The sequence below is a fragment of the Notolepis coatsorum genome, assembly GCF_963971535.1.
Source record: "Notolepis coatsorum genome assembly, chromosome: 1".
Taxonomy (NCBI): domain Eukaryota; kingdom Metazoa; phylum Chordata; class Actinopteri; order Aulopiformes; family Paralepididae; genus Notolepis; species Notolepis coatsorum.
In genome coordinates this window covers 188,563,588-188,815,362 of record NC_140165.1, presented here as the reverse complement: position 1 = coordinate 188,815,362, position 251,775 = coordinate 188,563,588, and the positions used below count along the sequence as shown (strand labels likewise).

At 44.6% G+C, this 251,775-nt stretch overlaps 3 protein-coding genes and 1 long non-coding RNA gene across 5 annotated transcripts; 3 read left to right on the top strand and 1 right to left on the bottom strand.

The window, feature by feature from the left end:
* Positions 1-10,968: 10,968 nt before the first annotated feature.
* LOC311223696 (RNA-binding protein FUS-like) lies at positions 10,969-34,109 on the top strand (the record flags this gene model as incomplete). Its single annotated transcript, XM_084308468.1, has 5 exons — positions 10,969-11,109; positions 16,740-16,869; positions 25,838-26,014; positions 26,117-26,195; positions 33,965-34,109. The coding sequence occupies 5 exons, from the start codon at positions 10,969-10,971 to the stop codon at positions 34,107-34,109; spliced, it is 672 nt and encodes a 223-aa protein (XP_084164594.1).
* A 175-nt stretch (positions 34,110-34,284) lies between these two features.
* On the top strand, positions 34,285-39,685 carry LOC311234599. The gene is made up of 2 exons (XR_014620109.1): positions 34,285-34,455; positions 39,370-39,685. It is a non-coding gene; the product is annotated as an uncharacterized lncRNA (long non-coding RNA).
* A 6,707-nt stretch (positions 39,686-46,392) lies between these two features.
* On the top strand, positions 46,393-172,351 carry mmp28 (matrix metallopeptidase 28). 2 transcript variants are annotated; one of them, XM_084333278.1, is made up of 8 exons: positions 46,393-46,662; positions 88,718-88,794; positions 94,240-94,442; positions 121,941-122,162; positions 138,572-138,817; positions 153,403-153,552; positions 160,424-160,591; positions 170,439-172,351. In XM_084333278.1, exons 1-8 carry the CDS (start codon positions 46,510-46,512, stop codon positions 170,831-170,833), a joined length of 1,614 nt encoding a protein of 537 aa, XP_084189404.1. In that variant the 5' UTR covers positions 46,393-46,509; the 3' UTR covers positions 170,834-172,351. The 2 variants fall into 2 exon arrangements, with proteins under 2 accessions (XP_084189404.1, XP_084189405.1); XM_084333279.1 differs by lacking the exon at positions 138,572-138,817.
* An 11,149-nt stretch (positions 172,352-183,500) lies between these two features.
* Positions 183,501-232,881, bottom strand: fam124b (family with sequence similarity 124B). The gene is made up of 7 exons (XM_084324004.1): positions 232,810-232,881; positions 227,788-227,819; positions 213,004-213,213; positions 197,171-197,551; positions 193,270-193,466; positions 192,070-192,196; positions 183,501-184,684 (listed from the first exon to the last, which is right to left on the bottom strand). The coding sequence occupies exons 1-7, from the start codon at positions 232,878-232,880 to the stop codon at positions 183,999-184,001; spliced, it is 1,704 nt and encodes a 567-aa protein (XP_084180130.1). The 5' UTR covers position 232,881; the 3' UTR covers positions 183,501-183,998.
* Between the last annotated feature and the right edge of the window lie 18,894 nt (positions 232,882-251,775).

Genomic DNA, 251,775 nt, shown 5'->3' with positions numbered 1-251,775 from the left:
TTTCAAATAATCAAAATCTTACTTCATTCATCTTAAACATTCTTGATTTGGGGGATTGGTAGTTCCCATGAAATCTGAAGTTGTTCAAACGACAACAGCGATCCACCTTGAATTAAATCACACAGCCGAGTGAAACCTTGTTGGCTGCGTCACAGTCACGAAAGGGGCTACTTAATTCATTAATCCAATCCACTTTATTTATAGAGCACATTTAAAAACGACAACGTTTACCAAAGTGCTGTAAAAGTCCCACAACATAAGATAAAAAAAAAAAAAAAAAAAATCGAAGCTTCGAATTAAAAAGCTCGGCCCCGAAGCTTCGATTGCCAAAAAAAGCTTTGAAGGTCAGCCCTAAGTATCGCGATACTTTGCGTGGCAATCGGGCGCGGAACTTTGTTCCTAGCGGTGGGGTGGACATATTAGGGAGCGTGGTCAGTGACGTCGCAGGGGGGGGCGCCCCCCCTTCCAATATTTTTTTCTTCTAATACCAGGTGTGCAATACGCATTTTCCCAGGCGGTGGCGCCTCTTGTAAGAAGTGGTCATCGTGGAGCCAGGGCTTGTCCAGCTGCACGGCCGCTAATTTAATATAATGATACTAGTGAAATTTTTTTAACTCTGTCAAATAAACGAGCTGCATAGGCATAATAAACTGTAAGCGACATATACATGTTTGCACTGTCTTTTTTTCTATTATAAAGTGCCTCTCGAGACTCTGGTCCATAACACATAACAGATCAGTCATTTGATTGTAATGCAGGTGCTCGCATTATAAATCAAATGTATGCGAGACAAACAATATAATCATTTTGATGCATACATCTCTGCCCAGCCTACCCCACCTGTTGCTGTACGGGGACGTCTCTAAATGTCATGCCTTTATTTTTCAATATTCACTAGTATTCGGACAACAGCTTAAAGTGATACATCTAAAATCGCTTACCTTACCTGTCGGGGGTCCAGGATTCCTGCGTTAGAAACCGCAGATATATATTCCTTTACTGCGAATTGAGAGCGTCCCAAAAATGATTCCAGGCCGCTATTTCTTTACCAACGGATTTCCAGTTCCGCGTTGACGCTTCCAACTGGTTCATGCGTCGGCTACACGCTGCTTTAATAACTGCATTATCGAGACAGCGCCCCTATGTATGACTTTGAGGATCTGGCAATGAATTCCAAGAGTAGGGTAAATCTGCAGTGCCGGCACTGTGTAGTAGCGACTAGTGAGTCACAGTGCTGGCCGCGCAGTTGCAGCGGTTTGGGGGTAAAAACATGGGGGGGACAAATACTGCATTCTGAAATCATGCAGGGGACATTTTCCGGGGACCCCCCCCGCAAACTACGCCCCTGGTGGCAATACTGTATCGATACAGGGACGCAAAGTTTTTTTTATAAGGAAGTTGCATTGTTCATTTCAATACCTGTAATAGTACAGTAGTCCACACACACACCAGCGTTTCCGTTAGCCGGTATTTGACCGGCAAAATCTGTTAAAGTCCGACATATTTAATCTCTCCGGTCATAATGTCCGGTGAAAATAATTCCCTCTAAGCACAATTTGATTATTTGAATTGTATTAAAATAGGCTAAAATTAAATAGCCTATGCGATGAACGAAACAATCATTACATTTGTTTCATCGTTGCTTCACCAAGCAGCCGGTCTAATAATGACAACGCTGTGTCAGCGAGAGCTTGCTGCTAGATTTGCGAAAAGCATGCAGCTGCAGACCTACAGAACCCACCAGCTTTTTGCCGGCACAGTGCAGTACTCCAATTCAGCCATTGGCAATTCAGCTGTTGGGTGGGGGGCGCTGCTGAGCGGTCCCCAGACCGGACCTGAAAACACTGCTGCTCTGCGGGTCTGCAGCTAGATGCTAGCGGCAGCAAGCTCGCGCTGACAACAGCGATGTCATTATTAGACCGGCTGCTTGGTGAAGCGACGATGAAACAAATGTAATGATTGTTTCGTTCATCGCATAGGCTATTTAATTTTAGCCTATTTTAATACAATTCAAATAGTGCTTAGAGGGAATTATTTTCACCAGACATTATGACCAGCACCAAGTCGTTGGGAGGTGGAGATATACATCACGCAAACCCACGATAATGTTGCCGTCTCTCTCTGCCAAATTTCTCAGTTCTTCGCTTGATATAATTAATACAAATGTCCAATATAACGGAATTCGTTAGCTCATAAAAATGTGATTATAACAGACTGCTGTTTATTAATGTCGGGCAGACTGCCCACCGACACCAAGTCGGCAGCAGCACGAAGTCTCGAGGGATTTATTTTATTTGGAATATATTAATGACTGTATATACGCAAAAGTAGCCTAGTTTTAAGTTAAAATATTATAAATGCCTTGCGGATGTCATTCTTTATATAGGCCTATCAATTGTTTTTAAGCTCAATAAAATCTGACCGGAATTTATCTCTACCGGACACTCAGACCTGCAAAAAAAAATTCTAACGGAAACCCTGACACACACACACATGTGCATTCAGTTAAGTTGGAATATGACTGTAATACAAACAGTTCAGTTTGTCAGGTACATGCAACACAGATTAGTGTTTACATCTGTCTGCTTTCTGCAATAAAAATTATTGAAGTGAGATGAACAGACCTTTATTTTATTAGATAAAACATGTTGACAAAGTTTTACTTTGCAGTTGAAAAAAGGTAATAAATAAAATTTGATAAAAAAAACTCAAGTGTATCGCGATATATTATCGCGATACACTATCGTATCGTGACGAAAGTATTGCAATACTATCGTATCGTGAGGTCTCTGGCGATTCCCCACCCCTACAAACAACTCCCCTGCGTAGTTTGACCATGTGTTGTACCTCCACAATTCAATTGACCTAGTCTGCAATCATTTAACGTAGGTATAGGCAGTTAAAACTTGGGGAAATTTGAGGCTCATGGCAGCATGTGGGAGGGGAGATACTGGTATGGGCTGAGTAATTGTAGAAAGACATAAATATAGGCAATACAATTAACTCTGAATATAAAAATATGAGAAATAAACCGTATACACAAGGTGCAGGTGATGGTCTGTAATTTAACTGCAATGATATACGTCATACCTTGTAGTATATTCAATATTTCCATATTGATGTTCTGTGTTTATCCCCAGGAGTGACCATAGAGAAGACAGGAGAGACAGGCCATACTGAGAGGACAGACTGGCTCTTCATCTTCACCAGTGTGTCTGAGTCTGAGGAAGGACTGGGCTTGACTGATGTGTTGGTTTAGAGTCGAATGTTTTTTTTTCTTATTTCTTTTTGTTTAATTTCTTTGTACATCTGTTTGAATTCCTCTTGATTCTAGGTCCAGGCGTTTGTGAGATAGACTTCGTACTGTTGTTTTATAAGAATTAAATAAAACTTGTTTTACTTGTTTTTTTTTTGTTTTTTTTTTCAAAATGATATTAAAGCTGTACTGATCTTAACTATTTAAAGTGTCTTTTTTCCTCATTCATAAACCTGGGCTGAGCCGGGCCATCTAAGTGTTCCTCTGACGTACTTTCATATTTACCATCATCTCGCAAGCTTGGTCCGTTCCATTATCAATCGTGATTAACAACATTACAAACATGGACTGAATTGAAGAAAGATTGGCCAAGGAAGTTTGAAAATAACCATTTCTACAACACAACTCAGCACAGCCACCTAGTGGTTTGCTGGTGTACTGCAACCCATGTGTTGAACTGATGTGGAAGTATTTCAGTCTAGCTCCCACGTGCAAACTATGAAGCATTTTTTATTTTTTTTTTAACTTTATTTTTTTTAGCGTTTATCGCTTTTCTGGTCAAGCATGACCGACAGATGTAGGGTGAAACGGGAGAGAGAGCAGGGGAAGACATTCGGCAAATGACTGCGAGTCCGGGAATCGAACTCCGTGACGCAGCACGGTATTCCGCGACGCAGCGCGGTACATGTGTGCTACTGGAGCACCCCATATGAAGCATTTCTTAAGCTTAAAGGATAACTCCACTATTTTGGGAAATTAGCTTATTTAACATCTTCCCTGGAGTTAGACAAGAAGATGCATACCTTTTTTTTCTCTGTGCGTGCATTTTAGCTTTGGGAATAGATGCTCCGTTAGCATAGCTTAGCTTCATCACTGGAAGTGAGGCAGGACAGTAGCCTTACAGTGCCTTACAGTGTATTGCAAGGTCTGACATTGACCAAACTTGATATGCATGACCTTGGTGGGCTCTAGGTCAACTCCTGAAAAGGGGGTCAATGTCAGACTTTGCAATCAAAAGTTAGGGGGCTAATAACCCTTGCCATAATTTCAGTGCGCCCCTAACTTTTGATTGCAAGGTCTGACATTGACCCCCTTTTCAGGAGTTGACCTAGAGCCCACCAAGGTCATGCATATCAAGTTTGGTCAATGTCAGACCTTGCAATACACTGTAAGGCACTGTAAGGCTACTGTCCTGCCTCACTTCCAGTGATGAACCTAAGCTATGCTAACGGAGCATCTATTCCCAAAGCTAAAATGCACGCACTGAGACAAAAAAGGTATGCATCTTCTTGTCTAACTCCAGGGAAGATGTTAAATAAGCTAATTTCCCAAAATAGTGGAGTTATCCTTTAACGGGTTGCATTTCACACTGCAAGCTTTAGTGCTTAATTCAGATTTATTGCTCAGATCAGATTTGTTTTTAAATGTTGCCAATATAAGATTCCAGTGTGAACTAGTCATGCTCCTGAACTGACCCGCATGCGCAAATTAACGTAAACATGGAGGACACTGGAGTCGGTTTATGGTTTAATTAATATAAGTTTAGGGCTAGTCAATTAAAATGAAGCACACCTGCATCTGATTCAGGACCACATGAAAGTGGCCCATCAGAATTTAAATCTGATTCCATGTCATTTGTTCTGTTCACACTTGTAAAAAAAAAAATATATATATATCTGGGCCACTTTCATCTAGCAATCTAGCCTTGAGTTTCTGCTATGTCACCCTTTTGTCAGACAAAGGTTTCAGAGGAACTTTGCAGTGGATTTTCACTGCCCAGTTAGACATTTTTATATTAAAGCTAGTTTTGTGGCGACTGCACAGTAAACTGGTCCTTTTTTGTGAGTGACATGTCAGCTCCAGCCTCAGGCTACATGCTTCCAGAGAGGAAGGATGAAAATGTTACCTTCTGTAATATGCTGGTATTTTAGCCTTCAGCTCCCGTGCAGCCCAGGAGAGGTGGGCGGGGTCAGCCGGCCCTATAGTGTAGTGTTGTGCTGGGAAGTTTCATTTGGATGGAGAGGTCGGCCGGGCAGCCTAGAATAGCAATAATACTATATATATATAAATCCGGTGAAAATAATTCCCTCTAAGCACAATTTGATTATTTGAATTGTATTAAAATAGGCTAAAATTAAATAGCCTATGCGATGAACGAACCAATCATTACATTTGTTTAATCGTTGCTTAACACTATGGCGTCCGAGAACGAGTATATACGTGTTTCGAAAAAGAGCGTTGTGGACCAGAGCCACGAGTATATACGTGACTAGTTATTGTTTTATTCCATATTTATAACTCTTCTTAGGTACCCGATCCACTACCCATCTTTTCACATATTTAATTTTTGAAACATGTAGTACCGGCCAGACCCGCTTAGGGGCGCCATCGCTCCACTGCAGTATCAAAGTACAGTTCTGTGGGCCGATCATAGATCCTTGATCCCAGCCGAACATCCTCTATCTTGGATCAGCTTCCGGGCGTTTTTTTCAGGGTGGAATAATGGGATTTATGATTAGCCAATGTGCATATCGATCTACCAGAATCCGATGACTGGTGAGGAAATGCTGCCGGCGATCACATGGCCTGACGGTAGGATAATATTACCCCAAATTACAGCTGGATTGGACATTGTTTTATAACGTAACGTGATTCGTCAGCACACTGTATTGCTAATCAATAATAGTAATCGGCGTTCCCCGCCGCCCCCATTTCATCCATAGATGCTCTGTAATAGTCCGGATGCTACGCAGTTTGTTTTATTTCATTCGTATATATACAGCAGAAATGGCGTTTGATATAACGGCGCCAACGTTTAGCCTATTTTGCAGCCTCCTGCAGAAAAGCCTAGACTAAAAGCGCGATATACCTTATATTCACGACACTATAAAATGACAACCAACCGATGGATTTTTATTTTCTTTAAGCCATTATGAAGGCACGGTTTATGCACTCAAGTGACAATGAGAATGGACAAATAGCAATACTATAAATGATATATAAAGCTCTTAGTGCTGGGTTTGCGAGTGCATGCAGCTGCAGAGCCACAGAACCCACCAGCTGTGCCGGCACAGTGCAATACTCCAATTCAGCCATTGACAATTCAGCTGTTGGGTGGGGGGCGCTGCTGAGCGGTCCCCAGATAGGGCCTGAAAACAGCAGAATCTGCGGCTCTGCAGCGGCATACACTCGCAAATAAGTCGTTGGGAGGTGGAGAGTCATCACGCAAACCCACGGTAATGTTGCTGTCTCTCTCTGCCAAATTTCTCAGTTCTTCGCTTGATATAATTAATACAAATGTCCAATATAACGGAATTCGTTAGCTCATAAAAATGTGATTATAACAGACTGCTGTTTATTAATGTCGGGCCGACTGCCCACAGACACCCATTTGATTTAAAGTCAGCAGCAGCACGGAGTCTCTGGTCTTATTTTATTTGGAATATAATGACTGTATACGCAAAAGTAGCCTAGTTTTAAGTTAAAATATTATTAATCTACATGCCTTGAGGATGTCATTCTTTATATAGCCTGCCTATCGATTGTTTTAAAGCTCAATAAACTCTGACCGGAATTTCTCTCATTTGACCGGTAGATTGAAATCTACCGGACACTGAGGCCGGCAACAATTTTTTTCTAACGGAAACCCTGGACCAGACATGAAAAACTGCCACTGATCTCGTTCAGTACCTTCTTGAGATCATGTGTACAAAGAATCTTAAGGAAATTTATAAACGGAAGGTTCTGTAGATTCAGTAGGGCTGGGTGAGATTATCGTGATATATTTTAATAATTGATATCGGGGGGGGGGGGGGGGGGGGAATACAAATAAAAATTGTGACCTGTAACAGGGCAGTTTTAAAACCAGAGACAGTGGACAGACTTGTCTTTCTTGCAACTTAAAGTAATGGCTTTGCTTGTCCAAATGACAATACTGACCAAATTGAGATTTCTTATTCTTTTTCTCTATTTATTTTGTTTGCTTTCTAATTTAAAATACAGTTTGAAACAGTCTGTACACAGTAGGCTATGTTTGCTAGTGGAGCTAGACTCCAGTCACGGCGATGTTTTTTTGTCTACCAAAAAAGCACCAAAAGATAACTAGCAGAGCCAGAACTGTTCAACTCCCCTGGAGCCACAGCCAGCAGAGAAGCCGGTTTACTTTAGCTTTTAAACCAGCTGCAGCCTGAGAACTGGAGTGTGAGGGGATGTAACACTAAAGATGGCGGCAACGACGAATTGCTGCAAAATAAACATACATCTGTTGTAGGGGTGGATGGTATAAACGGTATACGGTATAAACTGTATGAATTTGCTCTACGGTATGGATTTTGACTATACCGTGTAACCGGTAGTGCAGCTCTAAAATAGCAATGACGTCATGTAACCACAGCGCGACTATTTCACTCGCATTTGCCCCTAAAAATAGATGGAATTAGTCATAGATAATAGATATGTGCGAACTGGAAAAAGTTATTTAGGAGGCTTCGCGCAGTGGGCGTGCCAGCCCCTACCGCACGCATGTAAACACGGGTCTAGTAGTCTAGTGGGACGCGACACGGGAGCTGTCGGCGTCTCCCTGAGCTAACGTTAGCTTAGCTACCGTTACAAAATGACCCAGTCAACTATTCACTTAGTTTAATACATGATGGGGCATTGTCTAACCGAACGGTATCTAGTCGGCCAGCTACCGATAGCTCCTGACATCAACAAACGCTCCACAAAGTCTAGTACTAGAGACGTGTATGCTACCTGTTAGCTCACGTTAACGCAAGTTAGTTCACCGTTCAAAACGAAATGTCCCATTGAACTAAATAATTCACTGAGGCGTTGTATTAACGTTATATATGCAGTAGCTACAGATAGCTCCTGATATCAATGTCTTATAACACTGATTCGATGCGTATTCGAGCTGAGGGCTTGCTAACGTTATACCAATACAATAGGGTCCAGGTGCAGCGCCGGAGAATCCTGGCCGTAGCTCTGCTCGAGGCTACTCGAGTATAGGTCCAGGTGCAGCTCCGGAGAATCCTGGCCGTAGCTGGAGGCTACTAGAGTACACACAGACAGTGGAGCTTGTTGCGTGGTGGCGATGTCTCGCAGATAATACAAGTACAAGTCTAATTATATAATATATATATTTTATAAAAAATAAATTATATAAAATAAAAAAAAGTTATCAAAAACGATGATACCGTGATATATACCGTTACCGTCTATGCTTCAAATTATACCGTGATATAAATTTTAGACCATACAGTCCACCCCTAATCTGTTGTTAAAAAATATAACAATTTTGATAATTATCGAGTGATATGATATCGTTATCGCAATTTTTTTTGCCATATCGCCCAGCCCTAAGATACAGTACTGAATTCTCCCATCTGGACCAATGCCATTTGAAATATTATAGCAGGCTTATAAATTACCTTATTATAGCCAATTCGCACATTTATATATACCGGTATACTAGTGCTGTCAATTGATTAAAATATCTTAATCGCATGATTGTCCATAGTTAACTCGTGATTAATCGCACCCCCCCCCCCTACCTTGAACAGATATTTTTCAAGTTCTAAGTTTTAATACTCTTATCAAACAAATGCTTGTTTTATGCAGCCATTTAACACAAAAAAGACTCTCTTATTGCAAATTCAAAACAGAGTGATGCACACAATAACTTAAGAAAATAATAATTCAAAACAATGAATAAAGTGTGCATAAAATAATAGGGGAAAGAACACGTTAGAAACTTGTTACATTCACCCACACAAGTGCTGAGTAAGCACCCCCCCCCCCTCTTTCTCTCTCACACACGCACTCTCCCAGCTCTCTTTCTCTCTTGCCCCTTCCTCATCTCTCACCCCCCTCTCTCTCTATATCTCACACACACACACACACTTCAGAAACAAACATCAATAATACCCTTGAGTGAAGTCTAGTTAAAAAAAAATCAAAAATCTTAAAGTTAATCGTAAGTTAAAAAAATTAGTGGCGTTAATAGAATCGGGCGATAACACGTTGATACCGTGTTAACTTTGACAGCCTTACTATATACATATATTATCTTTCAAATGCCAGAGTTCAATTTGGATTTAGTATCGCCAGGCGTGCATAAGAACGGATAATGAAATCTACTGTAATGTACAGTAGCTTTTTTAAATTTTTATCAAGGTGGCACCATTTTGAAATTATTTTCAAATAAAAATGTTACTACATGCTAAAAATAGGGAAGATAAACTAACTGTGCTTCAATATATGTCAATAACGTTACGTTTTGTGGTTCATTATCCCGAATAATAAAAGATGTTAAAAGAATTCATACAGAAGTAATGTACTTGAAACCCAATAGAGGCTTTTGGGAAGTGTTCCAAAATTCCAACACATCGAAAGCTATCGGTGTCCTCTACAAAATGGCTGCAAAAAAATACAATTCCCGACGTTCAAATTTCCCAAAATGGCGACGTTCGTGAAATAAACTAGACTAAAATGAAATCTATCTAATAACACTTTAACCTATTGGTAAACTAACTTATTGATGATGATATACATTATAACTGCTGTTGTGACATGGTTATGATGTTTATACTTTAATACGTTTGACAAAAAAAAAACAATACTTCTGTCAAAGTGTCTGGAGAGATTGATTTATGGCGTGATGTCATTTTGGGACCGGTCCCGTCGGGTGGAAGAGGTTAAACCGTAACATCATTGACATTTACAAAAACTAGACTTTCTAAATGTAACTTATTCAATATCTATAGTTATTAGTTATTACAGTAGAAGTACACACCATGATTTTGTTGCTCATTCTGGTGTTATCAACCATGTTGGAACCGTTACTCTATACCCAACCCTGCCTGTAGCCGCTGTTAACTCATTCCCTGCCAACAACGATTTTATACGCGTTTGTCCGCCAATCGTTGAATGCCAACCATGTGTATATATACGTTATTTGATCGTTATTTCTTTTAGTCGCTATTTCCATTCGTTATCCATCCAGGCAGCCTGTGTTACCATAGGGAATGAGTCTGAGATCGCAAAAGTCTGCGGCCGATGTTGCACTTCCTTTGAGACTGTGTTATGAGGCTGTGCGTCGATGAAATTCCTACGGGCGGACTTTTCTAGTAACCTGGATCAAGGGCTTCACCCGATCGCATTGAATAGTTTTCGGGACCCCCGATTCATGTCGGGAGCCAAATGGACAATATTCTTTTTGGAATACCACCGGCCACATAACGTCAATTTCAGCTCGATTGTGCCTTGTTTTCATAGCCATCGCCCTGATCAGCGTATGGGGTTGTACTAACGAATGCCGTTATTGACCATCAATTAATCAGAAACGACCCCCCCCCCCCCCCCCTCATGCATAATACCGCATATGCATTAGAATTTTTAAGTGTAGCATGTGTAGGGATGAAATGCCAATGGATTTAATACAATACATTTACATTACTAGCCTCCCAGGAATTACCCTAAACCGCTCTAAATACTTATATTCACCACAGTATAAAACGGGAATGTATGGATGGAAAAAATATTTATCTTTCACATCTTGAACGATGGATACCAGATGTCAAATGGGCCATAGTATTGCATCCATAGCTATAATATAGTTATTGCCCTGCAAACAAGGTGACGACCCCATTGGTTTAATGCGTGGAAGCACATAGCCAATAGCCATATCCCGTTCCCAGCGTGGCAGAGAGTTAATGCGTGTTTGTCTCGTCTCGTCCACAGCAGCTGGGGAACAGGACAACTCTGACAACAACACCATCTTCGTCCAGGGTCTAGGAGAAGAAGTGACTCCTGATGAAGTGGGAAACTACTTCAAGCAGATTGGAATCATCAAGGTAGGCATGAGGGCTGAAGCCTGTATGAGTACTGTTGCTCGTAACACCATAGATGGATCTGATGGAAGGGACTGCCTCAGAATAGATATGTGACCAGGCACAGACGTTAGGTCTTGTTGGGCAATCTTCACGTATTTTTTTTTTTAAACATAATATGAAAGTACAGGTTCATACCTTTAAAATAAGCCATCACTTGTACAAATACTTTTCAATCAGTCTTATTAACCAAGATGATACCACAATAGCTTGTTTAGGGCAACTGAGCTTCAAATGCTTGGAGCTGTTTCTCGTAACGATGCATGCAGAAGGCCTTTGCAACACACCTAACCCCTCCCCCACCTAACATCATCTGCAGGGAGCAGACATGGCTTTGTTATTATGATGTGAGAGACGGTTTACAGTTTAACTTTCAGTTAAAGGTCCCGTATCTTATAAATAGCCTTTTCCAGTGTTTAGCATTGTTTTCTAGCAATGGTGGTTTGTATCAATGGGGTCTGTCTCTAATTCTCATTTTGGCAGATTGATCCAATTCAGTTGAGACAATATCCTCCCCAGTGAACTAAGCCATTCTGATTTGACTCGCTATCCTAAGTAGCAAGGAGCCGATCTATGGTTGTAGCTCACTCAACAGAGTGAGTGGAAATACTGACACTTCCTCAAACGTGTTGTGCGGGTGCCGACAGACAGCAGAGAGAGGGAGGGAGGGAGGGACACAGAGCATTTACACACAACTACCCGACTGCGCGGGGCAGGAGCTTCGCTTGTGTTTCCCCGAGAGAAGCTCCTCCCCCCCGCGCGGTTGGAGGTTGTGTGTAATGCTCCGTGTCCCTCTCTCTCCCTCGCAGTCGGGAGCACTCGCATATCACTGTCAAAATATCATTGCGCATGCGCGCGCCCGTATTCCGATCCGTGCAATAATATTCACAGGTGTACATATTGTCATTTGAAACAAGTTACCAATGCATTGCCCCGTGGGATTATCCCCCCCGCGGTGAAATTAATTAGTATCCCCCTCAATCTCTATCTCTCTGTCTGTCAGTGCAAAGCACTTAAGGGCGGAGCCCAGCCCAAAACGGCTTGAAATCTTGAGGTGGAAAAAGGCTTCTTTAGAGTATTTGATTAGAAATGCAAAACAATGAATAAAAAAAACTTTACAGATGTGTTCCATAGACTCACAGGAATTGTGTAAAGTTGCCCAAATAGTGAAAGGAATAGCAAGACATGTCCCCTTTAAATCCCCACACAGGGTTTCCATTAACTCAATGGGTGCCAGCCATTAGACGGGCCCGCTGTAGTTGGGCCAGCTTTCCATTACAAACTTTCACTGTGCGTCACGTTTGTAGAGCTAAATCTATATTTTATCTGGGATCATTCCTGTGAGGCTATTTATAAGGCGCGACGCTAATAACGTTAAATCCATTGGCGTTTCGTCCCTACATACGATAGTTAAAAATCCAAATGCATATGATCAGTATTATGAATGGATTGCCAATAAAGGCATTTGTTATTACCACAACATACGCTAATCTGGCGGATGGCTATGAAATCCTTGCACGATCAAGCTGAAATTGACGTCAAATTGCTCATACCTTTGGCCGGTTGGATTCCAAAAATAATTTTCCAATTATTTGATCGCCATCTGGTAGATCATGTCTATTTGGCCCACGCCATAACCCTCCACAGTATAATGAATCGGGCGTCCCAAAAAGTATTCCATGCGATCGGGTGAAGCCCTCGCTTCAGGCTAACAGAAAAGTCTGCAACTCCGGTCTGCAACAGGGGTTACTGCATTCTCGAGATGGCACCACTACTAGCATCTGGTCGGTACTGCACCACCTCCCAATATGCCTCTTCCAGGCAAAATACAGCTCCGTGACATTGAATAGGATATTAAAATCGAAAAGAAAAAGAAACGAACTAAACTTAATATTACGTGGTTGGCCCTGAATGAGTTAAAGAAAGGAACAGGCTTTTGTATCGGACAAAAAAACGATTGATTTAACCTTGAGCTAGGGCTTGGCGATATGGCCAACAATTTTATCAAGATATATCACTAACATTTTTCATATCGTTCGATATCGATAATTTATTTTTATTAGTATTTAAACGACAATGTGTGTTTATTTTGCAGCAATTCTTTGTCGTTGCCCCCATCTTTAGTGTTAAAGCCCCTCACACTCGTTCTCAGGCTGCAGCTGGTTTGAATGCGAAAGTACCAAAAAAAGTGGATGTGGCTCCAGGGGAGAACAGTTATGGCTCTGCTCGTTTTTTTTCTATCTTTTGATGGACAAACCACCGCACCATGCACCGTGACTTGCGACTAGCTCTGCTAGCACACATAGCCTACTGTGTACAGACGGTTTCAAACTGTATTTTATATTGAAAAGCAAACAAAATAAGAGAAAAATGAATCTTAATGTGGTCTGTATTGTCATTTGGACAAGCAAAGCCATTACTTTAAGTTGCAAGAAAGACAAGTCTGTCCACTGTCTCTGCCCTGTTGCAGGTCACAATACAAATATATTTTTTTAGAAATTTTTTATCGATTATTAAAATATTTTTCGTTTTATCGACCAGCCCTACCTTGAGCCCTCGCCATATTTTCTGAATCCGCCTAAAAATACATGTCCATTTGCCTCTTCTTGGTATCTAGGGACATCTCTGTATCTCAGGGAATGTATTCCCAGTGTCAGAAATATTGTGTGCGTTACTAGGCTTGAGTAAATTGTAGGGGTGGAACGGTTCACAAAACACTGTTCGGTATTCTAAAATGTGACTATATGATTTTATATTAACTTAAATAAATAAACAAAAACGAAAAATCTACTTATTTCAACGAACATTTCAAACTAAATAACAGATTATGCACATAAAACGCTGAAAACAACCGAAGCAACAATAGTATTTTAATGAGGCTATTATTATTATCATTATTTTTCAACAATTTAGCCCTCTCATAAATAGCACATATAAATGAATAACTAACTTGAACTAACTTAATAGGATTGAAGTGATATTTGGCTTAAAAAATCGGTCGCCTGGCAAAAAAAAAAAAAAAAAGCCTGACTATGTGCATTGGGCCGCGGCTCTCTTGACGCCTTATTTTCTGGGTCCTGGCCTGAAAAGTTTGGGAACCCCTGCTCTAGAGTACCGTATTATTGTGTGAAAAAGTTAAACGTTCCTACATCCTGAACGATAGATAATTGATGTTGAATGGGCCATAGTAATGTCAATTTAGCAATACAATTTAAAAAGTTATAGCCCTGCAAAGAAGGTGAACATCTCCATAGACAAATAGCGCTGGCAGAGAGGCTACAAGGATGGATATAAGCTCCGGCAGAGAATGGGTTAAACATGCTTCTCATTTATTTGGTAAAAGGTTTACAGCGGTTTGCCTTAAATAATGTTTGGCACACAAAGACCAAACTGATGAAAAATATAGGCAACATTTGTCAAAGTATTAACTTAGTTTAAACAAACTAAATATATTTTTACTTTTTAATTGCATGAAACATTATGAAGTATTCTCTTATGCTGCTTTTCACTGCATGGTACCTAATCGACACACTTTCACTTTTTGAGCGTCTTGTTAGCCGTATTTGAAGTGACTTCAAACGAGGAAGTAAATAAGTCAACCACAGTACTTACTGTACACCTTACTGTAAATTGTACCTCATCCCATTTCTGCTTTGCACTATATAGTACTGTACATTAGTACACTGCATAGTATTGTATATTATATGGTAACTCAGTTACGTCTATTCTGCATCGAACATTGTACATATGTCTATACTGAACACTGTGACCTCATTTTCTACTTCTAAATTACATGCTATACTATGTTATTTGATACTATCTTGTCTAGCACAGTCTCTGGAGTGTAACAGTAAGAAGCATTTTGTATGAAAGTATTCTGTACTTCTGTATGACAACTATTAAAGAAACTTAAACTTAACACAGTGTTGGAACCTGGAGAAGCCCTGATGATATAATATAAATGAACAGCCAATAAATGTGAAGTTATCTTGGAACCTCTGTTGTCAAGCCTCGTCAATACCCCCCTTCCCCACTAATGGTACTGGTGTTGTGGAATCACTTTGCTGTGAGCGTTTCCATGGTTAGCTCGTGGCTAACGTTAGCCTAGCGCGTGGCTAACTTAGTTACTGCCTCTCTGGGTATGTGCATATTTGTTTGCGCATCCCAATAACCGAACAATACACGCATGCCCTGAACCGTGGCGGTCGTACCGAACGTTGTACGGTTCGAATGCGTACCGTTCCACCCCTAGTAAATTGTGATGAAACAAAGGGGAATATAAATTATGTTTTTCTTTGCATCTTTGACAGTGAAGCTGAGCTTGTTCAGCACCTTGAGATCATGTGTACAAAAAAATCTAAGCTAATTATAAAGGGAAGATTATTAAACGGAAGGTTTTGTAGATGCAGTACTGAATTCTGCCATCCGGACACATGCAATTTGAAATATTATTATAGAATACCAGGCCTATAAATTACCTTATTATAGCCAACTCGCACATCTATGGATCGGGCCAAATCTCTTTCAAATGGCAAGAGTTCAATTTGGATTTAGTATCTCCAGGCGTGCACTGAAGAACCGCAAATAAAATCTACTGTATGTACAGTTCCATTCTTATAATGGATATGGCTTCGCCATTTTTAATCCATTTGCAACATGGATTGTTGCTAAATGTTCACAGAAGGTAGACTCACTAATTGTGCTCCAATATATGCCAATAACGTTCAGTTTTGTGGTAGAGAATCCCAAAAAAAGAAAAAATGTGGGTACTGTAGTTTTTTTTTGAAATTTCAACGCTCATTGAGAGCTCTGGGTGACCTCTTCTCATATGACTACAATCGGTGACGTTTAGCAAATTCAAAATGGCAGATATTCGCTAAATTATAAACTCATTCCATAAACTAAAATCTCACTAACACTTTACCCTATTGGTAAACACTAGGGATGGGTACCTTTCACATTTGAATCGATACCGGTACCCAACGGTACCTTTTTTCGGTAATTTACCTACTTCAGTCGTGAAAAAAAAATCCAAACTTCAAATAACTACAATTTCGACAGTTTTCGGCTTGCCATTGCGCCGACTGCTTTGTTGTTGAATCAAGTCAAATCCTAGGTAAGCATATATTGTGCGTGTGAACGTTGACAATTTTTTTTTTCTCTCTCGGTATCTCACTTGATTCGATACTCTGTAGTACCGGCGTGTTTCGGTTCGGTACCTCAAAAGTACCGAATTCGGTACCCATCCCTAGTAAACACGCGTGTTGTTGAAAATATACACCGACTGCTGTGGTTAGGGTCTTTACTATTGGATACATTTGGGGGAAAAAACCCTACTTAATGTCATACACTCTGGAGAGATTGATTTATGACATGATGTCATTTGCGGTTCGCCGATGGACCGCTCGGGCTAAAGAGGTTGTGCGTCAAAATTATTTGTGGCGTTAATTCACATTTGCATTCACTCGCTAACTTTGGCACCCCTAAAATAAATGGAGAAATACACCTAGGCATGTATATAAATGTTAAAGAAGTTATCTGTAGGTATTTAGTGGTATTGGTAGATTTCTAATGGTGTTTACTTGTCTTTGTAGGTAAACAAGAAGACTGGCCAGCTGATGATCAACCTGTACTCTGACAAGGCCACAGGGAGACTCAAAGGAGAAGCCACGGTCTCCTTCGATGACCCACCCTCCGCCAAAGCTGCCATCGAATGGTTTGACGGTAAGGATCACAAACACTTAACCCCCTGAGGTCTAAAGTTTCTAGCTCCACCTTCTCAGAATATTCTCTTTTTTTTTGTTACATAATGTAAAATTACAGATTCATACCTTCAAAATAAGCCATCAATTGTCAAATTTGAGAGGATAGTTTTCAATCAATGTCCTATCAAACATTCTGGTAAAATCCTAACAACTTTTCAGGATAGGACTTGAACTTGATCAAAGTTCATTCAGCTATCTGATGAGAGAACTACACTCCCAGAATTCAATGTGATCATTGTCACTAGAACCATTTCACACCTGGAGCAAAGGCCCAGTCATTCCTTTGTTATTCCAGTGAATGGACCCAGCAGGAGGCCTAGCCTAGCGACAAGCGGCCACTACATAGTTGGGTATTGAAAAAATGCTCATATACACATAGAGAATAATAATCAACAAGAAACATCAACTGTATCAATTGTATTGTACAATGAACAACCCTATATATCACTTTTGGATTACAATAGTAATACAAGGTAATGTACTGATTTCTTTTGATTTCTCTGTTTGAGAGAGAGAGAGAGAGTGTGTGTGTGTGTGCAGGGGAGTAGCTGGGGGGGGGGGGGGGGTTAGGATGATTCCAAGGGCCCAGCAAATGCCCCAATTTTTTTTATAATTGGGGGCCCCACATTTTTTTAATAGATTGGGGGCCCACAAATTGATTCTTTCATGGGGCCCAGAATCTCCAGCTACGCCCCTGTGAGCGCACCTTTCTACTCTAGAGAGCTGTCATCACCGTGATGCGCGCTTGAATGAACTGCGAGATAACTCATAACTCGTACACACACACACGCACTCTGTCTCTGCCAGTTATGTTGATGAAAAGCATGTTGGACTACTTTTAATACATAAATTAACGTTCCGTCGGGTCCCGTGTATTCCCGAGAATGATAATAATAATAATGCAGGACCTCTTCAGATTATCAACGACAGACCGTGAGAAACACCCCCTCTCGCGCTGAAGAAGCATACATAGAAGCAGACTCGACACAAGTTTCGCCTCGACGCTGCGTCTCAGCGCACACACACACATACACGCACACCACATTATTCTGCGAAGCAGCTCAGTGTCCCGTGGATATTATTGCACGAGATAATTCATACATATTATGAAAAGCCGATGCCGATCTGTTTAGAATTTGGATGGGGGTAGCGAGTCTCTGATACCTCTCACCTCTGCGCGGGGGTCTAACACCTATTCACAGCGCACACGCTTCTCTTGTGTGTGTGCGCTCGTGCGTGTATGTGCGTTTCGTGACGCGCTGTAGTTATCTCGCAAACGGAAATAATTACAAGCATACCATCTAGCAAGAATTAAACGTATTTACAAGTCGTATTATGTTTAGCAAGTAATGAGACATATATAGTACATCTCAAAGCACTCGAAAATTGTCATTTTTCTATTTTTATCGATTTCTGAAAATATGTACGTTTAGAGCATTTAGAAGACATTCTAATTCTTTTGTTCTCCGCCCACGGGAGCAATACGCCTAGGGCTGGGCGATATGACGATATTATATAAATATCGGGTACAGTTCATTAACGATACACTTTTTTAACGTATCGTGGATATCGTGATGTTTTGCCCAAGAGGATTGTGTCGCGTCAATCTGGTCCACCCCGTTAAAACTTTTGAACAACGCCGCTCCCACACACACACTACTGCATCAAAGTTAGTACTTATGATTAACAAAGGCATTCGTTTTGTGGCATCAACATTATATAGTTACACGTTATATAGTTACACATCAGCGTATTTACCCAAACATAGCAACGTCCGATGACGACATAGATAGCAAGCGTTACTGTTCATATCTCAGTCCGTGCCGAGTTGTGCGTACATTTGTTGCAGTAAAATCATTATGCCTCGTTGTCATGCTGCGGTGCGCTAGTAATCACTTGTCGGCTGCGGTGAGCTGTTGTTGTTGTCGTTGAGCTGAGCTCTCGTTAAAATCAATGGAGGGCATTCAGGAATGTAAAAAAAGAATAGCGCTGCTTGCCGATTGGTGCTAAGAACAGCAGGGCGGGTACAAGCGGTGTGACGTAATTGGCAGACTCGACTGTCAATCAAAATTATTCTGTTGCCGGCTGAATGATTGAATGAATGAACGTTATTAACGATTGCAGAATGGGTACAATACAGTACAGCTCAATACAACAACAGTGGACTGACTGGAGGATGAAGACCAGAAAAAGACTTTCGGCTTTTTTACATAAGGGTCCTCCATTTTCAATTCATCAAAACATTTAGAGACATACAAATATACAGTAGTTTCATAAAAATGCTAAAATCCTATTGATTGATTTAAAACTTTATTAACATATTGCAGAATGGGTACAGTACAGCTCAATACATACAATTGTTAAGGGGATGCAGACCAGAGAAAGACTTTCGTCTTGTTTACATCAGGGTCCCCCATTTTCAATTCATCATATTTCATATCTAAATCATATAATATCTCATTGCTAAATATATGCAATATATAATCTAATAATCCAATAATCTAAATATAATATATAATATAAAAATGCTAAATGCATGGGTATTTTATTTTGTCTTTAATGTTAGCTTGCAAACTCAAATACTGTCTTGGTAAGCCTCATAATGAATTGTTTGGGGAAAAAAAGAAAAACATCGTGATGCGTATCGTGTATCGCCGAAAGGTCAGAAAATATCGTGATATCATATTTAGGCCATATCGCCCAGCCCTAAATACGCCCCGTTGACTCCTAAGAGAGATCCCCATTAACTCCAGCAGAAGTAGCAGCTATTCTTCCTGGGATCCACACAAAATACAACATTCTATATAGATAATCGCAATGGAACCTCGACATCATTACTACAACAATGACTACAGACTAGGTGTGAAACGGTACACAAAAACCACGGTTAGGTACGTACCTCGGTTTTGAAGTTACAGGTCGGTACAGGTTTTTCAAAAGTTTGGCTTTCCATGTTCCACTCAGGGGTGATGTAGTGTGCAGTTGAGCATTACATCACGCGCAGGAGTGTGTTATACTCATTAGATGACGCCTAGGGGTGGTTGTTAGGCCCGACGCGCAGCGGAGCGTCGTTGGACCCCCCTAGGGGTCAGTTGTCCAAGCCATCCCTATAAGCGTGTGTTTTGCCCGAGTGTTTATGACCTGCCCCCACGCCGCAGCTTGGTATAGAAAATAAACAAACTAATTTTTTTAATCTTTTTCCCCCTCCTTTTTCCTCCGATTTTCTCCCATCCCAATGCGTTATGCCAATTCCCAATCCCCTTTCTGGTCACTGCGCACTTACCCCCCACAGTCGGTCTGGGAGAGTGGAGGCTACCACATGCTTCCTCCGACACACGTCCAAACGAACCCATTTCTAACCGGGTGCATTACTGGCCGAAGGCGTTGGAGGGCGGTATAAAACCGTCTGCCAGCTTAGACACACTCAGAACAGTATGCACAAGGTGTCCTGCTGAATTATGAATGGATATAGATAATAAAAGAAATACCGTGACAGAAATGTACATCTACGTTTCCGGCACTCAAAGTGTTAAGGATCGGACTGCCCGAATACGGGCTGTCGCAGCACTTTGCCCTCGTCTGTCGGCTGCGTTTTTGCCGATCAACCAATACATTGTTAGAAAGTTGAATTTGCAGCCTTTTGATAGTCGCCACACTCAACCTATTGCGTGATTCCATTCTCAAGTTACAAGACTAAACATCTGGCGAGCGTCATTTGACAAGCCGTTCGGACGAGTGACCACGTCCGGTTGTTCAGTCCTGAACTGACCAGTCACTGCTGATGGCGAATGTTTGACCACCTTTTGTAGCCAATTAAATTCTGGATGATTATCCAAAATGACAGTCCACAGTCTGTCCACTCCCTTCATTCAAAGGCTCTCGTCAAAACAACAGACTTCTTAGGCTGCGGTTACACTAGGGCCATTTCGTTTCATTTAGCTTTTCAGAACGCTGCGTATTGGCAGGCAAGCAGGGACCGAAACTAGAGAGCGCCACCCGCCATTTGCGCTCAGTTTTTACGTTTGGCGCCTCCCACTGAGACGTCTGAGTGCCGTGTGACGGGCTATCAAATAGTCATGTGAAAACCAAAAATCATGATCCAATTCTTTAGCGGAGTTCTCACTCGCTGTCTCAGCCGACATGAAGCGCGCACCGCGCACTGCTGCTAGCCCCTCCCCACCTGTTTCTGTATGCCTGCATGTAAACAGAGGCTATTGCCTCCGAGTCACCGTGACGTTAGTTAGCACTGCTGCTGCTGCTAATGCCTGCATGTAAACAGAGGCTATTGCCTCACCGTGACGTTAGTCTAGTCAGTGGGACCTTCGTGAGATAACATTAGCTACCGTTACAAAATGACCCAGTCAACTATTCACTTAGTTTAATACACGAGGCATTGTGTAACGTTATCCAGCCGGCTAGCTACGGATAGCTCCCGACATCAACAAATCCTCCAGCAATAGTCCAGTGCATAATACCTCCGTTGGCTAGGTAACTAGTCACTACGAAATGTCGCAGTAAACTAAATAGTTCACTTGTCCCAACGCCATCCAGCAGTAGCTACAGATAGCTCTTGGCATCAATGTCCTACAACAACAACATGCGTATTCGAGTCCCTGGTTTACATCGCATGAGTGAGGGCTGCTGACTAGGGTCCAGGTGCAGCGCCGGAGAATTCTTTTGCATGCTGAATGTAGCGTTTAGGGCAGCGTTTCCGTTAGAACATATTCGTGCCGGTCTGAGTGTCCTGCAAGATTTCTATCACCGGACATATTCGAGATATTCCGGTCAGAGTTTTAAACGGCAGTCTATTATAATCACATTTTTATGAGCTAACGAATTCCGTTATAATTGGACATGTGTATTAATTACATCAAGCGAAGAATGAGAAATTGATTTGCAGAATCAAATTACTATCTCTCGCCTCTCAAGTTAGTGCGATACGCTACCAGCATCAAGCTCCCGCCCCGCAGGCTTGCGCTGCAGCAGCTCTGTCACACGCACCCCCAAATGAATCTCGAGTAGACATCGCTTCACCTCGTTGTATCAGACACGTCACACATATCATAATGTTCAACTTCACACACAGCAAACTGTAGTTGATCATCACATTGCCTCGTTTGCTAGCTCGTCGCCACATGCGTAGAGGACGAGCCACATGCGTGTAACGCATTTGTTAATTTCATTATAGGTTATAGCCTACATTTAGTTATAATCAATAATATGCATTACTATGTGACACGGCAGTCAACCAACAGTTGCATATGATTAAAAAATGTCAACACTCATCACTCACCCCGTCTCTCGTTGTGCCTATCCGTTTTGTACCTGCGACGGCTGCGAGAACAGCGACTTTAGTAGCTGGTTCGACTTTAATAGATCCCCATTGGAACAGGCGAGGCTCGCAACGGTAGCAGCAGACTGGGGATGCTCTTTGTGGTTCAATCAATAAATTAATAGTAAAAGTACGCTCGACATTTTTGTTTCTTTTCCGCGGGAGCCACCACGGCATCAGCGTCAGCGGTCTGTGACTTCAAGTTCAGAAGACTCATCTTCGTTGTCATTATTAGACCTGCTTGTGCTTGGTTTCATGAAATATTTACTAAGCTTAGCTTGTTTCGCCATCTCTCTCTTCCTCGTATACCTGTTTGTCGTTATGGTGGCCAGAGCGTGCAGGCTAAAAAAAAAAGAAAAATAAGTTTCACATCTGAGCGGCGCAACAATGAAACTGAAAATGGAATTATTGTTTCGTTCATCGCATAGGCTATTTAATTTTAGCCGATTTTAATACAATTCAAATAATAAAATTGTGCTTAGAGGAATTATTTTCACCGGACATTAAGACCGGAGAGATTTAAATATTCGGACTTCAACATATTTTGCCGGTCAAATACCGGTAATTACCGGCTAACGGAAACGCTGGTTTAGGGTCCAGCTGCACCCCCGGAGAATCCTTGCTGGAGCTGGAGGCCACTCGAGTATACACACAGACAGTGGAGCTGTTTGCAGACAGCGAGGTGGCGATGTCTCGCAGATAACACAATCACAAGTATGATTATATAATATATATATTTTATTAAAAAAAAAATCTATATAAAATAATAATAAAAAAAAATTTTATCAAAAAAAAGTTGGCGGGTAAGAAATATGCTTGGCGGGTAGATTCTTCCCATCTACCCGCCACTGGCCGGTGAGTCAAAAAGTTAATTTCGCTCCCTGCAGGCAAGTAAGAGTTAAGTTAGAAGTCGTTTTGTCTCGTCTACTATATACATGTAGTACAATGTCAAAGCAGTAGGTGGCGATGTAGTTCATACATGAAGGCCATTTTCAACCAATCAGAAAGGTTGAACGAGACTTATTTTTCAGCAAGAAATAAAGTGCAATAAACAAACGGATACATTCACTGTTCTGCCTCATTTGTTGATGAAACAAATGACCACGAGAGCGGAGTTTAGTCTCACAAAAATATCGCTGATTTTGTTAGCTTACGTGCTAACGTGATTGGGATATGCCAGTATAGCATTGTGGCTAGCAGCGAAGTAACGTTAATGCTAGCAGAATGAATGGATGTAAACGTTATTTAACAGATTGCAGAATGGGTACAATACGGCTCAATACAAACAATTGTTAAGGGAATGCAGACTGTTGTAGCTTGTTATATTAATCAGCATCCCCAGAGCAATAGTTCAACTTGACTAACATGGTCTGAAAGTAATGTTAGCTAGGTAGCTAACGTTAGCTCACAAGCGACGCTAGCCAGCCAGCACCTGCGAAAACGAATGATATCAGGAGCTATCAGTAGCTAAACATTAGACAATGCCTCATGTATTAACTAAAGTGAATAGATGACTGGGCCATTTTGTTTAATGCTTGTTATGTTGAAAGAGGAGCTCTGGGCTGCTCATGCAGTCGACTCTTGCGTGGTAAGGGTTTGTTGACATGATATGGGTCTGTGAGGGGGAGAATTTGGCATCCGTCTCTACTGTGCATGGGCATTGGGCAGAACGGCTCCGTATCCGGCTCGCGCAAATTACATGGCACCATTTTTGGCGAGTTTTCAAAAAGAAAACACCTTTTCACCGTTCCCGCTAGGGAAACGCGTTTTCCTGCCAAAACTGCGTTTCTTTTTAACTTGGACATGCAAACGTAATCATTCAGACGAATCGTATCATGGCAGACTTTGTGATATCGGCAAATATCGTATCGTTGTCCAAAGAATCGATATTGTATCGTGATAACTGGTGATTCCCACCCCTAATAATTATGCATCTACAACTGTTGGATATATCCCTGTTCATATACCTGTATATATCTCATACCTACTCAAAATATAAATTTTGCCAATAGGGATGTATCGGTAGTATTGGCAGTGGTAGTAGTCATAATAGTAATCCACAATTTTTTTATTTTCTAAAAAATAAACCAGTTCAACACAGGTAACCACTTTTGCTTAATTTCTTTGATGGCTCAAATGTATGCTCTAGTCCAGTGGTTCCCAAACCTCTCCTCGAGACACCCCAGCCCTTCCATGTATTTGTTAAATTCCACCACCAGCACACCTTGATTCAACTAATAAAGGGCTAGTTATGTTGAATAAGGTGTGCTGGTGGTGGAATTTAACAAATACATTGAACGGCTGGGGTGCTTCGAGGAGAGGATTGGGAAGCACTAGTCTAGTCGATTTTGTGTTTTGAGCACAAAGTTCATCATAGATCCTCTTTATTTTGCTCTCAAAGTGCACCAGATTGATGCATTTAACTTTAAAATGTACAAAACCCCCTAAAGGGTCGGAGGTTCACCCCCCATAGTCTCTGAAAATCCTGTGGGAAACACTGTACTCTGTAGCTTGTTATGTGTATACAGGTGCAGCTCAATAAATTTGAATATCGTGGACAAGTTATTTTATTTCAGTAATTCAATTCAAAAAGCGAAACCCTCATGGATTATAGATTCAGTACACACAAAGTGAAATATTTCAAGCCTTTATTTGTTTTAATTTAGATTATTATGGCTTACAGCCCTTATATTGACGATGCTTGACAACAGAGGTTCAAAGATAACTTCACATTTATTGGCTGTTGGTTTATATTATATCATCAGGGCTTCTCCTTCCAACGCAGTGTTACTGTTGACTATTTACTTCCTTGTGACGTCACTTCAAATACGGCATCCAACACACTCCAAAAGCAAAAGCGAGTCGATTAGGTAACATGCAGTGAAAAGCGGCATAAGAGAATACTTAATGTTTCATGCAATTCAAAAGTAAATTAAAAATATATTTAGTACACATGATTTATTTTAAATAACACTGACTTTTCCTTTTTGATAAAGTCTAGTGCTGGTTGAGCATATGCATACTTTATGTTGATGGGCTTTGTCTATATTGTGGCCACAAAAATAGAAGGGTTTTATTTTGTTTGCACAAACTTATATTTTTCAGTCAGTTTGGTCTTTGTGTGCCAAACATTATTAAAGGTACCGGTAAACTTATTTTATTTTTATTTTTTACCAAAAAAATTGAAGCCTGTTTAAATCAGCAATGCCTCTCCTAGCTCTAACCGTCACCGTCAAAATAATGTGCCTGATTCTGCCTCATTCTTTCAGTTTTTGCATGACTACTTCCTTGAGAATAACTGAAAAGTTGGATTATTTTTAGGCTATATATCTTATGCTGATGTATGGTATTTTTGGAGTTTTAAATAAAAAAACGACGTATATCGAACCAAACCGTGATACGAACCGTAGATTTTGTGAACCGTTCCACCCCTAGTATATATATTTAATCACTTGTATATTGTTATTGCACTTTACTGTTGCATTTGCACTCTGGTTAGAATTTTGTGCTGTATGATGACAATACATTTGAATCTAATGAAATAATAGTCACCCTCATCTGTGTTGTTTGGACTGATGGGTCTGTCTTCATACAGGCAAAGAGTTCCAAGGTAAAAAGCTCCAAGTGTCTTTCGCCACACGGAGAGCAGAGTTCACACAGAGAGGAGGAGCCGCAGGTGGAGGAGGTGCTGGAGGTGGAAGAGGAGGAGGTGGAAGAGGAGGAGGAGGAGGAGGAGGAGGAGGAGGTGGTGGTGGTGGTGGTGGTGGAGGAGGTATGTCCTCACATTTTACAATCTGCTTGGCTTAATGGCCTGTGATTCATGAATAATTTATATTCTGAGGTTCTGTTCAGCAGTTGTGAATGTCTTCCATAGGTTTTAGGGGTCGTGGCGGAGGAGGAGGAGGAGGACCCAGCTTTGATGTGAAGGGTGGAGACTGGCCCTGTCCCAACAGGTCTGTATACTGTCAAGATTAACCTCTTAACCCTGACGGGTCTGCCGGTACCGGACCCAAACCATAAATCCATCTACAGCCTGTATGAATCAATCTATTTTTTTGTAGCCAAGAGTAAAAACCCTAACTGTCAAAACGGCAGTTATTGTCTATATTTTCAGCAATACGTTTGTTTACCAATAGGTTAACCTTTTAACACTTTCAGCGCCAGCCGCTTTAGCTATCCTGGTACCTACTGCGCCACCGCTTTAAGAGATAGGGATTTTCACTGTGCGTAGTGGTGTTTGGAGGGCTATATCTATATTCTATATTATAGCTATGGAGACAATACTATGGCTCATTTGACATTAACTATCCCATCGTTCAACATGTGAAAAAGAATAAATTTTCATGTATACATTCGTGTGTTATACCGTGGTGAATATTGTATAGTTTCAGAGATCTTGGCTAATTCCTGAGAACGGCACTATGGAGCAATATGTGCATTTTGCTAAAAGCGTTAGCGTTGCTCGCCTGGCGCTACTATTTCCAATTCAAAGGTATATAATGGGTATTATGTTTCATCATGAATGAATCAATGGGGGGGGGGGGGCGTAGATTTTTGATGCTCTGATCGTCATCAACGGCATTCGTTTTGAATACTACATACGTTGATCGACTGGATCGATATGAAATCATTGTAGGATCATGGTGGAATTGACGTCTGGTAGTCCTTACCTTTGATCGGGCGTATCCCAAAAAGAATATTCCAATTGTCTGATCGCGATTTCCAATATTGGTCTCATCGGGTCCCCGACATAATCCGGCACAACACATGCATCGAGCAGCGATGGACGCGGTCCAATGTGATCGGGTGAACCGCTACACTTGCCTGGACCAAAATTCTCCACCCGGAGGGGTTTAGATGTAACACACGGTGTGAAATAAGGTTTCAAAGGGTGGGCTATACTGCCACCTAGCAGGATGTGGCCGGTATTGCACTCTAGAGGTCTCGGAATGATTTCCTATGGTAACACTGAGGTCCGTGAACCTGTAATGAATAAAAAAAAAAGAACAAACAATGAAAACCCGACTATACTCTCTTATGGCGCTCAACCGCTGGCAAGATAACCCGACTATCATTGGGTCTGGCGCTGAAAGTGTTATGCCCTAGCCCTATTTTTTTTTGTTTCTGTATACACATTTATAAAACGATCAAGGCATATGTAGCCAAAATATGTTGGCAGATTTTTTTATTTTTTTTTAATGCGTTTACATGCGCTTTTCAAGAATAAACAAACGAGATTTAATGGGAAGGGTGTGCTTGTACATTTGAACATAGTTCCATGATACATGGCTGCGTTGTGCTGAGAAAGAGGCGTAGATCCGCTTCTACTCTGAGGCGAGATCTGTATTTTTTTTTTGTCAGAGCCGAGAATCCCGCTTCAGAGTAGGGCTGGGCGATATGACGATATTATATAAATATCGGGTACAGTTCATTAACGATACACTTTTTAAACGTATCGTGGATATCGTGATGTTTATCGGGTACAGTTCATTAACGATTCACTTTTTAAACGTATCGTGGATATCGTGATGTTTTGCCCAAGAGGCTTGTGTTGCGTCAATCTGGTCCACACGTTGACACTTTTGAACAGCGCCGCCCCACACACACTACTGCATCAAAAGTTACTACTTATGATAACAAAGGCATTCGTTTTGTGGCATTGACGTTATATAGTTACACTTTCAATAACATCAGCGTATTTACATAGCAACGACCGAGGTCGACCTAGATATAGCAAGCATTAGCCGTTCATATCTCAGCCCGTGCTGACTCCGTTGTGCCCATTCTGCGGTCTGTTAATAACGTTTTCAATCAGACAGATGTATGGAAAGGCTTTTATTATAACATCCGTTGCAGTAAAATCATTATGCCTCCAGTCGTTTAGTCATTCTGCAGAGCTAAAAGCTAAACGTCGGCCGCGGCGAGCTACCGCTGCCATTGTTGTTTTCATTGAGCTCTCCAATGGCGGAAGTAAAAAATGAATACGCGCTTGCCGATTGGTGCTAAGAACAGCAGGGCGGGTGCAAGCGATGTGACGTAATTGGCAGACGCGACTGTCAATCAAAATGATTCTGTTTGCCGACTGAATGAATATAAACGTTATTAACAGATTGCAGCATGGGTACAATACAGTACAGCTCAATACAACAACAGTCAACAGTGGACTGGAGGATGCAGACCAGAGAAAGACTTTCGTCTTGTTTACATCAGGGTCCCCCATTTTCAATTCATCATATTTCATATCTAAATCATATAATATCTCATTGCTAAATATATGCAATATATAATCTAATAATCCAATAATCTAAATCTAATATATAATATAAAAATGCTAAATGCATGGGTATTTTATTTTGTCTTTAATGTTAGCTTGCAAACTCAAATACTGTCTTGGTAAGCCTCATAATGAATTGTTTGGGGAAAAAAAGAAACATCGTGATGCGTATCGTGTATCGCCGAAAGGTCAGAAAATATCGTGATATCATATTTAGGCCATATCGCCCAGCCCTACTTCAGAGGTATGTTGATGCAAACGGGACAAGCTTTCTCAGCGCAGCATTACACAGCACTGGGTAGTCGTTCCTTTGCGAGGGCCTGTCCAGTGAACTTGACTTTCTGTAGCTCGTCACAAGAAAGATCGATCAACACCTCCTGCTCAGACAGTGGGAGGCCTGTTGTGTCATGTGCAATGAACGGATCTTGGATCCAGTTGTTTAAATTGTCTGCTCTGTCTGTGCTCTTTCTTTCGGGGAAATAATTCCAAAATTGATCAATGAGCCCTTCTATGTGGCTACAGATGATCAGCGTTTTATATTCAGGATGCTTAGTTTCCAAGTGCCGCTGTAATTTACTTGGTTTAAAGCTCTCTTTAGCAAGGATCTCGTAACACAAAACGCACTGGTCTCGGGTCATCTTCTTGGCCAGTCCAAGTAAATCCATATGCCAAGTATTTAGGATCATAACTTCTTTTACTCCGTTTCATAGTAGTGCTGGTATCGCTACTACTAAATTCTTCCTTTCTCTTGCCAGCATTTGGTACACACACACGATGCGCCGCTTCTGACAAAGACCAGACGTGGCCTCAGTGATTATACCTGCGCAGGATGTATCAGATGTGTATTGAAATACTGTGCCTCCGTTGATGCAGGGGCGAGACCATGCATTAAAGCGTTCAGTCTCCAGACGGATTTCCGTCAATTTGATTGGGGAGATCCGTCCATTTGATTCGCAGTCTGACGGAATTGGCTACCTGGTATAATATGATTTGTAGATGCATACAGATTGAAAGAAAATTGAGCCAATCAGAGGCGCCAAATATGAAAAAATAATCTATCGCGCCAAGCAGAGTCATCACTCAGCGACTCGAGAGACAGGATTACGCTCCGGAGGCTCGCTCTGCGGTTGCAGCTGCAGGCTATTGGGCGAGTTACACATTTGCGAGGTCTGAGAAGTCTGTCCGCCACATGGCAGGGTAACAAAATAGTAATGTAAAATAATTAAAAACTGCTGTGTTTTGGTTCTACGAGTCGCCTTTTTTGCAGCCTCGCGCGTTAACTCTGCTTGTTGACCCGACGTCACAGCCACCACGCTGCTTGCACTCGCTGCTATACCGAGTAGCTAACGTTAGCTAATAATAGTGTCGGTTAAATGGAAGGAGTAAGCCGGCCACTAAAAAGAGAACCCACGCGGGCTTCTCAGATGAAAAGGATCAGCGGGACCACCTAACAAAAAGTTTCGAGAGGAGAGGAAGTTTGAAGAGACTGGCTAGGCAGCGCTACTGGGGGCTGTAGTGGTGAGTTGTTAACTTGTTCAGTGTGCCGCAACTATGTCAAAAAGAAAAACGGAAACAACACGTTTGTCATTGTCGTGTTACAATACGTGAGTCCCCTGCTGTGATTGTGAGTATACGTTTATTAGCTTAACTCCATAGCAACATCACACAGGTGTATCTGTAGACGGTCTCCTCCCCACCGTATATTCTCTCCCCACCGTATCTTTTTTCTACCACCCCCTCCTAATGTACGGTCTCCTCCCCATCATATGTATATAATCTCTGTTAGGATCTATGGGTAACATTACTGTATATTTGCATATCGTATATGTCACAAATGTAACAGTACTATATACCTGTAGTATGTCCCTATGTCATGTCAATGTCATGCATGTCATAAATGTCACTATGAATTGAAAATGGGGCACCCTGATGTAAACAAGACAAACGTCTTTCTCTGGTCTGCATCCCCTTAACAATTGTGTGTATTGAGCCATACTGTATTGTACCCATTCTGCAATCTGTTAAATATTTATTGATTGATTGAACATTTTATTAACAGATTGCAGAATGGGTACAATACAGTACGGCTCAATACATACAATTGTTAAGGGGATGCAGACCAGAGAAATACTTTTGTCTTGTTTACATCAGGGTCCCCCATTCAATTCATCATAACATATATGACACACATGACAGACAGATAGACAATACTGCTACATCTATACATTTATGACATACCAGATTTACAAATACAGTATTGTTTGTGATACAAAAATAGTCTAAAAAAGAGAGTACCGTACTTTTCGGACTATAAGCCGCGGCTTTTCCCCCAATTTTTCGACCCTGCGGCTTATATAACGGTGCGGCTTATATGTGGACAAAACCCGAAAATCCAAATATTGCTTTTTTTACTGCATTGAAATGTTAATCTGTTCCCTTATTTGCTAAACTTAATACAACTTGTAAATGAGTTAATGTTATTTGTCCGACAGTATTGTGTCCCAATGGGAGTCATTCTCTGTAGAGGTGGGAACTTAAAGCTCAATATAAGAACGGCCATGCACCACCACTCACATAATTGAGAAAGCAATCAATCCGTCAATCCTTTCCGTGTCCGGGCCGGGTGAGGTTTCCCGTGTTGAGTCAAATTAAGCCGCAAGCTCCACTCCTTACATATGGTAATTAAACATTAAAACACATGCGGCTTATAGTCCAGTGCGGCTTATATATGTACACATCATTCAATTTAGCTGCTGCGGCTTATAGTCAGGTGCTGCTTATAGTGCGAAAAGTACGGTATATACATTGGAGGAGGTTGGGTAGGTGGGGTGGGGGGACTATACATTGGAGGTGGTTGGGACTAGGCGGGGTGGGGTAACTGTACATTGGATTATCGACTAAACCTTACTTGGTCCCAAGAAGAGGGTCTCGTGTATTAAATAAAGTTTTCATTCATTCACTCTGGATCTGGTAAATCCAGTAGCAATACACACAATTGTTAAGGGGATGCAGACCAGAGAAAGACGTTTGTCTTGTTTACATCAGGGTCCCCCATTTTCAATTCATAGTGACATTTATGACATACACAACATACATGACATCATGACATTTATGACATAGGGACATACATGACTTACAGGTATAGTACTGTTACATTTGTCACATATACGATATGCAAATATACAGTACTGTTACCCAGAGATCCTAACAGTAAATATATACATATGATTAGGCCTGCCACGATAACACATTTTGCTGGGCGATTAATTGCCCCCGAAAATATCGCGATAAGCGATATTATTGCGACCAGTTCGAGAATTTTTTTTTGAGAAATTTATTTCCCAAAACTTTTATTTTGAAGCCCACCGCTCCGTCTTTTCCGGTGTTTTAGACTTTTATTTTGAAGCCCACCGACCGGACCGGAAGTATTGTTGTGATTATCAGGTACTTTTTGGGTACTTTGGGTACCAGAAAAGTCACGTTTGCAGCAGGCACAAGTGCAATAAACAAAGGATACAGTCACTGTGTATTCTGCCTCATTTATTGATTAAACAAAACCGACATCAACACAATTTGCCACCGAGCGGAGAGTTTAGTCTCGCAAAAAGATCGCTGACTTGTTAAGGCTTGTTGTTAGGTTAGGTGCTAATGTTGTGCTAGCGTTTTAGCATGGCTATCGTACATAGCGTGATCAATATAACTCGCTATTGATTGTTTGTATGAGTAACGTTAATGCTAGTAGAATAGACACAACGTGAGGTAATCACCATCCATTTTAAACCGGTTATTACCTAATGCTAACGTTAGCAAATAGACGCGACTGGTAACGTTACAGCTTGTTAACCTAATGCTAACGTTAACGTTAGCATAGACAGCCTAGCTAATGTTAACGCTTGTAGAATAGACACAATGAGAGGTAACGTTAGCGTTAGCAAAATAGACACAACGAGGGTCTCGTTAATGTTGTTATTGATTGATTGATTGAAAACTGTGTTTTACTCTGTTTGTATGAGTAACGTTAATGCTAGTAGAATAGACACAATGAGGGGTAACGTTAGCCCCACGGAGCTCCTGTGCTGTGCTCTGTAGTAAAGCCAGCGGCCCGCCTCCCAACACGGACAGTGACTGACAAGGGGCACTGGGTCCGCCTCATTAAAACAAACGCGCAAATAGCAATTAATCGCACCCGTCAAAATCATTGCATTCATTTTAATTATCGCGGCAATTAATCGATTTATTGCTTATCGCGGCAGGCCTACATATGATGAGGAGGAGACTGTACATTAGGAGGGGGTGGGTGCCTGGTAAAAATATATACAAACGGTGGGGAGGAGACTGTGCATTGTTCTTGTGGCATAATTGCGAAATGTGTTTAGTCCCTTGTTTGTATGATAACAAGCTATTTAGTTCATGGTTCAAAGTAATGGGAAAAGGGTGCTAACACGCCATCAATCAGAAGCTAGCCACAAGACTTGCATTCACGCTCTCTCAGCACACAGCCTCCCTGCCTGGCACAAGAACCACAACAGTAGGGTCTATAGTCAGTCAGGACAGTAGGCTCTACAAGTAGGCTCCCTTAAAACTCTAACGCTATTAAAAAAAATACAGTGGAGATTAAAATAAGAATATAACTTGGCCTGAAAAAAAGTCAGTCAGGAGATTTTTTTTGCTTTAATCCCTGGGCGAGACATGGCAAATGCACACAGCGTCCAGGGGGAAAACTCTATCTGAGTTGGGCTTGTGGAAATGTCGTAAAACTACAATACCCAGCTCACACCAGCCGCTGTCAAAGCTGCTGAAAATATTCTATGCGAAAAATATTGATGTTATTTCCTTGATTATCTCGGGTCGAACAAACCTATACATTTTTTTTTAATATATATATACCAGTCTTATTATTCATTTGAATATAGAATATTTGTTGACAGCCCTGCTTAAAGGAAAACTCTAACATTTTGGGAAATTAGCTTATTTGGCATCTACCCTGGAGTTAGACAAGAAGATGCATACCCTTTTTCTTCTCTGTGCATGCAGTAGGAGTAGGAAGACATGCACAGTCCGTTAGCCTAGCTTAGCGTCAGTCACTGGAAGTACCGGTAGGTTCCTCCATTAGCCTAGTTCCAAACGTCTTCCTACTACTAATTTCCCAAAATGTTGGGGAGTTTTCTGTTAACTGTGCACTACATCACCCCTGAGTGGAACATGGAAAGCCACGTTCTGCAAACTTTCCCTCACTGTACCGAAATTAACCGTGACCTCAAAGCCGAGGTATATACCAAACCGTGGTTTTTGTGTACCGTTACACTCCTAATAAATGTTTTGTAAACTTAATTTTAGGCTCATGTAAACACACGCATCAGTTTTAATCCTAACCAGACCACGCTCCTGAGTGCCATTACCTGTAAAGTTGATGATGTATTGTTAACAGACCTTTTCTTTCTCCCTTAGTTCTTGTGGCAACATGAACTTTGCACGGCGGTATGAATGCAACAAGTGTGGCACGCCCAAGCCTGGAGACAGCGGAGGAGGAGGAGGAGGAGGAGGAGGAGGTGACGGTGACAACATCTGTTTTAATATGAATCAGGATTCTTAGGGTCTTCGTGTTAATAATGTACATTAGACCCCTTCTGCTACAAACGCTTCTAGGGTTTTAATAAAGGGAGCCAAATCTTGTAAAACCATTATGGTTTTCATGCCGTCTTATGTGTGACATGTCCCTGCTGTGGTTGTGTGACGTGTCCCTGCTGTGGTTGTGTGTTTTCAGACCGTGGTGGCAGAGGTGGTTTTGGAGGAGACAGGGGAGGTGGCTTCAGGGGGCGTGGGGGAGGAGGAGGCTATCGTGGAGGAGGAGGCCGTGGCGGGTTTGGAGGAGGAGGAGGAGGAGATGGAGGTGGAGGTGGAGGTGGATACGGAGGAGGAGGCTACAAGATGGGAGGACGGTAAGTTTATATTTTTACTGACTAAAGCCGTGTTTAAATAGAAAACTCAAACTAGGAAAGTGTCCGCTGACCTGGCTTCACTCTCCAGTAGGGATGGGTATCGTTAGGATTTTATCGATACTACTACTCTTATCGATACTGCTTAACGGTTCTTTTTTTATTTAGCAAAAAAAAGTTTTAAGAACAGAATCGACATTGCTTTATTATTATTTTATATAACTATATTACTGCACATGGCTACTGTTTTATCAATTAATACAAGCAGTCAGATAAATTAACTATTTTGGGACTTTGTATTTTATTTAGAAAGTCCCACCCAATACCCAGCTGTTAAAAACGGTTCAATACTCCATGTTATTAGTAGAGGCTGTGACACTGTCATCCTTCCTCTAGCTGCTAGGGTGAAGGGACTTTGGGCTTGCTGGTGGTGGTAGAGGGAGGAGGGGTGGGCTGGGACATGGTGGCTGCAGCCTCAGCCTGAAGATCTTTCATCTTTCTAATATATTTGTAGCTAAGCAATTATATTTTATTTATTAGCCTATTCATAATAATTCGTTATTAGCCTAGCTAACTCCGTATCTTGGCTTACCTGTAGTGGACGTGCATGGAGATGGAACACTGTGAGCAAAGCAGGCGAAAACGGCGCATTTCTGCAGACTAATGTTATGTTTTGACAACAGATGTTTTGACAAATTGCTTGTATTGCCAGTTTACTGGCAAATGTTTTATTGCACTTGTGGCAACATGCGTCGTCGGCATCGACTTTCGTAAAGTGTACCCAGACTTTCGAGCGCTTTGCTCTCTCCGCTATGACGAGCGCAGAGCTCGGTCTGTGTGTGCTGCGCTTCAGCAGCACGGAGCCACTGACTGGCACCTCCCTTAAGTACCCGTGTGTATGTGTGAGTGAGTAATAATGGCTCGCTGCGGCAACGTTTAAATTCCTCTGGGGAAAAAAACTCATGGTAATAATAATTTCTAGTATCGATAGCAGTACCGATAACGTCGGAGCTTATCAATACTCCGCTTTTTTCTAATTTAGTACCGGTTCCCGTTTAGAACCGGGGTCCGGGGGGCATCCCTACTCCCCAGACTTGGCACTGTAACATGCTTAGTTCTGTAACATGCGTAACCTTGCCAGTGCATCTTATCACTGCCAGTGCAGGTTAGCACTGTGCCAGTGCAGCTTAGTAACGTACCAGTGCATTTTAGTACCATAACATGCTTGGCACTGTGCCAGTGCAGGAGAAAGGTCTCGACAGCCTCATGTGGTCTCTTTACATGGAACCAGTTTTTTTGCAGTTAGTTGTCTGACCAGCAGAGGGCATAACCTAACTGAGATGCAAGTCTGCAGAATGGCTGAAGAAAATGTCCTGAATATCTAGGAGGCTGAGGACGGGCCATCATGTGAGAAATCGAGTACAACACTTTCATAGTTAAACTAGTCAGCGCTGTTTGAAGGATTTCAGGAATTCCACACATAAGAAAGAAAGATACTGGGATCAATAAACAAAATAGGAAATAAAATGTAGAAATGCATGCAATAAATAAATATGAATCTCCATATATGAAATGGAACATTTAGATAACGTGCTACTGAGATGTTTTGGTGAGTTCTTTCTTTTTTTGTGGAAGTAGCCCTTCTTAAAAATGCATGAACATTCACTGATAATTGGTTTGTAGTGGAGTCTACAAGGTCTACATTGCCGGACCATGTAGAATCCGGACCTTGTAGACTGACATAATTCTGTGCATAGTTTAGTCTACACAGGCCATATTTCAAATAATCAAAATCTTACTTCATTCATCTTAAACATTCTTGATTTGGGGGATTGGTAGTTCCCATGAAATCTGAAGTTGTTCAAACGACAACAGCGATCCACCTTGAATTAAATCACACAGCCGAGTGAAACCTTGTTGGCTGCGTCACAGTCACGAAAGGGGCTACTTAATTCATTAATCCAATCCACTTTATTTATAGAGCACATTTAAAAACGACAACGTTTACCAAAGTGCTGTAAAAGTCCCACAACATAAGATAAAAAAAAAAAAAAAAAAAATCGAAGCTTCGAATTAAAAAGCTCGGCCCCGAAGCTTCGATTGCCAAAAAAAGCTTTGAAGGTCAGCCCTAAGTATCGCGATACTTTGCGTGGCAATCGGGCGCGGAACTTTGTTCCTAGCGGTGGGGTGGACATATTAGGGAGCGTGGTCAGTGACGTCGCAGGGGGGGGCGCCCCCCCTTCCAATATTTTTTTCTTCTAATACCAGGTGTGCAATACGCATTTTCCCAGGCGGTGGCGCCTCTTGTAAGAAGTGGTCATCGTGGAGCCAGGGCTTGTCCAGCTGCACGGCCGCTAATTTAATATAATGATACTAGTGAAATTTTTTTAACTCTGTCAAATAAACGAGCTGCATAGGCATAATAAACTGTAAGCGACATATACATGTTTGCACTGTCTTTTTTTCTATTATAAAGTGCCTCTCGAGACTCTGGTCCATAACACATAACAGATCAGTCATTTGATTGTAATGCAGGTGCTCGCATTATAAATCAAATGTATGCGAGACAAACAATATAATCATTTTGATGCATACATCTCTGCCCAGCCTACCCCACCTGTTGCTGTACGGGGACGTCTCTAAATGTCATGCCTTTATTTTTCAATATTCACTAGTATTCGGACAACAGCTTAAAGTGATACATCTAAAATCGCTTACCTTACCTGTCGGGGGTCCAGGATTCCTGCGTTAGAAACCGCAGATATATATTCCTTTACTGCGAATTGAGAGCGTCCCAAAAATGATTCCAGGCCGCTATTTCTTTACCAACGGATTTCCAGTTCCGCGTTGACGCTTCCAACTGGTTCATGCGTCGGCTACACGCTGCTTTAATAACTGCATTATCGAGACAGCGCCCCTATGTATGACTTTGAGGATCTGGCAATGAATTCCAAGAGTAGGGTAAATCTGCAGTGCCGGCACTGTGTAGTAGCGACTAGTGAGTCACAGTGCTGGCCGCGCAGTTGCAGCGGTTTGGGGGTAAAAACATGGGGGGGACAAATACTGCATTCTGAAATCATGCAGGGGACATTTTCCGGGGACCCCCCCCGCAAACTACGCCCCTGGTGGCAATACTGTATCGATACAGGGACGCAAAGTTTTTTTTATAAGGAAGTTGCATTGTTCATTTCAATACCTGTAATAGTACAGTAGTCCACACACACACCAGCGTTTCCGTTAGCCGGTATTTGACCGGCAAAATCTGTTAAAGTCCGACATATTTAATCTCTCCGGTCATAATGTCCGGTGAAAATAATTCCCTCTAAGCACAATTTGATTATTTGAATTGTATTAAAATAGGCTAAAATTAAATAGCCTATGCGATGAACGAAACAATCATTACATTTGTTTCATCGTTGCTTCACCAAGCAGCCGGTCTAATAATGACAACGCTGTGTCAGCGAGAGCTTGCTGCTAGATTTGCGAAAAGCATGCAGCTGCAGACCTACAGAACCCACCAGCTTTTTGCCGGCACAGTGCAGTACTCCAATTCAGCCATTGGCAATTCAGCTGTTGGGTGGGGGGCGCTGCTGAGCGGTCCCCAGACCGGACCTGAAAACACTGCTGCTCTGCGGGTCTGCAGCTAGATGCTAGCGGCAGCAAGCTCGCGCTGACAACAGCGATGTCATTATTAGACCGGCTGCTTGGTGAAGCGACGATGAAACAAATGTAATGATTGTTTCGTTCATCGCATAGGCTATTTAATTTTAGCCTATTTTAATACAATTCAAATAGTGCTTAGAGGGAATTATTTTCACCAGACATTATGACCAGCACCAAGTCGTTGGGAGGTGGAGATATACATCACGCAAACCCACGATAATGTTGCCGTCTCTCTCTGCCAAATTTCTCAGTTCTTCGCTTGATATAATTAATACAAATGTCCAATATAACGGAATTCGTTAGCTCATAAAAATGTGATTATAACAGACTGCTGTTTATTAATGTCGGGCAGACTGCCCACCGACACCAAGTCGGCAGCAGCACGAAGTCTCGAGGGATTTATTTTATTTGGAATATATTAATGACTGTATATACGCAAAAGTAGCCTAGTTTTAAGTTAAAATATTATAAATGCCTTGCGGATGTCATTCTTTATATAGGCCTATCAATTGTTTTTAAGCTCAATAAAATCTGACCGGAATTTATCTCTACCGGACACTCAGACCTGCAAAAAAAAATTCTAACGGAAACCCTGACACACACACACATGTGCATTCAGTTAAGTTGGAATATGACTGTAATACAAACAGTTCAGTTTGTCAGGTACATGCAACACAGATTAGTGTTTACATCTGTCTGCTTTCTGCAATAAAAATTATTGAAGTGAGATGAACAGACCTTTATTTTATTAGATAAAACATGTTGACAAAGTTTTACTTTGCAGTTGAAAAAAGGTAATAAATAAAATTTGATAAAAAAAACTCAAGTGTATCGCGATATATTATCGCGATACACTATCGTATCGTGACGAAAGTATTGCAATACTATCGTATCGTGAGGTCTCTGGCGATTCCCCACCCCTACAAACAACTCCCCTGCGTAGTTTGACCATGTGTTGTACCTCCACAATTCAATTGACCTAGTCTGCAATCATTTAACGTAGGTATAGGCAGTTAAAACTTGGGGAAATTTGAGGCTCATGGCAGCATGTGGGAGGGGAGATACTGGTATGGGCTGAGTAATTGTAGAAAGACATAAATATAGGCAATACAATTAACTCTGAATATAAAAATATGAGAAATAAACCGTATACACAAGGTGCAGGTGATGGTCTGTAATTTAACTGCAATGATATACGTCATACCTTGTAGTATATTCAATATTTCCATATTGATGTTCTGTGTTTATCCCCAGGAGTGACCATAGAGAAGACAGGAGAGACAGGCCATACTGAGAGGACAGACTGGCTCTTCATCTTCACCAGTGTGTCTGAGTCTGAGGAAGGACTGGGCTTGACTGATGTGTTGGTTTAGAGTCGAATGTTTTTTTTTCTTATTTCTTTTTGTTTAATTTCTTTGTACATCTGTTTGAATTCCTCTTGATTCTAGGTCCAGGCGTTTGTGAGATAGACTTCGTACTGTTGTTTTATAAGAATTAAATAAAACTTGTTTTACTTGTTTTTTTTTTTGTTTTTTTTTTCAAAATGATATTAAAGCTGTACTGATCTTAACTATTTAAAGTGTCTTTTTTCCTCATTCATAAACCTGGGCTGAGCCGGGCCATCTAAGTGTTCCTCTGACGTACTTTCATATTTACCATCATCTCGCAAGCTTGGTCCGTTCCATTATCAATCGTGATTAACAACATTACAAACATGGACTGAATTGAAGAAAGATTGGCCAAGGAAGTTTGAAAATAACCATTTCTACAACACAACTCAGCACAGCCACCTAGTGGTTTGCTGGTGTACTGCAACCCATGTGTTGAACTGATGTGGAAGTATTTCAGTCTAGCTCCCACGTGCAAACTATGAAGCATTTTTTATTTTTTTTTTAACTTTATTTTTTTTAGCGTTTATCGCTTTTCTGGTCAAGCATGACCGACAGATGTAGGGTGAAACGGGAGAGAGAGCAGGGGAAGACATTCGGCAAATGACTGCGAGTCCGGGAATCGAACTCCGTGACGCAGCACGGTATTCCGCGACGCAGCGCGGTACATGTGTGCTACTGGAGCACCCCATATGAAGCATTTCTTAAGCTTAAAGGATAACTCCACTATTTTGGGAAATTAGCTTATTTAACATCTTCCCTGGAGTTAGACAAGAAGATGCATACCTTTTTTTTCTCTGTGCGTGCATTTTAGCTTTGGGAATAGATGCTCCGTTAGCATAGCTTAGCTTCATCACTGGAAGTGAGGCAGGACAGTAGCCTTACAGTGCCTTACAGTGTATTGCAAGGTCTGACATTGACCAAACTTGATATGCATGACCTTGGTGGGCTCTAGGTCAACTCCTGAAAAGGGGGTCAATGTCAGACTTTGCAATCAAAAGTTAGGGGGCTAATAACCCTTGCCATAATTTCAGTGCGCCCCTAACTTTTGATTGCAAGGTCTGACATTGACCCCCTTTTCAGGAGTTGACCTAGAGCCCACCAAGGTCATGCATATCAAGTTTGGTCAATGTCAGACCTTGCAATACACTGTAAGGCACTGTAAGGCTACTGTCCTGCCTCACTTCCAGTGATGAACCTAAGCTATGCTAACGGAGCATCTATTCCCAAAGCTAAAATGCACGCACTGAGACAAAAAAGGTATGCATCTTCTTGTCTAACTCCAGGGAAGATGTTAAATAAGCTAATTTCCCAAAATAGTGGAGTTATCCTTTAACGGGTTGCATTTCACACTGCAAGCTTTAGTGCTTAATTCAGATTTATTGCTCAGATCAGATTTGTTTTTAAATGTTGCCAATATAAGATTCCAGTGTGAACTAGTCATGCTCCTGAACTGACCCGCATGCGCAAATTAACGTAAACATGGAGGACACTGGAGTCGGTTTATGGTTTAATTAATATAAGTTTAGGGCTAGTCAATTAAAATGAAGCACACCTGCATCTGATTCAGGACCACATGAAAGTGGCCCATCAGAATTTAAATCTGATTCCATGTCATTTGTTCTGTTCACACTTGTAAAAAAAAAAATATATATATATCTGGGCCACTTTCATCTAGCAATCTAGCCTTGAGTTTCTGCTATGTCACCCTTTTGTCAGACAAAGGTTTCAGAGGAACTTTGCAGTGGATTTTCACTGCCCAGTTAGACATTTTTATATTAAAGCTAGTTTTGTGGCGACTGCACAGTAAACTGGTCCTTTTTTGTGAGTGACATGTCAGCTCCAGCCTCAGGCTACATGCTTCCAGAGAGGAAGGATGAAAATGTTACCTTCTGTAATATGCTGGTATTTTAGCCTTCAGCTCCCGTGCAGCCCAGGAGAGGTGGGCGGGGTCAGCCGGCCCTATAGTGTAGTGTTGTGCTGGGAAGTTTCATTTGGATGGAGAGGTCGGCCGGGCAGCCTAGAATAGCAATAATACTGGTACTATACGTGCCAATGGCTCCTAGAATAACATTAGTACTGGTAGTATATGGACTACCAGTGTAACCGGTCTTATTTTGACATGCCCTGAGTGGGAGTCGAACCGGTCTCCCGTGCCGCGGGCGCATCACAGACCACTACTTTGATTGAAAACTTTAACAGATTGCAGAATGGGTACAATACAGTACAGCTCAATACACACAATTGTTAAGGGGATGCAGACAAGAGAGACTTTCGTCTTGTTTACATCAGGGTCCCCCATTTTCAATTAATCAATTCCTGCTTGTTTGTTTTAATCTGTTTATTACTTGTTTTTTATTATTTATTTTCAATTTATGTTTGAAATAAATAAACTCATTCATTCAAGATATTGTGTGAGTATAGTTAATTTACTCATACAACATCCTCTGGCCTCGCGCGGATCTCAGCTGTGCCCGCACAGTGCAATACTCCAATTCAGCCATTGGGTGGGTGGCGCTGTTGAGCGGCCCTTACAGCGCGCCCCTGAGAGCACGGCTCGCGTCTATTCGAAGCCCAAACAACTCGTATTTCTGTGTCGAGTTTTGCGCTCCGATTGGCCACTGACCTACGCTATTACGCCAGTTATCTTCCTCCAAGAACAGCCGTTTCCGTGACTTTAGTTTGCCTCCATGTGCGCTAAAGTAGTTCGCCTCCATGTGCGCTAAAGTTTGCGTAAGTTTATGCCGGTAAATGCCGGTTCGGCGAGTTCAACTTGGGCGACCTGCAAAGCAACACAACCTGATCGCGTCTGTGGCTTTGAACACTAGTGGGGCAAAAAAACAATGAAGCTCATAGTGTAACGGTCTGTATCAGACAAAGTCTGCCACCGCCCTCTACAACAAACAGCCATCAGTCGTTAATTGACTTTTAAATTTTTAGACAGAGGTTGAGTACTTTATTATCTAAAGATTGTAAGTTAGTGTTGTGTTCATTCATAGTTAAAGACAGTAGAGGTTGAGTACTTTATCATCTAAAGATGGTAAGTTACAGTGTTGTGTTCATTCATAGTTAAAGACTGAGGTTGAGTACTTTATTATCTAAAGATGGTAAGTTAGAGTGTTGTATTCATTCATAGTTAGACATTAGAGGTTGAGTAAATATCTAAAGATAAGTTAGATGTCAATGTTTTGGTTTGTTGTTTGTCTCATACAATTAAATGATACACACTCAAATCTACGCTCTCATCCTGCTTTCAGCAAACTCCTATACTTCCTGAGTAACTTGCCAACACTGCTTAATGGTTTAAATATTTTACATGGGGCACGTATAATCCACAGGGCACATTTACGCACACTGACATAATATGAGTCCACATTCCAGTTCTACTTTATAAAATGCTAATTGTAAATATGTTTGTCAATGTTAATAATATGCGCACGTCCACATTACAGTTCTACTTTTGTTTTGATGTGAAAAGTGATGCTGCATAAGATGACTGCACTGACTGAGAAAGTAAGTGTACCAAATCCACTTTTTATTTCTATCTACAATTAAGAGCAGTTAAGGCTCATGGAGTTCCATTATAGGTGCCACTAGAACACCACAGATATCACAAATTCTTTTATGAAAAGGAGACCGAGAGGCTTTGTATCTGAGTTTTATCGTCACTTACTTACGTCCTCATATGAGGTCCTTCCTCTAGACTTAGTCTGGAAGAAGGATATACCAAACTTTGAAGTAGATTTTGATTGGGATGAAGTTTGGGCAACACGCAACCCGGATCATCAACAGATGAATCTTAATTTTATTCATAGGATTTACTTAACTCCTAGACGTTTGTACCTCGACTCTCGATGCTCCTTATGTTTAAACTGTGATATTGGTACATTTATGCATATGTATTGGGAATGCCCTCCGGTTAAGACATTCTGGGAAGAAGTAACCCCGCAATTATCAGAATTTGTATCTGACCATACCTGTACTGCCTTCTGTATTGATGTTGAATGATGTTTCTCAGTTAGCAGCCTCTATACAGGTAAAGAGACTAATTTTGTCTGGTCTTACGGCTGCTAAAAAGCTGATAGCATCACGCTGGATTCAACTGGATAAAATGTGCCGGAAGGTATGGGTTCTTACCTATCTCGATGTGATTTATCTAGAGATATCTACCGCAAGAATTTTAGGTGTTAGTGAAGCCAGCATAGCAATCTGGTTAGAGGTGGTGGAGAGGATAAAGGTTAGCATATGAATTTGTAATTCCTGGTGTTAAACGGAATAATGGATGGATTGTCCAAGAGGGGGTCCTGAGGGGGGGGGGCGAGCAAGAGCATAGGTATTGTATTGCATTATGGGTAAATCTTTTACATAATCTACATTTATTTTGATTTAAGTACTGGACTGTCATTGTGTCAATCATAGTCCTTTGATTTATTGTGGATTTCCATTGTTTATGTATTGTGTGTTTGGTTTTATGTAAAAAAAAGGGGACAAATAAAAAACATTTGTTTAAAAAAAATAAAAAATAAAGTAAGTGTACTGCCCATGAAATTGGCATTCATAGATTGTAAATGTTTGTCAATGTTAATAATATGCGAACGTCCACATTACAGTTCTACTTTTGTTTTGATGTGAAAAGTGATGCTGCATAAGATGACTGCACTTAGCACTGACTGAGAAAGTAAGTGTACTGCCCATGAAATTGGCATCCATAGATTGTAAATATGTTTGTCAATGTTAATAATATGCGAAAGTCCACATTACAGTACTACTTTTGTTTTGATGTGAAAAGTGATGCTGCATAAGATGACTGCACTAATGACTGCACTTAGCACTGACTGAGAAAGTAATTGTACTGCCCATAGTCCAGAGTCTAGAGACTCACAGAGGTGCAGCTGAGAGCGTCGTTTCTTGACTCAGCTGAGAGCGTAGTTTCTTAAAATTGTCAAGCTACAATATTATAAAATACAATAATATAAAATCCTGTCAGGAATTGTGCCTCAAAGCATGAATGAACCGGCATTTAATACAGAGGTGCTTCACAGCGCTTCGCGACTCAGGCGAGAGCGTAGTTTCTAGGAGGTGAACTGGCGGCGTAGATAAGGGGCGTAATAGTGTATGTCAGTGGCCAATCAGAGCGCAAAACTCGAACGCGGAAATACGAGTTGTTTGGGCTTCGAATAGACGCCTGCGGCGTCTCTGCGGCTCTGCAGCTGCATACTATTGCTCTGGGGAGTGAGTTTACTTGCAGTGCCGATTAACGTCCACAGTCACTACACAACACTGTCCATCGTGACTGTGGATAGACACGCGGCACCTCCGTTACACTAGCTCCTAGAATAACAATAGGACGGGTAGCGGCTACGTGGCGTAGTGGGCAAGGCGCTCGCCACGAATGATGGAGACGCTGGGCTTGCCTGTTCGAGCCCAGCGCTCCACATTGCTTTCAGTTTAGCTGGTCGTTCATACTAATACACATTGGCCGTATTAGGGGGTGGGAAACTGATGGGTGGGGATCGGGCGTTGTGGACAGCGACTCCTACAGGTCGGTTGGTGCGCCTGCGCAGTAGAATCAGGAAGTGTCGTGGGCAGCGTGAGCCTCCCACGCGTTACTCCTCGCCACTGAGAGATCGAGCTGCGCAGGTGAAAAGATGCGACTGCTGTTACCTCAAGTACCGGAGGGGACTTGTGCTATGTATGACTTAGTAGAATAACACTAGTACTTGTACTATGGACCACTAGTAGTTGCAGGTTGAAAAAACCCTCAGCTCGGAACTAGGCAAAATCTGCATATGGCTCGCTGATAACAAACTATCATTACACATGGGCAAAACAGAGTCCATTCTCTTCGGTTCAAATAACAAACTCAGCAAGACCAACGGCTTCTCAGTTGCAGTGGGTGACAATATTGTCACAAGGAAAGACGAAATTACCTACCTGGGTTCCATCCTAGAGGCAAATCTTTCCTGTGACAAAATGGCATCCAATATAATAAAAAAAAAAGTCAACCAACAAACTAGATTCTTGTACCGGATCTCCTCTCTGGTAAACAAGAATACCCTGAAGACTCTGGCAGGAGCACTCATTCAAGGGTACTACGACTATGCGTGCACCTCATGGTACCAAAGCACCTCAAAGGCGCTTAAAACAAAATTACAAACATCACAAAACAAACTGGTCAGACTACTACTTGACCTTACCCCCAGAACCCACCTCACCCCTGCCCACTTTGACAACCTAGGATGGCTTAGAGTAGACGACAGAGTACAGCAACTTGCAATGGGCCTGGTCTACGACTACAAGATACACTATACGACTAAGGTACCCATGTACATGTCAAAATACTCACGAAATTCATTCATTCATTCATAGTAGCCCCTTTCGTGACTGTGATGCACGTCAACAAGGTTTTGCCGAGTGAATCCACAGATACATTTCAAAGGTACTCACAGTTGCACGAGGGTCTTGGACAGAATCGCAATGGTTTGAAAGCTCGGTGTTGCTAATAACAATTTTACATATTTTTTATAAATGTGTAAACGGCGAATAACGTATGGCTGCTCTCCCCCGAACGCTGCAATGAGGAGTAGGGTATATCTGCAGAGCCGCACTGCCGTCTGGGTGATATTTACACGTTTATAAAACATATTTTAAATGTTTATTAGCAACGCCGAGCTTTCAAACCATTACGATTCTCTGTCCAAGACCCTCGTGCAACTGTGGGTACCTTTGAAATGTATCTGTGATACTTTTATAACGAACGTTTCTCGTCGGACCAGTTTTTCAGAGTAAATCTATGGTGGTTTTCTATTGAGGAGCAAGGGACTGTGGATTCACTCGGCCAAGCCTTGTTGGCGTGCATCACAGTCACGAAAGGGGCTAGACCAGATTAACGTTTTCGCGGTGATAGAAATGAGAAGAGTAGCCAAAGTAGTATTTACTACAGTTGAGAAGTAGATTACGTGTGTTATCTGAACAGAAATGCCTTCGGGTGCAGGCTTTGTTTGGGATGACTTTTCCGTGTGACAGAATGAACGGCCGAGCACCGGAGCACCGCGGGGAGTCGGGCATCTGTACCGTGTGGGTCTTCACGATAACGCTACTGATCGGGCTTCAGTCCGCCGTTTGTTCACCGCAGCGGAGTGGAGACGCCGAACCCGAGGTGAGTAGGTCCTGTCCGTGCTTTGAACACAACAAGCAGCCTAGAGACAACGGTTACTAGAACATATTTATTTTATATTGATCATTTATTTGATGTTTACCCTAGGGTCTGTTACTATACTAAAAAGTATCCTGCTACATTTTGGTTACGGTAGTGACCAACATAGGATGGGAATGCCATGATTTATTACCATGGAATTTGGAAAAACAGAATTATCTTGTAGTGCTCCATATTCTTGGAACGCCCTTCAATGTGCTTTACAGTTGGATACTCTTCGAACCTTTGGACAATTTATAGCTTTGATTAATAATCATTGTATGTAATTTTGTAATTGTTTTTAGCCTGCTTAACCTGTTTCTTGGTTTGACTTTATTTTAACTTGATTTTATTGGCATACTTGTTTTTATCTTTTATTCTATATTTTTGGTTGTACTCGACGTCACTAAACGAGGGAAACAGTGTTCCTCTGAATAAAGCCGGTTGAATTAATTAAGTAATTATATCATGGTTTAATGTGATTATATACCATGTATGATTTAAGTATAAAAGTGCTACTGTGGTAATATAACTACTTACCATGGCAATCTTTGTATACAAATAGCTGGTAAAACTGAAATGACCGTCATATGATATTACTACCATACGTTTTCCTGTTATATGGAGGGTAAACTATCAATACAACACCTCCCTGATGATATTAGGTGTTTTATTAAATGGCTCCCGTTAATACTGACAACCATTGATGATAATTAGGCCTATTAATATTGCGGTGTTCAGATGTGAATTGAATAAACTGCTGTGATGATCAGCAGTATACGTCCTACGATTAACTGAGTATTTGTGATAGAAAATACCCCCCTCTTCCAAAATGTTTTATTTTATTTAACCAGGCAGGTTAATTAAGAACACATTTCTATTTACAATGATAGCCTGGCGGATGGTCAAAATGGCTTATCGAAGGGTAACGGGGAAATGGGCCAAAAAAATTATAAAAAAATTATTAAAACACAATCAAACAAACAGCCAAATAAAATTACAAGTGACACCTAACATTTGCTCGGTTGACGGTATAGCCTAATGCAGCTATGAGAAAATATGTTTTTTATTATTAATTTGCAGGTGTGGACATTTATAAAAAATATCCAGCACTAGAGCTGTTTTTTATTTATATAAGCAGGAACCCTAAAATAATCCTCACAACACAGTACACCAAGAGCTTTCTCCTATTTTAAGTAGGTGAAATATTTTAATAATCTGCCAGTTTCTGGAATGTCTATAATTCAGGACGAGTCATTCTGGGAGTTATAACTTGCTTTGCTGTCATCAGTGTACAGTGGTTCTATTTAATTGGTTTCTGTAGATGTAAAAGAAACCAAATGTGTTTCCATAACATTAGAAATTACAGCCACATGAAAAGTACTCGACGCCCCAGAGTCCAGACGAATGCTTCTTTAGACTATTTCTGTGACTTATTGTCTGTCGTTTACAGCGATATGTCTTTTATTGTGGTAGCCATATGGAAAACACTGGTGTCTGTTGTTTGGGATAAAGGAACATCTCACCTTCTCACATTTCCTTGTGATGAAACACTGCTGTCTGTCATCTGTTCAGATTTAATTTCCATCCCAGCCTTACCACACAGCTGCAATCATTCTGAACCCGAGCCTGTTGCTACCTGACTGAAACAACACAACACACACACACACACACACACACACACACACACACACACACACACACACACACACACACACACACACACACACACACACAGTGTAGGCCACATTACCTATTAAATGTACTTGTAAATAACCCACAGGAATTTGGTGTATTTAAAGGGGAATGCCATTCAATATCACAAGGCTACATTATTAAATGTACTTGTAAATAACCAACAGGAATAGAAATATATTATACACACCACTCAATTTGAGAATGTCAAGTCTGGAGCTGCTTCACTGATTAGTTATACTTTATTAATTCATGTGGGGGAAATGATGCATCTGCATCCTAACCAGAGCAGCATCCTAACCAGAGCAGCATCCTAACCAGAGCAGTGACCCATCCTAACCAGAGCAGCATCCTAACCAGAGCAGCATCCTAACCAGAGCAGTGACCCATCCTAACCAGAGCAGTGACCCATCCTAACCAGAGCAGCATCCTAACCAGAGCAGCATCCTAACCAGAGCAGCATCCTAACCAGAGCAGCATCCTAACCAGAGCAGTGACCCATCCTAACCAGAGCAGCATCCTAACCAGAGCAGCATCCTAACCAGAGCAGCATCCTAACCAGAGCAGCATCCTAACCAGAGCAGTGACCCATCCTAACCAGAGCAGCATCCTAACCAGAGCAGCATCCTAACCAGAGCAGTGACCCATCCTAACCAGAGCAGCATCCTAACCAGAGCAGCATCCTAACCAGAGCAGCATCCTAACCAGAGCAGTGACCCATCCTAACCAGAGCAGCATCCTAACCAGAGCAGTGACCCATCCTAACCAGAGCAGCATCCTAACCAGAGCAGCATCCTAACCAGAGCAGCATCCTAACCAGAGCAGTGACCCATCCTAACCAGAGCAGCATCTTAACCAGAGCAGCATCTTAACCAGAGCAGCATCCTAACCAGAGCAGCATCCTAACCAGAGCAGCATCCTAACCAGAGCAGTGACCCATCCTAACCAGAGCAGCATCTTAACCAGAGCAGCATCCTAACCAGAGCAGTGAACAGCATCCTAACCAGAGCAGCATCCTAACCAGAGCAGTGAACAGCATCCTAACCAGAGCAGCATCCTAACCAGAGCAGTGAACAGCATCCTAACCAGAGCAGTGAACAGCATCCTAACCAGAGCAGTGAACAGCATCCTAACCAGAGCAGCATCCTAACCAGAGCAGTGAACAGCATCCTAACCAGAGCAGCATCCTAACCAGAGCAGTGAACAGCATCCAACCAGAGCAGTGAACAGCATCCTAACCAGAGCAGTGGGGAACATCCTAATCAGAGCAATGGGGAGTATCCTAACTAGAGCAGTGGGGAACATCCTAATCAGAGCAATGGGGAGTATCCTAACTAGAGCAGTGGGGAACATCCTAATCAGAGCAATGGGGAGTATCCTAACTAGAGCAGTGGGGAACATCCTAATCAGAGCAATGGGGAGTATCCTAACCAGAGCAGTGGGGAACATCCTAATCAGAGTAATGGGGAGTATCCTAACCAGAGCAGTGGGGAACATCCTAATCAGAGCAATGGGGAGTATCCTAACCAGAGCAGTGGGGAACATCCTAATCAGAGTAATGGGGAGTATCCTAACCAGAGCAGTGGGCAGCATCCTAACCTGAGCAGTGGGGAGTATCCTAACCAGAGCAGTGGGGAACATCCTAATCAGAGTAATGGGCATCCTAACCAGAGCAGTGGGGATCCTGGGTTTACTGGGTGTTCTCTGTCATATATGTCATCTATGACATCTTTCCAAATTCATTATCTATGGAGCATTTTAGAGCAACGTTAGCCTATACCTGATGGCATCACACGTTTCTAGGATTTAGGAGAGAGTTATTTATGTTCACTAATATTTTGGAACTGTCTTACAACATGTATGAATTATTAAATTAGGCATAGTTCCCCTTTAAGTGTTGCACTTAACTTCATTATGAGCATGGTACACCTTCGTGGATGTGGTAATACTATGTAAATATCATATTGAATGGTATCTTAGGGATAACTGATGGCCACCTGTAACATTTAGGCCATGTCTGTCCTTCAACACAGGCGTTAAACCTGTTGCTCCTCTTGCGTTGAGCGTAGACCAAATGGCAGCAGTACTACAATAAATGATACGCTGAATGAGCTTCCAGTTCCGTCTCCCTGGGGTGCCATTCTGTCTGACATGGGTGGTCCGGAACCCACTCTCCCCCCAGTAACCTGTCGGGACTACTGTCATACCAGAGACACACAGATTAAACAGCTGGGAAAACTATAATCTCCAGTTGGCAATCAAGATATACTTTTTTGTAATCATAAAAATGTGCATGTGTGTTGTTTATAATTTTTCTTTTTTTGTGATAATTAAAAAAAAAGGTATTTTCTTCTTCTTTTACATTGAAGAAAGCAGGAAAGCCGGACCAGCACTCTCAGGTTCATTAATTTTTAATGGCAGCCTGAAATAGAAACATACATGTTTCGGAACTATGGTTCCTTCATCAGTGTTGTGGCTAGCAATGATACTTCAGTCAAAATGGTGGTTATATACACCGGGTAATGACATGACAGGAAATGACATCACGACGCAGGTGTGCCTGAGCTTGTTGGTCTACAATGACCATAGGAATGACCTATCAAAATAGAGTCTAATCATAAATACACAAATTATACGTATATACCAAAAACAAAATGACCAGAAACAAGATATATGCCCATAGTGTCTAGGGCAAATTAAGCCCCTTTCCATATTTACCTAAATAATTCCAAATCTTCATATGAGCAACCTTGGAAAACCATACCTCTTGCTTAAAAACAACAACAACATAATTAGACCAGAAATAATAATAATAATAATGGTATAAGGTGCTTAAAGGAAACAGGTTCAAACGTTCTCTTCATTCATTCCTCTAGGTTTGATGCAATTGAACAGGTGGATATAATAACATTCACGTTGCAAACAACTAGAGCCTTTAAATCGAGAATCGGTGAACACAAATGTTCAGTGAGAAATTCAGATGTCAAGTCTTCGGTAGCTAGACATTTTTCCAAATGCCAACATGCCGCTAACGATCTCAAATACATGGGACTAGAGTTAGTCCACAGGCCCCAGAGAGGGGGAGACAGACACAAGTTACTATTGCAACGTGAATGTTATTATATCCACCTGTTCAATTGCATCGAACCTAGAGTGCTATCTCTCATATGGTAAAAGTACAAAGGATATAAAATACAGGAATACAGTCATTAAGTCCCTCATCTCTCCCCTGCCACCTTTCCTCCCTCCCAGTGAGTTCATCCTTCATTCCATTCCTATCATGGTTGTCTGTTATTCTACTGTACATCTCTCAGAGTATATTACTGTAAATAAAGTTTTGTTCTACTGTACATCTCTGTAGAATATATATTACTGTACATGTTGGTCTGTTCTACTATACATCTCTGTAGAGCAGTGGTCACCAACCCGTCGATCGCGATCGACTGGTCGATCCTTGAGACTTTCCCTGTAGATATGTCCCTGAAAAAAAATATATATATATATATTTCTTTTTAGATCTTTCCCTGAGAGTCCACATTACAGTTCTACTTTTGTTTTGATGTGAAAAGTGATGCTGCACTTAGCACTGACTGCACTTAGCACTGACTGAGAAAGTACACATTACAGTTCTACTTTATAAAATGCTAATTGTAAATATGTTTGTCAATGTTAATAAAATGAGAGTCCACATTACAGTTCTACTTTTGTTTTGATGTGAAAAGTGATGCTGCACTTAGCACTGACTGCACTTAGCACTGACTGAGAAAGTACACATTACAGTTCTACTTTATAAAATGCTAATTGTAAATATGTTTGTCAATGTTAATAAAATGAGAGTCCACATTACAGTTCTACTTTTGTTTTGATGTGAAAAGTGATGCTGCACTTAGCACTGACTGCACTTAGCACTGACTGAGAAAGTACACATTACAGTTCTACTTTATAAAATGCTAATTGTAAATATGTTTGTCAATGTTAATAAAATGAGAGTCCACATTACAGTTCTACTTTTGTTTTGATGTGAAAAGTGATGCTGCGCTTAGCACTGACTGCACTTAGCACTGACTGAGAAAGTACACATTACAGTTCTACTTTATAAAATGCTAATTGTAAATATGTTTGTCAATGTTAATAAAATGAGAAAGTCCACATTACAGTTCTACTTTTGTTTTGATGTGAAAAGTGATACTGCACTTAGCACTGACTGCACTTAGCACTGACTGAGAAAGTATACATTACAGTTCTACTTTATAAAATGCTAATTGTAAATATATTTGTCAATGTTAATAATATGAGAAAGTCCCCATTACAGTTCTACTTTTGTTTTGATGTGAAAAGTGATGCTGCACTTAGCACTGACTGTACTTAGCACTGACTGAGAAAGTCCACATTACAGTTCTACTTTTGTTTTGATGTGAAAAGTGATGCTGCACTTAGCACTGACTGCACTTAGCACTGACTGAGAGTACATATTACAGTTCTACTTTGACGTTTTAATGTTGGACCAAAGCATTGCATGTAATTAGAATACAGGCAAATAAAAGTCATTTAGTTTAAAGTACAATCTTGGCTGTCTTTTTCTCTCAACGCTTCAATAGGTAGATCTTGCCTTCACCAAAAAATTTAAAAAGTAATCTTGGGCTTAAAAAGGTTGGTGACCACTGCTGTAGAGTATATATTACTGTACATGCCACTACCTGACTGACTGAGCCACTTTAAAATGTTATGTTATTTTCCACAAGGTGTCTTTCTGATCCCCTGGGGGGTTTAAGTTAAGGGGAAATTATCATTTGTTTGGGTGAAATAATCGTCAGTGCCATAATCAGTTGTCGGTGGAGGGAAATGCCAAGACAGCTGTTCCGGAGCCCAGAGGCCCAGAATGGGTTCATACAAAATGTTCAATTATGGGACAGTGTTTTCAGAAATCATATGTTGGGTCTATAATGTGAAGTTTTGCCCGGGGCTCTTAGAATCTATGGTGGCCCTGAAGTCTCTCTCCGGTGGAGGTGTATCTGAGCACCAGATAATCTCAAACACTTAAAGGGGACATGCATTATAAATGGCTTTTTTCAGTGTTTAGCATTGTATTATAGTAATAGGGGTTAGTATCAATGGGTCTGTGTCTCTAAATACCATATTGGCGGATTTCTCTCATTCAGTTCAGACAATTTCCTCCTCCAGTTAATTAGGTCATTCTGATTTGACTCGCAAGGTGACGTAACTTGGCGCTGGTGGAGCTGATTGTGATCTGATTGGCTCTGTGGTTGTAGCGCATAGTGTAACCCGACACTTCCTCAAACAGGGTTTGACAGAGAGCGAGCGAGAGAGAGAGAGAGGGAGAAACAGATAGAGAGAGAGAGGCTCATACGCTGTGTTTCTCTGAGCGATCTCTCCTCAGCTGTCTGCCCCTGCTTAGTTTACACACACTCGCGAGTCGCGACAGAGCACACATACACACGCGCGTCGAGTTGTCGTCTCTCTGTTTCTCTCTCTCCCCCTCTCTATCTCTCTCTCTCTCGGGAGCATAACTAACGCCCCGTCTATGGCTGTAGCGCACAGTGAAACCAGACACTTCCTCAAACGGGAGAGGGAGAGAGAGAAAGAGAAGGGGACCTGTCTTATCTCACATGCGCAGCGTTTGTTTACACAGTGCTCCGTCTCTCTCTCTCTCTCTCTCTCTCTCTCTCTCTCTCTCTCTCTCTCTCTCTCTCTCTCTCTCGCAGGCAGTCGGACTCGGGAGCAGCATATCACTGTAATATCTTTGTGCACGCTCCCATGCGCACGCCCGTATTTGGCATTAGTAATGGTTTTGGAGAATGTTAACAAGAGGTTGTGATATGTGTCGATGTCAGCAGTGAGGCGTGACTTTCTATACTTCCTCTCAGCCGCTCTCAGGACCTGTCTTTGTTCTCTCACTGGATCTGTCAGCCATGGACTGGGTGGGGAACGGCGGGCAGGTTTCTCAACGAGGGGACAGAGCTTGTCGAAGGAGGTTGCAAGGGCTGAGAGGAGGGTGGAGGTTGCCATCTCTGTGGAGAGAGCAGAGAAGGTGTCACTCAAAGGTAGAGCGGATAGTATGTCAGAGGAGAGGGTGGAGGGGGATAGGGAGGGCAGGTTGCGTCTGAGTGAGACGGTTTGAGTTAGTGAGAAGTATATGAAGGAATGGTCAGATACATGTAGGGGAGTTACCGTGGTGTTAATGATGCTGGAGTTACGGGAAAATATGAGATCCAAGGAGTTGCCTGCTTTGTGGGTGGGAGGCATGGCAGTGGGAGTCAGGTCAAACGATTGTAGGAGGGAGACAACTATGACTGACTGAGATGAGTCAGGCAGGTTGAAGTCGCCCAATAGAAGGAGCTTAGCCATCTTGGCCATCTTCCGGTAAGGAGCTTAGAAGCATATCCAGCTCATCTGTGAAGTGATCGAGTGGACCTGGAGGGCGATAGAGTGTAACAATGGTGAGATTGAAAGGATTAGAGACAGATACTGCATGATATTCGAGAGAGGAGAGTGACAGTTCTGGGAGTGGTGTTAAATTTGTAGCCCATGAAGGAGATGTCATGAGGCCAGTGCCTCCACCCCGTCTGGAAGGTCGAGGTGTGTGAGTGAAGTTATAGTTTGTAGATAATGCAGGTGTTGATGAGTTATTGGGGGTTATCCAGGTCTCAGTTAGAGCCAGGAGCTGCAGATTTAGACTATGGGCGTAGGCAGTAATGAAGTCAGCTTTCTTGACTGCTGATTGACAATCAGATTGTCAAATTGTCAAATTGTCATTTGAAACAAGTTACCAATGCATTGTCCCGTGGGATTATGCCCCCTGCGGCGAAATTAATTAGTATCCCCCTCAATCTCTCTCTATCTCTCTCTGTCTGTCACTCAAAGTGCTTATGGGCGGAGCCAGGCCAACACAGCCTGAAATCCAAAGTGAGAAAAATTATGCTTTTGAGTACTTGATTAGAAATATAAAACAATGATTCTTTTTTTAATAAAACCTTACAGAGGTGTTCCATAGACTCACAGGAATTGTGTAAAGTTGCCCAAATAGTGCTAGGAATAGCAATGCATGTCCCCTTTAACACAATAGCTGTTCATAATATTCTCATGACAAACAATATTGTGCTACCACAGCTCGTTGGCCACAGTTCTCATTTATTGACAATCACCTGATTAAAACCATCTGTCGTTTGGTTAAAGTCACCTGTTTGGTTACAATCACCTGTTGTTTGGTTAAAGTCACCTGTTGTTTGATTAAAATCACCTGTTTTATTAAAATCATCTGTTTGGTTTAAGTCACCTGTTGTTTGCTTAAAATCACCTGTTGTCCATCTTGGTAAAGATGCATATTAACTCACTTTTTAGTGTTTAGAGTTTAATAGTAACCAACAGGGGGAGACAACGGTAGCATGGAGCTGATAAAATTAATTCTGGGTAAAACATTCATCTTAATTATTGAGGCGCGGGCCTGTAGTGAGTTCTTTAATTTTGACCATCTGTCAAAATCCTTCGTAATCCTGTCACCCAAGCTGGAGTAGTTATACTTTACTTTTTTTTTTTTTTATTTTTTTTTAGCATTTTTACAGCTTTTCTTGGTCACGCAGGACCGACAGAGGAGAGGGCGAACGGGAGGAGAGGTGGGGAGGACATGCGACAAATAATGTCGGGTGCTGGGATCGAACCCGGGTCGGCCGCGTAGGTGCGCGAGGTACTATGGTATGCGCCACGAGGGCGCCCGTAGTTATACTTTACTGTCTGGTTAACAGTTGGGAATATTTCAATCCCAAGGCATTTAAAGTGCTCTACCATGAGTATGTTTGCTGGAAGGATGGTTGCCTTCGCAGTCTTGTTGAGTGGAAGGAAAGCTGATTTTGGCCAATTGATCTTAAATCCAGATAGACTGCCAAAGTCATATATTACTTGGAGAAGACAGGGCAGAGAGATGGCTGGGTTCTGCATAAATAGGAGTACATCATCCGCGTATAAGCTGATATGGTGATGTGTGCCCTTAATTGACACAGGGGATATAACCCGGGATTGTCTTATGTACTGAGCTAGAGGTTCGAGTGAAAGAGCAAAGAGTCCTGGGCTAAGAGGACAACCCTGTCTAGAAGAGCGCGAAACAGCGAATAGTGGTGAGCAAAGCTTCCCTGTCAAGATCATGGCAGAGGGATCTGTGTAGAGGACTTTGATCATGTGAATGAAACCCTCGCCCAATCCCATCCTTCCTAGTACTTTCCATAAATACGACCACTCCAATCTGTCAAAGGCCTTCATCGCGTCTAAGGACATGACAGCCGTAGGGGTTGCAACATCCTTACTGGCATCAATCACGTGCAGTAACCGTCTGATATTATCCGTGACCAGTCGGCCTCTTATAAAGCCGGTCTGATCGGGGTTAACCAGAAATGTCATATGCTTTTTGAAGTCGGATGGCTAGCACCTTAGCATATAGCTTGAGATTGGCTCCGAGGAGACTTAAGGGTCTATAGCTGCCACATTTGGTGGGGTCCTCATCTTTCTTGAGTAGAACAGATATAAGTGCCATATTGACATCCCTGGAAAAATTGCCCCCCTCGACTGAGTGTAAAATCATTGAAAGTAATAAGGGACCAAGTATATCCCAAAACGCAGTATAGAGTTCCGGTGGAATGCCGTCCCAACCAGGAGCCTTGCCCCGCTGCATATCAGCAATTGCTTCCCTGAGCTCATCTAGTGTGATAGGTTCAGCTAACCGTTTAGCGTCCTCCTCTGAGATTTGTGGTAGGTTAATTTGACTAAGATAGTCCTCCAGCTTGGCGTGATCAAAGACCACTTCCGACTCGTACAGGTTGGAATAAAACGAGCGAAATGTATCGTTGATTTTGTTGGGGTTGGTGGTTATCTCACCCTGTTGGTTCTTAATGGCAGGGATATCTGCAAATTGATCGCTGGCCCGTATCTTCATAGCCAGTAGGTGACTGGGTCTAGAGCCATGAAAGTAGTAGTGTTGGGGAGCTCCAGTAGCTCACCACGTACCGCAAGTGCTATTTCAGCGCCGTGGACAACCGCGCTCGCGCGGATCTGGGGCTGAGCGCGTTCGAATCCCGGACGGCAGCCGTGCCTTTCCCAGAGTGTCTTTCCCCCCCATCTGAACCCTTTCACCCTGCTTCTGTCGGTCGAACTTGACCAAGTATGAATGCGAAGAAAAAGCGATAAACGCTAAAAGAACCAGGTGACTGGTCAAAGTAAAAAAAAAAAAAAAAGTAGTAGTGTTGTCTTGTTCTGTGCATTTTAAATTCAGATTGTTGTCTTAAAATGGAGTTAATCTCCTTTTTCACCACTTTAATTTGGAGTTCCAGTCGGCTAGAGTATCTTTGCTGCATAGAAGACATCATTGTTTTATGCAGCTCTTCCAATTCTACTAACTTGGAGAGACGCCCCTTGCGGAGATTGGAAGCGAATAGAGTGGTATTACTCCTAATAAACCCTTTAACCGCATTCCACAAAGTTCTAGGGTCCTGTACCGATCCAGCATTAAACTGCAAGAATTCAATGAGCTTCTCCTTAAATTGTAGGTTAAATTCCTCGTTCTTCAGCAGCGTTGAGTTAAAGCGCCATCTAGGGGCACGAGACGTCATTTTGCTGAGCGAACCCTTAACACTTTCTCCGCCAATAACGTCATACAACGGGTTTCAAGTTCATGCAAATTCTGCCAGATCACGGCGTACGACGTTATTCTGATCATATTTCATATTTTCGCCATGGTATTCATATTTCACTCACGGAGCCTTAGCTGATGCTGTGGAACTCAGCACAACTCTGCAACGCTTCAATACTGCCACCTGGTGGATGATCGGCGAGTTTCCAAACCGGATATGCCCGTTGGAGCTCGGTGCGTCTCCCAAATCCGTCCGGCCACTCGTATATCGTCGCGGGACTCAAGACACACACCGTGGATATGGATCGTTGCCATAACTCAATAATCCACATGATTTGGACGTGTATTAGTATTATACAAACCGGAAATGGATCGCCTCGATCCCCATCACATAACTGGGATCTGTTTGCTCCAGTATCATCGCCCAACGGTAAGAGTAGGCTGCCGTGAGTTTCAGCGTTTTTGTTTATTATTATCGATGCAAACTGCTCTGATCTATATATCACCCATACTACATAAATCATTTAACGACGATCACGGAATTATAAACGACCCCCCCCCCTCCGTTCACCCGCGCATGATCAGTCATAACGTTTAGGACCATGTACAGTTGACATTTTTAATATAGCGTGTATCGGCAACAAATGGCATTTGATAATGTATATATGCATTTATGCCTATATCTCACGTTCTAGGATTTAATGCAGAAAACGATAAAAACATATTTATATTCTAGACGGTATTTTTGTATGAATGTGTGAATGAAAAAGTAAAATGTTCCTACATCCTGAACGATAGATAATCGATGTTGAATGGGCCATAGTAATGTCAATTTAGCAATACAATTTAAAAAGTTATAGCCCTGCAAAGAAGGTAAACATCTCCATAGGCTTAGACTGGTGGCAGTGATCAAACATTGATGGATATAAGCGTGGCAGAGAAAGTGTTAAGGAGGATGTATTTGTGGTCTGACAGTGCAATGGGCTTCAAGTCAACGTCAAAGCTATCGAATAGCCTAGGGGAGGAAAAAACATAATCAATCCTGGAGAAAGTTTTATGTCTCGCGGAGAAAAAAGAGTAGTCTCGCGAGGTTGGGTTTAGTAACCGCCACATATCAATAACCCCCGTGTCTTTAGACCAGCCATGTAGGGCCGCGGCAGCTTGCTTTTGATCGTGGGTTACAGCATCTCCGGATTTATCAATCAATGGATCCCACATGGCATTGAAATCAGCACCCACTATGAATGAGTACTCAGGTAGTTTCAGCATCTCTGTAGTGAGTGCAGTATAAAATTGCGCGTCATACACATTAGGGGCATATTAGCTATAAGAGCAATTTTCCTGTTAGTGTATTCCATCTTCGCTATAGTGATTCGTCCTTCCGCATCAGACCACACGTCTAATAGTTTAATATTCAACTTCCGCTTAGCCACTATGGCTACTCCCCGGGATTGAGTGCTAAAAGAGGAGGAGCTTATATTATGATAATTTTTTTTTGCAAGTTTAGCACGGTCAACCTTCAAAAGATGCGTTTCACTCAGCAAAGCCATATCAACCTCTTGTCTTTTCAACCATGTTAGTACACTTGTGCGTTTATGTTGAATATTAAGTCCCCCTGAATTCCAGATCAAGATGTTTAAATTAGCCATAGTCCAACCAGGTTGCAGTATGACTGAACGTGATTCCCCCGAAGTAGAGCTCCACAACATATACACATCCCCACGCTAAGGTCCTGTTGGGTGAGAGCAGACATACAGTAGAGCGAGCCAAAAGAAATGAAAAACAAAAATCCCTGTATCCCCCCCTCCCCTCCCCCCACCCCCCCATCAAATATCTTGTCCGATGTCGATCAAAACATCATTTGGCACTGTGACCGGGTCACAGCAACCAAAACCACATTACGTAACTTAACCATTCTAACCAGAATTGTATATTGTAACGAATTAGGAATAGGGGAACCCCCCATCTCTCAACAGAGAGAATCAATCTATATCTATATAGAGCTCAGTGCATAGAACATTATGCAGACGATAAAGGCACATGAAACATAGTTCGTCCGAACTGAACTTGATTAAAGTGAGGTACTCAGTCTTAACACATGTCAAAATAATACCACTGTGGAAATAAACCCCGATCATTATCGTGCTGCCATCGTTGAGGTAGTGCAGCGTCGGTGACGGTCTTGTGTTCTGCTGTGATAAGAAAGAGAGTTAAATGCACGCATTGTCCGCAGCGGTGGGATAGCCTCGACCTGCCACCTGCATACAGTTCGTTGCAAAGGGGATCAACCCACTCGGTTGGACGGATCATAGCACATTCAGTCTGTTTGAGTGAAAATTGTGATCTTCATCCCGCTCGGTTAGAGCCGAATAAAGACAACAAACATACGTAACAAACCTCGCGCCGTTCAATGGATAGTTCGAGTGTTAGATGATAAAAAAGGCAAGAGATAAAGAATAAAGAAAAAACTGATAAGAGTACAGGGCGTCTGAATTACATTCAAATAGTCAGTAATCATGTTCGTGATTGAGACAGTACCGTATAGAAAAGTCAAGTATTACCGTCCTGAGGATTGAGAAAGCCACGGTCGAATGTGTTTACCATAGTGCTGGCCTGGATAGCTAGCCGGTGTGCTAACAGCTCACGTGCAGTGGAGTCGTTAGCTTGGTTAGCTCGTATGCTAGCATCGCACGTGTGGAACCAGCTCCACTCCTACAGGGCCGATAGCTGGATAGCTAGCATGTTAGCAGGCCACGCGTGAAGCCAGCCTCGGGTACCCGCTCCGGCCCCTCATTGCCAGTCGCTCGGCGTATGCTCCACCGTGGCCGGTCTGTTCCTCTCAGTCGGAATGACTGTGTTGCTTTTTTTCGAATGAAGTCCTCCGCCTCGGATGGTGATTTGAATAGATGGTTGCACGATACCTCTCCCCGTCCCGTCTTCACCTTTCGCCTTGCTGGGAATAGTAGATATACCTCCACCGCCCTCTCTCGTGCTAGATCCATGGCGCCGGCGAATGCTCTGCGACGTTTAGCTGTGTAATCGCTAAAGTCAGCAGCGAATCTCAAGGTACGGCCGTTCACCACCGGAGGTTTCAGTCTGGCCTCTCTCAATATATGCTGTCTCGTCTGGAATCTCAGGCAGCAGAATATGAATGTGCGAGGGTTTGCACGCTCGCCCTTCAACTGGGTAGCGGGTCTGAAGATCCTATGCGCTCTCTCGATCTCGGGGCGAGCCAGTTTCGGAAACCATTTTGGTATCATCTCCTCGAGGTATTTTATCGGTTCGTCCTCCTCTGTTTCATCAGGCAACCCGTATATTCTAACATTACATCTTCTACCACGGTCCTCCAGGTCCGCCGACTTCATCTCACAATCACGTAGTTTGTCCTCCAAGTATAATATTCCCGCGACGTTGGTCTCAGCTACCTCCACGACCGCGGACATACCTCCCTCCGCCATGGCTAAACGTGCGTCTATGGCGGTCACCGTCTCCTGTAGTGCATCTACCCTGCCGGCTAGCTTAGCCATGATAGCGTCTGTTTCCTCACGGAATATCGACCTGATGAGTTCCTTATCCACGTCGTTCAGGATTCCCATCTTGTTCTGCGTCTGTTTAGACATAATTCTAACTTCAAGAAAATCAAATGGTATAAAAAATAAAACGTAATCAGGGTTGCCGAGCTCCGTAAAATCAGCCAGCCATGCGCTGCGGATCGGAACCTGTGAGTCTTAATAAGTCAATTAAACTCTCATTTAAAACAAGACTGCAGGATGTCACAGGTACACACAATAAACTACAAATAGCAGTATTGTTCTCATTCATCTTGGTTGGAAAACAACAGGTGACAAAATATTCAACACTATTGTTATTCTAATTAGTGTATACCTGACCACATCATGCACAGTTGTACAGCCCTGGCCTATTCCTATTTTTATTTTATACTTCTATTCTATTCTATTGTGCTTCTATGTTAATTTCATTATATCCATTTGATTTTATTCCACCTTTTAATTTTTTATTCTACCATAATTGTCTGTCCGTCAATGTCGCACCAAAAACAACCAAATCAAATTCCTTGTATGTGAAAACTACTTGGCAATAAAAACCTTTCTGATTCTGATCAAACACGTGATTATTATTAAAGGCCCAATAAGTGATTAAAATGTAAACAAGTAGGTAGCCCCACCCCCAAAAATAAGAAATAAGAATGGAGACATGTTTTTATTCTCTATATGATTGACTGAGCTGTCGATAACTCAAATCAAATCAAATTTATTTGTTAGGCCCGACAACACACGCTCATGGGCCGGACACGTCTTCTTTAAACAAGTCAAGAAGAAACATCACAATAAGACAAGAACACCATGAAGTCTAAATTTTTTTAAATAAATGCAAAATTAATGCAACACTCCCAGACATACCCCACGCGAAGGTAAGGAAAAACTCACAAAAACCTAGAAATAGGTTACCAGGGCCCTGTTCCTCGTACCTGGCTAACTGAGTTAGCCGGATAATTTTCAGCATAGCTTGACTTAAGCCAGACCTTTCCGTTCCCCGACGTGCGATTGTCTAAATCACTATGGCAACATATCAAAAAGTTTGAACCTGCTCCAGAGCAGGGTTTAGTTCAGTTAGCTCGATAACCTGCATGGCCACACCCTCGCAAAGAAATCCCAGCTTGCTTCCTGAAATAATTCTCAGTCTAGATCCCATTATACCATTCTGAATTATGTTTTTGTGCTTCGTTCTTCTAGAGGGGGCTTTTGAAATGTAAAATAATATACCTAAAATGCTGATAAATCATATTCAGCCTATAGATTACTTTGTCCTAAATAATGCACGTCATATTTATACGGATACAGCGCTCGGAGTCGCGATACACACTGTGGTTATTTTAATAACGGCGCATTGCAAATGTGAATCCCGCTGGGATATTTTTAATGAATGAAACCTATCGGGCGTTTGGCTCTGATTAGTTTCATATTCTCCGCTGTTGATGTATTTTCTTAACACTTTCTGCGCCAAAAACATCGTACAACGGGTTTCAAGTTCATGCAAATTCTGCCAGATCACGGCGTACGACGTTATTTTGATCATATTTCATATTTTCGCCATGGTATTCATATTTCACTCACGGAGCCTTGTCTGATGCTGTTGGAGTCAGCACAACTCTGCAACGCTTCAATACTGCCACCTGGTGGATGATCGGCGAGTTGTCAAACCGGATATGCCGGTTGGATCTCGGTGTGTCTCCTAATTACGTCCGGCCACTCGCATATCATCCCAGGACTCAATAATCGACATGATTTGGGCGTGTATTAGTATTATACAAACCGGAAATGGATCGCCTCGATCCCCATCAAATAACTGGGATCTGTTTGCTCCAGTATCATCGCCCAACGGTAAGAGGAGGCTGCCGTGACTTTCATCGTTTTTGTTTATTATTATCGATGCAAACTGCTCTGATCTATATATCACCCATACTACATAAATCATTTAACGACGATCACGGAATTATAAACGACCCCCCCCCCCCGTTCACCCGCGCATGATCAGTCATAACGTTTAGGACCATGTACAGTTGACATTTTTAATATAGCGTGGATCATTTATGCCTATATCTCACGTTCTAGGAATTACTGCAGAAAACGATAAAAACATATTTATACTCTAGATGGTATTTTCGTATGAATGTGTGAATGAAAAAGTAAAACGTTCCTACATCCTGAACGATAGATAATCGATGTTGAATGGGCCATAGTAATGTCAATTTAGCAATACAATTTAAAAAGTTATAGCCCTGCAAAGAAGGTAAACATCTCCATAGACTTAGACTGGTGGCAGTGATCAAACATTGATGGATATAAGCGTGGCAGTTAATGTGTTAATGGAGCGCCGGATTGTGTTTCATTCAAGCATAAATTGAAGCGTCTTCATGTGTGGACTGTGGATATGAATTACGAGGAATCTGAATCTGTGGATTGTTGGAGAAGCGGAATCAGATTAAGGCTAAAAAGATCTGCTTACCGTCCGGCGATCCCATCCATCTTTCTGGCAAATGCACGTTCGCTAGAGGGTAAGATGGACGATTTACGGGCGAGGGTCCGATTCCAGCGAGAGGTGAGGGACTGTAACATCATGTGCTTCACAGAGACATGGTTGAAACCAGCGACTCCGGATCACAGCGTCTCTCCCTCGGACTCCTTCACCGTCTTCCGAGCGGACCGTACAGAAGCCTCCGGTAAGAGCATCGGCGGGGGTGGCTGTCTCCTAAACCAACAACGGCTGGGTTAGCCCAAAGGAGATCAAGATACTCTCCAGTTCATGCTCGCTGGACCTGGAACATCTGGCCATTCAATGTCGACCGTTTCATCTCCCCCGAGAGTTTACCGCGATTATCATGACTGCTGTGTACATCCCTCCCCAAGCGAACACCGTCAGGGCCCTGGCGGAGCTACAGGGACATCTCAACATCCATCAGATTAAACATCCGGACGCAGCAATGATCATAGCCGGCGATTTCAACCAGGCGAATCTGAAGAAAGTGACACAAGCACATCGCCTGCTCCACCAGAGGAGGAAACACGCTGGATCATTGTTACACCCCGTTCAGAGCCGGCTACAAGGCAATACCGGCTCCGCCATTAGCGGGGGCTACAAGCACGTCGGATCATGACTCCATCTTCCTCTATCCTGCTTACAGACAGAGGGACAGTCGTGTCACATGAGGTAAAGAGATGGTCCGACCAATCAGAGGCCACGTGTTACGACCCCTGTGAGTCTAAGGGTAAAGGGCTGTAACATAACAGTTGGTTGACAGAAAAGATGGACCACGTTTGTAAACAACAATGATATTTATTGAATAGATGCAAAGGAAGCACATGTAGCTCAGGGGTGAGCCCAGGCCAAAACAACAAACAAACACCACTATACTCCAAATAAACCCAAATCTAATCTATGGTAAAAGAGATTACATTACCTAAACTACTCTTACCTAACCAAAACAGGAGAAAACAATATCCAAAGGAAATGGCAGCTCACCCCATCTGTGCTTCCTGAGAAAGAGAGAAAAACACATTAATTATACAGAAACAAAGGCAGAATATATACAAAAACAAACTATAACTAACAATGCTCTCTCTGTGGCCATACACACACAAGGAAATTTCTACTAAGCACCAAAGGCCAATAAACGAAATGCAATATTGTCAAAGTTACAGGTTTACAAAATCACAACAGGCCTAGCCTCATGCCAGAGAGAGAGAAAGACTGAAGTGAGAAGCCATGTTTTAACAGGTGTGGGGTGATCCATGATTGGGTGGTGTGGATTGAGTGTTGGAGTCTGGGAAGCCATCCACCAATCGGTGCTGTGTTGCTATAATGGAAGGGCAGGCCTGGCAGGGACCAATGGTGAAGGGAACAATGGCTGGAGGGAGGAAACAAAATGGAGAACACACACACATGGAGACACACACTGGGGAATATACATTGGGATGTAACACCCCCATACATAAGACAAAAACATGTTTGACACCTAACACCAACTAAACATGTTTTTTTTTTTTTTTTAACAACGAGATAACATGTACTCCAAAACAAAGAGCTATGAAAAAACTAGCAGTTGGTACAACCACACGGGTCAACAATGACAGAACGAGTTAACGGCAAGAGAGACTGAGTCGACAGCAAAATAGAACAAGTCGACAGCAATATACAGTAGAACGAGTCGACAGCAACAGACAACGAGTCGACAGCAACAGAGATTTAACTCCGAGATAGAGCATCCGCCAACACATTCTCAGACCCCTTCTTATGCTTTATGCTGAGGTTATAATTTTGCACTATGAGCGCCCAACGCATGAGGCGCTGATTGTGGTTGTACATCCGCGACAGAAAAACCAATGGGTTGTGGTCGGTGTATACTACCACTGGTAATACGCTCGAACCGACATACACCTCAAAATGTTGCAACACATACAACATAGCCAAAGTCTCCTTTTCAATAGTGGAATAGTTTAGTTGATGTTTGTTAAATTTCCGGGAAAAATAACAAACCGGGTGACTGACACCATCGTGATCTTCCTGTAATAACACTCCTCCAGCTCCCACCCCGCTGGCATCCACCTCCAGCTGGAACGGCAGGGAGAAATCTGGAGCAGAGAGAACAGGGGAACTGCATAAAAGAGCTTTAACACCATCAAATGCATTTTGACAATCAGCTGTCCAAATGAATGGTTTGGACGGGCTACACAGGCTAGTGAGAGAAGTGACGACAGAAGAAAAGTTCCGGCAAAAACCACGGTAATACCCAGCCATCCCAAGGAATCTACGCAATTCCCGCCTAGTAGTAGGCACTGGAAAAGTTGTGATTGCAGATATTTTTGCATCCACCGGACGCACTTGGCCTTGTCCTACCTGCTTACCAAGATAGGTAACCGTAGCCTTGCCGAGATAGACAACTAGGTCATCGAGATAGGCATTACAATTTGGAACACGAGCCAGGACTAGGGTCACCAGTCGCTGGAAAGTGGCCGGGGCATTACGCATTCCAAAAGGCATTACAGTATATTGCAAAAAATTGTCAGGAGTAACAAACGCCGAGATTTCCGAGGCACGGGGGGGTCAAAGGGACCTGCCAGTAACCCTTTAACAAATCTAGTTTGCTAACATAGGTGGCAGATCCAAGGTTGTCAATACAATCTTCCATGCGGGGCAGTGGGAAGGAATCAGGCACGGTGACCGCATTTACCTTTCGGAAATCAGTACAAAATCTAGGAGTTCCATCCGATTTGGGAGCTAACAAGAAAGGTGAACTCCAGGGACTGCAACTTGGCTTGGCTAAACCATGTTTTAACAAATAGTCAACCTCCTGTTGCATCATGGCCCTCTTGGTGATGTTAACACGGTATGCATGTTGCTTGATAGGCACAGCATTGTTAACATTAATATCATGGGCCAATACAGAAGTACAGGAGGGAACATCACCAAACAGAGCCATGTAGGCCTGAATCAAATTTGTGATGTCCTCTCGCTGCTCCTCAGGTAAGTGTGCTAAGTGAGTGGGCAGGTTCAATAACATCTCAGTGTTTGACAATCTAGCACCCTGATGGGCTGCATTGCGCAACTCCAAGCCATCTACATCCTCACCACTAACGTCAGGAGAGTCCGGAACTATTGGAGTTGAGGCAACAGCAGAGACGGCCAGTCCGGCTGTCTGGTCTGAGGTCTTCACCTGCACACTATCTCTGGAAAATATGGTTTAAGCATATTGATGTGGCAAACACGAGAGTGACGTTTACGATCAGGGGTGCGAACCACATAGTCTGTATCACTTATCTTCTTGTCTATTGCATACGGTCCGGAAAAACGAGCGGAAAGAGCAGAACCAAGGATAGGTAACAGGACTAGAACCTTATCACCTGGCTGGAAAGATCGAGAAACAGCTTTCTCGTCATAGTGCCGTTTCATAGTTCTCTGGGAAGAAGAGAGCGCTTCTTTTGCGAGAGAGCACGCCTGATGCAGTCGCTCTCGAAACTGGCTAACAAAATCTAGAACATTAGTGGGTGTGCTGGCACCCTTTGACATGAACCGTTCTTTAAGAACTTTCAGAGGCCCTCTAACAGTGTGCCCAAAAACGAGCTCAGCAGGACTGAAACCAAGAGACTCCTGTATGGTCTCTCGCGCAGCAAATAGAACAAGGGGGACACCCTCATCCCAATCTTTCTCTGTGTCTAAGCAATATTTACGCAGCATGGACTTTAAGGTCTGATGCCAACGTTCTAGAGCCCCCTGAGTTTCAGGGTGGTAGGCACTGGACACTATATGTCGGATACCCAGGGACTGTAACACTTGCTCAAATAACCTAGACAGGAAGTTGGTGCCTTGGTCCGTTTGTACTACCTTAGGCAGTCCAAACGTGGAGAAGAACTTTGTCAAAGCCTTAATTATTACAGGCGCTGTAATTCTGCGAAGAGGGATAGCCTCAGGGAAACGGGTGGCGGTACACATTATTGTCAACAAAAACTGATTGCCGGCTTTGGTCCTTGGCAACGGACCAACACAGTCAACTATGACATGTTCAAATGGTTCACCGACCGCTGGTATAGGACAGAGGGGAGCAGGTGGAATGACCTGGTTTGGCTTTCCGGTGATCTGACAAGTACTACAGGTACTACATCGGACTTCAAACCGGGCCAAAAGAAATGTTGAAGTATTCTGTTGTATGTTTTAGTGACTCCCAAGTGTCCAGACCAAGGGTGGTCATGGGCCAAGAACAGTACATGCTGACGATAAACTGCAGGGACAACAATCTGATAAACAGTGCTCCAGTCTGGTACCTGATCTGGTAGCCCTATCTCCGATTGTGCATGCTCTGCCAGTCTAGTACCATGGGACCTCCATGTACGCATCAAAACTCCTTCATCCACAAAATAAGAATGCAACTCTCTCCTCTGTTCTGTTTCAAGAGAAGAGAAACATTTTGCAAGAGAAGGGTCAGCCTTCTGGGCAGTAATTAGCATTTCACGAGTAACGGGTAACTTCAATGCGTCGGAACTAGTTACAGTTGTCTGTGGGGGTACCTTACTATGAGTCGGTGGTTTGTCAGCGGTATCAGAAGTTGGAGCCAGCAACTCCTCCCTGACAAAGGCTGAAGCAAAAACAGAGTCAGACAAATTAATTTCATCACCTCTCTTTTTCAATTGAGCCCGAGTGACAACACTTGCAGAAAAAACTTCAGGGAAGTTCTGTGACAAGTCATCAGGCAGAGAATCTGTGTCTGGGTGATCCAACACTTCCAGCACAGCGTTCACCTGTCCTCCAGCTAAATCATTTCCCATGATAAAGGAAATGCCTTTAACTGGCAAGGAAGGTCTCACCCCTATTTTAAAGAAACCAGTGACCAAATCAGATTGTACATGAATACAGTGTAACGGGGCTGGCACGAAACCCATCTCAATACCTTGAACTAGGACACTAGAACCACAGGAAGATTTCTCAGACAGAGGTAGTACATCAGAGAGGATAAAGGATTGTGAGGCTCCAGTATCTCGTAAGATCTGAACTGTACACTGATCTTTTGGATCCCCTGTCAAGGAAACTAAACCCTTGGAAGTAAATGGCCTGAAACAAGGATCGAGAACATCCTGATCATTGTGCATCTGTTGATCGGAATCAGGTGCCATTTTAATCAGACCAACCCCTTTGGGTTGTCTAAAGTTCTGAGAGGACGGTTGCTGCTTACGTTTCAACGTTAAACAGTCAGAAATAACATGACCAGATTTATGACAGTAGTAACATGTCCGCTCCTCTTTTGAGCGTGGAGGTGACATTTTTGGTCGGGGGTGTGTGAATTCTGAATGGTTGGGGACAGAATGTTTCTGAGGGAAATCATGGGGGAGAAACGAGTCACGCCTATCTACAAACACAGTTTTATGGGTTAGCGCAAACTCATCAGCTAATACAGCAGCTTGCTGCAGAGTGGACACTTTCTGCTCACTCAGGTAAATTACAATACGCTCTGGCAAACGATTCTTAAACTCTTCTAATAGAATGAGTTCTCTGAGAGAGTTAAGATCTGAGGCCTTGCTTGCTGCACACCATTTATCAAAGAGAGTTCCCTTCTCTCTAGCAAACTCTACAAAGGTCTGGTTGACAGCTCTCTTGTGACTGCGAAACCTCTGCCTATAAGCTTCGGGCACAAGCTCATATGCACGAAGGATGGCAGCCTTCACAGTATCATACAGTAAACTATCTTCTAGGGAAAGGGTTGAACAAACCTCTTGGGCTTTACCAGTCAATTTGCATTGAAGCAACAAAGGCCAGACCTCTCTTGGCCAGCGCAATGAAGCAGCAATACGCTCAAACACATTAAAATAAGTATCAACTTCTGTCTCTCGGAACGGAGGCACCAAAGCAATGTGTTTACTTATATCAAAAGTGTGCGATGAATAAGCTGTGGAGGAGGACATACCCGGGCCTTGTGGAGGAGTCGGTGTAGCAGAGTTGGATCCACTCCTTTGGTCTCCCAGCTCCAACTCCCGCAGTCTGAGCTCTTTTTCCACCTCAAGCTCCAACCTACGGATGTTAACAGCCCTTTCATTTTCCGCCTCAAGCTCCATTTTACGAAGCCGATACTCCGCCTCACGTGCTTGTGCCTTCTCCTGAGCCTCCATCTGGAGACGGGCTATTCTAACCTTGACCTGGGCCCCTTCTCGAGACCCAGATGACACAGGAGAGGCCAAGTGAAAATGTGGCAATGTGACTCTCACACCTGCCTTTTCAGCACCATGGGCTTGCTCCTCAGAAGGCTGTGCTTCCGTAGGTTCACCAGGAGGACTTGCATGTTCATCAGAGACCATAGGTAAAACAAGCGTCCCCTGCTCCAACAGCTTATCTACCACAAGACACCTGATATCCTGCTTAAGATGCTTTTGTTGAACCGAGAGTTGAAAATGTGTGGCAATCTCCACTAAGTCTGCCTTGCGGCAGCTATCCAGCGCTTCCCAAGTAGGATTGCTCGAGAATTTCCCCAGATCAAAAGTACTAACTGCCATTATTTTTTTACACAAATGCCATTTTTACACACAAATTAATTAATAACTATACAAGTGTAAACAAACACAGTTCACCAAATCCATCAACCAACAATTGAACACGGGTTACAAAATCCCGGACGAGCCCCCATTTATGTTACGACCCCTGTGAGTCTAAGGGTAAAGGGCTGTAACATAACAGTTGGTTGACAGAAAAGATGGACCACGTTTGTAAACAACAATGATATTTATTGAATAGATGCAAAGGAAGCACATGTAGCTCAGGGGTGAGCCCAGGCCAAAACAACAAACAAACACCACTATACTCCAAATAAACCCAAATCTAATCTATTGTTACGAACGGGTAAGTGACTTCCAAGTTGTCGAGGTAGAAGAACGAGACGGAGAATGTATTACTATATCAAAAACAGTTGTACTGTTTATTAACAGGGGAAAAGCATAAACAATAACAGGGAGAAGATAATCTGTCTGTGCTTGTCCAGCGGTAGGTACGTCCGTAGAATAGGTGAAGCTCTAGCAAAGAACAAGGAATAGAGCAAATGTTAAATACGTCACATTCTCAACATTCCACGCTGTCAATGAGGAGCAGCAGTCTGACAGCCAATGACAGCACCCAGGTGTGACAAACAATTAGTGATGACAGCAATCAGTGGTGACAAACAAGGTGAACAATAACAACAGGAGTGACCCAGGTAGACAGTGGGAGACAATCCTAAGGATGATAGTCTCCCGAACGTTACAATCTATGGTAAAAGAGATTACATTACCTAAACTACTCTTACCTAACCAAAACAGGAGAAAACAATATCCAAAGGAAATGGCAGCTCACCCCATCTGTGCTTCCTGAGAAAGAGAGAAAAACACATTAATTATACAGAAACAAAGGCAGAATATATACAAAAACAAACTATAACTAACAATGCTCTCTCTGTGGCCATACACACACAAGGACATTTCTACTAAGCACCAAAGGCCAATAAACGAAATGCAATATTGTCAAAGTTACAGGTTTACAAAATCACAACAGGCCTAGCCTCATGCCAGAGAGAGAGAAAGACTGAAGTGAGAAGCCATGTTTTAACAGGTGTGGGGTGATCCATGATTGGGTGGTGTGGATTGAGTGTTGGAGTCTGGGAAGCCATCCACCAATCGGTGCTGTGTTGCTATAATGGAAGGGCAGGCCTGGCAGGGACCAATGGTGAAGGGAACAATGGCTGGAGGGAGGAAACAAAATGGAGAACACACACACATGGAGACACACACTGGGGAATATACATTGGGATGTAACACCACGCTTCAGGACGCCCTCGAAGACGTCGACTGGGATATGTTCCAAGGAAGCGCCAGTGATGTCAGCGAGTTCGCAGACACTGTTGTTAGCTTCATAGCAACCTTAGCTGATAGTATCGTCCCCACAAAAAAGGCGAGGGTGTTCCCGAACCAGAAACCGTGGGTGGACAGTACTATCAGAGCAGCTCTGAAAACTCGCACCACTGCTTACAACCTGGGCAGAGAGACAGGAAATATGGACGAGTATAAAACAACAGTCTACACTCTGCGCAAGGCTGTTAAACTTGCTAAGAGGACGTATGCTGACAAAATGGAGGCACAAATGGCACAGAATGACACAAGAGGCTTATGGCGGGGACTGCGGACGATAACTGACTACAAAGTCAGCGGCCCCTCAATGGGGAGCGACGACGCCTCTCTCGCGGACAAACTCAACTCCTTCTACGCTCGGTTTGGTGTAAACAGGCTAGTGACGTCACTGGCGCGCCGGCTGTTGTGGAGGGGGGGGGGGGCATCCGCGGGGGGGGGCGGGGACGCTCTCTCATTGACGGAACACAGTGTGAGAAGAGCATTTATGCGGGTGAACACCAGGAAGGCTGCTGGCCCAGATGGAATAACAGGACGCATACTTAAGTCCTGTGCTAACCAGCTAGCCCATGTGTTCACTAGGGATGCACGATAATTATCGATATCAGCAATTATGACGTCATCCCGATAAACCCGATAACGTTATTGATAGCTCCGATAACATATAATACATTTTTTGGTTAAAAGAAATCCGGTGTGGGTGGATTTGGATGAAGGGCGCTTGTTTTTATTATAGCCTCCTCCCGTTTTGCCAGTACTGTGGTAAAACTGATAGCGTGTGGTTTAGGAACAGGGAGTTTTTTACAAATCCAGCGCTCCCTTTCTTGGCTGTGACGTAGTCACGTTACATTCGGAGACAGACAGTCGATCTGCCAATTACGTCCCACCGCTTGCACCCACCTCTTCTTCTTACCACCAATCAGAAGCTCTCGTTCGTTTATTTACCTCCGGATTGTCAGCCATTACTCTACTCGGAGCTAACGTTATCTCCCCGCCAGCCACATTGACAAGTACCAGCGCTTATACATTACTGGCAAATGTCTTGTTGCACTTGTGGCAACGAGCGTTGTCAGCATCGACTTTAGTAAAATAGACCCAGACTTTTGAACGTTTCGTTCTGTCCGCCATTATGAGAGCAGAGCTGTCTGTACTCGGCAGCGCAGCACCCGTGTGTGTGTGTGTGTGTGTGTGTGTGTGTGTGTGTGTGTGTGTGTGTGTGTGTGTGTGCGTGTGTGTGTGTGTGTGTGAAGAGAGGAGAGGAGAGGAGAGGAGAGAGCACAGCACAGCCCGCTCCCCGCGCAGGCAGAGACACAGAGGCAGGAGAGATATAGACATCGGCCAACAAGATTAGTTTGCGACGTTTAAATTCCTCAAAAAAAAAAACATAATTTCTCGAGTACCGATAGCAGTACCGATGACGTCGGAGCTTATAAATACAAAAAAAAAAAAATTGATAAATATATATATATATATATATATATATATATATATATATATACATTTAAAAAAAATATTATAATACAATAAATATCGGTTATCGGTATCGGTTATCGGCTTGAGGAGCATAAAGTTATCGGTATCGATATCGGTGTCAAAAAATCAATATCGTGCATCCCTAGTGTTCACCACCATATTTAATCTATCCCTGGCGGAGTCAGTGGTCCCTGCCTGCTTCAAGATGTCTACCATTATCCCGGTACCAAAGAAATCCTCCCCAACAGGTCTCAATGACTACAGACCGGTGGCACTCACCTCTGTGGCCTTGAAATGTTTTGAGAGGCTGGTCAAGGATCACATTTGTGCCTCCCTCCCCAGTGATATGGACCCTATGCAATTTGCATACAGGCCAAACAGGTCCACTGATGATGCGGTCTCCCAAGTACTGCACAGCACCCTCTCTCACCTAGACCTAGTGAGGGCCCTTTCTCACTCACGTTTTGGGATCGAATCACTGCTCCCGGGAACGGGGGGGAGTGTTCTCACTCACCCCTTTTGGGATGCGAAACGGCGCTGATTCGTTTTACCCCCCGCTGAACGGGGCCGGTTGGATTAGGTGGTCTCGGAATCGCGCCGTGGGAGCGGGGGGCGTGACACACACAACGTCGTTACTGTCATGCTTGCTTGAATTTTGGGCAGATAACACCACACAGCAACAACTGGAGAATACCCACAAAAACGATATATTTTTTTTTTATCAAATTTTTTTATTATTAATCACATGAAACAAGACAACACAATAACCACAGTAACAAAAAACATAACTTCACAGGAGAATAACCACCAATAATAATACAGAATAATACAGAATAATAAATTATAAAGACAAAAAGAAAAAGAAACAGCGTCCAACCTATCAATATAGATGGCTATTTCAATAACAAAAAGGTTTTCAAACATGCCAACCTTTCCCCACCTTTACAAAGTGGAGTGACTTCACAGATTGTTTACGAGAGTGTTGCCGCAGATTTACTGTAGATAGCCTAGGTCCCTTACACATGTTCAAGACTGCCAAACTCGCAGAAGGTAAAGTGTAAGAAGAAAGAAAATCTTCCTCCAGGTTGGTTGACAGGTCAATCAGTCTGCCAATATTAGTCCCTTGGGGAGATGGCATGTGAATTGACATATAGCGCAGAGTAGCTAAATATCAACCCCCCCTAAAATTCCCCCAGTCAAAGTTAAGAAGGACAAGACAAAAACCAAGACAGACAAGACATTTCCTCCTCCCCCTCCCCAGAGACCGCCGGACCCCCCCGATCAAGCGCCCCAACCCCGCTCAGCCGCACACGGCGGTCTTTACCTTCTCAGCTGCTGCGAACCACAGGTCAATGCCAGCCTGCCCTACCCCAATCACCCGAGCTGTGGATATCTCAAGATAAATCACATCCAATAGAGTTAGGGACCAGTTAATCATTGTAAGCTTCTCAGGCTCCTTCCATCTCATTGCTATAAGCTTCTTCGCTGCTGTGACGCCCGCTAGGACAACCCTTTTCAGTTGTACGGACGCGGGTAGTGTCGTTATATCGTTCAGGAGTAGCGTAACAGCTGTGAATGGGATAGTTAAGCCACACAGATCTGAAAGTTTGTCCGTTATTGACCTCCAGAAGCGGGCCACTGGTGGGCAATCCCAATACATATGCATATAAGTGCCAGTGGCCTTTTGAGAGCACAAAGTGCACCGAGAGTTGGTTATCAGTCCCATAGCAAATAGCTTCCTAGGTGTAAGATAGGTCCTATGAATATAATTAAAATTAATTTGCTGGTGATTGGGGTTGCGGGAAGATAATGCCACATTTGCCCAAACATCATCCCAGTCAAACTCGGGGTCCAACTCCGGGATATCCACACGCCAGATTGTATCCAATGATACATTTTTATATGTGGATTGAATTAAGAGCGTATAAAAGTCTGAGACAAACCCTCTGGATGTCGTTCTGTCCACTATGAGCCTGAGGAAGGGGTGTGGGTGCAAAGCTTGAGCCCACGGTACGCCATGCGCCCTCAGTGCTGACCTTAGTTGAAGGTAAAGAAAGAAGGACTCGCCGGGAAGATCATAAAATTCTCTTAAGTCCTGAAACGCACGGAGGCCGTTCTTATCATAAATATCCTCCAGAGTATGCACTCCCCTCCTTTGCCATTGAGGAATATTAACCGGCTTGTGCCCTACAAGTAATTGCTGGTTATTAAAAATTGGAGAGTCCAGGTGCCATGGGCATTTAACCGCACACGACCTCTGTACATTACGCCACGTTTGGATCACGTGAGTTATGATCGGTCCATACCTCAGCCGGCATTTCGAAATAGAGACAGTGGAGTACACCACATCCTGCAATCTTAGCGGAGACACCGCCGCCGCTTCTAAGGAGCGCCACGATACAGCCTCTACAGGGTCTAGCCAGCACATCAGAGGTCTCAGTGAAAAGGACCAGAAATAAAGTTTAAAATCAGGGATTGCGAGGCCCCCATCTTGTTTTTACGTTGAGTAGTAGCCCTTTTGATTCTCGGGCGTTTGTTATTCCAGATAAACTTAGATACCATCGATTGTACCTTGCGCCAGTGGTCTATTGGAGGGGGCAGGGGGAGCATTGAGCTAATAAAATGTATCCTAGGCAGGATGTTCATTTTGATTATGGAAGCCCGGGCTTGTAAGGAGTTAGGAGGAAGGGACGACCACCTGTCTAGATCCTGGCGTATTTTATCATAAGTACCCGTGAAGTTGTACTTAGTAGTTTGGTTCAGCGTGGGGAATATCTCTATGCCCAAGTATTTAAAATGTTCTACTATGGGGATATCAGCTGGTAGTCGTACCGCCTTGGCCAGCTCATTAAAAGGTAGGCAGGCTGATTTGTTCCAGTTAATCTTAAAGCCTGACAATTTACCAAAGTCGTCGATTATCCTCAATAATTTTGTGGCCGACCGGGAGGGGTCGTCCATGAAAATCAGCAGGTCATCCGCGTAGAGAGCAATTTTGTGTGGAGTATTATTGACCATTATGGGGACGATGTCCTCCGATTGCCTAATAAATTGGGCCAAAGGTTCGAGGGAAAGCGCGAACAGTCCTGGACTCAGAGGACAACCCTGTCTAGAAGATCTGGAGACCGGAAAGAGTGTGGAACAGTTTTTGCCTGTCAGTATCATCGCAGACGGCGAGGCATACAGGACTTTAATCATATGAATAAAACTCTTCCCAAGACCCATGACCTCAAGTACCTTCCACAGGTATGACCACTCAAGTCTGTCAAACGCCTTCATGGCATCCAAAGACAGAACTGTGGATGGAGTTGTATTGTCTTTACTGTTATCGATTACATGCAACAGCCTCCTAAGGTTATCTGCAGCCAGACGCCCCGGAATAAAACCAGTTTGATCGCAGTGTACCAATACAGACATAAATCTCTGCAGGCGACGGGCCAGCACCTTGGCAAACACTTTTAAATCGGCCCCGAGAAGACTCAAGGGTCTATAGCTACCACAATCATTGGGATCTTTGTCCTTCTTGAGAAGTAAAGAAATCAACGCCATATTGACATCTCTTGAGAACTCCCCTTGTTCGATAGCGTAATTGATCATATCGAGCATCAATGGACCCAGTTGGTCCCAGAAAGCTAAATACACTTCGGGTGGAATACCATCCCAGCCTGGTGCCTTACCCCTCTGCATTTCAACAATCGTCTCCCTCAATTCCACGAGAGTAATCGGTCTCCCCAGTTCCTTGGCCTCTTCCTCAGAAATGTGGGGTATCTCAAGCCCGCCAATGAACGATTCAAATTTAGAGTCATCAAGATTACCCTCTGAGCTATATAACTGTGAGTAAAACTCTTTAAAAGTGTCATTGATCTTTTTCGAATCAGTAGTGACTGCACCCTGGCTCGTCCTAATCGAGGGGATATCCGAGAAATGATCATTTGAGCGTATTTTCACGGTCTGGAGCCGTGAAAGTAGTAATTTTGTCTTGTCCTATGTATCAAGAACTCAGACTGTTGTTTAAGTATGGAGTTTATTTCTTTTTTGACTATCTTACGTTGTGTGTTTAGTCGTTCATTATAGTTAGTTTGCAAGGATGCGTATAGGTCCGCATATAATGATTCCAGTCCTTCTAGCTTTTTTGACCGGGATTTTCGCAAATTGGAGGCAAATAGTGTGACATGACCCCTGATAAATCCTTTCAATGCGTTCCACAGGACCCTAGGGTCTTCTACTGTGCCAACGTTGATCTGCAAAAATTCAGCTAGTTTACTCCTGAACTCAGAACAGAAGTCATCGTTCTTTAGCAAGGTCGAATTAAAACGCCACCTGGGAGCTCTTGCGGAGAGCCTGCCAAAGGTTGCCGTAAGGAAAATCCCCTTGTGGTCTGAGAGAGCCAAGGGAACCAATGAGACATCGAAACTATCAAACATATTAGGGGACGCGAATGCATAGTCAATTCGAGAGAAGCTTTTGTGTCTGGCTGACAGGTGAGAGTAATCTTTGAGGGTGGGGTTGGATAAGCGCCAAAGGTCTGTGAGCCCCGTGTCCTTGGCCCACATCCTAAGGGCCTTAGAGGCCCGTTTTTGGTCGCTCGTTTCAGAGGGCCCGGACCTATCCATCTCCGCATCCCAGCACGCATTAAAATCGCCACCCACAATGAGAGCGTATCCATTAAGTTCCAACATATTCTTCGTGATTGTATTATAGAACGCTGAATCAAATGTGTTAGGAGCATACAATGCTATTATAGCCATCTTCCTATGCGAGAATTCAACTTTTGCTATAGTAATCCTTCCCTCCGTGTCCGACCATACATCCAAGACTTTGATATCAAGGTTACGTCTTGTAACTATGACTACTCCTTTCGTCTTATCATCGGCTGAGGATGAGGAGATAACGTGATATTGCCGATTTGCCAGTCTTGACACGTCACCTACCAATAAATGCGTCTCACTAAGGAGAGCAAGGTCAATATTTCTCCTCTTCAATAGCCAAAGGACACTGGCACGCTTGTGTGGGGCGTTAAGCCCTCCTGCGTTCCAAATTAAAATATTCAATTTAGCCATGGTCGAGCTTGTCTAAATGCGTAGAGAACATACCAGTGCAGCCAGGCTGAGTACAGAGGCGCTGATCCAGGCGGGCCCAGATGGTCAATCCCAGGAGTTCAGAGGAGGAACAATTACACACATATAAGACAACAGTACATAAAACACATAAAAATACCACCCCAGCTACAACCCCCCCTCCTTCTACTCTAAACCCTAACCCACCCGTCCTATTATAAGCCCCCCTATACCCACTCTCCAATCCCCACCCTATGCCCCATCCACTGAGGATGGTCATCTTCCTATCACTTCCCACTAGAGACATGTATCCAATAAGACGCTCCCCACTCCAACCCCCCTCTAGATAAACCCCTGAGTAAACCCCCACTAGTCCAATAAACACAAATAATAATAAAAATAAAATTCAATAAAGATATCGGTCGAAAACCACCTGAGCCTTGGCCCCAACATGAGACAACCATAATGGTAAAAATAGCCATTATTAAATAATAACTCCACATCAACCTGCAACCATCTATTTCCGAATCTGCGCTTCAACGTCGCAATGTTATAGCCCAAATGGGTACAGGAAAATTCAAAACAAAATTAAATTAAAGCATCCCAGCCGATAGTCTAAGGCAGGATCGGGTCACAGGTTAATTGTGCAAAATTGTGTGAACAATGTCAATTAAACAATGACAATAATAAGAAAGGGAAAAAAGGGGTTATGGTTAAAGTGCACCCCTGAAGCAGTCCCTCTGATCAGGCACAACGGCTGAAATGACATAACCTATGTAAGAATAGAATTAAACACATTCATTAATCCGGGGATGGTAATAGGCAACACCTGACACCACCTGTTATCACACATTGTTTCAATAAAGATATCGGTCGAAAACCACCGTGAGCCTTGGCCCTAACATGAGATAACTATAATGGAAAAGGAAAAAAAATAAAAATAAAATAGTCATTATTATAACAACTCAACATCAACCCTGCAACCATCTATTTCCGAGTCTGCGCATCAACGTCGCAATGTAATAGTACCAATGGATAAAGGAAAATTCAAAACAAAATTAAATTAGAGCATACCAGCATATAGTTTAAGGTAGGATCGGGTTCCAGGTAAATTGTGCAAACAAATGTCATTTAAACAACGATGATAAGAGGAAGGGGAAAAGGGGGTTATGGTCAAAGTGTACACCTGTAAGTTCCCCTCTGATCAGGCACCACGGCTGGAATGACATAACCTATGTAAGAATAGAATTAAACACATTCATCAACCCGGGGATGGTAAAAAGCAATACCTGACACATATCATATCTTGTTTATATATATATTCAACCGATCTTCTCCTACCGGAGCCCAAAGCTCAAAACAGCCTGGATATAAAAATAACAGCATACAAGAAGTTAGTTAAGGACCCCATCACCGTTGAATTGTGCAAGCCGATTGCACTTAAACAGCAACAACAACCAAAGTGCGTAATCGAATGTCTCAGCGCAGACGATAGACGAAGCCCGCTAGCTAGCCCGAGGCTAGCGCGTAAGCTAGTGATGAATCCGGATAGCACGTTAGCCTATTATGTACATTGTTCAGCTAGCTCGTTAGCTTCCAAAGAGGCGATACACAAGTACGACCATGAGGTCAGCTTTAGCAAGTAACAGAAGTCATTGGGAAGCCCCGCTAGTTGGATGGGCAGTGGGCAGTTAGCATGTCTGGGCATGACAGCAAGTATTTGTGAATAGTCCGCCTAATCGAGATATTCCTTCGCTTTAGCCAACGACCAAAATGAACGCTGACCATCGACCTTCTCCAACACAGATAATTTCGCGGGAGCGAATAACGTGGGCCTCAGGCCTAGTTTCCATAGCTTAGACAGGACCACCTTGTATTCGCCTCTCTGTGCTTGAACCTCTGGCGTAAAGTCTTTGAAAATGGCCACTTTGTGATCGCCAAGCCTCAGATTACCCCTTCTGGTACGAGCCGACCGCATGATGAGTTCTCTCTGCTGAAGCCTGTTCAGCTTGACTATGATGGGCCTCGGCTCTTTGTTCACGCCGGGAGAAAACCTGCCCGCCCTGTAGGCCGACTCACAGACAGGAGGCGAAGGGAGGACGTCCGTCCCTAGTATTTTCTGCAGCAGTTCGGGCATGGTCTCAGAGAGACGGCCTTCACCGCTGGCCTCCGGTACTCCAACAATCCTGACGTTGTGGCGTCTATCCCGGGACTGCATCTCCTCCATTGCCGACTGTAGTTTGTTGACTTCAGCCTGCCTAGCCAGCAGGGCGGATTCGAGACCCGCCATCTTCTCGCACTGTAATGATACCTCCGTCGTTAGCATGGCTAGTTCGTTAGCATTAGCCGAGGAGGCAGCGTGCATCGACTCCATCTTGTCTGTCAGCGGGACTACCGCCAGCCGTATTTCTTCTGATATCTCACGATGGAGGTTGACACAAAAATCCGCCAACACTTTCTTCTGTGCTTCAGCGACGCGTGCCTCAGAGTCTGCGTGTAGCTTGGTCATGACCAAGAGCACAGCTTTGCTTATCTCCCCGACACCGGGCGACGATGCGGCCAGGCCCGGTGGTGGTGGTTTGCTGGTTGGGGCGCTCATGGCTCTGGTTTCCACCCCCGTCATCGCAGAAAGTCGAAAAAAGTCGATGACAGTATACTAAACACAACGACCTAGCAAACAGATAAAAAACAAATAAAAATAAAATAAAGACTAATGGGGAGAAACGTATATTCAGCACGGTAGAAGGGAGCTCATGTGAAACACGTCTACTCCATGATCGCTCAGCTCCGCCCCCCCCACAAAAACAATATTTATGGGCAATTTGAGAGTTCAGACCTCAACCAAAACATGAAGCCACGTTACAAACGCACAGCACTTCCCTGGCTCGCATTAAGCCTGGCAATTTTTGTTTGCCATGCTATTTTCTATACATTAGTTTCTTGTTTGAATGCATTTATTTCTATTAGACCAGTGGTGCCCAACCAGTCGGCCGTGGTCGACCAGTAGATCAATGACATGTAATATAATTGCCACCAGCGATGGGATAATGTTAGCTGCTGGACAGGCTAAGCTAACTAGCATTAGCCGTTAGCCATTGCTGTATACTATACTTTCTTGTTCGAATGCATTTATTTCTATTAGACCAGTGGTGCCCAACCAGTCGGCCGTGGTCGACCAGTAGATCAATGACATTCAATATAATCGATGCAGCAATATAGTAAAGGACTAAGATAACTAGCGTTAGCCGTTAGCTTAGCGTTAACGCTAACCCTGCAAAACGCTCAAAAGCGGACTCTACAACAGAGTTCCATTCGTGAGAAAAGAGGCAGAACACACAGTGAATGTATCCGTTTTGTTTATTGCACGTTCTTTGCTGAAAAGAAAAAGTGCTACAGGCTATACTAGACTAGGCTACGCTAACTAGCGTTAGCCGTTAGCTTAGCGTTAGCCCTGGGAAACGCTCAAAAGCTAACTCTACAACACCATCCATTCGTGATAAAATGGGGTGGGTTATATTGACAAGGCTTGACAACAGAGGTTCAAATATAACTTCATATTTATTGCTTATTGTTCATTTTATATCAGCATCCAGTTTCCAGCGCCATGTTAACACTTCCTGTGTTTACATTTTCGAACGTGACATCATCGCCTACGGCAAGCGTAAACGCTCAAAGGGCAAACCGTAAACAGAACCCGGAACGAAACAAGACTGCAGTGTGTACGCAAACTAGAGGGGGGAGAGGGGGGGGGGGAGTTTGCATCAGATCTCGGAACGAGCCAGAATGGAACGGAATAGAAACGAATAGGGTGAGTGAGAAAGGGCCCTGAGACTGTTGTTCATTGACTACAGATCAGCGTTCAACACCATAGTCCCCACCAGACTGGTGGACAAGCTGATCGAACTGGGTCTGAGCCCCGCTCTGAGCGCCTGGATACTGGACTTTCTGAGTGAAAGGCCCCAGGCGGTCAGGGTGGGGGTTTAGACCTCCAACACCATTACCCTGAGCATCGGGTCCCCCCAGGGCTGTGTTCTGAGCCCCCTGCTGTACATGACTGTGTGGCCAAGTTCAGCTCCAACTCCATAGTGAAGTTTGCGGACGACACAGTGGTGGTGGGGCTGATCTCGGACAACGACGAGAAGGCCTACCGGGAGGAGGTTGAGGTACTGGAACGCTGGTGCCAGGACAACAGCCTGCTCCTGAACATTGGTAAAACCAAGGAGCTGATCGTGGATTTTAGGAGGAGACAGCAGGGGACACACACACCACTGAGGATAAACGGGGCTACCGTGGACAGGGTGAGCAGCTTCAAGTACCTGGGGGTCCACATCTCAGAGGATCTGACATGGACAACACACAGACTCAGTCGTAAAAAAAGGCGAAGCAGCGCCTCTACCACCTGAGACAGTTAAGGAAGTTCAGCGTATCTGGGAAGATACTCCAGTCCTTCTACTCCGGAGCTGTAGAGAGCATCTTGACTGGAAACATCACTGCCTGGTATGGAAACAGCACGGCACAGGACAAGAAGGCCCTACAGAGAGTGGTGCGCTCAGCCGAGCGTACCACGGGTATTGCACTACCACCCCTGCAGGTCCTATACAACAAGAGGTGCAAATCCAGAGCCTGCAGAATAATGAAAGACCCTCACCACCCCAACAACAGCCTGTTCAAGCTGCTGCGGTCAGGCAAACGCCTGCGAACACCAGCAACTAGGACAGAGAGACTTCGGCTCAGCTTCTTCCCCCAGGCCATCAGAGCCTTGAACACTGAACTCTCCACACACAAGCACACATGAGCACACACACAACACACACACTGTACACGCTCACACACTAGCAGCCACTTTAACATGAGCACACACACACTCATGCTGCACACGCTCACACTTATGGTCACTTTACAAAAGGAAAGGTCACTTTAAGAATAGTATAGTATAACTTGAGATTGTATAATATAGCATTGTATAGCAGTGTACATAAAGACCCAGTGCCTCATCCGTAGCTAAAAGTGTATTGCACTACCACAGGACCTAGCATGTCCTACCATGCTCTGTAAATAACTCATGTACATATACCGATATGCCCTACTTTGATTACTTGTATTATTGCACAATGTCGGATTCTTATTATATTATTATATATTACTATTGTATTATGCACAATCGCTGCGGGCAAGACCCCCCGCATTTCATTGTATACTTGTATGCCGTGACAAATAAAACTCTTGACGTAACTTGACTTGAATTGTATCACTGTCACTCACACGTTATTGTGATATTGTAACTGGGATTAAAATGTCTGATGAGATGCGCTGTTTGACGGATTTGAGAAATTGAATGAGCCGTTGACGTTTTGACGAATGAATTTGAGAAAATGCATTTATCTGTTCAAGCAGTTATCTGATGATGAACATGAGGTGTCACTGGTATAAACCAAAGGTTAATCAATTCAATGCATGTATGGATGATGTCCGAAGCAGATTAAAACCTGATTAATAGTGAAACTGTATAGCCTCCCTCCAAGCCTCTCTGACACCGTTATTTCGGGGGTCGCGCCTTGAAAACTGTTTATATATAAAGTACATGATACCTAAGCCGAGCGCATACAGTACAGATATCCTCATAAGTATATTAATTCATATCAATTAGATACTCTTTGGGCTTGTTTGTATCTACTTATTCTGAAAGTTGAACTAATTATTTGCGCTAGCAAGATCTCATTCGATTATTCATTCCATTAAGCCTACTGCCAGCAGGCACATTTAAAGAAATATAATCTGATTGATTGGGGTAATGAGGGATTTAACATTAGCCTATAGATTATGCATTTAACTTGTCGGCGAGGCTATTAAGCCGTACTGTATTGTACCCATTCTGAAATCTGTTAATAAAGTTTTAAATCAATCAATCAATGCTGTTAGAAAATCAGGATTTCTGCGATCGACACCTGCTGTCTTTTCAGGTGAGGCGCCCGCGTGCAATTATCATGAGTATCAAGTCTGGTTCGAATTAACGAGACTGAATCAGCGTTCGAGGAACAGGGAAAGCCTGGATTCAAACATCGGGTTAATTGAATCTGGATAATGGGACTTTTGATCGACTTAGTTGAACCAGGTACGGGGAATAGGGCCCAGGACTAACTCCAGACAACAGCTCTTGATACACAAGGACTAACGCCAGACAACAGCTCTTTATATACCAGGTTTTAAATGTATTTCCTGTATTTATTAGAGGCTCTAGTTGATTGACTGAGCTGTATTTATTAGAGGCTTTAACTCATTCAGCACCGGGGATTAGACGGGGCCCTGTGGTTGCATTGCCACACGTTAAAATATAGGACTGTTTGTAGAGCTATAACTATATTCTATATTATAGCTATGGATACAATACTATGGCCCATTTGACATCACCTATCTATCGTTCAAAATGTGAGAAAGAATACATTTCTCCATCAATACGTTCCCGTGTTATACCGTAGTGAATATAAGTATGGTTTTAGAGTGGCCTAGGGTAATTCATGAAATCCTGAGTTAAAGCGATATACGTCGATTCCACTATAGACGTTGCCATCAGGGTTTCCGTTAGATTTTTTTTTTGCCGGTCTCAGAAATCTACCGGACAAATGGGATCAATTCCGGTCAGAGTTTATTGAGCTTAAAAACAATTGATAGGCAGGCTATATAAAGAATGACATCCTCAAGGCATTTATAATATTTTAACTTAAAACTAGGCTACTTTTGCGTATATACAGTCATTAATATATTCCAAATAAAATAAGTCCCTCGAGACCGTGCTGCTGCCGACTTGAGGTGTCGGTGGGCAGTCTGCTCGACATTAATAAACAGCAGTCTGTTATAATCACATTTTTATGAGCTAACGAATTCCGTTATATTGGACATTTGTATTAATTATATCAAGCGAAGAACTGAGAAATTTGGCAGAGAGAGACGGCAACATTATCGTGGGTTTGCGTGATGACTATCTCCACCTCCCAACGACTTCAGTGCTGGATTTGCAAGAGCATGCAGCTGCAGAGCCGCAGAGCCAGCTGTGTTTTCAGGTCCGGTCTGGGGACCGCTCAGCAGTGCCCCCCACCCAACAGCTGAATTGCCAATGGCTGAATTGGAGTACTGCACTGTGCGGGCACAGCTCTGTGGGTTCTGCGGCTCTGCAGCTGCATGCTCTCACAAATCCAGCACCAAGCTCCCGCTGACAACATCGTTGTCATTATTAGACCTGCTTGGTGAAGCATCAATGAAACAAATGTAATGATTGTTTCGTTCATCGCATAGGCTATTTAATTTTAGCCTATTTTAATACAATTCAAATTGTGCTTAGAGGGAATTATTTTCACCAGACATTATGACCGGAGAGATTAAATATGTCGGACTTCAACAGATTTTGCCGGTCAAAAACCGGTAATTACCGGACAACGGAAACCCTGGTTGCCATGTCTAGCCTGTATACGCTATTATCCCGAAATCAAATCTACATCATAGCTATTATGTTCCATCATGAATTAATGAAAGGGGGGGCGTTTCTGATTATTTGATTGTCAGTAACGGCATTCGCATTGAACACTAAAAACGGTTATCAGCCCGATCGATATGAAAGCATTGCAGGATCAAGCTAAAATTTACGTCAAATCGCCCTTACCTGTGGCCGGGAGTATTCCAAAAATAATATTCCAATTGTTTGATCGGCTCAAATAAGGGACTAAACACGTTTCGCAATTATGCCACATCAATGTGGAACGCCCTACCCAAAGCTGTAAAGGAATGTGGATCACTACCCACTTTCAAAACCTCTCTCAAGGGACACCTACGGGAGACTGCAATTCAACACTGGCCCCTGTAAATATCCTAACCCAATCATTCCAACCCCCTCCAATGTACAGTCATTTACCTAGTATGGTTTTGTCAATAGTTCAATGTACAATTGTGTTTGTTTGTACAGTGTCTCCTCCCCCCCCCCCTCAATGTACAGTGTTACTTGTTTATACAGTATGCCCCCCGCCCCCCCCCCCCCCCCCCAACCACCTCCAATGTAAATTACCCAGTATGGTTGTCAATATCCCAATGTACCCAACCCCCCCCACCCAACCTCCAATGTACAGTTTCTACGTCAAATGTATATACTCCCTTTTCTTGACTCCTTCTGTATCACAAACAGTACTGTATTTGCAAATCTGGTATGTCATAAATGTATAGATGTAGCAGTACTGACTATCTGTATGTCATGTATGTCATATATGTCTATATGAATTGAAAATGGGGGACCCTGATGGAAACAAGACAAACGTCTTTCTCAGGTCTGCATCCCCTTAACAATTGTATGTATTGAGCCGTACTGTATTGTACCCATTCTGCAATCTGTTAAATAAAGTTTTCATTCATTCATTCATTCATTTGATCGCCATCTGGTATATCCAATGTCCATTTCGTCTACGGCATAATTCACCACAACATATGGATCGGAGATATTTGACGCGCTTCGATGGAACCGGGAGAACCGCTCCCCTCGCCTGGGGCCGTCCCACAGAGAAATATACAAGGGTAGAAAGGGTACTCAATACCGCCGTCTAGTGTGATGTAGCCGGTATTGCACTTTTACATTCCCCATGTTAACCCAGAGTCCGTGCGCCTGTAATGAATAGAAATATCGAATAAAAGAAATAACGATCAAATAATGAGTATACTCGTTGTTGGCGTTCAACGATTGGCGGCCAATAACAAGTATACTCGTCGTTGGCGGGGAATGTGTTAAAAAGTGAGTTTACGTTGGTAATGGTTGTAAACACTGGAGTGAAACAGATCTATATTCTAAATGACAACCGTGGCCAATGAGCTGTGGCGTTGTTCTTTATTGGTCGTATGAGCGGCATGATACAACTGTGGCCAATTAGCTCTGGCGTTGTTCCTTATTGGTCGTATGAAGCGTCATGATACAACCGTGGCCAATGAGCTGTGGCGTTGTTCCTTATTGGTCGTATGAAGCGTCGTGATACTATGAGTTGTGTTTTGGTGGTTTGGCAGTCATTTTTCTTTTTGCCTACATGCTGATGCTTGTTTTGCTTAGAGCCATGTTGTCTCTGTGCTAAAACATTCTTATGTGAAAACTCATGTTTATACTAGTCGTTCACAGGGTTCACACTCTTTTTGAGAAATCATTTTCCAGGAGTTTTTTTTTAATAATCCAGGACATCACTTGCTCAAAAGCTCATATAATTTACCGGTAGGCCTAGTATCCACACTTGGTCCTCCTTTTTTAACAATGCAGAATTCATGATGAAGTGTCTCAGGTTCATTACATGTGACTGCTATCCATCACTGCTAACTGTAATAATAATAATAATAATAATAATAATAATAATAATAATAATAATAATAATAATAATAAACTTTATTTGTATAGCACATTTCTTACCAGAATTGCAGGCCAAGTGCTTTACAGCAGTAAAATAGACTTAAGAATAGACATAAAATAGACATAGGCATAAAATGAGCATACAATTGACAGAATAAACGCAATGATAGCTCTCACAGTGTGGATGTAATGAGTAAGTAGCAGAATGTATTAAATGTACAATAAGGTCATCTGGCCTCCCATTTCTTTCAGGATATTTGTCATTTGAGTAAATTATCCAGGTTTTCATGACTGGAAATCTAGTCTCTGAATGTCCAAGTGTTCCAGATTTTCCAGGACCAGTGAGATCCCTGAATTCAAACTAACTGCCTAGTGCTTGTATTTGTTTTGGAGCAAAATTCTATAGGTACTCCTTAAGGTCCCCTGAGTTTGCTCAGAACAGGGTAAATCTGCATTTCACTATGATGCCCCTAGCTCATGGAATGAACTCCAACAGTCCAAGCTTGAGATTCTCCGCTTTGTTGCAGAGTTTAAAACCTTGATCTCCAACCTTTGTCTATCAATTTGTACATGTTTTAATTTATTTGTTATCCTTGCTCTTTGCCTCATCTTGTTGTCTCTTTGTTATGATTCTATATGCTTTTTCTTTTTCTTTAAATGAGGTGATGTTTAAATAAAGGTTTGAAATTAAATGAAACATGTGTAGAATGGTTGAGTGGCAGAGCAGAGTTCCCCTCAGGTTATCTCTGCTCAGATACCTACTTTTAACGCTCACCACAACAACACCTGATAGTCTTATTGCATCAGCCAGGAATATCTATTCATATTGTAATGCAAATGACAGGAGTGTGATGGTTATTGATTGCAGGTTTTTCTGGAGAAGTATGGCTACCTGCACCAGGATAACCACGGCCACGACCCGGCAGAGCTGCAGGCGGCTGTCAGGTGGGTTATTTTCACCATGTTGTAAACCCAACTCACCTGGCTCCTATGTGTTAAAACAATCCATAAGGTAACATTGTTTTGACCAGGTCTTCTCAGTGGGCCCTGGCCCCGAGGGGCTGACGGATGAGGCAGTTAAACACACCCTCCTGTTGAACCTTCTCTGAACCACTCTGGCATTCCAGGAGCCTCACTCTGCCCTGTCAGCCTAGTGTACAGGAGCCTCACTCTGCCCTGTCAGCCTAGTGTACAGGAGCCTCAACTCTGGCCCGTCAGCCTAGTGTACAGGAGCCTCAACTCTGGCCTGTCAGCCTAGTGTACAGGAGCCTCACTCTGGCCTGTCAGCCTAGTGTACAGGAGCCTCGTTCTGGCCTGTCAGCCTAGTGTACAGGAGCCTCAACTCTGGCCTGTCAGCCTAGTGTACAGGAGCCTCAACTCTGGCCTGTCAGTCTAGTGTCCTGGGCCCTCATTCATCAACGTGTTCTACGCACAGATCTGTGCTTACCCTGTGCGTACGATTTTTTTTTTTTTTTTTTATTGGTCTTTTTCCCCCTCCATTTTTCCTCCGATTTTCTCCCATCCCAATGTTAGTCGTATGCCAATTCCCAGTCCCTTCCTGGTCGCTGCGCACTTACCCCCCACAGTCAGATCATCTGGGAGAGTGGAGGCTACCACGTGCTTCCTCCGACACACGTCCAGCCAATCACCGCTTCTTTTCACCTGGCAGCGCGGATTCTCATCGAGAGGGCGTAGCGTGTGGGAGGACCACACTATCCCCCTCAAGTCCTATCCGCGCTTAGCAGGCGCCCCGACCGAACTGTAGGAGTCGCTGTTTACAACGACCCAGACCCACCCCGCCAGCTTCTCCCACCCTCTAATACAGCCAATTGTATTAGTGCAGACGGCCAGCCAAGCTGGTGACAACCCCGGAGCTGTGAGCTGGATTCGAACAGGCGAATCCAGCTCACAGCTCCGGGGTTGGTGACGAACGCAATCTCCGCTCGGCCACATAACCGCCCGCGTACGATCATTTCTAAGCAAAGAGTGGGATTCATCAATTTCGATTTGAACTTGACTCCGTGCTTACATCTACGCACAGGTCAGACCAGGCGTACCTGGCGCCCAGTGGTAGAATATATTATTACAACAAGGAAATGAGCTTCTGTGCATAATAACACTGGCATGTTCTGTACGAACCGTAGTTCATTATAGTTCATTGTAAAATAGCAACAGTAGTGTAATTATGGTCAAAACCCTATAAATAGCATTTGGAATAATAGATCTTTCTCTCAGAATGAATGCAGCATGGTTTATATAGCGTTATCGGAATATACGGGGTGTAGGCTACTGACTGACTGCGCTCCGCGTAGCTTGATTGATTGAAAAGTTTATTAACAGATTGCAGAATGGGTACAGTACAGTACAGCTCAGTACATACAATTGTTAATTGGGGATGCAGACCAACTTTCGTCTTGTTTACATCAGGGTCCCCCATTTTCAATTCATCATAAATCATAAAGCTCAACTCGTTATTATTTTGCGCAGACCGCAGAAACACGGGAACGTTTTGATTATATTTAAAAGGCTTTACGTTAAACGAAACAAGTGGAATTTCGAAGCTGTAAGCAGAATACAAGTCATATGAATATAGTGTACAGAAGCCTCACTCTGGCCTGACAGTCTAGTGTACAGGAGCCGCAACTCTTCCCTGTCAGCCTAGTGTACAGGAGCCTCACTCTGGCCTGTCAGCCTAGTGTACAGGAGCCTCAACTCTGGCCTGTCAGCCTAGTGTACAGGAGCCTCAACTCTGCCCTGTCAGCCTAGTGTACAGGAGCCTCACTCTGGCCTGTCAGCCTAGTGTACAGGAGCCTCAACTCTGGCCTGTCAGCCTAGTGTACAGGAGCCTCAACTCTGGCCTGTCAGCCTAGTGTACAGGAGCCTCAACTCTGGCCTGTCAGCCTAGTGTACAGAAGCCTCACTCTGGCCTGTCAGCCTAGTGTACAGGAGCCTCACTCTGGCCTGTCAGCCTAGTGTACAGGAGCCTCAACTCTGGCCCGTCAGCCTAGTGTACAGGAGCCTCGCTCTGGCCTGTCAGCCTAGTGTACAGGAGCCTCACTCTGGCCTGTCAGCCTAGTGTCCAGGAGCCTCGCTCTGGCCTGTCAGCCTAGTGTCCAGGAGCCTCAACTCTGCCCTGACAGCCTAGTGTACAGGAGCCTCGCTCTGGCCTGTCAGCCTGAATGAATGAATGAATGAATGAATGAATGAATGAATGAATGAATGAATGAATGAATGAATGAAAACTTTATTTAACAGATTGCAGAATGGGTACAATACAGTACGGCTCAATACAGACAATTGTTAAGGGGATGCAGACCAGAGAAAGACGTTTGTCTTGTTTACATCAGGGTCCCCCATTTTCAATTCATAGTGACATTTATGACATACACAACATACATGACATTTATGGCATAGGGACATACATGACATACAGGTATTTAGTACTGTTACATTTGTGACATATACGATATGAAAATATACAGTACTGTTACCCATAGATCCTGATAGAGTATATACATATGATGGGGAGGGGACTGTACATTAGGAGGGGGTGGGTGGGTGCGAGAGAACTATACATACGGTGGGGAGAGAATATATACATACGGTGGGGAGGAGACTGTACATTAGGAGGGGGTGGGTGGGTGGGAGAGAACTATACATACGGTGGGGAGAGAATATATACATACGGTGGGGAGGAGACTGTACATTAGGAGGGGGTGGGTGCAGGGACGTGCACAGGACTTTAGAGGGGCAGGTGCTCAAAGGCTGAAAAGGGCACTACACTTGTGTGTATATATTAACCGAGCGCGCGAGCGCGATTTTTAAGGTCCCTTTTCGGGCGGGAGGCCCCCTTTTTAATGCTTTTTGGGGGGTTTTGGTGATCAAATATTGAATATTGAACTATAATAATCAGTGCAGGAGCTCACTTATCCTTGAAAGACACTTTTATCACTGACTTAAAAGGCCCATACATCTCCATAAATGTTCAGGGGGGAGGGAATAAGTGCTTACCCTACAGACCCCAAGAAGTGCTGTATATTCTGTATTGTTTAATATAAATGCATTTTTTATTCCAATCCCGATTTGTATTTGAGATTCCCAAATCCCATCGGACTTGACTTCTTCGTGTCCCTCAATGAGTGTAATACCAGCATTCAACTGTATGCGCCACAGCGGTTTCTATCATCATCATCATCACCACCACCCACGCTATGCATAAAATATATAGGTCCGCTGAGAGGCACGCTGAGGAGGCCGTGCAAACTGCAATGGAATATGGGGCATCTCTCTCTCTTTACCTAATATTTTGATTCTATCCTGACATTTTTCAGTTGGAAGGGCAGTCTATATGCGTAACGGTAAATTTTTTTATTTTTATTTTTTAAAAGGGCACTTTTTTGATGATGCTCAAAAAGGCAGGTGCTCGAGCACCCCTTGGCCTCTATGTGTGCACGTGCCTGGGTGGGTGGGTGGGAGAGAAATATACATACGGTGGGGAGGAGACTGTCTATTAGGAGGGGGGGGGGGGGGGGTTGGACATTTACGGTGGCCAGTTTAGAATTGCAGCCTCCCGTAGGTGCTCTTTAAGAGCGGTTTTGAATGTGGGTAGGGATTCACATTCCTTTACAGCTTTGGGTAGGGCGTTCCACATTGATGTGGCATAATTGCTAAACGTGTTTAGTCCCTTGTTTGAGCCGAATCTGGGTTTAACATGATTTGTTGAGCTTCCTCTGGTGTCGTGGTATTCACTGACCTTTGGGAAGTATTTTGACATGTACATGGGTACCTTAGTCGTATAGTGTATCTTGTAGACCAGGCCCATTGCAAGTTGCTGTACTCTGTCATCTACTCTAAGCCATCCTAGGTTGTCAAAGTGGGCAGGGGTGAGGTGGGTTCTAGGGGTAAGGTCAAGTAGAAGTCTGACCAGTTTGTTTTGTGATGTTTGTAATCTTGTTTTTAGCGCCTTTGAGCTGCTTTGGTACCATGAGGTGCAAGCATAGTCGTAGTACCCTTGAATGAGTGCTCCTGCCAGAGTCTTCAGGGTATTCTTGTTTACCAGAGAGGAGATCCGGTACAAGAATCTAGTTCGTTGGTTGACTTTTTTTATTACCTTGGATGCCATTTTGTCACAGGAAAGATTTGCCTCTAGGATGGAACCTAGGTATGTAATTTCATCTTTCCTTGTGACAATATTGTCACCCACTGTAACTGAGAAGCCGTCGGTCTTGCTGAGTTTGTTATTTGATCCGAAGAGAATGGACTCTGTTTTACCCAGGTGTAATGATAGTTTGTTATCTTTCAAAATGTTCAGTTGCTATTGCATGCACTCATCTGTGTTTCACTACACACTTGAGTGCATGCTTACCAACTGTCCGTCTGCAACACTACTATCACCGACATCTAAGAAGGGAGATCCCCCCTTGAATGGCCCTTCTAAGGTTTCTCTCCTCCACACTGCCTGTGGAGTATTTTGACCTATTGTTAGGTTTTAGTGAGTTTTCCCTTACCTTCGCGTGGGGTATGTCTGGGAGTGCTTGCATTCTTTCATTTATTTGCATTTATTTTAAATTTGTTGGACCTTATGGTGTCCTTGTTCTGTTCTTGACTTATTGTTATGTTTTCTTCTTGACTTGTTTAAAGAAGACCTGTACGGCCCATGGGGACATTAACGTGTGTTGTTGGGCCTTATAAATACATTTTATTTGATTTATCAGCGAGCCAGGTGCAGATTCTGCAGAGTTCAGAGCTGAGGGTTTTTTCAACCTGTAACTTAGTGTAAGCCTAGTGTACAGGAGCCTCACTCTGGCCTGTCAGCCTAGTGTCCAGGAGTCTCGCTCTGGCCTGTCAGCCTAGTGTCCAGGAGTCTCGCTCTGGCCTGTCAGCCTAGTGTCCAGGAGCCTCGCTCTGGCTTGTCAGCCTAGTGTCCAGGAGCCTCGCTCTGGCCTGTCAGCCTATAGTACAGGAGCCTCACTCTGGCCTAGTTTAAATTAGGGGGTTAATGTAGTGTCAATTAGTGGGTTCATGTATTATCTGAATTAGGGGGTTAATGTAGTCTGAATTAGGGGGTTAGTGTAGTCTGACATAGGATGTTAATGTAGTCTCAGTAAAAAAAAAAAAAAAAGAGAGAGAGAGAGAGAGAGAATACAAGCATTTAGAAATGAGTTTCAAAAAAGTTATTGATGAATTAATTTATTTCAGGTAATTAAGGTTGTTGTTTACATGTTGCAGGCATGTATTGCCTCCCTACTTCCCAGTTCCCCACGTGAAATGCATCTGATTGGATAAATTACATGCTGTTGCTCTAGTGAGACATCTAGTGGCTGAATGTTATCTATAGCACCTTTAACTATGCGATAGATCACTCTTTAAAAACCCTTCCTTTATCACCAGAGAATTCCAGTGGTTGTCGCGACTGGCAGTCACGGGGAAGCTGGACAGTGCCACCCTGAAGCAGATGGCGGAGCCGCGGTGTGGGGTGAGGGACGGGCGGAGTCATCAGGTCTGGGCCAAGCGGGTCAATGCCATCTTCACCGGGAGGAGGCTGCCACCTCACAAGCCAACACGACTCCGCAAGAAACGCTACGCTCCACAAGGTAATGGACCCCATCTCGCTTAAACCATAGAAAAAAGGTACATATTGACTTCCGGTTTACGCTCAGATCGGATGGCTGCGTAACTTTTCCGAGCTCCGTGACCACTTCACTTTAATATGGATTACGACGCTAATTTTACGACATACACTCACATTATACCTCGTAGATATGGCTAAACAAATACCGAACAAGATTGGAACATTAAATGAGGTTGACGTTGAATGTATCAGGTCTTTGTTCCGTGCTGAGCTCGATGCATGCTGCAGCTAACCAACAGACTGGACTCGCTCCAGGAGGATGTAGCTAGCTCGACCACGCGGCTCTCTAGGGTGGAAGAAGAGATGGCAGAGGTGGCGGTCGTAGCTGAAACCGACTCCACCGAGATCTCGGCGATTGAAGACAAGTTCCTTTTTTACAAAAATAAGATGGCTGACCCAGAGGACCGGAATAGAAGGTGCAACGTCAGAATATACGGCTTACCCGAGAACATTGAAAACGATGCGCCGATTCAGTATCTCGAAAAGATGATTCCACAGTGGTTTCCGACCGTCTCTAAACCAGAGATTGAGCGGGCGCATAGAATATTCAGGAGCGGTCCCCCGGAGAAGGGCGAACGTCCACGTGCCTTTATATTTTGCTGCCTGCGGTTCCCTATACGTCAGGCTATTCTCCAAGAGGCCAGGAAAGACCCTCCAAAAGTGGGTAATTATACCCTCAGATTCGACGTGGATTTCAGTGACTACACCGCCAGATGTCGCAGGGCCTTCTCTAAGGCTATGGGAGTTGCTCGGGAGAAGGGCATAGAAGTCTACCTGTTCAATTATCTAGCAGTCACTGTCAATATGTCAACTAGATCTCCCCATTGAAAGGGTGCAGGCGATCAACTGTTTATACCGGACCAAAGGAAACAATTCAGACTCTTGCTTGAACGTTATTTATTTAGGATATCCCATCCAAACGCTCCAATGTTCCACTGTCATTGACTAATAGCCACCAGATGGTCAATTTAGACAGCTCGTAGCTGGTAGCATTAGTCCTTAGTTAGCAGCATTTAGCATTTAGCAGCTTGGTAGTAGTAGTGGCATTTAGCCAGTTAGTAGTAGTATTTAGCCAGTAGAGTCGATACAGTCAGTAGCATTTTAGCAGCTGTCAGTGGTAACAGTTAGTAGCTGTCAGCATATAGCATCGGTCAGTAGATTATTTACCTATACAAAACAGGAAACAAAACGGCATCCATTAGCCACATGCGCTACATATATAAATGATAGTTATGAACAGAGTCAGTGCATACAAGAGATAATACAATGCAACGTACCGTTAGCCAGTTAGATCGCCCACAGGGCTTTTCTCATTACAGGCATATGGCTACGTGTGTCGCTTAAATAGTGCGTCAGAGACGCTGAATCAGCCTCACCTGTCCAAATCTCAGTCCCCAGGCATCCTACAGTTGCAGTAAACGCCCACTAGGTGGCACCAGATGATAAATAATACTTGTATAATAAGTGCCCCTATAATAATAATAATAATAATAATATCTCTGTAGGAAAGGCGCTGGATAATTCTCCACCTCCCACCTAGTATTCTGGCCGTAAGGGCTCAGAAAACTACCCAAACCATACAAATTGTTCTTATATTTAAAGGGAAACAAAAGAAAAGATACAACTCTCGTTCTATCTACAGTGGTAGCTCAACGGCGTCCGTGAAAACTACGTAAGTTATGTCGGCAACGGCGATTCTCGACGTCCTCAGTTGTGCCAGAAACAGGCAATCCACGACATCCTCAATCGTGCCAGAAACAGGCAATCCTCGGCGTCCTCAATTGCGCCAGAAACAGGCGACTTTCGACGTCCTTCTTTGTGCCAGAAACAGGCGACTTTCGACGTCCTTTGTGCCAGAAACAGGCGACTTTCGACGTCCTTCTTTGTGGCAGAAACAGGCGACTTTCGACGTCCTTGACTTGGTCATTGTTCCTCAATTGTGAAAGGGTTTCAGCAACGCCCTTGTGGTTGGCCCTGTGGACTTCTCCTTCCTGCCCAACCAGGCATAGTTCATCGGACGTGTTTTGGAGTTCCTTGCCAGTCACTGCATCCCATTTTGCAGGACCGGGCCTGCCTGGTGTGGGCTTCCTTGCACTTGAGGCCCCTTTTGAGGTACTTTTGGGCCAGTGTCTTTGGTCTCGCCTCCGTGGCGCTGTGCCTCCCACCTTGACCAGACCGGGTCTGCCTGGTGTAGGCTCCTTTCCACTCGGGGTCCCTCTTGGGGCGTTTTTGGACCAGTGTCTTTGGTTTGGCTTCTGTGGCGTTACGCCTCCCACCTTGACCAGACCAGGTCTGCCTGGTGTAGGCTCCTTTCCACTCGGGGTCCCTCTTGGGGCGTTTTTGGACCAGTGTCTTTGGTTTGGCTTCTGTGGCGTTACGCCTCCCACCTTGACCACACCGGGCCTGTCTGGTGTAGGCTCAACGCCATGCGTGGTCCCTCCTGAGGCTTTCTCCGTTCTCAGGAGTGCCGACTGTGAGATCCTATGGTCGTTAGGGAGTGATGCAGGTTGCTCCTTCGCACCAGGCGGGCGGCCACTCTCGGTCAGGTCTACCGCAAGGTGCTTCTTCACTTCGACGGCCTTCGTCCCCAGGGAGTGCGCGAAGTGGGTCAATGATTGGCGTGCCGTCAACTCTACCCCCTCAAAGAGGTCTGGATGCGCACCACTCACAGTCTTGCCCAGCGAGCCGTCCCACAGCACCAGATCGCCGACTCTCCCCACTCTTTGTGGGACTAAGCGACCTTCCCGGGCGCTGATGAGCAGGTCGATGGTCTCGGGCCGGGTCAGTTCTCCTGGCTGGACACGTGGGAAGAACAGCTCCAGCTGCTCAGAGTCCACCACTCGGTCCACCTTGGCAATGTCCTCAAGGCCATAGCAGAGCATCTCATGGCACCTTGAGGTCTCCTTCGGGGTCCATACCTTGATTGCCACCACATACCTCTTGATATCGACTGTGAGTGATATAGTTGGTGTCGGAGGCGAGGTCCATCAACGCTCCAACACAGTCTCCTCCTCTTGTTGTGACATCCATGAGCATCATGAGGACTGGGTATTCTTTCATGCCGCTTTTGTCCAACAGGCTCTTGCTGGCGCACACTTTGGAGGTTGTTTTGTTCGTGAAGGCCTTTTTGAATGCTTCCATTTGGAGCGCAAACCCAGCGATGACTTCCTCCTGCTTCTCTGTCAGGCCTTGGGGTCCTCTCCTAGCTCGTGGCTCCTCGGTTGCTTCACTCCTCCCTTGCGTCTTGGGGCAGAGGAGGAAATGATGCTCGACAGGGCCGTCCTCTTCCACACACTCTTCCTCATGGCAGAAGAATCTCTCCCTGCACCCGCTGTCAACCCCGTGATAATCAAGACATTTGGCACACATCCCTGCCTTTTTCACCTGGGCTCTCTTCTCCGTCAATGAAGCCTTCTTGAAGGCCGGGCAGAAGTAAAGTCTCCCTCCATGTGCTTTGTCTCCACACATGGTGCACGGGTCCCTCTGGGACTCCCTCCTGACATCACTCACTGTTGTTCTGGTAAATGACTGTCTTTCACTACCTCTGTCGCTCAGCATCTCACGCTGGGTTGGTCTATCGCCAGCGTGGGTGGTTCTGATCTCCAGCTGTGCTAGCCTCTCGAGGATCCTTTCCTGTCCTTTCAGGAATGACAAGAGCCTGTCGAAGTAGCTTTTGGGCGTGACGCCATTTGCGGGGTCACGCTCGTAGGAGATCCACTTCTCTCTCATGCCTATAGGCAGCTTCCTCTCTATGGCGGCGACAGTTAAGTGGTTCTTGATAACATCCTCCATTCCAAGGTCCTTCAGGTCATACAGTGCGGTTTCCACTGCCTGGACCAGGTCTATCATCGGCCTAGGCTGGCTGCTTCGCACTGCAGGCATTTCTTCCAGGTCCTTGAGGATCAGGCTTGCGGTCACGCTCCTGTCCCCAAAGCGGTTGTCTAGGAGCCTGAAGATGTCATCCGCGGTTCTGCAGCGATCCAGCCCAAGCTTCTTCCTCAGTGGCTCTTCCACACTGTCCAGTAGGTGATACAGTTTACACACTGGTAAACCTGAGGGTTCTGCCAGCGCCTGAAGGTCCTCCCAGTTATCCCGCCAGCGCCAATAGGTCCTTCTGTCCCCACAGAACTTGGGTAGATTGATGGCGGCAAGCTTGATCCTAGGTCGGGCCCCCTGGTGGTCTCTGTGGTGAGCGAGACCTTCCTGCGTTGCGCCCTCATCACCTAGTGACGTGGCGCGGTCACCTCGTGACTGAGGCGTGTCAGTGGGGTTGGCATGAATATAGATGGTGACGGATGAACTGAAACGGGGTTCCCTGCTGGGTTGTCTTACCCGTGGGGGTGATTGCCTTCCAACATGATGGAGAGGCCCACTTCCTGCGGTCCCTACTCCATACTGGAGATGGACGGCGTTGGAGGCCTCCTCATGGCTGCCGGGAGGCAAGGGAGGGCTTCCATAAGCGCCCTCTGCTTGACCGCTGTTACACTGGGGAGGTGAATGGGCATGAGCGACCGTCCCTTTATCGTCGGAGGACGGGGAGGGGTCAGCTTCAGTGGCATGTTGAGGAGCGTCCCTGGCGACGCCAGGTGGGCTGGTTACATCGCCATCCCTTTCAACGTCGTGTACCTTTTCCTCCTCTTCATCCTTGTCGTCCAGCTCAACGCCACCCTTTCCTCCAGGCTCTAGGAGGGTCGACCACCTGTCCATTAGTGCTGCTCTTTCCTCGTCTAGGTGCCTGTACCGCTTCCCCAATTCAGCTATGTTGGGAGTTGGAAGAAAGTATCTCCACTCTCTCACCATCTGTTCGAAGGCGTTGAGTCTCCTCTCCAATTTGTTCCCCTCCAACGCTCTTTTGTCTTTGGGTGCCCATTGGGTGCTGAGTCTCTTTGTCTCTTCCAAGGCCTCCTTGAACTCCACTTCAAGGGGGCCTAACTCTGGCTGAACAAAGCGGGACCATACCTCCGAGAAGATCTTCTTCTCCAGTGCCGTTTTCCTCTGCTTGCTTGCGTCTTTCTTTGCTGTGGCGTCGGCTATCACGGTAGCATGTGCGGCTCCGTCGGCCTCCTCCAATGCTCCAACATAGTCTCCCGTCGTGTCAACGAGCTTAGCAAACTCTACTTGAAGGGCTTTCTTGTCGTTGACCAGCTCCGCTGGCGATGCGGTGTCAACATTGTCAGCTACCTGGTTAGCTCTCCTTGTGAAAGCTGTTTGCGCCGCAGTACGCCTCTTCTTTAGCTCTTCCACATCTACACCCTCCATCTTGTCCCAGTCAGCCGTTGCCCCAACTGGAGCTTCTCTTGCGGCTGAGTCGCTGGTCGCAGGCAGTAGTAAACAATGAGGTTAACAGTCAGAAGCACAGTTCGTATAGTTGGCGTGTAGCAGAGTGATTACAATGACACTGCTCCAAGCAGGAGATAATGACGGGACCGTATAGTGGGTCAACGTAGTTTCGCTTCACTCACTTGAACCTGGTAATGGCCACAATGAGAGTGAGCAAATAGGATAGAGTAAATGAGCACCGTTTCAGCCTTTGGTTAATCCATTCATAGTATAGTTTACGGCGTCTGGAGCAACAACGTATTTACACCATTCAACACATCCAAGGCATAGGGGTGTCAATGATAATGTTCACAGCGTTTGGGGCAACAACGTAGTTGCTTGGTTCAACTCAGCCAAGGCATGGGTGTCAATGATAATGTTCACAGCGTTTGGAGCAACAACGTAGTTGCTTGGTTCAACACAGCCAAGGCATAGGGTGTCAATGATAATGTTCACAGCGTTTGGAGCAACAACGTAGTTGCTTGATTCAACACAGCCAAGGCATGGGTGTCAATGATAATGTTCACAGCGTTTGGAGCAACAAAGTAGTTGCTTGGTTCAACACAACCAAGGCATAGGGTGTCAATGATAATGTTCACAGCGTTTGGAGCAACACCGTAGTTGCTTGATTCAACACAGCCAAGGCATGGGTGTCAATGATAATGTTCACAGCGTTTGGAGCAACAAAGTAGTTGCTTGGTTCAACACAACCAAGGCATAGGGTGTCAATGATAATGTTCACAGCGTTTGGAGCAACAATGTAGTTGCTTAGTTCAACACAACCAAGGCATAGGGTGTCAATGATAATGTTCACAGCGTTTGGAGCAACAACGTAGTTGCTTGGTTCAACACAGCCAAGGCATGGGTGTCAATGATAATGTTCACAGCGTTTGGAGCAACAAAGTAGTTGCTTGGTTCAACACAACCAAGGCATAGGGTGTCAATGATAATGTTCACAGCGTTTGGAGCAACACCGTAGTTGCTTGATTCAACACAGCCAAGGCATGGGTGTCAATGATAATGTTCATTAGCTAGCATTGGTGGCCAGCAGTGTTAGCATTCTTTGGCTAGCAGCGTTAGCATTCGTGGCTAGCAACGTTAGCAGTCTTTGGCTAACAGCGTTAGCATTGGTGGCTAGCAGTATTAGCATTGGTTGGTTAATGGCTAGCATTAAGCATTGGCAGCTAGCAATGTTAGCAGTCTTTGGCTAACAGCGTTAGCATTGGTGGCTAGCAGTATTAGCATTGGTTGGCTAATAGCTAGCATTAAGCATTGGCAGCTAGCAATGTTAGCAGTCTTTGGCTAGCAACGTTAGCATTCGTGGCTAGCAATGTTAGCAGTCTTTGGCTAACAGCGTTAGCATTCGTGGCTAGCAGTATTAGCATTGGTTGGCTAATGGCTAGCGTTAAGCATTGGCAGCTAGCAGTGTCTTAGCAGTTAGCATTGGATGGAATTCGGCGACTCCACCACTTCAAGCAGTCATCATGTGGGCGGAATACGGCGATTCCAACCCAGTAAGCAGTCAACATCAACGTTATCACTTCCCTTGAGCTGACTGCGTCCTCTCGATGTGCCCCGTCGTGTGTATCCACTCCGTCCTGGTTCCACCTTGACATTGAGGGGTATCTCACGCGGGCACTTGCTTCTGCGTTCCGTCCGTCCCGTCTCATAGCGGGCACGTCGGTAAATAATTGTTCAATTATCTAGCAGTCACTGTCAATATGTCAACTAGATCTCCCCATTGAAAGGGTGCAGGCGATCAACTGTTTATACCGGACCAAAGGAAACAATTCAGACTCTTGCTTGAACGTTATTTATTTAGGATATCCCATCCAAACGCTCCAATGTTCCACTGTCATTGACTAATAGCCACCAGATGGTCAATTTAGACAGCTCGTAGCTGGTAGCATTAGTCCTTAGTTAGCAGCATTTAGCATTTAGCAGCTTGGTAGTAGTAGTGGCATTTAGCCAGTTAGTAGTAGTATTTAGCCAGTAGAGTCGATACAGTCAGTAGCATTTTAGCAGCTGTCAGTGGTAACAGTTAGTAGCTGTCAGCATATAGCATCGGTCAGTAGATTATTTACCTATACAAAACAGGAAACAAAACGGCATCCATTAGCCACATGCGCTACATATATAAATGATAGTTATGAACAGAGTCAGTGCATACAAGAGATAATACAATGCAACGTACCGTTAGCCAGTTAGATCGCCCACAGGGCTTTTCTCATTACAGGCATATGGCTACGTGTGTCGCTTAAATAGTGCGTCAGAGACGCTGAATCAGCCTCACCTGTCCAAATCTCAGTCCCCAGGCATCCTACAGTTGCAGTAAACGCCCACTAGGTGGCACCAGATGATAAATAATACTTGTATAATAAGTGCCCCTATAATAATAATAATAATAATAATATCTCTGTAGGAAAGGCGCTGGATAATTCTCCACTACCTATTATACCCTGCGACTCTGAAGATCAAGATGGGCCGCGGAGTTATCTCCTTCAACCGCCTGTTCACGTCGCTGTCCGAGGCGGAGAGTTTTCTTCGAAGCGGCACGGCAGCCCCCCGGGCCGAGGATGGAGAGCCGGCCCCGGCGGAGCAGGCAACGGGCACCGGGGAGTGACAGGCCTCGGAGCCTTGGTATGCTAAGCGCGAGCTATGCTAACTTTCCGGCTCTCCAAGCTAACACTAACGTTACCACTTGCCTACCGCGGCCTTTCGGACCAACAGAACGGTAACACTCAAGGTTTATCTTCGCTGTATATTTCCAGAAATGGGTATGCACACTGACTATTTTCAAGTATAATTCGCATTTGCCTTTTTATTGTCTGAACATTGAACTTCGCACTGAACTTCACATTGACTGTTATGCATATTGTCTTTTTTCAAGTTTGCACTTGGACGAACTGTGCTTCACAGGTTTCACTCAAACTAACTATGTTCTAACGTATCTGCCGGTCGAGGGGGATGGTCCTCTCTCGGCAGAGCTACCTACGTGAATCAGGATATAACAGGCCTTGAGCCCGATTAAACTAAGCTCGGGGCGTGCTCCTAGCTAACATGGCCGTTGCCACATGTCTACTATGACTTTTTTTCTCCAGCTGAATGATAACGCTCAAGGTTTGTATGCACTGTGTTATCTCAATGACGGGTATGCATGTTGCCCTTTTCTTCAAGTTTAACTCAGACGAGCTGTGTTTTAATACACCTGTTTTTATCGTCTGCACTTTGAACTTCGCATTGAACTCTGCATAGATTTCTTCTCTCAGTTGAGTGAAGTGGGTTCCTTTTTTCTAAATTGTTATAATATACCTTACAAGTTATTGGTATGGTTAAGATACATAATGTTGTTGTGGTTGCTGTGCTCGGTCAAGGGTGACCAACTGATGTTTGATCGATACCGGACAAGTATTCTGATGTGGGGGAGGGAATGAGGGATTGTGTTGTTTTTTGTTTTTCTTTCCAGTCGACTCGCTCTGTTTTATTTTTGTTTTCACGCTCACGCTCGGAACTCAATAGGAGTGGATATGTATCTATTATGGTGTACTACTCTAAACAAATTACATTCAGTCATACTGCAGCCTTTTTAGACTATGGCTCATTTGATCATATTGATCTGGAATACAGGGGGTCTCAATATACAGCATAAACGCACAAGTGTACTAAAGTGGATAAAAAGGAAGGAAGTAGACCTTGCTTTACTGAGTGAAACGCACCTTTTATTGGCGGATAACGCAAGACTGGCAAATACATTTTACCATAGCATAAGTTCTTCTTCTTTTAGCACCAAGGCCCGTGGGGTATAGCCATAATAGCGAAGCGAAATTTGAATATTAAACTGTTAGATGTGTGGTCTGATGCAGATGGTCGAATGACTATTGCTAAAATAGAATGTTCTAACTGGAAAATTGCGCTGATTTCTGCATACGCCCCTAATTTGTATGACGCTAACTTTTATGCTATACTCACTACAGCTATGTTGAAACTACCTGATTACTCATTAATAGTATGAGCTGATTTTAATGCAGTTTGGGATCCATTGATTGATAGGTCCAATCACGCTAAGACCTCTGATCAGAAGCAAGCTACCACAGCACTACAGGCCTGGTCTAAGGACACAGGGGTAATCGGTATGTGGCGATCGCTCAACCCATCTGCGAGAGATTACTCCTTCTTCTTGTCAAGACATAAGACCTTTTCCAGGATTGATTATGTTTTTTCTTCCCTGCGTCTATTTGATAGCTTTGATGTTGACTTATTGCCCATTGCACTTTCAGACCACAAAGGTATCCTCCTCAAGGGTTCACTCAGTAAAATAACATCCCGTGCCCCTAGATGGCGCTTTAACTCAAGAGTCAACACTACTGAAAAACGGAGAGTTTAACTTGCAATTTAAAGAGGAGCTCACTGAATTCCTGCAATTTAATGGTGGCTTGGTACAGGACCCCAGAATTCTATGGGATTCGGTTAAGGGTTTTATCAGAAGTAACACTATTCTCTTTGCATCTCCGCAAGGGACGTCTCTATAAGCTGGTGGAATTGGAAAAGCTTCATGCCACGTTGATCTCTTCATTGCAGCACAACTACTCTAGTCGACTGGAGCTTCAAATTAAGGTAGTGAAAAAAGAGATTAACTCTATTCTAAGACAACAATCTGAATTTCAGATGCACAGAACAAGACAGCACTACTACTTTCACGGCTCCAGGCCTAGCCACCTACTAGCTATGAAGATACGTGCCGGTGAGCAATTTGCAGATATCCCTTCCATCAAGAACCAACAGGGGGAAGTAACCACCAACCCCAAAAAGATGAATGATACATTTCGCTCTTTTTATTCCAACCTGTACAAGTCAGAGGTGGTCTTTGATCATACCCAGCTGGAGGATTTTCTTGATCAAATCAACCTACCACAGATCTCGGAAGATAGTGCTAAGCTGTTAGCTGCACCTATCATGCTAGTTGAACTTAGAGAGGCGATTGCGGATATGCAATGGGGCAAGGCTCCCGGATGGGACGGCATTCCACCGGAACTCTATCTCGCATTCTGGGATGTACTCTGTCCCTTATTACTCTCAATGATTTTACACTCAATCAAAGGGGGCAATTTTCCCAGAGACGTCAATATGGCGCTTATATCTGTTTTACTCAAGAAGGATAAGGACCCCACGGAATGTAGCAGCTACAGGCCCCTAAGTCTCCTCGGAGCCGACCTAAAGCTATATGCCAAGGTTCTAGCCACCGACTTCAAAAGCATATGACATCTCTAGTTCACCCTGATCAGACCGGCTTAATAAGAGGCCGTCTGGTTACTGACAACATCAGACGGTTACTGCACGTGATTGATGCCAGCAAAGATGTTGCAGTCCCTACAGCGGTCATGTCCTTAGACGCAATGAAGGCATTTGACAGATTGGAGTGGTCTTACTTGTGGGCAGTTCTTAGAAGGATGGGGTTGGCTTGGGCGGCTGGGTGGCGTAGCGGAGATTGCGCTTGTCACCAATGCAAGAGACTCCGGTATCGAATCCCAGTCTCAGCATTGCCTTCGGCTTGGGCCGGCCGTCGTACTGGCTCATTTGGCAGTCAGCGGGTGGAAGTCGATGGGTGGGGATTGGACATTGTGGACAGCGACCCCTACAGGTCGGATGGGAGACACGTGCACAGCAGAGATAGGAAGTGGCGAGGGTAGTGTGAGTAGGGATGGGTAACTTTCACATTTGAACCGATACCGGTACCGGTACCTGTGAATCGATACCGGTACCCAATGGTACCTTTTTTCTGTACTTTAGTCTCAAGAAATTTAATTTACCTACCTCAGTCGTAAAAAAAAGAAATCCAAACTTCAAATAACTACAATTTCGACAGTTTTCGGCTTGTCATTGCTCCGACTGCTTTGTTGTTGAATCAAGTCAAATCCTAGGTAAGCATATATTGTGCGTGTGAACGTTGACATGAAAAGAAAAAAGTTAAAAAAAAATAAAAAAGTTAAAAAATAAAAAATCGGTTTCTCACTTGATTCGATACTCGGTAGTACCGACGTGTTTCGGTTCGGTACCTCATAAGTACCGAATTCGGTACCCATCCCTAAGTGTGAGCCTCCCATGCGTTACACCTCGCCAATGAGAGTCCACGCTGGCAGGCGAAAAGACGTGACAGGCTGCCTCCTCGTGTGCCAGAGGGAACACGTGATGCAAGGCTTCTATCCTCTCTACAACCGACCAGTGGGGGGCATAGTCGAGCAACGTTCAAGACAGGGGAGGGGAGAATTGGATACACAAAATGAAAAAAAAAATAGAAAATAAGGAGAAAAAGTGGATTAAAAAAAAGAAAAAAGAAAGAAGGGTTGGGTGAGGGTTTCATTCATATGATCAAAGTTCTCTATACAGGATCTTAACGGGGAAGTTCTGCTCGCCACTCTTCTTTGTCTCGCGCTCTTCTAGACAGGGTTGTCCTCTTAGTCCCGGACTTTTCGCCTTATCCCTTGAACCTCTAGCTCAATACATAAGACAATCCCAAATTATATCTCCTGTTTCAATTCAGGGCACACATCACCATATCAGTTTATACGCAGATGATGTACTCCTGTTTATGCAGAATCCCTCTGTCTCTCTGCCTCATCTGCTCAGCGTGATAGATGAATTTGGCGGCCAAAATCTGCTTTTCTTCCACTTAACGAGCCTGCGAAGGCTACCATCCTACCTGCAAACATACTTATGGTGGAGCATTTTAAATGTATCAGGATTGAAATATTCCCCACTATTAGCCAGACGGTAAGGTTTAATTACTCCAGCTTGGGTGACAGGATTATGAAGGACTTCAACAGATGGTCCAAATAAAAAAAATCATTACAGGCCCGTGCGTCAATAATGAAAATGAATATTTACCCAGAATTAACTTTATCAGCTCCATGCTCCCGTTACCGCAATGCAAATTACGATTTGGCCCTCTTATCACACATGTGATCCAGACTTGGTGTGACACCCAGAAAGTGTGTACTAACCGCCATAAATGGCAAACGCATTCCCCTCTATTTAATAACAATTTACTCCTTATTGGACAACAACCTATTAGGTACCCTAGATGGGAAAAGAAAGGCATCCACACGTTGGGGAATATCTTCAATAACTCTGGTCTCCGCTCTTTCCAGGATCTATCCAACGGATATGATCTCCCCGGAACCTCCTTTTTCTTTTATTTACAAATAAGAGCAGCTGTGAAGGCTCATGGCGTTCCATGGGACGTTCCACTAGTCACTAGTGCATCACCGTTTTCACAAATTATTTTATGACAGAGACACCGAGAGGCTTAGTTTATGACTTTTATCGCCATTTACTTATGTCCTCGTATAAAGACCTCCCCCTGGATACGATTTGGAGAAAGGATGTCCCGGAGTTGGATATATATTTTGATTGGGATGCAGTCTGGGAAAATGTTCGGCTATCCTCACGCAACCCAGATCACCAACAGATTCATAAAAATGTTGTTCACAGGACTTATTTGACCCCTAGACGATTGAATCTAATGGGTCTCAAACCTGACTCTCGATGTACCTTGTCTCCAAACGGTGCCACAGGAACATTTATGCATATGTACTGGGAATGTCCTCCTATTGAGCTCTTTTGGGAAAATGTTACCTCTCAGATATTTTCTCTCTGACCATACCTGTTCTTCCTTCTGTATTGTTATTGAATGATGTCTCTCAATTACCGACCTCTACACATGTGAAAAGACTCATTTTAGCCGACCTCACAGACGCCAAAAAGCTGATTGCCACACGTTGGATTCACCCAGACAAACTCTGCCCGAAGGTATGGATTCTCACCTATCTTGATGTGATATATCTGGAGATATCCACTGCACGTGTTATAGGTGTTAATGAATCCAATATTGTAATTTGGTTGGCTGCGGTGGAAAAGTTAAAAGAGCGCATATAAATTTGATAATTTTGATTACTGAATAATATATTATGTATGTAACTCACGTTGAGGTCCTTGGGTGAGCGGGGGGGGGGGACGGACGAGCGAGAGTCCATGTATCTGTTTTTCCTTTATAATTATCTCTCATTTTAAGTCTGTTGGAAATGTTTTATTTTTATGTTATATGTCTTGTCATTATTATTATTATTATTGTTGTTGATGTCATGTGATTTGTGTCATGTCATAAAAAAGAAATTGAATACAATTTGATAAAAATAAAAAAAATAAAGGAAAAAGGTACATATTGTGCGTTATGTTATAGCCATACATAATATATTGTCGTATTTATGAAAATGTGCAATGTGTATGTATTACAAATAAGTAAAATGTAGGCGTGTTTACGAAAATATACAATGTGTATGTATTATAAATAAGTATATATATATTAACACATTGGGCGCCGGGCATTGTGCCCATCATTATACCCAGTCTGCCAGCACTGTAACCCTATGGAGATGTGTACCTTCTTTGCAGGCCTATAACTTTTTAAATATTATAGCTATATTGACATTACTATGGCCCATTCAACATCGATTATCTATCGTTCCGGATGTGGGAACGTTATATTTTTTCATTTATACATTGTTGTGTTAATACCTTCGAGAATATAAGTATGTTTTTAAGCTTTTCTGCTGTAATTCCAAAAACGCTAGTTATAGGCCCTGACGCATATGACAGATTATCGATCGGCGTTTCTTTCCTATACACGCTATATTAAAAAATTCAAATGTATATGATCGGTATACATTATGCTTCATCATGCGTGAAGGAAAGGGGGGGGGGGGGGCGTTTATAATTCCTTGATCGTCAGTAACGGCTTTATTTAGTATGGGTTGATATATTGATCAGACTGATTGCAAACAAGGAAATGGACAATCGGGCTGAAAATAACGTTAGTGTCCTCTTACCGCCGATGAGACTGGAGGAAAAAGATCCCAATTATTTGACGCCAATCTCCTAGATTAATTTCCGGTTTGTATGGCGCAATAAATGCCGAAATCATATTGATTATTGCGTTTCAAAAGCGATCCAAATGCACTTGAGTGTTTGTCTGGACCCACGTAACAAGATATGACTGCCGGAGGGATTTCCTCGATGCACCGACCGCCACTTCCGGTTTGACGTGAGTGTAACTCGCCCGACCATCCACCAGGCGGCGGAGGGAGGCTAGATGAATTATGAATGCCATGGCGAAAAAATGAAATATTGATCCCAAAAACGATTTACGCCGTTTATGGCGCACAATGTGTTAAGGCTGTCAAAGTTAACGCGATATTAACGCATAATTCTTTTAATGCCACAATTTTTTTAATGCACGATTAGCGTTTAAAAAAAGAATATATAGATATCTTTTTTGTTAGCATGTTTGTTTCCGACTCAAAGTGTGTGTGAGAGAGAGAGAGAAAGGATTCATTGATATGATTAAAGTATTATACAAAGACCCATCGGCCATGATTACAACAGGTATAATCACCTCCGAAATCTTTACGGTATCGCGCTCTTCCAGACAGGGTTGCCCTCTTAGTCCCGGACTATTCGCTTTATCATTAGAGCCTTTAGCACAATATATAAGACAATCCCAATCCATAGAACCAATTGCAATTAAGGGCACACAACATCATATTAGTTTATATGCGGACGACGTAATATTGTTCATGCAAAACCCTAACACCTCAATGCCTCATCTTCTCAAGTTGATTGATGACTTTGGCAATCTATCGGGATTTAGGATAAATTGGCCCAAGTTATCAATTAAGCAATGCGAATTGAAATTTGGCCCCCTTATTACACATGTGATCCGGATATGGCGTGAAACACAAAAGAAATATTCTAACCAACATAAATGGCATAGCCATACTCCCCTATTCAATAACAATGCACTCCTTATTGGAAAACAACCTATAAGATACCCCAAATGGGAAAAGCAGGGCATACACACATTGGGAGATGTTTTCAACAAACAGGGTTTTTGTAGCTATCAAGATATACATAAAAAGTTTAACCTCACCAGTTTCACATATTATTTTTACACACAGTTATTGGATTGTTTGAAGGCTCATGGAGTCCCATTAAGGATACCAATTGAGCACCACAGATATCACAAATTCTTCTATTCTTCTATTCTATCTGATTTTTATCATCACTTACTAACATCTTCGTATGGAATCCTCCCCCTAGACTCAGTCTGGAGGAGGGATATACCAGACTTGGAAATAGATTTTGATTGGCAAGAAGTCTGGGCAAACGTTCGAATTGCGTCACGTAACCCGGACCATCAACAAATTAATCTTAATTATATTCATAGGACATACCTGACTCCTATAAGATTGAACAGAATGGGACTTAAACAAGACTCCCTATGTTCCTTATGTACAAAAGGGGATGAGGGTACATTCATGCACATGTATTGGGATTGCCCACCGGTTAAGATATTTTGGAAAGAAGTGTCCCAGCAATTATCAGTATTCTTATCTCTGAACATACCTGTACATCCCTCTGTAATGCTGTTGAATGATGTATTTCAGTTTGCAGCCCCTATATAGATAAAGAGACTAGTTTTATCTGGTCTCACAGCTGCTAAAAAGCTGATAGCATCACGATGGATTCAACCGGAAAAAATTTGCCGAAAGGTATGGGTTCTTACTTATCTCGATGTGATTTATCTAGAAATATCTACAGCAAGAATTTTAGGTGTCAGTGAAACCAACATTGTAATCTGGTTAGAAGTGGTTGAGAGAATAAAAGCTAGCATATGAAGTGTAGTGCCTGATTAGAAACGAAAGAAAATGGATGGATTATCCAAGTGGGGGTCCGGGGGGGGGGGGGGGGGGTGAGCGAGCAAGAGCATGTATGTAGGGTATTAGTGTATTGGATGTTTACTGTTAATGCTTGTGAGTCTAATTTATTGTTATGTTTATGTTTAAAAAATTATAAAAAAATAAAATATAAAAAAAAGGGAGAGATTTTCTTTCCCCTATTATTTCATGCACACTATTCATTTTTTAAAATGATTAGTTATTAGTTATGAAAGTTATTTTGTGCATCACTCTGTTTTGAATTTGATGCAAATTTGCAATGCATGAGGGTCATCCTTTTGTGTTAAATGGCTTTGTTGACTCATGTTGATAAGAGTATTAAAACATGAAAAATATTTGTTTAAGGTAGATTTAGAAGATTTAGATATGCGATTAATTTGTTTAACTATGGACAATCATGCAATTAATCAGATTAAATATTTTAATCGATTGACAGCCTTAATATATATATATATATATTATATATATTACATATTCAAAAACCTTTTCAGAAAAAACCCAGGACACTTGCATGGGAAGCAGGTGCCAAGACACACTTTTCTGATAGCCTTGCCTAAACCATAACCTTAACCACACTGTTCGACTTTTGCCGATATGAAATGTAAATGGTTATGACTTATACAACATGTAAATGGATATGACTTATACAATACGTAAATATATTACTTATACAATATGTAAATATATTACTTATGGCTATAACATAATGTACATTATGTACCTTTTTTCCTGTGGTCGATTAGTACTTTATTTACATTTTCTGATGAGACTGTGTTGTACAGACACGTGCTAGTGTCCCAGTGGTTCTACAGCATGGAGCCACCACACTATGGGATCCTTTAATCTGTTAAACCCTAGCCATATTTTCTGAAAATGTGCCTAAAAGTACAAACCTAAGTAAATGGACGATTGCTCCACTTCTACAAGGTCCATTTGCATGTTCTTGGTATCTAGGGACATCTATGGACCCCAGTGAATGTATTCCCAGTGTCAGAAATGTTGTCTGCTACTATGCTTGAGTAAATTGTAATGGACCAAAGGAGAATATAAATTATTACTTTGTTTAATAACACCATGCTAACATTGACCAGACATGAAAAATTGCCACTGAGCACATTCCGCATCTTCTTGAGATCACGTGTAGAAAGAATCTAAGCAAATGAATAAAGGGCAGATGATTTACAGGGGTTTTTGTAGATACAGTACAGAAATTTGCCATCTGGACACATGCAATTTGAAATATGGATATAGAATATCACGCCTATAAATTACCTTATTATGGCCAAGTCCTATATCTATGGATCGGGCCAAATCTCCTCTTTCCAATGTTCAATCTGGATTTAGTACCACCAGGCGCCCGTAACAGGGCAGCAAAGACCGTGAATGAAATCTACTGTAAGTACAGTTACTTTTTTTATAATGTAAATAGCTCCGCCATTTTTCATCAGATTGAGACAAGTTTTTTTCTAGACGTTTACAGAAAGGTAAAGAAACAAACTACGTTCTATTTTATGGCAATAACATTCAGGTTTGTTCGACCCGTGAGATATAATCACAAAAATAACGTGAGAATATTTTGCTAATAATATTTTCAACAGCTTTGACAGAGGCTGGTGTGAGCTGGGTAGTGTAGTTTTATGAAATTTCAATGTCCATTGAAAGCCCTTGGTCTCCTCTCTCTTAGGACGACAGCGTTTTCATGACACGTTATTTGCTCATGTCTAATTCAACCGGTTTCCGCCAAGATGCGCTGAGATATTTATAAACTCATATTTAGCTAATAACACTTCAAATAATTGGTAAACAAACGTAGTACTGAGAATATACACTTTGACTGTTGTTTTGATAGGGTTAGGGTCTTTACTCTTGGCTACATTTGTAAAAGAAACGCAACATTAATTCATACGGACTGTATTTATCTATTTATTTATCACTTTGATTTAATCCACTAGAAGGAAGCACAGTAACAAAGAGTATATTAAGAATGACTGTTCTGATCTTAAGGCGAGACACCCCAGGTGAATAGGCAAATATACTTTTTTTTGTTGATTTTGAGATTTTGTTATATTTTGCTTCCTAAACATGTCTTCTATGAAACTAGTGACAATAAAACGTCAATAACACACATTTAGTAATTTATTTTACTTCATTTTGCCTTATTGCATCCATAAATGTGCATATATTTTATGGGGAAGTGCCTCATTTGCATATATAAACATAAAATTCTGAAAACTTGCAATATATTTTTTCTTAGTTTATATGTACATAACAAACTGGGAAAGTTTCATAGTGATATCTATTCAAATATGTGTTTGCCTATTAGGGGGTACTACACTGTACTACACTGTTTGTAGCCTGTGTGTAGTTCTGTTCAGTTCAATAACATCATTATTATTATTATTATTATTATTATTCAGTTATCAGGCATGTGTTTAGGTTGTCAATTACTAATGGTTTGATTAGGTATTGTGTTTGTAAATAGCTGTTTAAAAAAAAAAGTATGGCATTTTACAATACAGAACTTTGAAGGCTTTTTCCCAAAAATGAGTTTTTATGCGTTTTTCTTACATGCAAGGGTAGATGTTCTGAAGGATCAGATTAAACCGAATATATATATTTATTTATATATATATATTTAATTGTATTTGTATATCCCCTGATATCCCTTGTATATTCCTTGTACAATATGCATTGAATATCCCTTCTAGTCTACTGAACATCCCATAATAGTCTCCATTCTACCATTGGACGAGACCTTGGTGCCAGGTCGCCATACCCCTCAGACCAGGTTCAATCGTACCGCTCAACATGTATGGACAAGTCCTAGTTCCGCGTAGGAATATGTCTACCGCACCACTAATGGTACTATTTGTTCATAGTGCGTATATATACTGCGCTATTAAAGTAGAGCTTCCTTTTAGTCCAGTTCCTTACCCTCCAACAGAGTGACAGACGCAAAAGCCTCCCCGCGAACCAAGTGTGGGCAGTAAGGCCAATTCGGCCCAGTATCGGCATTGAGACATCGTGTATATTAATATTTGAATAGTCATATTTGGCACTATATCGTCGAGTTGGACGTATTCTATTAAGCTAATAATAGTCTATTCATATGTAGTGCCTCGTGCGGTAAGAGTTCTATAGTAATCAGCACCCCCATCGTTTCGGGCATCAGCTGGACGCTTATCCAGGGTGGTTGACCCCACGTGAAGCTGCACCCGAGGAGCTCCAGGCCAAAGAGCGAGTGGACCTGTATATTGGATTATTCTACCGACGACGGCTAGCCTTCCCCGGCTTGGATTATGCTTTGAGTACTTTGATTATTCTATGGATAAAGGCCAACACTGCGGTGTGTTGGAAATACCCCCCCCGGAGAGGACGACAAGTGAGAAGACGCTCTACACGACGAGGTCGCCTCACGTCTCTCCATCGTGGACCGGAGGACGCCGGCCACAGAGAGTCCAACTGCTTTCATCTGTGGATCGAGGATCGCTGGGCACCGGGTCGCACGACTGTGGGCTCTCCCAGGATACCCTCGGCCAGACGGGATACAGCCAGACTCTACCCCCCCCCCTCCAGCTGTCCTACAAGCAGTCGGAACCTTCCCCTAGTGTATCCAGCTATATAATCATTCAAGTATCATTGCTATTGTTCCCTAAATATTCCAGGTTGTATATTTGCTTCCTGTGCAATCAGAGATTGGACATTCGATATTGATCTACCTACGAATACTCATTTGCCATAAAAGTGCATACTATTTCAAATCATAAATGTAATTAAGTGATCTTTGTACATACCTTTTGCTATGTATTATTATTAAACGCAGACTTTCGACTTGGTACATTTGTGTTGGATCCGTTTCATCAGGTGGGAGTGTTTATCATAATTATGTATACCTAGTACTGGGTGGCCAGAGTCTAAAGTACAAGAGGTAGTGGTAGTAAGTATCATATCTAACAATACAGTCAGGGAATTGTACCCCTCAGTTACAGTAGACATGTACCATCCCATAGCACCTACACACACCATACTTTCCAAATTTGTCCTATATATACCCTGCATCTTTTTACAGAGGGGTTTGTTGATATATCATTCATAGCCTGATTTATAGTACATTTAGACCAAAAAACATGGCGAAAATAGATTTTTTTATGACTGTAGTCAGCATTTCCTGATTCATGGGATGATAAAAAGACATCCACAATCCCTTCTGTAAAAAGTTCACTGTTATGTGTCAACATAATGCAACTATTTTTTTTAAATCTGGCATCATCCAAGGTTGGTATTTATACCCAAACGTCATATGCAAATTTGTGCATATTTAATGAAGTAATGCCTATTTTGCATATATAAACATAAGATCTCAGAAAACTTGCAATACATTTTCTCTAAGTTGTTATGTACATAACAAACTGGGAAAGTTTAATAGTGATATCTATTCAAAAAAGCAAATATAAAAATAGATATCACTATGAAACTTTCCCAGTTTGTTATGTACATAACAACTTAGAAAAGATTTATTGCAAGTTTTCTGAGATCTTATGTTTATATATGCAAAATAGGCATTACCTCATTAAATATGCACTCATTTGCATATGACGTTTGGGTATAAATACCAACATTGGATGATGCCAGATTTTTAAAAAAATTCATTATGTTGACACATAACACAGTGAACTTTTTACAGAAGGGATTGTGGATATGTCTTTTTATCATCCCATGAATCAGGAAATGCTGACTACAGTCATAATTTTTTTTTATTTCCGACATGTTTTTTGGTCTAAATGTACTATAAATCAGGCTATGAATGATATATCAACAAACCCCTCTGTAAAAAGATGCAGGGTATAGGAACTTTTTTTTAAACAACTATTTACAAACACAATACCTAATCAAACCATTAGTAATTGACAACCTAAACACATGCCTGATAACTGAATAATAATAATAATAATGATGTTATTGAACTGAACATAACTACACACAGGCTACAAACAGTGTAGTAACAGTGTAGTACCCCCTAATAGGCTAAAAATATTTGAATAGATATCACTATGACACTTTCCCAGTTTGTTATGTACATATAAACTAAGAAAAAATATATTGCAAGTTTTCTGAATTTTATGTTTATATATGCAAATGAGGCACTTCCCCATTAAATATGTGCACATTTATGGATGCAATAAGGCAAAATGAAGTAAAATAAACAACTAAATGTGTGTTATTGACGTTTTATTGTCACTAGTTTCATAGAAGACATGTTTAGGAAGCAAAATATAACAAAATCTCAAAATAAAAAATAAAAAGTATATTTGCCTATTCACCTGGGGTGTATCGCCTTAAGTCCCACCTACAATAAGCATTCTAGATCGTATCTAATAACAAAATCCATGGCCTAATATACAATATCTATTAGGTTGTAGTGTAATGTTTCCCTGAGATCAAGGTGTTTTGCAAACAGTGGTTTAGAAAGTCATGAAGAATTAGAACACATTCTAATTAACAGGAGGGGTTACACACACAGTACAACCACAGTCTGACACTATTGACCACTAGGAGCTGCCCAGTACAACCACAGTCTGACACTGTTGACCACTAAGAGCTGCCCAGTACAACCACAGTCTGACACTGTTGACCACTAAGCTGCCAGTACAACCACAATCTTACACTGTTGACCACTAAGAGCTGCCAGTACAACCACAATCTGACACTGTTGACCACTAAGAGCTGCCCAGTACAACCACAGTCTGACACTGTTGACCACTAGGAGCTGCCCAGTACAACCACAGTCTGACAATGTTGACCACTAGGAGCTGCTCAGTAAAAACACAGTCCGACACTATTGACCACTAGGAGCTGCCCAGTACAACCACAGTCTGACTCTGTTGACAACTAGGAGCTTCCCAGTACAACACTGAGCAGATATTTACTGAGAAGACATTCCATAACCCATGTCCAAGATATGCTGTACAAGCTGTGATAAGCCTGTGTCTGTTCTGCCTACGCTGCTAGTAACTCACATTCCAACCTACATTCCTACAGATCATTCAGTCTTCATGTTTTAACAGTAGTACAGTCAGGAGTGAAGCCCAACTCTGGATTCCTCTGGTTGATTGATTGTTGTTGATGGTTGGTATGAATGAATCAGTTATGTTTTATAGGTAATACGGCACAGCGTTCATTATCGTTCTTCAGGTTGAATATAGTCCACTCTTGTTTGTGGGTTGTTCAGCTTGACTTTTTGTCTGTTTTTGTGTGGTGGGTCTGTATTATATTGTGGTGGGTCTATCTGATATTGTGGTGGTCTATCTGATATTGTGGTGGTCTGTCTGATATTGGCGTGGTCTGTCTGATATTGGTGTGGGATTGTCTGATATTGTGGTGGTCTGTCTGATATTGTGGTGGTCTGTCTGATATTGTGGTGGTCTGTCTGATATTGTGGTGGTCTGTCTGATATTGTGGTGGTCTGTCTGGTATTGTGGTGGTCTGTCTGATATTGGCGTGGTCTGTCTGATATTGGCGTGGTCTGTCTGAGATATTGTGGTGGTCTGTCTGATATTGACGTGGGTTTGTCTGAAAGTCTTGAAAAACTGTTAGGAGCTCATTGTGACCATTCAGTTTGAATGTCAGTCTCTCTCTTTCTCTCACCCTCTTTCTTACTTACTCTCACTCGCTCTCTCTCTCTCTTACTCCGTCCTTCTCATTATCTCTTGCTCTTTCTCTCGCTGTTATTCCCTCTCTCATTCTCTCCCCACCTTTGTGTGTGTGTGTGTGTGTGTGTGTGTGTGTCTTTACTGTTTCAAACCTGCTGTTCTCACAATGCCATGGGTTCCCTTCTCTGAAGTGTGTCTAGTCTCCAACAGGCTCCTTCACACCAGAAAGACTCACTGTGTGTATCAGACCATCTCTGTGACCCCCCCTCTCCACGTTGTTTTACAGACCATAATACTAATGACTTCCATAAGGGAAGTCCTGGAATGTCTTGTGTATCAGACTTCCTGCATTCTCTGTTGTCCACTGGGACATCTGCCTCCATGGAGGTCCTGCTGGGTGAGGAGGAGAGAGACTGAGGGGAGGGGAGAGACTGAAGTGGATAGAGGCTGAGAGACTGAGAGGAGGATAGAAGCTGAGAGGAGGATAGAGAGACTGAGCGAGACTGAGAGGAGGAGAGAGGCTGAGAGGATGAGAGAGACTGAGGGGAGGGGAGAGACTGAAGTGGATAGAGGCTGAGAGACTGAGAGGAGGATAGAAGCTGAGAGAAGGATAGAGAGACTGAGCGAGACTGAGAGGAGGAGAGAGGCTGAGAGGATGAGAGAGACTGAGGGGAGGGGAGAGACTGAAGTGGATAGAGGCTGAGAGACTGAGAGGAGGATAGAAGCTGAGAGAAGGATAGAGAGACTGAGCGAGACTGAGAGGAGGAGAGAGGCTGAGAGGATGAGAGAGACTGAGGGGAGGGGAGAGACTGAAGTGGATAGAGGCTGAGAGACTGAGAGGAGGATAGAGGCTGAGAGGAGGATAGAGACTGAGAGGAGCATAGAGGCTGAGAGGAGGAGAGAGACTGAGGAGGATAGAGGCTGAGAGACTGAGAGGAGGAGAGAGACTGAGAGGAGGTGAGGAGGAGAGAGACTGAGGAGGATAGAGGCTGAGAGACTGAGAGGAGGAGAGAGACTGAGAGGAGGTGAGGAGGAGAGAGACTGAGGAGGATAGAGGCTGAGAGACTGAGATGAGGAGAGAGACTGAGGAGGATAGAGGCTGAGAGACTGAGATGAGGAGAGAGACTGAGGAGGATAGAGGCTGAGAGACTGAGAGGAGGAGAGAGGCTGAGAGGATGAGAGAGACTGAGGGGAGGGGAGAGACTGAAGTGGATAGAGGCTGAGAGACTGAGAGGAGGATAGAGGCTGAGAGGAGGATAGAGACTGAGAGGAGCATAGAGGCTGAGAGACTGAGAGGAGGAGAGAGACTGAGAGGAGGTGAGGAGGAGAGAGACTGAGGAGGATAGAGGCTGAGAGACTGAGATGAGGAGAGAGACTGAGGAGGATAGAGGCTGAGAGACTGAGAGGAGGAGAGAGACTGAGAGGAGGAGAGAGACTGAGAGGAGGATAGAGGCTGAGAGGAGGAGATAGACTGAGAGGAGGAGACAGACTGAGAGGAGAATAGAGGCTGAGAGGAGGATAGAGGCTGAGAGGAGGAGAGAGGCTGAGAGGAGGATAGAGGCTGAGAGGAGGAGAGAGGCTGAGGAGGAGAATAGAGGCTGAGAGGAGGATAGAGGCTGAGAGGAGGAGAGAGGCTGAGGAGGATATAGGCTGAGAGGAGGAGACAGACTGAGAGGAGGATAGAGGCTGAGAGGAGGATAGAGGCTGAGAGGAGGATAGAGACTGAGGAGGATATAGGCTGAGAGGAGAAGAGAGACTGAGGGCCCTTTCTCACTCACTCATTCTGTCCATACCGGTCGCATACCGCCCTCATTCCGGGTCAGAGTGCGAACCCCCCCCCTCTCCCCCCTCTAGTTTGTGTACACACTGCAGTCTTGGTTCGCTTCGGGTTCTGTTTACGGTTTGCCTTTTGAGCGTTTACGCTTGCCGTAGGCAATGATGTCACGTTCGAAAATGTAAACAGGAATGTCTTAACACGACTGCGGACTCTGGATGCTGATATAAAATGAACAAATTGCCAATAAATATGAAGTTATATTTGAACCTCTGTTGTCAAGCCTTGTCAATATAACCCACCCCATTTTATCACGAATGGATGGTGTTGTAGAGTCCGCTTTTGAGCGTTTTAACGATAGCGCTAAGCTAACAGCTAAACGCTAGTTAGCTTAGCCTTTACTAGTAACATTGCTGCATCGATTATATGCATTATATTGAATGTCATTGATCTACTGGTCGACCACGGCCGACTGGTTGGGCACCACTGGTCTAATAGAAATAAATGCATTCGAACAAGAAAGTATAGTATACAGCAATGGCTAACGGCTAACGCTAGTTAGCTAGCCTGTTCAGAAGCTAACATTATCCCATCGCTTGTGGCAATTATATTGCATGTCATTGATCTACTGGTCGACCACGGCCGACTGGTTGGGCACCACTGGTCTAATAGAAATAAATGCATTCGAACAATGTATAGACATAGCAATGGCAAACAAAATTGCCAGGCCTAACCGCCCCCACTAGTGCGCACCTGAGACCACCTATTTCACCGGCCCCGGTTCAGCGCCCCCGGGGACGAATCAGCGGGGGGCGGGGACGGGGGACAGCGTTCTCACTCAGACAGACACACCCTTTTCTGATGCGAGCCGGGTCTGATTCGACACAGAGCAGTGAGTGAGAAAGGGCCCTGAGAGGAGGATAGAGGCTGAGAGGAGGAGACAGACTGAGAGGAGGATAGAGGCTGAGAGAGGAGAGAGACTGAGAGGAGGATAGAGGCTGAGAGGAGGAGAGAGATGGAGAGGAGGAGAGAGACGGATAGGAGGAGAGAGGCTGAGAGGAAGAGAGAGACTGAGAGGATGAGAGAGACTGAGAGGATGAGAGAGACTGAGAGGAGGAGAGAGGATGAGAGGAGGAGAGAGGATGAGGAGGAGAGAGGATGAGAGAGACTGAGAGGAGGAGAGAGGCTGAGAGGAGGAAAGAGGATGAGAGAGACTGAGAGGATGCAAGAGACTGAGAGGAGATAGGATGAGAGAGACTGAGAGGATGAGAGAGACTGAGAGGAGGAGAGAGGCTGAGAGGAGGAGAGAGACTGAGAGGAGGAGAGAGGCTGAGTCAGTTTAACCTCTCCACTGGTACAGTAGAGTCAGTTTAACCTCTCCTCTGTGGTAAATCAGGGTAGGTTGAACCTCTCCTCTGGGCCCATTGAGCAAGGTCAGTTTAGTTGGCTGCTCTCTAAACACTGGATAATGACTGTTTCCTGCCTTTCTGTCTGCTTGCTGGGTGGGGGGGGGGGGGGGAGTGGCGTGTGTGTGTGTGTCTCCCTTACGCCGTCCTTCTCATTATCTCTTGCTCTTTCTCTCTCCCTCTCTTTCTTACTCTCTGTTATTCCCTCTCTCATTCTCTCCCCACCTCTCTCTCTCTGTGTGTGCGTGTCTGTCCGTCTGTCCGTCCGTCTGTCCGTCTGTCTGTCCGTCCGTCCGTCCGTCCGATGTGTGTGTATGCGTGGTTGTTTTCTTTGGTAATCTCTAGATTGCTACAGTGTGTAATGGTATGTGAACATGAGCAGATTACAGTCTTGTGTAGAGAAGCTCCCCCTCCCAAACAAACGGCTGATTTGGGTGTTTGGAACATATGTAATTATGTTTAAGTCACCAAACCACAGACACGTGTTGGAGATAAACTGTTTGTTGCAGCATGTATGCAAAGTGCTTGTTCGTTTACTCAGGTGTGAGCCAACATGGCTAACACCCTATCATTTTATTCAGCTCTGAGCTAACATGGCTAGCACACTATCATTTTATTCAGCCGTGAGCTAACATGGCTAGCATCCTATAATTTTATTCAGGTGTGAGGTAACATGGCTAGCATCCTATAATTTTACTTAAGTATGAGCTAACATGGCTAGCATCCTATAATTTTACTCAAGTATGAGCTAACATGGCTAGCATCCTATAATTCTACTCAAGTATGAGCTAACATGGCTAGCATCCTATAATTTTGGCTGCTGGGAAAATATATTTTTTCCAGATTGATGACCATGTATTCGTTTTAGATGTGAAGCACCTCTGTCACAGGTGATGCACTTTGGCAGCTATGATGCTGTGTCCTTTTTAATCAAACAAGTGGTGTTTCATGGGCATAGGGGTTACTTTGGGTGGCAGTGTCTCAGGAGGTAGAGCGGTCGTCTGGTAATCTGAAGGTTAGGGTTAGATACTTGTCTCAGAAGGTGTGTGTGTGTATGTGTGTGATTGAATGTGTGAATATGAGGCATACATTGTAAAGCAATTTGGATAAAAGTAAGTCCATTTACCTAAACACATATTGTAAATTTGTCAGTTGTGTTATTATATAGTTGTGTATATTATATATGTCATATAGTATATATTTAACAAGCACAGGACACAGTCCATATAAGACACAGATATAACTGAGAACCCTGGTTTGACAGGATTATTTGGACCAGCTGAGAGAAAGCCTCCTGTTTGATTTAGCACCAGATGGTGAAGTGATCTGTCATTGGTAACAGTGAAGAAAGTGAACCTGTGATCAAACCATTAGGTCAACACAATCTCTCATGGTGCTGATCAGTTAATGCTGGAGTTAAAGGGACAGTCAGGGCTAGGGGTCCAATAATCAGAACTATCTCTTTAAGTGTTAAGTTAAGCTCCTATCTTTGTGTGTGTGTTTTCTCTCTCTGTGATTCAGGCGAGAAATGGTATAAACACCATCTGACCTACCGGATAGTGAATTGGCCTCGCCACCTGTCCCCCGGCCCCGTGCGGCTGGCGGTGCATGCTGCCTTCCAGCTATGGAGCAACGTGTCAGGCCTGGTGTTCCAGGAGGTCCCTGAGGGCCCCACAGACATCCGCCTGGCCTTCTACGAGGGAGAACACAACGACGGGGCCAGCAACGCCTTCGACGGACCAGGTCAGACTCTACCGTCCGGTATCTATGCTATCTAAAAGTGGGGGTGGTCCAAAGTGGGGGTGGTCTAAGAGTGGGTGTGGTCTGAAAGTAGGAGTGGTCTGAACATGGACGTGGTCTGATAGTGGGCGTGGCCATTGAACCACTGCCCATGAGCTGAACTCATCTTCAACGTGTCAATGTGATCATTGTTTACCCTCCTCCTTCTAGCTTTCAGTATTAAGAGGATGGTTTAGTTTATCTAGCTTTCAGTATTAAGAGGATGGTTTAGTTTATCTAGCTTTCAGTATTAAGAGGATGGTTTAGTTTATCTAGCTTTCAGTATTGTGCAGGCTTGGCGCCGGTGGAGCTCATGAGGCTTAGAGGATGAAAGTCTGGATCAAGTTCAAAAAAAGAATTTTCCCCACGATTAACATTAAGAACCTCAAGATATCTGACCGATTACAAATATTTCCGAATTTTAACCACTTATATTCATGTTTGTTTGATAGTAAGTGCGTTTTTATGGAGAAAAAAAAGCAGAAAAGGGCATATTTATCATATCTCTATATGTTTTAGACCCCATATTCCAGCGTGTGAAAACTGCACAAAGTCCCTGTGAATAAGAAACTGCCCTTATAAAAACAAAAGGTTGACTAATTCGGTCAGAAATAGCTGAGACGCTAACGTTAGTAAGTATTGATTATTATCTCCGCGGGCGACCAGTACACGTTCTCCCGGTAGATTCTGAAGAGACACGCGCTGTCTGCTGACCACCAGCGCTCTTCCGCATACAGGCCTCATGCACGGCCTCAGCCAACTAATCACCCAACCCACAAGGATATGTGAATCAACTCAGACTACCATTGACCTCATACTGACCTCTGACAAGTCCAAGATCTCCAATAAAGGGGTTATAGCATGTGGGTTAAGTGATCATTATATGATATTCTGTACCCGCAAAAAGCTAAAACTAAAGGCTGGCTGTCACAAAACAGTCACATCTAGAGACCTCAAAACCTACTCTAGCGAGGCCTTTAACCTTGAACTGGAGAGTCTGGACTGGTCAGATGAACTCAATGGTACACTGGTTGAAGAAACTTGGCTTGGCTTCAAAACCAAATTTTCATCAATACTAAACAACATGGCCCCCCTAAGAACCACCAGGGTAAAAAATCGCGCTGAGCCATGGATGCACACTGAAATACTGACCGCTATGAAAGCCAGAGACAAAAAATGCTCTGAGTTTCGTAAAAGCCAGTCAAAGCTTACCAAAAGCACGAGCAGTGAACTCCAAGACCACGTGACTGAACTCAAACTAGAAAGAAACAGACTAAGAAATGACGTAAACTCCATGATCAAAACTGCTAAAAAAAATGTCATCAATGACAAAACCGAGGAAAACAAAAATAAACCATGTGAACTTTGGAAATTACTCAACAATCAACTAGGCTGCAGTAAAAAACTTAAAACCAGGTTCTCAAACATAAACATAAAGACGGACAACACGCTCATCACAGACAAGCTGGATGTAGCCAATTACTTAAACACTTTCTTCACAAACATAGCCACAACACTGGTAAACAAACTACCCTCCCACTCAGGGCAGTATGGGGTAGAACACATAGTAGCATACTACAAGAACCTAGGCGTCAACAAAGACGACTTCAAACTGGAAATGGTAACTACAGATGAGGTACTAAAAAAACTGAGCGCCCTCCAACCAAACAAGGCCACTGGCCATGACAACATCCCCTCCAAATTCCTCAGAGACTCAGCAGCAGCCATCACCCCAGTCATCACACACATAATAAACCTCTCCATAAAACAGGGACACGTCCCCAAGGACTTCAAAATTGCGAGAGTAACACCCCTGCACAAAAAGGGCAGCAAATTAGACCCGGGTAACTACCGCCCTGTTTCTATCCTTACATCCATCTCGAAAGTCATGGAAAAAATAGTATACGAACAGATCGAAAAGTACCTCGCGGAAAAAAATCTAATCTACGAATTCCAATCTGGCTTCAGAACATCCCACTCCACGGACACATGCCTTCTCTACTTGAACGACCACATCAAACAAGAGGTGGACGCGGGCAAATACTGCGGCATGGTCATGCTGGACCTACAAAAGGCCTTCGACACTGTCAATCACACCATTCTGATTGACAAGCTAAAAGCAATTGGTTTTGATAGTTTATCAGTGAGCTGGATACAATCCTACCTGGAGGGGAGGGAACAGATGGTGGAAGTAAACGGTACCCTATCCCCCCCCCTCACAGTGAGCTGTGGTGTTCCACAAGGAAGCATACTAGGACCGCTACTATTCCTAATTTATGCAAATGACATGTCGTCAGCTTGTGACTGCAACTTGTTCCTGTTTGCGGACGACTCAGCTCTGCTGGTCTCTGACAAGAACAAGTTACAGGTTGAAAAAGCCCTCAGCTCGGAACTAGGCAAAATCTGCATATGGCTCGCCGACAACAAACTATCATTACACATGGGCAAAACAGAGTCCATTCTCTTCGGTTCAAATAACAAACTCAGCAAGACCGACGGCTTCTCGGTTGCAGTGGGTGACAATATTATCACAAGGAAAGATGAAATTACCTACCTGGGTTCCATCCTAGAGGCTAATCTTTCCTGTGACAAAATGGCATCCAATGTAATAAAAAAAGTCAACCAACGAACGCGATTCTTGTACCGGATCTCCTCTCTGGTAAACAAGAATACCCTGAAGACTCTAGCAGGAGCACTCATTCAAGGGTACTACGACTATGCTTGCACCTCATGGTACCAAAGCACCTCAAAGGCACTAAAAAACAAATTACAAACATCTCAAAACAAGCTAGTCAGACTACTGCTTGACCTAACTCCTAGAACCCACCTCACCCCTGCCCACTTTGACAACCTAGGATGGTTTAGAGTAGACGACAGAGTACAGCAACTTGCAATGGGCCTGGTCTACAAGATACACTACGCGACCAAGGTACCCATGTACATGTCAAAATACTTCCCAAAGGTCAGTGAATACCACGATCACAACACCAGAGGGAGCTCCACAAATCATGTAAAACCCAGATTCGGCTCAAACAAGGGACTAAACACGTTTCGCAATTATGCCACATCAATGTGGAACGCCCTACCTAAAGCTGTAAAGGAATGTGAATCACTACCCACTTTCAAAAACACTCTCAAAAAACACCTACGTGAGACTGCAATTCGAAACTGGCCCCTACAAATGTCCTAACCTAGTTGTACAGTAAATGACCAAGTAAGGCTTTGTCAGTATTCCAATGTACAGTGTAAAATGTGTGTGTGTCCCCTAACCAACCCCACCCCACCCACCCAACCTCCTCCAATGTACAGTTTCTACGCCAAATGTATATACAATCTTTTTCTGGACACTTTTGTATCACAAACAGTACTGTATTTGCAAATCTGATATGTCATAAATGTATAGATGTAGCAGTACTGTCTATCTGTATGTCATGTATGTCATATATGTTATGATGAATTGAAAATGGGGGACCCTGATGTAAACAAGACGAAAGTCTTTCTCTGGTCTGCATCCCCTTAACAATTGTATGTATTGAGCTGTACTGTACTGTACCCATTCTGCAATCTGTTAATAAACTTTTCAATCAATCAATCAATCAGGAGCTCAGCGTAGAGCCGGGGGGGGCTTCACCCATCAGAGGGCTCCGTGATTCAGCTGTGTGACACGCGATAGAGGGGAGAGGAGTGGAGGAGGAGTGGAGGAGTGGTTGCTGCGTGCTGATCGCTCTCTCGCAACCCCCCCCCCCACCGGAGCAGTCTGTTGAGCTCTGCAGCCAGCATACCAGCATAGTCTCCGCCTCCTGCTGGCTTACTAGCTGGCAAAGTGGGCCATAGGACAATTGCGCCACCGTGTGTTGAAATTCGGTAACAACATCCCAGCACTAAAGTTTCGTCCATCACATTGTGGAAAAAGAGTTAATTTGATAATTCTATCTAAAATTGAATGAATGAGTGCAGATTAAAAAATGCGTTTTAACATGGAAGTGAATGGGATGAAACTGGACACCAGGACCCCTGTAGGCACCCTATATTAATAACTTGTTTTAGAGCGTTTCAAATCATAATCTTTTGACATAATGAAAATATATGTAAAATGAAGATATCGTCCCAATTTCATGAAATAATCATCAACACAGACACCGCTGTGCTCACACACAATTTTTTTTCAAAAATCACAGAATCGGGACCAGGGATGCACAAGGGTTAGGAGGGTTTAGTTTATCTAGCTTTCAGTATTAAGAGGATGGTTTAGTTTATCTAGCTTTCAGTATTAAGAGGATGGTTTAGTTTATCTACTGTATCTTTCAGCAGGGAACCAGAGGGTTAGGTTTATTCAGCTCAGTGTTTATTTTAATTCTTTTATATATATATATCTTTTATTGGTGAAACATAGGTGGTACAGAGAAGCAAAGGTTGATTATCAATATATAACATATCACCATGATTCTTTTTTGCTTTTATGGGACATGACGAGACACGGACAGGACTGAAATTGAACAGGGACGACAAAAAACAATAAAGACAAAAACTAAACAAAATTGAAAACAGGCAAAAAGAAAGCTAAAAAAAAAAAAAAAAAAAAACAATAATAGTGATAATAATAATAAATAACCAGGATAAAATATACAGTGGGGCGGAGTTTACAACAGAGTATCTAAGGTGCTCACCTCAGAGAAGGAGTATTTCTTTAGGATCAGTATTTCTTTAGGATCAGTCAGGGTCAAGGGATGTGAGAGTGTTTATGAATGTGATTAGAGGTTGCCATCTATCATAAAAATTGGCAATTGAGCCTCTTAGAGAGTACTTTACCTTTTCCGATGAAAGATATGACATCAAGTCCTTGAGCCAGGAGGTGGTGGATGGTGGGCTTGGGCTTTTCCAGTGCAGGAGGATACGTCTACGGGCTATGAGTGAGGCGAAGGCTACAACGTCTAGTTCCTTCCTGGAGAAACCAGCAGGTGTGAGGGGCACCCCAAAGATGGCTACCAAGGGGCATGGCTCTAGGTTGATGTTTAGGGCTTTGCCTAGCGTGTCGAAAAAACAAGACCAGAACTCAGCCAGCTTGGGGCAGGAGAAGAACATATGGGTGTGATTGGCAGGTGACAAGCCACACCTGTCACAGATATTGGTTGTGTCTGGAAAAAGGTTGCTAAGTCCAGCTTTTGTAAAATGGACCCTGTGCAAGATCTTGAACTGAATTAGACTTAGACGAGCACACGATGATGTATTATTGACCCTAAAGACTGCCTCGTCCCACTGTTCATCAGCCAAGTCAAGCTCAAGCTCCGCTTCCCATTTACCTCTAACCCCTGCAAGCGAGAACACTTCCAGTGATGATATGAGATCATAAGTCGAGATCCCGCCTTGTGCCTTGGGAAGAGAGGGTATCTTGTTAACCACTGAGCCTGTTGGGGACTGAGGAAAAGGTATAAGGTGGGTACGAGCGTAGTCGTGGGCCTGAAGATAACGGAATAGTAGAGAATGGGGTAAGTTAAACTTAGCTTGGAGATCTTCGAAAGAGGCAAATGAGCCCTCTAGATATAAGTCTAAAAAACTGGTCAAACCTCTCTCTCTTCAAAAGCTGTATCTGAGCTGGAAGGTTTAAATAGGTGATTGTTGCAGATCGGGCTGTGCAGGGAAGCTGTCTTAAGCCTAAAGTGTTTCTAGATTTTCAGTGTGGAAAGTACTACTGGGTTTTTTATGTGATCAGGACAACGAGAGGTCAGGGGGGCACAGACGAGCGCCATCAAAGATGATGGACATGGGGGGCAGGTGGCGCACGGAGATTACGTTCGTCACCAACACCGGGAGACACTAGGATTCGCCTGTTCGAATCCAGCTCCCGGCGTTGCTATCAGCTTGGCTGGCCTCTCACACTGATACAATTGGCTGTATCAGGGGGTGGGAAAGCTGAAGGGTGGGTCCTGGGCGTTGTGGACAGCGACCCCTACAGTTCGGTCGGGGCGCCTGCTCAGCGAGGGTTGGAACTGAGGAGAGATAGTGTGGCCTCCCACACGCTACACTCTCCCCGGTGAGAACCTGCGCGGCCAGGTTGGCCTGCCCCAGGCTGCACATGCGTCGGAGGAAAGCATGTGACAGTCTCCGGTCTCCCGGACCAATAGTAGGGGAAAGTACGCAACAACCAGGAAGGGTGGGATGGGAGAAAAATCGGGGAAAAGGAGGGGAAGAAAGATAAAAAAAAAAGAAAAAAAGATGATGGACATGCAGAGTGGCTCTCCATTATACACCAGTTGAGATTAGGGAAATTGTAAAAAAAAAAAATTATTCTCTGAAGGTTTGTTGCCCAGTAGTAGTGTAGAAGGTTGGGCAGTGCAAGACCACCTTCACTTTTGCTTTTCTGGAGAAGCGCTCTGCGTGCCCTTGGACTCTTGCCCGCCCAGATAAAAGTAGAAATAGTTTTGTCTAACATTTAAAAGAATTATTTAGGTAAGAACACCGGGAGGGATTGGAAAAGAAACAAAAATCTTGGCAGAATATTCATTTTAACAGAGTTAATTCTGCCTGCCAAAGAGATAGGGAGAGAGTCCCACCGTATCAGATCAGATTTAATATCCACAACCAATTTTGTGATGTTGTCCCTAATTTTTATTCTCTGAAGGTTTGCTGCTCAGTAGTAGTGTAGAAGGTTGGGCAGTGCAAGACCACCTTCACTTTTGCTTTTCTGGAGAAGCGTTCTGCGTGCCCTTGGACTCTTGCCCGCCCAGATAAAAGTAGAAATAGTTTTGTCTAACATTTAAAAAAATGATTTAGGTAAGAACACCGGGAGGGATTGGAAAAGAAACAAAAATGTTGGCAGAATATTCATTTTAACAGAGTTAATTCTGCCTGCCAAAGAGATAGGGAGAGAGTCCCACCGTATCAGATCAGATTTAATATCCACGACTAATTTTGTGATGTTGTCCCTAATTAACGAGGAGAGGGAGTGAGCTATGTTAATACCCAGGTAACGGAAACCGTTCTGCGACAAACGAAAAGGTAAAGAGCTTTGGGGGATTTGCTTAGCTGCCTCATTTATAGGAGGTCGTCAGCATAGAGAGATACCCTCAGCTCAGTGTTTTCAGGCTGTAGTCTGATACATTGGGCTGTCAGTTTATCGTGTTAATTAGATTAATTAATTACACAGCAAATTATCGCGTTATGAAAATTAACCCAAATATTTTTTTTCTTTTTTTCTTTTTTTCTTTTTCTTTTTTTAAACTCATTCATCCCATAAGAACGTAGAATAAACATGTACAGACTTTTTTTTTAATGGTCCATTTGCATGTTCTTGGTATCTGATTCTAGGGACATCTATGGATCTCAGGGAATGTATTCCCAGTGTCAGAAATACTGTGTAGGCTTGAGTAAATTGTAATGACCCAAATGAGAATATCAATTCAATTTAAAAAAGATTTTTTATCTTTGACTGTGAATAACACCATGCTAAAATTGACCAGACCTGAAAAATCTAAGCAAATGAATAAAGGGAAGATGATTAAACAGAAGGTTTTGTAGATACAGTACTGAATTCTGCCATCCGGATATGATTATAGAATATAGAATATCAGGCCTATAAATTACCTTATTATGGCCAAGTCGCACATCTATGGATCGGGCCAATGCTGAAAAGTGTCTAGAAAATGATTCTCGTTCCCACCTGGGCGGACTACACAATTTTCACTCTGGGTGAAAGATATATTGGTGTAGATTTAGGAACAAAAAGTTCTCCATTGACAAACTAGCCCGTTTTGCGCAATCATAATTTTAAAGTCGGGACTAGATCTTTCCTCGCGAATAGATACTTGGTCACCACAGAGTTTTATTTGACGTAATTGGTGCGAGTTCGGTCATGTAAACGATAGGTTATGTATATAACCTAGTTATATGAGTACTGGCTGAGCGTCCCGCTCTTAAAGCCTATCGAGATACCCCTTATCTCCTGTACCTATTGTACTCCATCACGAAAAAAACGTGTACACCTACACCTGACCGGGTCCCGCCTCTATGGAGGCGCAGCCTATAAGACCGTAACCATGGTCACCAACACACCCTTCCTCGCCAAAATCCCGTTCCAGTAAAAGATCCCTCAAAAGGGAACTCAGGGCCGCTTAAGAGCGGGACGCTCAGCCAGTACTCATATAACTAGGTTATATACATAACCTATCGTTATATATTCGTACTTGGCTTATCGCGTCCCGCTCTTAAAGCCTATCGAGATATGGGTTAGAGAGGACGCGAGGCCCGACAGATGTACCCCCTGAGGACCCGTAAGCCCACATCAAGGGGTTTGGGGAGCCCTGGCACCCCATCCTTCCTAATGAAGGGGGGGCGCAGTCAACTCCACCGGAGTGCGAGCAAGGAGGAACTAGAACCCCTTGAACACACAGCACAGGCGGAACCACGTGTGACCTAACACACTGTGGCCCATACCCACACACTCCTGCTACCCTACCAACGGACAGGAATCAGGAAAGGCCACAGACCCCAGAACCGCCTGGGAGACAGAACCCCCGGTCATGTCCATGAGGTAAAACCTTACAAAGGGGCCCGGGGAGGATCATGAAGCTGCAGCACAGATGTCCTCCACCGAGGCCCCACCCAGCAGAGCGGCAGAGGCAGCCACCCCACGGGTGGAGTGCGCCCTGACGCCCCCAAGGGGATCCAGCCCGGCCAACGTGTAGCAGAGGGCAATGCCATCGCACAACCAATGGGACAGGCGTTGTTCGATAGTGCCTTACCGGCCTGAGAACCACCGTAACAGACAAAAAGCTGATCGGTGACCCCGAGGTCCTGAGTACGGCTGAGGTAATTCCCAAGCACGGACCGGACATGACAGGTGAAGGCCCGCATCTAACTCACTAGCGTGAGGAGGCAGATGAAAACGCCTAAACCACAATATCCCTGGAGCGGAAGAACTCCGGATATTTACAGGCACGAAGGCAGGATTAGGCCGCAGAGTGGCACCGCAATCGGAACGAAAGACAGGCACTCTGGTCGTACCGAGAGAGCACAAAGCACACCCACGCGTTCAGCGGAGGTGACGGCCAGCAAGAACGCAGTCTTGAACGACAGCTGTTCCAACGGCGCTTGCTCAAGAGGCTCAAACGGGGCCAAGGACAACCGACCGAGGACCAATTGAAGATCCCAACTCGGAGCCAAAGAGCGTTGCACCGGCTTAACGCGTCGAGCGCCAAGCAGGAAACGCTTCACAAGAGGGTGGCTGAACAAGACATCCCCCTCAAATCCCTCATGATAGGAGGATATAGCTGCTGCATATACCCTCACCGTCGAAGCTGACAGTCTATCAAGGAGAGACTGGAGGTAACTAAGGACAGCATCCAGGGGGCAGGAGACCTTTTAGGGTCCCGGCCCCCCGCCTTACACCACACTTGGAACATACGCCATCTGCCCACGTAAAGCGCGACAGTGGAGGGAGCATGCGCATTCCGGATGGTATCAACCACAGAAGGGTCCATCCTCTCCAAACTACCAGTAGCCGGATCAGGACCGGGAACCACACAGCTGCGCCCCGGTCCGGCGCCATCAGGATCAAGAACCTGCGCTCCTCAACGTACCCGTCCCAACAACTGACCTAACAGATGTATGGGGAAGAATCCCAGGCGGCACGGCATCGGTCCCAGACCTGCCTGGCTATGTCTGGACGTAATCCCCACCCGTCAGGATGAGGACCGCCCCGCGACAGTACACCTGTACCCACATTCACCCTGCCGGGGATGTGGGGAGCCCTCAGGCCGCGCAGATGGAGGACGCCCATAGCCAGCCGCCTGCCGCCTGGTGCAGACGGGGGGAGCGTACTCCTCCCTGTCTGTCGATATACGACACTGACGTCGTATTGTCCGTCCTGATCAACACCGTTTGAGGACCAGAAGGACCGCTTTCAATACCAACACATTGAACGTAGCGCAGACCGGGCAGCATGGTTTGCCAGCTGCCCCCTACTGCGTTGGCCCGACGCGTCACCAGCGAGGGAGGCGTCGGTGAAAAACGTGACGTGAGACAGCGCCGTAACCGTCCTAGGACCTCCATCCCATGGGACAGGTCCAGCCTGGGTCTGACACCCCCCCCTCCCGATTCCTCAGGCACCAGAGAACACCGGGAGGAGAACGCCACGACGATGGCTTGCTTCGTCCACAGAGATTGGATCTCGTTGACCAGAGCTGTCACTGCTGGAGACCCTGACAATAGGGTCTGTACCAAACCCGAAAATGGGTGGGGTTGTGTAAACACAAGTCCCCGCCACAGCGTTCTCTCCATCCACCTCGACATATGGTACTGCCGTAGTCATATGTGATGACACTCCCAACGCACCCGCCGCCATGTGGCGCAGGTCCGCCAGGAACTGTAGATAGTTGGCCCGGTCCCACCCGCTGTGCGTAGCCAACCCTGTGCGAGCAGAGCGTTCCGTGTCGGGACATCTCGCACCCAAGGGGGGACCCCGACAGAAAGGGCCGGTTTGATACGGGGGGCTTTCTAGGTGAAAAAAGCCCCCCCACTGAACACCCCTCCAGAACATGCTGAGGAGTTGTTCTGTAGCCGGACATGCAAGGTGTGAGGACCCCATGGGTTCCTACACACCGTAGCCCTGCAGTGATATTACTACCACCCAAATCACGCGTGCCTGCGAGACCACTGCCAATCTTTCAGGAGTGGGAGGCACCAACATGATACCTGGCCTGGCGAAGGCGAGGCCGGGGAAGCCCGCACTGTGTGCCTCAAAAGGTTTCGAGCCCCCCTGCTGACAACACTTATAGTTGACAGACGTAACACCAGGCTCAACCAACACAACTTATGGTGTGGGAGCCGCTTGACAGCACAACATTCTCACGGACAGACCCAGGCTCAGCCATCAACTGGGTGTCAGCCCCTGTCCCCATGAGAAGCGAAAAGTGGGGCCGCCCGCGCTTCAACGAAGGCACGCGGCCCGCAGCCAAAGGAAACAATCAGAGCCCACTTTTTCCGCTGGTGTTGGGGGAGGGAGTGATCGGAGAGCGGGCTGCTCGCGGCAGAACGGTGACGGCTTGTTGTTCAAGCCGAACCCATCCAACATGGCCGATCCCTCGGCCGCCAAGGCTGTCGGCCTTGTGGACACCTGTTGATTTAACGCCCAGGATACCTCTGGCAGGGGAAAAACATGGCCGCCTGTCGAGGACCTCGTCATCGCCACTGACGAGGCCGTGCTCTCTCTTCTTCTGGCTGCGCGGTGTGAGGTGGTGTGGGGCCTAGGACAATACCGCCCGCGCTCCAGCAGAAGATCAAAATCCCCTGCGGAGAGGGGAACCCTGAGCGGTTATAGCTTGCGGCTAGGTCAAAGCTAATAACATCAACAACCTCACGCGATGTGTCGACGTCGGCTGGCCCTCAAGGCCCTGCCACCAGACACCATTTTTTTGATAGAAAAAACAGCAATTCGAACACAGTTCTAATCGCTGCCAATTCCATACCGTGGCGGTACAGGCTTTAGCAGCCCACCAGCCACTCGCCAGGCCGACCCACCCATGGCGTCGGCCGGGCGGGGCACTGTTTCAATATGTCAAAAGCAAAGGACTGATGTTAACACGGAGCACCATTGGTGGTTGCAAACAGCAACCTCCACTGTGGTGTGCACCATGAAGGGGTTAAATGAATAAAAGAACTAAACCACAAAATACTGTAGAATGAGCAAGCCCATATACACAACGTTAAGGGGAGGCGGATCAGAGCGAACTAGTCCCGCATTCATTCAAAATATTCACAACAGCACACCAGCCCCAGCTTAGCCCATTTACCCAAAAGGTAAACAAAGCCCCCCCTGCACTACTCCCCCAATAGACACCGATTGACCGTCAGCATGAATGGTTAAGAGGAGAGAAAGCTGTAGCATAGACAGACCTTCTCATAGCAGAGTGACAGAACAAAACAGTAGCCCACTACACTACTAGCATAGCATTCAACGCTACTATGGACAGAAACAGTCAGCTGAGCCCCAACACGGGCCGCCGTTACGTCCCATCCTGCAGTAGTATAGCTCTACTGCTACCCGCCGAGCCTCAAGCATCGGCTCCCAGGTGGGAATACCGTTCAACAACCCCCGCCGGGACACAGAAGTAACGTTACCTGGCCAGGCTACCTAGCCACGGCCTACCCTGTTGTCAACCCATTTACCCGTAAAAAGGTAAATAGGACTCAGCAAAACCCCCACATCAGCTACCGACTGACCTTCATTGATGAACCGGGCAAGAGGAGGGAAAAGTGACGACATCCCACGGCGGAGACATTAGAACAGCGTAGCAGTAGTGTTAGCATGTAGCAGTAGTGTTAGCATGTAGCATTAGCGTTAGCATGTAGCATTAGCATTAGTTGTTTAACAGCACGCCCAGGACCGTTTGGAAACCGTTCACTGCAGTGAAACGTTCACCAAACCATCCCGCCCCCGGCGCCGACACACAACATGGTTGTGTAACAAAACAAACCAGCATTACTAACACTAATACCCATGCCTGACGACACAGGGCCTACCTGGGTACAAGCTGGCCCGATAGCCAACCTTGCACAGCTGATCCTTGGTCTGCTGCCATCAGACGAGGAACATCAACACAAGCCCGACGTGTCGCTGAAACATGCTTCGAAGATGCCAGGGGCAAGCAACCTCCGGTAAGCTTTCAACATTACGCAATTCCTCCAATCTTTTCATACTACTAGTTACATAAGGTGCACTGCATCCAATATGATGGAACGAAAATAGAGGAAGGGTGTGTTGGTGACCATGGTTACGGTCTTATAGGCTGCGCCTCCATAGAGGCGGGACCCGGTCAGGTGTGGGTGTACACGTTTTTTTCGTGATGGAGTACAATAGGTACAGGAGATAAGGGGTATCTCGATAGGCTTTAAGAGCGGGACGCGATAAGCCAAGTACGAATATATAACCATCACCTCGACCAATAGGAGTTCTCTTTGTTGCGAGGATACGGCCGTCGGGCGACAACAAATGACATCCACAGAGTAACGGATGAAAATTGACAGAAAACACCTTCTAAAGTTCGCAAAAAGGTTTCTAAACAATGTTATATGCATCTCACGTCCATTCAGAATGAACGTGTACAAGATTTTACACAGACACGGTGGGATAGATATAGAAACTGCGTCGAACGGTGGCTTAACCTACCAGTACCAGGCCAGAATCATACCATTATGGAGACATACAAACATTGTTTAGAGATCGATTTGTGTCATGATATATATCTGTATGTCGTGTCATAAATGTCATGATGAATTGAAAATGGGGGACCCTGATGTAAACAAGACGAAAGTCTTTCTCTGGTCTGCATCCCCTTAACAATTGTGTGTATTGAGCCGTACTGTATTGTACCCATTCTGCAATCTGTTAATACAGTTTTCAATCAATCAAGATGTGGATACACTATTTGATGCTCTGCTGAGAGACAGTTTAGCTGTGTTTTTGTTTACATAACTAGCATTCTAGTTTTCTTCAGATAAGATAAGATATTCCTTTATTGATCCCCTTGGGGAAATTCAGGCATCATAGTAGCATGGGGGAGGGGAGGTACAGGTAGTAAAAACAAGTGGTGTAAACAATATAACACGTCAATATAATTAACTAACTAACTAACTGAAATATACAGTATTCTTCACATAAGGTGCAGTATGCATAAGGTAGTGTTATTGTCCTTTTTAAGGTTCCTAGTAGTTGTAGTTGGATTTCTGGCAGCAGTGACTGAACGTGCTTCTCATCTGTATGCCATCTAGTTTTATTGTTTACAGTGATGTTTATGTAGCTCTGCTAGTTGTTAGCTTTCAGAACCAACGTCCGTAACGTTACTCTGTGGATGTCATTTGTTGACACCGGATGGCCGTATCCTTGCAACAAAGAGAGCTGCTATTGGTTGAGCGCAAGATACGTGACCGAACTCGCACCAATTACGTCAAATAAAACTCTGTGGTGACCAAGTATCCGTTCGCGAGGAAATATCTAGTCCCGACTTTAAAACTATGATTGCGCAAAACGGGCTTGTTTGTCAATGGAGAACTTTTAGTTCCTAAATCTACACCAATATATCTTTCAGCCAGAGTGAAAATTGTGTAGTCCGCCGAGGTGGGAACTGGATGAAACGATACAGCCTTCACCTTACGGCCTATTTCCAATGGCAGAGTTCAATCTGGATTTAGTATCACCAGGCATGATTCACGAACCGTGAATGAAATTTACTGTAAGTACACTTTTTTATAATGTACATTTCTCCACCATTTTTCATCAGATTGCGTTTTTTTGCTAGACGTTCACAGAAAGATAGAGACACTAACTGCGTTCTGTTTTATGGCAATAACGTTCAGGTTTGTAGGAGATAATCCCGAAAAATATGAGAAATATAAAAGTAAATCTAGAAGTCAGATGATTGATAGGGGCTGGCGTGAGCTGGGTAGTGTAGTCTTTTCGAAATTCGAAAGCCCATCGAAAGCCCTGGGTCTCTTCCTTCAAAAGACTACACTCACTTTTGGCTGCGCCACTTCCTTCCACATGTGTTGTCTATCAAACAAACAAAGGAATTTGCTGGAACATGATGGCGTCACCCGAGGCGTGCCTCAAACTGCTGGGACATTTGAGTTTGAGTTCAATTTCAAAAAGAATAAATATGGGACAGTAAACAAGACCGGTGGTTATGCGATTAAAATGCGATTAATTAGATTAATTAATTACAAATCCTGTAATTAATTAGATTAATTTTTTTAATCGCCTGACAGCACACATTTCCTCTAACACTGGTCTGCTCTCTAGTCTTCCTATTATAACTCCATGACTGTTTTGGTTTGCTATTATATACTATGCTACGCTGTACTATAACATGCTATACTATGCTATGTTTTGCTATATGCTATTATAGACTGTGCTATTCCATGATACACGGTACTGTACCATGATCTACTATGTTGCCATGTTGCACTATATGCTAGTATATACTATGCTACTCAATGCTATGCTTCTCGGTGGCTGTGGGTCCTTTTAAATCTGACCCCACCCCCCTCTCATGTGGGGTACCACAGGGATCGGTGCTAGGACCACTCCTTTTTGCCATTTACATGCTTCCCCTAGGCCTCCTCATCAATAAATTCACCGGCATTAAATACCACTGCTACGCAGACGACATACAACTACTCTGCTCTTTTAAACCCGACAACTTGGAGAAACTCAGCCTTCTCCAGGAGTGCCTGCTCGGCATTGAGAGCTGGATGGGGAGTAACTTCCTCCAGTTAAATGCAAAAAGAACGGAGGTGCTGATCGTAGCAGCTGAAAAGACTGCAGCTAGAGTGGCCACTCACTTGGGGTCCCTTAAAGACAACATACGTCCCCACCTGAGAAACCTGGGTGTTGTCTTCGACCAGGCCATGAACCTAGACAAACATGTCAAAACATTCACACGCACCTGCTTCTTTCACCTCAGAAACATTGCAAAACTACGCACCATCATATCTCACTCTGAACTAGAACTGTCCGTGCATGCTTTTATTTCCTCTAGGCTTGATTACTGCAACTCACTTTTCACCTGTCTCACCAAATCATCCACAGACAAACTACAAATGGTCCAAAATGCTGCAGCCAGGCTACTCACAAGGTCAAAAAAATCATGTCACATCACTCCCATTCTGGTATCCCTGCACTGGCTCCCGGTACACTATAGAATTCACTTCAAAGTCCTCACTTTCACTTTCAGAGCACTTCACGGTCAGGCCCCTATCTACATCACTGAACTCATCCATCCCTACACCAACACCCGCTCACTCAGATCTGCCGATCAGCACCTCCTGGTGGTCCCCAGGTCCAGGCTGAAAACAAGGGGTGATCGAGCCTTCGAGGTGACAGCACCAAGGCTCTGGAACGCTCTCCCCCTGGACCTGCAAACTGCCCCCTCTGAAAACTCTTTTAAAAAACAACTAAAAACACATTTGTTCAGACAGGCCTTTGGTACATAGGCACTTTTTCTTGTCCTCACTGTTCTATAGTTTTGTTTTAATTAGTGACTCATGATTTTATCCAAATTCTTTTATTCTACTTTTTCTATCTGGTTTCACTGTTTTTAACTGCTGTTTGTTGTTGTTGTCATTTATTTCTGATTTTGTTTTATTGTGTTTTTATATTAAGCTGTAGTGTAAAGCACCCTGTGCATTCGTGCTGTGAAGGGTGATATATAAATAAAGGCCATTCATTCATAGAACATGGCATCTCTATTCTATAGATGCCATGCTATAGAACCAGAACCAGAACAGATTCAGAACCAGAATCAATCCCAGACACTACTGGTAGCAGAAAGTCCAGAGGAAACAGTTCTGTCCAGTCATTATTTCTCCTACCTGTCCACCAGGGGGCGCTCTGGCTCATGCCTTCTTCCCCTGTCGAGGCGAGGCCCACTTCGACATGGCCGAGAGGTGGACTCTCAATGGACACAAGGGACACAACCTGTTCATGGTCACTGCCCACGAGATCGGACACACCCTGGGATTGGAGCACTCGCCTGTCCGCCACGCCCTCATGTCGCCTTACTACAGGAAGTTGGGCCGTGCCCTCGTGCTCAGCTGGGATGACATCACCGCAGTGCAGCAGCTCTACGGTGAGACGTTATATGTACTGGTTAGTCTGGCGCTGTCCAGAGAGTAGTGATGTAGTGTTTAGGAATTAACTGCTTCTTTAGAAGAAAGGGAACCGAGTTTCTGAGAGAAGAGATGGTGATAGAGGTGATATAGGATGGCTCATATTACAGTGATATAGCTCATATTACAGTGATATAGGATAGCTCATATTACAGTGATATAGCTCATATTACAGTGATATAGCTCATATTACAGTGATATAGGATGGCACATATTACAGTGATATAGGATGGCTCATATTACAGTGATATAGCTCATATTAAAGTTATATAGGATGGCTTATATTAAAGTTATATAGGATGGCTCATATTACAGTGATATAGCTCATATTACAGTGATATAGGATGGCTCATATTACAGTGATATAGCTCATATTACAGTGATATAGCTAATATTACAGTGATATAGCTCATATTACAGTGATATAGGATGGCGCATATTACAGTGATATAGGATGGCTCATATTACAGTGATATAGCTCATATTACAGTGATATAGGATGGCTCATATTTCAGTAATATAGCTCATATTACAGTGATATAGGATGGCTCATATTACAGTGATATAGGATGGCTCATAGTACACTGATATAGCTCATATTACAGTGATATAGGATGGCTCATATTACAGTGATATAGCTCATATTACAGTGATATAGCTCATATTACAGTGATATAGGATGGCTCATGGTACAGTGATATAGGATGGCTCATATTACAGTGATATAGGATTGCTCATATTACAGTGATATAGCTCATATTACAGTGATATAGCTCATATTACAGTGATATAGGATGGCTCATATTACAGTGATATAGCTCATATTACAGTGATATAGATAATTTTGCAGTGCTATAGGATGGCTCATATTAAAGTTATATAGGATGGCTCATATTACAGTGATATAGGATGGCTCATATTACAGTGATATAGGATGGCTCATAGGACAGTGATATAGGGTGGCTTAAAGGAGAACACAGGGGTGGGTCAAAGGAGGCGCAATTCCCACCATTACCTGAGAGACGGATAAGAGCAACTCAGGAACGGGTGATGTCTTTAAACGTTTCTCACTTAATATTTTCCATTACTGAATCAATAGGAATTATGAGAAATTGAGAATGATACAGAATAGGAAAGAAGGTTGTAGTGGAGGTCAGTAAAAGTGTATGCGTCTCCAGAGGCAGGGAAGTATTTGAACCACTTTCCCTTCAGGTCAGAGGTGCTTCTAGAGTTGAACAGAGCGAGTCAGTAAAGACGTGATGAATGTCTCACTCTGACCTCAGTGACATGAGTCCCGGTTCTGACAGAGGAAGTCTATTCATCATTAATTATATTGTATATTGGAATGAAAGAGATTGGCATGGAAATACACAAGCAACTGAACATGTGATTGTTAACATAGTTTGTATGCCTCCCATTGGCTGACTATTTCAGTATATGCCTCCCATTGGCTGACTATTTCAGTATATGCCTCCCATTGGCTGTCTATTTAAGTATAAGCCTCCCGTTGGCTGATTTATTTCAAAATTCAAGCTACAGTAGCAGCAAGCTACACTCTGATGATGGAAAACGAGCCTTCAAGCTACACTCTCATGATGAAAAACAAGCCTTCAAGCTACACTCTGATGATGGAAAACAAGCCTTCAAGCTACACTCTCATGAGCTCTTTAAAAGGTCAACTCCAAATGTAACCATGTACAACTCATATACTGACAACCATACATTATAAAATTACATATATTTTTGAATAGGTTTAATATTCTCTATATGTACCTTTCTCTGTTAATAAGGGACAACAAACAAGTAAAAACATGAAAACACCTCATCACTGGTCAAGAAGGCTCACCAGTGCCTCTGTATGATAGCATGTACAACAGTGCTGAATATACAGCATATTTACACTTATATATTTATATCACTGCATATATATACCCATATTTATATTTATTAATATACCTACATATAACCCCTCATATACTTGCTTGTACACCTGCACATAACCCTTAGCTCTGTATGATAGCATGTACTATAATGCTGTATATACCATATATAATATATATGTATTCTTACCGCATATATACCCATCCTCAGACTGCCATTGATCTCATTCTGACCTCTGACAATTCCAGGATCTCCAATAAAGGGGTTATAGCATGCGGGTTAAGCGATCATTATATGATATTCTGTACCCGCAAAAAGCTAAAACAAAAGGCCGGCTGTCACAAAACAATCACATCTAGAGACCTCAAAACCTACTCTAGCGAGGCCTTTAACCTAGAACTGGAGAGTCTGGACTGGTCAGAAGAGCTCAGTGGTACACTGGTTGAAGAAACATGGCTTGGTTTCAAAACCAAATTCACATCAATACTAAACGACATGGCCCCCCTAAGAACCACCAGGGAAAAAAATTGCGCTAAGCTGTGGATGCACTCCGAAATATTGACCACTATGAAAACCAGAGACAAAAAAATGCTCTGAGTTTCGTAAAAGTTAGTCAAAGCTTTCCAAAAGCTTGAGCAGTGAACTCCAAGCCCACGTGACTGAACTCAAACTGCAAACCTACAGAGAGTGGTGCGCTCAGCTGACAAAGTTGAACAAAGTGCTGTACAAGTCCCACAACATTTTTTTTTTTTTTTTTTTTTTTTATCTCGAAGCTTCGAATTAAAATCGAATCTCGGCCCCGAAGCTTCGAATTCCAATTTTTTTTTCGAAGGTCAGCCCTATAGCCTACTACAATAACCTAGGGGTCCGCAAAGACGATTGCTGGATGTAGCCAATTACTTAAACATTTTCTTCACAAACATAGCCACAACACTGGTAAACAAACTACCCTCCCACTCAGGGCATTATGGGGTAGAACACATAGTAGCATACTACAAGAACCTAGGGGTCCACAAAGACGACTTCAAACTGGAAATGGTAACAACAGATGAGGTACTCAAAAAACTGAGCGCCCTCCAACCGAACAAGGCCACTGGCCATGACAACATCCCCTCCAAATTCCTCAGAGACTCAGCAGCCGCCATCACCCCAGTCATCACACACATAATAAACCTCTCCATAAAACAGGGACACGTACCCAAAGACTTCAAAATTGCAAGAGTAACCCCCCTGCACAAAAAGGGCAACAAATTGAACCCAGGCAACTACCGCCCTGTTTCTATTCTTACCTCCATCTCGAAAGTCATGGAACAAATTTTATACGAACAGGTCGAAAAGTACCTTGCGGAAAGAAATCTAATCTACGAATTCCAATCTGGCTTCAGAACATCCCACTCCACTGACACATGCCTTCTCTATTTGAACGACCACATCAAACAAGAGGTGGACGCGGGCAAATACTGCGGCATGGTCATGCTGGACCTACAAAAGGCCTTCGACACTGTCAATCACTCCATTCTGATTGACAAGCTAAAAGCAATTAGTCTTATCAGTGAGCTGGATGCAATCCTACCTGGAGGGGAGAGAACAGATGGTGGAGGTAAACGGTACTCTACCCCCCCCCCCCCCCCCCCCCCACAGTGAGCTGTGGTGTTCCACAAGGAAGCATACTAGGACAGCTACTGTTCCTAATTTGACATGTCGTCAGCTTGTGACTGCAACTTGTTCCTATTCGCGGACGACTCAGCCCTGCTGGTCTCTGACAAGAACAAGTTACAGGTTGAAAAAAACCTCTGCTCGGAACTCGGCAGAATCTGCACCTGGCTCGCTGATAACAAACTATCATTACACCTGCGTAAAACAGAGTCCATTCTCTTCGGATCAAATAACAAACTCAGCAAGACCGACGGCTTCTCAGTTACAGTGGGTGACAATATTGTCACAAGGAAAGATGAAATTACATACCTGGGTTCCATCCTAGAGGCAAATCTTTCCTGTGACAAAATGGCATCCAATGTAATCAAAAAAGTCAATCAAAGATTCGAACTAGATTCTTGTACCAGATCTCCTCTCTGGTAAACAAGAATACCCTGAAGACTCTGGCAGGAGCACTCATTCAAGGGTACTACAACTATGCTTGCACCTCATGGTACCAAAGCACCTCAAAGGCGCTAAAAACAAAATTACAAACATCTCAAAACAAACTGGTCAGACTACTGCTTGACCTTACTCCAAGAACCCACCTCACCCCTGCCCACTTTGACAACCTAGGATGGCTTAGGGTGCTTTCTCACTAGCCATTCGGGTTCGAATCAGCTCCGCTCCGTCCTTGGGTGCGAACTTTCCCCCTCCCTCTCCCCCCTCTAGTTTGGGTACACACTGCAGTCTTGGTGCGCTCCGGGTTTTGTTTACGGTTTGCGTTTTGAGCGTGTAAGCTGCCGTAGGCGATGATGTCACGCTCTAACATCAACACAGGAAGAGTTTAACACACGGTGGTGGAAACTGGATGCTGATATAAAGAAACAAATAACCAATAAATATGTAAGGGATAATGTATAGCTACGAGGTCATTGTCGCAAAATAATTCACCGACACGGAGTTCTGGAACACAGAGGCGCAGCCGAGGTGTTCTAAACGCAGTGAAGGTAAATTATTTTGCGACAATGACTGAGTATAGCTATACATTATCCCGCTTATTACATGGCTAACTTACTAACAAAAAAAATTTACAGCGTGGTCTCATTTCTGGTAATTTATTTGGACATTTCCATTTATGGTGAAATTGTACCAGTTGAGGGGGGCGTTCGTCGGGACATTCATGTTCAGGCCCGTCTCTGTGCCTTCTGGTCCGGCTGGTCCAGGTCTTTCCGCATCTACAATACAAATAATATAACATAAGTTTTCTATGCAACCTATAGGAAAGGTAGGCATATCCTTGTACTGGGTTACTATAGCCTACTTACCAGCGTTTCTGTTCCCGGAGGACACCACGGCTGGAGGGGCGCGTCCACTTTTATTTGGCGTACCTAAAACACATAATAGACATAATCAGTTTGCTATGCGTTAAAACTTAAGCCTGGCATTTGTGATGGCTGTTAAATAGTAAGTAGGATGTTATAGGCTAGCACTCACCAGACAGGATATTGCTCCATTTCTCCCTGTCTGTGGTGGAGGGGGTCCAGTATGACTTTAGACTTCCCTCGCACCTATGCCCGGTCACTGTCATGATCTCCCTGGTGTCGAGACCTGCCTCGGACAGGCGCTGCACAGCCGTGCTCCGCAGGCTGTGGTTGGTATAACGCTGCGAGAGTCCGGCTGCGAGGCTGATGGTGGGCATCATTTGGCCTAGATGAGTATGCCCCATAGGCTCCTTGGAGTACCACACTGACTCAGTGTTTAAGTCATGCTGTGGTCTCCTCAGCGGATGGTGGAAAAGGGCAGTAGCAGAAGAGGGTAACAGGGAGAGATATTTTTTTAGACTGGCCACAGGGCAGGTGGGGTCGCCGGGCGTTGAAAACATTGTTCCTCTGTACATCTCCTTGCAGGGATCCCTGGCGTCTTTGTGATTTTTTGATTCGATGTTGTGCGTCAGGACAAAATATTATTTTCTGTTGTCGTCAACTTTCAGCTCGAAGGAATCTCTTCTCATCTCCCTCGTTCCCTCTCGTCCCCTCCTGGCCAGGTGTAATTGAATATCGAACCACACTTTGCGCACAAGTCCAGTCGCCGAAGTTGGTGCCAACGCACTGGACTTGCGCAGGATGGCCATGTCTGCTGTGGTGATGCCAGGATGGTGTCGGCTGGTGTCTTGGCCATTTTTACGCAGCTTTTTAATTACGGACTTAAACACCCCGTTACATGGATCAAAAGAAGGACTCTTCATTGCATCCATTTTTGAAAAATGTCTGCAGATTCCTGCGCGGGGCCATGTAGCTTGCCACAGAGTAAGCCGTTCCTTTGGTTGTTTGAACGGATGCGTAAAATATGCGGAGTGCCTGGTTCAATTCTTCAGCGCTGACCTCTCCATCCACATCTAGTGGTCTCTTCGTCTCCTTCAGCCAGTCCGGAAACACCCCCATTGCCCACACTGTACTTTTCTTGGTGTTTTTTTTCATGCCGGTCCTCTTCAATTCGATCCACCTCATTTTCACTGACATCTCGATGTCTCTTAGTGCCTGTCTCTGTGGCCGCTTTCTCAACGTTAACGTGATCGGTTGTAATATTTTTTGTTGTCTTACTTTGTTTTGCTGGGGGGGACCATTTGTGATTTAAATCGAAATTAATGTTATTAAAATCCTCAACACTGTAACTATAGGCCATTGTGGATGTAACTTATGCAGTCGTTTTGAAAAGTAGGCTATACAAACAACAGGCCTCTGTGGTTAATTGCCTCATGGGTCGGCAGGTGTGTCAGTGGGCTTGATTGCTCCGGCTGCGAACAGCGGTCATTATTGCTCGGTTGCCCCTGACAGCGGTGAATTATCGAGAAATAATTGACCGCTGCTATGGGCAACCGAGCACTATTGACCAATCACAATCAAGCATTTTGGCGAATGTTAAAACGCCATGTAATAAGAAGTTATATTTGAACCTCTGTTGTCAAGCCTTGTCAATATAACCCACCCCCTTTTGTCACGAATGGAACTGGTGTCGTGGAGTCCACTTTGAGCGTTTTCCAGGGTTAACGCTAACAATAAGCTAACGCTAGTTAGCTTAGCCTATTTATTACTAGTTAGCAGCTAATATTAGCCCATTGCTCGCGTCAATTATATTGAATGTCATTGATCTACCGGTTGATCACGGCCGACTGGTTGGGCACCACTGGTTTATAGAAATAAATGCATTCGAACAAGAAACCAATGTATAGTAGACATAGCAATGGCAAAAAAAAATTGCCAGGCCTAATGCGAGCCAGGGAAGTCTTGGGCTTGTAACGTGGCTTCATGTTTTCATCCACTGAGCCGTGAGGCTCAACATGCTTGTTTGATTGAGGTCTGAACTTGCCAAATTGCCCATAAATATAGTTTTTGTGGGTATTGTCCAGTTGTTGCTGTATGTTTTTATCTGCCCAAAATTCAAGCAAGCATGAAAGCATTACAGTGCACACCACCCCCCCCCCCCTCCCACTGGCGCGCACCCGAAACCACCTATTCCAGCGGTCCAGGTTTGGAGCGAATCAGCGTCCCCGGTGACGGGGGGGAGTGTTCTCATTAGGACGATCACACCCTATTTTGGTGCGATCGCGCTGTGATTCGACCCCGAATGGCTAGTGAGAAAGCCCCCTTAGAGTAGAAGACAGAGTACAGCAACTTGCAATGGGCCTGGTCTACAAGATACACTACACCACTAAGGTACCCATGTACATGTCAAAATACTTCCCAAAGGTCAGTGAATACCATGACCACAACACCAGAGGGAGCTCCACAAATCATGTTAAACCCAGATTCGGCTCAAACAAGGGATTAACACACGTTTCGCAATTATGCCACATCTATGTGGAACGCCCTACCCACAGCTGTAAAGGAATGTGAATCACTACCCACCTTCAAAACCACTCTCAAAGAGCATCTACGGGAGACTGCAGTTCAAAACTGGCCCCTGTAAATGTCCAAACCCAACCCCCTCCAATGTACAATTCCCCCCCTCCCCCAACCCGCCTACCCATTGAGCTGTACTGTAGGCCTATTGTACCCATTCTGCAATCTGTTTTTTTTTTTTTTTTTTTTTATCCACTTTTTCTCCCATTTTCTACATTTTCTCCCATCCCAATTTCGTATCATCCAATTCAACCCTCCCCTGTCACGAACGCTGTTTCTTGCCTCCCACAAGCCGGCTGCAATGTGGACTAAGTCATACATAGCACAAGTCCCCTCCGGTACTTGAGGTAACAGCAGTCGCATCTTTTCACCTGCGCAGCTCGATCTCTCAGTGGCGAGGAGTAACACGTGGGAGGCTCACGCTGCCCCCGACACTTCCTGATTCTACTGCGCAGGCGCACCAACCGACCTGTAGGAGTCGCTGTCCACAACGCCCGATCCCCACCCATCAGTTTCCCACCCCCTAATACAGCCAATGTGTATTAGTATGAACGACCAGCTAAACTGAAAGCAATGTGGAGCGCTGGGCTCGAACAGGCGAGCCCAGCGTCTCCGCATTCGTGGCGAGCGCCTTGCCCACTACGCCACGTAGCCGCCCCCATTCTGCAATCTGTTAATACAATTTTCAATCAATCAATCAATCAATTAATCAATCAATCAACTCTGTCTGTACTCACCTGCACATAGACCCTTACTATATCTATATCTGTACATATCCTACTCTTACTAGTTACACTGCTGGCCAGTAGTAGTCACACTGTATCTATTTATATAATACAACTCTGTACATACATCTGATTACCACTACACTTTTAAAGTTTTAAACTGTGAAGGTAAACAGAGAAGGTAAAGACGACTTTGAACTGTTGAACAGTAATCCAGAACTATTTTATTGCACTGTAAATTTGTACCTAGTTTAACCACCTGTACATTGTATATTACTATTGCACTTTACTGCTACATTTGCACTCTGGTTTGATGCAAAACTTATTTTCCTTGTACTGTACTTGTGCTGTATATTGACAATACATTTTAATCTAATTTAATAAAAAATCACCAAACAACAATAACAAACAACAAAAGTCATGAGTTAATTTGTCCGCCTCCAGAGAGCAAGGAGAGGAGGGCAGCAGGACGGTCTAAATTCCTCCTCTGTTGGTCATTAAGTGGAGAGTTTTGGCACTGACCTGAGAGCAGCCAGAAGCACAGCCCGCAGGTCAGCAGCTGCAACCACAGAGTCACACTTAGTAGAGCAGGAAGTCATTGTAGCTGGTTTGGTTCAGCTGGCTCTACTTACACCATGTCTCACCCAAATCCCCCTATTAAAACCTAGTAATCTCAGTCATCTGTTCCCAGCTCTGATTTATTATTAGTGAGGCTTGCTTTTTGTTGATGATACATGAATATTACAGATGACACGTGAATGTGTTTTTTTCTGCAACCAGCAATTCTATAGCTCACTCTGTTAGTTGGTTGGTTGCATGGTTGGTTGGGTGGGTGGATGGTTGGTTGGTGAGGTAGTTGGTTGGTTGGGTGGGTGGTTGTTACGAGATGAAGGTAAGTGCTGAGAGTACCAGTTGTGGTGGCAAAGATGAGACGGAGAGTTAGTTGCTCTTCACAATTGTGTATCCTTTTATTTCTAGGAAGGCACATGAGCAAAGATAAGATGCCGGGCGTCAACTGAGGCAAGGCAAAAACAAGAAAACTAAATAATAGGTTCAGGCGACCAGGAAACAAGAGAACGTCCGTTCTAGTCCTCGGTACCGCCGCGTACTGGTTCTGGTGAATTGTGAAGATCCGACGGGAAACAGAAGGAAACAGGGGTTACTTGAGTCTGCATTCCAGACATTCCACACGCACCACAGGGTGACAGCAAATCAGGGAACACAGACAATCAGTGGCAATTAGAGAGCAAGTGACAGACGTCAGAATGGTGTCAGGATTCTCAGGCCAAAAGGCCAGAGAACCCAGAACGTTACAGGTGGTTGGTTGGGTGGATGGGTGGTTGGTTGGGTGGTTGGTTGGTTGGTTGGTTGGTGGTGGATGAACATTCCAATGGATGAACATTCCAATTCCAATGAGAATCATTTTAATTCTCATTCTCATGAACAGTTCATACATAAACACAGCTGACTTCCAAGACATGATCTAATGATTTTGGATATAGAACCGTTTGTGCAAGTCAACAACTCATGAACTGATCTGAGACCAGCAGTAGTTCTATGTCTGTGTATCTCTATAGGGAGGTGTAGTGGTTACGTCATTGCTGTTTCCGGCCGGTCCACCTCGCAAAAACGTATTTCCCCATTGCCCATTTCTAAATCGTCTCGTTTAAAACAAATAAAGTAGGAACATTTGCATGGTGTACCTTTCTGTGCGTATTCATCCACAATCTATAGCTCAACATGAAAATATTCGCGATTAATCGTTAAAAAAAATCTGCTAATTTTTTTTCAACCAAAAATGGTTAAACAATAATGTTAGTGATAGAAGGGAACGCATTTTGTGCAAAATGGAAAGATTTTCAATGTTCATGAGGCAGAATTGTTACAATAGCCGATAATCCATTTTCCCAATGATAAATCCCTATACGGGTGGACCTCACGGGCGGTCCAAAGTGACGTCAGACTACTTAACACCGCCCTATAGCGTGTGTGTGTGTGTGTGTGCGTGTGCGTGTGCGTGTGTGTGTGTGTGTGTGTGTGTGTGTATTGGGGGGGGAGCAGCAGGGGTAGTGTAAACTCAAATATGACATACCACCTTTGCCCTACAACACACACACACACATTTACACATACACACATGCACGCTCAATGACCTCATTGTATATGAGCTGTCCTCTCAACACTACACTTACTGTGTGTGACGTCCCATTGTGTGTGCACACACACACACACACACACACACACACACACACACACACACACACGCACACACACACACACACACACACACACACACACACACACACACACACACACACACACACACACACACACACACACACACACACACACACACACACACACACACACACACACACACACACACACACACACACACACACACACACACACACACACACACACACACACACACACACACACACACACACACACACACACACACACACACACACACACACACACACACTGTGTGTTTAGCAGGGCCTCCATGGGTTTATGTGTTAGATGGAGAGCAGCTTGTTGTATCAGACATGTCTTTGCTTGCTGCTGGAGAGACTCTACTAACTGTCACTCAAACACTGATTCATATCCTGAAAATGTACCTTAAAGGAGATATCTTGTGACAGAGTGGGTCTGTCACTGACGCCGGGGCAGCACGCACGCACACATACACACAACATTCACTCATCATATACATTCATACATAATCAAACATGCATACATATCCATTATATGAATCTCAGGAAGGCAGCAGGTCCGGACGGCATCCCCGGCCGCGTCCTAAAAGTCTGTGCCGACCAACTGGCCCCGGTATTCACTGACATATTTAACCTGTCCTTAGAACAGGCTGTCATCCCCACCTGCCTGAAGAAGTCCACTATTATCCCTGTACCCAAAAAATCCAAGCCTGCTTGCCTCAACGACTACCGCCCTGTAGCTCTCACCTCCATAGCCATGAAGTGCTTTGAGAAGCTAGTAAAGGGCTACATCTGCTCCTCCCTCCCCATCAACATGGACCCCCTGCAATTTACATACCGCCCCAACAGGTCCACGGAGGACGCCATAGCCCATGTGCTGCACACAGCAGCATCACACCTGGACAAGAGGCAGGGGAACTATGTGAGAATGCTATTCATCGACTACAGCTCGGCATTCAATACCATAGTCCCCTCCATACTCATAGCCAAGCTCAGGGACCTGGGCTTGAACTATGACCTCTGCCAGTGGGTCTTGGACTTCCTGACAGGCAGACCCCAGGTGGTGAGAGCAGGCAACTGCACCTCCTCATCCATCACCCTCAACATAGGGGCCCCCCAGGGCTGTGTTCTGAGTCCCCTCCTCTACTCCCTGTACACACACGACTGTGTGGCTCAGCGGAGTAGCAATACAATCATCAAATTTGCTGACGACACAGTGGTGGTGGGCCTGATCTCTGCCAACGACGAGAGGGCCTACCTGGAAGAGGTCAAGGTCCTGGCGGGATGGTGCCAGGAAAACAGCCTCTCCCTGAACGTCAGCAAAACAAAGGAGATGATTGTGGACTTCAGGAGGTCGGGGGTCAAGGACTACAGCCCCCTCAGCATCGACGGGGCACCGGTTGAGAGAGTCAACAGCTTTAAGTACCTCGGAGCCTACATATCCGAGGACTTGACATGGACCACACACATTGACAGTGTTGTGAAGAAGGCACGACAACGCCTCTACTTCCTCAGGCGCCTAAGGAAGTTCCAAGTCAGTCAGAAGATCCTTAAGAACTTCTACTCATGGACAATAGAGAGCATCCTGACTGGCAACATCACCTCCTGGTTTGGGAATAGCACTGCACAAGACCGAAGCAGACTACAAAGAGTGACACGTTCAGCCGAACGCACAATTGGAGGGGGGCTCCCCACCCTCCAGAACATTTACAACAAGCGTTGCAAGGGCAAGGCTAAGAGAATCATTAAAGACTCCAGTCACCCGAACAACTGCCTCTTTGAACTGCTGCGGTCAGGCAAGCAATACCGGAGTCTCAAGGCGAGCACAGAAAGACTCAGAAGAAGCTTCTATCCCCAGGCCATCAGGCTGCTAAACGAACAATGAACACTACACAACAACAACCATCAAACGCACATAGCACACACATCCACACGCACACACTCACTTTAAACAAACACACTGTAGCACCCACTCCACACACTTTATAGCACACACCCACTTTAAACAAACACACTGTAGCACCCACTCCCCACACTTTATATTTATTGATGAAGGATTGCACTACAACTCGTACACCTTACTGTAAATTGTACCTAAATTGTACCTCATCCCATTTCTGCTTTGCACTATATAGTACTGTACATTAGTACACTGCATAGTATTGTATATTATATGGTAACTCAGTTACGTCTATTCTGCATCGAACATTGTACATATGTCTATACTGAACACTGTGACCTCATTTTCTACTTCTAAATTACATGCTATACTATGTTATTTGATACTATCTTGTCTAGCACAGTCTCTGGAGCGTAACAGTAAGAAGCATTTTGTATGAAAGTATTCTGTACTTCTGTATGACAACTATTAAAGAAACTTAAACTTAAACTTAAACTTAATCTAAGCATACATGCATTTATACATACATTCATATATCCATTCATACATATATTTATTTACGCTCGTCGGGGCCGCGGCTCTGAAGATCCTGTGCGCTCTTTCTATCTCAGGGCAGGCTAGCTTCGGGAACCACTTTGGTATCATTTTCTCGAGGAACTTAATCGGCGCGTCCTCCTCAATCTCATCGGGCAACCCGTATACATTGCATCTCCTGCCACGGTCCTCCAGATCTGCCATCTTCATCTCGCAAGCCCGCAGCTTGTCCTCCAAGAACGATATCTCCGTGGAGTACATCAACCCTGTCGGTTAGCCTAGCCACGATAGCCTCTATTTCCTCACGGAATATAGACCTAATGAACTCCTTATCCATGGCATTCAGCGTTCCCATCCTGGTCTGTGTCTGCTTAGACATGGTTCTAATGTCAAATAAAAGCGGATGGTGTAAAAATAATAACTTAATCAACCTTAATGTGGCGCGGTTGCTGAGCTCCCAAAAGTCAACCAGCCATGCGCTGCTGATCGAAACCGGAAGTCTTAACTAGGTGGCCTGTTGGGATGTTAGATCCTAATGTGAAAAACTGTGATTTTATATGTCTGCACTTTATGTGCTCATTTTATGCCTGTCTTTTTTCTGTTGTGAAGCACTTTGAGCTGCAGTTTCTGTATGAAAGGTGATATACAAATAAAGTGTATTATTATTATTATTATTATTATTATCCCTCCCAGGATGCTACTAAGATGGGGCCTCTCTGTTGGGCTGCCTCTCTGTTGGGCTGCCACTCTGTTCTCTGTTGGGCTGCCACTCTGTTCTCTGTTGGGCTGCCACTCTGTTCTCTGTTGGGCTGCCTCTCTGTTGGGCTGCCTCTCTGTTGGGCTGCCACTCTGTTCTCTGTTGGGCTGCCACTCTGTTCTCTGTTGGGCTGCCACTCTGTTCTCTGTTGGGCTGCCTCTCTGTTGGGCTGCCTCTCTGTGGGCTCCGTTAAGATTGTGCTTATTTTGGTTAATTTGTATAGTTTTCCTAGTTGTAAAGTTGAACTATATAGTTATGCACCAACTGCTAGTGCAGTTAATACAGTATGACCGTCAAGACACCTTTTAACATCAGACTACAGTTCACTCACCGTCTGGATTGCTCTCTCTACCGGCGGGTTTGTAGTTTATTAGAGAGTCAGCAATGTAGCTGGGTCCTTATCCATTTAGAGCTTTGTATGTGAAGAGAAGCTCTACCAAGATCTACTTTTTAATTTACTGATTTTGCGTTGAAATAAACTAAAAAGTAAGCCTCCTCTCACTCGTCATGGAAATTATATGTTTTTGGTCTTTTGGCTGTTCCGGTTCTGCTGGAGGTGGTCTTGCTTGCGGCGCTGACGCTGGTGCTTTCCGGTAGCTTTTTTTGTCCTCCCCTCCAAATCAAATAAAATGTAATGATTTTCCAAAATAATGTTGCGGTCTACTTGAAATCAGCCCGCGATCTACCGGTCGGTCGCGGTCGACTGGTTGGGCACCACCACTGCCGTAGCGGCTTTCATGTTTCTCTGATGTATGGCCTCCTAGACTAACATAAAACATCCTATATTTATATAGTGGGTTTAGATTAATTCCCAAATGAAACTGTTCACAACAAGATTAGTGTCGTTGTGTGTTTTCAGGGAAACCGCTGGGTGCTGGTCTGAGGTCAGTGTTGTTGTGTGTTTTCAGGGAAGCCGCTGGTCTGATGTCAGTGTTGTTGTGTGTTTTCAGGGAAGCCGCTGGTCTGAGGTCAGTGTTTTTGTGTGTTTTCAGGGAAGCCGCTGGGCGCTGGTCTCGTCAGGCTACCAGGTCAGGTGTTCACTTCTGCCCTACAGCAGTGGGAACTGGCAGAGACACCCAGTGGGGGGTCTGGTGGCACACTGCCTCTCTACTGCCAGGGCCTGTTTGATGCCATCACTATGGGTACGTAGGAATGGAAATATTATAAAAATTTTATCATTAAAAGATATTACAATCTGACTAATATGACATGATCTGTGTGTATGTTTGCTTGTGTATATGTGTATATGTGTGTGTGTACACTATGTATGTATGTGTGTGTGTACACTATGTATGTGTGTACACTGTATGTATGTGTGTCTATATGCATATGTTGTGTGAGGTTTTGTCCTTTGCTCACTTACTCGCTCTGTTCCTTTAAGCCTACTCGCTCTGGTTCCAATTGTTTTCTGTTAATCATTTCATTCCCCTATTCACACGCTTCTTCCCAGAGACGTCGTTGATTGGTTCTCCCCCGTCCACACGCTTATCAATCACATCCCTCAGCTGTCACTGCTTGTCAATTAAGCATTCCTGTATTAGTTATACCCCGTTTCCCCATTCAAGTTTTGTTGGATCGTTTTGATATTTCAGTTGCATTCGCCGTTCCTGCTGCCTGCTGTTGTTTCCCTGTGCTTTGCCTCCAGGATATTCAAGAAGCATTCCTCTTGGACACCCTTTCCCCGTGGCGACGCGCTCGCTCCGTTCTGTTCCAACGCTCTTTACGCACAACGCCTGGGTGAGTTTTTTTATGACTGTCTTTGATCCAATTCCGTTTTTCGTGTGTTTATATAACACTGAAGATTTCCAGCTTTTTATCAGACAGTCACTCACCCAGCGTTTAGCCTTTTTTGGATTGTTTCATTGGGATAATATTTTGGCCTAACATCTCCCACTGTGTGTTTACACACCGAAGATATTATCACTTTGGATTTGTATTTTGGGACTTCGCTCACAGTGTTTATTTTTCACCGAAGATATCTATCACTTGGGATTGTGTTTGGAACGTTACTCACAGTGTGTATTTACACCGAAGATTCAGTCACTTGGATAACTCTGTTTTCGGGTACAAGTCACCTCTCCTGTTCACCTGCTCTGTTCCACCTGCACTCTGAGTTAACTCGCTCCCTCTCTCTCTCTCGGTCCCGCAACCACCTCGGAGATTCTGCCGAGAGAAGTCTGCAGAGCGGCTCTGACGTCAGCGTCTACTTCCCCTGACTACCATCCCGGGAGAGGCTGCAGAGCAGCAACATTCATCCTTGCTTGTATTCCGGTCTTTGTTTGAACTCTTCCAAGTCTGTGCTGTTTATTTAGTCTTAATAAACAAGCCCTTGTTTTTGGCAACTCTGAATCCTACTCTCTTGTGTCGTTGCGTTTGGGGTCGGTGTCAAACCATAACATTACGATCCAACCAAAATGACGACCCCAGCCGACACAGAGAGGGTCAGAACCGCACTTGCTAATCAAATCGAGTTGACCAAGGATCACAGCCACCAACTAGAGAGGGCTGCGGCTGCGGTGCAGGATCTCAGGGAACAGGTCCTGCCTATTCAAGGGTCACTGGCCGCTCTGGCGGGACAGCAATCTGGTATTCTCGTTCAGCTTCACTCGCTGAGCGACACCGTTAATGCTTTACTTCCCTCACATCCTTCAGGAGCATTCCCCGCAGCCCCAGCTGATCCCGCACCTCGGGAACCCCGTCTCTCCGTCCCACGGCTGTTCGACGGCAATCCCGAGGAGTGTGCCACATTCATCATGCAATGTGAGTTGGTTTTCCGTCATCAACCAAGCCGTTTTACTGCTAGAGGGTCCCAAGTATGACGAACTTGCTTTCAGGCCATGCTGCCCAGTGGGTCACTTCCTCCTGGGCAATGGATGCAGATTTTGTTTTCTCCTATCCAGACTTCGTGGCGGAGCTCCGCAGAGTCCAGCCCGAGGTCTGGACCCTGGAGCCCGGTTGGGGACCTTCCGACAGGGGAGCGGCAGGGTAACTGACTACGTCCTGGAGTTTCGACTGGCGGCGGTGGAGAGTGGATGGAACGACCCTGCACTTCGCCTAACCTTCTTGAGGGGGCTCAGTGACGCAGTCCGGGACCAGCTCGCTACCCGGGAGGTGCCCGACTCCCTCGAGGACCTGTTTAGCCTCGTCATCCGCATCGACGGACACCTCCAGGAGAGAAGGCGCGAGAGGACCCGACTGTTACCTCCTGAGGTACCCCGGATTCCCCGGACGCATGACGTCACTCCTGGACGCCCTGTCCTCAACACAACTGGTGGTAGCGGGTCCTCCCGTTCGGTTCGCGAGGAGGAACCCATGCAGCTGGGACGCTCTCATCTGAGCCAGGCGGAGCGTGAGGCAAGGCTCAGGTCCGGTCTCTGCCTCTACTGCGGAGGGGAGGGACACCGAATCGCCGACTGCCCCACCCGGCCAAAAGATCAGGCTCGCCGAGACCCCGGGAAAGCCTGGTGAGCCGTTTTTCCCATTCCCAGAGCCGCGCACCACCTGACCATCTGATGAGCGTCACCCTGGCCTGGGGGGACCAACGAGCCACGGTGGAGGCCCTCATCGACTCTGGGGCAGACGAGAATTTCCTCGACTTCGAGTTTGCTACCAGAGCCAACATCCCACTTGAGGACCTTGTGAGGCCCTTGGAGATCTTTTCGTTGGACCAACACCGCCTGGCCGACATCTCTCAACGCACTGGCCCAGTCGTGCTGACCATCGCTGGGAACCACGTCGAGAGAATCCAGTTCCTCATCACCCAATCCCCCCTTGTCCCGGTGGTCCTGGGTAGGCCCTGGCTCGCGCTGCACGAGCCCCACATCGCCTGGTCCTCCGGTACCATCAAGGGCTGGAGCTCCTCCTGTCACGCCCTGTGTCTGCAGGCGGCGTCCTGTCCCCTGCCCCGGAGGCCCGCTGGTGAGTCGCCTCCGGACCTCTCGTCCATACCTCCCGAGTACCACGACCTCTTGGAGGTTTTCAGTAAATCCAGGGCTCAGGCCCTTCCACCTCACCGCCCCTATGACTGCGCCATCGACCTCCGCCAAGGGGCTCCCCTTCCCGGCAGCCGCCTCTACAGTCTGACCGTTCCGGAGAAGAAGGCGATGGATCTCTACATCTCTGAGTCATTGGAAGCAGGACTCATTCGGCCTTCCTCCTCCCCGGTGGCGGCCGGTTTCTTCTTTGTTGGTAAGAAGGATGGGGACCTGCGACCCTGCATTGACTATCGCCAGCTCAACGAGATCACCATCAAGAACAAGTACCCGCTACCTCTCATGAACTCCACCTTCGAGCCACTGACCCAGGCCTCCGTCTTCACCAAGCTGGACCTCCGGAGTGCCTACCATCTTGTCCGTATCCGTGAGGGCGATGAGTGGAAGACCGCCTTCAAGACCCCCAGGGGCCACTACGAGTACCTAGTGATGCCGTTCGGCCTCACCAACGCCCCGGCGGTATTCCAGGCACTCATGAACGACGTCCTTCGTGACATGCTGGAGGTGTTCGTGGTGGTGTACCTGGACGACATCCTCATCTTCTCCAGGACCCTCGAGGAACACATCCAGCATGTCCGCCGTGTGCTGGAGCGCCTCCTCCACAATCGGCTCTTCGTCAAGGCGGAGAAGTGCCGTTTCCACTCCGACTCCGTCGACTACCTGGGCTTCATCGTTGAGAAGGGCTTGACCCGAGCGGATCCTCGCAAGATCCAAGCTGTGGAGGATTGGCCTGAACCCACCACTCGGAAGGAGTTACAGAGTTTCCTCGGGTTCGCCAACTTCTACCGAAGGTTCATCCGGAACTACAGTCAAGTGGCGGAGCCACTTACCAAGCTGACCTCCCCCGCTCTGCCGTTCGACTGGTCCCCAGCGGCATGTGCTGCGTTCCGCTCCCTCAAGAAGAGGTTCACTTCCGCCCTTATCCTGCTCCACCCTGACCCCAAGAGACAGTTCATTGTGGAGGTGGACGCCTCGGATACTGGACTGGGCGCTGTCCTATCCCAACGTTCTCTTTCAGACCAGAAGGTACATCCTTGCGCCTTCTACTCGCGTCGTTTCCTCCCTGCCGAGAGGAACTACGACACCGGCAATCGGGAGCTGCTGGCGGTCGTGGCTGCGTTGGAGGAGTGGCGTCATTGGCTAGAGGGAGCCGAGGAGCCTTTTACCATCTGGACGGACCACAAGAACCTGACGTTCATCCGCGCTTCCAGGCGCCTCAACGGTCGGCAGGCGAGATGGGCCAGTTTCCTCAGTCGGTTCGACTTCTCGCTGACCTTCCGCCCCGGTTCCCGCAACACGAAGGCCGACTCCCTGTCCCGGTTACACTCCAAGGGGGCTCCACCCTCTGAGGACCCTACTCCCATCCTCCCGGAGGCCCGAGTGGTTGGAGTCATCACCTTGGGCATCGAGGGTGTGGTTAGACGTGCCCTACGCTTCCAGCGTGCTCCAAGCAACGTTCCTATTCATCGTCTCTTCGTCCCCGACTCTGTCCGGTCCCGGGTACTGCTTTGGGGCCATACCAGCCGGTTCGCCTGCCACCCTGGCGTCCATCGCACGTTCTCCTTCCTGGCTCGTCGTTTCTGGTGGCCCACCATGCGGAACGACGTCAAGGAGTTCGTATTGGCCTGCGCGGTCTGTGCCCGCAGCAAGGCCTCACACCAGGCACCCACCGAGCTCTTACAGCCACTTCCCGTTCCAAGCCGTCCTTGGTCACATGTGGCGCTAGACTTCGTCACAGGTCTTCCCTCCTCCCAGGGGAACACTTGCCTTCTGACCGTGGTGGATCGATTCAGCAAGGGGGTTCACCTCGTGGCCCTTTCCAAGCTTCCCTCGGCGGCCGAGATGGCGGACCTCCTGACTCACCACGTGTTCCGCCTTCATGGGTTTCCCCAGGACATCGTCTCTGACCGGGGGCCCCAGTTCACCTCCCAGGTATGGCGGGCCTTTTGCAAGGGATTGGGGGCGACGGTCAGTCTTTCCTCTGGTTATCATCCCCAGACTAACGGACAGACGGAGAGGATGAACCAGAGCGTGGAGTCTGCTCTTCGGTGTGTGGCAGCCGAGAGACCGGCATCCTGGAGCCGTTTCCTTCCCTGGGTTGAATACTCCATCAATTCAATGGTCAGTTCCGCCACCGGCCTCTCTCCGTTTGAGGTTTCCCTGGGCTACCAACCCCCTCTTTTCCCCGCACAGGAGGCGGAAGTGGCAGTTCCCTTCGTGCAGGACCACCTCGACCGCTGCCGACGAGTTTGGGAGATCACCAGGACCGCGCTGCTCCGGACATCTGAGCGCGCCTGTCGTGGTGCCGACCGGCGCCGGATTCCTGCGCCGACTTACCTCCCTGGGCAGAGGGTGTGGCTCTCCGCAAGGGACCTCCCGCTTCGGTCCTCGGCCAAGAAGCTCAACCCCCGTTTCGTCGGACCTTTCGAGGTCCTGAAGGTACTCAGTCCGGCGGCCCTACGCCTGAAACTTCCTGCGTCCATGCACATTCACCCTGTGTTCCATGTCTCCCGGGTTAAGCCCGTCTCCCTCAGTCCCCTTATGCCTCCAGCTCCTGATCCTCCGCCTCCCGTGTTGGTGGATGGTCACCCCCAGTGGCAGGTCCGCCGGTTGATGGGCGTTCGTCGGCGGGGCCGGGGGTTCCAATACCTGGTGGACTGGGAGGGTTACGGCCCTGAGGAGCGTAGCTGGGTCTCCCGGCAGCTCATCGTGGATCCCGGCTTGATCACTGACTTCCATCGTGCCCATCCTGACGAGCCGGGTCGGCCTGGTCGCCGGGTGGCTCCCGTGGGGGGGGGGGTACTGTGAGGTTTTGTCCTTTGCTCACTTACTCGCTCTGTTCCTTTAAGCCTACTCGCTCTGGTTCCAATTGTTTTCTGTTAATCATTTCATTCCCCTATTCACACGCTTCTTCCCAGAGACGTCGTTGATTGGTTCTCCCCCGTCCACACGCTTATCAATCACATCCCTCAGCTGTCACTGCTTGTCAATTAAGCATTCCCGTATTATTTATACCCCGTTTCCCCATTCAAGTTTTGTTGGATCGTTTTGATATTTCAGTTGCATTCGCCGTTCCTGCTGCCTGCTGTTGTTTCCCTGTGCTTTGCCTCCAGGATATTCAAGAAGCATTCCTCTTGGACACCCTTTCCCCGTGGCGACGCGCTCGCTCCGTTCTGTTCCAACGCTCTTTACGCACAACGCCTGGGTGAGTTTTTTATGACTGTCTTTGATCCAATTCCGTTTTTCGTGTGTTTATATAACACTGAAGATTTCCAGCTTTTTATCAGACAGTCACTCACCCAGCGTTTAGCCTTTTTTGGATTGTTTCATTGGGATAATATTTTGGCCTAACATCTCCCACTGTGTGTTTACACACCGAAGATATTATCACTTTGGATTTGTATTTTGGGACTTCGCTCACAGTGTTTATTTTTCACCGAAGATATCTATCACTTGGGATTGTGTTTGGAACGTTACTCACAGTGTGTATTTACACCGAAGATTCAGTCACTTGGATAACTCTGTTTTCGGGTACAAGTCACCTCTCCTGTTCACCTGCTCTGTTCCACCTGCACTCTGAGTTAACTCGCTCCCTCTCTCTCTCTCGGTCCCGCAACCACCTTGGAGATTCTGCCGAGAGAAGTCTGCAGAGCGGCTCTGACGTCAGCGTCTGCTTCCCCTGACTACCATCCCGGGAGAGGCTGCAGAGCAGCAACATTCATCCTTGCTTGTATTCCGGTCTTTGTTTGAACTCTTCCAAGTCTGTGCTGTTTATTTAGTCTTAATAAACAAGCCCTTGTTTTTGGCAACTCTGAATCCTACTCTCTTGTGTCGTTGCGTTTGGGGTCGGTGTCAAACCATAACATGTTGTATATATGTGTGTGTATGCGTGTGTACTGTATGTGTGTGTACTGTATGTATATGTATGTATGTGTGTGTGTGTGTGTGTGTGTGTGTGTGTGTGTGTGTGTGTGTGTGTGTGTGTGTGTGTGTGTATGTATATATGTGTGTGTGTGTCCAGATGACAGTGGGACGGTATTGGTTTTCAGGGGCAGTGTGTTCTGGACAGTATCAGCCGAGGGACACGTCAGCCCCCCCCTCCCCATCCGGCAGCGCTGGCCCCTCCTCCCCCTGGCCATCGAGGCTGCTGCCTTCACTCCTCTGGACTCCAAGTGGTTCTTCTTTAAAGGTACAAAAACAACGTATCTTTAGCCGTTGTGTGGTGTTCTCCTTTAACCATTGTGTGGTGTTCTCCCCTAACCCTTGTGTGGTGTTCTCCCCTAACCCTTGTGTGGTGTTCTCCTTTAACCCTTGTGTGGTGTTCTCCCCTAACCGTTGTGTGGTGTTCTCCCCTAACCCTTGTGTGGTGTTCTCCTTTAACCCTTGTGTGGTGTTCTTTTTTAAGAACATTTAACCCTTTATATGTTCTTCACAGAAAATTAGCCAAGGCCAATGAGTCTCAGGTTAAAGACAATTATTCATTGTATAATTTGTCTTTTAGTAAACATTGAGACCTGAACACCACACAAGCGTTAAACATGCTGCCATCTTGATAACAGGGATTAACGAGACCTGACCCCTATCTCTATCTCTTTGATTGGGGAGTCATCCGTATCTAATCTGTCAGACATATCATTGTTTTTCTTCCATACTTGAAGTAACTAGTAAATTAGTAACTAGTGGATTTACTGAAAACACAGAATGGTTAATTTGGTCAATAAGGACAACTTTGTGATATAAAAATGCCACTTTCCTCTGCTTCTACACATGCACCATCCAGAACCTACTGAGCTGGGACAATCTCATTAAATTCAAAGATGCCTGCCTTACCTATAAAATCCTACATGGCTTGGCTCCTCCCCCCCTCTGTACTTTCATAAAACAGAAAGCATCTGCTGACAGATATACCAGGTCTGTAGTTAAGAGGGGACTGTGCAGTCCCAAACAGGTCTGCTTTTATTCAGGCAGCCTTTTCCGTGAGAGCAGCCCACACCTGGAACAGTCTGCCAATACGGCTCAGGGAGTATCAAAGTTACATTTCATTTAAATCTAACTTAAAATCATGGTTAAGAGATGGTCAAGTGTGCAACCATTTTAACTGAGGGGTTTGTGATGTATTGTAATGTATTTTTTATGTATTTATTTGTATGTATTTTAGTGTATTGTAACCTACTGATTACTACTGTGTTTTAATTATTGTAGTGCTCATGTCACCTGCCCCAGAGACTACAGTTGAAAATTAGACAACCTGGCTAAACTGGCATATTTACAGTAAAATGTTCCTTAACTCAATGGAGGCCAAGCCCGAGATAAGTCGGGTTAACTCGCCGACGCTTGAGCGCCAAACCCGAGAAAAGTGTGCGTCCATTAAATAGGTCTGGGCAGGTTTTTCCTAGTCGGGCATGACGAGCGCTTATAACGCATGGATTTATAAGAATCAAACACTCACGATTCATGTTCTTTGGTGGATTATGTTATGGACACGATCAACATCAATACTTGGAATGGTGATCAGATAATTGGAATATTCTTTTTGGGGTACATCATAGCCAAGGTAAGGGCTATATGGTATCAATATTGCATTGATCCAATCATTCCTTCATTGCGATCGGAGGGTACGTGTGTAATGTACTGTGTAACGTATTCCGTTGGTGACGATCAAAGCATAAAATGAAACATAATACCGATAATATAGAGTTGATTTTGAAATAGTAGCGTATACAGGCGAGAAACGGCACGTTTTTTGTGAAATGCACGTATTGCTGCATAGCGTTGTTTTTCTGGGATTAGACAGGATTACTCTAAAACTATACTCATATTCACCACCGTATAAAACGTAAATGTATGGATGAAAAAAATATTTATTTTTCACAAATTGAACGATAGATACTTGATGTCAAATGGGTAATAGTATTATATCCATAGCTATGATATATAATATAGTTTTAGCCCTGCAAACACTGCCACATATTCCTATACTTTAAAGCGGTGGCCTTTTAACCAACACAGTACACAGCGCCCTCTGGCACTGTCTCTGTATTTTAAACCAATGAATTCAAATACAAATCCAGTGATTTCCTGACTTACCATGTCAATCACCTCACTGTGAGATTCTCAGCCTTTTGGGCAGAGATTGTTATTAATCACCAGTCTGTCAGGCCAGTCACCAGTCTGTCACGCCAGTCACCAGTCTGTCAGGCCAGTCACCAGTATGTCACGCCAGTCACCAGTCTGTCAGGCCAGTCACCAGTCTGTCACACCAATCACCAGTCCGTCAGGCCAGTCACCAGTCTGTCACACCAGTCACCAGTCTGTCACGCCAGTCACCAGCAGTGATGCCACAGATTACTTGTAAAAATGATCTGATTACTGATTACTCCTTTAAAAAGTAATCTAGTTACTTTACTGATTACTTGATACTTTGAAAGTAACTAGGTTACGAAGTCATGCCCCCCCCCCCCCCCCCCCCTGCTGCTGCCACAACATAAGAATGACAACAGTTTATTTTATTTTTTTATAATGCTGTATTGAAAGTGCATAATGTCATAAATCATGATTGGCTGCTCAGACAGGTCATCATGAGACGTCATCAGCCATCAGGCCATATAAGGTCACAGCTGTCCACTGCTCAGGCACTCTAGGACAGTGGTTCCCAAACTAAATAAAATAGAAAATGTATATAATATAATTTTAATTAAAAATGAAATTGTAAAACCATTGTGTAATATAAAACATGGTATTATAGTTTGTTATTCTCTCAAATTAGGTTTATAATTATGGGTAAATAGTGGCGCTTGTGCGTGACGAGTCGTGACGACAGTTTTACTGACGCACCTGCTCCTCTGCTCTGCACTTACCAGCGTAAAAGCAAAATATATTCACTGCTGCATCCACAGGAAGGCCCTAGCTGCCAAGAAAATGCCTGCTGATCTCAAAAAAGGTTTTGGACAAAGCGGTAAGAACTGTCAATTTTATAAAGGCCCGTCCATTGAATTTGCGGTTGTTTGCACCTTTATGCGATGAGATGGGTCTGCTGGCTATCGAGAGGAAAGTTGCTTGCACGGCTCTACGAGTTGCGTGATGATGTTTTTACTTGACTCAAAATGTGATCTTTCACATCGTTTCTGTGATGCTCAGTGGCTTGCCAAATTGGCATACATGGCAGATATTTTTGAGCATTTGAATGGACTCAATCGGAGTCTTCAGGGGACTTTTTTGCTTCTGCGAAGCAACATCACCCGTCTCATTAGGTAAGTGATAACGTTATCCAGTCTCTCTCTCTCTCTACCAAGTCACCACTCACATGTTTATAATGATAGGCTTTTATTATAGATTGAGGTCCTCTTTATAACATTAACACACAAAAATGCATGTACTATATATTTATATATTGTTTTAAATACTCTTTTAGGCACATACAGCCCTTTTTACGATGCCCCCAAAGCAAATGATTAGTTTCAATTAGAAACAGTTGCAATATAATTATAAATAAGTTGAAATGGATAAATAATATTACATAATAATCTTTATTGAATTTAATGTGTGTCCCCTCCACTCTGTTAGTTTGTGTTTTTGCTTCTTCTGAACAAAAGAGAACTACAATTCCCATGAACCAACATTCATGAAGTGGAATCACTCATTTGGCGGGAAATTCAAAGGAGCAAAGTGAGGTGAGCACCAACGATCTGTTGCTTGTTTTGCAAGTTTTATGGTGTTAGTGTGTATGTCTTACTCTTACATTTCGACCATGTTAGGCTAAATTATGAAGAAAGTAAACCTACAAAATTTAAAGCATGTTTGATATACAAAAGGAGAGCTAGCTAGCTAGGTTTTCAGTTTCACAGAGCAATGGCTAATTTGGTTGCAAATGTTCCACCCTGTTAGGTTCCCCTGTTTATAAACTTAACAGGGTGGAAAATCTATTAAAAAATGTAAGGAAATACATATAAATGCTGATATATCCAATTGTAATTTATAAATATGTATAAAATGTAACACTTTATTATAAATAGTTTTTATGAATTGGTTATAAAGCATTTATTTGGCTTTATACAGTACCTCTGTCTTGCTGCATCACACCCATGATCAAGTATCAATTGATCACCCTCTTGTGTAAATATACATTACACAGTAATTGATCATTAATATGAAGTGTTGGCTATAGACCTTTTCATTCAAATTCCATTGCTAGGAGAACAGCTTTGTCCTATGTTTATTCCTGTCAGATACTGTATTATCAAACATTGCAACAGAAAACACAAACGGGGCCTTTTAGAATATTTATATTGGCAAGTTGAAAAGGTCAATAAGATGTGCGTAATGTTAATGAATGTGCTAGCTAGAGTGTTTTTGTACTTCTCTAATGTTAACTGTGTTTATTGTGTTTAGGCAAAGGCGACATGGTCAACGCCTTAAAAATAAACAGAAGAAGAAGCTGGAAAGAAATCGAACAATTCAAAGCTGACCCGTCTTTTTTTTAAGATTTATTTTTTAGCGTTTGTCGCTTTTTGCTACTGGGCAGTCCAGTAGAGAGAGAGAGAGGAGGAACGGGAGACAGAGTGGGGGGAAGACATTCGGCAAATAACGACGGGTCCGGGAATCGAACCCAGGTCGGCCGTGCCGCGACTCAGCGTGTTATGTGGTTCGCCACTGGGGCGCCCGAAAGCTGACCTGTCTAAAGAAAAAATGGAAAAAGAATAATAGAAGAAGTGGCAATGTCAGACAAAACGACAAACCTCGTCACCTCGCAAACAATGTAATCAGTTGTTAAAGCATCCTGTCCTTCCCAGCTCACACAGAAAACTGCTGCTACATGCCTGTGTGGTTGAAGAACTAAGAAACTATCGCAAATTCGCAATACAAAAAAACAAAGGGACAAGCAGGTGCTTGCTAGAGCCACCATGGGGAGTACAGGCTTCAGAGGTTAGGTCAGCAAACCCTGGGCTTCTCAAAGAAAAGAGCACGGCTGCAAGGAAACCTCTGCAGCTACCAGAGGACAACACGGCAGAGACAAACCAAAAGACAAATAGTAGTGGCTTACTACTTGCGAGATGATGTTAGCCAAATGACGACTGGCAAAAAGCAAACCATCACTCTTCAGAAAAAGAAAATGCAGAAGAGGTTGCTGACAGACACCATCAAAAACATCTACTGGAAATTTGTCTCTGAAAGTACACACCAGGTGTCATACTCCTTTTTATGCAGTCTGTGCAAGATGCACAAGAACCTGCAGTTCATGTCTACTAGCCTTTTCAGTAGTGGGCTTATGTCCACTAAATATTTAGAGAAGATGGCAGATACAATGTGAAGGATTGTGCCTATGGTGTTTGTGGAGAGTGCCAATTCACTGCTGTTCCTTTGGTTAGGCCTGTGACAACAGATCCTAATTGTCACCTTTTCTTTTGAAATAACTTAGCAACTATGTTAAATGTTTTACATGTTTTATGTTAATTTGCACAGTTCAAAAGGATCAACAGCATACATATTTACCATTTTGGGTAAAGTGGGTGCATAGTGCATACATGTGATTGTTCTGAATAATAAACAAATGTTCTACTCCACAATTCTTCTTTCATTATTATTCAAATAAAACCATATATATGATGGAATAAGGGACACATACGGTGTAAGTATTATTGAATATTTACATTATTAACACTTAACAATAGCTATGTATATGTCCCTAACAGGATGGAACTCTCTCACAGTCGATGGCTGAACAATCCACCCATAATTATTATTATTTAAGTGCTTGAGCTCTACCAATACAAGTACCTGAAGATTAACCCTTTCTCCGCCAATAACGCCATACGACGGGTTTCAAGTTCATGCGAATTCTGCCAATAATGGCGTACGACGTGATTCTGATCATAATTTCATATTTCACTCACAGAGCCTTGTCGGATGCTGTGTGAGCCAGCACAACTCAACAACGCTTCAATACTGCCACCTGGTGGCTGATCGGCGAGTTGCAACCAGAAGTGGATCTCTTGTGATCCCGGTGCGTCTCCCTATTCCGTCCGGCCACTCGTTTATCGTCGCGGGACTCAATACACACACCGTGGATATGGATCTTTGCCATAACTCAATAATCTACATGATTTGGGCGTGTATTAGTAATATACAAACCGGAAATGGATCGCCTCGATCCCCACCACATAACTGGGATCTGTTTGCTCCACTCTCATCGCCCAACGGTACGAGGAGACTGACGTGAGTTTCAGCGTTTTTGTTTATCATTTTTGATACAAACTGCTCTGATCAATATATCACCCATACTACATAAATCATTTAACGTCGGTCACGGAATTATAAACGACCCCCCCCCCCCTCCGTTCACCCGCGCATGATCAGTCATAACGTTTAGGACCATGTACAGTTGAAATTTTTAATATAGTGTGCATCGGTATCAAACGGCATTTGATAATCTAATATATGCATTTATGTCTATATCTCACGTTCTAGGAAATACTGCAGAAAACGATAAAAACATTTATATGTTTATATTTAAAAAGTTAAACGTTCCTACATCCTGAACGATAGATAATCGATGTTGAATGGGCCATAGTAATGTCAATTTAGCAATACAATTTAAAAAGTTATAGCCCTGCAAAGAAGGTGAACATCTCCATAGACTTACAGTACTGGCAGAGAATGGTATAAGATGATCAAAGTGGTGGCAGGGAATGGGTTAAACATTAATTTACCTGATATAATTCTAAAAACGCAACAAAAACACAATTTTCTCCCCAAAGGTTAGCACATTGAAAAGTCACCAATAACCGAATGACCCAACTGGTAAAGTTCTGCTCTATATCTGTGATAACTGGCCGTCACATTTGGAGGAGACACTGCTTCCTGTATCCATAGACTCACACTGCTTCCTGTATCCATAGACTCAGACGCGTCTCTACAATTCGTAGCCGCATTTCTGCAGACCCCTCTCTGATTGGTTGAGGCCATTTCTGCAGACCCCTCTCTGATTGGCCGAGCGCGCGCATGCGCATGAGCCGCGACAAGCTCCTCTAGCCAGGAGTCGAAACTCCGTTAAGCTCCAGAGAGAGAGGCTGAAAAACCACAGTTGTTGCCCGACGGATGGGAGCCGAATCCCGGATTCGAGTTTTCTGATGAATAGCCCCAAAACATGGAGGTCGCGAACGCAATTTATACGCATGGAAGTATTGATTACGCCATAACGAATCATTAAAAAAATATACCGTTAACTGGAATATGTTGTGTGTGCCTTTACACATATGTTGGATAGGATTATGTAATTGGTTTGTCATTAAAAACCAATAATAATCGCTCGCCGGCTTCGCTGACCAGAGCTCTCTCAGATTCAAAGTTTTAATTGCAGCCAGAAACATACATGTTTCGGAACCAATGTGTAACTAGACAGTTACAATATAACATTTATATTAATTAACCCAGTTAATGCCTTAAGAGAGAGTCTGGTGGTCAATTGCTACGGAAATGTTGTGTCTTACTAATAATAACTAATTCCTTGGTCAATAGAAGTCTCTGTGATACTTTCTGAATATGATTTGGGAACATCAAATGGGCAGGCCGCGAAATAACAACGTTACAATGTACAGTTTCTGACAGCTGGCTGTGTTGTGAAATGTGCATAACGTTATGAATAAACCGCGAAGTCACGCGAAATAACGTTATACGCGAATCTGGTAGTACATTTCCAATCAGAGAGGGGCTTCGCTCAACCAATCAGAGAGGGGTCTGCAGAAATGGAGCTCAACCAATCAGAGAGGGGTCTGCAGAAATGCGGCTACGAATTGTAGAGACGCGACTCAGACTAGATGCTGCTTCCTGTATCCATAGACTCAGACACTGCTTCCTGTATCCATAGACTCAGACTAGACGCTGCTTCCTGTATCCATAGACTCAGACGCTGCTTCCTGTATCCATAGACTCAGACTAGACGCTGCTTCCTGTATCCATAGACTCAGACTCTGCTTCCTGTATCCATAGACTCAGACTAGATGCGGCTTCCTGTGGGTGTATGAGAAAACATAAGTCACTTACAGCTGTTGTACCTGTATCGTAATAGGAGATAGGGTTTACTTAAACCATATATCTAATCTACCCTGCGTTGTGTTCTGTATGACCCTAAAACCTATCACTAAATAAGACCCACGGTTTGTAGGACGGCAGAGGAGCAGAAAAATGAAGGAGAGGTTTCTATTTCCCAGATCTGTTTTATTTCAAAGTCCAACAGTGAACAAGAATCGTCTGGTTCAATTAAAATGGAATGTGCAATGATTCGAGTTTTGTTACGGTACTATGCCACCGAACCTCGTCTCAGACTAATCAAAAACAATTAAAAAGAATGGTCTTCGTCAACGGCGTCTGGTGTTGAAGCTCTGGTTTCCCCTAGAGACAAAGAGATGCGTATTCTCGTTCCGTTCTCTTCAAGCAATGCTCCGTCCGTCTCGTTTTGTGCATGGGATCGTTTCAAGCGGCGTGTGTGTCTATTTTGCAGGCTGTTTTTAAAGATTAAACTCCTCCTCTAGAATACGCTAGATTAATACGTCAGAGGGCGGTTTCTCTACATCCTGATTGGCTAAAACATATCGCGGCCATTTTGATTAGGGTCGGCGGCTCTCTGGCCTCCTTTAAAGGGCCGTCCCTAATATCTTTAAGAGAATGAGTTATATTTCTATTTAACGTTGAACAGTACAGTATTTAATTTGACTGACTAACAGATTAAGTATTAATTATGACAAGATTTAAACAATGTATTTAAGTTTTTTCCAGAAGTTTATGGCCTTTCTAAAGCCCCAATTTAGCCCTATCGGTTGGTTTTTACCAAGAACAAAGAAACCTATATTTTAGTTGAATATAGGTTCTTCAAATGATTATCTATTTTAGTCTCTTTGGTTTTAAGACAACCTGTTGCATTTATTAATTCTATAACCTTATGTTTGACGTTAGATTAACTTTCTAAGTACATTACACATATTCTAACTATATTACTGGCTTAATTAGACTTTACAACGGTGGATAAGAGTCTAGGTGTTTTCTTAACCTATTTATTATCTTCTAGGTACTTTTAAACCTACTTAGAAAATTCTCTCTTTTAATTTATACCATTTTACTGTTATTATAAATGTCTATTTTACATTAAAACTACAGTTTAACCTAAAGCTATTTTTATCTGTTCTAGCAGACAGGAGGAGCCATGTGGTTACATGCAATGCCGACACTTCTTTGAAGTGATGTAGCCAAATGCTCTCACGGAGGTGTTATCTACAGTTGAATAGAAAAATTGATGATTGCCTCATCCCCCCAAGCTAAAACCTTTCTCTACAAACCAGTTGGCCGGGGGCTCCAAAAGTCTATTGTTTGAATGTTTACAGAGAAGGGGGAAGTTTAGTCATCTTAAGACTGTATTTAAATCTATAGGGTTTCATTCTCCCCCACCTGTGGTTTCCAGAGGAACAAGCCCCACAGTATTGGCCATGACCGGCCTTTCAGTCTAATGGTAAATTTGTTCAACACTATTATTATCTGTGCTGACTTTAGAAGTCCAATTTGTACTTAGCTTAGAACACATGTATCTTAATAACCTTTTTTAGGGAGAAAATAGAGACCATCTAAAATGTTTGTGCACTGGTCCTTACCAAGTTCAACCTCTCCCTGGGGCCGTTGACTTTTGGGAATCAAGACTCAACAATATTCCATATTCCATCACAGTTTGAGACTGGAATTATACCACACCTGTTTCTTCTCTGGTTCTCTTTGTAGGGAAGAGGATGTCATGGTTGCTTGTCTGGTTCTCTGTCTGTTAGTGTCATGGTTTATTGTCTGGTTCTCTTTGTAGGGAAGAGGATGTCATGGTTTATTGTCTGGTTCTCTCTGCAGGAAAGATGATGTCATGGTTTCTTGTCTGGTTCTCTGTCTCTTAGTGTCATAGTTTCTTGTCTGGTTCTCTTTGTAGGGAAGATGATGTCATGGTTTCTTGTCTGGTTCTCTTTGTAGGGAAGAGGATGTCATGGTTTCTTGTCTGGTTCTTTCTACAGGGAAGAGGATGTGGCGTTACACCGGCAGCGTCCTGGACCCCGGCTTTCCCAAGAGGAGCAGCGAGGTGGGGTTGCCTCACCACCCGGACTGTGCCTTCTACTATCCCCCGCTGGGCCACCTCGTCCTCTTCAAAGGCTCCCGGTACTCCGTCTTCAACCTAGACATGCTGCGCTCTGAGCCCTACTACCCGCGCAGGCTCTCGGACTGGACCGGGGTGCCACAGGGGACCAACGGGGCGCTGACCAGACCCAACGGACGTCTCTACCTGTTCCGAGAGCAGAGGTTCTGGAGGTTCGACCCGGGAAAGGTGCGGGTCACCAGGGAGGGGCAGTGGGCTGAGGACCTGAGCTGGACCGGCTGTCAGAGCGTCACCCGGAGCAATGACATCCTCTGACCTGTAGGGGGAGTCTTGAGCTTACAAATCTGCCTAAAGTGTGGATGGATGTGCAATCTCGTTGATCTATATACTGTAATGCAGCTTGATGTATATGCCACAGGGGCTCCAAAAGGAAAGGAAACTCTTCATTAGCTGAGAGAGTTTACATCCTCTGCATCCTTTTTAGGAGCAGTGAGCAGCGGCCAGGGACCGACTCCAGTTCTAATACCAGTACCTTGGTGAAGGGTAACGGAAAGAGTTATTGTTACAGGAGCATGTCTTCCATGGTGTAGGAGGAAAAGGAGGACATGTAAATTGCACTCAGAAAGGCCTCCTGCCGGAGGTTCGAACCCAAGACCTTCCTGTTGTGAGGCAACAATGCTAACCACTGCACTACCGTGCCACCCTCTTGATTGAATGGTTTATCAAAGTTCACAGACCTCTCATAGTTGAACAACTCGTAGTTGGTTCACCAGGCATTATGTAACGTTATGGTGAAAATGTAGACGGTTCTGGACCACAACGTAAAGTGAACAGTCGCATCTCTGTTGTAAAGTGCAATTTAAACTGTTGTTGTTCCATACCAACACACAGTCTCATCAGAAAACATAAATAAAGTACTAATCGACCACAGGAAAAAAGGTACATAATCTATGTTATGTTATAGCCATAAGTAATATATTTACATTTCGTATCAGAGAAAGTCAGGCCAGTGCTCTCACCACTAGACCCCACCCTGACATAAACACAGCAATACTATGATGGTGATTCGTTTTAACGGTTATGGTTAAGAATAGATATGAAGTTATGGTTAGTTTAAGGTAACAGTGTGGTTAGGGACGGGTTAGGGTGAAAAGTGTGTCTTGGGTAGTCTTGAGGTAAAGGCACTTGCCTCCCATTCCCATATGAGCATATATGTACATTATATATAATATTGTATAATGCATGTATTTGTAATACGTACCCATTGTAAAATGTTTGAATAAATATGTCAATATATTACTTATGGCTATAACATAACGTACAATATGTACCTTTTTCCTGTGGTCGATAAGTACTTTATTTATATTAACTGTCCATACTGTATGTAGTAACTCTTGCTCTCAGACTACTAGGCCTACACTCCGCGTGTATCACTTCCGCAACGGATTTAGTCGGATTTCGGTTTCCGGGTTGGCCTGATTGGCCGCGACGGCCACGTGACACGCGTGGCACGCCCCCGCGGCAGAGGCGCCGCTACACGCTGCTGTGTTTCACTGCCGCTTTCCCACTTCAACGCCAGAGCAATATTGTCGCGCCATCTTCTGAGTGCAGACGCGCTGCTGTTTAATCACTTTTCCCACTTCAATGACAGAGCTGCTGTTTAATGCTCACTTTTCCCACTTCAATGACAGAGCTGCTGTTTAATGCTCACTTTTCCCACTTCAATGACAGAGCTGCTGTTTAATAATATTGTCGCGTTAAATGATTAAATGATACACACTGAAATCTACGCTCTCTCATCCTGCTTTCCACAACGCGACAATATTATTAAACAGCAGCTCTGTCATTGAAGTGGGAAAAGTGAGCATTAAACAGCAGCTCTGTCATTGAAGTGGGAAAAGTGACCATTAAACAGCAGTTCTGTCATTGAAGTGGGAAAAGTGATTAAACAGCAGCGCGTCTGCACTCAGAAGATGGCGCGACAATATTGCTCTGGCGTTGAAGTGGGAAAGCGGCAGTGAAACACAGCAGCGTGTAGCGGCGCCTCTGCCGCTGCCGCGGGGGCGTGCCACGCGTGTCACGTGGCCGTCGCGGCCAATCAGGCCAACCCGGAAACCGAAATCCGACTAAATCCGTTGCGGAAGTGATACACATAGATATCTGGTGATACATGCCTACACTCCTCACAGCTACATGCAGTAATCTTCCATAACGATCACATACTGCCCCCTTGTGGTTAGAACGGATATACCTCCTCAGGCTCAATGAGTCACCATATCAATGGATTTCTTGGAGTGACATTTCTCTCTAACCAAATAATGTTTGAATTTTTAGGGCTCATACTTGCTCAGGATGTGAAAAGACTTGGATAAAACCAGGAGCACAGAGTCTCCATATAACCTTTTTATTTACTTCAACGTTCACCATTAAAAGCTGCTCAATGAGCTGTTTCACTCATCCCAGTTCTTATAGTCCTATCAGTATTTGGTTGCGGCCTATTTTACAGCATCAAGTGGATTATTGCAACTTCCTCATTGTTTTCGAACAATGTCACATATCCGCTATGAAATCAAACCTGTGGAAAGTGTTGGTTTTTGTGCAAGATTAGTGAAAACTAGCGACAAGGATTGTTGCCATTTCTTTTTATCTCCAAGTCACTGAACGACAATTAACACAAAACAAGGCTTCAGTGTCCTCTGATGACATATTCAAACTCATTAACTCCTTAACTGTCAACCTAAATTAATGTGTGTAAAAGTGCTTGGAGCTCTGGGATATTTGCTAAATAAATCTCCATTGGTGTCTTTTAAAGCTTCTACTGTATAACGTTTCACCTCAAACAAGGAGACAAGACCACAGACCTGAGAAGAGCCTGGAGGTTGAAACAGTGTTTTTGTGACCAGTTAATTCTTTGAAGATGTACATTGTTTCCTAAGCCGTTAGTAATGTTACGTGTACATTTACACTTTAAAACCCCTTCATTAAAACCCTTACTCTACAGCACACAGGAAGCTCATTTTGTCATCATTATTTGATTTGCCACAGATTTTCATTTTACATTTCATAGTATGGTAATCCTGTTTTTAGGTATACTGTAGATGTTTATTTACAGGTGCACACATATCTATGCACAAGACACTATCCAGACAGTGTAAAAGCACAGTGATATTCATTATACAAAGACAATGAGATTTAGTCATTTGTTGCATACAATTCTCTTTCTTACAATTCTCTATCCTAATACACAATACTGTTGGGATGATTATGGCCCCTGTGCAAAAGGTTGTGGGTTCAATTCCCACGTCTCACCTGACCACACTGGTAATTCACTTCATGTATTACTTCAGAAGTATTGTGTAGAATCGCTCAGAGGAAGAACCACATTGAGGGTTTTCTAAATACTGAGTTGGAGTAACGTGTCAAATCACTGTTAAAAGACAGAGGCTGTGTACTTTGGATTCAGGTATCACATGTACCACTCTAAGTGCATACAGCAGCAGACTGTACATGGTTCTCAAAAAAACTATAAAAGAAGGGTCATAACATCACTGTGAACTCACATTGGTTCCACTTATTGAAACTTTCAGTTCAGCCGACATTGAGTTGAATGGGATCAGCAGTCTCCTTGTTTATTACCCGTCATTTAAACAGGTTATTACCTTCGGATGTCAAAATCATCTGCAATTTGTTGCATTGTTAACTAGCTAATGTTTGATATATTGGTTGATATATATTTACTTGCATTTTTTTTACGTAAAACGTAAAAAAAACTATAATCAAACCGACCGATGAGGAAACCTATTCGCTCTGTGGTAGTCTGGCCCGAGCACACAATAGTAACCTGCAATGCAATGGCCAGCGAACTATTGGATATTATGAAGAGGAAGACCAAACGGATTATATGCATGATGATTATGGATGATAAGGTGCGTTTCCACCAGACTATGTTGGACTATGTTGGACTCAGCACTACTGGTAAAAGGTAAAAAAAACTATAATCAAACCGACCGATGAGGAAACCTATTTGGCTCTGTCTATAGTCTGGCCCGAGCAGATGAAGACGGATGAGGGCTACCTAACGTTATATGTATTGATCCTGTTCTGATTCAAGACACTTTTGGACTCGAAGTGAGAAATGGAGTACCTCTAAAACAAAGGTAACGTCTTTCGTGTACTTTACCGAAACTCTGTCATAAAACATGCGTTTGTATGATCGTGATAAATGAGGTTCGTGAAGAAACAAGGTCATGTGTTTACCTTTGACCTGGCAATAATATAGGTTTCAAGCAAGCAGCCGTGAGATTTGCGCATATGCTGCACAAAACACACTTTATCTCACAATCTAGAAAACCAGCCTGGATTATTTTAAAACGGGGCAATGTTTAGCTCGGTATTGTGAACAAACGAGGGTATGTAGAAACAAACTTTATTTTTTACATGTTGGACTATAAATAGTGTCTGTCAAATGAGCCATACTATTGTCTCCATAGCTATAATATAGAATATACAATAGCTCTGCAAAGATCGTGAAAATTGTCAAAAAAAAAGCTGGTGCCAGGCAGTACAGATGGGGAAAGAGCGTGGCAGTCAATGAGTTAAGAGGCCATGGGATGTTTGTGTGAGCTCTTTACACCCAAAAGAGGTTTTCATTCTATTTCAGAAGTGCTGTAATATAAACCCCATTTGTATGTAAAAGCGGATTTCTTGTGTTCATAATATCACACACATCATCAAACTATACACTATCTCCAAATACAATTAGTTTGAGAGTTGAAATGTGTGATGTCATTATGATGTCACATTTGCCAGGAACTAAGTATGAAAATACATAATGAAAATAAAATAAATATCAAGACTTTGAATGTGGCCTCACTGACCCATCACTCATCAATCACTAAGGTCTTGATATTGTTTCACTGAGATGTATTTAAAAGGAGCACTTCACCAAAAAACAATGCATTTATTTTGCACATAATCTGACACACATCCAAAAACCGTTTTTCACACATGAATTTAGTTGACAGTTATTGAGAGGTAATGAGTTTTTTGGGATGTGTATGGGATTATGTGTAAAAATAAATCAGTATTGTTTTTTGGTGAAGTGCCCCTTTAATACTTCCTGGAATATGACATCACACATTCCAACCTTTTCACTCCAATAACTCAAGACCAAATTCATTCAATTAATTTTAGTTTTCTTTTTTTTTGGGTGGAGTTCCTAATGAAATCCCACGTTTGAGTGGTGGATTAGAGAGGACTTGACATTGCCAGTTAGAATCCCTGCTGGATTTTATATATAACTCATTTAAAGGTAGAATCTGTAATGCTGTCAAACAGCGACCTCTAGGCAAAAGAGCCCCGCTTGGTATTGCACTTTGTTTACATGTTTTGTTTTGCTCTGATGTGTGGGTTGGAGTTTAGTAAACTTATTATAGTGTGAATTTACACTTATTATAGTGTGACCAGCAGTAGCAACCCCTCCTCCCTGTCCCCACTCAACTCAACAAAACCCACACATCAGACCACAAAAAAAAAATATTACGCAAAGATCAATACCAAGAGGCTCTTTTGCCTAGAGGATGCCATCTGACGGCATTACAGATTCTACCTTTGAGTTCATACCAAGCCTTCTCTTTTAAATAAATATTTACAACACCTTGTTAAAGCTCATGGGGACATTTGAACCCAATCACTCATTAATACGACCTGTAAAAGATTATCCACATCTTAGTTTGGCGAAGCCTAGACAGCAACAACAGATAAAAATCGAATTCAACAAATACAACAAAATAACATGACATGGATCAGTGTTGCTAATCCTGACCTGCTGTAGGTCACCAGACTAGGCTGGGCGACATGGAGTTAATCAATTTAAAGGTGCTATAGACAGTGGTGCATTGCTGATTTCAAAGCTGGTTGCACAGTGTTTTAATGACGCCACGTGCACGCACGCTCAGGGACGTTGCAAGGGGGGGGGGGGGGGGGGGGTGCGGGGGGCTGCAAAAAAATAAAAAATAAAAATGATGTTTCTTTTATGACAGTATTTATATATACTGTAACTGTATAACTGTAACACTGTATATTATAAGTTTATCCTGCTCAAAGCACTTCACCATTTTAATATTGTGTGTATTGAGCCGTACTGTATTGTAGCCATTCTCCAATCTGTTAAATAAAGTTTTCATTCATTCATTACACTACTGTATGTACACAATCATACGTGTAAAACAGAGTAGATTTTCGAGTGATGACAGACTGTCACAGACTGATTGAATGACAGGTGAAACAACTAATTGTATTCACCTCCCGTCTCCCGCCCTTCCCACGCGCCACGAACCACTGAGCTACTGTGATACAGTGCTTGCGCAGTCAGTCGATTTTAGCTAGTAGTCAGACTTTGCTAGCACAGAATGTCTCACTCGCAGAAAAGAAAAATATCAGATTTATTTTCGAAACGTCCCGCCGGTCCCAGTGACAGTCCCACTAAATCTGATAAACGTCAGAGAGAGACAGAGACGACAGGTTCAGCCTCAGCATCAGGTATTGAAGAGTTAACAGTCTGTTCCCCTATACCCCCCCTCGGGCGCCAGGGGCTTCCACTGAGGGGTGATGCAAATAGGGATGGGGTGTTATGGCAGCTCATGATGGAAAGAGTGCGCACCAAGTCTGATCCCGAGTTGAAGAATTGGCTCCAAAAGAGAGACAACTGGATGTCCAACAACATCCAAAACGAAATCTTACAGCTGTTTGCTCATGATATTCAGCAACAAATTAGAGGCAAAGCATCCAAAAGCCCATTCTGATGTCACTCACTGGAAAAGAACAATTCTCGTGTAATATACAGTTCGCCGATGACAACTTGGACACAACAGCCGAGACGCTGTTTTTGTGTATAAAATACTTTTACGCCTCGACCTGCCCATGGAGAGGCTGATAGGATACTGTTTTGACGGGGCCAGCAACATGTCTGGGGGGTACAGGCTAGACCAGGGGTTCCCAAACTTTTCAGGCCGTGACCCAAAAAAAACGGTGTCAGAGAGCCGCGACCCCCACTATTATAGGAGGTAAAAAAAAAAATTAAATGGAAATGTATGGTTGAAACATGCAAACGTTCAAACGCACACACACTAATAAGCATTGGAGGCTTTTAACCAGGGCCGGACTGGGGAAATCATTCAGGCCAGGAAATATAGCCCCAGTCAGGCCACTTTTTAAGCAGGGGGTCTGGGGGTCCCCCACTAGGATTTCTTTTGTTACAAAGACTTCATTTCCTGCATTCAGGCTAGCATATGTATGATTAGCAACAACACAGATTTTTATGGATTTTCAGTTTTTTGTAATTGATAAATACAATATTTTATTCAACTTCAGCCCTGATCATAACACCACATATTAATTTTATAATTATAACCCTTTAAATGCCAGTGTGTGTGATGGCATATATTTGCAATATATCAAATGCAAAGTAGATTTTTCTGGGGGGGATTATTACAGGCTAGCATGTGTCAATGATTAGCAGTTTTTCGTAAGGGTCCTGCCTCCACCAATCACATGCGGCTCCCTTTGTGTGTGTGTGAGAGCAAGAGAGAGAGAAAGAGAGAGATAGTTCTCCAACTTGTGTGAGTTGCAGTGATCTCCTGGTTGTTCCCCACCTAGGTTATCTAACTATTGCGCTGGTGCAACTAGAAACACTGGCCTGGCCTGCTTCTAAGTTCAGTGGCCTGACAAAAAAAAAAAAAAAAAATATTCATCATCTGGCGACCCCCCCCCAGCACCCCCTGCTGTTTTATAGTTCCAACGTGCCTGCGCACGCTCCCGCGCATGCACATAGATGTTCCCTCGCATACATTACATTTACATTTAGTCATTTAGCTGACGCTTTTATCCAAAGCGACTTACAAGTTCTGTGCGACAAGACAGCAAGAAGGGTATAACTCCATCAGCTGAGTAACAATGTTCATCAAAGTGTTGCGTGTTACAGTGTAGGTTAGTTTATTAGGACAAGTGCATGACATTAACACTTTGACTGCCATGAAACGTCTTTTCACGTCATTGCTGGCCATGCTCAAGTTGCCGGGGGACGCTGTACAGCGTCCTTATATCAATATTTCAAAAATCTGCGATCGGATTCATATGTCCCCTCCGCTGGCCTGAGATCCACCAGCAGGACCCACTGAGCTCTCTGGCGGTTCAGGAGCGCCATCTGGTGGCCGATCGGCGCAATCGCCAAACAGGATGTTGAATAGAGGTTGTCATGACGACCGTAGTACTTCCGGGCGCTCGCTATAGTTCATGGGACTCTGGCTCGTCACGCTACACGGTGATCGATTGGCAATAACTCGATAAACAACATGATTTGGACGTATACCATTATACAAGCTGGAGATGGACCGGGTAAAAATATATCCCATAATGATAAAATTTCTACTCGACGATGATCGCCCAACGGCGCGCGGAGACTGGAGTGAGTTTCAGCGTGTAACGTTACCGTCTTTGATACTAACTGCTATTATCAACATTTGACCCACATTAGATGATTGGTATAACGCTGCCCACGGAATTATAAACGCCCCCTCGCCCATCCGGTCAACATCAGATGACGTGTAGTAACTTCTAGAAGTACGTCTAGTTGGAATTTTTTATATCGCGCTGATTGCCATCAAACTGTATTTCATCATCAATATAATGCATTTGGGGCTATATATCACGTTCTGGAGAAAGCTGCAGAAAGAGATGAAAACATACTTATACATTAGACCATACTTTACTATGAATATGTGAATGAAAAAGTTTAACGTTGCTACACAATGAACAATACATATAGGACTTTGAATGGGCCCTAATAATGGCAATGTAGCAATAGAATTTAAAAAGTTATAGCCCTGCAAAGAAGGTGACTTTCTCCATAGACAAATAGCGCTGGCAATCTATGGTATATCATGAATTTAACCTTAGGCAACCAAAGTGTTAAGGTTAGTCAGGGTTAGATTTTTTTTTTTTTTTTTTGATCATTTCAGATAATGGTTGAAGAAGTGAGTCTTTAGTCGACGGCGAAAGATTGGACGGGATTCGGCTGTCCTAACTGGGATGGGTAGTTCATTCCACCATTGTGGGGCAAGGACTGAGAATAGGCGGCTTCTCTTTGATGACCCTCCGGGAGCTTGGATAGGAGTAGATCTGAGGCGGCCAGAAGATGCAGAGCGTAGGGGTCCTTGAGGGTGTGTAGTTAGAGACCATTGACCGGAGGTAGGCGGGAGCGGTTCCCTTTGCCGCACGGTATGCTAGGTCGAGGGCCTTGAAGCGGATACGTGCAGCAATGGGGAGCCAGTGCAGGTCCCTAAGAAGTGGGGTGACATGGGCCGACTTCGGTAGGTTTGAGATCAGGCGGGCCGCTGCATTTTGAATGAGTTGAAGAGGCTTGGTGGCAGTGGCCGGGAGGCCAGCTAGCAGTGCGTTGCAGTAGTCGAGGCGGGAGATGACTGTTGATTGGACGAGGAGTTGGGTGGCTTCTTTTGTCAGGAAGGGGCGTATCCTTCTGACGTTGCTCAGGAGGAATCTGCAGGTTCTGGTTGTCGCTGCGATGTGAGCAGAGAAGTTCAACTGGTCGTCGAGGACAACACCAAGGTTCTTGGCGGTCGTCGACGCGGTCACAGCTGCATTCTCGACTGTGATGGAGAGGTCGGTCAGGGGGGAGGATTTGGCCGGCAGGTGGAGCAATTCTGTTTTGCTTAGGTTCAGTTTGAGGTGGTTGGTCGTCATCCAGGCGGAGATGTCGGACAGACAGGCCGAGATCCGCTCAGAGACGCATACGCAGACTAAAGACAATGCCTAATTGCCTCTACGAATGGAATGTAACACATTTCATTCACAAGTTGTGTGAATATACTACTATATTAGTATTTGTAAATTTACTGTTCAGAAAGCTAAGAAAGGGATTAAAAGGAGGTGTATTTCTATTATTGGGGTTAACTTGTGGAACAATGCGGATATACAGTTAAGAATGAGTAATTCGATTTTGGTTTTTAAGAAAAAGGTTTGTAAAGCAATTTTTGAAAAATACAAGGGTGAATAACACTGTTTGTTTGCTTTTTTTCTTTTAGAATACTGTTTTGGAATCTACATTTTTGTATATATATTTTATTTTTTTTAATGCTAAATTTTGAAAAACTACAAGGGTGAAAAACACTGTTTTGCTTGCTTGCTTTTTTTTATAATACTGTTTTGGAGTAAAAAAAAAAAAAAAAAAAAAAAAAAAAAATTGGTAAGAATATAGGACAGGCACATATAAGCACTATGCTTCAGTCTGTACCTTTTTCAGTCACTGTAAATAATCAAATATTGATAAATGATGATGTATATTGTACTTTTATTTTTTGATGACTGAAAAAAATAAACTACTACTACTACTACTAATGTATCTGAGAACGTATTTGAACACACCTGACTACCTGCGCTATTGTTATGCAAAGTAGCCAGGTGGGTACTTATCGAGTTGGCGCATCAGTCGAGTGCAGCGCATTCCTGTGTGCATGTGCATGCGCGTGCTCTGCTCACATAGCCGGTTGCACAGCGTGCAACCCCGTCCCATGAGCAATGCACCCCTGGCTATAGATAACATACATACATTATATATATATATATATATATATATATATATATATATATATATATATATATATAAGAACACATGCACAGACCTTTTGAAAATGTGTGGAATAAAAGTATTGCTTTCCCTCCAAAAAAAATATTATTAATTAATTCATTTATCATTTAAAACATGTTTGCAGGTCCAAAATGTATGTTGTTGCCTGCATATATCCTCTCCCTACTTCCCATTTCCCCACATGGAATGCACCCGATTGGATAAATTACATGCTGGTGCTCTAGTGTGACACCTAGTGGCTGAATGTTATCCATAGCACCTTTAATGATAATCACAAGACGTTTTTCGATCCATATCACAATATTTGCTCAATATATGGCAAATCACAGATTATATCAATCCAGTTGATGTTAATCTCATTGAACTGTGTGTGAAACATGACAGAAAACCAAAACAAAATTTTCGAATGAGAATTCATTCACTCAAATATTTCAGGTCAAATTATGTGAGAAATTTGTTATGTGCTTGTTATTATTAATTCAGACAACATAATTGTGCATCATGATATCTCAATACCATCACAATATGATCCTATGGAAAGATGATGATCACATTGTCAGCTATTATCGTCCAGCTGTACACCAGACTAATTCATAATAATGACTAATTATTATTAATCTGAATGCAGTGCTGGTAAAAATCCACTGGTACCAGTTCAACACCAGCACAAGTCCTTCTAATGACACTAACATTAAGTTCATTATAGCTCGGCCAGCACTGTCGTTTGTCTCCACAAGTGGAATATTCATGTATTCATTCACTTGGACCAAAAAATAAATAAGAACTATTTCCCACATCAAAGACTCATAAACACACAAACTAGACCACGGACCCCCATTTGACAAGCGTTTTGTTTTCAGATATCTAGATATTTTATTACAGAATCCTATGTCTATACTGTAGATGAGGAGACACTGTGTTCCTTATGGATGAAATGATAGTGAAATAAAACTGTCCCCGCAACCCCACTTTGACAACTGCTGGTCTGGTCTTGGTCCACTGGTCCTCTGCTAATCAAATGGCTACATTCCTAGCATCATAGCTGCACAATCATTAGCTGAGACTGAACATGAAATACATTAAACATTCAATATTATTATTGCTACCAGCTAGCAGCTACAATCTATCAGCTAGCAGCTACAAGCTAGCAGCTAGCAACTAACTAGTTCATCAGGTTGTACATATCGCTGCTAACGGGAATCACCTGTTACATGGATCCAACATGGCTGCCACTGAACACTGCGATGTCCTCCCCTCATGTCACCCAGAGGTGAACTATAGTGACCAGGGTAACTGATGTGATTCAGAGTGTGGGGTCCTTGTCTGTCCAATCAGCTTTGTGTTTCTGTAAACCTGAACCAACCATCCAATCAGCTTTGTGTTTCTGTAAACCTGAACCAACCGTCCAATCAACTGTGCGTTTCTGTAAACCTGAACCAACCGTCCAATCAGAGGCTATATTTCCCTGTGCTACATTTTCACTATATAATAATAACATGACATTGCATAGTGACATTATATCCTGTAGATGATCATGTATGTACTGTATGTTATGATCCTGTCTTGCTATGCTGTGTGTAAAACATGTGATAACTGCCTGGTGGCTTTCAGCAGGCTGGATGTTTTAAAATATAATGTTCTTTATTCATATGTAACGGAGCTGATATCGTCACCTTTTTGCGTTGTGTTTAAAGGGGAACTCCAACATTTTGGGAAATTAGCTTATTTAACATCTTCCCTGGAGTTAGACAAGAAGATACATACCTTTTTTGTCTCTGTGCGTGCATTTTAGCTTTGGGAATAGACGCTCCGTTAGCATAGCTTAGCTTCATCACTGGAAGTGAGGCAGGACAGTAGCCTTACAGTGCCTTACAGTGTATTGCAAGGTCTGACATTGACCAAATTTGATATGCATGACCTTGGTGGGCTCTAGGTCAACTCCTGAAAAGGGGGTCAATGTCAGACCTTGCAATCAAAAGTTAGGGGGCGCACTGAAATTATGGCAAGGGTTATTAGCCCCCTAACTTTTGATTGCAAAGTCTGACATTGACCCCCTTTTCAGGAGTTGACCTAGAGCCCACCAAGGTCATGCATATCAAGTTTGGTCAATGTCAGACCTTGCAATACACTGTAAGGCACTGTAAGGCTACTGTCCTGCCTCACTTCCAGTGATGAAGCTAAGCTATGCTAACGGAGCGTCTATTCCCAAAGCTAAAATGCACGCACAGAGACAAAAAAGGTATGTATCTTCTTGTCTAACTCCAGGGAAGATGTTAAATAAGCTAATTTCCCAAAATGTTGGAGTTCCCCTTTAACTTCGATGCCCCGAGGGAGTTTCGAACCTGAGTCTGCCGCACCACAGTGAATTCACTTCTTGGTAACGTATCTATGTGTCTTTTAAGGGAGAGTGAGTTTAACTCGCAGTATCGCTACTCGCCACAGTCACTTCACAACACCTGACGTCCATCGTGACTGTGCCTCGCGGTACCATCTGTTACACATATAATTAAAACCAAGGCATTTTGGTTACTTACTAGTCGTTTCAGGTTTGTGCACCTTGGTTGAAAGACAAAGTCGCAAACAGATCTTTTGTTTCTCTTTTAGTAGACTGGCAGATCTTTTGTTTCTCTTTTAGTAGACTGGCAGATCTTTTGTTTCTCTTTTAGTAGACTGACAGAGTGCTGAAATGTTGTTGAAATTGACTGGCTCAAACAAATAAATGCCTGAGCTGCCATTAGAAGTTTTGTGGTACTGTATATGTGTTTAGTTGATGCAAGTCATCTGCCCTCTGAGATTCTAATAAAATGTAAACTGAAGTCAGATGAAGAACTCGTCCAGCTTCTCATGGCTGTCTATGTGTGTCTGTGTTGTCAGCAGTTTGCCAGTATTCAGAGCTGTGGTTGTAGTTCTGTTTGCCTCCACTAGGGGCTCCCTGGAAGGACTCTGGCCAGCCGCTATAGTCCTGCTGCCACATCCCAGCCTGGCGGTGGAGCCTGCCTTGAGCTCTACATGGCTCCACGTCCTGGAGTACCCTGGGAGACACTCCCCCAGCTCCCTGGCTAAACTCTCCAGGGTCGAGGCCCCGACCACGGCAGGCCTCTCGGAGGAGGAGGAGCGGGTCACCACGGTGTCGGAGCGAGGTGTGACGGCGAAGCCTGTGTCCACATTGGTCTCGGGCTCCTCCTCTTCCTCCTGCAGGAGGCGGGAGAAGGAGCAGGAGAGGGAGGGGCGTAGAGGAGAGTCATGGTGGGCGGAGCTGGAGAGGGAGGGGCAGAGAGGAGAGTCATGGTGGGCGGAGCTGGAGAGGGGGGGGGAGGGGCGGAGAGGAGAGTCATGGTGGGCGGAGCTGGAGAGGAGGGCGGGGCTACTGCGCTGGGAAGAGTAGCAGGAGCTACCAGGAGGAGAGCTACAGCAGCTGTCTGAGCAAAGACTCTCTCCTCCTCCTCCTCCTCCTCCTCTTCTTCCTCCACATAGCTGCTCCAGACCACTGAGAGGCCGAGGGCCTAGAAGCATAAAACACAGACTGTTACTAAACACACAAGGTTTAAAGAGCCCATATTTTAAAACCGATTGTTTGGATTTTTGGACAATAACCCTTTCTGTGCCAAACCTGAGTATAGTCTGGTTTCGTCGCCAACCGCTGAGCGCCAAAACCTGAGTATACTCGGGTTTTGATCTTTTTCCTCTGATCCCCATTCTAATCACTGCGCGGACCTCCCTGTATCTCCCTTGCACAGCTGCCTACGTTAAAATTGCAATGCCGATCGAATCCTGCCAGGTGGCAGTATCGCCTACCCTTTGAACTGGAATAGTTTAGTGTGTGGAAACTTTTTTTTTGTCTGCAAGAACTCCTCCCCTTCAGAGGACAGAGCGATCGCTCTAAGATTTTATCGCCTCACACCTATTTCCCATACATACACGAGTAATCGCGATAGCGATGGGATCACTGGGGATTGTTCTTTTTGGAGTACCTTCTGGCTAAGGTAAGGTATATTCTATGTCTATTTTACCGAACCTGAAACATGTTTTTGTAGCGTGTCGTATTTTACTGGACCTAAACCATGCTTTTGGTAACGATCAGAGTTTTGAGATAAAACGACCCCCCCCCCCCCCCCCCCCCCCTTGATGATTTTGAGAAGACACATATGTACATGGTATATACCTTTGATTTGGAAGTATTTGGGGTTTCAGGGGGGCAACCCGAACAATTTGGGCATATTGCATATAACGCGGCATATCTCGCGATCTATGAAAAAAGACTGGATTATTTTGGAAAGGGGTGATGTTTAGCGTGTAATAGTGCACAAACTACAGTATGTAGAAATGAACTGGTTAGTCAGTGATGGACTATGAACAATGCCTGTCAAATGAGCCTACTATTGTCTCCATAGCTATAATACAGAACACACGATGGATCTGCAAACATCGCTAAAAACGCTGGCGCCATTGAGTAAAGATGGGAAAAGAGCGTGGCGCTCAATGAGTTAAGTATGAAATACTAATGCTAGTAGTTTAGTTGATGCAATGCCATTAACTCACTCACCAAGTCCCGTGGTTGGAGTTCTGGCCTGGTTTTAATCATCTACACCACCTTGAGCATTTCCTACACTTGATTTATATTCCACTCTGAAGCATAGGGAATACTTGGACTGAGGTTTGGTATGGTATGGATGGTTAAAACGTTGATCTACATGTTATGGTGTGGCTGGTTAAAATATGTATCTACATGTTATGGTGTGGATGGTTAAAACGTTCATCAGCTTGTCATGGGGTGGATGGTTAAAACGTTTATCTGCATGTCATGGGGTGGATTAACACTTTTTTGTCTCGTGGCCCCATTTGCTGTCTGTCTGAAGCTTCCTGGTTCACTCAGAACTGGGCCAGAACTCCGACCACAGGACGTATTGAGTAAGCTAATGGCATTGCATCAACTATAATACTAGCAGGTATTTCATACCACTTAATGGGGACATATTTTAGTCCTTTTCAACAAGTTAAAGGTCTTTGACGTTGTCTGCTGAATAAAACCACTCACATTATGGATTCTACTAGCAGCCCCTATGCCTCTCTGTTTCAGTCCTGTTCTCATTCTAGCAGCCCCTATACCTCTCTGTTTCAGTCATTTTATGATGTGTTGGATGTGTGCTTAGCTGGAGCTGAGGATGCAGAAAAGATTCTTATTGGGGATTGGAACACGGATATGCAACAAAAAGATGCACCCGTCTTCAAATCCTTCAATAGGTTTTGTGATTTGCACGGCCTCAGCCAGCTAATCACCCAACCCACACGTGTATGTGAGTCAACTCAGAGGTCAGGATGAGGTCAATGGTAGTCTGACAAGTCCAAGATCTCCAATAAAGGGGTTATAGCATGCAGGTTAAGTGATCATTATATGATATTCTGTACCCGCAAAAAGCTAAAACAAAAGGCTGGCTGTCACAAAACAGTCACATCTAGAGACCTCAAAACCTACTCTAGCGAGGCCTTTAACCTTGAACTGGAGAGCCTGGACTGGTCAGATGAACTCAATGGTACACTGGTTGAAGAAACATGGCTTGGTTTCAAAACCAAATTTTCAACAATACTAAACAACATGGCCCCCCTAAGAACCACCAGGGTAAAAAAATCGCGCTGAGCCGTGGATGCACACTGAAATACTGACCGCTATGAAAACCAGAGACAAAAAATGCTCTGAGTTTCGTAAAAGTCAGTCAAAGCTTACCAAAAGCACGAGCAGTGAACTCCAAGCCCACGTGACTGAACTCAAACTGGAAAGAAACAGACTAAGAAATGACGTAAACTCCATGATCAAAACAGCAAAAAAAAATGTCAATGACAAAACTGAGGAAAACAAAAACAAACCACGTGAACTTTGGAAATTACTCAATAATCAACTAGGCTGCAGTAAAAAACTTAACCAGATTCTCAAACATAAACATAAAGACGGACAACACGCTCATCACAGACAAGCTGGATGTAGCCAATTACTTAAACATTTTCTTCACAAACATAGCCACAACACTGGTAAACAAACTACCCTCCCACTCAGGGCATTATGGGGTAGAACACATAGTAGCATACTACAAGAACCTAGGGGTCCACAAAGACGACTTCAAACTGGAAATGGTAACAACAGATGAGGTACTCAAAAAACTGAGCGCCCTCCAACCTAACAAGGCCACTGGCCATGACAACATCCCCTCCAAATTCCTCAGAGACTCAGCAGCCGCCATCACCCCAGTCATCACACCAGCGTTTCCGTTAGCCGGTAATTACCGGTATTTGACTGGCAAAATATGTTGAAGTCCGAATATTTAAATATCTCCGGTCATAATGTCCGGTGGAAATAATTCCTCTAAGCACAATTTTATTATTTGAATTGTATTAAAATAGGCTAAAATTAAATAGCCTATGAACGAAACAATCATTACATTTGTTTCATTGTGCTTCGCTCTAATAAAGCGCGGATGGCGCCGCTCGGATGTGAATCTTTTTTTTTCTTTTTTTGAGCCTGTCTGGCCACCATAATAACGACAAACAGCTATACGAGCGAGAGAGAGAGATGGCCAAATAAGCTAAACCTAACAAATATTTCATGAAACCAAGCACAAGCAGGTCTAATAATAATGACATTGACAACGAAGATGAGTCTTCTGAAGTCACAGAGACCGCCGATGCTCCCGCGGAAAATAAACAAATGTCGAGCGTTCAGGCGGCGGCCCGAGTGGAAAGTTAAATTCTCCTGGCTGAGGTACGACATTATAGTCTAGTAGTCTAGCGTCTATGATGTACGAGAGATAACATTGATTGAACGTACACAAAGTACACTTTATTGATTGAACCACAAAGAGCATCCCCAGTCTGCTGCTACCGTTGCGAGCCTCGCAGAAGTCCACCTGTTCCAATGCAATGGGGATCTAGTCGCAGGTACAAAACGGATAGGCAGAACGAGACGGGGTGAGTAAGTGTTGAAATTTTTTAATCATAATGCAACTGTTGGTTGACTGCCGTGTCACATAGTAATGCATATAATTGATTATAACTAAATGTAGGCTATAATGAAATCAACAAACGCATTACGAGCATGTGGCTCGTCCTCTCGCTCTCTGCATGCAAACGAGGCAATGTGATGATCAACTACAGTTTGCTGTGTGTGAAGTTGAACATTATGATATGTGTGACGTGTCTGATACAACGAGGTGAAGCGATGTCGACTCGAGATTCATTTGACGGCGCGGGAGCTTGATGCTGGATCAGCGTATCGCACTAACTTGGGAGGCGAGAGATAGTAATTTGATTCTGCAAATCAATTTCTCATTCTTCGCTTGATGTAATTAATACAAATGTCCAATATAACGGAATTCGTTAGCTCATAAAAATGTGATTATAACAGACTGCTGTTTAAAACTCTGACCGGAATTTCAGGAATATGTCCGGGGATAGAAATCTTGCAGGACACTCAGACCGGCACGAATATGTTCTAACGGAAACGCTGCATCACACGCATAATAAACCTCTCCATAAAACAGAGACACGTCCCCAAGGACTTCAAAATTGCGAGAGTAACACCCCTGCACAAAAAGGGCAGTAAATTAGACCCAGGCAACTACCGCCCTGTTTCTATCCTTACCTCCATCTCGAAAGTCATGGAAGAAATTGTATACGAACAGGTCAAAAAGTACCTCGCGGGAAAAAAATCGAATCTACGAATTCCAATCTGGCTTCAGAACATCCCACTCCACTGACACATGCCTTCTCTATTTAAACGACCACATCAAACAAGAGGTGGACGCGGGTAAATACTGCGGCATGGTCATGCTGGACCTACAAAAGGCCTTCGACACTGTCAATCACACCATTCTGATTGACAAGCTAAAAGCAATTGGTTTTGATAGTCTATCAGTGAGCTGGATGCAATCCTACCTGGAGGGGAGAGAACAGATGGTGGAGGTAAACGGTACCCTATCCCCCCCCCTCACAGTGAGCTGTGGTGTTCCACAAGGAAGCATACTAGGACCGCTACTGTTCCTAATTTATGCAAATGACATGTCGTCAGCTTGTGACTGCAACTTGTTCCTGTTTGCGGACGACTCAGCCCTGCTGGTCTCTGACAAGAACAAGTTACAGGTTGAAAAAACCCTCAGCCCGGAACTAGGCAAAATCTGCATATGGCTCGCTGATAACAAACTATCATTACACATGGGCAAAACAGAGTCCATTCTCTTCGGTTCAAATAACAAACTCAGCAAGACCGACGGCTTCTCAGTTACAGTGGGTGACAATATTGTCACAAGGAAAGAAGAAATTACCTACCTGGGTTCAGGGACGCGAGAAGTCCGCGGGGAGTGGGGGTGCTGAGATATCGATCGTTTTTGATTAATTTTCTTTTTTTTATATAATTTTTTTTTATATAAAATATATATATTATATAATTATACTTGTAGTTGTATTGTCTGCGAGACATCGCCACCACGCAACACGTCAAAATGCTCGCTATCTGCAAACAGCTCCACTGTCTGTCACGTCATAACCAACACTCTCGTTCACTAGAGGATACTATGATGAATTGAAAATGGGGGACGGTCCCTGATGTAAACAAGACGAAAGTCTTTCTCTGGTCTGCATCCCCTTAACAATTGTATGTATTGAGCTGTACTGTACTGGACCCATTCTGCAATCTGTTAATAAACTTTTCAATCAAACTTTTCAATCAAAACAGCTGCCCAACTCCGCGCTCTGGGCGTTCTGATGCACACATCACAGCCCAGCTTACCCCACCTGGCTGTTGCGCCCTCCTCTGCAATTCGTTCCCTGCATACATGATCGCCGGCATGCAAAAGGTGTTCGATCACCCTCCCGGGGGCTCGGATAGTTCTGCTGGCTTGTTCATATATTCCTTTACTGCGAATTCAGCGTCCCAAAAGTTAACTATCCCAGGCAGGGCGCAGCCGCTGTGTCTATTTTTGTTACCAACTGATTTCCAGTTCCGCGTTGACGCTTCCAGGCCGCGTCTATTCGAATCCCAACCGGTTCATGCGTCGGCTACACGGCACTGATAATAACACTGCATTATCGAGACAGCGCTCCTATGACGATCTGAATGAATTCCAAGAGTAGGGTAAATCTGCAGTGCCGTTCCGCTCTGTGACATGAGTAGCCTCGGTTACAAATTTGGAATAAAATCCAAAACAACCTTGCAGTTGCAGTTACACTCCCATCCAGCAGGGGGTGCTGCAGCCCCTGCCGCACCCCCCCTTCTCGCGTCCTTGCCTGGGTTCCATCCTAGAGGCAAATCTTTCCTGTGACAAAATGGCATCCAATGTAATAAAAAAAGTCAACCAACGAACTCGATTCTTGTACCGGATCTCCTCACTGGTAAACAAGAATACCCTGAAGACTCTGGCAGGAGCACTCATTCAAGGGTACTACGACTATGCTCGCACCTCATGGTACCAAAGCACCTCAAAGGCGCTAAAAACAAAATTACAAACATATCAAAACAAACTGGTCAGACTACTGCTTGACCTTACTCCTAGAACCCACCTCACCCCTGCCCACTTTGACAACCTAGGATGGCTTAGAGTAGACGACAGAGTACAGCAACTTGCAATGGGCCTGGTCTACAAGATACACTACACGACTAAGGTACCCATGTACATGTCAAAATACTTCCCAAAGGTCACGATCACAACACCAGAGGGAGCTCCACAAATCATGTTAAACCCAGATTCGGCTCAAACAAGGGACTAAACACGTTTCGCAATTATGCCACATCAATGTGGAACGCCCTACCAAAAGCTGTAAAGGAATATGAATCACTACCCACTTTCAAAAACACTCTCAAAGAACACCTACGGGAGACTGCAATTCGAAACTGGCCCCTGTAAATGTCCTAACCCAACCCCCTCCAATGTACAGTAAATGACCAAGTATGGTTATTGTCAATATTCCAATGTACAGTTTTGCTTGTACAGTTGTACAGTGTCCCCCACCCCCCACCCCTCTTACCCAACCCCCCCCCCCCAACCACCTCCAATGTACAGTCCCCCCCCACCCCCCCAACACCACCCCACCTACACCAACCTCCTCCAATGTACAGTTTCTACATCAAATGTATATACTCTTTTTTCTGGACTCTTTTTTTTATCACAAACAGTACTGTATTTGCAAATCTGGTATGTCATAAATGTATAAATGTAGCAGTACTGTCTATCTGTATGTCGTGTATGTCATATATGTTATGATGAATTGAAAATGGGGGACCCTGATGTAAACTAGACAAAAGTCTTTCTCTGGTCTGCATCCCCTTAACAATTGTATGTATTGAGCTGTACTGTACTGTACCCATTCTGCAATCTGTTAATAAAGTTTTCAATCAATCAATCAATCAATCAATCAATCAATCAATCAATCAATCAATCAATCAATCAATCAATCAATCAATGTTCTCATTCTAGCAGCCCCTATATCTCTCTGTTTCAGTCCTGTTCTCAACAGGCTGTTTCTGTGCCTGTAACAAGTGAGCTGCTTTTATCATACAAATACGATAGTTATCATACATCAGTGGTACATACATTGCAGATCAAATATGACTCAAGATCCAGCGATAGCATAGCAATATTGTTGTTACAAATGTTGTCCGAAACATATTTTAGGGTTAAAAAAGATCTTGTACACGCATATTTTATGAAGATATCTTCACTTTACATATGGCTCATTTCAAGAGGGAGGGTTCTTGTCACAGCTGAACTGCAGAAATGTAACATTTTCTGTGTTGGGACAACCCCTCATTCTGTAAATTACCCCCTAATGGTTGATTACTAGACTAACCAACTAAGAGAGGGGGGGGGGGTCTAATCTCCTTCTGATCCTCCTCCCAATGGCTTACCGTGCCTGTGGGGTGGGCGGGGCAGGGGTGTGGCCAGGCTGTGGTTGAGGGCATAGCCGGAGACGCTGGCGAGGTTTAGGGGGAAAGCACAGGTCAGAGGTCGCTGGGGTTGTTCTAAATCTTTTACCTGTTGAGACGACAGAAGGCAGGAGGAGCATTAGGACTCACTAGAGAGGGGAAGCTCCACCCCCAATCTGTGATGTCAGAGTGCAGCAAGAATGTGTTTCACTACTCCTGATAACTAGCTCCTAGTATTGTGGCTGTACTGAGTGAATTAAACTCCAGAGCTTTCCCTAAACAATGGTATAGGGGTGCAGCGCCACCATGTGTTAAAAAAATTAAAGATATATATAGGCCTATTATTATTATTTTCTTTTTTCCCCCACATTTCTTTCTTTGCAGGGAAAGCTCTAGGACCAGCTTAGAAACAGGTGCATCATTGTATAATATGTGATTGCTCTGTCCTCTGTTCCAGTGTGTGTGTGTGTGTGTGTGTGTGTGTGTGTGTGTGTGTGTGTGTGTGTGTGTGCGCGTGCATGTGTGAGTCTTTGTGTAACTATTGTGCAACTTTATACACTGTACTTAAATAAATAACCTATTTGGAACTTACCCTTGTGTTTGCTATTTTATTTAAACTATGTTTTGAAGTTGTAGGAAATTACAGCAAATTGATTTCTTTATTGCAAATGTTTTTGCCTCCCTCCAGACCAGCCCCTAGTTGAGACCATCTTGTTTGAAAAACCTGGGGAAAGCCCTGAACGCTGTTGACTCTTTTAGCCATACGCAGTGAAAACATAGTCAACTAGTTATCCGTGTTAGTTATCGGTCTTATTGAGACCAGGGGGATTAGCAAGATAAGTCACTTTGACAGAATTCTCATCCACGCATTCAACATATGGCTAACCTGTTTAGACTCTCTGTGAGTGACATGAGCTATGTGCCCCTGCACTTAGCTGATTACATCATCTGTTTTAGGGAGGGGGTGTTGGGAGTAACAGGTCCAGCTCCTCGTGGGGTTTCTAGTTTCTAGTTGCTGTATTTAACTGGGGCTAGACATGGTCTAGCATGTTTGTTTGTTTTATTTACAAGTTTCTTTGGTGGTTGGGTTTGTGTCTCCCCTGAATTTGCTCTAGTTGATTTCAAGATGCACACCACCAACATTCATTAAACCATTTGAGGGTCTTGTATGCGTGTGTGTACCTGAAAGAGGATCTTGTTTCCGTCCAGGTCTTCAGTCTGCCAGCGGGAGGCACTGATGGGGCTACAGGGGTTGGGCAGCAGAGGCACCAGCTGACCGATCTCCTCCACCTGGAACTGCAACACGGCACAAGTACAGGTCTCCACGCGCACCCCCGGAGACAGCTGCTTCACCGCCAGCTGCAGACACAGACCAGGCTCTGAGACCAACAGAACACAGTAGATTACAATAGAGCACAGAGGAGACACAGACCAGGCTCTGAGACCAACAGAACACAGTAGATTACAATAGAGCACAGAGGAGACACAGACCAGGCTCTGAGACCAACAGAACACAGTAGATTACAATAGAGCACAGAGGAGACACAGACCAGGCTCTGAGACCAACAGAACACAGTAGATTACAATAGAGCACAGAGGAGACACAGACCAGGCTCTGAGACCAACAGAACACAGTAGATTACAATAGAGCACAGAGGAGACACAGACCAGGCTCTGAGACCAACAGAACACAGTAGATTACAATAGAGCACAGAGGAGACACAGACCAGGCTCTGAGACCAACAGAACACAGTAGATTACAATAGAGCACAGAGGAGACAGCTGCAGACACAGACCAGGTTTTGAGACAAGCAGAACATAGTAGAGTACAATAGAGCACCTGTACACATACATCTCATGGTCTCCAAATCAATAACTTCTTTTCGATGTCAAATATGCATACTTTACTTAACACACACCTACTGTTGATTATCCTTTACTTAACACACACCTACTGGTGATTATCCTTTACTTAACACACACCTACTATTGATTATCCTTTACTTAACACACACCTACTGGTGATTATCCTTTACTTAACACACCTACTGGTGATTATCCTTTACTTAACACACACCTACTATTGATTATCCTTTACTTAACACACACCTACTGGTGATTATCCTTTACTTAACACACCTACTGGTGATTATCCTTTACTTAACACACCTACTATTGATTATCCTTTACTTAACACACACCTACTGGTGATTATCCTTTACTTAACACACACCTACTATTGATTATCCTTTACTTAACACACACCTACTGGTGATTATCCTTTACTTAACACACCTACTGGTGATTATCCTTTACTTAACACACCTACTGTTGATTATCCTTTACTTAACACACACCTAGTGTTCATTATCCCTTACTTAACACATTGTGCCCATCATTGTACCCAGCCTGCCAGCACTCTAACCCTATGGAGATGTTTACCTTCTTTGCAGGGCTATAACTTTTTAAATTATATTGCTATATTGACATTACTATGGCCCATTCAACATCGATTATCTATCGTTCCGGATGTGGGAACGTTATATTTTTTCATTCATACATTGTTGTGTTAATACCTTCGAGAATATAAGTATGTTTTTAAGCTTTTCTGCTGTAATTCCAAAAATGCTAGTTATAGGCCCTGACGCATATGATAGATTATCGATTGCCGTTTCTTTCCTATACACGCTATATTAAAAAATTCAAATGTATATGATCGGTATACATTATGCTTCATCATGCGTGAAGGAAAGGGGGGGGGGGGGGGGTCGTTTATAATTCCTTGATAGTCAGTAACGGCTTTATTTGTCTGGAATTTCCCCGTGAGGGATTAATAAAAGATATCCTTATCCTTTATTTAGTATGGGTTGATATATTGATCAGACTGATTGCAAACAAGGAAATGGACAATCGGGCTGAAAATAACGTTAGTGTCCTCTTACCGTTCGCCGATGAGACTGGAGAAAAAATATCCCAATTATTTGACGCCGATCTCCTAGATCCATTTCCGGTTTGTATGGCGCAATAAACGCCGAAATCATATCGATTATTGCGTTTCGAAAGCGATCCCATGCACCAGAGTGTTTGTCTGGAGTCCCGTAACAAGATATGACTGCCGGAGGGATTTCCTCGATGCACCGACCGCCACTTCCGGTTTGACGTGAGTGTAACTCGCCCGACCATCCACCAGGCGGCGGTATTGAGGCGTTGCAATCTCAGACAGGGTGCCGCTGCAGTCCGGAGGGAGGCTGGATGAATTATGAATGCCATGGTGAAAAAATTTAATATTGATCCCAAAAACGGTTTATGCCGTTGTTGGCGTTCAACGCATGGCGGGCAATAACGACTTACGCCGTTTAGTAAGGGCCAAATGGATGAAATATGTGAAATGGATTTATGTGACCATGGGGTGGCGCTGTTGTTTATATAAGTGTCAGGTACACTGGCTGGGGTAGGAGGTTTGACCTGGAAGGGCAATGGTTTTTGACCGCAGGTTACCGCTGTTCAAACCCACCACAGCGTGAAATGTTTGTATGCAATAGTTATTCATTCATCTGATCTGTTTATGGAACCAAAAATATCCTGTTTTGCACGGTGAAGTAAATAAATATATTGTTCTGCATGAAGAGCTGCCTGCATCTTATCAGTGGAACATTGACACACAGCAAACGGTTTGGTATCAGATCAGAAATTATAACAGCGCGTCAGCCAGATCCATCTACAGGCTCAAACCCTCAGTAGCTCCGTATGAGACGGGAGCTCCTTTAATACCTACTGTTCATTATCCCTTACTTAACACACACCTACTGTTGATTATCCCTTACTTAACACACACCTACTGTTGATTATCCCTTACTTAACATAGGCCTACACCTACTGTTGATTATCCCTTACTTAACATAGGCCTACACCTACTGTTGATTATCCCTTACTTAACACACACCTACTGTTGATTATCCCTTACTTAACACACACCTACTGTTGATTATCCCTTACTTAACATAGGCCTACACCTACTGTTGATTATCCCTTACTTAACACACACCTACTGTTGATTATCCCTTACTTAACACACACCTACTGTTGATTATCCCTTACTTACACACCTACTGTTGATTATCCCTTACTTAACACACGCCTACTGTTGATTATCCCTTACTTAACACACACCTACTGTTGATTATCCCTTACTTAACACACACCTACTGTTGATTATCCCTTACTTAACACACACCTACTGTTGATTATCCCTTACTTAACACACACCTACTGTTGATTATCCCTTACTTAACACACACCTACTGTTGATTATCCCTTACTTAACACACACCTACTGTTGATTATCCCTCATATTAAGTAATGTTAGTGTAGAATATAATATAGAATACCGTCAAGTAAAAAAGTGATACTAGCAAAGTGTGCAAACCAACTGCTACTGAGATGATTAGTTGAATGATAAAAAACATGTCCCCCTATTGGCATGGGATCAGATCCCACCAGTACCTTCTCTCCTGTGTCTCTAGAATCACATGTCCCCCTGCTGGCCTGGGATCAGATCCCACCAGTACCTTCTCTTCTGTGTCTCCCTCTCAGCCTAAACACTGGCCTCATAGAATAGAACAGAATATAGGCTAATAGAATAATGAGCCAACAGAATAAAACCTGTATGCAGGATGACCCAACAGAACCAACAGAAACAGACCTGTATGCAGGGTGACCCAACAGAACCAACAGAAAGAGACCTGTATGCAGGGTGAACCAACAGAAAGAGACCTGTATGCAGGGTGAACCAACAGAAAGAGACCTGTATGCAGGGTGAACCAACAGAAAGAGACCTGTATGCAGGGTGAACCAACAGAAACAGACCTGTATGCAGGGTGAACCAACAGAAACAGACCTGTATGCAGGGTGAACCAACAGAAACAGACCTGTATGCAGGGTGAACCAACAGAAACAGACCTGTATGCAGGGTGAACCAACAGAAACAGACCTGTATGCAGGGTGAACCAACAGAAACAGACCTGTATGCAGGGTGAACCAACAGAAACAGACCTGTATGCAGGGTGAACCAACAGAAACAGACCTGTATGCAGGGTGAACCAACAGAATCCAGGTTTCTGCTCCTGTGCCTGCCGCTGTAGCACGGTCTCGTACAGGCGCACGGCGTCCTCGTAGTTGTCGTAGCAACTGTACAACGTCAACCGCAGGATCTCCCCGCCGATGTGCACGGGTCGCACCCCCCACACCGGCATGCCAGGGGCCAGGCTGTAGAAGTCTCGGCTGGGCAGCAGGTAGGGCCTCAGCAGGGCGCCGGAGGTGATGTGGACACCAGCAGTACGACCACCGCTGCTCTCCGTGTGGTGGTACTGCCAGGGCGGCTGCTGCAGGAAGTCCACCACGCGAAGGATCCGCTCCTCGCCGTACGCCTCGTGGAGGAACAGAGTGACAGAGAGAGAGGGGTAGACTGCCAGCCGAGAGAGAGAGAGACATAATACCGTCACTCTTTAGACCACACGTGTCAAACTCGAAGCCTGCAGGCCAAATAACAAAATAAATAAATAAAACATCTGTCCCGCAGACTGAACTATACATTGGAGGTGATTGGATAGGTGGGGTGGGGTGGGGGGGGGGTGGGGGGGATTTGGCGAGTGGGGGGGTAACTGTACATTGGATTACCGACGAAACCTTACTTGGTCCCAAGAAGAGGGTCTCGTGTATTACTGGGTTAGGACATTTACATTGGAGGGGGTTGGGTTAGGACATTTACATTGGAGGGGGTTGGGTTAGGACATTTACATTGGAGGGGGTTGGGTTAGGACATTTACAGGGGCCAGTTTCGAATTGCAGTCTCCCATAGGTGCTCATTGAGAGTGGTTTTAAAAGATGGTAGTGATTCACATTCCTTTACATTGATGTGGCATAATTGCGAAACGTGTTTAGTCCTTTGTTTGAGCCGAATCTGGGTTTAACATGATTTGTGGAGCTCCCTCTGGTGTTGTAGTCGTGGTATTCACTGACCTTTGGGAAGTATTTTGACATGTAAATGAGGATACTAGGCTACTAGGATAATAGGCTAATAGGCTATCAACATTAAGCTAGCGGTAGCTTCAACATTAAGCTAGCGATGGCTTCAACATTAAGCTAGCGACAGCTTCAACATTAAGCTAGCGGTAGTTTCAACATTAAGATAGCGGCAGCTTCAACGTTAAGCTAACATAGGCTCCAACATTAAGCTAGCAGTAGCTTCAACATTAAGCTAGCGGTAGCTTCAACATTAAGCTAGCGGCAGCTTCAACATTAAGCTAGCGGCAGCTTCAACATTAAGCTAGCGGCAACTTCAACATGAAGCTAGCAGTAGCTTCAACATTAAGCCAGCAGCAGCTTCAACATTAGGCTAGCAGTAGCTTCAACATTAAGCTATCAGTAGCTTCAACATTAAGCTAGCAGTAGCTCCAACATTAAGCTAACAGTAGCTCCAACATTAAGCTAGCGGCATCTTCAACATTAAGCTAGCAGTAGCTCCAACATTAAGCTAACAGTAGCTCCAACATTAAGCTAGCAGTAGCTTCAACATTAAGCTAGCGGTAGCTTCAACATTAAGCTAGTGGCAGCTTCAACATTAAGCTAGCGGCAGCTTCAACATTAAGCTAGCAGTATTTTCAACATTAAGCTAACAGTAGCTCCAACATTAAGCTAGCAGTAGCTTCAACATTAAGCTAGCAGTAGCTCCAACATTAAGCTAACAGTAGCTCCAACATTAAGCTAGCAGTAGCGTCAACATTAAGCTAACAGTAGCTTCAACATTAAGCTAGCGGCAGCTTCAACATTAAGATAGCAGTAGCTTCAACATTAAGCTAACAGTAGCTTCAACATTAAGCTAGCGGCAGCTTCAACATTAAGCTAGCAGTAGCTTCAACATTAAGCCAGCAGCAGCTTCAACATTAAGCTAGCAGTAGCTTCAACCTTAAGCTAGCGGCAGCTTCAACATTAAGCTAGCGGCATCTTCAACATTAAGCTAGCAGTAGCTCCAACATTAAGCTAACAGTAGCTCCAACATTAAGCTAACAGTAGCTCCAACATTAAGCTAGCAGTAGCTTCAACATTAAGCTAGCGGTAGCTTCAACATTAAGCTAGCGGTAGCTTCAACATTAAGCTAGCAGCAGCTTCAACATTAAGCTAGCAGTAGCTTCAACATTAAGCTAGCGGCAGCTTCAACATTAAGCTAGCGGTAGCTTCAACATTAAGCTAGCAGCAGCTTCAACATTAAGCTAGCAGTAGCTTCAACATTAAGCTAGCGGCAGCTTCAACGTTAAGCTAACAGAGGCTCCAACATTAAGCTAGCAGTAGCTTCAACATTAAGATAGCGGTAGCTTCAACATTAAGCTAGCGGCAGCTTCAACATTAAGCTAGCGGCAGCTTCAACATTAAGCTAGCGGCAGCTTCAATATTAAGCTAGCAGTAGCTTCAACATTAAGCCAGCAGCAGCTTCAACATTAAGCTAGCAGTAGCTTCAACATTAAGCTAGCGGCAGCTTCAACATTAAGCTAGTGGCAGCTTCAACATTAAGCTAGCGGCAGCTTCAACATTAAGCTAGCAGTATCTTCAACATTAAGCTAACAGTAGCTCCAACATTAAGCTAGCAGTAGCTTCAACATTAAGCTAGCAGTAGCTCCAACATTAAGCTAACAGTAGCTCCAACATTAAGCTAGCGGCAGATTCAACATTAAGCTAGCGGCAGCTTCAACATTAAGCTAACAGTAGCTCCAACATTAAGCTAGCGGTAGCTTCAACATTAAGCTAGCAGTAGCTCCAACATTAAGCTAACAGTAGCTCCAACATTAAGCTAGCAGTAGCGTCAACATTAAGCTAACAGTAGCTTCAACATTAAGCTAGCGGCAGCTTCAACATTAAGATAGCAGTAGCTTCAACATTAAGCTAACAGTAGCTTCAACATTAAGCTAGCGGCAGCTTCAACATTAAGCTAGCAGTAGCTTCAACATTAAGCCAGCAGCAGCTTCAACATTAAGCTAGCAGTAGCTTCAACCTTAAGCTAGCGGCAGCTTCAACATTAAGCTAGTGGCAGCTTCAACGTTGTTTTGTGATGTTTGTAATTTTGTTTTTAGAGCCTTTGAGGTGCTTTGGTACCATGAGGTGCAAACATAGTCGTAGTACCCTTGAATGAGTGCTCCTGCCAGAGTCTTCAGGGTATTCTTGTTTACCAGAGAGGAGATCTAGTTTGTTGGTTGACTTTTTTTTATTACATTGGATGCCATTTTGTCACAGGAAAGATTTGCCTCTAGGATGGAACCTAGGTATGTAATTTCATCTTTCCTTGTGACAATATTGTCACCCACTGTAACTGAGAAGCCGTCGGCCTTGCCGAGTTTGTTATTTGAACCGAAGAGAATGGACTCTGTTTTACCCAGGTGTAATGATAGTTTGTTGTCAGCGAGCCAGGTGCAGATTTTGCCTAGTTCCGAGCTGAGGGTTTTTTTCAACCTGTAACTTGTTCTTGTCAGAGACCAGCAGGGCTGAGTCGTCCGCGAACAGGAACAAGTTGCAGTCACAAGCTGACGACATGTCATTTGCATAAATTAGGAACAGTAGCAGTCCTAGTATGCTTCCTTGTGGAACACCACAGCTCACTGGGAGGGGGGGGGGATAGGGTACCGTTTACCTCCACCATCTGTTCTCTCCCCTCCAGGTAGGATTGCATCCAGCTCACTGATTGACAAGCTAAAAGCAATTGGTTTTGATAGTCTATCAGAATGGAGTGATTGACAGTGTCGAAGGCCTTTTGTAGGTCCAGCATGACCATGCTGCAGTATTTGCCCGTGTAACGGGGAAGCCCGTGGGTATGTCCACAGTCATGGAAACAGGTGTGTTGACGAGTGACTGTGGCAGTGCGGGCTGGTAAATTAAACTCACTTCCCCATAACAGGGTTAACAGACACATAGGTACGGTAGTTAGGAGTGAATTCACTTCTTAGTGCAGCGGCCTGTGTCGTCGCCCGCGGACGCGGGAGCCCCCTGTTCGACTCCCCCTCGGGACATTCTCATTTAACATCAAACACAACGCAGACCCAGTATGATCCGTCACACCCGCGTCCACCTCTTGTTTGATGTGGTCGTTCAAATAGAGAAGGCATGTGTCAGTGGAGTGGGATGTTCTGAAGCCAGATTGGAATTCGAAGATTAGATTTTTTTTCCCGCCAGGTACTTTTCGACCTGTTCGTATACTATTTTTTCCATGACTTTCGAGATGGAGGTAAGAATAGAAACAGGGCGGTAGTTGCCTGGGTCTAATTTGCTGCCCTTTTTGTGCAGGGGGGTTACTCTCGCAATTTTTTAAGTCTTTGGGTACGTGTCCCTGTTTTATGGAGAGGTTTATTATGTGTGTGATGACTGGGGTGATGGCGGCTGCTGAGTCTTTGAGGAATTTGGAGGGGATATTGTCATGGCCAGTGGCCTTGTTAGGTTGGAGGGCGCTCAGTTTTTTGAGTACCTCAGCTGTTGTTACCATTTCTAGTTTGAAATCGTCTTTGCGGACCCCTAGGTTATTGTAGTAGGCTATGATATGTTCTACCCCAAAATGCCCTGAGTGGGAGGGTAGTTTATTTACCAAACTTTTAAGTAATTGGCCACATCCAGCTTGTCTGTGATGAGAGTGTTGTCTGTCTTTATGTTTATGTCTGAAAATCTGGTTTTAAGTTTTTTACTGCAGCCCAGTTTATTATCGAGTAATTTCCAAAGTTCACAGGGTTTATTTTTGTTTTCCTCAGTTTTGTCATTGATGAAATGATTTTTTGCAGTTTTGATCATGGAGTTTACTTCATTTCTTAGTCCGTTTCTTTGCAGTTTGAGTTCAGTCATGTGGGCTTAGAGTTCACTGCTCGAGCTTTTGGTAAGCTTTGACTGACTTTTACAAAACTCAGAGCATTTTTTGTCTCTGGTACATGCAGACACCACCTCCATATCTGTTCCTGTCATTTCTGACTACTGAGTAGTTTTCTATTTCAATTTCTGGGTCTGTCACAGAATTGTCAAGTTTTGTTTCTGAAAAACATAGTATGTTTGCCTTACCGTTAATAAATAATTGTCTGATTTCAGCCAGATCATGTTTCAGGCTGTTTGTATTTAGGTGAAATATATGAAGTCCATTTGTGTTGATTATCTGATTGATGTCGTCAGGCTGGAAGTATTTTTGTTCATCTGTGTCCGGTCCTGCGGTGGGGGGGGGGCTGGTTGTTGATTACAGATGCGTTTGGCGGTCCGGGTGGCGGACGGGGGGTGATACTGCCTTGTATCCATGTTCATTGTGGGGGAGGGGGGGTGGTTCTGTCCTTCGTCATGGGCCAGGTAGCCTAGCTAGCCTGGCTGGGCTGGCTAAGCTAGCAGGCGAGTCCTTGGTGTATATGTCGACGTCCCGCGCCGATTTGGGCTCCACTGTTGTGCGCTCCGGTTCTCTCCCTCTCGTCTCATCTGCAGGGGCTTCGGTGTGGGGATGTCGCCGCTTGCTGGTCGGCTGGTGCAACCGCTGGCTGCGTTGCTGTTGTTGATGTCCTCGACGGCCGTCGTCGGTGTCTGTGTGAGGAGCCGCTGATTCTTCGCCTGTTGGCATGTTAAAACCGGTCCCGGGTTTTGGTGCATGTCTCCCGACAGGAGCAAGTATAATAGAAACATTGATTTTCTATCAAACTTGCCTGTCGGGGGTATTTTCTTGCGGTCCGGGTTCGATTTTAACACTCTGTGAACTGCTGCTATTCCAATCGCTGGGTGTTTGTGCTCCGAGCCTTTTAGCAAATAAAAGTCGCAATGGGACTGTTTTTTTGCGCATTCGTGTTTTATCTAATAAAATAAAGTTCAGTCTGTTCATCTCACTTCAATCATTTTTATTGCAGAACATGGTATTTTCTCAAGCAGACAGATGTAAACACTATAATCTGTGTTGCATGTATCTGACAAACTGAACTGTTTGTATTAGTCATATTCCAACTTAACTGAATGCACATGTGTGTGTGTGTGTGTGTGTGTGTGTGTGTGTGTGTGTGTGTGTGTGTGTGTGGACTACTGTACTATTACAGGTATTGAAATGAACAATGCAACTTCCTTATACAAAAACATTTAAAATCTTTTTTTATGAATAATTAAATATCGATACTTGGCGTCCCTGTATCGATACAGTATCGCCACGCAAAGTATCGCAATACTACTACATATCGATTCCCCCCCCCCACCCCTAACTAATAGTACACTAATCAGTGTCCTACAGTACTAATAGTACACTAATCAGTGTCCTACAGTACTAATAGTACACTAAGCAGTATCTTACAGTATTAATAGTAGATGACTACCCAAAGCTGTAAAGGAATGTGAATCCCTACCCACATTCAAAACCGCTCTAAAAGAGCACCTACGGGAGGCTGCAATTCGAAACTGGCCACCATAAATGTCCAAACCCCCCCACCCCCATCCCCTCCTAATAGACAGTCTCCTCCCCACCGTATGTATATATTCTCTCCCCACCGTATGTATATTTCTCTCCCACCCACCCACCCCCTCCTAATGTACAGTCTCCTCCCCATCATATGTATATACTCTGTCAGGATCTATGGGTAACAGTACTGTATATTTGCATATCATATATGTTCTGAAGGGCCAGATTAACCCTGAGAATCTACGTTTTAATGTTTTATATAACTTGTATATTATTTATATATATAAGCTATATCCCTTTAAGCCTCCGTTTGAATCATAGCATTATTCGCTTTCCTCATTGGATAACGCCCTTGACACTGGCGGCGCCAAGAATCGCGCCCCCCAGACAAGTTCAAAGACGAGTCTGGACAAGTTGAGACATGCCCTTGGCCAGCGCATTGATTCCGGACAAGAGATTCGGTTGCGCCCTAGAAAGCACTCTAAGTATATATATTGTGGAAGGCGCAAACAGCAGCAGTTCGTCATTACAGTTAACGCAGTTCAACCTACAGCAGTTAACCCAGTTCGTTCGGTGTGCAGCAGTAACAAGCAGTTCGTTCGTCTAGTAACTAGTGTGAACCTTAGCAAGTGTGTGTGGACTTAACGTAATTAGTATCAGAACACGAGGTGAACCTAGCAGCAGAACTATTGGACATGTGAACAGTGGAACCTACCCGCGGTGTATCGTTACGGATAACTAGTAGCTCCTAGATACTACCTTGATATTGTAGAACCATTGTTGGTGGATTATAGTGACTTGTGGAAACGTAGTACCGTGGAGAAGAGCATCGTTAATACCATTGTCGTTTGGATTTAACTACCCTGAAGATCTGCATCGGGCTAGCTTCAAGGACGAAGCTGGCTAGCTATCATCACTGCCATCGGGTTTTGGATTAAAGGCTATTACCCTGCTACCGAGCACTTGGATTACAAGGACCGGATCCGTATGAGACCCCCTTTCTTCAAGTGACCAGCCGGAGTATCCGTCTATTCTTCAATCCTCTGGAGCTTACTACTCTGTGGGAGGAAATCACCAGTCTCCAGCTATACCCTCGTTTGCCCCACTATATCGCCATCTCACGCCATGCAGCGTCCCGGTCTAGTATCCTTAGCCTAGGAATTATTCATTCCCACTGACTTTGATACTCTGACATTCTAATATCATTCGCCATAAAAGAGCGACCAAGTAATTCTCAGTTGTATATCTGCTATTAATAATAAAATACTGTAAACGATATCTCTTTGTCACCGTGCCGTCTATTGAGTGTCTGCCATAATTAACTGTACTGTCTGGCAAGTAATAATAATATGTAGTAGTGGTTTAATCTATCACAATCTTTAATACAGTCAGGGTTTTGTAACCCCTCAGTTACAATTGGTCCTTCGAGCCGGATGGTATCAGTAATACTAATCATATTAATAGTAATATGGCCAGCGGCGGACACTCTCCAAACGGCTCTCCCAAACTAGAGCGCCCTAGGCGCCAGCGTCAGCCCCCTCCACACTTGGAGGACTACGCTGTACTTCTACCTCCTAGCTTATCTAAAAAGACGTTAAGCACGGATAAAACTAATAGCTTAAGTATGCCCAACCTTATCGACTTGTCGGCCCCACTAGTAGAGACCCAAGCTGGTTTAAGCGAAACTGACTTAGCTCACGGGGGGGACAAGCGGGACATGACTTGACTATGCCCAACGACCACAGCGCCACCGAGATGGACCTCGGAGCGGCAGAAGATAAAGACAGCGCATCCGAGATGGACCTCAGAGCACAAGAAGGTACTCAGAACGCGCACCCGAGATGGACCTCGGAGCGCAAGAGGATAAAGAGCGCGGCCCCGAGATGGACCTCGGCGCGCACCAAAGAAAAGAGTACCGCGGCCCCGAGATGGACCTCGGAGCGCGGGAGAAGATAAGAAACAGCGCCCTCGAGATGGACCTCGGAGCGCGTAAAGAGAACAGGTCAACGCCAAGCCCTGTCAACTCCAGATCACCATCATCAGCGTCATCCCCAAGCGAGGCCGACCAGAGGCTAGCGCAAGTCCTGATCGCCACGCTGACAGCTTCAACCAAAAGAGACCGCATCCAGGGTGAGCGTGACCGCCTCCAAGCGCAACAACAGAGTGAGCGCGAACATTCTGCAACGGAAAGAGAACGTCTCCAAGCGCAACGACAGAGTGAGCGCGAACATTCTTCAACGGAAAGAGAACGTCTCCAAGCGCAACGAGAGAGTGAGCGCGTACATATCAGACTGGAAGAGAGGCGCCTCCAGGCGGAAGAAACCATGGAGCGAGACCGCGCCAATGCACAGCGCGACGCCGCCCATGCACAGCGCGAGGCGGAACGAGACCGCGCCAATGCACAGCGCGAGGCGGAACGAGACCGTCTGCAGGCGCAGATGATGGAGCAAGTGCTCCAGAGGGCGACTCCCCACTCCTCCACCCGGAGCTCCCGGAGATCATCACGACAAGGGTCGAGGGCACCTTCCCCTCCCCGACCAATCTATACGGGACCCAGCCAACGGGAAGAACCTGCCTACGTCGCCGAGAAACTAACCAAGCGACTACAAAGCCTAGCGGAGGATGAGGGAGGACATAAAGCCCACACGCACGAACCCATCTCGGACCAGGAGGAACAGTACAGCCCCGACCTCAGCCCCGACACGCTGCGTTACGAACCCCCAACCCGTCCCAGGGGTGAGTTTAATCAACAGTCAGCACCAAGGAGCAGTACCTGGGGGCCCGGCCTCTGGTTCCCACCCAGCACGAACCCACGACCCCACGTACGGGGAGACTCGCCAAGGAGGCCTCTCCCCCTACGCGCATCAGTGTCACAGCCATCCATGGCATCTTACATTGGGACACCCACATTCCCAGACTTTACGCGTGAAGACAGAGCGCAGTATACCGAACTGCGCATGTGTTTAGAGACCATTATGTCCGGAGTACAGGACGAGTCCTACAAATATGCCATCCTCCTCAAGCACCTTAAAGTACCCAGAGCGCACAACATAGCGCTGGCATATTCTAACTCAAGGACCCCCTACTCTGACGCCCTGGTGGCCCTCGACGCGCGTTATGGACGTACATGGGACTATGTAATTCAAGAGATACGGGAGATTGAACGCCTCCCCCCAGCTAAAGACAATAGAGCCCTGGATGACCTATCCATTAAAGTACAATCCCTGGTAGGGATGCTCGGATCACAAAAGGAGAAGGGGATGTACGAGTTATACGCCAACTCCAACGTGGAGCGGATATTAGAGAAGCTCCCCCCAGCCCGCCAAGAACGTTTTCGGCGGCAAAGAGATCACCGTGACCCCCACGGCCCAGAATCTTCTTAGCCAGAGAGGTCAGCAGCCTACGAATAGACACCTTCGCGTGGGGTGGCTCTAACACTAAAGATGGACCGAGAAGGTTTAAAGACAACAGCAGGCCCGTCACCGTGATGCACCAGGCCGAGTCGGTGCCGCGACAAAAGAGCCATAACCCCCCCCCCGCTAAGGGAAAATGGAAGATCGCATGCCAATATTGCGACCACGAACACTGGCTGTCTCAATGCGACGCCTTTAAGAAATTGACCGCCGAAGAAGTGAGTCAGTGGATTAAAGCGAACCGCCGCTGCTTCCGCTGCACGCGCAGCCACATGGCAGCTGAGTGCCGCCTCAAGAAAAGGTGCGGCAAGTGTGACGGCGCCCACCTAGAAGTCCTACACGAGAGCAACAAACGGAGACCCGCCCCACAAAGCAGCTCAAGAGCAGAAGTACTATACATAGACCCTGCGAAGAGCGGGAGCTCCCGAGTGCTCCTCAAGGTGGTCCGAGTGCTCCTGAGCTACGGGGACAAGGTACTCGACACCTACGCCGTCCTCGACGACGGGTCAGAGAAGACTCTCCTCCTCGCTTCCGCCGCGACCCAGTTGGGCCTGCGGGGTCCAGAGGAAACAATGACAATCCGTACCATTCGTCGAGACTTAAAGACAATAAAGGGTGAAAACGTCTCGTTCACCATAGCAGCGATCAAGCAGCCCGAGAAGCGGTACAGCATCACCAAGGCGTTCACAAGCCACGACATAGGTCTGTCATGCTATGACTACCCCATCCCACAGCTGATGGAGAAGTACGCGCACCTACGCCGACTGCCCATACCGCTCATCGACGGCGCCACACCGACCCTGCTCATAGGCTCCGACCACGCAGACCTCATATTCCCAACGGACGCGGTCCACATCGGACCCAGAGGCTGCCCAGCCGTGGTCAAGACCCGACTGGGCTGTACGCTCCAAGGCCCTCTCTCTGGGCCATCCAACCGACCAACGTCCACACGCTGCCTTTACACGAAGGTGAGCGACCAAGACACTACCCTCTTGCAGCACGTCGAGAGACTATGGACATTAGACTCGCTGCCATTCAAGAACGAACGTAAACTAGTTCGCTCCAAGGAGGACAAGTACGCCATAGCCCTTCTCGAGCAGAAGACTAAGAGGGTCGAGGTCGACGGAGTGCTAAGATACGCGACTCCACTCTTGAGGCGGGAGGGGATGCCCACCCTGCACGCATCAAAGGAAGTGACCCAACGCTATCTACAGAACACCGAGCGGCGTCTCGCCAAAGACCCCCCTCAAGCAACGATATATCGCGCCGAGATCGACAAGCTGATCACGGCTGGCCATATAAAGAAAATCGACGACCACGAGGCAGACCAGACGACTGAGTCCTGGTACGTGCCCCACCACAAGGTCCACCACAACGGCAAGAACCGCATCGTATTTAACTGCAGTTATCAGATTGGACTACAGAACCTGAATAACTTGCTCTTGCCCGGCCCGACACTCGGCCCCTCCCTCCTCGGCGTACTGCTACGTTTCCGCCAGGACAAAGTGGCCATCAGCGGCGACATCAAAGGAATGTTCCTACAAGTGCGACTGATGGAGGAAGACAAGCCCCTGCTGCGGTTCCTGTGGAGAGAGAGGATCGACGATGAACAACCCTTGATCTACCAATGGGAGGTCCTCCCATTCGGCACCACCTGCAGCCCGTGCTGCGCCACGTTCGCGCTACAGAAGCACGTGGCCGAAGACCCCGGAGCCGACGAGGAGGTCAGACACAGCGTGGAAAAGAGTTTCTACGTGGACAACTGCCTACAGAGCGTATCTACACCAGAAGAAGCCGAGAGCATCTTACTGAAGCTACGAGCCTCCCTGGTCAAAGGTGGATTCGACCTCAGGCAATGGGCCAGCAGTGACCCTCAAGTCCTCCGCAGCCTCCCCCCAGAGACAAAGGCAGCAAGCAGCGAGACCTGGATGGCGACCACCCCAGGTGAAGCGCAGGAAATGACATTGGGCCTCGTCTGGCGTTTCAAAACAGACTCGCTCCATTACAAGCACACACCCCTGACCACGGATCAGGGAAGGTCCAAGACCACTCTACCGACCACTCGGCGGAGTGTGTACCGAACACTCGCCAGCCAATACGACCCAATGGGGTGTATCCTACCTTACACCACTTGGGCGAAGATGCTGGTGCGAGAACTGTGGGACAAGGAGCAGGGCTGGGACGACCCCATACCCGAGCACCTGGCTTCCACCTGGAGAGAATGGGAGGGAGAACTCGACTCACTCCAAGATGTGACCATTCAACGGAGCTACTTCCCCCCTACAGTGCGGCTGGAGACGTGTCAGATAGACCTGCACGTCTTCAGTGACGCCTCTGAAGTGGCGTACGGATCGGTGGCTTACCTGAGAGCCCGAGAAGAGGGAGGAGAAGTACACGTAGCCTTCGTCCTGGCCCGCTCGAGGATAGCTCCCCGCAAGCAGCAGTCGATCCCGCGACTAGAGCTCTGCGCAGCTCTGTGAACTCACCATAACGGTGCGAGAGACCATCCTGTGGTCAGACTATGACTGTGCTCACCTGGATCCAGTCCGACTCCTGTCGGTACAAGGTTTTCGTCGGAGTCCGAGTCACCGAGATCCAAGACCTGGTAGGAGCAGCATGTTGGAGATACGTTGACACCAAGCAGAACCCAGCGGATGTCATCACACGGGGATGTCCTTAGACGACCTCACACGTCCTAACCCTTACAGTGACGGTCCTGAGTTCCTCAAGCTCCCAGAGGAGAAGTGGCCTACCCCCACACCACGGGAGGCGAGTCAAGATGAATCAGAGATCAAGAAGTCTATGTTCTGCGGGCTGACGCACGCCCCGGCTCCAACGGACCCGAACCTAGACGACTGCTTAACTCTCGAGAGTGCTCAGAAAAGGACATTCTTATGGCACCACCCTGAGACTCCCCCCACCACAGACCTTGACGCATCGAACTATAAAGAAGCCGAACTTCTTCTGCTAAGGAGAGCCCAAAGAGACTCATTCCCAGAAGAACTAGACTGCCTGACAGGGGAAAAGCCAGTCCCCTCAGACAGTCGACTCCTCACCTTGGCCCCAGAGCTCGACGCCCAGCACCTCATCAGGGTGGGTGGTCGATTGAGACGGGCCCCGGACGTGACTGACGATGCTAAGCATCCCATTGTCCTCAACAGCCGACACAAGATAACCGAGCTGATCATCCAGAAGTACGACGAGGTGGTGCACCACGTGGGGGCCGAGAGAGTCTTCGCTGAGATCCGACGACGCTTCTGGATACTCCAAGGGAGAGAAGCTGTACGTCCCCCCGAACGCCCCTCATTTCGGGGGAACCTGGGAGAGAGAGGTCCGTTCTATAAAGACTGCTATGTACACCGTACTTGGGGCCCAGACCGTGGTTGAGGAAGTCCTGATGACAGTCCTCACGGAGATCGAGGGCGTCTTGAACTCTAAGCCCCTCGGTTACGTCTCAAGTGACGTAGCAGACGTCGACCCAGTCACCCCAAACTACCTCTTGATGGGGCGGCTGGACCCTGCCCTTCCACAGGCAGTGTACAGACAAGATGAGATGAACGGCCGGAGAATGTGGAGACACAGCCAAGTACTGGCCGACCAGTTTTGGACCCGCTTCCTCCTCCATTATCTACCATCCCTTCAAGCCCGTCAGAAGTGGGTAAAGGACAGAGACAACCTGAAGGTGGACACAGTCGTCATGATAATAGACCAGTCACTACCCCGAGCTACGTGGCCGGCCGGCCGCGTGAGCAGAGTGATTACTGGTGCCGATGGGAAGGTCAGAGCGGCAGAAGTCATCGTCCAAGGCCGGACTTACACCCGACCTGTGGCTAAGTTGATAGAGCTGCCGGAGATCCCTGACTCCCCTGACGACGACCATGACCCACTGACTTTGTAGATTGTTCCAACTCCTCATAACAAAGTATCGAGAAGTTGACTGGACAATAATATTAATCTGTGCCCCTTTACTAATTAGGTGCGGACTAATTAGGAGGCGGCTGTTCTGAAGGGCCAGATTAACCCTGAGAATCTACGTTTTATTGTTTTATATAACTTGTATATTATTTATATATATAAGCTATATCCCTTTAAGCCTCCGTTTGAATCATAGCATTATTCGCTTTCCTCATTGGATAACGCCCTTGACACTGGCGGCGCCAAGAATTGCGCCCCCCAGACAAGTTCAAAGACGAGTCTGGACAAGTTGAGACATGCCCTTGGCCAGCGCATTGATTCCGGACAAGAGATTCGGTTGCGCCCTAGAAAGCACTCTAAGTATATATATTGTGGAAGGCGCAAACAGCAGCAGTTCGTCATTACAGTTAACGCAGTTCAACCTACAGCAGTTAACCCAGTTCGTTCGGTGTGCAGCAGTAACAAGCAGTTCGTTCGTCTAGTAACTAGTGTGAACCTTAGCAAGTGTGTGTGGACTTAACGTAATTAGTATCAGAACACGAGGTGAACCTAGCAGCAGAACTATTGGACATGTGAACAGTGGAACCTACCCGCGGTGTATCGTTACGGATAACTAGTAGCTCCTAGATACTACCTTGATATTGTAGAACCATTGTTGGTGGATTATAGTGACTTGTGGAAACGTAGTACCGTGGAGAAGAGCATCGTTAATACCATTGTCGTTTGGATTTAACTACCCTGAAGATCTGCATCGGGCTAGCTTCGAGGACGAAGCTGGCTAGCTATCATCACTGCCATCGGGCTTTGGATTAAAGGCTATTACCCTGCTACCGAGCACTTGGATTACAAGGACCGGATCCGTATGAGACCCCCTTTCTTCAAGTGACCAGCCGGAGTATCCGTCTATTCTTCAATCCTCTGGAGCTTACTACTCTGTGGGAGGAAATCACCAGTCTCCAGCTATACCCTCGTTTGCCCCCCTATATCGCCATCTCACGCCATGCAGCGTCCCGGTCTAGTATCCTTAGCCTAGGAATTATTCATTCCCACTGACTTTGATACTCTGACATTCTAATATCATTCGCCATAAAAGAGCGACCAAGTAATTCTCAGTTGTATATCTGCTATTAATAATAAAATACTGTAAACGATATCTCTTTGTCACCGTGCCGTCTATTGAGTGTCTGCCATAATTAACTGTACTGTCTGGCAAGTAATAATAATATGTAGTAGTGGTTTAATCTATCACAATCTTTAATACAGTCAGGGTTTTGTAACCCCTCAGTTACAATATATGTCACAAATGTAACAGTACTATATACCTGTATGTCATGTATGTCCCTATGCCATAAATGTCATGATGTCATGTTGTGTATGTCATAAATGTCACTATGAATTGAAAATGGGGGACCCTGATGTAAACAAGACAAACATCTTTCTCTGGTCTGCATCCCCTTAACAATTGTGTGTATTGAGCCGTACTGTATTATTGTACCCATTCTGCAATCTGTTAAATAAAGTTTGCATTCATTCATTCATTCATGAAACGGTATCCTACAGTACTAATAGTAGATGAAACAATGTCCTACAGTACTAATAGTAGATGAAACAATGTCCTACAGTATTAATAGTAGATGAAACAGTATCCTACAGTACTAATAGTAGATGAAACAATGTCCTACAGTACTAATAGTAGATGAAACAATGTCCTACAGTACTAATAGTAGATGAAACAATGTCCGACCTACAGTACTAATAGTACATTAAACAGTATCCTACAGTACTAATAGTAGATGAAACAATGTCCTACAGTACTAATAGTACATTAAACAGTATCCTACAGTACTAATAGTAGATGAAACAGTATCCTACAGTACTAATAGTAAATGCAACAATGTCCTACAGTACTAATAGTAGATGAAACAGTATCCTACGGTACTAATAGTACATTAAACAGTATCCTACAGTACTAATAGTAGATGAAACAGTATCCTACAATACTAATAGTAGATGAAACCATATCCTACAGTACTAATAGTAGATGAAACAGTATCCTACAGTACTAATAGTAGATGAAACAATGACCTACAGTACTAATAGTACATGAATCGGTGTCCTACATTACTAATAGTACACTAAGCAGTCTCCTACCTGCTACAGGACAGAGACCAGAGCGTGGGTAGCAGCGGTAGGGAGCTGCTCTCTCTGAGACGTGGAAGACATGCAGACTGGGACAGATCCAGCGGAGAAGCCTGTCCAGTGTGTGCTGCAGAAGCAGAGACTCTCCAGGGTTTGCCAGGAGGTGCACGTTCAACAACATCAGCTGCTGCCGCACACGTGCACGCCTGGCTATCAACTCACCTGAGGAGACGTTAACACACACACACACACACACACACACACAAATGCATTAATACAAAAATATGCAAATACACACATAAACATGTGCATACACACAATCAGCCACACACAGATACCAACACATACCAGGGCCCCGTTCCCCGTACCTGGCTGACTGAGTTAGCCGGATAATTTTCAGCATAGCTTGACTTAAGCCAGACCTTTCCATTCCCCAACGCTCGATTGTCTAAATCACTATGACAACAGATCAAAAAGTTTGAACCTGGTCGAGGGCAGGGTTAAGTTCAGTTAGCTGGATGAACTATGGCCACACCCCCGCAAAGAAATCCCAGCTCCCTTCCTGAGATATTTCTCACAGTCTAGATCCCATTATGCCATTCTGAATTATGTTTTTGTGCTTCGTTTGAAATGTGAAATAATAGGTCTGCAGTAACGCTGATAATAAATCATATTCAGCCTATGAATTTACTTTGTCCTATATAATGCACGTCATATTTATATGGATACGGCGCTCGCGAGTCGCGACACACAGTTATTTTAATAACGGACTAAACGGATCATTGCAAATGTGAATCCCGCTGGGATATTTTTAATGAATGAAGCCTATCGGGTGTTTGGCTCCGATTAGTTTAATATTCTTCGCTGTGTATTTGCTTAACGGAGCACCCGGATGCGTTTCATTCATGCTGAAGCGTCTATGCGCGGATTGTGGATATGAATTATGAGGAATCTGAATCTGTGGAGTATTTAATTGTATCACTGTGACAGTGTCACACGTTATTGTGATATTGTAACTGGGATTAAAATATATGAGGAGATGCGCTGTTTGATGGATTTGATGACGTGACGTGACTTGATAAATTGAATGAGCCTTTGACGTTTTTGATGAATGAATTTGCGAAAATGCATTTATCTTTTCAAGCACTGTTATCTGATGATGAACATGAGGTGTCACTGGTATAAACCAAATGGTAATCAATTCAATGCATGTATGGATTAGGTCTGAAACAGATTAAAACCTGATTAATAGTGTAACTGCAAGCCTCCCTCCAAGCCTCTCTTTGGAAACCATCTATTTATATAGTACATAATACCTAAGCACATACAGATATCCTCATGATATAATTCGTATCAATTAGATATACTATTTGGGCTTGTTTTTATCGTTATTCTGAAAGAGCTGAACTAATTATTTTCGCTAGCAAGATCTCATTTGATTATTCATTCCATAAGCCTATACTGCCAGCAGGCACGTTTAAAGAAATATAATCTGATTGATTGGGGTAATGAGGGATTTAAAATTAGCCTATAGATTATGCATTTAACTTGTCGGCGAGCCGTACTGCATTGTACCCATTCTGCAATCTGGTAATAAAGTTTTAAATCAATCAATCAATCAATGCCGTTAGAAAATCAGGATTTCTGCTATCGACACTTGCTGTCTTTTCAGCTGAGGCGGGCTCACGCAATTATCCTGAGTCTCAAGTCTGGTTCAAATGAACGAGACTGAATCCACCTTCGAGGAACAGGAAAATCCCGGATTCAAACATCGGGTTAATTGAATCTGGATAATGGGACTCTTGATCTTAGTTGAACCAGGTACGGGGAATAGGGCCCAGCACGCACGCACGCACACACACACGCACACACACACACAGGGCTAGATCCACAAAGAATGGATTGCACGGAGAAAGTTGCACCCTTACTTACAATTCATTATGAATTGAAAATGGGGGACCCTGATGTAAACAAGACGAAAGTCTTTCTCTGGTCTGCATCCCCTTAACAATTGTGTGTATTGAGCCGTACTGTATTGTACCCATTCTGCAATCTGTTAATAAAATTATCATTCAATCAATCCATCTGCACGGTGATTGATTGAATGAAAATTTTATTAACAGATTGCAGAATGGGTACAATACAGTACGGCTCAATACACAAAATTGTTAAGGGGATGCAGACCAGAGAAAGACTTTAGTCTCGTTTACATCAGGGTCCTCCATTTTCAATTCACAATGAATTGTAAGGGTGCAACTTGCTCCGTGCAGTCCATTCTTTGTGGATCTAGCCCTCAGTGTATATCATACAACACTTTTATAAAGCACACAAATCAGAGACAGTTTGAAAGTTGCAGTCAATATTTACTACTAGTGACTCAACATTAGCCTGACACCTCAGACCCATGGAACGTATGCCAGCTAGCTCTTCACTGGATCTGAAAGCAGCACATTGAGAAATGAACAAATAGCTTGTCGCCATTAAAGTAAATTTGACTCATGTTGATGTGTTGGTGTCTCATCTCTCATGCTGCAATGTTTTCCTGTTGCTGTGATCACATTAAAGTACAGGAAAAAGACAATGTCTACATTTATCTGTGTTACCTGTCAGTGTGCAATCAGACAGGGTTTTTTATATTAAAGTTTAGAATAGTCTTCATGCGTGAGCTGTGCCTTGCTGCAGTTGTTAGTACAGAGAGAGGCATAAAATAGTGTTTTTCCACACTTTAATGTAATCACAGCGCCAGGAATTCATTGTAGCATGACAGACTAGGGTGACCAAATGTCCTCTTTTGCCCGGACATGTCCTCTTTTCACGCCCTGTCCGGGGCGTCCGGGGGGGGGGTTATAAATTCATGCAAATGCTCGGGACTGCATTTTTCGCCGAACATATAAATTACCGAATTAAAGCACTATTTGTTGCTGTTCGAAGGCCATCTGATTTGCCAAAATCCGTGCCCCGGTTCTCGAGTTACATGCCAATATGTCAGGCGTGCAACTTTTTACGCGGCGCACCAGATTATCACCCCGGACTCCCGAGGCTCCAGAAGTCAATCATCCGCCGATTGCGAAGATGATTGGTCAGCGTTGTAACTTGTAGCCAACAATGAGTGTATAGCTTTCCAGTGATATCCGACGTGGGGGTGTGCGAATCAGGGATCTAGGTGAAAATTGACAAGTGAAGATAGGATCAAGTGATACAAATTCCGACTTAATTTACTTGGATGAGGAAATAGAGAGATGGAGACCTTTTTTCTTGGCACACGGTTTACCCGGATGTCTCTAGTCTATAAGACTCATTTCTGAATGGATTTGTATAACATTTGGATAAGACTTCAGGCTATGGATTTGCGGTGTTTTCCAGCTTATACAAAAAATATATATATATTATTTTGGAATATTGCAACTACTACACAAAAACATGAGTACACAAGTTCAAGTTCAACTCATGTTCAGCCCTATGTTACTCATTAGCACTAAAAGTGATTTTTCTTTATTGTGTATGCAACTTCAGAATGTTATTTAGTTTCAAAAGAGACCAGGCTTATGCATGTGCTATAAGCATAAAGTATAAAGATAAGCTTTGCAAAAAAGGTATGCAGTCCTCAAGTTCAAGTAAAAAAATTGCCACTTTTCTGGGCGCATGTTATGTGGTTACATTTGGGATATTGCAACCACTGCAGAAAAATGTGAGTACACAAGTTCACGTTCAACTCAAGTTCAGACCTATATGCTACTCTATTTCATTAGCACTAAAAGCGATTTTCCTTTTTTGCATTAGTAACTTCAGAATGTTATCTTTCAAAAGAGACCAGGCTTATGCATGTGCTATAAGCATAACGTATAAAGATAAGCATTGCAAAAAAAGTATGCAGTCCTCAAGTTCAAGTAAAAAAATGACCGCTTTTCTGGGTGCATGTTAAAGGAAAACTCCAACATTTTGGGAAATTAGCTTATTTAACATCTTCCCTGGAGTTAGACAAGAAGATGCATACCTTTTTTGTCTCTGTGCGTGCATTTAGCTTAGGGAACAGTCGCTCTGTTAGCGTAGCTTAGCTAGTGGGGGAGGGTTTGAGCCTGACGTTCCCTACAGTGCCCTACAGTCACGAAATACACTCCAAATACAACTCCAAAACGTTCCTGTAAACATGTTGTGACCTATGTATTTACCACGTGGAGAAATTAAAAATAATTGAATTCGACAATTATGTTTTCTAAGCAGATATACTCTGAACTATTTTTTGCCGAACGACTCCTCTCTGAGCGCAGTCAGTGATTTCTACGTGAAGCCGTGTTTGTTTACATTCTCATTCATTCAAAGGATCCGAACCGATTGAAGTTTATGGATACCATGACTTAAAATCCTCTTACCTTGACGAATAAAAGCCTCCCCAATTTAGAAAACAGTAATCCAATGGCTGGTATTGATATACTTCTAACTACTGCACGCTAACGGAGCTAACCGGACACTCAAGCAGATAACGAGAGCAATGAATGAATGAAAACTTTATGAATGAATGAATGAATGAAAACTTTATTTAACAGATTGCAGAATGGGTACAATACAGTACGGCTCAATACATACAATTGTTAAGGGGATGCAGACCTGAGAAAGACGTTTGTCTTGTTTCCATCAGGGTCCCCCATTTTCAATTCATATAGACATTTATGACATACACAACATACATGACATTTATGGCATAGGGACATATAGGTATTTAGTACTGATACATTTGTGACATAGGCGGCATTCAAATATACAGTACTGTTACCCCTAGATCACGACAGAGTATATACATATGATGGGGAGGGGACTGTACATTAGGAGGGGGTGGGTGGGTGGGAGGGAAATATACATACGGCGGGGAGGGAATATATACATGCGGTGAGGAGGAGACTGTCTATTAGGAGGTGGTGGGGGTTTTGGGCATTTACGGTGGCCAGTTTCGAATTGCAGCCTCCCGTAGGTGCTCTTTAAGAGCGGTTTTGAATGTGGGCAGGGATTCACATTCCTTTACAGCTTTAGGTAGGGCGTTCCACATTGTTGTGGCATAATTGCGAAACGTGTTTAGTCCCTTGTTTGAGCCGAATCTGGGTTTAACATGATTTGTTGAGCTTCCTCTGGTGTAGTGGTTGTGGTATTCACTGACCTTTGGGAAGTATTTTGACATGTACATGGGCACCCCGGTCGTATAGTGTATCTTGTAGACCAGGCCCATTGCAAGTTGCTGTACTCTGTCGTCTACTCTAAGCCATCCTAGGTTGTCAAAGTGGGCAGGGGTGAGGTGGGTTCTGGGGTTCAGGTCAAGTAGTAGTCTGACCAGTTTGTTTTGTGATGTTTGTAATTTTGTTTTAAGCGCCTTTGAGGTGCTTTGGTACCATGAGGTGCACGCATAGTCATAGTACCCTTGAATGAGTGCTCCTGCCAGAGTCTTCAGGGTATTCTTGTTTACCAGAGAGGAGATCCGGTACAAGAATCTAGTTCGTTGGTTGACTTTTTTTATTACATTGGATGCCATTCTGTCACAGGAAAGATTTGCCTCTAGGATGGAACCCAGGTAGGTAATTTCGTCTTTCCTTGTGACAATATTGTCACCCACTGCAACTGAGAATCCGTCGGTCTTGCTGAGTTTGTTATTTGAACCGAAGAGAATGGACTCTGTTTTGCCCATGTGTAATGATAGTTTGTTATCAGCGAGCCATATGCAGATTTTGCCTAGTTCCGTGCTGAGGGATTTTTCAACCTGCAATTTGTTCTTGTCAGAGACCAGCAGGGCTGAGTCGTCCGCAAACAGGAACAAGTTGCAGTCACAGGCTGACGACATGTCATTTGCATAAATTAGGAAGAGTAGCGGTCCTAGTATGCTTCCTTGTGGAACACCACAGCTCACTGTGAGGGGGGGGGATAGAGTACCGTTTACCTCTACCATCTGTTCTCTCCCCTCCAGGTAGGATTGCATCCAGCTCACTGATAAGCTATCAAAACCAATTGCTTTTAGCTTGTCCATTAGAATGGAGTGATTGACAGTGTCGAAGGCCTTTTGTAGGTCCAGCATGACCATGCCGCAGTATTTGCCCGCGTCCACCTCTTGTTTGATGTGGTCGTTCAAATAGAGGAGGCATGTGTCAGTGGAGTGGGACGTTCTGAAGCCAGATTGGAATTCGTAGATTAGATTTTTTCCGCCAGGTACTTTTCGACCTGTTCGTAGACTATTTTCTCCATGACTTTCGAGATGGAGGTAAGAATAGAAACAGGGCGGTAGTTGCCTGGGTCTAATTTGCTGCCCTTTTTGTGCAGAGGGGTCACTCTCGCAATTTTGAAGTCCTTGGGGACGTGCCCCTGTTTTATAGAGAGGTTTATTATGTGTGTGATGACTGGGGTGATGGCGGCTGCTGCGTCTCTGAGGAATTTGGAGGGGATGTTGTCATGGCCAGTGGCCTTGTTAGGTTGGAGGGCGCTCAATTTTTTGAGTACCTCATCGGTTGTTACCATTTCAAGTTTGAAGTCGTCTTTGTGGACCCCTAGGTTTTTGTAGTATGCTACTATGTGTTCTACCCCATAATGCCCTGAGTGGGAGGGTAGTTAGTTTACCAGTGTTGTGGCTATGTTTGTGAAGAAGATGTTTAAGTAATTGGCTACATCCAGCTTGTCTGTGATGAGCGTGTTGTCCGTCTTTATGTTTATGTTTGAGAATCTGGTTTTAAGTTTTTTACTGCAGCCTAGTTGATTATCGAGTAATTTCCAAAGTTCGCGGGGTTTGTTTTTGTTTTCCTCAGTTTCGTCGTTGATGAAATTTCTTTTTGCGGTTCTGATCATGGTGTTTACGTCATTTCTTAGTCTGTTTCTTTGGATTTTTAGTTCAACCACGTGGGCTTGGAGTTCACTGTTTGAGCTTTTGGAAAGCTTTGTCTGACTTTTATGAAGTTCAGAGCATTTTTTGTCTCTGGTTTTCATAGCGGCCAGTATTTCAGTGTGCACCCATGCCTCAGCGCGATTTTTAACCCTGGTGGTTCTTATCGGTGCCATGTTGTTGAGTATTGCTGTGAATTTGGTTTTGAATCCAAGCCATGTTTCTTCAACCTGTGTACCACTGAGTTCATCTGACCAGTCCAAGCTCCCCAGTTCTAGGTTAAAGGCCTCTCTAGATTAAGTTTTGAGGTCTCTAGATGTGACTGTTTTGTGACAGCCGGCCTTCTGTTTTAGCTTTTTGCGGGTACAGAAAATCATATAATGATCACTTAACCCGCATGCTATCACCCCTTTATTGGAGATCATTGACTTGTCAGAGGTCAAAATGAGGTCAATGGTGGTTTGTGTCGAATCGCATACCCTTGTGGGTTGGGTGATTAGCTGGCAGAAACCGTGCAGATCAGAAAATCTACTGAAGGCCTTGAAGACGGGTGCTGCTTTACGCATCATATCCGTGTTCCAGTCCCCAATAAGAATTTTTTCTACCCCCTCCACCCCAGCTAAACACCCATCAAGTGTGTCATAAAAGCCACTCTGTTCTGGTGGTCTATAGATTGTGCCTACTAGTACTGGTTTCGCCCTGTCTAATAAGATTTCAATCCAAACAGTTTCAATTTCATCATGGTTAAGGTCAGTACGGTTGATGTATTTGGTATCCTTGTGTATATACACACAGACGCCACCTCCATACTGGTTCCTATCCCTCCTGACTATTGAGTAGTTTTCAATTTCAATCTCTGGATCCTGTACAGATGAGTCTAATTTTGTTTCTGTGAAACACAATATGTTAGCCTTACCGTTTAAAAACTACTGTTTGATTTCAGCCAGTTTAGGTCTCAGGCTATTTGTATTAAGATGAAATATGTGAAGTCCATTTTTGCTGGTAATCAGATTGACGTCGTCACACTTGAGGTAACTCTGTTCATTTGTGTCCTGTCCTGTGGTGGGGGGAGGGGGGGCGTTGTTGCTGTTTGTGCCGTGGGTGGGGAGGGGGGGAGGGGGTGATTCTTTGTCCTTTGCTTGAGTCTGTATTCCTTTGTGTGAAAGCCCGCGATGTGGGAGGGGGGGCTGGTTGTTTACAGATATGTCTGATTGTACTCCATTGTGGGGGAGGGGGGGTGCCTTTTGTCCTGGCCTCGGCCCGGGTAGACTAGCTGGCATGGCGGGGCCAGCCAAGCTAACCGTTGGGTCCTCGATGGTCTCGATGTCCCGCGCCGCTCTCCCTCTAGCCTCTCGCCAAGTCTGCTGGGGCTTTGGTGAGGGTGTGTCGCCGCTTGCTGGTCGGCTGGTGCAGCTGCTGGCTGAAGCGTCAGTTGCGGCCGGTGCCGGTGTAAGGAGCGATGCCTCGCTGTTTTGTCCCCGCGACGTGCCGGGCGCCTCGGTTCTGAACCCCGGTTCCTTCCCTCTCGCTGTGGCCTCTCGTGGGTTCTTTTGCAGAGGTGGCAGAGGAGGAATGTTGCCGTTGATCATGTCGTTAGCCGCCGTCTGTGTGTATAGCAGTTGATCTGTTGTGCTGGCTGCTGCTTCTTGGGTCAGCAGATTTAACTGTAGTCTCTGGTTCCGTGTCATTACGGGACCAGGGTTCTGATGTATGTCACCCGACATGAGCAGATATAACAAAAACATTGATCTCTTATTACACTTGCCTGTCGGGGGTAATTTCTTTCGTTCCGGATTTGCAGTAAGTACTGTGTGGATGGTCGTGGCTCCGAGGGCTGGATGTTTCCTCTCCATGCCCGTTATCAAGTAGAAGTCGCAATGGGACTGCTGATTTGCGTTTTCGCTACCCTCCACTTCTGTCTGGTGTTGCTGCTTGAGTTGTGAATTCAGGTACAAATCCATAATCCACAGGAGGGAAAGTAGAAAATGCGCAAAGTACTTTTTTGTTGTTGATCTGTTGCGTTGGTTACGGGAGCTACGTAAAATGCGACCGTCCATGTTGAAGCCGGATGTCCTTCCTTTCTGGGGGGTTTCAAAATAAAAGAGCGACGTCTATAGCAGCGGAATATGTTTATTTTGTACATTATCTAACGTTAACACGAACCTAAACTAACTTTAGGTTAGTTGTAACGTTAGTTTAAAACAATAAAGGCATCTTTGAGTAAACTTTGAGTAGAGATTCAAGATTCAAGAGGTTTATTCATCACATACAGTACAGTACATACACAAGACATAGTGAAATGAAGGTGGCCAACTGGTCATGCCCGCTTCGATTGTGCAAAGTATCATTAAGTATCTCGAGGCTGGGGCCAGCATGTCCTCTTTTTTGGAAATCAAAATATGGTCACCCTATTGAGAGAAAATGGTGGTTTTTCAATGTATGTGATGTATAGATTGGGGGGAGTGACCACAGCTAAAACGGTGCCGGGTCAGAGAGGTCGAAGTGCATGCGGACGGTGGAAGCAGGAGACGGTGGTTCAGTAGCAGGGTGATTGTTGTGAGCCACACTGCCAGCGAGAGAATGTTTGTTGACATTCCTCATTAGAACATCTGAGATTAGAGTGTACTGTCTCGACGAGCAGGAGGGAGAGAGGTTCATCTTAATGCAACAGTGAATGAAACTGCATTTTTATGTGTGAAAGGTTAAACGCAGTTGTCATGACAACACGTCACATGACAACCAGAATGCGGGGCCGTCGTTGCGACGACGAACATCTATAAGTCGAACGGTGTTTCCGGGTGTTGAGCAGACTAAAATCTGACTGAGACTAAGAGGGAAGAAACCAGAAGAGACTCTCTCCTCTCGACGAGAGAGAGGGGGGGGGGGGGGGGGGGGAGAATGGCACATCACCAGTAGCTTCGGCTACCACGAGGATGGTTTTAGGCTAACGAACAGGCCTGAACACTATTGGACTGAACAGCAAAAGGACGATAATATGAACACACCGAAAGATCATTAGAAATATACTCTTCAAGGACAATACAATCTGTTAACATCTGAGCTGAGGTTTCTGTTTAGAGAAATAAAACCATGCTTTTCCTTGTAAGGTATTTCACGTTGTCGAAGTGTCGAATTCTTACGGAGGTGGGGAAGTATTATGGTTTACGGATTGCACTAACGGGGGGGGAGATAAGGATCTTATCTACCAGTATCGGAGACGTCAGGACCATTAAAAGTACACAACGCAGAGGAATTGGATGGAGAGCCAAACAGACGAAGACGTGATACTGGCCAGTTTGATCAGAATCTTACAGTTGATGCCGTTGGGACCCGGATTTGCAAGAGATTAAAACAACGGGAACAGTTGGTTGTTGATGACAGCCGGATTTGCAAGAGATAAGAACAACGGATAAAGACTTTTTCAATAATGTGTGGGAGAATCATGATCGAAGCAAGGCCGGCCAGCCCTGGGAGAGAGCGGCGAGTCGAGCGGTCAGGAGGCGAACCAGCGCTGTAGGGGAAACAGCGCTCCGATCAAAAATGTGAGTTCACTGTGCACACGGTTGTTTTGATTTTAAGCCAAATAAAAACGAACAGATAGTGAATCCGTAAACGTAAACATTTCTAGTTCGACAGAGAGAATGCCAGCTGTAATAATATGAGCAGAGAACCATGGTGAAAATCGAGGGTGTTATCTACAGAGAATGAAAAGCAAACGAGGCAGGCTGCACAGTTTTGGTTTAAGGAGGGTAAATGCGAGATGAGGAAAGGGGGGGGGGGGGCGCTTGAATCAGATCGAAAAATTGTTATGGCGGGACTGTTTTCATAACAGAAGGAAAGTCGAAAGGAGATTGTACCAGTGTGTATTATGTCCGATCAGGCAAGAGTATTAGTCTGAGAAAGCGTCCCCTGATAATGGATAGGAAAGAGAGGAAAAACAGCGGTGTTTTCAGGCCTTGGAAGGAAGGGCAGCGGCCGTTTGTTGAGAGAGTAGCCATTTGCACCGAGTCAAAATGGCCGCAGAGCCACGAGGGGTTTAGAATCAGGAAGTGACACGTCACCTACAATCCTCTAGACTGAGTTTTGGCCGCCATCTAGGGGGGCAGTGGGATAATACAGGCAAATGGAGGAGTAGGTCGCCACCTAGTGGCGGAGGGGGGGGGGGGGGGGGGGTAGTGCTGGGGAGTTTCCATTACCCATAGGGGAATATTTAGAGTTTAATTCAATTAAGGAGTTTAATTGCGGAGGGGGGGGGGGGGGGGTAGTGCTGGGGAGTTTCCATTACCCATAGGGGAATATTTAGAGTTTAATTCAATTAAGGAGTTTAATTGCGGAGGGGGGGGGGGTAGTGCTGGGGAGTTTCCATTACCCATAGGGGAATATTTAGAGTTTAATTCAATTAAGGAGTTTAATTGCGGAGGGGGGGGGGGGGTAGTGCTGGGGAGTTTCCATTACCCATAGGCGAATATGTAGAGTTTAAGTTAATTAAGGAGTTGAATTTTTTCAAAATTACCAACTGCTTGTGTGTATACACGGTGGTGTATGTGAGAACTTTGTAAAGGAACTCAAAGTGTGGTATATAGAGCGACGGGACAGCTCCAGGGCGATGGTAGACAGCCCCGTAGGGTATATAGAGCGACGTGACAGCTCCAGGGCGACGGTAGACAGCCCCGTAGGGTATAGAGCGACGGTGACAGCTCCAGGGCGACGGTAGACAGCCCCGTAGGGTATAGAGCGACGGTGACAGCTCCAGGGCGATGGTAGACAGCCCCGTAGGGTATAGAGCGACGGTGACAGCTCCAGGGCGACGGTAGACAGCCCCGTAGGGTATAGAGCAACGGTGACAGCTCCAGGGCGACGGTAGACAGCCCCGTAGGGTATAGGGCGACGGACAGCTCTGTTGTATGTTAGATGATAGTACGAGTACGTATGTGAGTTAGGAGCAGGGAACCAACCTGCTCTGTTGTATGTTAGAGCGATGCTCGGTTGTATGTTATTATCATAATAATAAGATCGATATACAGGTTAATTAAATAAGTTTAATTATGAAATAAGAGGGAGTTCGATCTCCAGTGGGGCCTTCTCACACCTAATAAATAGGCAGAGTCTTGAGGGGACACGTCACCAGAAAGAACTGGCGCGCGCTGGGGGTCAACCGTGGGACAAACGTAGAGCGCCGAGTGGGTATCGTTTAGCTGCTGGTGTCACGCCGGAAGACAACAAAACAGGGAACAGCCCTGTAGGATTAGATATGGGTGTTGAGAAGGTGGGGGACTAATAGAGAACAAATAGCGCCATGGGCTGTAGGACACTCACACCGTCCAACAGTCTGAAAGGGCGTGGCCATGGCAGGGGCTTGCAGAGGAAAAAAAAATATATAGAGAACGAGCTGCAGGCCCAAAGTCACGGTAGACTAATAGAAAACACAGGGTCGAGTGTACAGAAAGACTGCCGGTGTTGTGTTTCTGCTTTCAAGGGGGGAATGACACCGACAGCGATGGAGATGGCCAGGAGACAGACTGGAGGAGGAGGAAGCCGCAGGGGCCAGGCACGGCAGCCTGGTACACAGACCGTCCACGACGAGAGAGAGGGCCGACGGCGGTGGAGATGAGCCTCAACCAAGATGACCGACAGGGCGGAGATGACCGACGGGGCGGAGATGACCGACGGGGCGGAGACGGCCGACGAGGCGGAGTCCAGCGGTCGCAGGCGGTGTTGCCCAGGGGAGAACGAGGCGGACATCGGAGGGGCCTTCCCGGCGGAGACGCTGTTTAGAGAGCGTTTTGAAACAACAGAGCACGGGCGGTGAATCATGAACAAACAGGGACTTCCTTTCAGAGTCAATCAGGAGATCGAGAGACGAGACAACAGCGAGAAGTCCTGTGTTCATTGATTAGGAGTATGAGATATAAATGGAGGATTCATATATAAGATATATGTATAGAAGGATATATATATATATAGAAGGTAGATAAGAGGGAGAACAGTAGAACAACAGGATATAATTATTGGGAGCAGACAGGGGGGCTCCAATGGTTATGAGTCGTTGGATGTTGTTGGTTTTGGTGGTCGGTTTCGGTTCCCTTTGTGCACGAAGGGGGGCGCAAACAGACATCAGGCAGCAGGATCACTGGGTTGACCGTGGGCCGTCTTCGTTTCTTGTGCACGAGAGACGAGGTTGGTTTGCTTCAACCACAGGCTATTTTTGGCATAATTAATTAAAAAACCAAATAATGATTTATGATTCTGAAGGGGTGATAAGAATCAAGGGGGGATTGAGAGAAAATGGTGGTTTTTCAATGTATGTGATGTATAGATTGGGGGGAGTGACCACAGCTAAAACGGTGCCGGGTCAGAGAGGTCGAAGTGCATGCGGACGGTGGAAGCAGGAGACGGTGGTTCAGTAGCAGGGTGATTGTTGTGAGCCACACTGCCAGCGAGAGAATGTTTGTTGACATTCCTCATTAGAACATCTGAGATTAGAGTGTACTGTCTCGACGAGCAGGAGGGAGAGAGGTTCATCTTAATGCAACAGTGAATGAAACTGCATTTTTATGTGTGAAAGGTTAAACGCAGTTGTCATGACAACACGTCACATGACAACCAGAATGCGGGGCCGTCGTTGCGACGACGAACATCTATAAGTCGAACGGTGTTTCCGGGTGTTGAGCAGACTAAAATCTGACTGAGACTAAGAGGGAAGAAACCAGAAGAGACTCTCTCCTCTCGACGAGAGAGAGGGGGGGGGGGGGGGGGGGGAGAATGGCACATCACCAGTAGCTTCGGCTACCACGAGGATGGTTTTAGGCTAACGAACAGGCCTGAACACTATTGGACTGAACAGCAAAAGGACGATAATATGAACACACCGAAAGATCATTAGAAATATACTCTTCAAGGACAATACAATCTGTTAACATCTGAGCTGAGGTTTCTGTTTAGAGAAATAAAACCATGCTTTTCCTTGTAAGGTATTTCACGTTGTCGAAGTGTCGAATTCTTACGGAGGTGGGGAAGTATTATGGTTTACGGATTGCACTAACGGGGGGGGAGATAAGGATCTTATCTACCAGTATCGGAGACGTCAGGACCATTAAAAGTACACAACGCAGAGGAATTGGATGGAGAGCCAAACAGACGAAGACGTGATACTGGCCAGTTTGATCAGAATCTTACACTATGACAGACAAGACACCAACACATCACCATGGTGAGTCAAATTGACAACCATTTTCGCTGGCAAGCTATTTGTTCATTTCTCAATGCGCCGCTTTCAGTTAGCTTGGTGCTTTCAGACCCTATGGAGCTAGCCTGGTGCTTTCAGACCCTATGAAGCAATATTGGTGCTTTCAGACCCTATGGAGCTACTGTAGCTTGGTGCTTTCAGACCCTATGGAGCTAGCTTGGGCTTTCAGACCCTATGGAGCTAGCTTGGTGCTTTCAGATCCGATGAAGATAGCTTGGTGCTTTCAGACCCTATAGAGCTAGTCTGGTGCTTTCAGACCCTATGGAGCTAGCCTGGTGCTTTCAGACCTTATGAAGCAATATTGGTGCTTTCAGACCCTATGGAGCTACTGTAGCTTGGTGCTTTCAGACCCTATGGAGCTAGCTTGGGCTTTCAGACCCTATGGAGCTAGCTTGGTGCTTTCAGATCCGATGAAGATAGCTTGGTGCTTTCAGACCCTATAGAGCTATCTTGGTGCTTTCAGACCCTATGGAGCTACCTTGGTGCTTTCAGACCCTATGGAGCTAGCTTGGTGCTTTCAGACCCTATGGAGCTAGCTTGGTGCTTTCAGACCCTACAGACCCTATGGAGCTAGCTTGGTGCTTTCAGACCCTACAGACCCTATGGAGCTAGCTTGGTGCTTTCAGACCCTATGGAGCTAGCTTGCTCAGGTTCCATGGGTCTGATGTGTGTCAACATGTGAAAGAAGTCTGACACTTACTGCCAGTGGCGGACATCTTGCTGAAGTCTGACCTGAGATGACATGATAAAAACAGTAATATTATCACAAAGTCACATTTCAGAATACACATAACGTTAAAGAAGAATGACGATAATTTTAGAAAATGTCCCCATGTCCTAGGAAGGTTCAGTCAGTATGTTCTTCCTGTGTACCAGGACAGTTTAGGCCCTGTCCACACGATCACGGGTATTAATGACACAGAAGTTTTGAAAAAAATTTACCTCCGTCCACACAGGTGAATAACCGCGTATAACCGCGTACTCACGGCGGCTGGAAAACCAGCAACCGATACATGTAGTACAATGCCAAAGCAGTAGGCGGCGATGTTGTTCAGACATGAAGGCCATTTCAACCAATCAGAAAAGGTTGAACGCTCACTACACTTCCTGCTTAAAAACAACATAGCCACCATCTTTACATACCTTGCGTTAGCCATTTAGCCAATGTAGCATGTATTTTTCAGCAAAGAAAGTGCAATAAAAGTGCAATAAACAAACGGATACATTCACTGTGTTCTGCCTCTCATTTGTTGATGAAACAAAACCAACAGCAACACAATTTACCACCAAGAGCGGATAGTTTAGTCTCACAAAAAGATCTCCGGTGTTGTTAGCTACATGCTAATGTGAATGGCATTCTCTATGTATAGTAAGCATCGATGCTAGCCATTTTGTTAGCTTACATGCTACCGTAATAATGTGGTAACGTTAACGCTAGTAGAATGAATGGATGCAAACGTTATTTAACACATTGCAGAATGGGTACAATACAATACGGCTCAATACAAACAATTGTTAAGGGGATGCAGTCTGGACTGGGTTCCTTATAACAATAACTTGACAACACATGTGTAACTGTGGCCATTATATGGTTTCATCATTTATGTTATTTCAGTTTGTAAGTGTAATATTTGAGAATGTATTTATGTTTCAGTTCTTATTTTCTTTATTATTTAATTTGCTACAATTTATAATATATTCATTTTGACGTCTGGTCATATATGGTGTCCCGTTAGGCTGCTGTCGCGTTTTTACCTTTGGAACTGATTAAGACACCTGCGAGCAAGCGGCAGGGATGGTCTGAGACTGGGACTGATTAAGACACCTGCGAGCAAGCGGCAGGAATGGTCAGAGACGAGTTGTACAGGCTCTCTAAATTCTAAGAGTGTACCACTATGTGTAGTGTACCACTATCAAGACTGTTACCAAGAACAGAAGAATAAGACCCCTTTTTATGTAGCATGCAGCCAACGAGGTATTTAATGTTCGTTTGTATTTTGCTTTTCTGATGTGTTGTTTTCATACCGTGTATATTATTGTTTGTGTTGACCTGACGCAACGTATGTTTCCGTTTAAGTTTTCACGGTGGATTGGAGGACCAAGCCTTTAATAAACCCGTCGAAAGGAAACCACTTGTGTCTGCAGTGCTTGGAAGGAGTTACAACATGAGTTTAGTTTAGCCGCAGCTACATGTTTACTCTGAGCGTTAGGTAAGGAATGCGACAACAGACATCAGTCGATCACAACACTCTTCAACACAGACGATACGTTTCGAACAAAAGTTTGTTACAATCATTTTCATATAACGCTACTTGGGACAGCTCTGCTGTAAACACTGGTGTAGCTGGCTCTGCTCTAATCTCTCTACCCCACGCTCGGTTGCTAACTTGCTATTGTTTGCGACAGTCTGCCGTGAACATGGGAAATAATTGCGACAGCTCTGCTGTAAACACTGGGAATAACCTCGGTTGCTATGCCCACACGCACCCACTGCAACCGGGATGTGCGCAAAACTTCACCCTGGACTCCGGTTTTCAAAGACCGCGGTTGCAGTGTAGCAAAACCCCGGTTGTGTGTGGCCGAACAGTGCAACTGCGCACATACAATCATGGTTACATTAAATCCAGCGCTCGTGTGGACGGGGCCTAGTCAGTGTGTTCTTCCTGTATACCAGGACAGTTCAGTCAGTATGTTCTTCCTGTGTACCAGGCCAGTTCAGTCAGTATGTTCTTCCTGTGCCCCAGGACAGTTCAGTCAGTATTTGTGAACACACACCACTCTCTCTCCTGGATGTGTTGCTGCTCCATTGATGATGAATGAGGCGTTGATTATGATTGTGTGCAGTCTTATATATCCAGGACAGAACACACTGTGGTTCAGACCGGTTAGCAATACAACAATATATTTACCTCATTTGGGTGTGAGGAGGACTCAACTTAAAAAGGGATATTTCACTTTAATAGAACTTGTGAAAAATCATCAGTCTTACTTCTATCTAAATCATACAAGTAAGCTAGCGATCACTCAATCACTGCTGTCACTATCGTCTTCTGTCAACACCAGCGTTCCTCCCAGCCAGGTGTCAGTCAGGCTCCTCATTCACGTCCATTCATATCAGATAAGATATTCCTTTATTGATCCCCTTGGGGGGGGGTACAGGTATGGGCAGGGTAATATAAGTCATAAATATAGGCAATACAATTATAGTAAAGAATATATATATATGTAAACAATATAAATAACTCTGAATATAAAAATATGAGCAAGTAAGGAGTGTAATCAAAGGTGCAGATGTGGGTCTAAATATGAGCAATAAATATGAATCTGAATATATACTATGAATTATGAGTAGGCCTAAGTAAACTAAACAGTATACACAGGTGCAGTATACATAATGATGTACATGTCCTACGTCATACCTACGTCATACTTTATAGTCTACAGGTTAGGTTGTCATTTTGCAGACCAAGTCTAAATATAATACTTATATAATACTTATTAGTATAACAAACTACACAGCAATATTATTCTCGCTAATATATTTTTCTGTGTCAAATGGACTGCATTCATACTGCATTCATATATAGCTTTTGTCCAAAGTGCTTTGCAACTTATGCCTCACATTCACCCATTCACTCACACACAGACGGCAGAGGCACCCATGCAAGGTGCCAACCTGCTCATCGGGAGCAATTAGGGGTTAAGTGTCATGCTCAGGGACACTTTGACGCATTGCTGGGAGGAGCTGGAATCTAACTGGGAACTTTCCGATTACCAAGCGACTGCTCTACCTCCTGAGAAACTCTCAGATGATATCATTTTTTTTTTTTTTTTTTTTTTAAGCTAATGTTGTAATTTTCAAATGATTAAAGTAAAGTAAAGGAACTATTTCTGACTTGAGATGTAGTTTGACCAACTGTCCAATTCTCACAGAATGTTTAGAATCTTTCTTCCAGCAAAGCAGCAAGTAACCATGGTAACCACTCCCCAAACATCCCATGCAGGGCAAAGATACACAGCACACTCAAACCTACAAAAACTTGACCGGACCTATGGAACAGCCCCAGAATTATTGGCATCCGGGAGGCCTGTACGTTAATGCCAAGCAAGCAGTGCAAAAATGCTTCCGCATTCGTCACCGCACGCTAGTGCGGTAAAGCGCCCTTCTTTTCAGACAAATGCTACCGTGCGTGCACCGGCGGCGGCGTGCTCGCTCAGGTGCGTGCGTGCGCCGGCGTGCTCGCGCGAGGTGCCCGCGCATGCGACACGAGCGGAGCTCAATATATATAAGTCACCGCCCCTTATTCAGTATCTAGCAAATAGCTCAATTGGCAAGGACACATGGCTGTGGATCCTATGGCTTGTTTGCTGGCGAGTTCGAATCCCATCGAAAATATTTTTTAACGTGATTTTTTTTTAACGTGTATTCTTTCGCCGATTAAGGTTAGGCATTGTTTCGGAGTTGGTTAAGGTTAGAACGGTTAAGTTTAGGCGCTGTTAAGGAGCTGGTTAAGGTTAGAGTTTGTCAAAGAGAATGGCAATATAATTTCTAAGGTTAAGGTTAAGGTTAGGCATTGTTTCGGAGTTGGTTAAGGTTAGAACGGTTAAGTTTAGGCGTTGTTAAGGAGCTGGTTAAGGTTAGAGTTTGTCAAAGAGAATGGCAATAGACAGCCTATTTCCGCGCGACCTGGGCGCTGGGCGGCGGAAAATGAAAGGCGCATTACTGCATGCCACTACGGTAAATTTTTGCACTGCTTGCTTGGCATAAAGCTACACGCATCCGGGAGACGTCACTAAGGCTACGTTCACACTGCAGACAAAATATTGTTTTGCTCATATGTGACTCAGGTTTGATTTTTTCACAACAGTGTGAACAGGAATCTGATCTTTTCTAATCAGATTTTGGCCACGTTCATATGTGGTCCTAAATCAGATACAGGTCTGATTTGTTTTAATTAGCTGTCCTTATCTGCATTCAACTTGTAAATTAAACCATAAACTGTGATTTCAGTGGCCTCATCATCATTATTGTTAATTTGAGTATGTGGGTCAGTTCAGGAGTGTGACCAGTTCACACTGGAATCTGATATTGGTCACATTAAAAAAAGAATGTGAACAGCCAAACAAAAAATTGGATCTCAGCAATAAATCAGAATTGAGCATTAAGACTTGCAGTGTGAACATAGTCTTATTTAGAGTGTCTCTCTCTCTGGCTTCAGGATAGTTTGATTGATTGATTGAAAACTTTATTAACAGATTGCAGAATGGGTACAATACAGTACGGCTCAATACACACAATTGTTAAGGGGATGCAGACCAGAGAAATACTTTCGTCTTGTTCACTGGTGCATGTATTCTCAAATACCGGAATCTTAAAATGGGTGGTATTCCCCTTTAATAAGTAGTAAAACCATCTTGTGGTGACCGACCTACAAACAGCCTCTGTCACCATGACAACACATTCTTTGTTGTTAGCAAACGTTAGCAAAACAAGCCATTTAGTCCAAACGACGGTGAAACACAACGCGTCTAGGAACAAGTTCAATAACGCTACATAGTCCGGACACTAGGTTGCTTAAAAGTTGATTTAGCAACAGTGGAGGGTTGTACGAGAGGTCAAACCTCGTCAGAAAAGGTCTCTAGGAGTCATCAGTCCATCACCCCCATTGTATTCCTGACGTGTTAGCCACAAGCTAAAGACTAAAAGCAGGGAGGAACTTACTCCGCGGTTTCAGCTCCAGAATCCAGGGTTTCATTGTAGTCTGCCTGAAACACCGTCGGTCTCTGAAGCATATCGTCCGACGTCAGAGAGAAGTTGTAAATAACTTTGAGATCAAATGTTTTAGAGATTAAACTGCATTTCTGCACCAGCTGTTATCTTGTCTGATGAAATGCACCCCATTAGGTGGTTCCCCAGTAGTACTGCCAGCCCCGTCCCCTTCTCTCCTCCCCTTCTCTTCTCCTATTCTCTCCTCTTCTTCTCTCTCCTCCTCTCCTCTTCTTCTCTCTCCTCCTCTCCTCCCCTCCCCTCCCAACCACCGAATGGAGCAGGCTGGCTGGGACACTGACGTCACCAGTAAAACTTGCCTGGTTTATTTCCCCTCCGTGTGACTTGGGTCTGACTGACGATAGAAGAATGAACGGAGCAGAATGACCCCGTTTACTCCTCTAGAAATAAACAACATATTTGGGGAAGGTGGCTGAGAGTCCAAACAGGCGAAAGGGATTAAGTAAAGTATAACTGGTGTGGGGTTTAAAGCCTAAAGCTGCCCATAATAATAATAACAACAGCAGCAGATGGTAGCCGTCTCACAGTATGAGGAGACAAAGGAGGGACAGACCAGATGGGGGTGATGAGAATTAAAAGTGCAGAGGAGGTATTGATGGGGGTCTCTAAACCCTGAAAACTGAGGCGGTCATCTGCTAATTCCCTGTTAAGAGCATTAAGGCCTCACTCGGGTCCAGGTTGCTTTTGGGGCAGACTTTTATTTAGTTTTTGTTGTCACATGATGTAAAACAGGCTTCTGATGAATGAATGAAAACTTTATTTAACAGATTGCAGAATGTACGGCTCAATACACACAATTGTTAAGGGGATGCAGACCAGAGAAAGACGTTTGTCTTGTTTCCATCAGGGTCCCCCATTTTCAATTCATATAGACAGTTATGACATACACAACATACATGACATTTATGGCATAGGGACATACAGGTATTTAGTACTGATACATTTGTGACAAACAGTATTCAAATATACAGCACTGTTACCCATAGATCCTGACAGAGTATATACATATGATGGGGAGGGGACTGTACATTAGGAGGGGGTGGGTGGGTGGGAGAGAAATATACATAAGGTGGGGAGGAGACTGTACATTTGGAGGGGGTGGGTGGGTGGGAGAGAAATATACATACGGCGGGGAGAGAATATATACATGCAGTGGGGAGGAGACTGTCTATTAGTAGGTGGTGGGGGTTTTGGGCATTTACGGTGGCCAGTTTCTAATTGTAGCCTCCCGTAGGTGCTCTTTAAGAGCGGTTTTGAATGTGGGTAGGGATTCACATTCCTTTACAGCTTTGGGTAGGGCATTCCACATTGATGTGGCATAATTGCGAAACGTGTTTAGTCCCTTGTTTGAGCCGAATCTGGGTTTAACATGATTTGTTGAGCTTCCACTGGTGTGGTGGTTGTGGTATTCACTGACCTTTGGGAAGTATTTCGACATGTACATGGGTACCTTAGTCGTATAGTGTATCTTGTAGACCAGGCCCATTGCAAGTTGCTGTACTCTGTCGTCTACTCTAAGCCATCCTAGGTTGTCAAAGTGGGCAGGGGTGAGGTGGGTTCTGGGGGTAAGGTCAAGTAGTAGTCTGACCAGTTTGTTTTGTGATGTTTGTAATCTTGTTTTTAGCGCCTTTGAGGTGCTTTGGTACCATGAGGTGCAAGCATAGTCATAGTACCCTTGAATGAGTGCTCCTGCCAGAGTCTTCAGGGTATTCTTGTTTACCAGAGAGGAGATCTGGTACAAGAATCTAGTTCGTTGGTTGACTTTTTTTTATTACATTGGATGCCATTTTGTCACAGGAAAGATTTTCCTCTAGGATGGAACCCAGGTAGGTAATTTTGTCTTTCCTTGTGACAATATTGTCACCCACTGTAACTGAGAAGCCGTCAGTCTTGCTGAGTTTGTTATTTGAACCGAAGAGAATGGACTCTGTTTTGACCATGTGTAATGATAGTTTGTTATCAGCGAGCCATATGCAGATTTTGCCTAGTTCCGAGCTGAGGGTTTTTTCAACCTGCAACTTGTTCTTGTCAGACACCAGCAGGGCTGAGTCTTCCGCAAACAGGAACAAGTTGCAGTCACAGGCTGACGACATGTCATTTGCATAAATTAGGAACAGTAGCGGTCCTAGTATGCTTCCTTGTGGAACACCATAGCTCACTGTGAGGGGGTGGGGGTAGAGTACCGTTTACCTCTACCATCTGTTCTCTCCCCTCCAGGTAGGATTGCATCCAGCTCACTGATAAACCAATTGCTTTTAGCTTGTCAATCAGAATGGAGTGATTGACAGTGTCGAAGGCCTTTTGTAGGTCCAGCATGACCATGCCGCAGTATTTGCCCGCGTCCACCTCTTGTTTGATGTGGTCGTTCAAATAGAGGAGGCATGTGTCAGTGGAGTGGGACGTTCTAAAGCCAGATTGGAATTCGTAGATTAGATTTTTTCCGCCAGGTACTTTTCGACCTGTTCGTAAGACTATTTTCTCCATGACTTTCGAGATGGAGGTAAGAATAGAAACAGGGTGGTAGTTGCCTGGGTCTAATTTGCTGCCCTTTTTGTGCAGAGGGGTCACTCTCGCAATTTTGAAGTCCTTGGGGACGTGTCCCTGTTTTATGGAGAGGTTTATTATGTGTGTGATGACTGGGGTGATGGCGGCTGCGGAGTCTCTGAGGAATTTGGAGGGGATGTTGTCATGGCCAGTGGCCTTGTTAGGTTGGAGGGCGCAACATTTTTTGAGTACCTCATCGGTTGTTACCATTTCAAGTTTGAAGTCGTCTTTGTGGACCCCTAGGTTTTTGTAGTATGCTACTATGTGTTCTACCCCATAATGCCCTGAGTGGGAGGGTAGTTTGTTTACCAGTGTTGTGGCTATGTTTGTGAAGAAGATGTTTAAGATCTCTAGACTTACAACTGAAAGCACATACAAAATATATTCATGGGAACAAGACATGTCATTTTCTAATGATAAAGTACTACATTATACAATTAGCTGACACTTCTATCCAAAGTGACTTACAAATTGTGAACAAGCAGGAAGGGAGCTAAGGGTAAGTGATATTGGGTTGTCACTTGAGTGCTACACTTTGTGTGCATAGTAGTATAGACATAATCAGGGGTGTAAAGTACTTGAGTAATTGTACTTTGTTACAATACTTAAGTACTGTTTTGGGGGATTTGTACTTTACTCGAGTATTATTAGGTTTGTATACTTGAGTTGTACTTTTACTCAATTACATTTCAGAGAAAGAAAACACTTTTTACTCCTTACATTTCAAATGCAGACCTACAAAGTACAAATCTTGCAGCTCCAACCATTTAAATTAGTATATTTGTCTCTCTGGCCGAACTAACGTTAACGTTATTAATCCTGCGGCTGCGCTTTATTTAAAAACAGCCAATCAAATCCCCATCAATGGAAAATTAACCCACCCATACCCATGCTGATTGGTCCATGTACAAGACTAGAAAGTGGGGATCTTTGATTAAACACCTGCTATCAGAAGAATACAGGCAGAAAAAAAGTCTGTACTTTAAATTTGTAGTACTTAAAACTAAAGTAGAAACTTTTTTACTTTTACTCAAGTGTGTTTTTAGCCAGATACTCTGACTTTTACTTGAGTACGATTTTGAGACGGTACCCATACTTTCACTTAAGTATAATTTCCCCTGGACATAATATGTCTATACTACTAATAATATTAGCATGGCAGGTAGTAGTACAATGATAGTAACATAGTACATAGTGTTAAAGTACATAATAGTAAAAGACAGTAAGAATGTTAATTTCAGATACTGATCGAAGAGATGTGTTTTTAGTCAACGGCAGAGTTATATTATCATACTGGTCATCGCGTCTCGCTCTTTGCCATTATGAGATAACTCTTATCTCCTAGCACCTACTGTGCTCATGAACAAACAATTTGCACTCATGCACGTGACCAGGCCACGCCCCCGCGTCCTGCTATAAGACGCCGGACATGGTCACACTCTACCCTCCTCTTTTTTTGTTTCCAACATGGACGTTGCAGTGCACTCCGTGAACTAGTTGTTATGAAACGCAGGGAGAAATTACACAATGTTGGGTTTTCGCTGGAGGTTCACCAGCCCCTGGAATCTTCTCGGCACATCTTAACACTTTGAGTGCCAGCGACGTGTTATGTAGTTATTTCATGCCCCCCGTTGAGTGCTGACGACGCAAATTGTCGTATTTTTTCGTATTTTTTTTATTAGCGATCTAAATTCATCAACCGAGTCTCCCACACAGCAGCCCCTCTAGGAGCTCCGATGGGAAAATACCGCCCCCTATCGTCTATCCCTGTGTAACTGCAGGCCATTCGATTAGACTGGTGGATCTGTGGGGGGGGGGAGCCTACCGGCTCCACTATGCTGGCGAGGGATCTGATGAAGAGGGAAGTGATCGCGAGATGGAAAGCAGCCTGGAATATATATTTACATCAGCCAATAATCAATCAATAAACGCGATCGATATTTGGAATGGCGATCAGGAATTGGAATAATCTTTTTGGAGAACATCTAATCTAAGGTAAGGAGTCTATGTTACCAGTTTTAGGATAATCGGAGCTATTTTCACTGAGATAACAGCGTGTCCCGTATGTGTATATGTGTGTGTGTGCGCTGTTGAGGAAATAAGTCGATTTCTCAGCTCGCTTCTATAGCATGCATAAGTACACATATACTATCGATAATCTAGCGTTTATTTGAAAACTATTCATAAATAGGCAGACAAATGACAACGTGTCTAGTGTAATCGAGAATATTCCAATAAATGCCGTTTATGACGGAATCTTTATATTTTCCTGACATTTTCGGGAAAACGATAGCTTTTCGAAATGCTATAAAAAGGAGATGAACCAATTAAAAAACAATCCGTTTCGACAATGTTGACTGCAAACAAGTCATTGATAAGCGACTGGCAGATTAGACACAACCATAATTTAAAACATAGATTATGCGTTTTTAACGCTATCATTGAAGTGGGTGGCAGCATTCAAGGGGGTAAAAAGGAAAACACGGCCGGCACTGAAAGTGTTAACAGCGCATCGGACCTGTCCTGGGGTTCCCGCATCTCGTGACAGCGGATCGAGGGACGTCGCGCGACGGCTAGCAGTCGAGCTAGGTCGCGCACAGGTAGGGTCTGCGCTGCCAGGCATTAATGCTAGCATTTGTGATACTGCTCGTTGTCCCGTGAGACAGCAGAGTTGTGTATTGGCGCGAGGGGCAGGATATTTGGGTAAACATGGTCGTCATGACTCTGAATTGGATGTTTTCCCGGCTATCCTGGAGCGTGTGGCTAATGCTAATGCTACGATGCTGGGTCACTGTTTCTTTGTTCCCCGCCGTGGGCTGTCACCACTCTTCCCTCCTCTTAACCGGTTCATTGCTGAAGGTCAATCGGTGTCTAATGTGGGGGGTTTTGCTGAGGCTTATTTACCCCTTTTACGGGTGGATGGGCTGACAACAGGGCGCAAGGCAGGTGTGCCGTGGCTTGAGGGCCAGGTAGCATCGGTCCTTTGCCCTGGCATGGTTGAACAGTGTCCCACACGGAAGCCGACGCCAGAGGGCGAGTCGGCCCGGCAGGTGGCTGTATGGGTTGATGAAGTTTATACCGCCGCAGGATGGAATTTAGCGGCGACCAGTGTCATTGCTCAGTTGACTGCTTTTTTGTCCACAATGGTGTCAAGTTGTGGGGCCTGAGGGCCAGCCGACGGCGAAAACATTGCGCGTGTTTTTGGGGTTATAGAGCTTTTAACTCAGTCGCAAGCTATAACCGCAGGGAGGACCAGGATGCTGTCAACTCTTATTCACAGGCATCTTTGGTTGGAGCAGTCTTCCTTTGAGGAGGAGAAAATACTTCTTCTCCTGAGGGCTCCCCTCTCCGCAGAGGGACTCTTTGGTCTTTCAGCAGGAGCGCGGGCGGTATTTGACCTAGGCCCCACACCGCCTCGCACCACGCAGCCAGAGGTGAAGGCGCGGCCTCGCCAACGACTGTGGCGAGGCCCACAACCAGCGGCCATGTTTCCCCCGCCTGAGGTACCCTGGACACAAAGAAAACAGGTGATCGCAAGGCCGACAGCCTTGGCGGCCGGGGGATCAGCTACATTAGATGAGCACGCTCTAAAAAAACGTTGCCGTCTAGCTGTGTCTAGCTTGCTCTCCGGTCACTCCCCCCCCCCCCCCAACACCAGCGGGATACAGGCTCTGATTTGTTCCCTTTGGCTGCGGGCCACGTGCCTTCAATGAGGCGCAAGCGGCCCCACGTTTCGCTTCTCATGGGGACAGGGGCTGACACCCAGTTGCTGGCTAGGCCTGGGTCTGTCCGTGAGAATGCTGTGCTGTCAAGCGGCTCCCATGCCACACGTTCTGCGTCTGTGTTTGGTGAGCCTGGTTTTGTGTCTGTCAACGACGAAAGTTGTCAGCGGGGGAACTCGAGCCCCATGGGGTCGCAGCGCGAGTTCCCCCAGCCCCGCCCTCGCTAGCCCGGATATCACGTTAGTGCCTCCCACGGCCGGAAGACCGGCGGTGGTCAGGCAGGCGCACGTGGTTTGGGTGGTAGTGATATCACTGCAGGGCTACGGTGTGTAGGAACCCACCCTATCGGGCAGTGTGGGGACCTCGCGCCTTGCATGTCCAGCTGTAGAACGATTCCTCAGCAATCCATGCCGGGGAGGTGTTCTGCGGGGGAGCTTTTGTCACCAAGTGTGATGTCAGCTTCCCCCGTATCAAACCGGCCCTTTCTGTCGGGGTCCCCCCTTGGGTGCGATTGCCTCATTGGTAGTGTCAGGGTGCGATATCCCGGCTCCATGAGACGCGCTGCTCGCGCGGTTGGTGCGTCCAGGGTTGGCAACGCACAGCGGGTGGGACCGGGCCGTCTATCTACGGTTCCTAGCGGACCAGCGCCTTTGGGATTATCATCACATATGGCTACAGCAGTGCCGTATGTCGAAGTGGATGGAGAGAACGCTGAGGCGGGGGCTTGTGTTGCAGTTTGCGCTACCCCACCCTCCGTTTTCAGGTTTGGTGCAGAGCCTTGTTGTCAGGGTCAGCAGCAGTGACAGCTCTGGCCGACGAGATCCAATCTCTGTTAGCGAAGCAAGCCATCGTCATGGTCCCAAAGGAGGACGCGATATGTGGCATTTACTCCCGGTATTTTCTGGTGCCCAAGAAATCGGGAGGTGTCAGACCTATTCTGGATCTGTCTGCGTTCAATCGGCTGATTGTGACGAGGCGGTTCAGGATGTTGACCGTCAAACACCTGATAAACTGTCAGAGTGGGGGACTGGTTCACCTCCATAGACCTGAAGGATGCGTACTTTCACATCCCGATCTGCCCTCCTCACAGGAAATTCCTTCGCTTCCTTTTTCAGGGTGTAGCGTACGAATACCAGAGGCTGCCGTTCGGCTATTATCTGGCCCCTCGCACATTCACCAAGTGCGTAGAGACCGCGCTGGAGCCTCTACGTTGTCAGGGGATACGAGTTATTTTCTATCTCGACGACATTCTGCTCCTCAGCCGGTCGGAGGAGGTCGCCAGGTCTCATACCAGGCTGGTGGTGGAATTCCTCACCAGTCTGGGTTTTGCTGTGAACTGGAAGAAGAGTACTCCTCTTCCCAGTCAACAGGTGGAGTACTTGGGCTTGGTTCTAAGCTCAAGGCCCATGAGGGCAACCCTCTCAGAGCGACGGCGAGTGGATATTCTCTGCATGCTCAGGGGTCTCCGTCCTGGCGGGATAGTTACGGCGCTGCATGTGATGCGCCTGCTCGGTATGATGGCATCTGCTCACTCTGTGGTCCCTCTTGGCCTCCTCTTCATGAGGAGGATACAGAGGTGGTTTTTCCAGTATGAAAATAGACCTGGTGAGAGGCAAGTGGAAACGACTGAAGGTTCCCATGTCAATACTGGGGGATCTCGACCACTGGGGGAGGACTGGTACCCTCACCAGCGGGATCTCCATGGGCTGCAGGCTGTCACACGTCACGGTCTTCACCGACGCCTCCCTCACGGGATGGGAGGGGACGTGTCGGACCAACGCAGTAGAGGGCAGCTGGACGTGCCATGCTACTCGGTCTGCACTGCATATCAATGTGTTGGAGTTGAAGGCGGTCCTTCTGCAGTTCGGCCACCTGGTGGTGGGCGAGCACGTGTTGGTCAGGACGGACAACACAACGACAGTCATATATCAACAGACAGGGTGGAGTACGCTCCGTCTGTCTGCACCGGGCGGCGGTCGAGCTCTGGCTATGGGCGTCTCTCAATCTGCGCAGCCTGAGGGCGCTCCACATCCCTGGCAAGGAGAATGTGGGCGCAGATGTGATGTCGCGGGGCGGTCCTCATCCCGACAAGTGGGGACTATGTCCAGACATAGTCAGACAGGTCTGAGACCGGTTCGGGGAAGCCACGGTGGATCTGTTTGCGAGCAGACAGTCTCACCAGTGCCCCTTATGGTTCTCGGTCAGTCGGGGGGACAATCCTCCCCTGGGGGTGGATGCCTTCTCGATGTATCCATGGCCGCCCAGGATTCTGTACGCGTTCCCCCCCATACACCTGATAGCTCAGCTGTTGGAGCAGATACGTCGGGAGCACAGGACCTTGATCCTGATCGTGCCGGACCAGGGCATGGCTGTATGGTTCCCGGTCCTGATCCAGCTCTTGGTAGCCCCACCGTGGCCTCTTCCTTGGTCACCGCGGGCCCTCTCTCAGGCACACGGATCTCTGTGTCTGTTCCCTGTTCTGGGCCAGCCACTGAAGGTTTGGCTGCTGAGGGGGTGAGTCTGGAGGGGATGGGTCTTGACCCTTCTGTGGTCGACACCATCCGAAACGTGCATGCTCCCTCCACTATCGCGGTTTACGCAGGTAAGTGGCGTGCTTTTCAAGAGTGGTGTAAGGTGGGGGGGCTGGGATCCAGTGTCCTGCCCCCTGGACGCTGTCCTTTCCTTCCTTCAGTCTATCTTGGGTAGACTGTCGGCCTCAACGGTGAGGGTATACGCCGCAGCTATATCCTCTTGTCATGTGGGTTTTGAGGGCGATACGTTGTTCAGCCACCCTCTTGAGAAACGTTTCCTGCTTGGCGCTCGGCATCTCAAGCCGGTGGAACGTTCTCTGTCTCCGAGTTGGGACCTCCAACTGGTCCTGGGCCGGTTGTCGGAGGCCCCGTTTGAGCCTCTTGAGCAGGCGCTGTTGGAGCAGCTGTCATTCAAGACTGCGTTCCTGCTGGCCATCACCTCCGCTAAGCGTGTGGGTGAGCTGTGTGCTCTCTCGGTGCGGCCTGAGTGCCTGTCTATTCGGGCCAATAGCGGTGCGACTCTGAGGCCTAATCCAGTCTTCGTGCCAAAGAATATCCGGAGCTCTTTTCGCTCCAGGGATATTGTGATTCAGGCGTTTCATCAGCCTCCTCACGCTAGTGGGTTAGAGGTGAGCCTTCATCTGTCGTGTCCTGTCCGTGCTTTGGGGGTTTATCTCAGTCGGACGCAGGATCTCAGGGCTGCCGATCAACTGTTTGTTTGTTACAGTGGCCCTCGCGCAGGTAAGGCACTGTCCAAGCAGCGCCTGTCACATTGGTTGTGCGAGGGCATTGCCCTTTGCTACACGTTGGCTGGACATGTCCCCCCTGGGGGTGTCAGGGCGCCTCTGCCGCCTTGTTAGGGGGGGCCTCGGTGGAGGACATCTGTGCTGCGGCCTCCTGGTCCTCCCCGGGTCCCTTCGTTAAGTTTTACCTCATGGACATGACTGGGGGTTCTGTCTCCCAGGCGGTTCTGAGGTCTGGGACCTCCCCTGCATCCCGCCAGTTGGTGGGCTAGCAGGGGTGTGTGGGTGTGTGCCACGGGGTGCTGTGTCACACGTGGTCCTGCCTGTACTGTGTGTTTTCAGGGGTCTTTGGTTCCCCCTTTTCCGCACTTTGGTGGAGTTGACTGCCTACCCCCCTTCGTTAGGACGGGCGGGTGGACGGGACTCCCCTCCTCCCTGGTAGTGAGGCTTACGGGCCCTCAGGGGGTACACTTGTCGGGTCACGCGTCCGCTCTGTCCCATATCTCATAATGGCAAAGAGCGAGACGCGATGACCAGTATGATAATATAACGAAAGGTTATCCTATAACCTAGTTATATGAATACTGGCAGAGCGTCTCGCTCTTGGCGCCCTGAGGTCCCTTGGTTGGGTTTTCAATGTTGGAAACTTTTTTTCAGAGGAAGGTAGAGTGTGACCATGTCCGGTGTCTTATAGCAGGACGTGGGGGCGTGGCCTGGTCACCGGCATGAGTGCAAATTGTTTGTTCATGAGCACAGTAGGTGGTAGGAGATAAGAGTTATCTCATAATGGCAAAGAGCGAGACGCTCTGCCAGTATTCATATAACTAGGTTATAGGATAACCTTTCGTTAGTACTACCAGTAATAAATAGTTTTGAACCCTAGCCAGACACAAACCTGATCAGTAAAGTAATTCAGCCCAGCCGGGGTTGAACACAGTCAGGTTCCAACATCAGTATCAATATTTGTGTTTCTCCTACTGGTCTCACATTCAGGACAACACAGATTGCTTGTCCATGGAGCCTCAACCCACTATGTTACATAACACAACATTCTCCTAACTCGCTGACCCAGTTACTCTCCTCTGGGTCCTGACTGCCAAGGTTTGGGAGACCAGCTCAATAAAGTATTATTCATATTAAAAGGCCTAAAAGGGGAATGACACCCATTTTAGAATTTGCATGTTCTTCCTGTGTCCCAGGACAGTCCAATCGGTATTTGTGAGCATGCATCACTCACTTTTAAGGCTGGAAATCAAAGAGTTAACTGTCCAATCAGTGATGTAAAATGTGGGGCTGCAATGAATGGAGCTCTGAAACTATGAGGCCATTATAATGTTTGTGAGCTCTTACACCCAAATGGGATAATGGCCTCATAAAGTCAGAGCCCCATTCATTGTCTATGGAGCAGCCCCAGATTTTACATCCCGGTTACATCACAGGTTGGAAGGTTCCGGAGGGTCAACTCTTTTACTTCTAACGTTAGTCAAGAGTGGTGCATGCTCACAAATACAGACTGAACTGTCCTGGGGCACAGGAAGAACATAATTATGTGAATTATTAAGATGGGTGGCATTTCCCTTTAAATATGGTAAGTTGAAGTGTTGTGTGCATTCATACAGTAGTTAAAGAACAAGATAAAACGATGGATCACATTCACACCAACACAAGCTGTCCAAAAAACAGGCGTACATGGTTTTTCATCTAAAAGGGGCATTACAGAGATTCAGTGTGTTATGAATGGATTAGATGGTATTGATTCAGTGTTTTAATGGGTTACATGGTATTGATTCAGTGTTTAATGGGTTACATGGTATTGATTCAGTGTTTTTAATGGGTTACATGGTATTACATTAGGGAGAGAGAGGGACCGCGGCAGGAGACGGAATGTGTGTGTAAAATGTGTGTGCGCCACAAGGATGGGTCTTCTCCCCGCAGTCGGGAGCAGCATATCACTGTCAAAATATCTTTGCACATGCTCCCACGTGCACGCCCGTATTCCGATCCGTGCAATAATATTCACAGAGGTATATATTGTCATTTGAAACAAGTAAATTTTTGGGATTATGCCCCCTGCGGCGAAATTAATTAGTATCCCCCTCAATCTCTCTCTGTCTGCCACTCGCATACTGTGTGAGTGACTGTCACTCAAAGCACTTATGGGCGGAGCCCATCCAATAACAGCCTGAAATCCTGAGGTAGAAACATTATGCTTTTGAGTACTTCATTTGAAATACAGAACAATGAATTTTTTTTTGAAAAAATACTTTACAGATGTGTTCCATAGACTCACAGGAATTGTGTAAAGTTGCCCAAATAGTGCAAGGAATAGCAATGCATGGGACCTTTAAAGATCCAGTACAATGATGCTTTAAGTCATAAATTGCTTATTGTGGGATGTTAAAAGTATTCAGTTCATTAGACACTGTAGATGATTAACTCTCAGTAGGCTGAGGGGGTGTGGCATTTGGTTCACTGGAAACTAGAGAAGATTGATGGGATGCTGAACCCATGTAGATTATGCGATATTTCAGAGGAAGCAGATTGGATATAAAGATCAAAAGGCTTTAGTCATAATTTTCTCAACCACAGTTGTAACATTTTGGATGATCTTCCATCAACATACCTGCTGTTACACATTTTTTTTAAATTGAAATTGTTTTCATTGTACTGAACCTTTAAGAGCACATATATAATTGCATGGTTTTCAGCAAACAATGGTGAAGAATCAATCTGCAGTCAAGAGAAATGTCCAATTTCCTCTCAGAGGTCTCGAGTTCCTCCTAGAAATCTGCAGAGTTCCTCTTGGAGGTCTAGAGTTCCTCTCAGAAGTCTGCAGAGGTCCTCTCACAGTTCTAGAGTTCCTCTCAGAGGTCTGCAGAGGTCCTCTCTGAGGTGTGGAAGTTTCCTCTGATCACACCTCCCCATCCCGTCTGTATCCTCCCCTCCCTCTCCCCTCACACCCTTCACCGGTTTGCCCTTCCCCACAACCTTCACTCCCTTTTCCCAGAAGGCAAGCTCACAGAATTGGGGGGGGGGGGGTATTGAGCTCAATACTTTCTATGCACGCTTTGAGGCTGTAAATTCCAACAGCCTACAGGCCACAATAGAAAGTAGAGCCACTGCCGATGGAGACTCAGTGTTCAGGTTAACAGAGCATGAGGTGAGGAGGACCTTTAAGAAAGTTGTTGTTTTATTGTGGATCCCATTAGTCTACACACCAAAGTGGGACTACTCTTCCTGGGGTCCAAACATTAAAAATACAAACACACACAAAAAGTAAAATATAAATATAAAACCGCAAACATTGAAGTACTCCCAAGAAAACATCACAACAAACAAAACAGTGAATCAAAGCTCACTCAATATTCATAAGTCAGATATCACAATTCTCCAACCATAAAATACAAATTACATAGTCAGTCCATAAGAACAAAACAGATCAAAATCATTTATATGATTTTAATTCATAATATAGCATACCTTTTTTCAAGTCACTGATCTGAAGTCTTTATATTTCCATACTAATTTCCATAATAAGTCAATGACCAAAATGTAACTCATTATTCATGAGCGCAATTTTTTACTTTTTTTTTTAAACATAAATTTGTTCCTTACCATAGTTATATTTCTCTGTATATTATTCCAATAAGCAACTGCTCTATACATTACCGTCTTTTTTAGAGCATTTGTTTTTGGTAGAGGTAAAGTAAAGCATGAATCTAATGCTTGCCTTGTGTTATATCCATGTCTCATATTAGTTAGGTACAGTTGTGAGTGCAAACCCTCCGGTTTCCCAGTATTACAGATATTAAACAAAAAAGTTACCAGGCTACATGCCATCCTCTGTTCCACTGTCATCCAGGTCAGCGCGGCATGCATCCCTCCAACACTACTCCTCACAGAGCAGCGCAGAGTGAGGCGTGCCGTCCTGTTCTGAGCAAGCTGGAGTTTGTTTGGAGTACTAATGGTAAATCATTAACAAAGATTGCATACAATAAGGGACCCAGGCAACTCCCTTGGGGCACTCCGGCATGTAGTTCCCTCATCTCCGATAGTGTGCCATTAAACATCACACATTGTAGTCTTATTAAGTAAGTAATTCTTTAACAACTTAATAGCATAATAATGATACAAAAGATGACAATGCAGCCTCTGTATCCTTACCCTCAAGCACAACCTCCCAATTCACTTCTTTTAAATCTTCTAAAAACGTCTCCTCTGAGAAAGCCTTATGTTGTAAATTCCCCATTATTTTCTATGCTGTGTATTATTATTACTTTCTAGTCAGGCATCACTCTGGACAGCCCAGGGGTCCTTAGTCTGGTGATTAAATGCAGCGGCCATCTTGCCGTCACATGTTGTTTCCACTGCTGTCTGCTATCACATGAGTGTGTTCGTGAAGAAGTAAGTCAATAGCGTCCAAATGTGATGTCTATGGTTGTATGGGGGCAGTATGGGGTAGAACACATAGTAGCATACTACAAGAACCTAGGCGTCCACAAAGACGACTTCAAACTGGAAATGGTAACTACAGATGAGGTACTCAAAAAACTGAGCGCCCTCCAACCAAACAAGGCCACTGGCCATGACAACATCCCCTCCAAATTCCTCAGAGACTCAGCAGCAGCCATCACCCCAGTCATCACACACATAATAAACCTCTCCATAAAACAGGGACACGTCCCCAAGGACTTCAAAATTGCGAGAGTAACACCCCTGCACAAAAAGGGCAGCAAATTAGACCCGGGTAACTACCGCCCTGTTTCTATCCTTACATCCATCTCGAAAGTCATGGAAAAAATAGTATACGAACAGATCGAAAAGTACCTTGCGGAAAAAAATCTAATCTACGAATTCCAATCTGGCTTCAGAACATCCCACTCCACTGACACATGCCTTCTCTACTTGAACGACCACATCAAACAAGAGGTGGACGCGGGCAAATACTGCGGCATGGTCATGCTGGACCTACAAAAGGCATTCGACACTGTCAATCACACCATTCTGATTGACAAGCTAAAAGCAATTGGTTTTGATAGTTTATCAGTGAGCTGGATACAATCCTACCTGGAGGGGAGGGAACAGATGGTGGAAGTAAACGGTACCCTATCCCCCCCCCTCACAGTGAGCTGTGGTGTTCCACAAGGAAGCATACTAGGACCGCTACTATTCCTAATTTATGCAAATGACATGTCGTCAGCTTGTGACTGCAACTTGTTCCTGTTTGCGGACGACTCAGCCCTGCTGGTCTCTGACAAGAACAAGTTACAGGTTGAAAAAGCCCTCAGCTCGGAACTAGGCAAAATCTGCATATGGCTCGCCGACAACAAACTATCATTACACATGGGCAAAACAGAGTCCATTCTCTTCGGTTCAAATAACAAACTCAGCAAGACCGACGGCTTCTCGGTTACCGCCCTGTAGCTCTCACCTCCATAGCCATGAAGTGCTTTGAGAAGCTAGTGAAGGGCTACATCTGCTCCTCCCTCCCCATCAACATGGACCCCCTGCAATTTGCATACCGCCCCAACAGGTCCACGGAGGACGCCATAGCCCATGTGCTGCACACAGCAGCATCACACCTGGACAAGAGGCAGGGGAACTATGTGAGAATGCTATTCATCGACTACAGCTCGGCATTCAATACCATAGTCCCCTCCATACTCATAGCCAAGCTCAGGGACCTGGGCTTGGGCTATGACCTCTGCCAGTGGGTCTTGGACTTCCTGACTGGCAGACCCCAGGTGGTGAGAGCAGGCAACTGCACCTCCTCATCCATCACCCTCAACATAGGGGCCCCCCAGGGCTGTGTTCTGAGTCCCCTCCTCTACTCCCTGTACACACACGACTGTGTGGCTCAGCGGAGTAGCAATACAATCATCAAATTTGCTGACGACACAGTGGTGGTGGGCCTGACCTCTGCTAACGAGGAGAGGGCCTACCTGGAAGAGGTCAAGGTCCTGGCGGGATGGTGCCAGGAAAACAGCCTCTCCCTGAACGTCAGCAAAACAAAGGAGATGATTGTGGACTTCAGGAGGTCGGGGGTCAAGGACTACAGCCCCCTCAGCATCGACGGGGCACCGGTTGAGAGAGTCAACAGCTTTAAGTACCTCGGAGCCTACATATCCGAGGACTTGACATGGACCACACACATTGACAGTGTTGTGAAGAAGGCACGACAACGCCTCTACTTCCTCAGGCGCCTAAGGAAGTTCCAAGTCAGCCAGAAGATCCTTAAGAACTTCTACTCATGTACAATAGAGAGCATCTTGACCGGCAACATCACCTCCTGGTTTGGGAATAGCACTGCACAAGACCGAAGCAGACTACAAAGAGTGACACGTTCAGCCGAACGCACAATTGGAGGGGGGCTCCCCACCCTCCAGAACATTTACAACAAGCGTTGCAAGGGCAAGGCTAAGAGAATCATTAAAGACTCCAGTCACCCGAACAACTGCCTCTTTGAACTGCTGCGGTCAGGCAAGCGATACCGGAGTCTCAAGGCGAGCACAGAAAGACTCAGAAGAAGCTTCTATCCCCAGGCCATCAGGCTGCTAAACGAACAATGAATGAACACTACACAACAACAACCACCAAATGCACATAGCACACACATCCACACGCACGCACACACTCACTTTAAACAAACACACTGTAGCACCCACTCCACACACTTTATAGCACACACCCACTTTAAACAAACACACTGTAGCACCCACTCCCCACACTTTATATTTATGGATGAAGGATTGCACTACAACTCGTACACCTTACTGTAAATTGTACCTAAAATTGTACCTCATCCCATTTCTGCTTTGCACTAGATAGTACTGTACATTAGTACACTGCATAGTATTGTATATTATATGGTAACTCAGAACATTGTACATATGTCTATACCGAACACTGTGACCTCATTTTTCTTCTTCTAAATTCATGCTATATTATGTTATTATGTTATTTGATACTATCTTGTCTAGCACAGTCTCTGGAGCGTAACAGTAAGAAGCATTTTGTATGAAAGTATTCTGTACTTCTGTATGACAACTATTAAAGAACTTGAACTTGAACTTGAACAGTGGGTGACAATATTATCACAAGGAAAGATGAAATTACCTACCTGGGTTCCATCCTAGAGGCTAATCTTTCCTGTGACAAAATGGCATCCAATGTAATAAAAAAAGTCAACCAACGAACGCGATTCTTGTACCGGATCTCCTCTCTGGTAAACAAGAATACCCTGAAGACTCTAGCAGGAGCACTCATTCAAGGGTACTACGACTATGCTTGCACCTCATGGTACCAAAGCACCTCAAAGGCACTAAAAAACAAATTACAAACATCTCAAAACAAGCTAGTCAGACTACTACTTGACCTGACTCCTAGAACCCACCTCACCCCTGCCCACTTTGACAACCTAGGATGGCTTAGAGTAGACGACAGAGTACAGCAACTTGCAATGGGCCTGGTCTACAAGATACACTACGCGACCAAGGTACCCATGTACATGGCAAAATACTTCCCAAAGGTCAGTGAATACCACGATCACAACACCAGAGGGAGCTCAACAAATCATGTAAAACCCAGATTCGGCTCAAACAAGGGACTAAACACGTTTCGCAATTATGCCACATCAATGTGGAATGCCCTACCTAAAGCTGTAAAGGAATGTGAATCACTACCCACTTTCAAAAACACTCAAAAAACACCTACGTGAGACTGCAATTCGAAACTGGCCCCTACAAATGTCCTAACCTAGTTGTACAGTAAATGACCAAGTAAGGCTTTGTCAATATTCCAATGTACAGTGTAAAATGTGTGTGTGTCCCCTACCCAACCCCCCCCCCCCACCTCCAATGTACAGCCCTCACCCAACCCACCCAACCCCACCCCACCCAACCAACCTCCTCCAATGTACAGTTTCTACGCCAAATGTATATACACTCCTTTTCTGGACACTTTTGTATCACAAACAGTACTGTATTTGCAAATCTGATATGTCATAAATGTATAGATGTAGCAGTACTGTCTATCTGTATGTCATGTATGTCATATATGTTATGATGAATTGAAAATGGGGGACCCTGATGTAAACAAGACGAAAGTCTTTCTCTGGTCTGCATCCCCTTAACAATTGTATGTATTGAGCTGTACTGTACCCATTCTGCAATCTGTTAATAAACTTTTCAATCAATCAATCAATCAAGTATGATAGATAAACGTCATATGTAGCTTATATTATGTCGCTAAGTGACTTATATATGACTATAGCTTGGGTTTGCTACTTGGTGCTATGTTTGTTTCAAGCTGCTAATTGAGCTAATGCAATGCCAATGCTAATATGATATAACATCATTTCAGTTATGTGAATATTCTAGATGCCAGCATGTTATGACTAGGAGGTATGTATTCTGCTAATTCCCTGTATATTCTGCTTATGTGTTGCAGAATACCACTCGCTCACTCACTCAATATCTCACTACTTCATCCAGCCTTACAAACTGGATGAAAACCACTCACTCAATAATTGGCTAGATTCACCCAATACCATTCTCATCCTTGTGTGGATGCTCATCGTTTCATTCAGATGGAAATCACCTGTACTGAAGAAACCCTATCAACGTTTGATCCTTTGATACCAACATTAAACTACAAAGGACTGTTCTTTGGTGTCTGTGTCCGCTCGCTGACCGGGGTGTGCTGTTGTTCATGAAGTGGCTCCAGCAAACAACATTACAACACGTTATATCTTCAATATTGGTCCTTCGAGCCGGAGTACTTCACCCACGACGGTGCCATGGACACACAGAACAGCAACAGATGATAATGGAAGACAAGGGGGAGGAAGGCTGCGACAGCTTCCAGCACACCTGCAAGGCTATCTGGTTAGCTTACCACAGTCCCTCATGCCTAATACTGCTCCTCTACAAGATGACATCGAAGGTGCCAGCGCACAGCAGCTGCGGTCACTCAGCCTGCAGACCGAGTTTGCAACTACAGGTGACCAGCTCCACACTGCGCTCGGGCCCCCTCCCTGCCTCTCATTGCCAGGACCAGTCGATCCGGCGAGACTATGGGACCTATCACCGTATGCTAAGACCAGGCCTGACCAGCGGGACGTGTGTGTGGGGCTCACATCGCCATCCCCAGCAGAGCAGAACCACCACAGTCAGAGCCTAACAAGTGGCAGCTCCAACGCAAGAGGACCTTGTTCTACCATGCCTCTACATCTTCCACCACAATTGTCACATCATAGTCTGGGTGTCCCACCCAACCACTCACCATGGTCGAGCTCGCTGCCACTAATACCTCTGCTGTGCCCAACAACTGCAACGTTACAGTCTCAAGCCACAACTTGTA

Excerpts from the sequence above, each read along its gene's own strand:
- mmp28 (XM_084333278.1), top strand. The coding sequence starts at position 46,510 with ATGACTTTTCCGTGTGACAGAATGAACGGCCGAGCACCGGAGCACCGC. Across the intron at positions 46,663-88,717 it reads GTGGAGACGCCGAACCCGAG|GTTTTTCTGGAGAAGTATGG; the intron begins GTGAGTAGGTCC and ends TATTGATTGCAG. Across the intron at positions 153,553-160,423 it reads GTTTGATGCCATCACTATGG|ATGACAGTGGGACGGTATTG; the intron begins GTACGTAGGAAT and ends GTGTGTGTCCAG.
- fam124b (XM_084324004.1), bottom strand. The coding sequence starts at position 232,880 with ATGCTTCAGAGACCGACGGTGTTTCAGGCAGACTACAATGAAACCCTG. Across the intron at positions 197,552-213,003 it reads TGGTCTCTGTCCTGTAGCAG|TCTACCCCTCTCTCTCTGTC; the intron begins GTAGGAGACTGC and ends CTCGGCTGGCAG. Across the intron at positions 193,467-197,170 it reads TTGGTTCACCCTGCATACAG|AGCCTGGTCTGTGTCTGCAG; the intron begins GTCTGTTTCTGT and ends TGTTGGTCTCAG.